This window comes from Etheostoma spectabile, chromosome 22 (assembly GCF_008692095.1).
Source record: "Etheostoma spectabile isolate EspeVRDwgs_2016 chromosome 22, UIUC_Espe_1.0, whole genome shotgun sequence".
In the NCBI taxonomy this organism is placed as follows: domain Eukaryota; kingdom Metazoa; phylum Chordata; class Actinopteri; order Perciformes; family Percidae; genus Etheostoma; species Etheostoma spectabile.
Window position 1 is genome coordinate 257799 of NC_045754.1, and position 288358 is coordinate 546156.

The following is a 288358-nucleotide window of genomic DNA, read 5'->3' on the forward strand; positions in this document are numbered from 1 at the left end:
AGGTGGAACACATCAGGGCGGGGCAGAACAATCAAACAGGCGGAAAAACACAAGACATGAAGTAAGGATGAGCACAGCATTATCTGTATCCGGATCCGTGCTCGGACTGGGCGGGGCCTAAACCGGAAGTGGGCAGATTTAACCAGGAAGTGGGTCGGGTTCTCTTGAAATGTGCGGGGCTTTAACTGGTATGTTATTTAAGCATGCAATTGATATGAGTTGATCAAAAATTTTTATATTTATTGCTGATTTGAAAACTATTTACATGACAGCATCAAGCTTCAGATCAGTGGTGTTGTCATGGTAACAAACAAACTATATACAGAACGTTTTGCAACAATGAATACAACACATGCGGTTGCAATTATGAAGTAAAATGTAATGAACAAGAGTTTTCATACTCAATATAACTTTCTTTTTTTAACTTTTTATTTTTTATGATCAGTGTGATTTTTTTTCTTTTATTTCCACACAAGGTATATGTGTGAGTGTGTGTGTGTGTGTGAGTAAGAGAGAGACACAGAGAGAGAGGGGGCGGGGGGCAGCTGACAGTAAAAAAAAAAAACTCTGATGGCAGAGACGCAACGGGAGTTGCATTTAAACCAAGCAGCATGTCTGAAACCCACGTTCACCAGAAATCTACTGGTTACTATATAAGGACTACAAACCCCACGTTCACCAGAAATCTACTGGTTACTATGTAAGGACTACAAACCGAAGTTAAAAACAAACCTGAAGCTGTAGAAACCCTAAACGTTAACGGAACAGATCCGCAGTTCCCGATTGACTGACGGAGCGGGAGAGAGAAAGAGAGAGAGATTGCATTTCTCCATGTTCTGTGTGTGTGTGTGTGTGATTGATCCGAGCGGGTTTGTAGGCGGGGGGGGGGGGGGGGGGGCGCTGTGATTATCACAGAACGCTGCGCGGCCAGTTGAGGAGTTGTATTCAATCCGAGCACGGATATTGACTCATATTACTTGTATAATACTTGTACTCGGCAAAAGTGCTTTATCCGTACCGGACACTCGTTTCAGCCGGATACTCGGATCACCCCTAACATGAAGTAAAACTAAACAAGCAGGGTGGCTACAGGTATTAACAAGTTAAATTTAAGACTTTTTAAGACTTTTTAATACCAATTCTAAATTAAATTTAAGACCAAATTTACGATGGAAATACAAAGTGGAAATATACAGTAATCTTTCCAAGTAAACACAAAATTAACAGTATGGTAAAATGACAATAATCTGTTGAGTTTAAGAACATTGACTTAATGTGTGTAATCTGAAAGCATAACACAAAAATGTAATTGTTGTCCTAAATTATATTATTACAATATTTTCAGAACATTTGGGTCCCTTGAACAATTGGTTATAACATCAAGTGAAATAACATCAAGTGAATATAAAAAAAAACACTGTTCCTTTTGAACAAAAAAATAATTTAATGCCAATTCCAGCTGCTTTTAAAATGCAAAGACTCTTATATGATTTGTGCCTAACAGACACACAGAGAGAGAGAGAGAGAGAGAGAAAGAGAGGAGAGAGAAGAGAGAGACTCAGATGGATGGGTTGCAGTTTGTGGAGTACTCATCATGGAGAGAAAGTAGACAGCAGTGTGTATGAGTGTTTTGCGGTGTGGGAATATGTGTGTGTGTGTGTGTGTGTGTGTGTGTGTGTGTATGGTGTGTTTTCAGGTCTCCAAGTGACCAATTTTTGTTCAAGTTTTGATGTCTACTCATGAGCTTTTGTGAATATACTTGGAAAACAATTCATATACTATAATAAACAAAACAGTGACTTTGCACTTGAGAAAGCCTTCCCAAAAGAGTGTCCTTACCAATTTATAACGATACACGCACATGCAAGTCCAGTTGTTTGCTTTTGGTTGTCTGGTTCAGTGTCTTGTCGAACATAATTACAAACGCACCGCATTTCTGGACTTCTGTGATGAGGTCTTTTTTAATATATGGCGCCAATCCAAATTTAGCCACGTATCTGGTCTTGTCTTTCCCACAGGTAAATGACTGTACAAGCCTTGAATCTGGAAACATTGCTTGGAACACTTCTTCAGTCCCGTCATTTGACCTGTATGAATTGTGTCTTGTCACGGCCCTCAGCCCCCCCGTCCCCTCTGCCCGGAGTGTTGGCGTAGAGCCACAAATTTCTCGTAGGTCAGCTGGCGTTGGCTGTAGATTTCCCACATAACATCTAGCGTTGTAGCGTTGACATCGTTGCTAGCGGTGGAGCAGAAACTAGCGATGGCGGGTTGCTGGCGTGCCTTTACGTAGTCTGTTTTTTGCTTTGTACGTGCGATTCCACCGCTCTGATCCCCATTGGCCCAAGTTTGAAAATCTTCCGACACATAACGCAATTCGCTTCATAAGCATTTTCAGGCACCGACCTTAACCAACAATACTCGTTGTTTTCAAGCCACTTGTCACTGAAGTTGCATTTCCCCATGTTTCTAGACGGATATCAACAATTACTGTATCACCTGCATGCTGCGAAATTACGAATACCGCAAAATTACAAATCTCACTGACTACGGCCACGCCAACACCCGCCAACAAAGCAGCTTGATTGGTTGAAGTGGTTAAGGTTAGGATAGCCGATTGGTCAGGGGATAGGACATGTACAAATGGGCTTATGTTACCGCGACAACGCAGCGCAAAGCCTACTGGGAAAAAATATTCGACAACAGATTGTCTGCATTTTCGCCGTGACATGACACAAACATATTTAAGACCTACCCAATCTGAATTTAAGACAATTTAATGCTTTTTAAGGCCTTAATTTTAGGAAACGTGATTTAAGACTTTTTAAGGACCCGCGGCCACCCTGACGAGGAAGAAAACGGAGACTTCAAAATAACAGGAAACCGAACATGCAGACAATAACAATCATGACAAAAAGAACTGAGGAACAGGGAGACCAGGGACAGTTAGGTGTAGAGTCTCAGGTAAATGTGTTGAGCTTAGTTAATCATTTTGGTGGTCTGTGGCTGTGAGCAGATGAGCTTTACCAGTGGCTCACTTATAATCAGCTAATGTACAAGAGCGTTGTATTTATTTTATATGGGGTCACTTTTTCAAAATAAGTCGTGTTACAGTATTTTCATGGCTTGATTGTAAATTTAAAAATAAATGATTTTAAAGAAGACATTTTAGGTCGATTTAGTAAGATGTTTCATTAAATCAAGACAAACATTGAAAGAATGGTAATGGTACAGTCTCCATGCTACACTAATGATAGTTGTAACAGTTGGATGAACTTTAGGACCCAAACACAGAGATTAGGACGCCAGGCAGGCAGGAGGAGGCAAAATGAATTTATTGTCAAAAAGGAAAACCATGTAAAACCATTACATAACATCAGGAGCTTATACTTTCAGGACTATACCAATTAACAGAACTCGATTTCTTTCCATCATTTTCACTAAAACACAGGTTATGTGTGGCTGACAGTTGATAGTAACAGTACAGTTTATTCCCCTCCTTTATAGCATTTTCCCCCTGTGGGATAAAAGTTAATATTCCTCTTACATTAATAATCAGAGATGGCAAAAGTTCCCCCCTTTCTCAAGTAGAAGTACAGATAATTGTGGTAAAAATACTGTGGTAAAAGTAGAAGTATTGATTTAACTTCTTTACTCAAGTAAAAGTAACAAAGTACAGGCTTGGAAATTTACTTAAAGTATAAAAGTATAAGAAGCCTTATGAATGACAACCATTAGAGGGCAAGCTGAGAAACTTCAGTGGACATGGAAGAAAGGCTCTTTATATGTCATTGGCTCCATTTTAAATGTATGTCTGCTAAAAGGCCTAAAACATCACATATATGATTATTTTGACAGAGACTGGGACTCAGGGTTAAAACTAAACCCTACACGTTAATGGAAAAGACCTGCGGACCTGAGTGACTGAAGGAGAGAGAGAGAGAGAGAGAGAGAGCGCTGTTCATTTCTCAGTGTTCTGCGTGTGAGTGAGCAGAGCGTGTGTGTGTGTGTGTAGGTGTGTGTAGGCTGTGACAATCACAGAACGCAGACACAGTCAGATACCCAATGAGGATTTTTATCCAATCCGAGCACAGATATTGACTTGTATTACTCGTATATAATACTTGTATTCGGCAAAAGTGCTTTATCCGTACCGCATACTCGTTTCAGTATCAGTCCGTATCTCGTCCAAATATCTGGCTCATCTCTATTATGTACCTTTACTTGGGTGTGCAAAGCTTGGTGGTGATGGAATTATGCGCTCCTTCAGCAGCACCATGTTTTTGTGGAGCACCGTCACCGCTTAAATAATACCCTGTTCAGTGTCTCCCACACTGCTGACTTCAGCCACTTCTTTAGTGGAAGAAACAGTTTAGTCCCTCTGTCATAGTTGCCAGCGAACAGTAGTAGCCTCCTTGTCTCCAAGCACTGCACTTTAAGCTGGCGCATCACTTGTGTAACTTTGTTTTATTTTGGACAACATAGACACTCGGTGTAGCGGAACATTTACGATTAACTAACCGTTAGGGATGAGCGAGTACAGCATTATCTGTATCTGTATCTTTTTACTACATGAATTATCTGTATCTGTATCCGTACTCGGACTGGGCGGGGCTTTAACCGGTATGTTATTTTAAGCATGCAATTGATATGGGTTGATCAGAAATTGTTATATTTATTGCTGATCAGAAAACTATTTACATGACAGCATTGAGCTTCAGATCAATGGTGTTGTCATGGTAACAATAAACTATATACAGATTGTTTTGCAACAATGAATACAAGACATGCAGTGCATTTATGTAGTAAAATGTAATGAACAGAGGTTTCATACTCAGTATAACTTTCTTTTTTTAACTTAAATTTTTTATGATCAGTGTGATTTTTTTTTTTTTTTTTTTTTTTTATTTTTTTATTCCGCACCAGGTATGTGTGAGTGTGTGTGTGTGTTTGTTGTGAGTAAGAGAGAGACACAGAGAGAAAGAGGAGAGAGGGGCGGGGGGCAGCTGACAGTTAAAAAAAAAAAAAAAATCTTCGATGGCAGAGACGCAACGGGAGTTGCATTTAACACCAAGCAGCATGTCTGAAACCCGTCACCGAATCTCGTCATGGGCTACACCCACGTCACAGAAATCTACTGGTTAAACTATGTAAGTACTACAAACCGAAGCGTGTTTGTATGCGGGGGGGCTCTGATTATCACAGAACGCTGCGCGGCCAGTTGAGGAGTTGTATTCAATCCGAGCACGGATATTGACTCATATTACTCATATAATACTTGTACTCGGCAAAAGTGCTTTATCCGTACCGGATACTCGTTTCAGCCGAGTACTCGGATCATCCCTACTAACCGTGAAGTTTTAAACCGCGGTTAATAGTGGTATCTGGTCATAGCTGCATCCCTACTGTAGTGTGATCGTACACAACGCGATAATGAGAATTAACACAACCTGTGTTAACTACAGCTGTATGAACCCAAAGTAAACATTTTGCTGTGATTTAGTTGAAAAACATATCAAAATAACGACAACATAATGCAGATTTGATAAACAAATGAATTTGTGCTTTAGATTGATCAGGGCTACGCTATGCTAACTTGTTCAAAATAAAATACAGTAATGGCTGGACGCATTATTTGCAAAGCCATCTTTTGATGTAAGTTTTGGCCTCTTGATCTGTGGCTGTTGCTGTGAGCCTACTGTTTTTGACAGTCCCTAAATATAGAGAACTTTGTAAGGCCATGGATGTAGTACTCAACTTTTAAAATCTTAGGGCACAATCTGAGTACCTAAGCCTCGGCAAGTTGCTTGTTGTGCTGATTCCTGTTTATGTTTCATTGACCCAGGGTTGAGAGTATGGCTGTACGTACATCGTATCATCAAATAAAAACTGGCATTCAAATAAAAGCTAGAAAATAACAAATAAGGAGAGAGCACCTGTCTGAGGCCACAACCTGCAGTACCATTCCCTTTTTGGGAGTTGTCTTGCTGTTTCCACTCTAGGTGACTGATTAACAATTGCTTAAATCTTCCTAACTGGACAGATTGCTAGCTCTGACATTGAATTGAGATTAGGGCTGCAGCTAACGATGATTTTTGTATTCAAAGCTTCTACAGATTATTTCATTGACTCATCGATACATCGGTTAAAACTCGTGCAGTCCACTGGACTTTCAGCGTCGGCCGATGGCCGTGCTGTTCACACTACACAACTTGGTGTCTTCTGACGGGAGTCTTGAAGCTGTTGTGGCGTTCACACTACGTGACTGATCGGTGACAGGGGTTTACACACTACACCCGACGCTGGTCTCCAAACCACGTTTTGTCAAGAAAACACGTGAAATGTGAAACGGGGAAATGACGTAAACCTACAGACAAAACAGCCGTTTCTTATTATAAAGATTATTATAGACATTTATAAGAAGATATTTAAGAATATGGGGGAAAGAATTGCTTAGCACAAGCAAGTAGCAGGGATCATCTGTGCTACATAGAGAGCTGGAGGTGAGTAAAAAGTGCTTTATAGTGGAAAAAGTATCTGCCTGCTCTACCAGTTGCCTGCTCTCATTGGCTGGATGTGGATGTCGAGTCCGCCGACTCCTCCAGATATTTGGCATGCTAGATATCTGGCAGGTGTTGGCAATATGTCAGAAATCTGTCGGAAAGGCATTTTGACCGTCCTTGAGTAGTTGAGTAGTACACGTAACAACTGGCGATTGATCGCTGATTTACCTCTGATCACAGCCCAACGCTCACCAAGTTTGCCAACCAGCAAATCTGGCTTAAAATCATGTAATGTGAACTAGGGTTAAGAAATACTTTTGCTAGGCAGCAGCAGCCGCTGCCGCATTTAAATGCTAATGTTGCTGTTAGCCTACTGTTACTTATCTGTGGTCCACTGGCATCTGCTGCCGTCGTGCTGTTGTAGTAGGCCATATAAGTTTTACAATAGATAGACTACAACATTATGCCATTTTGCTTTTGCCCAGGTGAATTGTTTTACAGTGGACAGACCGTAACATCAGAGTTTAAATTAATCCCATACTTTGGAGACTTCGTTGGTCCTCGCTATTTTCTCTCTCGTCCTCCACTTTGCAAACAGTGCCATCATATTATTGTCGTGTTCACACAGCGTAAGCGTGACAGGCGACAGTATTAAATGTAATAAATGTCTGTGTTATAGTTTTTTGGATTAAACAACGCATCAATGCAAAGAATTTGCGTTAATACTTTTTTGTAATCAAATTAATTGATTTAATCAATGAATTGTTTCAGTCCCAATTGACATGATGTTAAACTGCGATGATTAAGTGTTCCCTACAATTTTAGAGTATATGTGTGTGCACTGCGTGTGTATACATATGTACATTCATACAGCATTAACAGGCAAACTGATAATTGTATAAATCTCTTACGAGCAAGACCACTAGTTCCTAACAGTCTTTGGCTTTCATTTGGTTGAGGTTCAGGACTTGTCACAGACCATCTGGATTCAGGGCTTGTACCAGACCGTCTGGACTCAGGGCTTGTACCAGACCGTCTGGACTCAGGGCTTGTACCAGACCGTCTGGATTCAGGGCTTGTACCAGACCGTCGGGCTTTAGCCGTTGTCATCTGCTTGGACGGCTCAGGGCTTTGAGCCTGTCTCTTTGTTGCAGACTGTATATCAAAGCCAAGTCTTTTCATCTTTGGGGCTGGAGGCAATGACCTTGATTATTTCACGGTATCTTCGTCATCACTGTCACTCTCAAATCAAGTGGACTTGTGGATGTAGGGGGTGGGGGGTGGAGATAAAATCAATTTATAATGTATTTATTTTTGATTTGATATCCGCATCCCATTTTTTCAGTCCCGTCTGAAGACCCATCTTTTCTGTTCTGCCTATCCTTAGTTTTTTATTTATTTATTTTTTACACTGTTTCTACTCTGTAAAGCGACTTTGAGCTTGGGAAAAGCGCTATACAAATTCAATTTATTATTATTATTATTATTATTATTATTTAAAGATTACAATGGTTGTCTTGGACTGTATCAAGTTGTTTGCCCACTTTTGTTTCCCATAAACCTTGTCAATCTAGTTTTGTGTTCTCTGACCTGTTCCTGGATTAGTTCATCTTGTAAAAGGCATATCTCCAGAATTTCAGGATATAACAATCCCCTTGCCCATTGTAAGGCTATATCAATAAGCTAAACAAAAACATTAATATCAGTCTCCCTTAGCAGCAGCCCAGTGATCATGGTCAGAATCTGAGGAAAAATATGGAATAATGTTTGTAATCTGTAGTAAGAGGGGACTATGCACATTGCATAGAGCCCAAAGGGGCACCTGGGGCCACATGTCAGATTAGCCAGTCCTATGAGTTTCACTTTCAAGCACATGCTTAAATTAAAAAAAAAATCCTGACAAGAAAGGACTGCTCAGAATAAAAGGTATGTAATAACATAAATGGTATTGTATTCATTTAGTAACGTGAGGATGCCTAATAAGTGAAAATGTATGTCATTGTGAGAGCAGACCTGCAAACTGCATGAATGTAAATTAACAAAAGCCTAATATTAGTGCCAGACAGTTTAACACTAGAAAACTTCACAGCTAACGTTACCTGATGAAAACATTGATGGGGAAGGGGACGGGTTGGTAAAACTCACTTCTATACATTAGTATCTAACTTGAAGCACATCAGATTTTGTGACAAATCCGACCCAAAACAGATTTTCAAATCTGCAGAGTCAATGGGATAGTCAAAAAACTTTTCAATGTGTCTATATTCTTTGCAGACAATGTATTCCTCAGCCTCAAAGACAATTATTATATTCTGAATCAAGACAATCTTATTGTCCCTCTCTGATGAGTTGATAACAAACTAATCTATTGCCAGTTCTTTAAACAGGGAGACAGCTTTGTGGAACAGGTCCATCTGAGTGCAGCATGTTAAATTCTTTGTGGGTTTTCAAAATGTCCTCATCTTTTAAACTTGTTAAATCAAGTTCTGAAATCCTGCGTATAACTTGCTGAAGTGGTGCACTAGGTTCTCTAACCATTCCCTTAATTAAAAAAAATAAAAGTTTTCAAAAGGAAACCTTGATATTAAATCCAAGTTGCCATGCACTTTGACACTGAGATGTGCCAAACCATGTATGTTGTAAACTAAAAAACCCTGACCATAGAGCTCCCCAAAATGCTTCACAAATGATGTAAGTAGTGTATTGGCAAAGTCATTTAACAGCAAACAATATGTTGGACTTGCTAAAATGTATATACTCACAAACAAAAACCTCAAACCCATTAATAAACCTCAGTAGTCGGCACATTGATTAAAAATCCACCCGCCACTCTCACTTTTTACCAGCCACTTTTTTTGCCTCATGAAGTTGAAAAACAGGAATTGCTGTGTCTCTATGAGCCCACTCGTGGACATTGCACCGTCTTCACGGGCTGTAGTAGGGGGGCCTGCCATGATAATCCAGCATAAAGGTATCCTTTCCTATCCTGGGCTAGGACACACATTCGTACGGTTTGATAAAGTTGGACTTTAACTTATCCTTGCACCATGTAGCTGTCCTCAATTTAAGTCATCCTGTACATCTCATCTGCGTTTTTTCCTGTATCCACCATGTGTGATTGTGTGTGTTTATGTGCATATGCGCGTCAGTTGCGGGGGTAACGGAGCAGCACCCCTGCCCGCTTCAGCGAGCTGACAGGATTGAAAACACTTTTAGTGATTTTATAGTGGAAAAACATTACAATGTACATAGATGTTAAAATGTGTAGATGTTGACAGGACGTCTTTCGCTGAACGTTTTGCTGGTGAGATGTTTGAGTCAAACGCGTCTCGTCTTCATATTAGAAACAAGGAAATGAATTTGACCCGTTCTCACTCCCGCTTGGTCAGTGGCTGCACGTGGGACTGCTGGGATTGTTGCGAGTAATGAAAATACGATAGGGGACCCCGGCTGTCAATCAATGTCCTCCAGTGATGCGGGCCTCTGATTGGTCCGGGCCAGTAAGCAACTGTGTACCCTGGTTACCGAACGTTACACGCCTGAATCATTCAATTCTCATTGGCTACCAGCCACCGTGGCACATAGATTGACAGTGTTACCCACCAATGGCAAAATTCACCCGCATTTGGCAGCTGGCAAGTTTAAATTCATGCCCTGCTTCCATCGTAACCTCTCTTCAAGTGCTCTAGACCTTCTAGCAAATTCTGAGGGTATATAACTTCTGAGAGCGAGCAATTTGCCTGAATTGAGAGAGACTTGCCTGGATGAAATATGGAAATGCAACTTGCCGCATGTGCCTATTCACAAATCAAGCAGGCAACGCACCACACCTATGCACACTAAACGGATATAGTAGTGTGGGAAACCACTGACCATAGGAACAGACGTACCACAGAATGGGGAATGTGTTACATGGTGGTCTTCATCCATTTGTAAAAGATACGTTAATTCTTGCTCTAGCATTGACTTCTGGGAATGTCATGTGGTTATTCATGTAAATACCTGACTGTACACATTTATCACAGCCCCTGTATCCATTATGTGACATAATACCTTTATCAAAGGCCCGTGCAGGAGCATCACAGATTACTGAGCACATAGTCAAGAAGAATGTCTTAACCTTTAATAATACATCCACTGCTTATGGATTTAAACTCCCAGACCAGATCCTTCAAATATTCTGACAATGACTGAGGCTTTGATTTCCCACAAAAAAAAGATGCTCAATGCTGATGCTGTCATGTAAATAGTTTTTCTAATCAGCAATAAAGATAACGATTTCTGATCAACTCATATCAATTGCATGCTTAAAATAACGGTTAAAGCCCCGCCCATTTTCAAGACAACCCAACCCACTTCGGTTAAATATACCACTTTTGTTTAGGACCCCGTCCGAGTACGGATCGGAAAAGATACAAAAAAAAAAAAGCTGCAGCACGAGGAGGGCCCTCGCGAACCTGGGAGCGGGGGTTTCGGCGGACGCCTTTTGCGACCCCCCAATTTTTCCGGGCCTTACCCCCGAAAATCGTCGCCAAGAAAAAATGAATCCCTGTGATTCATGATCTCAACAAGCCTATACTCATAAGTCTTTCCGTGAAAGGGGGGGCCGCATCATAGAGGGGGTCAAACAAACCCCAAAAGAAAAGGGAAACTTGTGGTTTATTAACCCCACCAAAAGAAAAAGTATACGGCACTACTTGAAAGGGCGGGCGCTTAAAGGGGGGGGTCAAACAAACACCAAGAAAAAAAGGAAAATCTCTGTGGTTATTGTACCTACCAAGCCTATACCCTTTCAAGTCTTTTTGGGAAAGGGGCGTGGCCGCATCTAAAGGGGGGGTCAAAAATCACCCAAAAAAAAAGGAATCTCGTGAGTTCATTGATACCCCACAAGCCTATATCACAGGGGCACTATTGTGAAAAGGGGGGTGGCCGCATATAAAGGGGGGGGAAAACACCCAAGAAAAAGGAAGTCTTTGCTGAGTTTATGATCCTCAAAAAGCTATAGGCATACAGTCCATCGGAAAGGGGGGGTGGCCCCTCATAGGGGGCGGGGAAAACCCCAATAAAAAAAGGGGGAATTTCCGCGGTTCAAAAAATTTTCCCCCTAAAACTATGTACAAAATTTTAAAAAGTTAGAAAAGGGGGCGTGGCCTGAGTGATGGCGTGGTAAATATGGGGCCGCCCCACTATAAGTAGAACCCCACTTCTAAGTTTATGTAAAAACGGGTGAGTTTTCCCATAAAGGGAATTCTTCTTGCCCAAGGTGGGCTATCTCCCCCAAAAACCCCAATTGGGCCCGTAGGGGGTTTCAGGCCCGGGGCTCTTGGGGGTTGGGGGGAAAATTTCAAGGGAGATGACAACAAACACTGTAGTTCAGCCAAATTCTTCATGCTTAAAAAATCAAAAAAGGCCGCCATGCCACGCCCAAAACCCTAGACGAACGTTTTTCTTTAATAATTTTTATCTTGAAAATCTTAAGATATACAAAGGGCCAAGTTTAAATTTTCGGATGAAATCTTTGGGGGAGTTGTTTAAAATAAAGGGAACCCTTTTTTCTTTTGGGGAAAATTCCTGTTGCCCCTAGGGGGGGCTAGGGCTTTGGGGCGAATTTCGGCCCTGTAGAGCGTCAGGGGCGGACTTGGGGGAATGTGAAAGTTTCAAAACCCAATTGGACAAGGGACACTAATTACCAACCCTCCCGGCAGAAAGGGATAATTCCTTGAAAATGGTGGCGGTATCCCAAAAGTCCATATTGGGGCCCGTAGGTGTCCTAAGGGGGGGATTTGGGTTTGTGGGAAATTTTAAGCAGTACGGGCAAAAGTTTCACTGTAGTTACGCCAATTTAAACTTTATGCTAAAAAAAAAAGGCCGCCATGCCACGCCCCCCAACCCTATGACGAAAAATTTTTCTTTTTAAAAACTTTTATCGGGTAACATCTTAGGATGATCACACCAAAATTTGAAGATTTATCGGGGGAAAACTCTAGGGGGGAGTTGGGTTTAAAAAATGGACCTTGTCTTTTAGGCTAATTCCGGTTTCCACTAGGGGGCCCCCTATTGGGCTTTGGGGCCCAAAGCGGGGTTTTTGAATGTTTTCAGGGGGGGATTGATGAAAAACGTGAAAAGTTTTGAAAATAATCGGAAAACGTACGCTTAAAATTCCCCCCAACTTCCTGGTTGGTGGGAATCGTCAAAATTTGGGCCCCCCCGGGAAAGGCCAGCCCCAGAAGAAAAGGGTTTTTCTTTTAATAACTTTTTCGTTAAATGTTTTAAAATGACACACACCCAAATTTGAAAATTTATCCGGGCGAAATTTAGGAGGGTTGTTAAAGGGAAAATGTGGAAAGGGCCCAAAACGCCCCTAATTTTGCCATTCAAAAAAAAAATGGCGGACTTCCGGGTTTGGGGGAGGGGGGGGGTACCCTGGAGTTTTTTTCCCCTGCAATGTAATTGGTACCAAGGTTTTGTGAGTTAGTTTAAATACTGCAGGGGCGGGAATTTTTTGTAATATTTTAGGTGGCGCTAGCGATTTCCATTTTTTTGCGCCTTTCCCCCAAAAACCATAAAAACGTAAATTTTACCCGATTGAGGGGACCGCCCAAAATTTTGGGGGTTTTGGGAAAATGATAAATCCTCCAAAAAGGCAATTCAATTTGACGGAAAAAAAAATAATAAAAAAGAAAATAATAATTAAAGCTGCAAGCAGCGATGGGGGCCCCTCGAACCCCCCGTCGGGGTTTTGGGCGGACCCCCTCCCCTTGCGACCGCGCAAAAAGCTCACTCGAGCTAAAAATCGTGCCCTAAAAAGAAAAACCCCCGCTGGGGGTCTTTGATCCCTCACACAACCCTTACGTATAAAGTCATTTTTGGAAAAGGGGGCGGGGCCGATAATAGGGGGGCGGGTCAAACATCCCAATAAAAAAAGAGTCCCGCTGGTCATTGTCCTTTAAAACCCTTAGTCATACAGGTACTTTTGGGAAAGGGGGGCGGGGCCCGCAAATGGGGGGGGTCAAACATCCCAAAAAAAAAAGAAGTCCTGTGGTTCTTTGAACCTTAACACCTATGTCAACGGGTCCTATTGTGGAAGGGGGCGGGCCGAAATGGGGGGGGCCCAAACAACCAAATAAAAAAAGAACCTCGATTCATTGTACCTTAACGGCCCTATAACGTCATAAACTCAATCGGGGGAAGGGGGGGGGCCGATCAAAAGGGGGGTGCAACCTCCCAATAAAAAAGGAAGTCTCGCTGATTTCTTTGTCCCTTACACAACTATACTTACGGGTCATATCTGGGGGGGGGCGTGGTCTGAGTGGGGGCGGGGTCAAATTAGGGGCCCCCTCATACAATGCGACCACGTTCTAAGTTCAGGGAAATGGATGATGTTTGTCTAAAGGATTCCTGTTCCCAAGGGTGGCGATCTCCAAAACTCATTTTGGCTGTGGTTCCTAGGCGGGATTTTGGTTTGTGGGAAAATTTCAAGCAGATACGACAACGTAATGTATTACACCCAATTTCTCATGATCCAAACCTCAAAGGCCGCCATGCCCGCCCACCCGTTGACAAAATTTTTTTTTTTAAAAACTTTTTCATCTACAACATTTTGAAGACCCCCAAAGTTTGAAGTTGACGGATAAAAATCTCTGGGAGGGTTCGTTAAAAAGCCCTTGTTTTTAGGCCTTTCCTTTCCCCAAAGGGGGGCCTATGACTTTGAGCGAATTTGGGCGTGTAGAGTCGTCAGGGGCGGACTCTGATGAATCGTGAAAAGTTTAAACCCAGTTTTTACAAAGTACATTATTTACCCCTTTTTAACTGATCCAAAACCTCAAAGGGCCCCCCTGCCACGCCCACCCGTTGACAAAGTTTTCTTTTAAAAATTTTTTCCTTAAAATTTTAAAGAGTCGAATAAATTTGAAGCGACTGAGAAATTGTAGGGGAGTTCGTTAAATATGCCCCTTGTCTTTCAAACTACCCCTTTGCCAATAGGGGCGCTATGTTTTGGCGAATTTCGACGGTAGTTTCGTCAGGGGGGGGATTTTTAAACCCCTAAAAATTTAAACCCAAATTTGGGCCCCTGACATCAATTACACTCACTCCCGTCAAGGTTTTCTTTTGCCCAAAGGGGCGCTACTCCAAAAGTCCATTGGCCTGTGGGTGTCCTCAGGGGTGGACTCTTGTGTTTGGGGGAATTTTAAGCAGTACAAACAACGTAATGTAGTTTCACCATTTTATCTTCTCGCTAAAAACCCAAAAAGGCCGCCAGCCACGCCCACACCGAGACAAAAGTTTTTCTTTTAAAAACTTTCTCGGTAACTCTTAGGTATACACACCAGTTAAGAGATCGGGTAAAAATTTTAGGGGATTCGTTAAAGTATACCCTTTCTTTTGCCCATTCCGTTTCCAAAGGGGGGGCATGACTTGGCCAAAAGCGGCTTTTTTTGTCGGGGCGGACCTGATATCGTAAAATTCAAACCAACGACAACTCGCTCAATTTCACCACTTCCTGTTTTTTGGGGGCGAATCGCACAAAAAGGCCGCCCCCCACGGCCAGCCCATGACGAAAAGTTTTTTTTTTAATAACTTTTTACGTTAACATTTAAATGCCACCCAAATTTGAAGATGTTCAGACGAAGTTAGGAGGGGGTCGTTAAAGTCGCCCTGTGGGGAATGCCAAAAAAGACAAATTTCGAATTCAAAAAAGGCGGACTTCCTGTTGGGTTTGGGGGGGGGTACCTGGTTTAGCCCCCCTGCCATGCTACATAGTGTACCAATTTCGTGAGTCTGAAAATGTGCAGGGGGTGAATTTTTGAAAATTGAGGTGGGCTAGCGGCCATTTTTTGTGGCCTATCCCCGAAAAATTAAAAAAAATTTCACCAGACCTATGCGACCGCCAAATTTGGTGAGTTTTTTTTAATATTTCCCCCCAAAAAAAGGGAATTCATTTTCAAAAAAATAATAATAAATAAAAATAATAAAATTCCCTTCATTCAATAGGGGCCCCGCCGCCCGTCGGGGCCCGGGCCCTAATTAATTTCCCTTTATTTTCCCTAGGGCCCCCCGCCTGTCGCCTCGGCCCAATAAAGATAAATTTTACTGCTACCCTGGAACCCTTTTCGCAAAAGAGGACTGTTGTTCCCACTACATTTGGGAAATAGCCCCTAGCACCTTGCGGCAATACTGTTAGAAACCCGAAAGAAAAATTTGAGCATAAAACTCTACTTTGAACCCCCTCAATTTTACTGCCCCCGATTTACATACAAACTTCATTGATCCTTGCTGCTTGGGTTTTTGCGTCTGGGGAAAAAAAATTCCCCCAACCTCGGGCTAAAAGAATCCTGCGAGCGGCTTCCGTGCAGCCTTGCTCACTCACCCCGGCATGAGGGTCACCCCCACAGGGAAAAGTTTTTCCAAGGGCCCCGGGGTAAAACAAACAAAAGGTTACTGGGAAAAATTTACCTTTTTTAGTACACTGCGGTCGAAAAGCCCGTTTAAAGGGGGGCTGAAAAACATGGGCACACTCAGTACAGGGGACCTCAGTTCTACCATAAAAGACCGAAATGTCTACCCCCTGCAGGACGATTTACCAATCTCGGGGACGTGAACTTACTCAAAGGGGAATTACATACTCAAAGCAAATTTACGATTAGAGGAATCAAACGAAAAATGTGCGCCTGGGGGATCTCCCGAGGGTCTGTAATTTCCCGGTCCCAGAGAATTCGTTCTAAATTTGCAGGAGTGCTAAAACATGAGGCCCCCTTTTTGAGACCCAAGGGCACTTTGAAAAGACCCAAAGAAGGGGCTGCGCCAAAAACCTGTCATCATCAGAGTCCACTATTTCCACATCAGAGACCAGATTCTGCGTCGAGCGGGGAAGCCAGTCTTTGCTACACCTGGCAAGAAAAACTATCAATTTTTCCTGATTTCTCCCCTTCTGTGGCCATAAAGCGCCAGATTTGGGAGGCAAGCGTCTCCTGCAAAACCTGCCAAGGCGTCAAGTTTGGCCTCTACTATCCGGCTGAGTGAGGACATTTTGCCAGGTGGAGCTCTTTGGAAATTTACGGATCCTGCTCTCGCATAGTCTTATTAACAAAGACTTGAGGAAGGCTACTTCTCCAGACCCAGATGGGGGGGAGCACGATACAGTCCTGTCACAGAACATATACTCTTACTCTTCTGGGGAGTCATTCCCCGGAGTCTTATGTTCTTTTTTCCCCAGCATGTTCCTTGGATCAGAGAGGCTCCGAAATCAGGGTAGCAGCTATTGCCAGGTTCCGTACAACGTTCTGTGATGCCATGTTCAACGCTACACTTGGTGCCCTGCTCGTCCTGCACGTCCTGTACGTCCTGTACGTCCTGCTGTGCCTTGTAATGCCCCACAGCGTCCTGCTATGCCATGAACTACCACAAAGAACTGCTACAAATACTAATATTTCATTTTTTGTTTGCCACTCTTCATTCTAACCCCAACCGGCCCCTCAGGGCCCCCGCCTACCAAGGCCTGGGTCTGACCGAGGTTTCTGCCTAAAGGAAGTTTTTCCTCGCCACTGTCGCACTGTTTCTGCTCTGGAGGAAACTAGAACTGTGGGTCCTTGTAAATTTCCCGGGGTGTGGTCTATCTTAAAGTGTCTGAGATAATTCTTGTTATGAATTGATACTATAAAAAAAATTTAATTGAAAATTGAATTGACTTGAGTCATGATCGAGTGATACTGCATCCTTTTGATTTACTTACTAATTAACTTTCCTAATGCCATACACAAAGTCCGCTTTCCCTTAGCCACTTATCTCACTAACATAGTCCCTTTCTTTATTAGTAGACTCCTGCAGTAAATTACTGCATTATATATTGGTTTACTGTGCTTTTTTTTTTTGTCTTCTCATCCATATACTACATATGCGGCCTAAGAGTTGCCATCTTCTTGGCCTGTAATGGAGCCTTTGATAGCCACTAGGTCTTCTATGTTTTTTAGGCATCGCTCGCATCTTGATCCACCGCCATTAGTACGGAACTCACCGAAGGTTATTGAACCTCAGCATCATAGTTCTCAGCCACTCCCTTTGCTGATTGGACCCGCCAATTATTTGGCTGGAGAAAACCCACAAATATACTGCAAACCCAGACAGAGTACTGAAGGAAAATTAAAATTGAGCGGAGGTACATAGGAGGGCGGAACCAGGCTTGCACTTTGGAAAGAAATCCAGAGGTTAGACTTGATTTTTCTTATCTATGGATGGAAATATTTGTGCTGTAGCCTGAACTATTTTGCACTTCAGAATTTTAACCATGCACACAGGTGGAATAATTTTTTTGCATTGATGTCACTAGGAAGCATACCAGCAGAAATATAAAGTCATATTTGTAAGTGGGATGTATGTAAATATATAATATATAAACATAATATAATAAGTATTATGGTGTGATACACTGGCTAAGCAATTTACAGAAATGTCTGTGCTGAGGTAAATAGTTTACATGAGAATACATTATAATTTTGGAGACCATGTAGAAATTTTGTTGCAATTTCAAAACCGTATTACTCAGGAACCGCTTCTTGTACTGATGCATGTGTTGAGTGAAGAGTTTGTGAGAGTAATTGGTGTGCTGAGATTTATGCATAATGTAAATATGATAACATTTCATGTAGGCCAAATTCTTATTAGGGGCTGAGCCCCCCCTAAAGGTATGATCCTAGAATCACCTCTGCTGCTACTTAATACTTAATAATAATAATAATACATTTTATTTAAAGGCGCCTTTCTTGGCACTCAAGGACGCCGCACAGGGAATTAATATATTAAAAACAGCAAAACAAACACTATACATAATAAAACAGCAAAATAAATACTATGCAGCAAAACAAATACTATACAACAGCAAAACAAATACTATACAGCAAAACAAAACAAATAGTATACAACAGCAAAACAAATACTATACAACAGCAAAACAAATAGTATACAGCAAAACAACAGGAGTACAGGAGTGATGTGGTGGATGTAGGGGGTTCGAGTAATGATGCGGGCAGCTGAATTCTGGACCAATTGAAGTTCATGGAGGGATTTGTGAGCGAGACCAAAGAGGAGAGAGTTGCAAAAATCGAGATGGGAAGTGACAAGACTGTGGACAAGGATTGCAGCAGTGTAGGGGGTAAGGGAGGGGCGGAGGCGATTGATGTTACGTAGGTGGAAGTAGGCAGACCGGGATATGTTATTGATAGGGGGTTGAAAGGATAATGTGCTGTCAAGATACACCCAGACTATTAACCTTGGGGGAGGGTGAGACGGAGCAGTTGTCATTTGTGAGAGAAAAACTGTCTGTTTTGGAAAGAGTGGTTTTGGTGCCAATGAGGAGAACCTCGGTTTTATTACTGTTTAATTTGAGGAAGTTTTGGGTGAGCCAGGTTTTTGTTTCAGAGATGCAATCTGTAAGGGAGGTGGGTGGGAGAGTGGACGAGGGTTTGGTGGAGAGGTAGAGCTGAGTGTCATCGGCGTAACAGTGGAAGTGAATGTTAAATTTGCGGAAGATAATGCCAAGGGGAAGTAGGTAAATAATGAAGAGTAGGGGCCCCAGGACAGAGCCCTGGATGTAGGGACAGTTCCAGTGGTGAGGGAGGAGTGGATGATAGCAGAGATGAGGGGTACCAGGGAGGGAAGGCAGGCTTTAACAAGTTGTGTTGGGAGGGGATCAAGTTGACAAGTAGATGGCTTGGACTTTCGGGTGAGTTCTGTGATTTCTGAAATAGTGGGAAGGAGGAGAATGAGTGTGTGGATGAGTGTGAGGGATTGATCCAAGATGCTGGTGGATGTTCTTGATTTTTCTGTGAAAAAGGACATTAACGAGTTGCAGAAGGAGGTAGTATACAAATGGGGAGGGAGAAAGTCTTGGGGTTGGGTGACATTGTTAAGTAGGGAGAACAGTGACTTTGAGTTTCCTTTGTTGGCAGTGATTATTCTGGAATAGTAGTGGGATTTGGTGCTGGCAATGGAGTCCTTGTAACGTAGGATGTGGTTGTTGTACATTTCTTTGTGAATAGTGAGAGCAGTTTTTCTATGGAGACATTCAAGTTGCCGACCTTTGGCTTTCATAAGACAAAGATCGGGGGTGAACAAAGGGGCTTTTAGGTTTACTTCCTGTGTGTTCCCACTCTTGTGATTACCTGATGTTTTCCACCTGATTCCCTGCCCTTTTGTCACCTGCCTCTCATTACCTCATTACTTCAGTATTTAATGTCTATTTCCATTGTGGCTTGTCAGATCTTTTTGTCCTGTCAGTTGTCCTGTCTGCTCGCCTAGTCTTCGCGTTCCTTCGATCACTCCAGCCATCTCCAGAGCTTCCCCGGTGTATTTTTCCCGTTTTGGCATCGCCACCCCTGTGCTTGTTTTTGATATTGTGCTATTGTGTTTTGGATGTTACCTTTTGCTCTTGTGTTTGCTGGTCTGCTGGACTGTTTATAAATAAAGCCTTTTTGAAGATCTCTACTACTCCACTTTTGGGTCCTCCTTCCTCCCCCATAACAATCAAACGAGATTTCTGCAGTTGGCAGCGGCGAAACAAGCTACAATGGAAGTTATTAGGTCAATTGTCCAGCTTGTATTTACTTTCATAAAAGTGTTAGTTTTCCTACTGACAGACTCAGATTAAATTATATGTGTCTGACAACATTATGAAAAGGATTTCTAATGAGGTCGACCTTTCTGTTAAAAATAAAGATCCTTTAAAAAAAATTAAAAGTCTGCAAAATTGTGTTTGCTAAACCCACCAGACTCTATGTAAATATTCAGTAATTTTAGCATTGTAAAAAATGGCATTCTAAAACATTTCTGAGCTCTGAGCAACGCTTGCTCTGGCTGTCTTGAGCCTGCGCGTGTAGGGTGTGCGACTATCAGCTACGTTGGTCAATGTTTTCTTTCTTTCATTCCAATTTTGGGTCTGGCAGTCACAGTGAAAACCGGGCACAGATCCAGCCGAGGACAGGTCACCAAAATGGGGACTGTCCCCGGAAACTTGACGACGGGTCACCCTAGTTTTTAGGCGCCTTTGCTGCGTGTCATCACCCTTTCACATCAATCCACTGTCACTAAAATAAAGGGAAAAGCACCCCAACTCCTAGATCACACTTATGCAGGCTACTGAAAAGATGGGTCTGTGCTGATTTAAATAAAGGTGTTGCTTGTCAATAAAGAGTAGTTGAAAATGACAATTTTTAGTTTTTTAATGTCACCTCGAGTTTGGCTCGTTATATCATTATATTTTCCCAAGAAGAAATGTGCAAGTTTTACACATACGACAGCTCAAAATTAACTCAGCCAAAAGAGATACAGTTTGACGTTTGAGTTTGAACCTAAATGCACTCACTCAGACACTGAGAGACCTGGGTTCAATTCCTACTTTGGCACATCCACCATGTGTCCCTGACAAGGGTGTCACTTTGTGTTGAAAAGTGGGGACACAAGGACATTTGATGCTGAAATATATGTGCGGGGGGTCCTACCCCAAAACGTTTTGAGCATAAAACTTGTAATTTCTTGCATTCTTGAGACTGGAGATTTTCTTCTCCAATTTGCGGTGGAAATGTAATTTTTATATGAGGGAAGACCATATTGCATTGCATGTTTTCTTAAACCTTTCTCAAAGATTTTCATTTGTTAGTTAATATTTGGTGCAAGCTATTTTTCCTAACAGTGATGAGGACAAAATTAGCCATTGCAAAATGTGGGGAGGATATATTCTCCACCCCCAGCGTCAATTTAAATGACAGCAAGGCATGGCAGCAACCTTAAGCAATTGTTGCTTTTGATAAAAGTGAAATGAATCAATGTAATTGTATTTGATAGTGCCAGTAAATAAGACAATGATTGTGTTTTCATATTCAATTTATGATCAGAGCAGTAATTGTTTAATCATACACCTGAAAATAGGCTTACAAAATCCTTTGTGTTAATTGATGAAGTTGGTTGTCCCACTAAATATTGATTTAATTTAGATTTTTCTTCACTCACTTTGTATTTTGTTTATTGATAAGTACCACATGTCTATTTTTGAAAGCATTCTTATTTGACAACATTTTTCCATGACTAAGACTTCTCTACAGCACATGGGCCACTTTTGTTTTACAGCCAGCTCATAATTGTTATTAACTACTTGACCCTCATTTTCTATATCAGTGGTTTTCAAAAGGGGGTCCGGGGACCCCCAGGTGTCCTAGGGGGTCCACCGCAAAAAAGGGAATTTTTTATTATTTTTATTCATATAACACATTAGGGATGAGCAAGTACAGCATTATCTGTATCTGTATCTGTTTACCACATGAAATATCTGTATCTGTACTCGGACTGGGTGGGGCCTAACCCGGAAGTGGACAGAATTTAACCCAGAAGTGGGTTGGGTTGTCTTGAAATGGGCGGGGCTTTAACCAGTATGTTATTTTAAGCATGCAATTGATATGGGTTGATCAAAAATTGTTATATTTATTGCTGATTAGAAAACTATTTACATGATAGCATTGAGCTTCAGATCAATGGTGTTGTCATGGTAACAAACAAACTGCAAATATGCAATTATGAAGTCAAATGTAATTGTTTTATGATCAATGTGATTTTTTATTTTTTGCAGAGATGCAACGTGAGTCGCGTTTAAACCAAACAGCATGTCTGAAACCCCACGTTTACCAGAAATCTACTGGTTACTAAGTAAGTACTACAAAACGAAGTTAAAAACAAACCTGAAGCTGAAGAAACCCTAAACGTTAACGTGTGTGTGTGTGTGGTGTGTGTGTGTGTGTGTGTGTGGGGGGGGGGGGGGGGGGCACTGTAATTATCACAGAACGCAGACACAGCCAGCTGAGGAGTTTTATTCAATCAGAGTACAGATATTGACTCGTATTACTCGTATAATACTTGTACTCAGCAAAATTGCTTTATCCGTACCGGATACTCGTTTCAGCCGAGTATCTGGCTCATCCCTATAACACATTACATGTATGACTATTTTGGTCATTGGATTCATACACTTTCTGTAAAAAACATCTAAAAGCCAAAATCATATTAGATCGGTAATCCTAGGACAAAAGCTTAAAGGGGGTCCTCTAATTTGTGGCAGTTTAGGGGTCCTTGACGTGTAAAAGTTTGAGAACCACTGTGCTACATCACACGTGGGCCACTTTAGGTTCACACCCAGATTACTCAGTAGGAATTGTGCCTGACCTTTACCTAAAGTGGCCCACATCTGTTTTATTAGATTAGGGCCAAACATGCAATGTCAAAAGTAGCCCACGTTAGGCTAAAACCTTGATTGACAAGTGCCGGCTTTTCCCCAAAAGTGGCCCATCATTTTTTTTAACTATTTGGCCCACACTTGCTGAATCACACGAGGGCCACCTTAGGTTCACATCCAAATTAGCCAGTACGAATTGTACCTGACCTTTAACTAAAGTGGCCCACGTCGGTTTTACCATGTTAGGGCCACACATGTATTGCCTATTGTGGGCCATATTACCCCCCAATTCCACTTGATGTGGAACAGCCGCTGATCGGCTCCAGAATGGCGGCGGAGTCACTAGGTTTACATAGGTTTAAGTCAATGTGTGCACTGTTCCACGTACTGCGGAACGGCTGCGTTCCAGCTCCGGCAATCCACAGCCCTCTAGAGCAGGTAGGGATGAGCGAGTACAGCATTATCTGTATCTGTATCTGTTTACCACATGAATTATCTGTATCCGGATCCGTACTCGGAATGGGCGGGGCCTAACCCGGAAGTGGTCAGATTTAACCCGGAAGTGGGTCGGGTTCTCTTGAAATGTGCGGGGGTTTAACCGGTATGTTATTTAAGCATGCAATTGATAAGAGTTGATCAAAAATTGTTATATTTATTGCTGATTTGAAAACTATTTACATGACAGCATTGAGCTTCAGATCAATGGTGTTGTCATGGTAACAAACAAACTATATACAGAACGTTTTGCAACAATGAATACAGCACATGCGGTTGCAATTATGAAGTAAAATGTAATGAACAAGAGTTTTCATACTCAATATAACTTTCTTTTTTTAACTTTTTATTTTTGTATGATCAGTGTGATTTTTTTTGTTTTTGGTTCTTTTTTAATTTTTTTATTTCTTTTATTTCCACACAAGGTGTGTGTGTGTGTGTGTGTGTGAGTGAGTAAGAGAGAGACACAGAGAGAGAGGGGGCGGGGGGCGGGGGGGCAGCTGACAGTAAAAAAAATAAAAATAAATCTCCGATGGCAGAGACGCAACGGGAGTTGCATTTAAACCAGCAGCACGTCTGAAACCCTCGTTCACCAGAAATCTACTGGTTACTAAGTCTGTAAGTACTAAAAACCGAAGTTAAAAACAAACCTGAAGCTGAAGAAACCCTAACCGTACGTACACACCGCCACCAACTTGAGCTGCAAAAAAGCTCTGGCCGCCCCACCAAGGACGCTTAAAAAGTACGGGGAAGCTTTGTGACGCTTTGACCGCTCTGAAGCGCACGCAGCCACGGCCAATACACTGACACTAGAAACCTTTATAAATTACATATATAATGACAGAAGTTTTATTAATTGGTCGCAACGGATTCTGTTAGCAGTTACCTCGCTCGTGAGCCGTAGCGGCGTGCAGGCAGAGCGAACACCCGCCGGACTGATCTAGCTAGTGACCCAGACTAATCTAGGGACCCGTGCCGGACTTCACTGTGAGCGGATGTGACCGGCAGGTAACGTTAACTTGTTCCTATGTACAAACAACTTTATATAATAAACGAAAGGTAACCCAGCAACGGCGATTATGAGCTTGTCCTCAGAATAAATGTTTTTGGTAGGAACGAAAGATTACATTGTTTGTTTCTCCAGGATCAGCCAGCGTGAAGGACGTCTATATTCCGATTGGCGGCTGGCGTTAGCCGCTGCTTGCCGCTGAACATAGCTCATTACCACAAAGTTGAAAAATTTCAACTTTCTGATTGACGCTCAACACGCTCAAAACGCCCAAAACGCGACGCCTACAGATTTTCCGCTCCTTGCAGCTGAGAGAAGCCGGCTTTCATTGAAAATGAATGACTTCCGGTAACTTTAGACGCTTAAGTTGGTGGCGGTGTGAACGTACGGTAAACGTTAACGAATTGACTGACGGAGCGGGAGCGAGCGAGAGAGAGAGAGAGAGAGAGAGAGCGCATTTCTCCATGTTCTATGTGTGTGTGATTGATCCGAGCGGTTTGTAGGCGGGGGGGGGGGGGGGGGGGGGGCGCTGTGATTATCACAGAACGCTGCGCGGCCAGTTGAGGAGTTGTATTCAATCCGAGCACGGATATTGCCTCATATTACTCGGATAATACTTGTACTCGGCAAAAGTGCTTTATCCGTACCGGATACTCGTTTCAGCCGGATACTCGGATCACCCCTAAGAGCAGGTATGCAGAGCTTCTATTTTTGCCAGATGCCGCAGAGTGAAAGCTCCGCAGCAATTCAGCACACGGCAGATAGTGCGGAATCAGAAGGTTGAGCACAGAAACAAATAAAACATCCGGTTAATTTTCAAAATAAAATAGACCGTTCTCATGGCGGCTCATGTTTCCCTGCACTACACCTTAAAAACACAGCACAGAGTTGTTTTCTATCTATTCCTCTTGATGGAAACAAACTGTTGTTGTTTTTGTGGTTCTATTCTACATTAATTGCAAAATGGCGCCGCTTGAGTGGCAGCTTGTTACAGTAGCTCTGCAGTTTGATACATCTTTTTAGTGTTTTTACGGTGTTTTTGTCTTTTTTGTTATTTTTTCTTTGTCACTACCGACACTTTAAGCAAGTGGGCAGCTATGGATGTTCATATTGTTACGTTCGTAGCTTGTCTCTTGCTGTTTTTGGAACTTTTTGGCACAGCAAATGGAAACTCATCCAACAAAGCACCCCACCCAACGACGGTCCCATTGTTCTACACCCGGGATCAGCTGTTAGCCCTGGCGCCACACCCCCTCTCTGCGCGGAGCGGCAGGAGATTCCGAAGGAGGTTACGGAGAAGAAGAAGAGGGAGCAGAAGGGTGTGAAGCGCAGGGAGCGGAAAGACGGTATAAACCATGTTTACCGTCTGTCCATCATGGGCAACGTAGATCTCTGTCTAACAAGATGGAAAGCTGATGGCGCTGACCCGACTGCAGAGAGAGTACCGGGAATGCAGCCTCATGTGTTCACCGAGACGTGGCTGTGTGAACTTTCTCCCGACGCACACGTCACCCTGGAGGGTTTTAAAACTGTTACGAGCGGACAGGAAGCAACGAGAGAGCGGTAAGAAGAAGGGAGGGGGATCGCTGTGTTTGTGAACGATAGGTGGGCCACCCGGGACACATCAGTGTGAAGGAGCAACTCTGTACCAGAGACTTGGAGCTGTTAGCAGTCAGTATTAGGCCATATTACCTCCCGAGGGTTCTCCAGGTTATCGCTGTGACCGTGTACATCCCCCCTCGGCGGTCGCTGCTGCTGCAACAGATCAGATTCATACTGTTGTGTCTCAACTGTCAAAACCAGCACCCCCATTCCCTTCTCCTCATCCGGGGACTTCAATCATGCTTCCCTGTCCTCTGCTCTCCCCACCTTCACCCAGTATGTTAAAGCCACACCAGAGGCGTCACAACTTTGGACTACTGTATGCTAATATCAAAGAAGCATACACCTCATCCCCCCCCCCCCCCTCGGCCGCTCAGATCACAATCTCGTCCATCTAGTCACAGAATACTCCCCTGTGGTGATCAAACAACAACCTGTGAAGAGGCTTGTGAAGCAGTGGTCTGAGGAGGCAAGTGATAGGCTCAGGGACTGCTTGAAATACAGACTGGGAAGCACTCTGCACCCCCCACGCACCGACATTGACAGCATGACACAATGCATCACAGACTATATCAACTTCTGTGTGGAGACACTGTGCCCTCCAAGTTGGTCCAGTGTTTTCCCAACAACAAACCCTGGGTGACTTCTGAGATAAAAGCTCTGCTAAATGAGAAGAAGAGGGTTTTTGCATCAGTGGACAGAGAGGAGCTGCGCAGAGTCCAGAAGGAACTCAGACTCAGGATCAGGAGGGGGAAGGTCATCTACGGGAGGAAATTAGAAAAGAGTTTGGAGCAGAACAATGCTAGGGACGTCTGGAGAGGGCTGCAGAACATCTCCGGCCACGGCAAAGCTGTGGGAAGAAGCCAAGCCGGAGGAGACAAGGACTGGGCAGATGAGCTGAATCTGTTTTTTAACAGATTTGACTCTGCCTCCTCGCCTCCCTCTTCACACCCCCAGCCCCTCTTTCACACCTCCCCTGGCCTTCTCCTCCTCCCCCCCTCCCCTCCTCAGCCTGCCACCTTCAACGACCCGCATCAGCAATGAACCCACCAGCCCGCTCCTCCCCCCTCTCCCCGCTCATCAGTTCACCACCCCCCTCTCCCCCTCCCTGAGACCCTCACCTCCTACCATCCACACACCCCAGTCATCCTCCACCCACTTCTCCATAACAGATGATCAGGTGAGAAGTCAACTGAAGAAGCTCAAGGCAAGGAAGGCCCCGGGCCCGGACGGCATCAGCCCAAGTCTCCTCAGGGACTGTGCTGACCAGCTCTGTGGTGTGTTCAGGCACTTATTCAACTGAGCCTGAGCCTGGAGAAGGTCCCAGCCCTGTGGAAGACCTCCTGTGTGGTCCCGGTACCAAAGTCACCGCGACCCAAGGAGCCAAACCACTTCAGGCCTGTTGCCCTGACTTCTCACCTGATGAAGACCATGGAGAGGATCATCCTGCGTCACCTGCGACCCCTGTGGGCACACAGCTGGACCCCTGCAGTTGCTTACCAGCCTGGGATTGGAGTGGACGACGCAGTGATCTACCTGCTGCACAGATCGCTGCTTCACCTGAGGACAGCGGGAGCACTGTGAGAGTCATGTTCTTCGACTTCTCCAGTGCTTTTAACACCATCAGCCTTCGCTCCTCAGAGTGAAGATGGAGAGTGCCGGGGACCAACATCTGGCTGCATGGACTACGGATACCTCAAACCCAAAAGACCACAGTATGTGAGGCTCCATCACTGTGTGTCTGACGTGGTGCACTGCAGCACAGGTGCCCCTCAGGGTACGGTGCTCTCCCCTTCCTTTTCACCCTCTACACCTCGGACTTCACACACAACACCACCCACTGCCACATCCAGAAGTTCTCTGATGACACAGCCGTGTTGGTTGTGTCTTGAGGGGAACGATCTGGAATACAGGTCGGTTATCAAGGACTTTGTCAGCTGGTGTGAGCTCAACCAGCTTCAGCTTAACACCAGCAAGAAAAAAGGAGATGATAGTCGACTCAGGAGGAAAACATCCCCCTTCTCACCGGTGAGCATCCAGGGGTTGGACATTGATGTAGTGGAGAGCTACAAATTCCTGGGTGTTCACCTAAACAATAAACTGAACTGGACTGATAACACCCAAAGCACTCTACAAGAAGGGCCAGAGTCGCCTCCATCTGCTGAGGAGACTCAGGTCCTTTGGAGTGTGTAGGACTCTCCTCAGGACCTCTATGACTCTGTGGTGGCCTCTGCCATCCTCTACGCTGTGGTCTGCTGGAGGGGGGGCAGCTCGGACCAGGACAGGAGCAGACTCAATAGACTGATCCGGAGAGCGAGCTCTGTCCTGGACTGTCCTCTGGACCCCATAGAGGAAGTAGGGGAGAGGAGGATGGGTTTGCCAAGCTGACATCCATCATGGACACACCTCTCACCCCCTACATGACACTGTGGGGTCCCTGAGCAGCTCCTTCAGCAGCAGACTGATACACCCACGGTGTAAGAAGGAGAGGTACCGCAGGTCCTTCATCCCGGCCGCTGTCAGACTCTACAACACCTGCTCTACCTGATAGTGTTGTAGTTTCTGTTCCTGTTTTTCTCCCATCTACATCACACACTTTCTGTTTATCTTTAATATTGGTATTTATATTATTTATTACAAGTACTTACTTTTCAATATTTATGGTCTCAGGTTAATATAATTTAAATTATGCTACCGACTCTTGCTTCTTTGCTCTAATTACACATTCAACTTAACTTAATTTTTAACGTCACTTACACCGCAATATTGTTTCTCTTATCATGGCAACCGCACTTTAAAATTCCTTTTGTTTGACGGCATTTTACTTACTCAGTCTACCATATTTTCATTGTCTATTTCTTGCCTGTATTTCTTGCCTTGTATTTCTTGCCTTGTATTTCTTTCGTGCTTACTTGTTTGTGTGTTATTGTTTTGTTTTTCTGTTTTTTGCTGTTGCTGCTATGCTGCTACTTGTAACGACAGAATTTCCCCGTTGTGGGATAAATAAAGTATAATCTAATCTAATCTAATCTAATCTAATCTAATTTGTGAGATCTCGTGGGTCCTTGTGACTTCAGTCATGACCGCAGCCGTTCCGCGACAAATCCGGAACTGGTGGGTGTTGACGGACAGCGGAGCACAGAGCCAACACACAGCGGAGCCGATCTGCATCCTGGGGAATTTGGGGGTTGGGCTCACACCTTGACTGGCCAGTGCTGGCTTTGCTGTAAATTTCCCAAAAGTGGCCCATAATTGTTGTTGTTAACTATTTGGTCCACACTTGCTACATCCCATGTGGGCCACATTTGGTTCACATCCAGATTAGCCAGTACGGATTGTGCCTGACCTTAACTAAAGCGGCCCACATCTGTTTTATTATATTAGGGCCACACATGCAATGTCAAATGTGGGTCACGTTAGGCTCCAACCTTGGTAGACCAGTGCCGGCTTTGCTATAAATTTCCCAAAAGTAGCCCATAGTTTTTTTACTATTTGTGTGGGCCACTTTAGACTCACATTCAGTTGTCAGGGCTGCAAGAACACCGGGAGTGCCGCATCATTGCCTGAAGTGGCCCGCAATCATTTGCTTATCTGGGTTGGGACTGCATTTTTTGTGTCCCCTTCCAAACTTGCTCTTCAGAAATTTTATGTTTATTGTCCCCCCCCCCTGTTATATGAGATTTATGCCCATGACTGCCGACTTGAAAAACTGAGTTTTTTTTAAAGACAAAAGTGGATACAGACACGAGGAATCATCAGGGAGAAAGGGAAGACTGTGGGATCCGGTCACTAAACTAAAGTTATGTCTGACGTTACGTTTGCAGATAGCATTTTGTTACCAAGTCAAATATCCAACTGTCCGTTTTAGCCTAACTATGTCTGTAAGTTTACACGTGATGTTGGGCAACATTAGCTAGTTACATTGTTGGTGGTGAATATCACCATACAGCCCCTTTTAAGAATTTTTCTGTTTGCTAGGAGACGAAATTGACAAGGATGCATCATTCATGCAATACAAGTCAATGGAGAGCGGAAAGTTCTTTTCCCCTCCGGTTGTGGTAGGACTTAAATGTGCTCTGTCTCTATGAGAAAGTTTTTTTTATTTTTTTTTATTTTTTTTTATTAAAGCATATGAACATGTTCTAGTAGAAGCACAACATACAAGTACAGTATGAACCTAAAAACAGCATATAATAGGTCTCTTATAACAATTTTTAATTAATGTTAGTTGTTGTAATGTTAGCCCTATTGCTAAATCATACATCACAAAAACAGTATATAATAGGTCTCTTATAACAATTTTTGATTAATGTTAGTTGTTGTAATATTAGCCCTATTGCTAAATCAACATAGATACTAGGGGTGATCCGAGTATCCGGCTGAAACGAGTATCCGGTACGGATAAAGCACTTTTGCCGAGTACAAGTATTATCCGAGTAATATGAGTCAATATCCGTGCTCGGATTGAATACAACTCCTCAACTGGCCGCGCTGCGTTCTGTGATAATCACAGCGCCCCCCCGCCTACAAACCCGCTCGGATCAATCACACACACACAGAACATGGAGAAATGCGCTCCCTCGGCCGCTCTCTCTCTCGCTCTCTCTCTCTCTCTGTCTCTCTGTTGTATTCGTCTACAGTTCTTCATATTTAAAGTAAGTTAGCTAGTGGTTTTTGTGTGTTCTTCACCTGTTAGCTAGTGGTTTTGGTGTGGTCTTCACCTGTTCACCAACTTCAGATACTGTAGTTCAGTTGACAAGTGGATGGGAACTTAACTAGAGAGATGTTGTCTCCGTCTGTTTTAACAGACACATCTGGGGGGACGTTGGAAACCAGAATCAGCTTTAATCCAGTCCTAATCTAGTCCTCAACTTTCACATTATTTCACTGGAGTTATCATTATTATTGTTTACGTCATCAATACCATATTAAATCTAAATAGATGGGAATATATCTACTGTACGTTGCATTTGACGCTACTCAACAGATTCAGCAATCTGCATTTACAGCAAATCATTGCAGTTTCTGTAATAATAATCATATATGTTATGTTTTAGGCCTATTGGCAGACATCCATTTAAAATGTAGCCATTGCCATATAAAGAACGTGTTCTCCATGTCCACTGAAGTTCCTCAGCGTGCTCTAGTAACGTGTGTGCTCCAGGTAGCTTTGCATAAAAAATGGTTGTCATTCGCAAGGCTACTTTTACTTTTATACTATAAATTTTCAAGACTGTACTTTGTTACTTTTACTTGAGTAAAGAAGTTTAATCAGTACTTCCACTTTTACCAGAGTAGTTTTTAACACAAGTATCTGTACTTCTACTTAAGTACGGAAAGTGAGTACTTTTGCCATCTCTGTTCTTGTCTCATCTGGGGTCTGATAAACTGTAAATTCATCAAAAATGCTATTTTCCGATATCCTGTAGCTGGGAGTGTGGTTTTCTTGTTCCAGTTGTTCAGCGGCTGACCTGAGATCAGTAGAGCAGACGGCTCTGCAGAGCTTTTCATCTCTCCATCTTCATCCGCTTATCCGGTATCGGGTCGCGGGGGCAGCAGCTCCAGTAGGGGACCCCAAATTTCCCTTTCCCGAGCCACATCAACCAGCTCTGACTGGGGGATCCCGAGGCATTCCCAGGCCAGGTTGGAGATATAATCTCTTCACCTAGTCCTGGGTCTTCCCCGAGGCCTCCTCCCAGCTGGATGTGCCTGGAACACCTCCCTCGGGAGGCGCCCAGGAGGCATCCTTACCAGATGCCCGAACCACCTCAACTGGCTCCTTTCAACGCGAAGGAGCAGCGGCTCTACTGCGAGCTCCTCTCGGATGACTGAGCTTCTCACCCTATCTCTAAGGGAGACGCCAGCCACCCTCCTGAGGAAACCCATTTCGGCCGCTTGTACCCTGGATCTCGGTCTTTCGGCTGCGAACCGATCAAGTGAGTGCTGAAGGTCACAGACCGATGATGCCACCAGGACCACATCATCTGCAAAAAGCAGCGATGAGATCCCGAGCCCACCGAACTGCAACCCCTCCCCGCCCCGACTACGCCTCGATATCCTGTCCATATATATTACAAACAGGATTGGTGACAAAGCGCAGCCCTGGCGGAGGCCAACTCTCACCTGGAACGAATCCGACTTACTGCCGAGAACCCGGACACAGCTCTCGCTTTGGTCATACAGAGATTGGATGGCCCTGAGAAGGGACCCCCTCACCCCATACTCCCGCAGCACCTCCCACAATTTCTCCCGGGGGACCCGGTCATACGCCTTCTCCAGATCCACAAAACACATGTAGACTGGTTGGGCATACTCCCAGGCCCCCTCCAAGATCCTTGCGAGAGTAAAGATCTGATCCGTTATTCCACGACCAGGACGGAATCCGCATTGTTCTTCTTCAATCCGAGGTTCGACTATCGGCCGAACCCTCCTTTCCAGCACCTTGGAGTATACTTTACCAGGGAGGCTGAGAAGTGTGATACCCCTGTAATTGGCACACACCCTCTGGTCCCCCTCTTTGAAGAGAGGAACCACCACCCCGGTCTGCCACTCCTTAGGCACCGTCCCAGACTTCCACGCAATGTTGAAGAGGCGTGTCAACCAAGACAGCCCCTCCACACCCAGGGCTTTCAGCATTTCTGGACGGATCTCATCAATCCCTGGGGCTTTGCCGCTGTGGAGTTATTTAACTACCTCAGCGACCTCCACCAGGGAAATTGACGACAATCCCCCATCATCCTCCAGCTCTGCCTCTACCACAGAGGGCGTGTCAGCTGGATTTAGGAGTTCCTCAAAGTGCTCCTTCCACCGCTCTATTACCTCCCCAGTTGAGGTCAACAACGTCCCATCCTTACTGTAAACAGCTTGGATGATTCCTCGCTTCCCCCTCCTGAGGTGGCGAACGGTTTTCCAGAAGCACCTTGGTGCCGACCGAAAGTCCTTCTCCATATTGAGACACATTTCATAAACAGCCAATGGAGCGGCGGTGCGTGTGTGATGCTGATGTTGCACAACGTTAAACATGCGGCACCCAAGTGCATTTGACCGGGATAAAATTGACATATTTCAGTCTGACCTGCCGGTTGCCGGTCATTGCCGTTCATCTGAAAACCGGCCATTTCTGGTCACCGGCCGGTCAATCGATGCAGCTCTAGTTAAAATGATTGTTGACATCAAATTTGCTGCCTCTTAAGTTGCTGGGAAGAAGAAGGTAGGCCAACTCTGTGGGTGTTGAAAGTGATCAATCAAAGAAGCTGAGACATCAGGTTCTGTTTATTACTTCCCTGCCTAAAGTCTCAAACTTTTACTTGACAAGCAAGTGAGTGTTGAGTAATTGCAAGCGGCAAACACATAAGGACGCCCCGTGTTTGTGGGACCACAATGCTCCATCGTGAGGATGCTTTTCAGGTAGTGGAAACTGTTTTGTGCACTTGTATCATGTGCAGACTAATTAAACAACAAAGTGAATCTACATGTTTTTGACAGTCTCTTGTAGTTCATGTGTTTACTGTAAGTGACTTAAATAAAAATGTACTTTATTATACAAATCCAATCTGTTTGTTTATGGAAAATGTAATACAGCTCTTGACTGTAACCTCCCAACATATTTCAGTTTCAAGAAGAAAAAAGAATGTATTTAATCACAATTTCTTCATTCTTCTGGAGGATGACATTTTTGGAGGTAGCACGTTGAAGGCGAGCAGTAACCAGGCTAACACTGAATGTAATGATTCTCTGCCAGACATGGCTTTGAGGATGGCCTCTAGTGAACAATATTTAGTGTTAATTAAAATGTTAATTAGATTGTCCCTGTAGCCAGACCCAGAGTCGAAGTGCTCTTTTTTCAGGTCACTCAATCTAACCTCCCTTGGACACTACAAATGTCATGAAACAGTAGGGAAGCAACTGTGAAGTCTTCTCATATCTGAGACTGGAGACACAGCAGTTAAACAAAACAGAAAATGCTTTCTATAATTAAGGGAAACCGAAACATTTTTTAGACCCTCCTGCCTCTCTATGTATGTAAAATAACTGTGATGAATAAACAGGAATCAAAACAAAAATATGCTGTAGTAAATGATTACGCATAATGAGGGTAATAAATACATATACAGATGTGTAAACAGGAATGTAGTAAATGTATATGCATAATGTGTATAATAAATATATAGATGTAAATATAAATGTACGATATGCATTATGATACATTATTATTATTAGGATACATTATTATGATAAGTATAAATATATATGTACAGAGGTGACATGCATATGATAGGTCAGATGCAACTAAAATGACTAAACATTTAGCATCTTTGCAGGAAGAGTGACACATGGAGTAGCACAGGGACTCGTCAGGGTGTGTACCTTGATTAAGTGCTTTGAGTTAGTGAAACACCATAATGCTTGAGTTGCTTGTTTCAAGTCACCACATCACCATAGGTTATAACTAAATGCTACCATAACCGATGGTCAACTATCAAAAATAATACCCACTAGCAACTTTTCCTCATGATATTAATAGAAAATGTAATCCAGTTAGCAAATTAGTTTTTTCGAGGTGACTGGGTTTTGAGATTACATTTTATAATAACTAGTCCATTTTTAGCATACCCTGGCCTTACTCACTTTTAGAAGATAGTTCAACAATGTTTTCAAGTCTGTCTTAAGTGGCCATCCACATGTAAATGCTTTTTGGTGCAAACGCACATGTTTTGGATTGTTTTGGCTGATTGTCCAAATGCACTACTACTAATACTACTGTCATTGCCACACCCCTTGACCTCTAGCCTTCTACCTCTTACCCCACAACGACGTCTCTTAACAACGCACAAACAATTCTGGTTTCCTTGCAATAGCCATTTTCTGAAACTTCTTCTTGTGTAATGGTTTCCTCTACCATCTGTATACAGGTTGGTCTTAGGTTGCTTTCAAACCTGCCTTGTTTGGTCTGTTTGAAACGAACCCTGGAGCGTTTGGTCAGATAGTCCGTTTGTTTGGGCTGGTGTGAAAACTTAATGAACTCTGGTGCAGATCAAACTAACAAACTGGCCCGCTTAAAAACAGTGGTTCACTTCCAAGTGAACTAGAGTTTGGTTCACTTTAGGTGAGAAAGCGATCCAACCCAAGTACAGGAAGTGAACCAAAAACAGAGCATTTACTAGCCTGTAATTTTAACCTTATACACAATTTACAGACTCTCCCTCTGTCTCACCGACTGATCCTACAGGCATGGCGGCCATCTCACCTCTCTGCAAACCACCCATCAACTCTCTGGAACCCTTATCTGGCGATTTGGACAAGTGTTGATTTCTCCTCCAGTGTGGGCTTATATTCCAGCAACGTCCACAGTCCTTTTCGTCGGAATCATCCAAGGTACACTACGCCCTGGGGTTGCTCAGGGGCCGAGCTGTTGCTTGGGCTGAGGCGGGGTGTACCAACCGCCTGCCCTCAGTAAAAACTTTTGACACTTTTTCTGCAGATTTAAAGACTGTGTTCGACCATGTTGGGAGCGCTTCAAAATGGCTGCTGGCGCTCAAGCAGGGGGCTGATAGTGTGGCGAATTACTCAGTCGATTTTTGGACGTTGGCAGCGCACTCCCAGTGGAACAAGGAAGCGTTACGGGGGGCATTCTTGAATGGTTTGAGTGACATTATTAAAGACGAATTAGCTGTTCGGGATGAATCTGTCACCCTTAACGCTCTCGTGTCTCTTGCCATTAAAATAGACAACAGATTGCGGGAGAGGAAGCAGGCGAGGAGTGGCCGAGCTCACCCTCCTGGCCCGGCTGCGGCGCTTTCAAGGTTCCCTACTCCTGTCTCCCTGCTGTTACTCTTGGCCTCCCCGGCTTGCACCTCCAGGGAGGTGGATGAGGCTATGCAGCTGGGTCGGGCACGGCTCTCTCCTGCGGAGCAACAGCGCCGCATGCTGGCAAGTGAGTGCTTGTATTGTGGTGATTCTTCCCACCATGTTGCTACCTGTCCCTCTCGGCCAAAAGTTATGACTCGCTAGCTTATGTGGGCGTTCTAGCAAGTCCTGATAATGACATTATGCCCACAGTTCCCCGGTTGCTGGTCCCTGCTACACTGCCTCTCTCCGCTCTTATTGACTCCGGTGCGGAGGACAATTTTTTTGACTCTAACCTGGTCGCGCAAGCCGGATGTCCCATAGAGCCCATAGACAGCCCTATACATGTTACTGCTATTGACGGCCATACACTCACTAGAGCAGGGGTGTCAAACTCATTTTCACCGAGGGCCACATCAGCATAATGGCTGTCCTCAAAGGGCCAGATGTAACTTATAAATGTAACTAAATGTAATCGAATGTAATGTAAAATAAATTTAACTACTACTTAATGTTAAATAAGTCATTATTTATTATAACTTATTCAAGTGACAATTACAGTTGCATAGAAAACATATGTTTGCTTGTTGCTCTAACATAAATCCTTTTAAATTTTGTCAGCTTATGAAAACCCACATAACTCCATTAATGAAGGATCAAACTGTCCAAATGAATAAAGAAAAATAACATAAAAACTGAGCTGCAAAGAACATGTATGACACATGTAGCATTTTACAAAAAAAAGGCTGCACACAGCCTGGCATCCAACTGATGGTATGATGACAACAATTTGTCTGCATACACACATAAGACCTGCAAACATTAAATAATTACAACAGCAGCTATGTCAGCAGCTAGCAGTTATATCACACAACACAGTAAAGTCACACATCCACTTTGGATCTGATAGTTCAGACATGAGTTTTCCTTTACTCTGCATAAAATAAGCAAGTCTTCCCTGAGCTCAAAAAATCACTTGAGGACTTTGCTCCTACTCAGCCACCGCACTTCTATATGGTACAGCACATCCCCGTGTCCCGAGCCCATCTCCAGCTAAAACTGCTGGAACTGACGGTGATTCAGGCCACGCGCCCGAATGAAGTTCACTGTTTTTATGAGTGTGGTCACAATGTCCTCCATCCCCAGCACCATCCCACACAAAGCTTCTTGACGGATAATGCAATGATACATTATCAGAGGCGTGTGACAGTTCATTTTTTGCATTTTTCCCTTCATTAGTCCAACCAAGCCCACTTTTCCTCCACACATTGCCGGTGCACCATGTGTAGTTAATCCTACCAAGTTTTCCCCCTGCAATGCATTTTTACTTAGGGACTTCTCCACCGCATCAAAAATGTCCTGTCCCGTCGTGGTCCTATGCATTGCAGCCACATCCAACAGCTCCTCAGTGATAGAGAGGTCCGATTTTACGCCTCTAATAAAAATTGATAACTGCGCTGTGTCTGTGTTATCTGTGGTTTCATCAACAGCTGATGAAAAAGCTGTGTAGCTGCGTGTCTCCTCGGCCAGCTGTGTTGTAAGAAATTTCTGCTAGTTCCTTCACTCGGTCGGCGATGGTGTTTCTTGATAAACTGTCATTTTTAAAAGTCTGTAACTGGTCGGGACACACCTGCTCACAGAACTTCACTATGCACTGCTTCAAAAACGCTCCCTGAAAAAGACTTTGAAGCGTTGGCGATTTCTTCAGCCACAATAAAGCTAGCTCTGTAACGCATATCACCTCGTCCGTGTCCAGCAGGGGGATGAGTGGATGACTGCCTTTAACACTCCTTTAGGACACTTTGAATACCTAGTCGTGCCGTTTGGTCTCACCAATGCCCCAGCTGTTTTTCAGAATATGGTGAATGACGTTTTGATGGATTTTTTGAACCGTTTTGTTGTTGTATGTATCTCGACGGCATCCTAATTTTTTCGTCTTTTATAACAGACCCTGTCTCCCACGTATGTCAGGTCCTTCAACGCCTGTTAGTAAAAAAATGTGATTTCCACCGGCGCTCTGTGCCGTTTCTGGGATTCATAGTGGAGAGTGGGCAGGTGTTTGTGGATAATGAAAAGACAAGGGCAGTTACTAACTGGCCTACACCCACTACCCGCAAACAGCTGCAACGTTTTCTGGGCTTTGCCAATTTCTATCGCCGTTTTATCATAAATTTTAGTCAGGTAGTGGCTCCCTTGACTAAACTCACATCCTCCAAGGTCCCATTTCACTGGTCCCCTTTTGCTGAGCAAGCCATGGAGAGGCTTAAACATCTGTTCTTCTCCCCGCTGGTGCTTAAACACCCTGACCAGTCACTCCAGTTCGTGGTGGAGGTGGATGCTTCTGCCTCTGGGGTGGATGCTGTCCTATCCCAACGTTCTCCCTCCAAACAAAAACTCCATCCTTGTGCTTTTCTTTCAAAAAATTGTCTCCTGCGGAACGGAATTACAATGTGGGAAATCGGGAGATTCTGCCGGTCAAGGTGACGCTGGAGGAGTGGCGTCATGATTTAGAGGCTGCCGAGCAGCCGTTTGTGGTATGGACCGACCACAAGAACCTGGCCTACATCCAGTCTACCAGGAGACTCTCTTCCCAACAAGCCAGGTGGGTCCTGTTTTTTAGCAGGTTTGATTTCACCCTGACGTACCGTCCGGGTTCGCTGAACTTTAAGCCGGACGCTCTGTCTCGGCAATTCGACGGCCCTGAGGATTGTGCCAAGTCCGAGACGGTTTTGCGACCCTTCTGTGTGGTGGCTGCTGTTCAGTGGGAGATTGAGGCGCTGTTGAAGGCAGCCCAACCTCTGGACCCCGGCCCCGGAGGGGGTCCTGCTAACCGGCTCTATGTTCCTGTGTTGGTACGGTCCCAGGTGTTGCAGTGGATCCACACTTCTCGTTTCTCCTGTCATCCTGGGTTGCATCGTACATCCACGCTGGTGAAGCGCCACTTCTGGTGGCCGTCGATGGACGCTGGTGTTCAGGCCTATGTTGCTGCTTACTCCGTCTGTGCGCGGTAAGGCCTCTCATCGTCTACCGGCTGGCGTGCTCCTGTCATTTCCTGTCCCCAGTCGCCCCTGGTCTCATGTGGCACTGGACTTTGTCACCGGCCTGCCCAAGTCTAAAGGTATTGACACTTTACTTACCATGGTGGACAGATTTAGAGAATCTGTCCACTATATAGCATTGCCTAACTTACCTACGGCCAGTGAGAAGGCTGACCTCTTAGTCCAACACGTATTCCGTCTCCATGAAATACCTGTGGACATTGATAGTTGATCAGTTTCAGTCCAATTTAGATTGACTTGGTTGAATTTGTTCGAATCAATGGCCATCACTCAATTGTTACCGACCTCAGCGACATATACGAGCATCCAATTCATGTAGTGATTTTGTCAGTCCATCCAGCTTTTCTACCAGACCGGTGGTTACACGAAGCAACTCCAACGACTGGGCCCTGATATTATCAATCCCCTTCTACGCTTTGACGGTCCGGTCTGAGATGTTGCGAGACAGTTCACAGGACTGGTCAGCCGTTAGATTTAAAACTTTCATCCTCTCAATCACTCTATGTAGGCACTCTTTAAGTTCCCCCAACAGCTTGTGGGTAAATTTGCTGGCGGCTGTCTTACCAATTTTACGATAGGTCAGCGAGACCCCAAGGCCGATGATCAGGAGCCCCACCAACAGAATTCCAATTATCCAAATGTCTTCAACGTCTTCCACAGTCAGAACATCCAGGCAGACCGCTTGCCAATGCTCCTAGGAATCGCGAGCGTAGCCTGCAGTGAATGTTCCACTCGGACAAGACGGCTCCCCCAGTGAAGCATGTTTGGGTGAAAAAATCTTGTTAATACCGCGGAGTGACCAGTTAATCAATTCCATGTCGAATGTTACAGGAAAACAGCAGGCAATGGACAAAGAGAAAAGAGAAAAAGTTCCACAAGACAAGATAGACAAACTGGGAAGGAGCCAAGCTAAGATAAGAGGGGAAGGAGGAAAAACACGTCTGCTCTTGCCAGAAGCAGGAAGAAGAGCACACAATGCACACAATTCCTTGGTCACCTCCGCCACTGGGCTCTCGCCCTTCGAGGTGGCCCAGGGTTACCAACCCCCGTTGTTTCCGGCCCAGGAGAGATAACTGTCTGTGCCATCCGTGCAGAACAACCTTCACCGCTGTCACCAGGTGTGGACTGAGGCCCGAGATGCCCTACTTCGAACGTCTGATCGTAATAAGAGGGTGGCGGACAGAAGCAGGACCCCGGCTCCTACTTTCCAGCCGGGCCAACGGGTATGGCTCTCGTCCAAGAACATCCCTCTTCGCACCGAGGCTCGGAAGCTCGCCCCTCGGTACCTGGGTCCGTTTAAAATCTAGGCCGTTTAAGCTGCCTGTCGCCATGCGGGTCCACCCCACGTTTCACGTTTCCCAACTGAAGCCGGTGTTCTCCAATTCCCCCTGTCCTCCGGAGGAACCCCCCGCCTGTTCTAGCCTGCCTACACGGTCTACCGGCTCATGGACGCCCGGTGGCGGGAGGGGTCTGCAATATTTGGTTCAATGGGAGGGTTATGGGCCTGAGGAACGGTCATGGGTTCCCTGGAGGTTCATCCTGGATCCTCAGCTGGTTAAGGACTTTAATAGGGCCCATCCCGAGAAGCCTGGTGGGGCGCCTGGGGGAGGGCACTATTGTGGTAACCTGGCTCCTAGTCATTTGCGCTCGTGTTGTTGTTTTTGTTGTGTTCTAGTACGAACTCTGCTTCTCCTCGCCGACCAGCCACCTGTCTACACCAGTGTTTGAACCCCTCCGCACTCATTAAACTACTTGAACTTTATCCTTTCTGCGTACCTTTTGTATCTCTGTGGTTCTGGGTCTTACTAACCATAACAATGAGTCCATTGAACTATAAGTGTGAGGCGCGCTTAGTTACTTTTTAGAGCAGAATTCCATCGAACATGTTGTTATCCTTTCACTGCAACTTAGACTAGGTAAGCACAAAGAGGGAATTTTGTGCTGAGAAGGGTATAACTTTGGAAGACGTCATTTTCACTTGACTAAATCAGACTTACTGGGTGTCATATACACTTCATATACAATTAATACATTTTTACACTGAAGTGTGAATTTTGTGTCACATCACTTCATTAAAATCACTTCAGGAAGGGATCTGTTAATAGCCTATGTACAGGTAGAATGACTACAGCAAGCAAAACCGGTTTTATTGTTCATATTGGCACTTGACAGTTGTTTTTAGACAGAGTTGAACAATTGTGAACCTATCTAAACTTTATTCTATAATCTTTAGGGCACTTGACTTGATTTCTAAAACTAAAAGTTTGTGAAAAGAAACCATTCACTGTTTAAAATGTAGAATATGTGAAGGTCAAATTTGTAAACGTTTACTGCCTGTAGAGATATGATCTACCATTACAATTTAACATCTTTTGTACCGTTTAGAGAGAAAAACACAAACCTTGGTGTGTTTATATATGGCCCATGCTGGGAAACTGAATGGATGTCAAATTTAAAAAATGAGCAAAGACTTGAATGACGCTGAAATTATTCTCAATTAGGTTCCCATGGTATCAACCTTCTGTTTTGCTAAATTACCAGCCTGCTTTGTGACACTGGCAATATCAACATGCTATATAAACACAGTCAATTATAATTAGATGCACACTCACACAGATGTGAAACCAAATTCTCATTCATTTATTTAGTTTTTATCTTTGAAACCATTTCATTATATTTGTCGCAGATGATGTTATGTATAGTATTTCAAAGCTGGACTGAAAAGTTTGAGTTAACTGTGACAGGTGTATGGCTAAATGGCTTCATAATATACATAGCCTCTAAACAGGGACAGAAACCTATTACTGTCTGTTTCAGATGGAGCCATTCAGCCTGTCCTCCATCCTGACATCTATTATAATACTAGCAATGGAAGGTTCTCCTAATGTCAGCTCTTCTTTCTTTGAAATGAAGTCAATGATTTAAAGGAGTAAAGAGGGGAGCAATAGGCCCTATTCGAGGTGACAGACAGCCAGTAAGTGAGCGGGAGTTCTTCAAGTAGCCATTTGCAGCGTGGCCACAAAATTATTTCTAAGCAGCTTGTGTGTGCAGAGGCAGATGAAAAATGAACCCTACTCACACTGTTGTAATTAAGTATCACAAACAAAGTAAGAAATTGTGAATAGCTCTCACATGCATTACTAGAACATCTGTAAAGGCTCGTCTTTTCTGTGTACAGTTTATAATACTCACAGCCCTCATTTCCACTTAAAAATATTCCGTTTGTGTCTTTTCGAATCCACTCAACTCACAGTGGAATCGCCATATTGTAAATGCTTAAAAAAGGCAAACGTGTTTCTATCTGTTCTGACTGCCCACACAAGATAGACAGATAGATGTTTATTTATCCAACAAAATGGGAAATTATAGTGTTACAGCAGCAAAATATCAGTCACAAAGCACAGAATATAAATATAAATGAAATACTATGATACAATATACATACATAGAATATACATGAAATAATAAAAGGATAAAATACAAGAACAAATATTTGAATGTATACAAGTTGGGAAAAAAAGTTTAACTAGTGATGATTAATATGTAGATAAACCTATTGTGCAAGTTACACTTAGTGCAGTATCGTGATGCCTCAGAGTCTTATCCAGTAATGAAGTGTTAAAAGGTAGTAAATGTGCTGTATTTATATAGCGCTTTTCCAGTCTTAACAACTGCTCAAAGCGCTTTCACCATTCATACACTGTGCTGTACAAGGTGCCACCTGCTCATCAGATAAACACTCACACACACTCACACTCCGATGCGCAGCACCAGGGGCAACGAACCACCAACCTTCCGATTGGCAGGCAACCACTCTACCACTGAGCCACAGCCACCCAAGGTAGTATTGCCTGTGGTAGGAATGATTTCTTGTCGGAGCCTCTTAGAGGTGCTCCTATGATGGACCAGTGTGGGGTGGAGAGGGTGGTCGGGTTATCCATGATAGATTACAGTTTGTTCAGTGACCTCCTCTCCACCACAGTATTAAATGTCTCGTGTTTGCAGCCGATCACAGAGCCAGCCTTCCTGATCAGTTTGTTCAGTCTGTTTGTGTTGCTGGCTCCGATGCTGCTGCCCCAGCAGATGGCGGAGGAGAACAGAGTGCTGGCCACAACAGACTGGTAGAATAGGGTGAACAGACGTCCCCGGTTTCCGGGGACAGTCCCTGGTTTTGGTGACTTGTCCCTGGCTGGATCTGTCTCTGGAAATGTTCCCGGTTTTAACTGTGACTGAAAGACCAGGAATTGAAATGAAAGAAAGAAAACATTGACCAACGTAGCCTACAGTCCCACACTCCACACGCAGAGTTAAAGACAGCCAGAGCAAGCGCTGCTCAGAGCTTAGAAATGTTTTAGGATGCCATATTTTACAATACTAAAATTAGTGATCATTTACATGGAGTCTGGTGGGTTTAGCGAACGCAATTTCGCAGACTTTTATGTTTTAAAAAAGGATCTTAATCAACAGAAAGGTCAACCTCTGTAGAGAATCCTTTCCATAATGTTGTCAGACACTTAGATTATTAATCTGAGTCTGTCAGTAGCAAAACAAGCACTTTTATGAATGTAAATACAAGCGGGACAATTCGATTAACTTACATTATAGCTTGATTCGCTGCTGCAGTGTTCAGTTTAATGCTAGATTAATGTTAAAGAAAAATATTTCCTCAATAGTTTTTATTTTAAACAATACTCAATGAACTGTTGCAGTCTGAAGCAATAAAGGAAAAGCTGTCAGATAAATGTAGTTCAGTAAACATTACAACATTTCCCTCTGAGGTGTAGTAGAGGACAAGTATGAAGTAGCAGCAGGGTTATTTTAGTATCAGACCTTTAGGGGGGCTCAGCCCCTAATGAGAATGTGGCCTACATGAAATATAAAATTTACATTATGCATAAATCTATGCACATCAATTACTCTCTGTGAAATAACTTCACTCAACACATGCATCAGTACAACAAGCTAAAATTCTGAAGTGCAAAATAGTTCAGGCTACAGCACAAATATTTCCATCCATAGATACGAATAATCAAGTCCAACCTCTGAATTTATTTTCAAAGTGCACCAGATTAACAGCCTGGCTCCCCCCACCTATGTACTTCTGCTCAATTGTCATTTTCCCTCAGTACTCCGTCTTTGTTTGCGGCATATATGCAGGTTTTCTCCAGCCAAATAATTGGCGGTCCAATTAGCAAACAGAGGGAGTGGCTGAGAACTATGATGTTGAGATTTGATAACCTTCTGTCAGTTCCGTACCAATTGCGGCGAGCAAAGATACGAGCAATGCCGTTCGGTCCGTTGTGGCAATGCTGCAGAATATCCAGAAGTTAAAGTCTGAGCAGGAACAATCTTTCTTGAGTTTTGTTGGTGGCCATGATGTTGTGGCCCTCCTCCCCACGGGGTTTGATAAAAGTTTGATTTTCCAGCTCGTTCCTTTAGTGGGGAAGGAGTTGGCTTAGGCTAATGCTAGTGATGCTAAGCCGACGTCACAACCAAACATTAGCGATAAACCTCAACAGGGTACCCGCCTTTAAGGAAGTTAACACTTGTCAATAGAGAGTACAAATGAAATGTGCGAGAGTCTGGTAGGACCAGGCTAATGTACCAAAGTCTGGTAGGACCAGGCTAATGGACCAGAGTCTGGCAGTACAAGGCTACTAGATTGATACATTTCAACGTAAGTGATGTCACACGTGTTTTAGGCTACAACATTTGCCTCACGATCTGCCTGTCCCCTGAACACACTGTAAAAAAAAACACAGTCTCTGTAGACAGCCCAGGGTCTTTCAAACAACAACAAAAATAAAATGTGCCGACATGCACCACGAAGCATACACAAACTTTGTTCCAGCATTCCAGACAATAACACACAAAAAGGATTTGAGGTGGGGGGTTAGTGCACGGAAGCATAGAAAGGAGGAGGGAGGGGCAAGCTAGTCTCGTTTTTAATCAAAATCAATCAAGGTGTATTTATACAGCACTTTTCAGCAACCAGCAGGTATCCAAAGAACTTCAACGAAAGAATGAAATTGTCACACCCCTGCTACATATTAAAAGCCAGCCTAAAGAGATATGTTTTGAGTTTGGACCCAAACAGAGCTACATCGGTAATACTGCGAATATCAAGCTCTGACTTGTTCCAGAGTCTCGGGGCAGCAACTGCAAAAGCCTGATCCCTCCACCATTTATACCTGAACCTTGGGACTAAAACTCACTGATTTGAAGAACGCAATGACTGGCTGTGCTCTTGCAAAGTTAAAATTTCAGACAAATACTCCGGGGCCATGCCATTTAAGGCCTTGAAAACAAACAAAATCTTAAAATCTATTTTTAAACGCACAGGAAGCCAATGCAGGGTGTAGAGAACGGTTAGGGATATGTGCACGTCTAGGTGTATTTGTTGAAAAAGAGCAGCTGCATTTTGCACAAGTTGAAGACGTGAGATGGGCGTCTAATTCAAACCAACATAGAGAGCATTACAGTAGTCCAACTTTGAACTAATAAAAACATGTTTGAAAATACTTTGAACATCAACAAGAAGTAACGTCACCCTATATCGCATAGAGCACCTTTTAAAATAGACAAAATGTTCGTACAGGGGAGCGTGCCCATGGAGCCCCCTAGGGGGCTTGTGCCCCAGTGCAGCTCTAGGTCTAGTGATGCCCCTGGGGCAGTGTCCCCGTTTTAAGTTTTACAAAGATAAAAACATGACCTGTTTTGGAGGTATTAACACTTCTGAGCTGTCCTAAAAATCTGGTCACCTTATGGTAGAACATCTTCACCATTCTGCTGAAAACGTTGAAGGATCTCAGCTCCCTCAGGAAATAGAGTCTGCTCCTCATCTTCTTGTAAACAGCAGTGCTGTTGACTGTCCAGTTCAGCCTGCTGTTGATGTTGACATCTCTGTGGGAGTGAGTGCTTTGCTTAATTTTTGTGTTAAATATATGAACATTTGATTGAATTATTGAATTGCGTGTTTATGTTTTGTTAGCTTTATCTTTTTGTTTGTTTAGGGTGTTTAGGGTGTACATTTTTATATGTGCACGCTTATGTGGTTTGATCTGTGTCCTACATACAAAATACAACAAACATAAACCTTTTAAATGCACTAAAACTATCTTAGTTGTCAGGAGAGAGACCTGTCTGGCACCCCTTGACCATTTAAAGAAAACATAAAATGGTTAAAGTCACAGAAAAATGGCACCACATAGCACTAGATAGGAGAAATTTTGTTTGTGAGGAAAGTAAACCACATCAATTGCAACTGAAGGAAAAGAGACAAAATTAAGAGAAATAAAAAAGACCAACAAGTGGTCTAGAATGAATACCAGAATGGACCTGGAAAAGAGGAGAAACGGACCAACCAATAAACCTTGGAGCCTCAGAAAAGAATCTTAAAGGGACCAGGTATTCTCTTTTGGACATGGATCTTTGTGAAGTATCTGAGTTTTTTGAACCACTGGTTTCCTTGCCACAGGAAAACCCTTAAGTGGAAAGGACAGGGCGGATTTGGGGTCCACTGTCCGCAGTTGAGCACAAGTGCCATACGGAGGAGCTAGAGAGCTGCTTGAAAAAAAATTCAGAGAACATTGCCACAATGCCTAAAGCACACTTGAAGGAACTAGAGGACAAGATAAATAAAGAATTTGATTACATCCATAATCAAGTCCTTAAACTGGTGCCTTAAACACTATCATGTTGAACTGGTAAATGACCTGAAATCTGTTATTTTTACAATGATGTCTGTAATTCAACATTTGGAGGGGGAAGTGACACACTGTGCAGTTAACTTAAATGCATGACAGGAAATTACCAATATTTGCCGTTTCACAATGAGTCTAAGCCGGCCTGCCGGGGAAAAATTCCAATTAAAATGCACTTTCAAATGTTTGGAAAAATGGAGGATAACCACGATCCCCTGCTATTTTTGGAAAGATGTAACGATTTCCTGGCTTTAAATCCGCTTACTGACGTTGAACTCCTTGCCACTCTCCGCAATGTGTTGCACAAAACAGCCTGTGATGGGTGGGATGTTGCCCCTCTCGATATTTCCACCTGGAAAGAATTTGAGAAACGTTTTCAGTCAGCATTTTTGGCTGAGCATTACCAGGATGAACTGGCCGAGAGGGTCAGAACCAGAATACAACAGGAAAATGAGAGCATACAAGATTTTGCCTATATGTACAGGTCTCTATGCAAGAGGTGGAACCCAATGGTCACAGAGGAGGAAGTTGTCAAGTTGACATTGAAATTATAAACCCTACACTGGCCAGTCAGCTAAGAGGTAGCGGTATTTCTACTGTGAAGGCATTGGTTTGTCTTGGTCAGCAGTTGGAGAAGGATAGAAAAACAGCATCTGTATGAACAAAGGAAAAGAGCGATGATGCAAAAACCATCCAAACCTGATACTTTTTCTACAACAGACAACCCAGGTGTTTCCCAAGTTAACTGTTGATGCTGCAAAAACTACCATCCTCCTTCACCCTATCCGCTGTATCAGTCTGGAAAGGACAGGTTCCAAAAACCACCAACCCCAGGTAATGGAAGCCCAAGAAATCCTCCAACTGTAAATGCACTCTCACTCATACAAAATACTCAGATTCACTCAACACCACCTGCGGGGGCCTTGCCACGTTATTTAGTGGTCCCTATCACTGTTTGCTCCTGTAAGGGATCAGGGAGTGGACGATCCTCCTACACTTTGATCAATGAGTCTGTCTGGGAGGTATTGAAGAGGAGTGAATAAGGGTTGAAACCCTGGTCTCAAGGTCCTTTGTATCTGGCTGATGGAAGAAAGAAATATCCTCTCGGCTGTGGTGAATTTGTCTTCAACATTCAGCGTCACCCTGTCAAAGTACCTGGTGGTGGTCTTGCCAACCTCATGCCTCGCCCTTCCTGTTATCCTCGGACTTGACTTTGTCTTTCTTTCCAGGTTCCAGTTTGACGTTTCAGAGAACACTTACTGTTTCAAATTGGCCGCCAATAGGAAATGTTTCTTCCGACTGGGACAAGGGCCCGTTCCTAAGAGGCCATTAACATCTCAATTTGCTATCTACTCTGCTGTTTCTCCTAATACAGTGGTGCAAGGGTTTTCCTCAATGGATTCTGTGAGTGCTAACCTGGATGCTGTCATCCAAGTTGCACATCTGGATGAGGCTGGGAAGAAAAAGTTGAGTAAGTAACTCCAAAGGAACATGGATGTTTGCACAACACAAGCTGGCAGAACATATGTATCATGCCACCACATTCTGCTGTCTAATGACAGAAACCTTACCGTTGTTCACCTGCAAAACTCCATGAAATAAAAGATCATATTGAGGAAATGTTGGCAGATGGAATCATCACCCCTACTACATCACCATATGCCGCTTCAGTGGTACTGGTTCCTAAAAAGAACACTATCAAGTCACGATTCGGTGTAGATTTCCGCAAGATAAATGCTGCAACTCGGACTGACGCATATCCCGTTCCAAATATTCAAGAAATTTTTGAATCATTGGCTGGATCATCTATCTTTACTACCGTCAACCTCAACAGTGGGTACTGGCAGGTGCCAATGGATAAAAGCAGCAAGGACAAATCGGCTTTCATTTGTCCATTTGGCTTGTTTCAGTTTCAAGTGATGCCTTTTGGATTGAATAACACACCTGCAACATTTCAAAGACTGATGGAGTTGGTTCTTGGAGATCTCAGTGGCAAGATCAGCGTGGTCTACTTGGATGATATAATCATACATTCATCTTCACTTGAGCAGCACTACTACGATCTACAAGCCGTTTTGGATTGTCTGAGGAAGGCAGGATTGACCCTCAATATAAAAAAGGGTTCTTCAGGACCTCTCTCAAGTTCCTTGGTCATGTGATCTCGGTGGCTGGTATACAAGTAGACGAAGGAAAAAACCTTTACAGGCTTTCCCCACCCCAAGGACTATTACAGAGCTACAGAGATTCCGGGGAAAGGCTGGCTGGTACCTTTGTTCCCAACTTCTCACATATAGCAGATCCACTTAACACATTGAAAAAGAAAGGTTCAAGATACATCTGGACATCTGCTTGCCAAACAGCTTTCGAATCACTGAAGCGGAATCTTGTCTCACCATCAATTCTTGGCCACCCGGATTTCACTTTATCGTTAATTGTCCACACAGATGCTAGCGATGTTGGATTGGGTGCAGTCTTGGCCCAGTAGATGGGATTGGGAATTTAGAAAGTAATTGCTTTTGCCAGTCGCACCTTGAATCCAGCAGAGAGAAACTATTCCACGACGGAACAGGATGTTTAGCGGTGGTTTGGGCATTAGAGAGATGGTGCTACTACTTGGAAGGAAGAACATTCATCTCTGGTGTGGGTTTATAAAATTCAGAAACCGAGCTCTCAACACTGTTCCTGACGCCCTGTCTAGAGCTCCTGTTGATAGTACAGACTATCAGTTGCCCACTTGTGCAGCAGTCCAACCAGCTAAAAGAGAAATGTCGGAGGATCTCCAAATATCAAATGAAGTCCTGGAAAGCTCAGCAGGATGACGTAGAGATTCTGAAACTGAATGAGACAATACTCGACTCCGAAGACAAGAATATCAATGCAGCCAATCAATTCACAATCTTGGAGGAGAAAGTGTACAGGGTTTTACAACTTCCTCATAAAAGTCTATATCAGATCTTCATACCCACCCCTCTTTGACAGCAGCTGCTCCATCTCTTCTATGACCATCCATTGGCAGGTCACTTAGAGAGATATACAATGTATAAAAGACTACAATCCCTGGCATACTGGCCCTGAATGAGATTAAATGTAAAAAATTATGTCCAGTGCTGACAAACCTGTCAGGTTCAAAAACCAGAGAATCGAAGAAGCCTGGGTAATTTCAAACAGACGGTGGTCAATCAACGGTGGGAAATGTTGGGGGTTGATCTCATGGGACCTTTGCCGAGGAGTTTAGCTGGAAACATCTACTTACTTGTCTATGTAGACTACTACTCACACTGGATAGAGTTTTTTCCATTATGTTGTGCCACAGCAGAATCTGTTTCCCAAGTGTTAAACAAGGAGATACTGAAACGTTGGGGAGTGCCTGAATACATTTTTTTGGACCAGGTCTCCCAATTCATCTCATCTGTATTTGGAGGAACCACACCTTCATCCTTAGACCAACCTGACAGAGTAAACAGAAACTTGAAGGCTATGATTTCATCATGCGTGGAAGGGAAGCATAACACTTTGGATAAGTGGTTATCAGAATTTTCCCTTTGCCCTTGTCCATTGGAGTGACACCGGCACAACTCAATGTTAACCGGACACTTCTGTTTTGTACACCGGATGAACCATCCTACCCCAAAATGGCACAAATAGCTGATATGTAAAAAATGATGTCAGAAACCCTACAGAAGGCAAAGAGGCAACAGAAAGCCAATTATGACAGATACAGAAGGGAGCAAACTTTTGTGGAGGACTGGGTTGAAATCTCACCCGTGTTCCAAATTGTAAAAGTCATTTCCGCCCAATCTTGTACCACGGTGGAAAGGACCTCATTGTGTCACCAGATCAGTTGTGTACTGCGTGTTGCTAATGTGGCCCAAATAAAGCCATGTTATTCTACTGCTGAACAGGGGGATGCACTGCAGCATAAACGGATGATGGATATATTGGAAAAGGAAAGTGATGAGGACTTCCCAGGTTTTCCTAGTGAGTGAAAATGTTAGGACACTGTTCTTGGAAAATGAAGCATTTGGCCGCTGTCGGCGCTCGGGCCCTAATAAGTAAAAATCTGAAAAATTACTCAAGTAAAAGTAATGAGTAATCCATTTAAAATTAGTTACTTAGTTAAATTTAAAAAAAAAAAGGGGCGAGGGGTCTCTCCCATGTAGTGAAAGTAGATCAAGTGGTCATAAATCCAAAACTATTTTCTTTTTTAATTAAAGAAAAATCTATTAAATGTATAAACATACATAGAAATGTATACACATGTAATAACAACATAACACATGTCACGCATGACATTTCATGCTACAATCCTCTCCAAAAAAACTGAGCTCTCCCTTTACCACACTGCTGATACATTTGACTAATGTTCACAGCCCAGACCATCAGCTAGCTTTTACCCACTTAAGTAGCCTGTTTGAGCTAATTAGATGTATTCAGTTAGCCATTGTCCTACATACGGTGGCGGCTGTGGCTCAGTGGTAGAGCGGTTGCCTGCGATCCCTGCCCCTGCAGTCATTGTCGAAGTGTTCTTGGGCAAGACACTGAACCCCGAGTTGCCCCCGGAGTGTGTATGTATGTGAATGTTTATCTGATGAGCAGGTGGCACGTTGTACGGCACCCCTGGCCACAGTGTATGAATGTGTGTGAATGGTGAATGTTTCCTGCGCTTTGAGCAGTTGTTAAGACTGGACAAGCGCTATATAAATACAGCACATTTACATTTACATACGTTGTCCCACGGGTTGCTAGTGCTAGACAAAAACTAGCAATGCCACAAAACATGTTTTGCGCCTGGTAGGCAGCCTAGATGCTGATTATTCTGTAGTGCAGGGGTCATCAACTACATTTTTCCAAGGGCCAGAATTTTTCTAAGCAGACACTCAAGAAGACAGACTTTCAAATAAAGAAAATAAAATGAATTTATACCTAATATGCCTGTTCTTGTTAGAAATTTTCAATTTCTCACTGAATTAATGCTATTTTTACATGTATTAGTGTGTGTAAACTCCTAAAAAACATGGAAACTCCATAATGATAACTGGCTCTTTAACTAGAAAAAGATCTCAGACTAGGAGGCAGTTCCCCGAGGAGTGATGGTTAAAGTCTGTGATTACTGAAACATGGTTATAGTATGCAACGTCCTGATTGGTGAAAAATGCTTGCAGAAAGAAACGACTGTCAGGTAAAAACATCACTATCAAAGAGGCTGAAAGCCCAGCTTTAATGATGAATGGACTGAAAAGCAGGCTATGCATTCGTCCCCACACACACACACACACACACACGCACACGCTTTCAATAGCAGTGATTAATACTGTTTGGAACTAATTTGTTTGTTTGCATCTAAGAGAAGTGCTCAGGAGAACAGCACATGCCTGTCCCCAGTTCTATAGTTTAATGAGGCAGGCTTCACATTCTGTCAAACTGCCTTCATTCATTCATTGCTTCATCTGTCTCTCATGTTGGGTTAAACTCAGAGCTTTGTATTCACACATTTTAAGGTGACATGACCGTTGTTATCCTCCTCAGTCATTGACAGCAATCCTAAACCTGCCACAATATATTTCTGGCTGATATGCCAATACGATTTTCTTTCAAAGCCTTTGGGGTTTGTAAATCCTACAGCATTGAGAGATGCTTAGCATTGATGGGTCCGCAAAAACACATTTCCATTCCTCTGGGCGTTTTGTGGAACAAAACAATCAAGCAGGGTTAAAAAGTCACACAGTACATTAGAGTGACGGATTCCTGAAAGCCCAATAAAGACCCTTACATCAATGCCAGTTTCAATTGATTACTTTTAATGAGCGCAAATAAATAATGCAGGACTGTTCTCTCTTTCTCTCTCTCTCACACACACACACACACACACACACACACACACACACACACACACACACACACGCACACAACACACACACACTCACTGGCAAGCAACAGAAACTTTAGTAAAGTTGAATGCCCTTCAATTGCTTTTCCTTCGTTAAAATGTCTTAGAGCAGAATTTCTTGTTAGCACATTGCCAGCCATCAGATCCAAATCGCACCAATAAGACGGTGCCAGAGGATCCTCCATCCTGTTAGCAGTGAGAGTAGGTTTGTTCTTGCTCCTGTTTCTTCGGCGAAAGTGCATAATCATGCACTTTGATAGCTAAATTAGACTTTTTTCGCCCTAGAAGCACTGGGGCCCTAACCTGACGAGCTGGGGACGAGCTTGACAAGATGGTTAGAACCAGCCGTCACATGCAGCTGGGTCACAAACTTTCTTAAACTACACCTGAACACTGCACTGAACAACTGCTACACTAAAATGTGTTAATAAGATTCAGAATCAGATTTATTGGCCAAGTATACTTACAGTGACTTGCATAAGTTTACACACCCATGTGGATGTTGATTTAAAAAGAGAAATAAAAAACATCTTTAGGAAAATGATCTTAATGCCTTAATTCAAAAACATAAGGAAAATCCAACCTTTTAAGGACACCAATTTTCTTTGAATGAATAATGGGTTGTAAATAATTAAATGTTCTTCCTTAAAGGGGACATAAGTATACACACCCTATGTTAAATACCTATAGAGGCAGGCACATTTTTATTTTAAAAGGCCAGTTATTTAATAGATCAGGATACTATGCATCCCCACAAAGCTCCCTTGGCCTTTGGAATTATATAATATTATTATCTATACTTAAGCTCCCTGTATTTTAAGGAAGAACATTTCGTTATTTACAATACATTCTTTCACAAATTTACAATACATTCTTTCCTTAAAGGATTGGATTATCAAATCTTTTTTGAATTAAGGCATTAAGATCAATTTCCAAAAGATGTTTTTTTTTGCGTACGTACCTAGCACCGGTGTAGATTTTTATGCAGCCTTTTTACCCAGCAGTAGGAGATGGTCTCTTATAGTTGGTGATGTCTTGAAGGCCTCTCCACGTGCTGCAGAGTTGTTGGCTGAAAACAGTTTTTCAACTTTTCAGAGTAACTCCTTTTAGCTTCTCTGATCTCCTTGGTCAATATTTTTTTGAGTGTTTTTTACAAAGTCCTGTCTCCGTTGCGGTAGCCCTCTCCCTTGGCCCTGCGGAGTTGGCTTAGTCTTGCAGTAAACCATGGTTTAATGTGGTTCAAGTTGCGTAAAGTCTTTGTTGGCACACACACTCCTTCACAAAAACCTAATGTCACAGTGTCAGTAAGTTCGTCCAGGTCACCTGTGGTCTTGCAGCTTCACCTTCGCTTTATAAGACCACTTCTTCACTGTTCTGATTGCAGGCTTTGCAGATTTAAATTTTTGTTTGTAAGTGGGAATGCGATGAATCAACCAATGATCAGAGCAACCAAGAACTGCACAGAGAAAAGAGTGGTATGCCCCTTTAAGAACTGTGTAGCAGCGATCCAATGTGTTTGCCTGTTTGTTTGTTTAATATGCTATCTGAATTTCGGTAGTTTGTGGTATAATTTATTATGTTAAAATCTCCCATAATAATGGGCAATAAGTACAGATATTTGTGTTATGAAATAACTGTCACTGTCACACTGTTGCTTGCTCTGGAGGAAACTACTAGAACTGTTGGGTCCTTCAAAATTCTGGAGTGTGGTCTAGATCTACTCTATTGTAAAGTGTCTCGAGATAACTCTTGTTATGAATTGATACTATAAATAAAATTGAATTGAATTGAATTGAAATGTTTACCTGGTCGGTGACAGTTTGCTGTGAATCACTCACATTGGCTTGTGGTGGAATGTAAACGTCAACCAGAATGAATGAAGAGAACGGCGGAATATAATGGCTTACAGTCCAGAAAAAGTGATTCCATGTTTGAGTTTCTGTTTACTGAGAACTGTGACATGTATACACAAACCTTCATTTATGTAAAAGCAGATTCCACCTCCTTTTGTCTTCCCTTATCCCTTGTGTTGTCTTCTTGTCAAAATTGACACAATTTGTCAAAATTGACACAATTTGTTGACACTTTTTATCAATGTTTTTATCTTTTTCTTACGTTTTTGTCCCTCTTTTTAACACTTTTGATGCTTTTTTTTCAACTTTTCTCACTTTTTTGACATTTCCAACACTATGTAACACTAACTTATTAACTTTAGTTTTACAGTTAATTTTTGGAATTTATAGTCAATAAATAGGGAGGGGTTAAGTTTGAAAAGCAGAAATTATTATTTAGACTAAAATAAAAGGGATAATCACAGACTAGAACATGTCAACTTTTACTCAATACTATTTCAAAACCAATTTAATTATTTTTTCAAATGCTATAAAATGAATAAGACACCCCAAAATCACCCATCAAAATCACCTCAAGGAGCGTTGTGTGGAATCAATCATTTTATATTTATTAGGGATGAGCGAGTACAGCATTATCTGTATCTGTATCTGTATCTGTTTACCACATGAATCATCTGTATCCGGATCCGTACTCGGACTGGGTGGGGCCTAAACCGGAAGTGGTCAGATTTAACCCGGAAGTGGGTTGGGTTCTCTTGAAATGTGCGGGGCTTTAACCGGTATGTTATTTAAGCATGCAATTGATATGAGTTGATCAAAAATTGTTATATTTATTGCTGATTTGAAAACTATTTACATGACAGCATCGAGCTTCAGATCAATGGTGTTGTCATGGTAACAAACAAACTATATACAGAACGTTTTGCAACAATGAATACAACACATGCGGTTGCAATTATGAAGTAAAATGTAATGAACAAGAGTTTTCATACTCAATATAACTTTCTTTTTTTAACTTTTTATTTTTTTATGATCAGTGTGATTTATTTATTTTTTGGGTTATTTTTTATTTTTTTATTTCCACACCAGGTATATATGTGTGTGTGTGTGTGTGTGTGTGTGTGTGTAAGAGAGAGACACAGAGAGAGAGGGGGCGGGGGGCAGCTGACAGTAAAAAAAAAAATCTCCGATGGCAGAGACGCAACGGGAGTTGTATTTAAACCGAGCAACACGTCTGAAACCCACGTTCACCAGAAATCTACTGGTTACTATGTAAGAACTACAAACCCCACGTTCACCAGAAATCTACCTGTTACTATGTAAGTACTACAAACCGAAGTTAAAAACAAACCTGAAGCTGAAGAAACCCTAAACGTTAACGGAACAGATCCACAGACCCGATTGCCTGCCTGCCTGACGGAGCGGGAGCGCGCGAGAGAGAGAGAGAGAGAGAGAGGCCGAGGGAGCGCATTTCTCCTTGTTCTGTGAGTGTGTGATTGATCCGAGCGAGTTTGTAGGCGGGGGGCGCTGTGATTATCACAGAACGCTGCGCTGCCAGTTGAGGAGTTGTATTCAATCCGAGCACGGATATTGACTCATATTACTCGTATAATACTTGTACTCGGCAAAAGTGCTTTATCCGTACCGGATACTCGTTTCAGCCGGATACTCGGATCACCCCTAATATTTATATTACTATATTATGTAGTATATTATATTTCATGTTATTTTGGGTTAATTACAATTGGGTAATTAAAAACATTGATAAAGGAAAATGGGTCAATGTGACCCGAGGACAACATGAGGGTTAAAGCTTCTTTTGCCAATCTGTGTGATGTAAACCAAACCTGGGTAGGTCCATTGTAAGGAATTAGTTCACTGAGCCAGTTTTTGTTGAAGCAGAGGGCAGGTGAGTGAGTAAAGCCCTGTTCATTTTGAAGAGGCAGCAAATCTATTTTATTGGGTAGGGACCGAATGTTCGCCAAGTGCTGGAAGATGCATGCGAAAACACTTGTACTGGTATTATTAGATCTTAGTGCTGCATTTGATACCATTGACCATCATATCCTATTACAGAGATTGGAACATTTAATTGGCATTAAAGGAACTGCTCTAAGCTGGTTTAAGTCTTATTTATAAGATCGATCTCAGTTTGTCCTTGTTAACGAAGAATCCTCCATGCACGCCAAAGTTAGTCATGTAATCCCACAAGGATCTGTGCTCGGTCCAATCCTGTTCACTTTATATATGCTTCCTTTAGGCAATATTATTTGGAAACACTCCATAAACTTTCATTGTTATGCAATTATATCTATCGATCAAGCCGGATGAAACTAATCCGTTAGCTAAACTTCAAATGTGCCTTCAGGATGTTAAAAGTTGGATGACCTTTTATTTTTCTAATTTAAAACTCAAATAAAACTGAAGTTATTGTTCTGGGGCCCAAGCACCTCCATGACGCATTATCCAAAGAGATTGTTTCTCTGGATGGCATCACCCTGGCCCCCAGCCCCACTGTGAATAATCTTGAAGTTATATTTGATCAGGACATGTCCTTTAATTCTCACATAAAGCAAATTTCAAGGACCGCCTTTTTTCACCTATGCAATATTGCAAAAATCAGGAATATCCTGTCTCAAAATGAAGCGGAAAAACTCGTCCATGCATTTGTGTTACTTCTAGGCTGGATTACTGCAATTCTTTATTGTCAGGCCGCTCAAAAAAGTCCATAAAGACTCTTCAGCTGATCCAGAATGCTGCAGCACGTGTTCTGACAGGAACCAGGAAAAGAGATCACATCTCTCCTGTTTTAGCTTCTCAGCATTGGCTTCCTGTAAAATACAGAATAGAATTTAAAATCCTTCTTCTCACCTACAAAGCTCTTCATGGTCAGGCACCATCTTATCTTAAAGAGCTCATAGTACCTTACTTCCCCCCAGAGCACTGCGCTCGCAGAATGCAGGGTTACTTGTGGTTCCTAGAGTCTCTAAAAGTAGAATGGGGCCAGAGCGTTCAGCTATCAGGCTCCTCTCCTGTGGACCCAGGTTCCAGTTTGGGTTCAGTAGGCAGACACCGTCTCCACATTTAAGAGTAGGCTTAAGACTTTCCTCTTTGATAAAGCTTATAGTTAGGGCTGGCTCAGGAAACTAGTCCTAAACCATCCCTTTGTTACGCCGCTATAGGCCTAGACTGCTGGGGGTACTTCCCATGATGCACTGAGCACCTCTCTCTTCCTCCTTCTCTCCATCTGTATGCAACTTCATTCCATTAATGCATGTTACTAACTTGACTTCTTCCCTTTCCCGGAGTCTTGTGCTCTCTCGCCCCCAGAGTCTTGCCCTCTCCTCTCTCCTCCTATCGCTTCCTGCAGGTGTTTCTGGCTGTGGATCTGTGGTTGGAGTCACCTGCTCCCTCCATGTTCCTGCTCAACACCCTCTACTGCAATTCTCCATGTCTCTCTCTTTCTCTCTCTCTCTCTCCCCCTCTCCCTCTCTCTCTCTCACCCAACTGGTCGAGGCAGATGACCGCCAACCTTGAGCCATGGTTCTGCTTGAGGTTTCTGCCTCTTAAAGGAAGTTTTTCTTGCCTCTGTCACCTAGTGCTTGCTCTTGGTGGGATCAGTTGGGTTTCTGTAAATAACACCAAGAGTACAGTCTAGACCTGCTCTTTTATGAAAAGCGCAAAGAGATAACTGTTGTTGTGATTTAGCGGTATATAAGTAAAATTGAATTGAATTAAATTGCTGACAAAGTCTCACCAGCCCACCGGCACGTTTCCCCCATCTGCGTTTCCTTCTCCCACACACAGTGACTGCTCCTCCAATCAAATGTTCCAGGAAACTAGATGAGGTTAGGTGAAATTGTTCCTGGAGTTTGTTGCTTGATAGAAAAAAGTTCCTCTCTGCTGAAAATTATCCGAATTGCATGGCTAGATTCCACGAAAATGAACAAAAAACAACACAAACAAGAGAGAGCGTTGCACTGAGGCTGCCATCTGTGGCCCCATCTTGAACACAAGCAATAATAGGCAATACAGAAATCGAATCCTGAATCATATTCGGGAGCACTGCCTAGTTTGACAGTTTGATCTGAGCATTGTGAGCCTTTTAAGTTACACTGGACAATGAATGCCGGTTATGTCAAATTTCAACTATGTCAATCAACATCTTAAACCGCCTAACATTACATAAACTGTTGTGATTGGTCTGCCGAGGGCCTGGTTGGCTGGAAATCTGTCTGAACAGGAAGCGGGCCAGACGGATCTGACAGAAGAAATGAAACATGAGATCAGCAGATTTGTCTGGTTCCCAGGCTACTTGTGCTGTATCCAGAGGATGAACCCTACTGATTTAAGACTCTCGTCACCAGAAAAATTACATTGATTACTTGAAACAACCTATGTTTTCCTTGTCCAACCTGATAAGAAATTCCTATTTCTATATGAATGAGGACTGTGACTGACCTTGTAGGAATAAAGTCTGGGTGGATGGATGGGTCAACGAAGAGTAATGCATTGACACAAGAGGCCGCTGTTTGCATTCTGTTTTAACCAGCACTGACCAATGCTTTCTTTCAACCATCACCATTATCCTTCCCTAGGCTTAACCATGTAGATTAAGTTGCCTTAACCTAACAATACCTTGATCAAAGCAGTGCTAGTTTTAAACTGGCCCTGTGAATAATGATTGCAGTGGTTAAGGACACTGAGAAATTATGTCTAGATCAGAAAATGTTAATAGGCTTGAGCTTAAAGCTTTGTTTTAATAACCATCTCTATGACAATTCAACAAATCCATCCACTGAGGAAGGAAAGAGGTGTGTTTGAAAGATTCAGAAACAACAAGATGGACTCTTTTATTGGCTAAAACCAAGACATTGTAGTAAACTGATTGCCTTGGCATTTGGTGATCACAATTATAATTAACCCATATGAATTCTGAAATTCCACTAACTAATAACTGACTAACTAACTGTAACTAATACAGTGGCTAACTAAACTCAAAATGGCACAATAATCCTGTAGATGCTACTTGTGAGAATTCAGACTTTAAGGCAGAAATCACTTCTCTAACCTTTAGGCAACTGCATCCCCACGGTATTCATTTTAATATTTAATTTTTAATTTTAACTACCTTTATTAGTCCCACAAGGGGAAATTACTAATTTACACTCTGTTGTTATTACGCACATTACACACAGGCCTGAATTACACACACATACTCAGGTCCTATACATGCACTAAATGGAGAGATGTCAGAGTGAGGGGGCTGCCCCATGGAAAGGCGCCCCGAGCAGTTGGGGGTTTGGTGCCTTGTTATTACTCTATGCCATAATTATTATGGTAAGATCTTCCCCATATTATCTGATGTACAATATTATCCTCAAGGTGTGAGGAAACAGTTGAACACATTGCCTACAACATGCAGTGCTACCAGTGGGGTGCTTTGCATTAAGGTTGGAATCTCAGCGGCTCTCTCACTCAGCATGGATTCTTTATCTACAATGTATGCATGTAGATTTCATGAGCATATGGAAATGTAAACTGTATTCTTTTTCCTTGATGGAAGCATATACAAAGATGAATAGATGCATCTATAATTCAACATTGCCACAACACAGCATATTCAAATATGCAAAACAGACTAAGTCATACAGTAATCTCCACCTTCCCTCTTTCTTTGTGCTGCAATAGGACCAGTGGCCTGATTAGAGTGCCTGAGGCTGGCTGGTGGTTTGCCCTCTCTTTGTCTCCACATAAACAACTGTGTCATTGCTTGCTGAATTAGCAAACATGGGCAGAGGTTTAATTTAGCATTGTTCCTTGTTTATCTTGCCTTTGCTCTCTTGTTAAGTAAACCTGATAAGCTGAGCCGCCACTGCCAAATTCCTCCTCGATTCCAAAGAGAATCTTTTTTTTCCTCTCTTCATTTTCCATTTCTCTAACTTGTCTTTCAAACAGATGAAAGGATAATGAGATTTGACAGGCCCATTTTTACCAAGAGAAAGGTAGTTTCCTGTTTCCAAGCTTTTCAGTGATGAGGGCTGACTGCCAAAACCAAGAGACCTGCAGTCAGACTAATTTGCAATATCACCTGCAAAATGTTACCCTCCAAACATCACAGGAATCATTTGTGAGGCGTCTGGATTGGTTTGTGTTTTGGAAATGATCTTAGTCAAAATGTATTGCTCAATAAACGTGCAGTAGGTATTTTTGCATTTGCATACATCTGTACTTGTATTTGTTTTGTTAGATATTTTGGTCTCAAAAAGCTCAAAAAACATTGTAAACATGTAATGTGCATATATCAATAAAAGCTTAATTTAATGCAGTATCTAGTTTTTTAATACAATCTTCATACATTTTTTTTAATTTGATGAGCAATTCCTAAAATAGTTTTTTAAAAGACACCTTTGTTCCTTCTCCCACACTTTAATTAATGAAACCACTAGGTCAAATTGTGTAAAATTCTACGTGCATGGGTGCTTATTGTCATGATGCCATCATGACTGCCCCTTCCACTTACCTCTACTCCCTGTTTGTGTGTGTTGTTTGTTCCCCTGTTTGTGATCCCTCATGTTTCTTCCTACTGCTCTGTGTCTGTGAGTTGTGGTCGTGCCTGATTTTTCAGGCTGCGACATTCCCTAATCATCCCCAGCAGTATGGCCGGCTCTGTGATCCACTCGTCGCCAGATCTTTCAGTCTACTAGCGTAGTACAGTAGATCCCGATTCCCTGTGAAAATTTGTTTCCTAGTGTTTAGTTAATGTGATCTGTGTTTTCTCCTGTTTCCACATGTTGAAATTGTTTGTCGGACTCTGGGGGAATTCATTGAATTCCATCTTGCCCATCAGCAGCTATACACACAGCAATCACACACATTTTCTTTAGGACATGCTTTTCTAGTGTTATATTGCCACTATTAGGGTTAGTGGTTCTCCACTTCTCTGAGTAGTTACATACATGAAGAAAGGGCTGATTTTAAATAATATTTAGCAGTACTATATAAGTATTGTAATTTCCCCATTGGGGATCAATAAACAGATTAAAAAATTTAAAGATTTACTATTAAATAAAAAGGGATAAGGCTCACACAATAGAGCAACTTGAGTTGGAAACTGGTCCAGTTTTCGGCGTAGTCTGCATCTTTCCAGTTCACTCACTATGGAGCTCAGTACCAACCTAACAGATGGAATCCTTCAGTGTTTGAATTTCATCTGTGAAAATGGTTTATTTAAATATTATTCTGATACTGTCATTATAGTACAAACTGTTGCAATGTTCCAGTACAGAAGCCTCACACAATACGAAAGAAAAGAAACTATAATTCATCAGCATTTTTGACAGCTCAACAAACAGACAGGACTGCATTGAAATCAAATACATTAGAATAAACAAATACATCTAGAGTGGATGAGTAGCGTGGCATATCAAACAGAAGAATGGCTGTGTTTATGAAATAACATCCTGGGTGGAAGAGCTGCTGCTGTAGCAGTCACTGTGAACTCTTCTCCTCTTTGGTAACAGAGATCTTGTTGCTCGTAAGCAATTCAGCCTCCATCACAACCCAAACTCATGAGTAAGTTTTTTTACTAAGCCTCATTTTTCATCACTCCAATCACATTATCAAATCAATCTTTGCTACAATATCTCCTTCTTTGTTATACAATATGTTGCAAGGATCCACAGTCAAGTGAGTACCCTAGATTAGGATGAAAGCTTTATAAAGGAGATGTTTCTAATATATATTTATATATATAGATTTTTTTTTTCATATACATTTTACCCAAGTTCATTTTGAGGAGATGAAAACCCACTTTGGACTTGTTAACACTTGAATATGAGTACATGACACCATTGTTACAAGTACAGAACATCACTGGCCTCTGCCTTTTTAAATTGATTTAAAAAAAAAAAGGTTAACATGCTGATTATTTCATTTACAAGTTGTACACATCTGTAACTTTTTACATGAGGGTTGGACAAGCTGTCCACTCAAACTGAGCACACTCTTCAAAGTGCTTGTGCACTTTTCCAACAGAATCAACATTTTCATCCCATTCTACGTTAAAATAAGCTGTACGGTTTCTGAAAACTAAACATTCTGGATCATATTACATAACATGTTCTCATTTCAATACACAGCAATCAATTTCCAGTCGCAGCAGAGTGGTGTATATATATATATATATATATATATATATATATATATATATATAGTGTATGTCTACACACATGTTTATATATGTGTATACATATATATATATCTATACATATATATATATATCTATATATATATATATGAGTGATGCTAGATTAACTGTCAAAATACACCCTGAAGCTATTTGGAATTTGGATTAGACAGAGTTGCCATCTATTTCCTACACATCTTGTAGCCAGGCTGGAAGCTGCTGATCAGTAGATGTCTCAGGTCTGATCCCAAAGCATGACAAGGACTGCCAGCCTTTTGGTGCTGAATCAACAAGTTTCCCTTCCACAGTTCTTTGGGAATGCAGTACAAATATACAGGGGGATTTTTGCTGTGTCTGCAAAGCGGAATAAAAGCTTGAAGGGAGGTGAGCATTTTGTTTTTTAAAACACACAGCAAAGTAATCGTTGGCAATTGCATGTAATTACATGTTATGCATGAATGTTAGATTATACCATACAACATATGAGAAACTACATAATCATGCATCATGTTAGCTTAAGTTGGTGTACATTTTGGGAATTAACTGAGCAGAAAAATAGTATGGGTTTCAGAGTCATTGTCTACCAAAATAAAATATTGATCTCCTTGAAGGGTAACTGCCGCACTCAGTAAGCATGATCCTCAGGGTGGATAACATTCACTTAGAATATGATTCTTGAGACGTAAATCAACTACTCTATTATTCATAAATATTTGAGTTTGCATTTCTGATAGCTGGTTCACAATTTCCTTTTTAGCTCAAAAGTTAACAAAAAAAATACCATTTATTTTAGAGGTTATTCTGTATCTGTTGTTGCACTATGAAACCAAAAAAACACCTGTGTCCGTGTTTGAGTCAGATTGTCAAAGCGTTTTGCTCATAAATGCTCTGCGTGGATAAAAATCTCTATGATATATCATCTGAAAATAAAGCTAAAAATATAATACTGCAAGATATAAGAGAGAAGATTACAACAAAACTAATTTAAGCAAGGCTACTCTCCGTATTGTTGCACTGCATCTCATCCAGTCACTCAAATGTACTTGGAAATGTGTTTGTTTGTTTGTTGGAACCAAAACAGTAAAAACTAGCTATACTCATGATCCAAAGTCTGTAAATACTCATTCATTCTCTGTAATAATGAGAAATACTAGGGAGGTGCACAACAACTAGCATGCCATTTGAAAATGGTGCAGGTCAATTAAAATTAATCATCCAATGGTCACATATCAGGATTTTCAATGACTCATAGATTGTGACATCCTTTTTTATTCCTACTGGAGGATGCAATACAAATTAAACAACAAGGGACAATGTTTTTTTTCCACATCAAAGTTAGCACATTAAATTAAAGCTAAATTCAACGTACTATAATGTTTAACAAACACTGAACTCCAGAGTGTTGACTTACGTAGCTCAAACAACTTATGTCCCTCTCTTTTAAACCAATTAGACCAATATGCATACTTGTGTGTGACACTAACAAGATGTAAATGTATGCACATTAGATCATTTAGATGGCCAGTAGAGCTTTGGAAAAATGAGAATCTTAACCCCTTTTAACCTTATGGTTAATGTTAACAGTCTAAATTAACATTTACTTTAATCTCTTTTCTTTTCTGTAGTTTCTTTGAGAGGGCCAAAATGCCTTTACGATGCAGTTTCGTGAATATGGTGAGTTTCAGCTATGTATACAGCACATACAGTAGTTCTAGGTGTTTCAAATAAAACAGAGATATCTAGAATAATATGTATTACACAAATATAGATACTCCTTTTTCTTGTTCACTTTTGAGCAATAAACACATGAACTGGAAGAGTGAAACCATAAGAAAGTCATTCTTCCATGAGAGTTCCAACAAGATACAGAGTCCGTTTTCACGCTGAGCGTTGCACCTCGGATGGTGTTGAGTTGACTTCTGTACAAAAGGTAATCCAACCGGTTTAAAGGTGACTGGTGTTTGCAGTGACTAATAACAATGTGCTGGGTGCAAGAGCAGTAGTGGCAGGGAAATGAGGGCCAGCTGTGCTGTTCGCATGGTGTGTGTGTGTGTGTGGTGTGTGTGTGTGTGTGTGTGTGTGTGTGTGTGTGTGTGGTGTGTGTGTGTGTGTGTGTATGTGTGTGTGGGGGGCGGGGCGGGGATAGAACATACAATTTTCTTGTTCACTTTGAGAGCAAACAGAGAGAGAGTAGATCGGGGTGAAAACCATGTCAGTTCTTGAAATTATAACAACGCATCCCTCACCAAACCACATGCCAGGAGGACAGCCAGCCCATAGGTGGATGATATTCTTGTACCTGAGAAAAGAAAATCAAAGGATTGAAAAATGTACTATAAACATTACATTTTCTGATATAACCATCTCTCTCTGTATCTCTATTGCCAGATGTTATTGTAAGAGACTTTGCCACAAATTATTTTTTCAACCTTTTTAAGAGAGACCTGTAAACATATAGTACATACATCCAGCTTACCCTCATACTTATATAAAAAAAAATGTTTGGGTTATCTAACACTTGGTTGTCTGATTGTGTTTCACCCTCCTCTGCATTCCAAATACTTCACCATATGGTTTCATTAAGATTGGTCCATAAGGCTGCATTCACCTATAACGTCTATGAGTACTGCTTGGCTGCGGAGCATGCCTTCATACACATTACATTTTAAAATACATCTAGGTTATTTTTTGTGTGAGTCAAAGAATTTTTTTGCCAAACAATATTAAACCATTAAACATTCATCCAATATTTTAACACTTTTTGGTGAGATACTTCATATACTTTGTTTTACATGAGTTTTACATGAGTTTCTCTTTTGTACTGTTGAACACATGCACATCTCCTCAAGCATATACATCATTCCAAGGCAGCTCAATGTAATTGCAGAATTAGAGTAAATAGAACCTGGCACATCATTCATACAAAACTGTCAAGGTCTAAAATTGGCTTTTGACGAGTTGACTTAAACTTAATATTCTCACATAAATTCCACTATCTTTACCAAACAACCACTTAAAACTACAACTGTAAAGTAAACAGCCTTTGATGTGTTGTGAAAATGGGCTGCTACTGCTGCCTTGGCCCTGACAAACTGTTATCACCACTGCAGGCAGCTCTGACTGTTTACTGAGCATCTGACATGACTAACAACTGCAAACTAAAACACAGCCTCTTCAGCCTACTCTTTAATTCCCCTGCTTCTCGGGGATATCCAACCTGAACTGATGAGAGCAAAGAGACCAATGACAACTATAGAATTCTATGCAGCAGAATTCTTTGTACAAAAAATAGTTTACTCTCCATCAGCAGAAACAGAGAAAGAAAGGATTTGATAAGCTTAAAAGGAAGAAGAAGTGCAAAGTTGTAATCCTGTGAAACAAGGCAGGACTTGCGAAATACAAAATGAAATATTCACTAAATCTTATTGACATTGACTAGATTCCTGTGTCAGGCTGGGGGATGGTTCTAAGAAGAAAATTGTCCGCGGGGACACTTTGTACCTTGTACAAAGCTCTGGATGCCCAGCTCTGGATTGTCTGGGCTGCTGGGGATTGGAGGATGAAGGGAGAAATGGTAGGAGGGAGGGGCAGAGATGGAGGGCTTTGACCCTTTATTCCCCCCCACCACATCTCATTTGGCTTGGGGTGATCTAGAGAACAGGAGTGCCACAGAGAGCAGCAATCACTCTGGGCCAAAACATCCTTCACACAGAGAATAATTAATCAGCCTCCAGCTACGAGTCAGAGCAAGACACAGATACAGACAGTACATAAAACTGTACATGGAAAGACATGCACTTATTCACTTATACTAAGCTTTTTACAATTGTCCAATCAGTAATCAATCAGTAAAGATCTTAAAAATGCACAATTTGATTTAAAAAAACAGAAAACCTCGTAATTATTTTGAAACAGTTGTGACCTTGTTCCATTTCTTTTTTCTTTAGATGCATCAAGCAGGTTTTCCTGGCTTCAGTTCCAAGCTATCCTCTGCCATTCTGAAAATGAACTGTACCATTTCTAGGTAATTGTGAGGTATATCTTAACACATTGTAAGGTTGAAATGAAAAGCTACACTATCTGTGTTTTACAAAAATATCTGTATTTGGTTTTACATGGAAGTTGTAAGGAATCATCCAGCCATTTTTTCTGCTGTGTTCTACTGTCATTACTTCTCCTACTATACTGTACATTCATAGGTTTAATTCACCACCATGTACAGTACCTAAATTAATCAAATCATAACAATGAACTGACATCCCACAAGGTTTTCAGGCTACTTTTACACATGGCTGGCTATTTTCATAAACTGACATCTCACCCTCTTTGTTTCAAAAAATAACATTGCGCAGACTTGTCAGTTTTCAGAAAAGTGATTGTTTACACAAACCCGTGTATATATGCCATCAAGAGAATGCCAAACCTGTAGGTGGCAGTGTAACGAGAAGCTCAAGCCCACGTTAGCCAATCAGAATCCTGTTAAATTGAATCCTGTTTTTCACACTTTACGTGCAAACATGCAAACACAGTTTTCCAAAATCTCCACTCTGGCCGTAGTTTTTAGAAAGAATCGTTTTCAGAGGCAAATTCACCATTTGCGTGTAAACGAAGGGCACAAAGGAAAGGGAACTGTCTCCATTTCTCAAAAATAATCATGTACGTGTAAACGGGGTATCAAAGCGCCATGCTTTAACAACACCTGAGATCTGTACTACGAAGCAAGATGTGGCATTAATGAGGTAACTTCAGGTTCGGCCCAGGTTTTTCTGTATCACAACAGTGGATTACTTGTTACTGGGTTAAATTGCCATGGTAACATGGTAACGAGAGAGCGAGGTGCGCTCATAAAAGGTAAATCCTTTAGAGACCGACAACCCTATTAACCTGACAACCCTATTAACCTGATGGGTGTCTTTATGAAAGATTTTAATGGAGGGAATTATGTATAGGCTATTTATGTTTTACGATGAAAAAAGTACTGATTGTTAAGTGGAGTCTGGTGGGTTTGGTGATGGTGATTTCACTCTTAAATTAGTAAATATGTTTTATATATTTATATATAAAAATATCTATATATAATATATATTCATATATTTTTATTTTTTCAAGATTATTTTTAAGGCATTTTTAGGCCTTTATTTCCATAGAACAGCAGAAGGCATGAAAGAGAGGGGGAATTATATGCAGCAAAGGGCCGCAGGTCGGAGTCAAACCCAGGCCCCTGCGTCAAGGAGTATACCTCTACATATAGTATGTGCGCCTGCTCTACCAACTGATCTAACCCAGCCACAAATTAAGAAATATAAAAACATATTCAAATGTTGGCTGAGTAAGTTTAGCTTACGGGATTTCGGATGTTTTTGCTTCTTGAGCTGTGTGTTGCCAATGCGCGCATTTTAATTATGTTTTTTATTTGCTCTCAGATTCCTTACCACTACCAGGGTTGCAATTAAAATAATAGACTAAAGCAAGGACAATTTATGGAATAGACAAGTGTAATTATGGTCAGATCTTGTTCCTGACTGATGAGGAAGTGATACAAATTAATTAAATGTTGTGGTGTACGTATGTACAGTTTTGGCTTTTTGGCCAGCTTTCCTTCCTGTTTTTGGAATCAGCGACTGTATTGGGTTTTGCCTGTGTCCTTCATATTTATGTAGAATTATACTGTGCTCTTCTTATGTAAAATATTAAGCTCTGGTAGATGTTTGCGATTGGTCATGCTGTGCAAACACCGCCTCTTTTATTTTTATTTTATGTGTGCGCCGCTGGATTGGGAAACCCTGGGTTGATTGAACTAGTTGATAACCACCGTTGTGACACAGGTTATGCATGACCGCGGTTGTTAGGGTTGGTGAAGCCGGGTAACTGACAGTTAAACAACAGATGAATCAGACTTTGTTACTGATGTGGAGTATGTGTCTTCTGAGTCAGAAAAAGAAGTTCTAAATGATGTTGCTGAATTGGATGTTCCTGATTTAGAAGAGAACTTAAGACAATGGTCTACAAAGAAAAAAAAACACACAAAGTTCCTTAAATTAATTATTGGCAATATTAAAAAATTAAGGACACCTGCTACTGAAGGATGCAAGAACACTCCTTGTCACACCACGAACAGTAGGATCTGAGCAAAAATGCGGAAGGCCACAGAATTTTTTTTCAGTTTTTGTTGTATACAGGAACAGTTTTACTGAAGAATGTCTTATCTCTTAAAAGATTTGACCATTTCCTGACCTTGACAGTAGCCATGTCAATTATGTTGGAGTCAAATGAGAGCACCCGCAATGCATACCTTCAATATGCCCACTCGCAATGCATACCTTCAATATGCCCATGAACTTATCTCACACTTTGTCATCTGCTGTGCTGACCTGTACGGAAAGTATTTTACAGTTTACAGTGTGCATGGACTGATTCACCGTCATGAACAATATTTCTAGTTTTCCTTTTGTAAACCATCTACAACAAATCAGGAAACAAGCCGGATGAAACTAATCAGTTAGCTAAACTTCAAACGTGCCTTCAGGATATTAAAACCTGGATGACCTGTAATTTTCTAATGTTAAACTCAGATAAAACTGAAGTTATTGCTCTCGGACCCAAGCACCTCCGTGACGCACTATGCAAAGATATAGTTACTCTGGATGGCATCACCCTGGCCTCCAGCACCACTGTGAAGAATCTTGGAGTCATCTTTGATCAGGACATGTCCTTTAATTCCCACTTAAAGCAAATTTCAAGGATCGCCTTTTTTCACCTACGTAATATTGCAAAAATCAGGAATATCCTGTCTAAAAATGATGCAGAAAAATTAGTCCATGCATTTGTTACTTCTAGGTTGGATTACTGCAATTCTTTACTATCAGGCTGCTCGAAAAAATCCATAAAGACTCTACAGCTGATCCAGAATGCTGCGGCACGTGTTCTGACGGGAACCAGGAAAAGAGATCACGTTTCTCCTGTTTTAGCTTCTCTGCATTGGCTTCCTGTAAAATTTAGAATAGAATTAAAATCCTTCTTGTCACCTACAAAGCTCTTCATGGTCAGGCTCCATCTTATCTTAAAGAGCTCATAGTACCTTACAACCCTAGGAGAGCACTACGCTCCCAGAATGCAGGGTTACTGGTGGTTCCTAGAGTCTCTAAAAGTAGAACGGAGCCAGAGCGTTCAGCTATCAGGCTCCTCTCCTGTTGGGAAACCCGGTTCCAGTTTGGGTCCGGAGGCAGACACCGTCTCCACATTTAAGAGTAGGCTTAAGACTTTCCTTTTTGATAAAGCTTATAGTTAGGGCATAGAATCGAATATTGTTAGGGGATAGTAGTTAGTCACATATTTTCAGATTTATCTATCATATAATATAACTAAAGGGAGACTTGGCATACAGCCCGATCCGGTTGGGGAGAGTTCTAGCCCGACCGGGCTGGAGCTCTCTTTACCTTGTCTCTCTTGGTTTTGTTGTAATAATAGTTTTAGACAGCTTGGGACTTATTTTGATACACTAGTTAGGGCATAGAATCGAATATTGTTAGGGAGTAGTAGTTAGTCACATAGTTTTCAGATTTATCTATCATATAATCAAGAATATAATAGAACTAAAGGGAGACTTGTTATCCAGCCCGATCCGGTTGGGGAGAGTTCTAGCCCGGCCGGGCTGGAGCTCTCTTTACCTCGTCTCTCTTGGTTTTGTTGTAATAGTTTTAGACAGCTGGGGACTTATTTTGATACACTAGTTAGGGCATAGAATCGAATATTGTTAGGGAGTAGTAGTTAGTCACATAGTTTTCAGATTTATCTATCATATAATCAAGAATATAATAGAACTAAAGGGAGACTTGGCATACAGCCCGATCCGGTTGGGGAGAGTTCTAGCCCGGCCAGGCTGGAGCTCTCTATACCTCGTCTCTCTTGGTTTTGTTGTAATAGTTTTAGACAGCTGGGGACTTATTTTGATACACTGAGCTCCTCTCTCCTCTATCTTTCCATCTTTTCATTTGTGTGCATCCATGTCCCAGAAATGCTTGTTACTAACCTAGCTCTGGGGAGTCATTCCCCGGAGTCCTTATGTTCTTTTTTCCCCAGCATGTTCCCTTGGATCAAAGAGGCTCCAAAATCAGGGTAGCAGCTGTTGCCATGGTCCCGCTACACGTTCTGTGATGCCATGTTCAACTGCTACACTGCAGTGCCCTGCTACCTCCTGCTACGTCCTGCTACGTCCTGCTGTGCCTTGTAATGCCGCACAGCGTCCTGCTATGCCATGAACTACTACAAAGAACTGCTACAAACTACTAATTTTTTCTATTTTTGTTATTGCCACTCTTCATCTAACCCCAACCGGCCCGTCAGACACCGCCTACCAAGAGCCGGGTCTGACCGAGGTTTCTGCCTAAAGGAATTTTTCCTCGCCACTGTCGCACTGTTGCTTGCTCTGGAGGAACTACTAGAACTGTGGGTCCTTGTAAATTCTGGAGTTGTGGTCTATCTGTAAAGTGTCTTGAGATAACTCTTGTTATGAATTGATACTATAATAAATTGAATTGAATGAATTGAAAATTGAATTGATGTACAGAGTGGTAAAAATCCCTAGCCCAGGTGACCAGGCGATTATCAGAAATTGAATATGCAAATGCAAACATGTAAGCATACGCACAACCCCAAATGTTTGCTTCTACAAAGGAAAAGGACAGGGTTTTTCTCTTGCGAGATGAAAGATTTGAATGCTCAGCTCAGTAATTTATTTTAATTTTAATACACAATAATTACTTGTCTGAATAATTTCTGGTTGCATTTGTGTTTGTTTGTAGCAGTTTCATAGATAAGTAGTGTGGAAACGTGCAAACAACATTTTACAAGCGTAAAATGACCTCCAGTAAGTTTTTGTAAATTATCTAATAAGGTTAATAACTCTTTGAAAAAAATACAAATTGTAAGGCAGCCAAATTACAAAAACCAAGTTAAAATTAGGTGTGCTCTAATCAGGATTTTTGTGGCTGATTACTTGAAGCTGTATCGGATGAGCACCTTGGTCAAAATGCTAGTAGCACAGTCATTTGTATTGTAATTGTAGTGTCTGTGTCTTTAACCTTACGGTAAATACATTTGTGAATGCTAAGATTATGACATGACAAGCTATGTCGAGGGGTAAGAGGAGGAAAATGAGGAAAATAAGGTAGAAGTAAGATGAAGGTGGTCCAACTCTTGCAGCTGCAGTCATGAAATGGGACTAAGAAGCTACAGAGGCTGCAATCAAGCATCACGCAGCAGAACATCTCAAAAATGCGCCGGGGAGGAAGGGAGATGGACACAGCGATGGAAAGTAACTAGGAGAATTTAGCTTTAGCAATTAGCTTTGGAGCGAGTAGCAACTCTTGTCATAGTGAGAGAAACAAAGTGTCTCTTTACCCTGCTTTCTGAACACGGTGGGAAATCTTCAACAAAAGTTAACTCTCTCCTTGATTTCATCTTGTTTATGGAGAAGGAGAACCAGGAAATAAGTTGGGTGAATTGCAACGCTACCAAGCCACGGCCAAGATATGTGCGTCGCCGCGACGTGTAGTTACATTTTTCAAGAGGTGCACGTCAATGTGTTTATTTTTAGTTTAGAGGACTTTGTATCTCTCTCCCCCTTCCTATCATTGTCTAGAGTATTTTTTTGTCGTTCACTTCCCAGGTCACTGTAACCATTAAAATAGTTTTATCAGCCTGTTAAGATTTTGCTGAAAACCCCATTAAAGATGGAAAAAAAATATTATCATTTCAAACTATTTTGTTTGTCCTTTTTAATAGATCAGATGTCCCTAATTTCCAGTTGTATAAGGCTAATAAAATTGGCAGGTGCATCAAAGGGATAGGTATTCATTTATTATTTACAATGTTAAAGCAGTAGTTCTGCACACTGCTTTTACTATATGACTCAAGTGAGTTTTATTGTATACAATACCTTGGAACAATAACCTACCTGAAGGTTTGATGACCAAAGGACGGTTTAATAAAGCTAATAGTAAGACAGCATTGAACTCTGGTGTCATTAATAATTAAAATAATACAGTTGGTTTGGTACAACTGAAATCACTCCAAAAAATGCATCATAAAAACTTGTATGAATGTCCTTTAAGTGGCATTGAAAACACGTTAGAATTTATGTCGTAAAAGCGTTAATATAGAACCCTGTAAAGATGTCAGTTGGACATCAAAAGTTAACGTTAAAAAGACATCTTTTCCCCAGAATGTTCCCTTGGATCAGAGAGGCTCCGAAATCAGGGTAGCAGCTGTCGCCATGGTCCCGCTACACGTTCTGTGATGCCATGTTCATCTGCTACACTCTGCGGTGCCCAGCTACGTCCTGCCACGTCCTGCTACGTCCTGCTGTGCCTTGTAATGCCGCACAGCGTCCTGCTATGCCATGAACTACTACAAAGAACTGCTACAAACTACTAATTTTTTCTATTTTTGTTATTGCCACTCTTCATTCTAACCCCATCCGGCCCGTCAGACACCGCCTACCAAGAGCCTGGGTCTGACCGAGGTTTCTGCCTAAAAGGAAGTTTTTCCTCGCCACTGTCGCACTGTTGCTTGCTCTGGAGGAAACTACTAGAACTGTTGGGTCCTTGTAAATTCTGGAGTGTGGTCTATCTGTAAAGTGTCTTGAGATAACTCTTGTTATGAATTGATACTATAAATAAAATTGAATTGAATTGAATTAAAAAAGACGTTGCAAAAACTTTCATTCTGGCTCCTTAGTGGACGTCTGTTTAAAGTTGGCTTTTTATGTCACTTGGACGTCAAAAGTGAACGTTAAAAAGACATATAAAAAACTTAAATTCTGGCTCCTCAGTGGACGTCTTCTGAACGTACAACAAAGCCGTTAAATTGACGTCTTTCGCACGACGTGCTCAGTGGGTGCTTCAGCTACTTGTAGTTCTTGTTCCTACTGTAGAGACAACAACCCCCCTGGATTAATTATTGAAAAATGTCTGTAGTTAAAAAGAGTGTTAGTATTCATTTAATCAATTTTTCTAAAGAAAAGAACGGCAACATTTTTGATCTTGTATGCATCTGTGACAGGGTTTGTGCGGGGTCTTAAATTAAAATTTAAGGCCTTTAAAAGTCTTAAATTAGCTGAGGTTTTGTGTTTAGGTTTTAAATAATTTTAAACAGGTCTTAATTTTCCTACATCCATGTAACATTACTTTTGATGCTCATTGAAATGCTCCCGCAGCGCAATCAGCTTGTGTGTTATTGGTGCAAGTATATTATAGATTGTACCACAGACATAAAACTGATTTTATTCTTTATGTATGTGCAAGATCACTATTAGCGATACTTGGCTTGACAAACTGAGTTTAGGGCAAAACATCAGCTGCTTACAATGTATTTGAAGCCAAGTGCTTTCTATGCAAGCGAGAAAGCAATTTAACTGGGAATGTAAGTGTAGGAGCGCTGGGGTCTAATGCAAAAAGTGACAAACATAACTGCTGTGAAGGGTCTCCAGCAAACGACAGCCATCAGTCATTTTTGCCAGGTATCTGGTGGCGGCTCCAGCCCCGGTCCCAGCATTACCTCCACACAGCCTAGGCAGGTGATATTAGCACACTGTTGGTCGGTAGCTGCATGAATATGGTTAAATGTTGAAAGCTAAATGGTGTAAAGTGTGGCAATATTTCACTAGAAATTATTCCAACAGTCTGCTGTTCACAGAGAGTTCTGCACCATAGACACGGGTGGTGCTCTCAGAGTTGTCTGAGAAACAACACAGGACGTGGTACATTAATTTACAGTTGGTAAGCTGGTGGTGCATTTAATGGTATTGTAGAATACCCTTTTGTCATTTAATGGTTGCTCTTTTTGTCATCTAAGGGACTGTTTGTTTTTTATTTAAGGGGCTGCCGGAGGAGTTTTGGGATCTTTAGTCAAAACAGACTTGACCCTCCCTTCACCAGTATTGCATTTTTCTATGATCCTTCAAAAGGATTGGTATAAATAAAGGCATGAATGTCTCCAACAAATTACTGATGCCTTATGTACTTATTTGCACGTGGAAAAGATGTACAGATATTCACTGTTATTTATACAACTATGTCATGCATGTCTTAACTTCTGCTTTCTCATGTTACACATCACACTCCACTGTTAGGGTGGCCAGTAGATTTACTCACTAACATTGTTGTGGACACACAATGAGTATGGAAACTAAATGCACACTTCCTGCATTACTGCATTACTTCAAATACTAAGTTACTCCTCTAGTAAACTAGTATTCAGATGAAAATAAACAATAAAACATTGTGAACATTCAACAAAGAACACTGGGTAATAACAACTTCAACACATGAACTGGCTGCTATGGACTCATCACTAGGCTTCCTCGGTCATTGTAGTTTAGCATAGCTAAATCTGTTGAAGCTGAACATTATTCAAAACTACATTTCTCAAACGAGCGTCAATTTTGGGGCTTGCATGCTACCACTCCGGGGCAAAAGGCTGTTGTTTGCACAATTTCAAATCACCGGGACCTAGGCGCGGAGCTATTGGCGTGGGAATCAGAAATTCAAAGTGTATTGGTGTTCAAAGCTGCTATTCAACGAATAAATTTACTTCTGAGACTTTTTATGTGATAAATCAACTTTCTAGAGCTCAAATATAGGCCGTTTTATGAAAATTGATGGCTAATTGCAAATTTTGTCTGACTGTGTCAGAGTTCAAAAGCTCCACAGTCTGACATGACAGCCGGTGGGTGCCTGCTGGGGTCGCTGGCTTGCTGCCCAGCCTGTCAGACCCCGCTGTGAGCCGGCTGGAGCTCTATCAGAAGATTTGAGGACAAGAGGCGTTTATTTCCCCAATTGTTTAACTTAACAGACATACCCATTATAAGATTTACTGGGACCTGTGTTTTTTTTTTTTTTTTCAAATGCACGTATTAAAGCTCGCTGACCGTGTGTATGTGAGTGACTCCAAACTCGTGTTGCTGTCATATTGGGATTTTTGTTGGGTCAGACCTGGCGATGGGGGGCTGAGACTAAGAGCTACATGGAAAAATATGCACCAAACAAGCCACTTTAAAATGCTGCTGTTTTCGTGAATACAAAACGTTGGGTGACCCTCCCCTCAACAAAGAATAAAAAGACATGACCCTCCCCTATTTTCCTCCAGTGGTCCATTCAAAATAAATACCGAACTGCAACAGCTGACTGGTAAACTTAGTAAGTAATTGTCATTTAATTTTACATAAATAATTTAAATTAAACCATATGGCCTTAACAAAAAAACAGACCATGCTCTTCTTTATTTTAAAGTATTGATTCAGGCACTTGATTTCATCCTTTTTTTGTGTTTTTTTCCTATGCAAAAGGTTTATATATTTTCTCTAGTTTGTTGAACATTGTTACAATAAATGTAGCTGTATCTGTTTGGGGGTTGCTCAAATATAGTACTAGCCTTATTCTTTATCCATATTTATTATTGCAAGTGTACAATATGCAATTTTTTTAAAGTTCAAAATTGATTTAGAATTCATATTGTCTTATTTTGTACCAAACTACTGCACTGCTGGCTGATCTAGTATTGAAAAAACAATTCCATCTATTTTAGGGTTTAAACACCATGTACTGTATGTCACTAGCCTTCTCATTGGGAACACATTTGGGGTTCAGTGTCTTTCTCAAAGATCCCTAGACATGCAGACAGGAGGAGCAGCTGGGTCTACTGCTCCACCTGCTTTAGAGCTTTGAATAGTGTATGCTGCATGGACCTGGATGGTAAGTAATCATTTCTTGAAACAACAACTAAATGCAGTACCAATGCAGGGCTGCATGGTCATAATGACATCCTTCTGGGTACAACATCATAGGTGACCGCACGCTGCACAGCTGTGATGGGTCAATTCTTTGCTGTCAGTTCTGACATCCTCCAGATGTACTTTTAAAACCCATTGAAGCAACTCTAAATAGGGCTACACTCCCTCTAGAATCTGGGGATCAAGCCATACTTGTAGAGAACAGAAAGGAGATTTTTTTAAAGATTATTCATTGGGATTTTCCACCCTTATTTTGACATGACAGCTAGGTGAGAGAGGAGGGGAAGACATGCAGGAAATAATCACAGGGCAGACTTGAACCCTGGATCTCTGCGTCAAGGCATAAACCTCCCAGTATATATGTGCCTGCTGTACCAACTGAACCAACCTGTCCACAGAAATGAGATTGTTATTCATACATTATTGATTTGCTGTGTAGTGGATTCTGTTGCTTTCGTTGGTATTTGCAAAGTCATTTTTAAGTTTGGTTGTCTTAGAGAGCATTAAAAGTAAAAGAAGGAGAATGTAGATATGATTTTATATGGCAAAGAATAACTTCAGTGTAGCTGAAAAATCCAGTCCAAATAACTAATATATAGTGTAAACACACTGTCTCCACCTGAAAATAGAGTGAGGTGCTCCGAAATCCATTCAGACCCCCAACTCTATTTAGAAGGTCTGCATTGTATTTGTCTTCTGATGTTCTTTTTGTTGTTTCAGAAGAATGTGTTAACGTGCAGACAGACAAACAGCATTGTGACAGTGGGCCCAACCATTTTTCCAATTATTCCAAAAGGATGAAGAAGCCATAATAGTAAAGCCAGTATAGTAAAGTTGAACAATTTCCTATTTAAAACTATGATGGGTGAAGATAACTTTTTGTACTTTACTGTGTAAAATCTGACAAGTTGATTGACAATTCAGAAAACTAAATGCCTTCTTTTTCTTGCCAGTCTTTTTGTGTTTGCTGGTGTATACTGGTGCAATTGAATGTAATAAACTACTGTTTTAAACTAAGGAGGAGCATAAACCTTATCTTCAAGGTAAACGTCTCTGCCGGTACAGTCCCGCTGACGGGCCGTTTTCTCCATTTTAAGAGACAACGTTTTCTTCACTCATAAATTGCAAGCATAAAATCTTCATAAACACGCTTAGGCAGCACATCATTTGAAAGCTTAAAGTCTCATGATTCCATTAAGCCCACACACAAAGCATAAGATGATGGTTATAATCATGTTATGAAGTAAAGAAACACAGAAAGATTCTGCGCCGATAGTGTCTAAAGGTCGAGCGTGTATTCCTACCTGTTTCCTCCTGTCTTTACTCACAGCGGTGAAAGATCGCCTTAAACTTTTTTTTCCTACGTCGCCAAAAGTTCAAAGAATAAGTACATCCAATCCTTTCAATCCAAAATGAGCTGGTACCCTCACAATCTTGTAGATTCTGGCCGAGTTTCCTCGTAAACAAATCTGAACAGTCTATCATTTCTGGATTTTGATCGCTACTGCCGTCTGCCCGGAGGCTGCCACATTGTATCTTTACATACAGTCGGATTCTCTGAAGTCTAAGGATTCTATTGACAGGGGATATAAGACAATCCGTGTTCTGTAACCTGAGTTGTCCCTTATGGAAGCCAATCAAGTCGCAGGTTTTACGGAGGGCCAAAGTGGGAAAGATTGACAGCTATTCCTTCCAGTTAAAACTAGATGTTATAAAACCGGCCTCCCAATAAGAAGACAAGTTGATTGATACCAAACTTGAACAGAAACTCTTAACCCTATGATGGCTCCAGCTGTGTCAAAGCAAAAATAAGGCCTCCTTATTACATTTCACCATTTCATCAATTATTTATAACTTATTTCTATAAATGTATGCATGTAGGTATTTTAGGTATGTGTGTGAGTGAAGTGTATGTGTTTTTTTACTGAGAAGTTTTGTATTTTACACTTTTTTTGCTTTTTTTCTGAAAGGAAATAAGAAAAACGCACAGACATATCTTTAGAAATAAATTCATATAAAATCCATTTTTTTTGTTATTTTTTTCTGGATGTTTTCTGTTTTAAGTTGAGACATGTGGCTAGGGTACTATTTTTGTAGGTAGCCCATGAAATATGCTTACAGTAGTGTTTTTTAATCATTTTACAGATGATTTACTTGGACGGAAATAGAAATTCTCTGTTCTAACCTCTTTAGCCTAATGTCACACTTTCACTAGGAACAAAAAATTGAGAGTGTTAACTTCCCAATGACCTCAGGATCATCCCAGAGGGCCAAAGTATATGGGAGCTGTATTACTTTTTTGGGTCAAAATTTAGGCAAGAAAAGCATTTATTTTCAAAGAGGTTTTAAATACTATTTGTTTTCAGAAGTTTCAATCATGCATGGTTGGCTGTGAAAACACTGTTGTATTTATAACGGTAAATAAGTCCAGAACTTAATCCTTCTATCCCTGGGACAGTCTGAAATGTTTTTTTTGCACAATTAACTAAAGCTAAAACCAAAAAGCTAAAGCCAAAGCCAAAGCAATAACAGAGATTTGGGAGCAAACAAGTTTGCTACAGTGAAGTCAAACAAGTGTTTAGATCACCAGAGAGCATTTAAAGAAGCCAACAGTCTACCCTGAATATTTTTACTTCTAGTTCCCAACATTTTTGGGTTGTACCCATTCTAGCTAAAAAATGTCTACAAATGACCCCTCCTTGCAGGTTACATGAGAAAAAGATTTGAGAAAAGGCCAAAAACAATGGATGACATAATTTCGTGTTTAAGTAAATATTTCTCTTCTTCTTTCCTAATTGCTAAATCATTTTCTAATCCATCAGATTCATCTTGTCTCAATTTGGAGGTAAAAGGCACTAAAATGGGCCTTTTTTTCACACATGAAAGGCACTAAAAAAATCTGTTATAATTCTACAGGAATACTGTATGCAAGTGAGGAAGGTCAAAGTTGAAGCAAGAAATCTGTCTGTAGCCTGATTGGTGTTCACTGTGTACCTGCAATTTCAACCTCTCGTGGTGGAAGTAATTGTCGCAGGAGCAAAGGAGAAGGTAAGGTAACAAATAATGCCAAATTCCAGTTAAGGCAGTAGGTTGGGTTAGTGAAAGGGTTAAACAAACAGAGGACTTTCACTCAGGAGACCGGGTTCCATGTCAAATCCACATAAAAAATCAACTGTCATTTATTGAAACTAACCTTAATACCTTACATTTACAGACCTTAATATGTGACGCAGTGCGGCACTTTGTTGCATGTCAATCCCCCTATCTTTCCCCTTTCCTGTCTTTAGCTGTCCTGTTTAATAAAGGCCTAAAAACATACACATACTAACATCAAGGTAATTGTTCATTTCCTGTCTTTTTTACCGTTGAGACTCTTTCAACACAATAACGCCTTAGCAAGACATTGCAATCCTGTAACTGCGCTGAAAGGGATCCACTGGATTTATATGGAGGGTCTTTTATTTATGATTCTTATGCAAACGTACAGTATGGACATTTCTTCACTGTAAGTCACACTGAATCTAAAAATATGTGTATCATGTCTGTTTGTTCAGATTTGACTGAGTTATAACTACGGGAAGGAGTAGAATTGTTGATACAAATTGCAGTAATCAGGTGTTAAAGGTTTTGAAGTAGATTAATTGCCTGTGTGTCACAGCAATCGCTGCTGCTTCTGTTGACCTTGTATAGTGAGTGATTAAGTCTCGTGCTCTCTCCTTGGCACAGAAAAAACATGTAAGCCATACACAAACAACTGAAAAGCAGTTTAAACTATTTTTTCTCACATACATCACACATTATGACAGCTATATATTTGTGTAATCTGTTTTTCACTTCAAAATTAACCTTACCAGTGAGCATACTCAAGATAAAGGAACATTATGTGTTCCTGAACTACTTTTAGAAAACCAAAAAGGAAGAACATCTATCAATTATTGTTATTTTGTACACTAGTATGCATTTTAATTGCTGAGTAAAATAAAAAAATACAAAAAGAGACCAGCAATAGAGCTGAATACACAAATAAACTCCCTTTTATACATTATTTCACCCATCATCCAATCCACATCACTGTGGCTACAAGCATCTCCACACACTTCATGACAGTTTGGTTGACAAGGTCACTCTGTCTCTACAAGCCATTTCAGATTAATTTACACCTGAATTCTTATATGGTTATTCAGCTGAAGAAAGGAAGCTCAAAGAGAAGTGAAAGCTGAAGGTAGAAGTTTCCAGTGTCAGATATGATTTGGAGACATCTGACTTTTTATAGGATATCTCAGGGTTTACAACTGCATGATGCGTCTTTGAGATTGCATTTTGTCTATGTATTTTTCTGACTTTCCTCCACAAGACTGCAAACAACTTTAGCTATGTAACCGTAATGAGTGAGAGTATCTGTCTGAGCTAGTAGAAACCTTTCAGGCTTTCTTGGTGCATGCTGTGTTTGAATACCCCCACACTGAATACTCTTCATTTTGTCCTACTTAACCTAACATAACTCTACATTTTGCCAAAATGTTTTTGGCTCAGTGAAATGGTGATGTTGAATCTCAATTCCAGGCCAGCGAGGCAGTCAGGTTCAATAAGGTAGGAAGGTGCATCACCACAGCACCTCTACAGGGAGCATAAACTGGCTTAGTGCCAGTTCCATCTATGCTGATCCCTGGCCAGCTGACTGGCTAGCTGACTGTCTCTTTGACTTGCTTACCTACTTGCCTGGTGGCTCTGTTATGAAACTTACTGTCTGATTTGCTTGTGGACTGATACACTCTCTATCTGACTGTCTGGCTGTCTGAGCCATGACTGGGTTTTTTGGCTGACTGACTGGTTAAATACAACTTGATGTCATTACCTTACAGCTTGACTGTTCAACTGTGGATGAGGGTAAATGTGATAACACAGTCTGGTGGGTAATGCAAAAGCTTCAAAATTACCATCCACTACATTTGGAAGGATCCCACCAGCAGTTTTGTGTGTTTTAGCTGACATTACTGCAACCATTTTCCAAACCATCTAGCCATAAATGACATGAGGAACAAGCAGCTGATTAGGGCTTATTGTGGGGCCCAACTAAGGGGTACTTGTACTTATCTCAGTCTGTTTCTATATCACTGTTTCCTTCATAAACCAAAAATACAGATTCTTTAAAATGTTTCAGCTTATGTCAACATCCAGTTTGCAGCTGTTGCCATGTACTAACTAAAATCACTGTGGTTGAATGTAACAAAGTACATTTATTCAAGAACTTGTGCTACTTGAGTATTTTGATTTCATGCCACCTGCTACTTCTGCAAACACATTTTATTGATTCTCAACAGAAAACTAAATAAGTTATGCCATCCAACAGAAACAGCTCTGCATGCATACAGATTTACATGCATTTACATTAGCAAATAAATAAATGAAGAAACAACTCAATCCATCATCTCCTGCCTTTCCCTGTCCACCCCCCTGTGCAAAGATGAAACTGTCTCAGGTGAGCGACTCCACTGCTGTGAGAAGTTCTTTAAGGGAGACCACATCCTCGTGAAGGACATCTCATTACCTTTAAGAACTGCGCTAATTATCTCATCAGGGAGAACCCTGAAGCTCAGTACAGTAATGTCTGTGCCTGTTGGACACAAACTGCAGACATTTAGCAATTTATCTTTTGTGAGGCTTCAGTGCATCTTCAGCTCAGAATTGAGCTTTCCCCCCCTTGTCTTTTCCCCAAAGACAAATGTGTTAGGACCCATAGAGGCATCCACATGAACTCGAAATGACACAGTGACATTGCGTGCGACTGCTTGAGCAATATGAATGCAGCCATGAACAGCAGTCTTGCGGTTTCTAACCACCTACTAAAGTGATGACTCATTGGTGTTCTTTCCTTAGACATATGCAGTGGAGGCAGTTTGAAAAAATATGATGGTTCTTTAAAACAAGGTCAGTGATTTTTTGTTTGGATGAATGCTTATGCAATAAGCTGAGTCCATATTTGTTTTTCTTTCATGCAGAAACCAGGCTGGCCTTGGGGCTGGGGGGACAAGTCAGGCTTTGGGGACATTCTTCCTTTTTTTTGTTGCTCGCATTCAGCTCTGGTCAGCTCTGAGCCTTGAGAAAACAACACATATGTAATCTAACAACATCTGACACACTGGTAGCTGTGAACAAACCACTCGGTTCCTACTGCTGCTGCTGTTGCTGCAGACACTCCACCAGCCACAGTCACATTCCCCCCATCTGGAAAGTGCCTCCTTGTTTACAGATGCAGCAATGCAGAAAGAAAAATTTCTGTACTCTCCTAGGTTTAATTTCATCTCAGCCCATTTACCTATTGTTGCTCATCTGCCTCAAACTTGAGCGCGGCAGTAATAGAACTCTGTCGCCCTCAGCTGTAACACCTCTGTGCCGCTCAGAGAAGGTGGCTTAGGTTGCCTGAGCAGACACGGAGAGGCATTTATCAGTGTCAGACACACCACACAGCGGACTCACTGCAACACAGTTGTCAGCATAATTTGGCTACCTCATAATCTCTGACTCTGCAGCCCCGGGGATTATTCAATTTTCTACCTCTATTCAGTGGCAAGTACTATCTTTCTATGTTTTGCTTCAGGGTGCAGAGGGCTATCTGAGCCCAGAGCAGGGCCGACTTTGTGTTTGAACTGTCTGACCAGGAAGAAAATGATTGGCAGTTATAGACGAGGAGGAGGGGTACTGTTGTAACATTGTTTGATAGTCAGAAATGAAAATAATGCAAAGAGGTAATGAGAGTAAATTCACGCAGAGCCAAGACTGATTTTCTCTATTATGCAGAACTGAGAAATAGATGTAGCACTACAAAAACACAAACTCACATTTCATACATGTAAATGAGGCATTATACGTGATGGGTAAATTGTAGCCAATTGGGTATTTTTAAGCAGTATGAAAATACAGCCACATTTTTTTTAGTCCAAATATTTTGGTATTCAAGGTTTCTACTGATATTACAGTGACTGCCCTTTACCAGAAAAAGATAACAACATTGACTGTTTATTTTCATGACCACAAGAAATTGGTAATGTCTGAACAATCTCTCTTAGTAACAAAGGTGGCAGTAGTGTGCCATTGTTATACTGAAAACCCTCTTAGGGAGATGGTGAAAGTGACTGGATGTGCGTACAAAGTGTTTAATCATAACGACAATAATTGCCTAATCCTAACCAAGGTTGATATGAAGAGCAATAAACAACCTATGTGTGTCATTGAGGACTCAAACCTTGGATGGTTTCACTTATGGAGCACAGCAAAAATTCTTTCAGGGAGATTTAAAGACTAAACTTAATCACTTTTCTCTCTCTTCTAAACTGAACAGCTGTTAGAAGTGTTCCATCTTATTTTAACCAATCAGAAGCGGCCATGAATTTTACAAGCAAATCGCAGCATGACATCCCTGTTTTAAACCTGTCACTCTGTGCTGCTCAGTTGTCAATTTCAGGCAAAGAGAAAAAATTCCCTTCACTTTTTCACGGTCCGTGTTGTGTTTGTAGCAGCTGATGTCTATCCTAGAGGAAATCTTTCTCCTGCACTTGTTCCTGTCAAGCAGCACGCGGGTACGAACGGTAGCAAACTGGCAGCGCTATTTTATTCCAGCAAAATACCTACTCATGACTGCAGTTCCTGTGGATGTTGCCTTGATCAACAGCACCTGACCTGCCACCGCCCGGCTCTGATGTGCACAGCTGGCATCCGTCGCTGAACGCGACTTCAATCGGTTCCATTGCGGCAAAGGAACCGGAGTGTTCAAATCAGCTGGAACATCCAACCTTTGATACCCTTCGAAATTAAATTGTTTCATCGGGCTCCGTTTTTGTTCATTTATGTTGTAGTCTACTTTCAAAAAACGCATTCATAACGAATCTGTACAATTGCAAGAAAGTTGGAAAAGAAAGTTGATCGCCTCACAGTGATTTCTAACATCAAAGCAAGTTTTTTGGGGGGGGTTGATCTGAAACAATAATAGGCCTATATAATTTCCTTGCGTCTATTGTAATATTGTAGGCTACATCACTGCCCCTCCACTACACAGTATGGAAAATACTTTTTAAACCGCAACGACAGACAAAACTTTCAAAATTAATTTCATTGCTTACACGAGACACAGAAAAAGCTAAAATGTGTTACCTTTGACGTGAATTATCGTTACTGTTAAAAATATGTATCAGTCACTATGTGTAGCTTAGTAGGTGGCTGTGATGAAAAAGTAGTCAATATGATCGTAGATGCAAGGAAAGAAATGAAAGAAAACTATCATTGTTTTTTTCCTCAACTAAGCCCTCAGGTAACCAGTTGTTTTAGATCAGCCCAAACAAAATGGTACCTAGTTGCTGATGCAGCCTGTGGAGGCTCGATGCTGGAGGATTTGGTGTCACCTGGAAGCAACATCATATACAGCTTCGATAGCTCACTGTGTAGAGCTGTGGTGTTGGGTGTTACCCATATATTTTTGCCAAAATCAAAACCAGCTCAACCCAAACTTGAATGATTATATTGTATATTGATATCTTTTATTTTTTGTAGGTGGCTGTGATGTGGTGCTTACTTAGACAAACATTTTGACAGAAGTAGATCTGGGAAACAATTTGAAAATTGCCAGGAATATGTTTAAGATTGCGTGACCAATCTGGTGTTACGGCCCCTGCCTTTCCGGTTAGTTTAGGCTTCTAGTGTTTGTGTATGTAAATTTGGCTGTGTGGTTGCCCGGAGAGGATTGGCCTGCGTTGTGGCTCGGCCCACTTCCATGTTCCAGGCCATTGATGTTGATTGGCGCGGCTGCTGTGGATCCTGCCAATCACCTCCCTTCAATCAGCCCAGTGAGGGTTCAAAATGCTCTTGGATTCATCGGTCTGGGAGGCTGACTATAGAAATCAGTCCGCCATGCGGTCCGGCTAGCTACCCTATTGTTAAAAGTTGTTATTAAAAGTTGTTGTTAAAAGCTGTTGTTAAAAACTGTTAAGAGTTAATAGTTAGATCCTATTATGCTTAAAGTCTTTGTTTTTGTTTCTATTCTATTTGTTATAATTTGGCAAGGTAATGGGTGCTGTGCTCTTTTAGTTGTTTTGGAATTTCTTTGTTTATATAGGCAGCACCCATTAGCTCTTTTTGTGTTTGGTATTTTGCTAATGTGTTAATTAGAAATCCTTTCTTTTTTCCGTGACCTCGTCTACCTTTATGTATTGGTTGCTCCACCTTTATCCTTTTTATGTTACGCCCATCATTACAACGGGCCAGGTCGTAACATCTGGTGACAGAGGCAGGCTACAACGGAAGCTGTTAGGTAAACACAACATACGGAAACCAGTTAGTTTGAAAACCAGTAAGGGTTTAACACTGAACACTTTCCAAACTCAGCCAAATTTCAGCCGCGGCCCTACATTCTATAATAGACACAGTTGGGGCATTGTTTTACTATATATATATATATATATATATATATACACACTACCGGTCAAAAGTTTGGGGTCACTTACAAATTTACATGCCACTCCATTATAGACAGAATACCAGCTGATCTGAGTGGGTGGCTGATCTTTAATGCAATATCTACATTGCCCATTATCAGCAACCATTCATCCAATGTTCCAGAGGCACATTCTGTTTACTAATCTGATATCATTTTAAAAAACTAACTGAGAAAACACTGGAGAATCCTTTTGCAATTATGTAAGCACATAATGTAATTTGAAAAAACAATGCAACTGATCTCAGCTGGTATTCTGTCTATAATGGAGTGCAATGGAAATTTCTAAGTGACCCCAAACTTTTGACCGGTTGTGTACATATATACATATTCATCTGCTGCCTGCCTGCTTATGCAGAATCATGCATTTCATCTACGTCCTGAAACACTGCGTGTTTATTTTCTGTTAAGCCTACTGGTGTACTGGTTTATTGGTGCGTGTTGTGCAAATCTGATTCTGACTCTTCCCCGGTAATGATGCATGGCCCTGGTTTCTAATCACTACGCTGTGCATTCACTTTCGGTCATGGCTGACCTCGGCAGTTGGACGTGCATCAAGTGTGTTGACTCATGGGCGTGCCAAACTCAGCAGGGTGCTTATGGGTCGTGGGATCACTTTTGATCCTACTTGCAGTATCCTATGTCTGATTTTCATTTACTTTACCTATATTCTGCCGATGTCCACTAAAGGTTAGTATTTTGTTGTATTTACCCGGACACATTCAAATTACTTATGAAGGATAACTTCATCCTATATAGCACAATATATTTTTGGTTGTGGTTGGTGTTCACTTGCTTTGCATTCTTGTCACTTGCTGATGGCTTCTCTGTCTTACCACGCTAGCATCAGTTTGGTATCAGACTACTACTAATGCGCTACATTTCAAAATACATTTATGCACTTGTTTTTCTTTATGTTTTGGCGGAATCCCTATCATAAGTATGGTGGTAGTAGTTCCATCTTACCGGGCAAGCAGCGGTTGTTAATTGTTATCATAAAATGTATTGCTTATATTTGGATTCTTATATTTGCTGCACTCTACGGATATCATCATATCAACGTCCGCACCATGAGCATGTTTTACATGACGTCATTGCTGCATGGTCAACTAGACCTCATTATTTAGCACGTTCAACTTGTCTCTTCTTTGCAGCATGTTTAACCTGTCCTTTTCTTGCAGCATGGTTAAAATTACCTTCATTGGTAACTCTTCATCTGTTGCAGAGCATTAAGTGATATCAATCATTGACATTGAACTCAGCTAACTCATGACATCTGAGACACCACTGCTTACAACACTAACATTCTAAACGCAGAGACACTGCTTCTGTTTGTTTGCTATGCAGACACACTCTTCTGCTCTTTTAAATCCAAGGTTAACTACTTATTGCTTAGGCTCATACTAGCTCAATTATTATTTACTCCTGGGAGTTTCCCCTGTCTAAAATTTGGTTAGCTATCATCTAAAGCAAGTCCTTATTAAATTTAACATTTCACTTAAGCATTTTTCAGGTAATTTATTCAAGATAGGGGCTGCTACTATAACAGCAGCAAATCATTGTATCTCATGTATGTCCCTACAACAACTTTGTCATCCTCTTCCTACTCTTCTTACATTTGCCCGACATCCTCGCAAACCAGGGATCTTTAAAGCCATAATCCTGGTAAGGATGCATATAACTGGTGGTGGTGTATTGTCATGATCACTGATTTTATATTTTCACATTCTAAAGAGTTGAGTTTGCACAAATGTTGCTCAATGTAAATTCTTTCAGGAGGACCTAACTATTAATCAATGTTCTCCTAAATCAGTTCAGCAGTAATCCTAATAAATGTATATTTTATCATGCTGTGTATAACTGTTGAATATCTGCAACTAGTCTCTCATGATCGAAATGTCTCTCAGCGTAAATCCTTTCAGGAAGACCTCGCTCTTAATCAATGCCCTACCCAACTCAAATCAGCTATTGGAGGTGTTCACCTTCCTGCTAAACCAATCAGAATCATACACAAATGGCAAGGGCCAATCACAGAGTCAAAATTCTGCTTCAAATAATCGTTTCTCTCTTGTTATTTTGCTGTTGTTGCAGGCAAGGCGCGCAACCCTCCACCTCCCATTCCACCTCCAGCCATCTACTCCAGCTGACCGGTCCGGAGCCTCCTTTGGTGTGGTCTTCGGGCTTCTTTGTCGCCACCACCAGTGTCTAGATTCCATCGGGTGGTTGGATGGTTCTCTACCTATATGTATATATAAATATATACGAAAGCTTCGTATAGCGATGGAGTCTTATTGCTAAAGACTTTGTACATTTTATTTGAACTGTAAAATAAATCTTATTTGCCTATCTGCAGATATGTCTCTCCTGATTGAATTACATGTCGCCATCTTATCTACATGTAGTTTTTTCTTTATTTCAAACCTGTATGCCGTGCAAGGTAAGAATTACTTTTTCATCATTAATATACAGTATAGATATATAAGTGCTTACAATTAAACGTGTTATTAACGGCGTTAACACAAACCCAGGGTACAAGCGGCCAAAATGGGTTTCCTTAGGAGGGTGGCTGGCGTATCCCTTAGAGATAGGGTGAGAAGCTCAGTCATCCGAGAGGAGCTCGGAGTAGAGCCGCTGCTCCTTTGCATCGAAAGGAGCCAGTTGAGGTTGTTCGGGCATCTGGTAAGGATGCCTCCGGGGGCCTCTCTGGGGAAGTGTTCCATGCATGTCCAGCTGGGAGGAGGCTTTGGGGAAGACCCAGGACTAGGTGGAGAGATTATATCTCCAACTTGGCCTGGGAACGCCTCGGGATCCCTCAGTCGGAGCTTGTCGATGTAGCTCGGAAAAGGGCTGTTTGGGGTCCCCTGCTGGAGCTGCTGCCCGCGCGACTCAATACCGGATAAGTGGAAGAAGATGGATGGATTGAACACAAACCCATTTTAACAGCGTACATTTTTTTTTTTTTTACATTTTTATTGTTTTAGAGAAGGTACAGTGTACAGTGCAACATTACAATGTCAATTGTAACAAGACACCCTTCTGTTAACCCTGTCCCAACCACAACAAACCCTTATGCCGAGAAAAAAATAAAATAATAAAATAAAAAATATATAATAAAAAAATAAAATAAATAAAAACAAAGTAAACAAATAGACAATTTAAAATATTAGATAAAAAACACCTTTCTTTTGTTATTCTTGGTAATGTATAATGTAGTCATATTGCTCCACCCTCCCTATGTCCCCAGCAGTTATGAAGAGGGAAGAGCAGTAAGTCCTTCAAAGTAAGCCAATAAAGGGTCCCAGATTTTGTAAAGTTTTCTGGATGATCCTCTGAGGGAGAATTTGATTTTTTCTAATGTTAGAAACATCATAATATCAGAAAGCCACCTGGAGGCTTTTGGTGATGTAGTGAATTTCCACTCATAACACTCTCCCTGCTATTGGACATAACATCCTCCCTCTGTACCCCAAACACAGCCAATGTAGGGCTAGGTTGTAGATTTAAACCAAAGGCTTAATTTACGATCTTAAAAATTGATGTCCAGAACTCTCTCACCCTGGAACATGACCAAAACATGTGAAGTAGATCTGCTCTGTATGTTCTGCACCTGTCACAGATGTCATCCATGTTGGAGTATATTTTGGCCAGCCTAACCTTACTGTAGTGCATACGGTGAAGAACTTTAAATTGAATCAAATTCAAACATGCACAGGAAGAGGTTCCATTCACCCTGTTTAGAGCCCTGTCCCATACAGCATCTGATGTGTTTGTCCCTAATTCTTCTTCCCATTTTACTTTTATACGGTCCATGGTTACACTATAGAGTGACATGATTGAATTGTATAAGGTAGAGATTTGGCCCCTTGAGGTCAGAGGGGTCTGCAGTACATCCTCCAGGTTAGAGTGCTCAGGCAATTGAGGGAATGATAAGACATGGGTTTGAATGAAATGACGAACTTGAAGATATCTGAAAATACTGGACTTGGTGATGTTAAATTACTGACCAAGTCCGCAAAACTGAGGAAGACGTTATTCATGAAAAAAATCTTTACAAGTAGTAAGGCCCATATTATCCCACTGTTTGAAAGTGTTGTCCAAAAGTGAAATTCGCATCTAGCAAACCAGAAAAAGAGGGGGTGACATGGATTCCTAGATACTTAAATCCGGACTTTGATACCAAGAGCCTGGGTCTGTTCGAGGTTTCTGCCTAAAAGGAAGTTTTTCCTCGCCATTGTAGCACTGTTGCTTGCTCTGTAGGAAAAAACTAGAACTGTTGGGTCCTTGTAAATTCTGGAGTGTGGTCTAGACCTACTCTATCTGTAAAGTGTCTCGAGATAACTGTTGTTATGAATTGATACTAGGGGTGATCCGAGTATCCGGCTGAAACGAGTATCCGGTACGGATAAAGCACTTTTGCCGAGTACAAGTATTATCTGAGTAATATGAGTCAATGTCCGTGCTCGGATTGAATAAAACTCCTCAACTGGCCGCGCAGCGTTCTGTGATAATCACAGCCCCCCCCCCCCCCCCCGCCTACAAACACGCTCGGCTCACACACACACACACAGAACACGGAGAAATGCGCTCCCTCGGCCGCTCTCTCTTTCTCTCTCTCTCTCTCTCTCACTCTCTCTCACTCTCTCTCTCTCTCTCTCGCGCGCGCGCGCGCTCCCGCTCCGTCAGGCAGGCATTCAATTCGGTCTGCGGATCTGTTCCGTTAACGTTTAGGGTTTCTTCAGCTTCAGGTTTGTTTTTAACTTCGGTTTGTAGTCCTTACATAGTAACCAGTAGATTTCTGGTGAACGTGGGGTTTGTAGTCCTTACATAGTAACCAGTAGATTTCTGGTGAACGTGGTTTCAGACGTGTTGCTTGGGTTAAATATGACTCCCGTTGCGTCTCTGCCATCGGAGATTATTTTTTTTTTACTGTCAGCTGCCCCCGCCCCCTCTTTCTCTGTGTCTCTCTCTTACTCACACACACACACACACACACCACACACACACACACACACACACACACCACACACACACACACACCTGGTGTGTAAATAAAAAAAAGAACAACAAATAAATAAATTAAAAACTTTAAAAAAGAAAGTTGTATTGAGTATGAAAACCATTGTTCATTACATTTTACTTCATAATTGCAACCGCATGTGTTGGATTCGTTGTTGCAAAACGTTCTGTATATGAGCTTGTGGGAACCTTGTACACGAGGCATTTACGGTAAGCGTACCTGACTCATTTCCGTTTCCTGTGCCTTTGTGTTGTTTGCGTGTTGGTAGCTCTGCTGCTCACGACATACCAGTTCAGGTTGTTAGATTTGCTATTACAGCGGCTAACTGTCCGCTAAACACTTATTCTTATAGCAGTTCTGCCTAAGCACTCACATATCTTCTCATTTTTTTTAGCGACTTTTGTTAAATAACAGCTGTTTTAACGCTTGGTAGCTAACGCTACCATACTTTAGCTTAGCCGCTAACGACTTTAGCCTAGCAGTTAGTTATGTCGGCCCCCTCTCCGACTTTCTCCTGCTCGATGTGTGAGATGTTTAGTTACTCCTCTGCATTCTTTAGCGGTGATGGCGTGTGTAACAAGTGTAGTTTATTTTTGGACGTGGAGGCGAGGCTTAGTGAGTTAGAAGTCCGGATCCGCACCATGACAGATCAGTCGTCAGTTACTGTAGCTAACCCCCCCCCGGTAGTCGGCACGGGCCGGCCTGAGTTAGCCTCTGGTAGCCGTTCCTCGCGAACTCCGGAGCAGCCAGGACATAGTGCGTGGGTTACTGTGCGAGGACGAGGAAGAGACAGTCGTAAGCTTTCCAAGACGTCGGACCGCCACCAGCCTGTTAGCGTTTCTAACAGATTTTCCCCACTCAGCAACCCCCCCGCTGAGAAACCAACTCTGGTTATCGTCAGCTCCATTCTGAGAAACGTGAAGTTAGCGAAGCCGGCGGCCGTAGTTAAGTGCATCCCGGGGCTAGAGCGGGCGACGTTGAGTCTTATCTGAAACTGCTGGCTAAGGATAAACGTAAATACAGCAAGATTGTTATTCACGTAGGCGTTAATGACTCCGGTTACGGCAATCGAGGTTACTAAGATTAATGTTGAATCGGTGTGTACATACGCGAAGTCAATGTCGGACACCGTAGTTTTCTCTGGACCCCTGCCAAATCTAACCAGCGATGACATGTATAGCCGCATGTCGTCATTTCGCCGCTGGCTATCGAGGTGGTGTCCAGATAATGATGTGGGCTTTGTGGATCACTGGCAGTCTTTCTGGGGAGGACCTGGTCTGATTCGGAGAGACGGCATTCATCCCACTTGGGCTGGAGCAGCTCCTCATTTCTAGAAACATTGACAAGTTTATTGGTGGACCTAATCCTTGACAATCCATAGTTGGGACCAGGAGGCAGAGTCCCAGTCTAACACACTTCTCTGCTCCTTTATTCCAGGTGTTACCTAGTAAAAATCCCATAGTGACGGTGTCTGCCCCCCGACCATTAAATTATTTAAATCAAAGGTAACAGAAGAGGAGCCGTGCATGAAACCTCATAAAAATTAAAACCACAAGTGCAATAGTTCAAAAGAATAGGAGAATTAAATGTGGACTCTTAACATCAGATCTCTCTCTTCTAAAGGTGTACTAGAAAATGAATTGATATCAGATTCTAATATTGATTTATTTTGTCTTACTGAAACCTGGCTGGGTAATGGAGAATATGTTAGTCTAAATGAGTCCACCCCCCCAGTCATATTAATACTCACATTCCTCGAGGCGCAGGCCGAGGAGGTGGAGTTGCAACTATCTTTGATTCTAGTCTACTAATTAGCTCTAAACCTAAACTAAATTATAACTCATTTGAAAGTCTTGTTCTTAGTCTTTCACACCCAATTTGGAAATCAATGCAACCAGTTCTATTTGTTATAGTGTACCGAGCACCTGGTCCATACTCTGAATTTTTATCCGAATTTGCAGAGTTTCTATCGAACTTAGTGCTAAAACGGACAAAGTTATTATTGTAGGGGATTTTAATATTCATGTGGACGTTGAGAATGATAGCCTTAGCACTGCGTTTATCTCTCTATTAGATTCTATTGGCTTCTCTCAAGTGTACATAAACCGACTCACCGTTTTAACCACACCCTCGATCTTGTTCTGGTATATGGTGTGAAATTGAACATTTAATAGTGTTCCCACAGAATCCCTTCCTATCTGACCACTGTTTGATAACTTTTGAGTTTATACTGCTGAACTACACGCCGTTAGGCAAAACATCCTATACAAGATGTCTATCTGATAGTGCTGTAGCTAAATTTAAGGATGCGATTCCGTTAGCATTTAATTCATTACCAAGTCCCAAAGTAACGGAGGACTCCTGTGCTATTAGTCCCTCCCAAATCGATCATTTTGTTGATAGTGCAGCAGGCTCGCTACGAATGACTCTAGACTCTGTTGCCCCTCTAAAAAAGAAGATAATAAAACAAAGAAGGTTAGCTCCATGGTATAACACTGAAACTCGCAAATTAAAGCAAATATCGCGGAAACTTGAGAAGATCTGGCGCTCCACCAAACTGGAAAATTCTCGTTTAACCTGGCAAGATAGTCTTAAAACGTATAGGAAGGCCCTCCGTAATGCCAGAGCAGCGTACTACTCGTCATTGATAGAGGAAAATAGGAACAACCCCAGGTTTCTTTTCAGTACTGTAGCCAGGCTAACAGAAGGTCACAGCTCTACTGAGCCAAGTATTCCCATAGCTCTTAGTAGTAACGACTTTATGAGGTTCTTCAATGATAAAATTATAACTATTTGAAGCAAAATTCACCAAGACCTGCCTTTAACTGGCTTATCTCTAAACTCAGGAACGTTAGAAACAGCTGTAAAACCAGATACATGTTTTGACTGCTTTGCTTCACTTGATCTATATCAATTTAATTCAATTATTTCTTCATCTCAGCCATCAACCTGCCTCTAAGATCCCATCCCGACTAGGCTACTTAAAGAAGTTTTACCATTAGTCAACACTTCACTACTGAATATAACCAATTTGTCTTTATTAACAGGCTATGTACCACAGTACTTTAAAGTAGCTGTAATTAAACCTCTTCTGAAAAAGCCAACCTTGATCCAGATGTTTTAGCCAACTATAGACCTATATCCAACCTTCCATTTCTCTCTAAGATTCTTGAGAAAGCAGTCGCCAAACAGCTGTGCGACTTTTTGCATAGCAACAGCTTATTTGAGGTTTTCAGTCAGATTTAGAGTTCATCATAGCACAGAGACAGCACTTGTGAAAATTACTAATGACCTCCTAATTGCATCAGACAAAGGACTTATCTCTGTACTTGTGTTATTAGATCTTAGCGCTGCATTGATACCATTGACCATTATATCTTATTACAGAGATTAGAACATTTAATTGGCATTAAAGGGACTGCTCTAAGCTGGTTTAAGTCTTATTTATCAGATCGATCTCAGTTTGTTAATGTTAACGATGAATCCTCTGTGCACGCCAAGGTTAGTCATGGAGTCCCACAAGGATCTGTGCCCGGTCCAATCCTGTTCACTTTATATATGCTTCCTTTAGGCGTATTATTAGGAAACACTCCATAAACTTTCATTGTTATGCAGATGATACTCATTATATCTATCAATCAAGCCGGATGAAACTAATCAGTTAGCTAAACTTCAAACGTGCCTTCAGGATATTAAAACCTGGATGACCTGTAATTTTCTAATGTTAAACTCAGATAAAACTGAAGTTATTGCTCTCGGACCCAAGCACCTCCGTCACGCACTATCCAAAGATATAGTTACTCTGGATGGCATCACCCTGGCCTCCAGCACCACCCTGGCCTCCAGCACCACCCTGGCCTCCCGCAACACCCTGGCCTCCAGCAACACCCTGGCCTCCAGCACCACTGTGAAGAATCTTGGAGTCATCTTTGATCAGGACATGTCCTTTAATTCCCACTTAAAGCAATTTCAAGGATCGCCTTTTTTCACCTACGTAATATTGCAAAAATCAGGAATATCCTGTCTAAAAATGATGCAGAAAATTAGTCCATGCATTTGTTACTTCTAGGTTGGATTACTGCAATTCTTTACTATCAGGCTGCTCGAAAAATCCATAAAGACTCTACAGCTGATCCAGAATGCTGCGGCACGTGTTCTGACGGAACCAGGAAAAAGATCACGTTTCTCCTGTTTTAGCTTCTCTGCATTGGCTTCCTGTAAAATTTAGAATAGAATTTAAAATCCTTCTTCTCACCTACAAAGCTCTTCATGGTCAGGCTCCATCTTATCTTAAGGAGCTTATAGTACCTTACAACCCTGGGAGAGAACTACGCTCCCAGAATGCAGGGTTACTGGTGGTTCCTAGAGTCTCTAAAAGTAGAACGGGAGCCAGAGCGTTCAGCTATCAGGCTCCTCTCCTGTGGAACCAGGTTCCAGTTTGGGTCCGGGAGGCAGACACCGTCTCCACATTTAAGAGTAGGCTTAAGACTTTCCTTTTTGATAAAGCTTATAGTTAGGGCATAGAATCGAATATTGTTAGGGAGTAGTAGTTAGTCACATAGTTTCATATAATATAACTAAAGGGGACTTGGCATACAGCCCGATCCGGTTGGGGGGAGTTCTGGCCGACCGGGCTGGAGCTCTCTTTACCTTTGTCTCTCTTGGTTTTGTTGTAATAATAGTTTTAGACAGCTTGGGACTTATTTTGATACACTAGTTAGGGCATAGAATCGAATAATGTTAGGGAGTAGTAGTTAGTCACATAGTTTTCAGATTTATCTATCATATAATCAAGAATATAATAGAACTAAAGGGAGACTTGGCATACAGCCCGATCCGGTTGGGGAGAGTTCTGGCCCGGCCGGGCTGGAGCTCTCTTTACCTCGTCTCTCTTGGTTTTGTTGTAATAGTTTTAGACAGCTGGGGACTTATTTTGATACACTGAGCTCCTCTCTCCTCTATCTTTCTATCTTTTCATTTATGTGCATCCATGTCCCAGAAATGCGTGTTACTAACCTATTTCTGGGGAGTCATTCCCCGGAGTCCTTATGTTCTTTTTTCACCAGCATGTTCCCTTGGATCAGAGAGGCTCCGAAATCAGGGTAGCAGCAATCGCCATGGTCCCGCTACACGTTCTGTGATGCCATGTTCAACTGCTACACTGCGGTGCCCTGCTACGTCCTGCAACGTCCTGCTACGTCCTGCTACGTCCTGCTACGTCCTGCTGTGCCTTGTAATGCCGCACAGCGTCCTGCTATGCCATGAACTACTACAAAGAACTTCTACAAACTACTAATTTTTTCTATTTTTATTGCCACTCTTCATTCTAACCCCAACCGGCCCGTCAGACACCACCTACCAAGAGCCTGGGTCTGACCGAGGTTTCTGCCTAAAAGGAAGTTTTTCCTCGCCACTGTCGCACTGTTGCTTGCTCTGGAGGAAACTATTAGAACTGTTGGGTCCTTGTAAATTCTGGAGTGTGGTCTATCTGTAAAGTGTCTTGAGATAACTCTTGTTATGAATTGATACTATAAATAAAATTGAATTGAATTATATAGTTTGTTTGTTACCATGACAACACCATTGATCTGAAGCTCAATGCTGTCATTTAAATAGTTTTCAAATCAGCAATAAATATAACAATTTTTGATCAACTCATATCAATTGCATGCTTAAATAACATAGCAGTTAAATCCCCGCACATTTCAAGAGAACCTGACCCACTTCCGGGTTAAATATGACCACTTCCGGTTTAGGCCCCGCCCAGTCCGAGTACGGATCCGGATCCGGATAATTCATGTGGTAAACAGATACAGATACAGATAATGCTGTACTCGCTCATCCCTAATTGATACTATAAATAAAATTGAACTGAATTGAATTGAATTGAAAAGAGTGGTTAAAAATGTTTAGAAGCAGAGGCGTGAGCTGCGTGTCTTAATTTTCTACTTCCTGTTAATTCAGAGGTCTTTCTAGGCTTTCATTTTGGACTTGTGTAATTGTTGGAGTGTTCAAGTTTTCTAAAAATTCCGTCATATCAGAGGTATTGTGGGGGAAGTCTGATGAGTATAAATCTGAGTAATATCAAAGGTGCTTTTGATTTCTTGGGGGTCCCTTGTCACATCTTGAGGCGCCTTCCTGATAGTAGGAATAAGTTTTTGCCTGTGTCCGCCTCCTGTCTTTATTACGTGATGCTGAAAATAATATTATTTGTCCCCTTTAAACTTTTAATGTTTCCTATAGTACGGATGGTGTTATAGAGTCCGTCTGATTAAATAAAAGGAAATCATCTATTGATTGTGATACATACTGACAAAAGTTTGTATCTGAAAGTAATGCTGTGCTCAACCTCCGAGCAGACCTCGCTGGATAGTTAAGTGCGATGGGAATATCAAGTATGAGGGGTGCGTGATCCAATTCGACAATGGCCGAGTACTCCACAGATTTGATTGAAGGGAGAAGGTGTTTGTCAATGAAAAAGTAATCTATCCTAGAGTAGGACTGGTGCACATGCAAGAAATAAGAAAATTCTCTTCTGTGAGGATGCAGAAATCTCCATGGGTCTAAACAACCTATATGAGACATGAGGCTAGAGAGTGCTCTGGACATCTTTAATATGATTGTGGTTTTCTGATTTGAGCGGTCCAAACCTGGATCCATCACACAGTTCATATTTCCACCAAATATTAGATGATGTGTGTGCAAATCGGGCAACAAGGTAATTATTTTCTTTAAAAAGTTAACATCATCCCAGTTGGGGGCATGAATGAACCAAGGCCACCGGGGAGTGAAACAGACTACCTGTTACTATAATATAACGCCCTTGGGGATCTGAAATTATTTCCGAGGGAGTAAATAATACCTTTTTATGAATTATTATTGCCATGCCCCTAGCTCTGCTGCTAAAATTCGAGTGTCCTACCCAAGCCTTCCTAAGCAAAATATGGTCTTGAACACGGAGGCCATGAGCTTGACAAAAGTGAAAAACAAGAAGGGGAGAAAGAAAGGAGAAAAAAATAAAAATAAATAAATAAATTATATTAATAATAATAATAATGAAAGCGCATGACCTGGCAACCCGTCCCTATTATACAACTAACGGAAACACTCTAGGCTCCTCCTCTGAACTACGACGAACCGCAGCTTTAGCGTGAATTAGACTTCCAGTAGTCCTTCTTGCTATCTCAAAATTTTAGGCTGTTCCCATACATAACACAGGTATATAAACGCTAGGGATGAGCCGGATACTCGGTATCCGGTACGGATAAAGCACTTTTGACGAGTACAAGCATTATACGAGTAATGTGAGTCAATATCTGTACTCGGATTAAATAAAACTCCTCATTGATGTGTCTGCGTTCTGTGATACCCTGCTCACTCACAAACACTCAGAACATGGAGAAGTGAACAGTTCTCTCCGTCTCCCTCAGGTCCGCGGGGCTTTCCCGTTAACATTTAGGGTTTCTTCAAGCTTCAGGTTTGTTTTATACTTCGGTTTGAACTAGTACCTACTAACCAGGAGACTTCCGGTAACGTGTGGTTTGTTCAGACATACTGCTTGGTAGAATGCACCTCACGTTGCATCTCTGCCGTCTGAGTTTTTTTTTTTTTTAAACTGCCTGCTGGCTCTAACCAGTTTTTTTTTAACCTTCTTGCTGTGTTTTATAAAAAAAATAAAAGGCAGTTGCGGTATAAATAATATTACAAATTAAAATAAACACACAAACACATTCCAACCCCCCACCCCCCTATCTCGCTTTCTTTCTCTCTCTGTCTCTCTTTTTGTTTCTCTCTCTCTCTCCCTCTGTATCTCTTACTCACTCACAGACACACATACTCACACATACTTGGTGTGAAAATAAAAAAGAACCAAAAGAAATAAAAATATCACACTGATCATAGAAAAATTAAAAGTTAAAGAAAGAAAGTTATATTATTGAGTATGAAAACTCTTCTTCATTACATTTTACTTAATAATTGCATTGAAACCGCATTGTTGCATTTATTGTTGCAAAACTTGTTCTGTATATAGTTTGTTTGTTACCATGACAACACCACTGATCTGAAGCTCAATGCTGATGCTGTCATGGAAATAGTTTTCTAATTCTAATTTCTAATTTCAAGACAACCCGACCCACTTTCGGGTTAAATCTGCCCACTTCCGGGTTAGGCCCTGCCCAGTCCAATACAGAAAATGCTGTACTCGCTCATCCCTAATAAACGCACACACATTCAACAAGACAACCTGAGTTGCTAGCCGATAGTAAACAACAATTAGGCTATTTCAAAATGGCATAAGACCACATCCAACAGGACATGTAGAAGTGAACTTATAGCACTGAAACAATAACCTGAGTGCATCCGAAAAGAGAATATAAGAAGAGAGAAAGCATACAGTCCACAACAGGTAGTTCACCAATGCTTCAAATATATATTGTCATTTTTCATTTCTCCTGCAGTAAGTGTCCTGGCGGCATGAAGACGTTACATCCACAGTACAGAGGACAGTCCTCAGAAGTAGCAGCCTGGGCTACTTATGTGTAGCAACACGACAATCATAAAACTCCTGGGGCTCCTATGGTAAAGAGAAGATGAACGTTTGGTTTTCAAATTGAACTCGAAGGCGTGTAGGGTATAGCAAGCTAAACCGTACGTTTCTTATCCTGGAATCGGTGGAAGCAGATCACAAAGGCTGAGGCTGACCCTCATGTGGCTTTTGGCTGAGAGAGCGGTGTGCCCGCTCCAGGTCGGGGGGCTTTTCAAAGACGCCTTCCCCTATCACTTCCATAAGCATTTTGGACACACATTTTACCGTAGATTGGCCTTTCTCAATGTCTTCTGGGACGTTTAATATTCTGAGGTTAGCCCTTTGAGAGCGGTTTTCCAGGTCTTCCACCCGGCTTGCAGGCAGAGGCAGACCTGTCCGTCGCATCAGTGTCCACTCTCTTTGTGAAAGTAGAGATGAGCAGCGCGGCGTCTGTGTGCAGCTTCAGGTTTATAAAGCACGCGCTTCGAAAGATTATGTGGAACTTAATCTTGCTTTTTCACTTATCCGGGATATCTTTAATCTATTTTCAAGCAACAGGCCCCGGATCTTGCTAGACCGGAAACAAAACAGCTGGCACGCCACACGCTGTTTGTGCTTGCAAGCCGGCCAAAGAGTATTAAGGTTACGTTTTGAGTGGATGGCGAGCAGTAGACGCCGAAATGGATGCCAGTAAGATTCTGAAAGGAAAGATTTACTTTTAAAAGTTGCCAAATCTTCCATTGACAAGACCAAAGTGATCTGTGTGTTTTGCCGTTGTAAAGTGAGCTATCATCGCAGCACGTCCATTTTGAAATACCACTTGATGGCCGAGCACACAGCTGATGTGAATTCTCTCCCCCCTTGTCAAAGTATTTTTTTAACCCTTTTAATTGTTAGTTGATTCTGTTACATTGTATGAGAGATTATTTTCTGGAAGTGTGAATGACTGCTCCACGTGAGAATGTTAGTGTGAAACTAAACACTACAGGAGGTTACAGTATATGACAATGTTGTTTTCAATGAAAAAAACATTCGCACAAAGCAAGCCAATCCACTTTTCTATGTTGATAAGCGTTCAAGGGACATTAAGAATAGATAAAACTGTGCGATAAATTACGAGTTAACTATGACAATAATGCAATTAATCGCTATTAAATATTTTATTCGTTTGACAGCACTAATACATGCAAACTGGCCTAGGGATCCCCCAGTCGGAACTGGTTAATGTGACTTGGGAAAGGGAAGTTTGGGGTCCCCTGCTGAAGCTGCTCCCCCTACAACCCTACACTGGATAAGCGGACGAAGATGGATGTATATATAAAATACTGTATAAATAAAATATGGTAACGATAACCAGAAGATGTGCTGAGGATAAGAATAGGCAAACCCGGACGCTGTGCCGTGCATAATAACAATCAAACCTGGACGCTGTGCTGAGGATAAGAATAGGCAAACCCGGATGCTGTGCTGTGGATAATAATAACCAAACCTGGACGCTGTGTAGAAGATAATAATAACCAAACCCAGACGCTGTGTAGAGGGTAACAATAAAACAGAACAAAAACGGTTAGGAATTTGTTTTTCTTTTTTTTTGTTGGCCAAAATGTCACACCAGCCTCAATTGCCGAGACTTATTTTTATTTTATTTTGGGGCCTGAATTACACTACAAAGCCTGAATATCTTCAGAGATCCATTGCGGCCCATTAACGTAAGCATGTTCTTTTCAACAGTTCTTGACATTTATTGGGGGATTATATTTAGGCTTTCTATCCCTTTAAAAAATACAATTTCACAACACTGGAGTCTAATCTCCAAAGACTGTACCTGTCATATTATGCATATGCAATTGATGCAAATCTGCAACCAAGTATTTCCTAATTGAAATTGGACTATATAAAAAAATATGGTCTGAACTTTTCTTACTTAAAACAATTACCTAAAAATGGTAAGTTTTGAAGAAAATTTGTTTTTGATCGTACAACAAGGCAGGTCAAGCTGGTTCTTTCGGAGAATGATTGTAAAGATTTACAAAGAATATGATTACAGCATTTACTCTCTCACTGGGACATTTTGGGACCACTCAGTGGACGATACACTGGTAAGAGCAAATTAAGTTGTGTGAACAGTTAACTTCCTCTAAATATCTGTCCGAAGAATGGTATCCATCCTCTACTGTCCACTAGTACTGACAATCGCTGCGACAATGACTGAGCCTTTGGAAGCCAGGGTTACTGCTAGGGTTTCCACCTATGTCTGATAAAAAACCTGGACATATTGATGACTCAACTGACCACTTTGCTCACAAGTGAAACTGTCCATTAGACATTAGACCCACAAGACAAAATTGGCCTTTGTGCAGTAAGATTGTGCATAGTACTGAATATTTTAAACTTCATTTAAAATATTTAACTTAATTTATCTTAGCTTGCCTGACTGCTTAGATACTAGTGCTTGTGCATCATGTCCCCTACAGAGGCATTGATGGCGCATTCAACACACAAGAGACACTGACCGCTCTGTCCACAACACAGGCTATTTAAGTGTCATGTGCCATAGCTTCAGGAAAATATTACTTCTTTTTTTTTTTACAGATTGGCTGCTGCGCATTGTCTCTTATTATGGAAAGGACTCCTTGAATAGCTGCAATATGTTCATGTTTGTCAACGAAATCCACTAGGAACACAGCTGACCACAATAATAAAAAGGTTTGATTATCCTCCACTAGCTTGGTGTGCACGTTTTTCATTTCTTGCAAAGGCTGATGATGTTTACACTCACCAAGACAACTCAATAGCTATTACACTGCATATATCTTTGAAATGATTTCAGCCTTACTGTGCTTGATGAAAGACAAAGGTAACATTGATATTCTTTGCAGTTGGCTGAATGTCATTATAGACTGGGTATTATGAGATGGAGACATACTGCAGTTAATCTCATGAATTCCAGTTGTTAAAGTTCAATAAAAATTATGATAGCTTAAAATCAGTATGTTTAGCATTTTTACATTTATAGCATATGCCAAATTATTCTAATGGTGTTTTTTAATGCAGAAAAATAAGAGAATTTTGGAGACAATCTGTGTGGCTTTCAATACCTTATTTTACAGCACCCCAGAGATAGGGGAGAGTGGGGTAAGATGAGCCAGTGGGTAAGGTGACCCACCCCGTTTCTAGGCAACTATGCACATTTGGTGTCATTTGACCATAGATTCTGAGGAACTCCATCCTTTCTATTTTGCTGTGAAGAGGAGAAGCCCATTTGACAAGAGGTAAGTTTATTTTTTTCTCACAAAACACTGTTTTGCTTGTTAAAGTTAACTTTCTGCATTGCAGGTATGTTAGCTGTTGTGCCATAGCAAATGTATCAAGGTCTAAAGCTGTGTTTGGTTTGTGTTAGCCTAAATTGCTAAGCTAAGCCTTCTTTTTACCAAAATGGTCACTATGGGCCAAAGCGAGTCAAATGATGTGGGGTAAATTGAATCAGTGGTTCAACTTACCCCTCACTTAAGGCACTAAAGTTAAGTTCAAAGCATAACATTGTTTTAAATGTAATATTACACAACTGTTACCATACAGTATTTTACACATTGTATAAAAGCTATCATCGCAAGAACCTACAAAAGGAGAACTGACTGGGGCTCAACACCCTTAGAAGAGATGGAAAGAGCAGCCACTGATGTTGAGGGTGGAAAATCCATCAGATCAGTGGCGGAGGTACATACAAATGAAGGAGTTAAAGAAAGTCAAAACAGTAGGGTACAGTGGAACAGCAGAAGCCAAGAAGGTCTTCACAGAAGAGGTGGAAAAGGAGCTTGCCGATCACATCAAAAAGTTCGCTGAGCAGTTCCATATCCCCACTCTGAAGAAATGCTGTGAACTGGTATTCCAGTTTTCACAGAAAAACAACATCCCTGTCCCCACGAACTGGAAGGAGGAGGGTCTAGCGGGTAGGGTGTGCCGGAAATTACGTCATAAAGGCTTACAGTTTCACGCTACTGTATTTAAATAGAATGAATTCTTTTTTGTTAGTTCAAGATAGGTTCAAGAACTTTATGGAGGGTTGCTGGTTCATGTCCCTGTTTCGGACCAAAGTACAGAGTGTGGACTGGTAGGTGGAGCGATGCCAGCAAGGCACCGAACCCCCCTGAGCCGCTCAGGGCGCTGGTGCAGCACTTGCAGCCCACTCACTCTGACATCTCTCCATTAGTGTGTGTATTTCAGGCCTGTGTGTAGTGTGTAATAACAACAGAGTGTAAATTGTTATTTCCCTATAGGGGATCAATAAAGAGTATAAATTTGAATAAATTAGAAGCAACATCTTTGGGAAGAGCTACAGCCTTCAACAAAACTACAATACAGAATTAATATTATTATTATAATTTTTTTATCATAATATAAATACAATTTAATGGTAACTATAGCAAAAACTATAGCATGGTAAATATAGAATTTACTGTACAAGAAATTGGCATGTGTTTATCAGCCACAGTTACCAGGATATGTTTTCTGGGCTGTTTGGTATGATTTTAGCATTACTTGAAAAGCTTAACAATTCAGATTTTTTTATCATGGCTCTTGTCTTTGTTTTATAGGTTTAAATTCCCTCCAAACATGAGTCATAATGTTGATGAAACAGATGTCACAACAGTGCAGACACCAAAGCAAGTCGTAGCGGCAAACGGAAAGAATCAAGTGGGGGCCATCACATCTGCCAGAAGAGGCGAGCTTGTGCCTGTGGTCTGAGCAGTCAATGCTACTGGGAATGCAGTGCCTCCCATGTTCATCTTTTAAAGGGTTAGATACAAAGACAATTTCCTTCCAGGAGCAACTCCAAGATCAATTGGTTCCCACACCAGATCTGGCTCAATGAAGACACCTTTGCTGAGTTCCTTGAACATCTGGATCAGCATACCAAGTGCTCCTCTGACCATCCCATGCTGCTACTCCTTAAAAACCACGAGGCCCATAATTCACTGAGGGCACTGGATTTAGCAAAGAGTAAGGGGATTGTTATGCTCACAAATCCACCCCACACATCTCAATGCCTGCAGCCTCTGGACAAGAGAGTCTATGGTTCATTGAAGACCTATTACAACAGAGCTCTTACTGGTTGGATTCGATCTAACCCAGGCCAAACTGACAGCATATAACCATATTTCTTAATCCTGAAAACTATGCTGGCAGTCCTTCACTTAACAGAAATGTTTAAAACTATTGTTCACCAACACAAAAAAATAAAAGATTAAAGGAAAAATGTAACTTTAATTGGTTTGGTTTGTTTTGTGTTGTTTCAGGTAGCTTTAAAAAAAATAACAATGTTAGGAAAGGTAAGTGTATTATTAAACGTTTGTTTATTTAAAGAGGCATGTTATTTGTTTTTATTATGCTTGCATTAAATCAGGAAAAATAAGATGGTTAATTTACCCCCAGATGGCTCAACTTACCCCTAGTCTGAGGTAAGTTGAGTAACATGAACACTTTTTTTTCTTATATTTTCAGTTGATAGGCAACATCCCAAATTTACAGATGTCTTCATTGTATTTCTCTCAATCTCCCTTGGCTGGAGATGCACATAAGTAAAAACTGGCTCATCTTACACTACTCTCCCTGTGTCTCTCTATCAATATGGGCATGTTCAAATTCTACCCACAACAAACTTTTAAGCAATTGAGGATAATAAAAAGGAGCAATGACATTCTTACCAAATAAATGTGGAAAATAATTTTGAAATGTGCTCCTGATTTGGATTAGCCTACTCAGGCAGGGAGTCCTATAGCCAAGCACCCTGCAGCAAGGATACCCTGGGTAATAAGCTGAGTTTTAAGAAGCACCAGAGGAGGCCTTCCTGGGGATCTCAGAAGCTGCTCATGGGGATAACTATTTCTATAATATAGCTGGGAGCCTGACATGCAGTGCTTTAACGTTAACAGTTACGTCTTAAAATCAAAACTTATGAGCAGCATGCAAAGAGATGCATAAAGGGTGGAATGTGTTCTCATCTCATAGAATTAGTTAAGAGCCTAGCAGCAGCGTTTTTGGTATGCTGCAGGCAGGTGATTGACTTGTAATTTATGCCTCAATGAAGAGAATTTTAACACTCCAGATGAAATAAAACCACAGACTTCTTCTTTGTGGTGACTGAAAGAATAACTAATTTTGGCTCTGATCCTCATCTGAGGGAAAAACGACTGCATCACCCTAGTCCCTTGTTTCAATGGTAATTATTTTTATTATTATTAATATTAATAGCGGTGTCTCATTCAGTTGGATTCATTGATAGTGTAACAGTGACAATGCCCGTCGCATGATTCTCCAATTGGGCTCCATAAACATGCACGTCCATTATAACTTCCGCAATTACAGTACTTGAAGAAGACAGAATTTTAGACGGGAAGTCATTTAAAAAAATATTTCTTCAAGGATTCTTAACAACATTGATATTAACAATTTAATTGTCAGAATTAAGGTAAAAGTGTCTTCTTTTTACCTGAGATGCTGAGCTATTATATTTGCATACAACTTGAGTGGGCTTCTGTTTTCTAAAAAGCCTATTTTACAATGGACAGTTGTATAACTGCATGCTGAAGTCTGTTGTTGGTTGTTGTATATCCTCCCCCAACAACTTTTTTTAGGTAAGTGACTCACAAACGTGTCAAACACATCAGGAACATTGCAGACCAGGCTGTATGCTGGTAGTTAAACTCTGACTGCATGAGTTCTTTTTGTGTTCCACTGTGCCCTCATTATGTAAGCTTCCCCCAGGGCCTTACCTGAGCTGGGGTTGTGTTTAGCTGTATTGGAGGATGTGTGGGAGGTGGAGGTGGAGGCCACTCTCTGGTCTGAACTCATGCTGTCCTGGCCCAGAGGTGAGTTGGACTTCCTTGGCTTCTTGTCTGTCAGGTGCAGCGGGGAGCTTTTCTTGGGAGGCAGCAGTGGTCGTCGAGGCCTGGCAGTGGCATTAACCTTCAGCCAGGCTTGAGCTTTGTACTCCACAATCTCTCCGTAGTTAGCTCGTGTCACTCGGCACTCATATAGTCCTTCGTCACTCTTGCCGACTCTTGAGATCTGCAGCTTGTGTGAGATGTCGTTGCCCTGGACTTTCACTGTCTGTTAGAGTGATTGAAAAAGACCAGAGTGTCATAACAGGGATGGAACCCAAGAAGATTTCACGACACATCATGCCACTTTATTCTGTCCCTTATTGTCATTAAACTGTGACATTTGGATACAAACATATTGAGGGGAAGTTGGACTCAGACATATACACATATAAGTGGTGTAAAATGATAATGACAGGTTAAAATATGTTGCTTGATGCACAGATCAGAGTTTGTATAGTAGTTCTGGAACTGTGTTCCATAAGCACACTGGATCCTGGGTTTTCCTTCTATCTTGTGGTAAAACTTGAGAGCTCCGGACTACTTTTTTTCTTTTCTTTTTTTTTTCAGTAATATTTTATTAATTTTTACATTAACAAACAAAGAATCAGACATTTCAGATCTTGCCAAACAGAGTAATAATGTACATTGTACATGTTACATCAACACGTATTGGGATCATATCATATACGTTATTATTTGCATTAGAGTCATGTCAAAGGAAGAAGTTAAACAATCTATGACTTATTTGTGAAGGTAAGGTGTGGACGCCCTTTCTGCATTAAATCAAAAGGGATCACTAGGAAAGGTAATTGAGAAAGGGTTGCCGAACCCAGGCCAAACTGACAGCATTTCTTCAGTCCAGAAGTGGAGGGAGATGCCTTAAAGTTTCTTTCCAGGCTAGCAATGTCTTGCTCAAGCTCTAATTGTTTAGCTAATGTACTCTTTCCTTTTTGCTGCTGTGTAGGAAATTATGGACCCTCTAAGAAAAGCCTTGCCTGTTTCCCACAAAGACGAAGCAGAAACCCCAGATGAATCATTTGTAGAAATAAAAAGTTCCCATTGATTTTCTAAATATGTCAAGAATGCAGGGTTGCCAAGAAGAGATAAATTTCAACGCCAGTGTCTAGAAAAATGGTCACGATAAGGTGGGAATATTTCTAAAGATACCGAAGAGTGGTCTGGGAAAATGCATGTGCTAATGGAGCAAGCTCCAGTCCTATCAAGGACAGATCTAAAGACAAACATATAATCAATGTGAAATCTTTCTCTCGTTGATTAATGCCGCTCAATGCGTCAAATAGGCCAAGATCAGGGCAAAGCTCAATTGTGGCTCTCACCATTTTGGAGGGAGGTTGGGTTCCAGGTGGAGCTATGATCCATCTCAGACGCCAGACAGCAGTTAACTGCAGTTTTTATAGGAGCACATGCTACTAAAAGGAGTTTCCACTTCCAGAGCGAAGAAAAAAACAACTCCATATCCCACTCCCGCTCCCACAACATAATGTTATTATTCTAGGCACGTGTCAACATAAAGCCACTGGTATTATTAATCACACAGAAAGCCCCTCATTAAATATTAACACAGAATGACCAAATTGAGGAGGTGGCTGTATATCACAACACAAATATTGAACAAAAAACATAAATTGAAGCCAGATCACCATTTGCGCCTTTTAAAAGTCTTATGTGGAAGTGAACCAAACAAAAAACTTTAAGGTTAAAAAAAACTTTAGGTAGACCTTAATTTGCTTAATTTGCTGTGACCATGTGGTCCCCCAGATCCAGCAAGAAGATGAGATTAAAGCCACGATTTGCAGGTGTTTGTCTTCTGACTTTATGTCAACATGTTAACAAAGTTATCTGTATCCCTTTGTGTTTCAAACTTGTGCTCAGTGGTGGTTGTGGTTCACAGTCTGTGTAGCTGGGAAGCGCATATTACAGCGGATGCCCTTGTCGTTCAGAGACTGTCACACACCATGGAAGGCTAGTCACCTCTCTCAGATCGCAGGTGATAAATCCTGATGATTGAAGATCCGCTGTCGTTAATGTTTGAGAGTCGGCGTCGACCTCACTGCAGCCATTATTATCAGTTTATCACTGGAGTTGTGTAGTTTAATAATCATCAGGCGGGGACAAACGCCCCTCGGCACCCGATCAATTAATAACTTAATACAAGCTTTAACACCTGGACTCGCTTCTATACTGAGCAATGGTGGGCAGCCAAGTTTCAAAGAAGTGGTCCCTCCGTACCTTCTTTCAGGTTGTGAACATGAATGTCATCCTACCTGCTGTGGTTCTCCATATCATCCATGCAATCGTCCATTAACTTAATTTTCCTCTCTGTTTCAGCAAGCCTTCCCTTTATACCAGTCACCATATCCTCCTACACTCTCTGCTCTGCCTCAGTAATGGGTTACAACTGGCTTTGCAGTGGCGTGGATACTTCTTCCAAAGTCTCTGTAAACGTTGTCTTCAATCATGGAGCTAAAGTTTTAAGTCACATCGCAAATTAGAGCCTGTGTTTACAGGCTCCTCACCTGTAAATGGCGAGTCTGTTTTTTGGCTAGCAGTTGTAGCAGTAGTAATTGTTCATGAGTTGATTTTCGTCTGTTTGATCACTTGTTGTCAGAAGGGTACTTTTTCTTCTTGCTGCTGATTCTTGCACTACTGAGTCATATTAATAAGCTTAAATAAAATAAGTTAAATATTAATATAAGATGAGTGGGAGCGGGAGCTCGGTGGAAACATGTCTTCTAGCAGCCATCATCACATGGCACTCGAGCCAATGTCTTCTGTTTACTGGTTTGAGCACAAAATCTTCTGGTGTCTTGAAATAGGCGATCTAAATAAAATCCTATATCACCGTACATGTATTTGATTTGATAAAGCAATTTTTTAAAAATCGGTATCTTTATAGAGTAAGTTTTCTGCCAAGTCAGCGGAGAATCTGGTAATAGATAAAATAGCTAAATGGTAATATGTGTTTTTGGCAGATATTAAGGTACTTAGTCACAGAGCAGTCATGCTCATTGATTTGTAGTGTTGCCTGCAATGGTTTAATACAACTCATCATGTTTAAAAGGATATTAAATCTTGGCCTTTTTAGGTGTAGGGTTGCATTTGGTGAAACACCTGAGTAAATTGGTACAGCCTCTGGAAACCTGGTTTCCCACTTTGAGTATTTCTCTATAACAGAAAATGTTCATATCTAATAAGCAACATCCTTAGGAATAATATTAAATGTTTAATGTTTAAAAAAGTGTGATATGTGAGCCAGTCTACAATTGTGTTAATACACAGCTATTTTATTTTGTATTTTGTTTGTTATTAACCTCATATTTGCCATTAAACTATGTTCAATGACAAAAAAAAACATTTCCAGTACATATAATGCTACATTCTCACACCTTACAGAGGTCATAGACAGAAGATTGGGGTAAACTAAAAAAGCACCGCACTTTGACTGGAGCAAGCGGCAACGTCAGGAACTGCGTTACATCTGCATTCTACCTCATTTCCAACAGGGGACGACTCCACTGGCTCCAGAAATAAGTTCACTTCTACTGTGGTTTATGAGGAAATGACCGTACCTCTCACTGGATATTGACCCAGTAGCATTTTAACAAGCGTTTATGGTTTCAATTGCTGGTTTTCAAGTCTTCTTCAATACAGCATGATGTTCATTTTGTAAATTATGTTCCCAATTATTTTAAAAAAGACAATAAAGCAGAGGATGCTTTAAGGCGTGGCTACTCGCCAACCTGTCCATCATGATGAGGCTTAGCAATATGTTTCCATGGCACTGTGTTAATTAAATAGTCGTGAACTTGTTTTTGGGGTGCTGTCCATGTTTTTATCTTAAATACCCTCTTACAGTGTTTTTAACTTCATAAAAGCTAATTAGAACAGTTTGGTCACCTATACATGTCTTGTTCAGTGTTTGTAACATCAACCAAAGCTAGCTAGCAACCCCAAGCGTTAGCTGCTAACTTAAGGGAAAGTCTGTCAAATTTTCAGTAATGCTGTACATGCAGATAACCAGCGGCAGTGTTCGGAGGTGTTTGAGCACTGGTGAAAACTCTGCTTAATGACTCGCGCTAAAAGGGTTGAAAATCAGCAACTTTCCATCTTTAGCATTTAGCTTCCGCATTGCTTACCGCATCACCCATTGAAACCATAGAGACACTAGCTTAGCCACGTCATTCTCCCATAGCGTCGTCCTTGTCCCAAAATGGTAAAAAATTCCAAGATGGTGACTGCCAAACTGTAAACTTCAGGCTTCAGAATGGCAGTTCACAAACCAATGGTTGACGTTACTGATGCTATGTCCATTATTTCTACAGTCTATGAAATGGAAAATTGTGTTAACATTCTGAGTGCTGCATGTGGTTAGGTTTAGAAATGTAGGGTCGGGGGTGGCCGGGTTGGCTCAGTTGGTGAGCAGGCACACGTTTACATAGAGGTTTATGTCTTGACGCAGAGGTTCAGGTTCAATTCCGACCTGTGACGATTTCCTGCATGTCTTCCCCCTCACTCTGCCCTTTCTTACCTAACTGTCCTGTCAATTAAAGGTGGAAAAATAAAACATTTAAGGTAAGGGAAAGGTTGTGGTTTTAGTGGTTCCTGTTTTGTGCCTCAAATCACTGGCAACCTTTTTAACTTAACTAAAATGTTAATAGATGTATGCCATTAATTTACAATGTTAACATAACTCAGAAATTATAATTCCATTAGCAATAAACCATAATTTAAGTAATAATTTAAAATATCTATGTTACCTTGATGCAAGACCTGTCACTTTACAGTGCACATGACTGTTTGACTATCTGTGGACTCCAGTGAGGTAATTGGGAGGAAGTGTGTTGCACTGGGCACAGAATGCACATACAGAAAGACAGGAAAAGGGCAGAACGGTTGGCAGGGGATGAACGCAGGAAGGGAACCACTCTGACAGTAATAATACACTGCCACTGATTTCACTGATTAGCTCTTTTCTCCGGTTGAAGGTGTATTATTCGGTGGAAATCAGCTGCTGTTGTGTTTGCTGGGAATGAAATGCTGCCAACAACGCGGCACACATTTGAAAAGCGATAGGTTGCAACTAGGAACACATGACGTGCTATTCAACTTACACTTATTTTTGTCCCCTCATCATCAGGATCAGGCTCTGGTATCATCTCCATCTGGGAACACACAAAGCAAGAGAAGGAGAAAGAGAGCATTAGTGCTGTAGTGTCTGCTGCAGTGTAGCTCTCAAAGAACCACGCTGAGGTCACATTCAAGTATGTATGTTATGCAAGTCTAGTGTCAGAGTCCCTAAAACCAGCTACAGGATTACCACAACAACTTAAAAAAAATGCCATCATCTATCTGCTGATGGTTATTAATATTTCATTCCATTCCACACAGTTTACAAACTGTGTGATTGCATGGCTACTGTTCTTCTGCCTTTAAAAATAAATGCAGAAAGATGTTGCTCTTGCAACCATTTTTGATTTATTTTTAGATTCTTTGAGTGGTTCTGTAGAGAAAATACAAAAAGACAAGACAAGTCAAGACAGGAAAAGTTTCCAGATGATGCAGTGTATCAATGGGAAAACTGGTTCAGACCAGGATGCTGTGTGACAAACTAACACCTTCCTGAGACAAAGGATGGCTCAAAACCTCCATCAGTCTGCAGTAAAAGTTATATTATGAATAAAAACTTTAATTATTAAATGTCAGAAGGAAGCACAAAAAAGCACAAAGAGTACTTAACAGCAGTTTAGCTCTGGGGCTCAAGAAATGCTCCTGTTTGAGCTCTGGTGGCATAATTCTAGCACAGTGGCAAGCACTAAGCCTACATCATGGACTGGGCATTGATTTTAGTGGCTATAATTTATTTATTTATCTTACATCAGATGCCAAATGGATGTTTGCCCAAAAAAAGTCTGCTGACTAAAAGCTGAAGCTGAACATGAGCAGTGCAGCAGAAAAGGCTTGAGAGGTGGAGGAGGAAATTTCTAAACGACATTAGAGCTCCATGGCTAAGACAAAAAAAAGAAGGGTAGGATAAGATGGCTACTTATGAGCATTTGAAGCAGATAGCGTGTCTTCAAGTGCAGTAATTACCTCGGAGAAAACAGGCGCTTTTCTCATGAGGATGTTCGGCAGACAGGTGATTAATGAACAGAATTAGGAGCCATAGCTTTCTCTGTCTGCATGTATGCATGACTCTTACATATTGACTTCACAGATGGACCTGGCATCCGCTTTTCTATCAGGGAGATGTCTTTACTGTGAGGAAGGATTAATTGTTCTCAAGTCTTGGCGTCGGGCTGTTTCAAGTCATCAATTTCAGCTTCCTCTTTTACAAACTTGTCAGTGGTTATATGGGCTGGGTGTGCAGTCTATATATGTCACATGATGAGAATAAAGTTAGGGTTCCACTTGAAGACAGATGCCCTACTCTGGTCTACACATAGTGGCTGCTGCTGGAAAACCTGGTCACAGTGATGAAGATGGTGGAAAACGGTTTAATTGCTTCTCAAACATTTCATTATGGAATGTCCTATGGGGCTATTAGAATAGCTTTTCATTACCGAACAGCTGAACTCTAGGCTATTATTTTCTAGTGTCCAATGTTTAATCAATGTAATGCTAAATAGTTTTTAATGAATTATTCCTAGTTCTTTGTTTTAATTAAAATCCTTTACTGACTTCTGTCAAAGCAGTAACACAAGCAACATGTTGTCATTGCTTCAGTGATTACTGAAATTTGCATTATTCTCTTCTGACTGTAATATTTATTTATTTATAATTACTATATATACTGTTTGGGAAAATCATCCCACTCCACAGTGTTTTGTGGTCTTTTGGTGTGAGCGCACAATGCAACACCCCAACATTTTATCTCTTTGACTGCGCTGGTTTGGTATCATAGTGACTTGCCATGCACCCCAGCAGAAGCAGAGGTGCAGGAGAGGGTGTAGATGAAAATCCAGTGGTGCACTGCAATCTTGGTGTCACTAATAATTGCGTCTTGCATGGCCCACTACCTGCCTGCTCAGAGCAGGGTGGCTGCTCAGCACTCGTTCACACCTGTAGTTCGTTGGCTTTCTGAATGAGTTGAAAGTGAGTTAGTAAACTGGGAGCGATTTGCCTTTGGTTGGTTTGGTTTGGTTTAGTTTCACACTTGGAAAAATCCAAGCGTACCAAATTGTGTCATTACAAATCAGGCAAAAACGTCCATTCCTCTTATTGGTCAGATATATCTGGGGGTGGGAGCAAGACAGTAAATACAGAAAGAAGGTCCTGTGTTCTGGTCTAGTGGTCAAACCAGCTCATTTAGTTAAAATGATTAGACATTTTTTTGCAAGAGACATTACTACATCTACTCTGGACACCGAGACTTCACTCTACTCTGCCAGTGTCTCCAATTTTAGCAGCTGCCTATTTGACTACAGAGATACAAGTGACGGACGGCGACCTTGACCGCAGTCATTTCTGTGATAGAAACACTGCAAGCTGCTACAGTTTGCTGCTCTGCCTCATCACAGATTGCTAAACACTCCTGATTACAGGAGGCATTAGCTTTGACCTGTGGAGTTTGTATAGTTGGTGTGGTTCGAGGACGGATCATGGGTTAGGGTTACGAACCGTTCCAGAGTTGGATTGAAAGCGTACCGAGACATCCTCTTCAAACAGGTCTTGGTACCCTTGTTTGGTCCACTTTGGTGCATACTAGAGTTCGATTGCTGCATTCTCACCTGCCCAAACAAACCGCACCAGCAGGGCCAACAAACTCTAGTTTGATTCAACCGAACTAAAGGCTGTTGGTGTGAAAACGCCTTAAACGCTTAGTAAATCTATGTGGTGAAGGCACACACCCATGTAAACCTCCCTTACATTACATAAACTCATGTATTAATGTTTTGTTAGTCTTTCCACTTTCATATATTTACTTATCCATTATTCTTACCAGCTTTGTAATCTTTGACAGTAAATAGCCTGAGCTGAAGGCCTTTCCTTTTCTCTTGTGACTCTTTACAGCCATCTGAAGGCAGCAGGTCCATCTGCAGTCTCTAACTGAGTGATGATGTGCAATGTCAAGGGGCAATTGAGCACAGCAGATCAATTGGTTACATTTTGTGCAACCAGCACCAGACTATTACAAAATACCAAACTTGTCATCTTGATGAATTATTCCACATTTTGCACTGCAAATCACCAGTTGTGTTGGTGATGGATGCATTCACAGTCTTATGAAAAATCATAGATTTATTTTTAACTTCTTTCTGCGCTAGTATCTCCCTCAGGGCTGTCCGGGACTGCCGGTTCTCACTCTGGGCCTCCATCCATGATACAGTAAAGAGTATGGTTTGAGAGACTACGTGATGAATGGACAAATGCATATTTGCCTTCAATACCAGCAGCCCAACATGTGTTCTGTCTCAGACTAGAGCTGGTACGTGTCCACTGGCAAGTGTCATTTCCACGCTTACCAATCATTGTCTATGTGAGCAGCTGTGCAATGCCTTCTGGTAACGTTGCGGCATCTAGTTGTCCACTGCTCATTTGCATAAAGTTGAATCCAGGCTACATTGTGCAAATCAAGGACTGAGCCATCAGTTGTCTCATCAAGCTGCCAATCAAAAACTCATGCATGGCTTATTTCTGAATAAAATGTTTCCAGAAACACATTTTTATTAACTATTTTTGTAAAATATTAGATAATTTTGCAAACAAGCTGCCGTGTTTGTCTTTTTGAAATCCGGGAGCAGATAGCCCCACGACTGAAGCTTTTGTCCAATCAGGTGCAGCCATCGCGGTTGTAGGAAGGTGTAACCTGTTCTCTTTGCTTGTCAGTGGTCATTGAAGAGGAATTGATTGACTGGTAGTAGCAAGCCCTACAAGCATCTAGCTGGTAAAAACACTAGCTTGGGACAAAGCTGACCGGACAAATAACAGATTGTTCCCACCAACTTGTCTTTGACTGTCAGGTCAAGTGTATTTAGTGGTAAACCTTACCACTAAATACACTATACAACACACTGACAGTAACCACTGGACTTCAAGAGGTAGACAACCACACAAATCCTGTGAGAACATCAACTATTCTTTGCACTGAAAAGGTAAAAACAACAAGGAAAATGGATGTAGCGGGTGATGGGGAAGTGAACTGTATAGCCCACTGAGGGAGTTCTTCTTTTATTATTCACCATACCGGCACACAACAACACACAAGTGACACAAACGTGAGTAAAATAATTTTTTTGTATCTGCCAACTGTCAACACTAACTGACCAAAAATAGACCAGACGTTGGTTCTGTTAAGCCCAGTTCAGAACAAATATTCACGTTGAGATTAAACCATTTTACATCGTCTGAAACAACCAATCTCGACTCGACATAAACCAGCTGATGGCGTCGCCAGCAAGTCAGTCTGTCAAATTGCCAGTGGCTGATACAAGAACGTAAGGGACACCTGGCAATAGAGAAGTCAGCTTGTAAAGTCAGCTACAAACTGTAGAAATAAAATTATTCTTAAGTCCATTTTTATTCTAAGTTACAAACTGTAAACTGGTCTAAATGGAGTTTTAGACAGAGGCCCAACGACCACCCGCCAGCAGGGTAATGTGGTTAAGCGAGTGACTGAAGAGAGGGAGTGCCCTAGAACAAAGTCGTGAATCAGAACACTAAAACGTTTTAGCTGATTCACCTCTAGAAATGCAGCTGTAGCAAGCATCTCACTATCACTAACAATATTCACATTTTAACACAACAAATGATATCCAGCTAAAAAAGTCGCAAGTTGGAACGGAAATACAAAGAGTCGTTGCTATGGAGACAACACAATGTCACGTCACATTGCAGTAAACTGGCAGGTTTCATAACATTGTAGACCGTTGCAAGTAAAACAAACTTTATTCTGAAATGGAATTGAATTAGCTCAACAGTCCTAATGTGTAGAAACTAACATTTCCACCACTGTTGCTGTGGGCATATGTAAACAAGGAGTTTGATGTTTTTTTTTGTTAAAAGCTAAATTAAAATTTTTTGAAATATGTACTCATTTACAACATGCACCCATCCGAGATACCTTTTGATTTAATGATGTGTTTCTTTACTTTTGGAGCTGGAGCGGCTCCTGAGCTAATAGACATCCCGCATATTAGCAAAAAGAGCAGACTTTCAAGAGACAACATACTAACTAAAGAAACAGTTTATCAGGACACAGGCTAATCACACAAAGCAGTATTTTAAAGAGCAAACTGCTAAATGTGTGTTGAAACAGTGGGGCCTGATAAAAGGACTGACAATATGAATCATTTTTGTTTTCCGGACTATATCCCTTTGCTTGGTCCCTGGGTCAGCTGACTGTGCCCACCTTGTTCACATTTTGGTAATGAATCCACGTCTGCTTTCACCTCTGCCTTTCAAATATTTTAAAATGTTTTATCCAAATTGACTCTTTGAATTTGAAGCCACTAAATCTAAAAAAATAGTCAGTATTTTTTTAGTGTGAAGCCATTAGTCACCCAACACTGTGCAAATGCAATTAAGGTAATTGTGGCATAATGAATGTCCAATATCAATTCCGAATCCTTGCATTTATCATGCGCTGTTAACGGCATTTATCTGCCACTAAGATGTTGCTGCTGTGTCATCAAAAAGAACAGATAAAAACGTTTAAACAACAAAAAATTCTTGACCTAAATGTACCTGGCAAATGTTCCCAGAAGTAAGTTTGGAGCCTGTGACAGCAATGTAAAAGTTTTCAATGACACTGGTGGAATAAACCTCCATTATTTTCCCATTTATATTTCATTTCTATCGCATGAGTGCCTTCTGAGCCAAAGCCACGGCTGCTCACAAGTATCTCAATTTCGATCTCTTGTCTTTTTATTGCAAAACCCTTCCACCATGACACGCTGCCATTCTTCATGCAAATCTCAAATTGACTTCTTGTAAAATGTGCTCTGCAATTATTGTGCATCAAAAGAGCTCCATTGAGTTGCTGCGACTAAATTAACGTCACATGAAGAAAAATTGTTATCATTTAAACTGAAATATAGACTAGACCACCCTGTGTGGCTGTGATTGTATTACAGCTCATACTGTGACGGGATAGGATATAATGTGAGAGCCCTGACCCCGGATGATAGACATGTATGGCCATTGAAAACATATTAAAAAGACCAAATATTTAAACAAGTTTATCCAGCAATCATCAGTTTTACAAACACCAACACTCAGAGGAGGTTAAACTCGGTCATGGACTTCATAAGACACATTAAACCAAGTAATCTTAAAATATGGTGTAGAGGAAATGGGTACATTATACTGCTGTGAAAAGCTTATCATCACAAATTTCTATTATGTGATGCCATCTTAGTATTTTTTTGAAAGACAGATTAAAATTACATAACCCTGGACACACAACCCAAACTCTAAATTGTCCTTTAAATATCATAGGAAGCAGTAATATTCCACTTAAATGCAACTGTGATGTAGCCTAGAAATCTTGACGCACCCTAGCGGTAGCAAATGTTATTTGCAAGCTGGAAAAACCTAATTCTGGTCAGGCCAATCACATTGTGTATAGAGTTGATGGACGGGTTTAACATAAGGATTGTTGAGTTGCGACGGTTCAGTGTGTATTTCCTGCTACTTGAAAACAAAGAAGATTGTGTTTCAAATTGTCTTTGGCCCTGACTCTGGAAAACTTGGAGTTAAGCACTGAAGTCATTCTAACTAAAGGAAGATGTCTTCGGAGTTTTGCCGACCGGATAAGGCAAAGTTATAGGCGAAGTTTAATCTATCAACGAGCGTGGCTAAGGCTGGTTGTAGCGCTGTTCTATTGAATGCAGAGGGAATTTGAAAGACAAACGTGTTTACATTCTCGTAAGTTTCATGTGTCAAATAAATTGATTAATTGATTAACTGACACACAAAGGCCATTCCGAAATAAAACAGACACACAAAGTTGGCTACTTGACATCAATTTAATAGCATTACATCTACAGGTAGCTCTTTGACCATTTTTGTATTTTTAAACATTAGTATTTTTAAAGTATTTCTCATGTCTAAAAAACCACTGAGTAAATAATGTGTTTTAAATGTCACTGTCATACTGTCTGTGTTTTTATGACGGTGCTCTGCATAGTCTCTGACAACTGACATGTGCCTGCTGTCAAACCAACTCTCTGGAGCTCTGTGCCGCCGACAGGCCACCAGTAGACAATAACCTTATATTTTTATGTTCATAAAACTCACGTCACAACATCTGCTGTATTGTTCTGAGCAGATATAAGCCCGGCAGACAAGCCTGATTGTGCTACCTCTAGCTAGAGTGCAGTGTTGCCAGGTTGGTTGAAAAACAGAGAATTGACCCACTAATACCAGTTCCATAAAATATGCTTTAAATCATTCCCTGTCCTTTGTAGTTATCTGTCAATGACAACTTTCTTTTTATCCCCATTGGATTCTGCAGACTAGATGCTGCACAGCCCAGTCTTATGGCCGTTTATGAAATGGTAATGTTTTTTTTGTGGTGGTGAGCACTGATGTTAAACTAATGTATTTTATTGGGAATAATCTTTTGTGATAACAGCACAATTACGGTAGTGAGCAGTTTTGAAAAGCCGAAAATCTGCATGAGGAACAACACAACACAGGACTTTTATGCTGAAGATCAGGGATCGTGTTCCGTGTGTGGCAGTTACTTTCCGCGTTCTTCTTCTCTGAACCATAACCGTCCTGTTGTTGTTGCCATCTCCTGCGTGTGACGGTTCCTTCCCCCGTTGTTCTTTTCCTAACCACAACCGTCTGTTGTTGTGTGTGAAAGTGTGAACATCGTGTCCCTGTTTACGAATCGATAGATAAAAATAATGTGACCATTTCACAAACTGCCGGGCGACCGGGTTGCGTTGCCATGGAGTAATGCTGCCCCTCACAACTTTCGCAGGATGCTTATCCAAGTATTTGCAAATGTTGAAATATGTTGGAAAATTATCTCACCTACAACTTAGCAAAATATGATTCACTAACTCCTACCATCTTACGCCTCACACACAATGCTTTACACAAAAATGCCTTTCTCAGTAGGTTGCTTTCAATAATGTTGTCAGACAGTTTTAATAACAATCTGAGCCTGTCAGTGGCAGCACATTAAGTAAATGGAAAATTGATGGTGCACATTTGCCCTATCATCAGATTCATGAAGCTTGACTTAGGTCCAAGTAATGTGACTCTTTATAGGAATGTAGATTTGTTATTGTGTGGGACTTTAAGATACTTTGTGTTAATTGTTTTTTTTAACTGATATTTGATGTTTTGTGAAACTTTTAATTCTCTGGACAGAACATCACACACATTTTATATTTAGATGTGAATGAAATCCTGTACCGAAAGTTCCTAAACAGTTTAGTAGCACTTGACTATGTTCCCAACACATCTGGATCCATTTAGTTGTTAACTGGTGTCTCTCTTGTCTTACAACTGGCCAAATGTGCACACTGTGACACATAATGATATTCCCAGTGCAGCATCAACAGGTTTTAATATCAGAAAATGTCTCAACGATCTGAACCACCATGTCATGGTGTTAGTTGTTTACAGAGATGGGAAGTAACAAAGTACAAATACTTTGTTACTGTACTTAAGAAGATTTTTCAGTTATTTTTACTTTACTATTTATTTTTTTGGGCGACTTTTTCCTTTTACTCCTTACATTTTAACACAAATATCAGTACTTTCTACTCCATACATCTTACAAAATTGGCTTGTTACTTTAGTTTTTTACAAAAGGTTGTCTATCAGGTGTGATTGTGAGTGCATGTCGGAGAATAACGCGGACACGCGCCTCACACCGCGAGCGGGCACGCACGGCACATGGAGAAAAAAGTGAGATAAAAGAAAAAGAGACTAGCTGTCTAGAGGATAATCAGTTGAGATTGTGTGCATCTTTGAGAACTGTAAGTCATATAACTTATATTGTCAGTTCATTTAAGCCTGTTGTTGTATTAGTCTGTAGTTCTGGCAAATTTGAAAGTTAGCTTGTTTGTGTTCTTCACCTGTTAGCTAGGCTGCACCTGGCTGTTGATTCAATATAATGGCGATTGTTGAACATCCTTGCTCATTAAGATAATGTAATTAATAATGGGTTTATTGTTATTATTTACTAGCATACATGATTTCTATGCATTGTGTATGGTAGCCTTTGCAATGTTGTTTATTTCTTTTATTACCACACACACAGCCATAGCAGAGCTACCCACGCCCATGTTTATACCAATGCTTGATTGTAATAAAGCATCAACAGAGAGAAGTTGTCTCCGTCGGTGTTTTAACAGACACTCCTGGGCCGAAGTTGGAAACCAGAATCAGCTCTAAATACAGTCCTGATCTAGTCCTCACTAAATTTAAAATAATTTCACTGGAGTTATTATTTTTGTGTCATCAATACCAAATTGAATCTAATTGGATGGGAATATTCACAGACTTCTCACAGAATCACACTTGAATTCATATCTTGCTACTAGGTCAGAATCTTATTAACATGGAGTCCCAGTCTCTGTCACAATTAACAGGCTATATGTTTTAGGCCTATTGGCAGACAGCCTTGAGTACTTTTGCCATCTCTGGTCGTCGACCATCACAAATTAATGATGTTTAAAAATGGTATCTCTGGATTTTTTTAAAATCTTTCCTCAACTGGTGTTGATGCTGTGAAAGAATCATATGCAATAGGAATCATGGAAGCAAGAGTCAGAATAAAAAGGGTTGTTTGATTTGATTAATATCATAAAAAGACAGCTGCCAAATAAAAACAGAGCAATCTTCTAAAAAGATAGTGACTAACACAATACGAATAAAAATCCTATTTATTGCCAAGTAGGTTTTCACATACAAGGAATTTGCTTTGGTGTATTATTGCATAGACATTAAACAAATACAGAGAAATAAAAAAGTAAGCTAAGCAGTCCAGCCAACAAGAGACACATATCCACAAAGGTATTGATATGGACACTTAAATCCAATGGGGTTTTTACATCAAAGAAATTGGTGGGGCACAATTTCAAAAGACATACCAGTAAAACTGTAATAGTATCTCACTCATGTCAACATTTCAACAAACCGTATTGCTCCACAAATCAGAGAGCATTATAACGTGAACACATTGTGCGATGTGGCTTCCAGCACCAGTTGTTCAGTCGTCATAAGGTGACTGTATGCCCGGCTACAGGCACCTTCAGATAATGGTGCTTTTAGGGGCCATGGTAGTAACATTACAGTTTAGCCAGAAAAAGTTAATGTCATGTAATGTAATGTACACACTTGTCACCATCTAACGTAGTATCAATTGATCCAACACAACATGCGGACCGGCACCACAAAGTCAGGATGATAAAATGTGTTTTCATACACCAAGGCTGAGGGCTCTCTAAGAGAAAGGCAGCGCAACACTTCATCCATTGGGAAAACAACTTATTTGGTAAGTTAACCACTCCATGTTAAACCGCGGTTAATTTTACCAGCAGTTTGAGTGATGACAATATCCCGAGGCTGATGGGTACCACGCCGTTTTAATTCCAGTTTCTCCTCCATAGGGTTCAAACCTGTGATCGAATATAAAATCCACTTTGATAATTTTTCAAGTTAGCTGATAACACAATCTCCAATATTTGTTCTTCTTGCCAACTGTTGGCGCTGCGCCAGACAGCCAATCATATCTGAGAAATGAAATGACGCTGTGGTGGGGCCCCACTGGCCATCAAATTTCTGTGATCTACATTAAACAGACTAACACTGAAGATGTGTATTAATAATTTCCTTTGTACAATGGACGAAACATTCAGGCTGCCGTAGTCTACCGCAAACACAGGAGAATGCAGTCTGAAGCAGCAAGGCAAGGGCAATAATATGCAATTTAGGAAGATGCCATATTCATAGAAGACAATATGTTATAGGTCCTGAACTATCCCTTAGTTATGCTGCTACAGGCCTAGACTGCCGGGGGACTTCCCATGATGCACTAAACTCCACTCTCTTCCTCCTTCTTTTCATTTGTATGCAACCTCATCCCATTAATGCATGTTACTCACGCAACGTCTTTCCTTTCCCGAGTCTTGTGCTCTCTAACCCCCGGAGTCTTGTGTTCTCTTTCCCCTCTCCTCTCTCCTCCTATCACTTCCTGCAAGTGTTTCTCGTTCTGGATCTGTGGTTGGAGTCACCTGCTGCCTCCATGTTCCTGCTTGACACTCTCTGCTACAATTATTGTTACTAGTCCTATTGCTGTTATTACGGTTATTGTTATCATTAACATTACGATTATTATCATAACCATTGCTATGAATATCTGTACCATTATTCGCTCTGTCTATGGCAACATTGCTGTTACTGTCTGTACCTCTGTTTGTATATTGTGTAGGCTGCTCCTTATACTTCAGCAGGCTTCTCTGCCCACTGACCGGAAGACCAGTAGGTTAGACAAGGCAGTCAGCCTTAATACAGTACATATAGTGTCATACTTGTATATTTGTCTATACAAGGCCATGCTGGGTAAACTGCTGGCATATTTATGTAATCTCCTCAAGCTGAATTCCAGCCATTTTCATCTCTGTTCCACCAGGTGGCGCTCCTACCAGGTTCCAAGGGTTTTTACTGAGCTGGGGAAGAAAGCCTTCTCTTACTTTGCTCCATGGTCTTGGAATAATTTGCAAAACTTGCTCCATCTAAATGATCTAGTCCCATTAAATGAATTTAAGGCCATGTTAAAATTAAAACTCTATGTGTGATTTTTGTCTGTTGTATTTCTGTTTATATTGTAACTGGTGTGCCGTCTTGGCCAGGTCTCCCTCGAAAAAGAGATTTCAATCTCAAGGGACTTCCTGGTTAAATAAAGGTTAAATAAACTAAAAAAAAATACTCTGGTGGTTGCTATTAATACTGGCTAAGAAGCAATTCTTTCTCAACGTGATTCCAACCTCGGAAATTAGTAGCAAATAAACTGTCTTATGGTCTATGAACCTTAATGGCAAGAAAGTCCATATTGGACAATTCTGCCAAAGCTTGGATAATGTTCAAGATATCCATTTGATTTGGACAGAATGCTAAGCATCATATTGTTGTCCACTGAAGTTTAGAATAGTTTTGCTACACTTGTTCTGCTATTGTGAGACTGACCTTCTCAAAATAAGTGGGACATATTCCGTGTAAAGTCAAGTGAACTGTATAACGTTGGATTTTATATGCTTTTTTCCTCAATTCAAAATCAGAGTAGTTCTCTTAACGTATACAACTCCACTTATGCAGTGCAAGCACAACACTTGTGAGTTTGTTTACTAAGTTCAGTGCAAAGTAATTAATCTTATGAATGCATATAACCAAACCTCTAGGGCAATGCAATAGAGAAGTAATCACTGCCTGTGTAAGGAACCTACAAATTGACAGCATATTGATACTAAGTAACACATCTCCAATTATGATGGATGTGTTTGCCGCCATCAAGATCCATTAAAAGCCAGGACAACTTAATCACATCCGATAATGAGCTATGAATGTTTTTAATGAATTTCACATTCAATCTCTCCTCCAGATGAGGCTATTGGTGGCAGTGTGCCTCGTCTTTAAGAACAAAGTGGGGCTGTAGTGGGTGTAAAGTGAAAGTACATAAAGCACAGTAGTGTGCCCTGTAAAGTGTTTCCTAATTACAATGCTCACTGACTCCCGCTTGAAGATGTTTTGGGTCTAAGCTTAGTTGTTAACTCTAATTACATCCCACAGCTGACACGGGTCCCATTCACATGCAAACAGTAATCCCCTTCACAGCCCATTGGTTTATGACAAGAGCTATGTTAATTACATGTAAAGCCTGCAATTGTGCGTGTAGAAAACATGAAAGTGCTTGAATTGTGTACAATTACTCCATTACTTTATCCAGTAAAGGGGAAATGATCCTTTGACAAGCCAATGTTGCAGGAATTAAAGACCAAAGCAGTGATCTTATTGAACTGTGAGATGCAACCAAAAGAAGATGGTTCTTTGGACTGACACTAAAAATGCCATAAAGTCACATGCACTGCATCACTGTTATCATCTCAGCTCTATTCATGACACCCTTTGGCAGCCATATTACTGTTGCAATGAGGACACAACAGTCCCAGTGCGCAACGGTGAGGTCAAAATCAGACATTTTCCCTCTTTTCAGCTACTGCTCTTGAAACAAGTCGTGCAGACATCCTCAGACATGCACTTGACTCTCTTTGTGTCGGAGCATCATACTCCCATAGCGTTAGCTTCAGCAAATTACAATTAGTCGCCCGGGCCCAAAGGGCTGCTAGAGTGCTTTCAGCTCTTCCATCATCTTTTCAAGTTTCATCAAAATTGCTGCACTTAGACAAATACTTTTTTAATGTCTCATGCATGTATCAAGATTTCAATTTATAACATGCCAAATGCTTCTCTTAAACATGTCTTTTTATTTAGGTAATTATGTTGTTTTTGTCAAAATAATTTGTGCAATAGAGGACCTTTGACAGATGACTATCACCCACTTAATAACTTTTTAGTTTGAAATTGCCTTTCTATGACATAAAATGCGCAAAATGAAGACACACACATAAAGCCAAAAGAAAGCCATAGAACACTACAAATCATTTAACCCCACACTGTTGTTCTTTACAATAATAAGAACAAATTCGCCAAGTATGAGAATCCACTCATTGAAACACAATTCAGTTTTTTTTTCCCTCAAATATATAGACTGGAACCTGGTCACTGTATTTCTGCCTGCCGATGTCATTAGTCATGACTGAGTAATGTCTGCTGAACAGCACAACAACCCCAGCCAACAGTAAACACGTCTGCAATGAAACTAAGGGCCCTATCTTGCACCCAGCACAGCGCCGAGCAAAGTCAGACGCAAGTGTCTTTGCTAGTTTAAGACTGACGCAGTTGTCAATTTCCCATCCAGTGCCCATGTTGTTTAAATAACAAATGCACCTGCGCCCATCTGTGCGCCAATTGGCATGCTGGTCTTACAGGGAGGTGTGTGCAATCTGTATGTGAATTCTTGGCGTATTGCTATCTTGCCCCCCCCCCGTTAAACTGAACTAGCAAAGGTGGATTCGTGCACGCCCTAAACGCACTTGCGCCAGGCGCTTTTTGCTGTGCGCTTAGAAAATAGGTCCCTAAGTTTGTCACTGGCGAATACGTAATATTGTATTTCAAAGTATACACAATTCTTACAATAACATACAAGAAGAAACAAAAAAAAGGATGCAGAAGATGACAACACTGTTAATAGAATGTGCAGGGAATTCGTATCATGGCTTGGTGGTTTATAACACATACAATATGACCACATGTAATTGAAAGGCTTCTTTCCAGATGGGGACTTTTGTTATATGTTATCCACCTCTCTATCTCCCCACAATTTTCCCTTCCCTGTCACTTATTAAATAAAGGCAAACGCTTAAAAAATAATAAAATAATTCAATAATACAGCCAAATTGTTTGGATCCAAAAAGAGACACGACAAACTGACAGTCTATATTAGTGCTCAGTTATAAAAGCGCCATGAATGGAAAGGCAATAAATCAGACAGACACACACACAGGCAAATCCTCCAAACTCCAATGAGAAAATATGTCACTTGTCTTGGCCTTTTAAAACGATACATATGAATGAGACCCCTATTACAAGCATTACATTATTTGTTAGTGCTATTCAAGAAAATGAAAATGATTATTCATATGATCGTTAGGGCAGTAAATCAGACTAGTGCTAGTGCATTCAAATAATGCATCATTAATTTTGCCAGCAGTTGGCACACTGTCAACCACAAAAACAGTTTCTTCCCCTCTGTAGTCAGCCTTACTAACAAAGCCCTGGACCCCCACTGAACTTGACCCATCCCATCCTACACTAAACCATTCAGCTTCTTACGTCTTTGTGTTAAACGACTATTTTGTATTTATTTGTTTCTGTATTTATTGTTTATTTCATGTTCATGATTTGCATATTTCTTTTCATGTATGCACCAACCACCAAGGCAAATTCCTTGTGTTTTCTGATTCGGATTCTGGTTCATAGCAGATAACAACAGGTATCATTAAAAGGGCTGTACAAGAAATTTAGAACATAGCAGCAAATAACTATTTGCAATGTAATGATATAAATATAACTGTATAGACTAAGTGAAGTACTGCCGTCCTAAAACTATTTTTTAGTATTATTTTTGTAAAATTGGACGTTAGACAATTAATCAAAAAGTAATCAAATGTAAAAAGTTACATTACTTTGATGAAGTCATTTAGTTCAGTTCAATCAATTTATTATCCAAAATGGGACACTTAAAATGCAGTCAGGAGTGCAAGATAAAAAAGAAACACATTCAAACAACATACACAACAATACAATACAAGACAACAATACAAAGACATGAGTAGAAAAATGTTTCCTGTATGTAATACACACAACCAAATTTATCACTGGAGCAATCTCTAAAAAATTCTACATTACATGTAAATTAAAGCTTACACGCTGGGGTTACTGGCAGACGCCTCTCATTGTGACACTGTCACCAATGGAAGGGGGGCGTGGCTAAATCATAGAAAATCATTCTTCCCTTTTACAACCTCTGATTCTTAAGATTTGTTTGAAAGATATTTTCAGTGTTCTTGGTGCCAAACCATCATCAATGAAGAAGGAACTATCTGCTGAGTTCAATGACACCTCACACAAGACTCTACCTTAAACAATTCAAATGTTATGAAAAGGGTGTGGCCTGAGTAAGTGGCTGTGGTTGAAGTATTGGGGGTGGCTCAGTATCACATGTAGACCACACATTTTAAGTTTTATTTAAATCGGATGATGTGTGTTTTAAAGCGGATTTCCTGTTGCCAGCAGGGGGCTCTATAACCAAAAGTCAATTTTTGCTTATAGATGTCCTCAGGCCTGGACCCTTGTCAATCAAGAAAAATGTGGGCCAAATTGGACAACGTATACTCAAGTTACAACAACTTCTTTGTTTATCAATAAATGCTCAAAATGGCCAACACAGTCAACATGTTGGACAAAAACTCATTAAGGGATTGAGATGGCACAAGATGAATTTGAAGTCAATCAGGTGAAATCTGTTGGAGGAGTTCGTTAAAGTATAGCACCTTGACTTTAAGGCCTACCTCCTGTTGCCATTATGTGGAATTTTCTTGTCCACATGTTGGCTTCTACAGTTATTGGTGTAAAGAATATACAACAATGGGGACAGGATGCAGCCCTGAAGAGAGCCAGTGGAAGATGAGAGCTGTTCTGACAGAGAGCCATTTACCCCAACCCTCTGACACCTAAGTGTTGGAAAATCTACAATCCAGCCGACAAAATGTACATCAAGATAAAAATAGGTTAGCAGTTTTCGAGCTAAAATTGTGTGGCTGGATAGTATTAAAAGCTAATGAAAAATCCATGAATAAAAGTCGGGAATGGGTGCCAGGACCTTACAGGTGCTTATTCAGAAAGTTAAGTAAAGTGATTGAGGCCTCCTCAACCCCCATCCCTGCCCTATATGCAAACTGCATGGGGTCCAGAGTCCCCACCCCACCATACTTAACAATTCCCTTTTGACCTGCCTTTCAAATTACTTTATGACCAAGTCAGTGCCACTGCATGGTCTAAGGTCATTTAGCACCTTAGGGGTTCCGCTTTTAGCCACCGGAACAACAGTAGACTCCTTCCATAACTTTGGGAGCCATCGCTGCTTCAGAGACATCCTAAATATATTACAGAACACCTCACAGAGCTGTTCTGAACAGTACTTAAGCAATCTTCCTGTAATTACATCTGGCTCCATGCACTTAATTGTCTTAACTCTCTGAAAGTCTGCCTTAACATTATGGGCATCAGACATCTGGCTTAGCTTTTTGGAAGAAGAAGACTCTTTGCATATTTCTCAAAGTTGATTTGTTAAATCATGAATATCAAATCTTAAATAAAATCAATCAATCAATCACAACAAACCGAATTGACTAATTTCACAACTTCAACTGCCAAGGCCAAGCTCACCACTAACAACAAGACCATGGAAGCTAGCGTTAGCGCTAGCCCCGCTGTTAGCTCTGGCCCCGAGAAACAGCCAAAGGGAGACACTACTACTGCCAGGGAAGAGTCTGGTAACTCTTTGACATTAATTCTGGCAGCTATTAACACCATGAAGACTGAGGTCTGGTCCAAATTCGATCACATCATGTCCGCGAAAATCTCAATAAAAGAAGACAATGTGACTGCACTCCAAGAGAAGGTGAAAAATCTAGATGGGAAAAAGTGAAGACTTGGAAGAGAAAATGTTGGGCCTGGAAACTCGTTTTTGTTGCTCTAATGAACAGTTGGTTAATCTACCAGAGGGTGCGGAGGGTGAAGACACCTCTGGATTCTTGGAGAGCTGGATACAGGAGGCGCTGGAGCTAGCCAGAGAAAATTACGGTGGAAAGAGCACGCAGGCTTGGACCAAGAATACAACATAAGACTGGCTGACCCAGAACCCTCATAATGAATTTCCTGAATTACAAAGACAAAGAAGAGGTGATGAGAGTAGCACGGGTGAAAAGACTTGTCCTCTTCAAGAATCAGCCGGTGAGGTTCTACCAGGACATGACGGCAGAGATGCACAAGAAGCTAAAAGAGTTTGAGGAGGTGAGGCGACAACTCAGTTCATTGGGGCTCCGGTACGCTACGATCCCTCCTTCCCGGCTTATTAACTACAAGGAGCGTTCACACATCTGCAACATCGCCGACGCAGCTGAACGGTTCGTTAAGAAGATCCAGTCGGAGAATCATCCGGATGGAGGTATTGATGAACAGATGACACCGTCGGAAACAATAAATAATCTAAAACCACCAAATATGACATTGTTCTGATATTTGGATACAGTGTAGATGGGAGTGGACAGTACAGTGAAAGTTAATCAAGTTGTTACACTGAGTTCTGCTCGCTCTCCGTCCTCAGTCAATGGATCAATTCTTTGGTTTAATATGCTCTGTTTAATTAAGTAAATGTGGAAGCTTTTTTCGTTGCTGGGTTGCTTTAAAAGAATTTTCTGAATCGTAGTAGCAGAGTAGTTTCACTAATTCTGTTTGTTGATTTTATTTTTTATTTTCACATTAGCATAGCTTTACACTCACACTGTGTGGACCAGTTTTTTGCTTTCTGGAGGTCCACTACATGAAGGTGGGGAACACCTGACGGGGTAGTATTCAGGCGGATTAATGTGGTCGAGGGGAATAATTTTGTTCTTTGTTCTTTGTTAGGTCTGAAATTACTGAAAGTGTTGGGAAGATTCAAAAGAGTTGGTCAATATGTCTCTTGAGGTTAGAATTACATCCTGAAACTGGAGAGGGCTACAAAAAAATAAAAAGTCAGGAAAGTTATGAACAGGATTAAAACATTACAATCTAATATAGTACTCCTTCACATAAAAAACCTAATACATGAGGATGAGTTGAAGTGAGGAGGAGGGGGAAGGGTAAAACTCCTTCAGCCCCCTTTACTTCTCAGGCAAGGGGTGTCATGACTTTAATCCCTGACTCTATTCCACTACAAATTCACAACATCGTCAAAGATAAGGCAGGGCGATTGATTGATTATTTATATTTCTCAGGGAACAATTAATTCTAATAAATGTATATGCTCCAAACGCAGACAAACCCAAATTTTTCCAAAATTTATTTCTAACTATTGAATCTTCACCTGGTGCTGTATTATTGCTTAACAATATTCATGTTTCTCGGTCAACACCAGTCGTATTCTCACATAGATTTCCTTCTGGTTTCAACAATACTAAAATGTAAAATAAAGGAGGTTTTCTATGATGCCATACTCCTGTCAGACCATGCCCCAAACTCCTTAGTCTATTATGATCCCAATTTGTCTAGTGATATTCCCAAATGGAGATTTAAAACAAAATGGTTGGCAGATACTGTCTTTGCTACTTTCTTAGATTAACAGATTAAATACTACTTTGAAACAAATGCGATAGAACCCTCAGGGAGTATCAGAAGGGAAGCGTTTAAGTCCTTTATTAGGGGACAAATAATTTACATTATTAGCTCTAAACCAAAGAAACTTACAAAAAGACAAAATCATTAGAAGAAGAAATACAGAGATTAGAGGATGAATACTACCAGTCAGATTCTCAAGAGGACCACCAAAAATTACTCCTGTTGAGAACGCAATATAATGAAATATCTACAACAAGAGCTTCATCAAGTTCATTACGGCTTAAACAGGCATTGTACGACGACGGAGAAAAACTTGGCAGAGTGCTGGCATTGCACATAAAACAACTTTAGAATGAAAGACTTATAACCTCATTACAAAAGATAATGACGAAGATATTGTCGATCCTATTGAAATAAACGAAAACTTCAAAATATTTTATGAAAAGCTTTATAGCTCAGAAGTAGGTCTCAATACATTTGAAATGAACCATTCCCTGAAAAACATCAACATTCCCAAGATATCAGAAATACTTAAGGAAGAACTAGCGAAAGATATTAATTTAGTGGCACTATCTATGGCTATTGACAGTATCAAAAGAGGGAAAACCCCTGGACCAGATGGGATACCCATTGAGGTTTACAAAATGTTGAAGAATAGACTGATGCAAGCGTTATTAGAAATGTTTAAGGAATCTTTTCTCAATGGAATCCTTCCAACATCTCTAAGGGGAGCACTAGTTACTTTGTTGCCAAAACATTTATTGTTTACATTTCTTCAAAAAAGGCCCCAATATATGCCAAATCTCAAACCAATAACGCCATTCTCTTCTGTTAAATGGTAGATATCTATCTTGTCCGCTATAACATCTTTGATTGCATACTAGACTAATTTGACTGGGATGATTGGGCACTCTTCACCCTCCGTAAATTCGGGTTACGTTGTCCCCCTTCCATACACTGTGGGTGACGTTGTCTCCCATATATGGGCATGCTACTTTCGTAAACACCCAGAGAGGAGACACGGAGTAGGCAGCTAGCGGGAGGAATGAGCGAAAACGCGATGAATTATGGATGTCAAGTGGATAAATCCTGGATGTAACAGTTTGGATTTAATGCTCAACGACCCTGAAAAAGGCACAAGTTCCAGGCTAGATAGAAAATCACCTGTAGAGGCTAGAAAGACCCCGAAGAAACTTCCATAACCGCTAACTCGTTAGCTTTTAGCTGCAACTTTTGGTAAGTCTCTATCTTTTATTGTTATTAAATGATTAAACTATGAATCAGAGGTGCTGTTTTTGCTCGTGGGCAGGTTCAGTTAAGATACAAAGAGGATATAGACAAGGGGATCCTCCCTGCTGTTCATAATGGCTCTAGAACCACTGGCAATGGTGGTAAGAACACACCAAAATATAACAGGCATGTCAATTGGACAACAAGATGATCATCTGGCCTCATTTGCGGATGACGTAATAATATTTCTTAAAAAGATGGAAAAATCCATCCCTGAACTGTTGGAACTTCTTGATGTATTTGGAAAAATCTCAGGATAGAAATTACACAAATCAATAATGTTCTTAAATCAATTGTAAGTAAAAGTCCTCCTACATTAGCCACACAATTCAAAGTGGTAGATTGCTTTACGTACCTAGGCATTCAAGTTGTCCAACAACTTAAATATATTGTAACCAGTAATTAGGAACCATTACTGCAAGAAATTTCAAAACTACTGGAAAGGTGGACACTAGGGATGAGCGAGTACAGCCTTATCTGTATCTGTATCTGATTACCACATGAATTATCTGTATCCGTATCCGTACTCGGACTGGGCGGGGCCTAAACCGGAAGTGGTCAGATTTAACCAGGAAGTGGGTCGGGTTCTCTTGAAATGTGCGGGGCTACAGAACGTTTTGCAACAATGAATACAACACATGCGGTTGCAATTATGAAGTAAAATGTAATGAACAAGAGTTTTCATACTCAATATAACTTTCTTTTTTTAACTTTTTCTTTTTTTATGATCAGTGTGATTTTTTTGTTTTTGGTTCTTTTTTATTTTTTTTATTTCTTTTATTTCCACACAAGGTATATGTGTGAGTGTGTGTGTGTGTGTGTGTGTGTGTGTGTGTGGTTTGTGTGTGTGTGTGTGTGTGTGAGAGTAAGAGAGAGACAGAGAGAGCAGGGGCGTGGGGCAGCTGACAGTAAAAAAAAAATAATCTCCGATGGCAGAGACGCAACGGGAGTTGCATTTAAACCAAGCAGCATGTCTGAAACCCACGTTCACTAGAAATCTACTGGTTACTATGTAAGGACTACAAACCCCACGTTCACCAGAAATCTACTGGTTACTATGTAAGTACTACAAACCGAAGTTAAAAACAAACCTGAAGCTGAAGAAACCCTAAACGTTAGCGGAACAGATCCGCAGACCTGATTGACTGACGGAGTGGGAGAGAGAGAGAGAGAGAGAGAGAGAGAGAGAGAGAGAGAGAGCGCATTTCTCCATGTTCTGTGTGTGTGTGATTGATCCGAGCGGGTTTGTAGGCGGGGGGGCGCTGTGATTATCACAGAACGCTGCGCGGCCAGTTGAGGAGTTGTATTTAATCCGAGCACGAGCGTGACTCATATTACTCGTATAATACTTGTACTCGGCAAAAGTGCTTTATCCGTCCCGGATACTCGTTTCAGCCGGATACTCGGATCACCCCTAGTGGACACCCATACCAATGTCAGTAATAGGGAAAATAAACGTCCTCAAGATGAATATACTACCCAAACTATTGTATTTGTTTCAAAATCTCCCACTTCCTCCTCCAAGTGACGTCCCCGGACACAACTGTCATTATTGTACTTATCTTATGACAGAGGGGGACTCAAGTGTCCCAACCCTCTCTGGTACTACAGGGTAGCTCAATTAAGAACACTGCTGTTTTACTTCACAGAAAGTGATACTCCTCCCTGAAAGGAAATGGAGGAACTCCAGCTAGGTTTGCGGCTCCCAGTATACCTGAACTCAGCAAAAACAAAAATCCTTAAAAAGAATACAAAAAACCCTATTGCAAAAAATATGATTGTAGTTTGGCATCAAGTTAAAAACTATCTGAGAGAAATGCCCTCTCTCTCTCTCTGTCTTCAGCCCAATATGAGGAAATGACACCTTCCCTCCAGGTAAAACAGACGGGGGATTTAAATCTTGGGTAACTAATGGGCTGGGAAAAATAGGAGACCTTTACTGAAGGTGCTGATGACATTTGGAGAAATGGTTGATAAATTTAACATACCCCGTAATCATTTTTTAAAATACCTACAGTTGAGAAATTTCATTAGAACAGACCAAAATCAAACATTATGCATCCCCAAAATGTCTACCATGGAAAAATTAATGAACGTTAATTGTTTAGGGAGGGCTTTGATATCCAAATTCTACAGATGTAAGTAGATGAAGTACAGAAACATCTGCAGGATGGCTGGAGGCATGGAGAAAGGATCTACAGGAGGCAATCCCAATAGAAAAGTGGGAGAAGGCATGCTCTAAAGCACAACCGAGAACCATTAATACTCGCCTGAAATTACAAAACAACTGGTTGATGCAAACGTATATCACTCCAGAAACAGATATAACCTGATGTTTGTATCAAATGTGAGAAGGAAAAAAAGAACATGTTTCCATTGTATTTGGCAATGTACAGAAATACAAAAAATCTGGCAAGAAATAAAACTATGTATTCAAACTATTACTATTATATAGATTCAAATACCCTTAACCCCACAGTTGTTTATATTGGGTCTATACCCAGATAATTTGAAGATTGGGAATCCTCAAAGGACATTTGTAGACTTGAGTGTGTTAATGGCCAAGGAAAAACTCCAGAAGTACAAGTGTAAGCAGGTGGTTGTCTGAGCTAAATACAACTCTCCCCTTGGAGAAAATTACATATACAATGAAACATCAACAACATAACTTTACCAGATCTGTGACCCCTTCATTTGCAATGTATTGAGAACAAATTTGTCACATGTGTTGGAAGAGCCTGGGGACATGTAAACAGTGTCACTTTGCAGTACCTAAGATTACAGAAATGTGTTTATTTTATTTTTTCTATGTAATGGACCAGAGTGGACTAATTCACTGACCTGATTCCCAACCAAGATTTGGAATTACTTGAGAGGGTGGGGGTGACATATAATTGCATTTCCTTGTTTTCTCTATTATGTTGTGAAAACAATTTGTTTAAAAAAAAAATGAGTTAAGTGCTTCAGCTAGATCTTTGATGTTATTGCCTGCAATACTAAAAGGCTAGGTTGCTTGCTAGGTTAGCTGCTAGAGCTAGCTGTTAGCTGCAATTGATAAGTGTGTTCAGCCAGGCTTTTGTAAAAATCCTGACGCAGCAGTTCCGTGTGTATTTGTAGCTCATCCATTTTGTGTGTGATCGATCTGGTGTTGGTGAGTAGGAGCTTGGCAGTGTCAATCTGTGTGCTTGTTCCCTTAGCCGGGCAGGTAGCCTTTGTCCCCGCCTTCCTCGCCCCTAGTAGTCGGCAACAATCCTACGAGCGCCTGGTGGTGTGGTGGGTGTCCTGCCTTCACGTGACAAGTTGTAGTTTATTTCCCCCTCAAAAATAGGTAATTGAGCACTATAGTAGTTATGATCATATCAGTAACTATGTAACTACATGGAATTACCTTGGCACCAAAGTGTCCAGCTTGAATTTAAGCTGGAGTTCCATAGTTCACATCAGTTTGTCCATAGAAATGGAACAAACCCTGTGCCTTGTAATGCCGCACAGTGCCCTGCTACGCCATGAACTACTACAAAGAACTACTACAAACTACTATTTTTTGGGACTGTTATTGCCACTCTTCATTCTAACCCCATCCGGTCATCAGACACCGCCTACCAAGAGCCTGGGTCTGACCGAGGTTTTTGCCTAAAAGGAAGTTTTTCCTTGCTACTGTCGCACTGTTGCTTGCTCTGGAGGAAACTACTAGAACTGTTGGGTCCTTGTAAATTCTGGAGTGTGGTCTAGACCTACTCTATCTATAAAGTGTCTTGAGATAACTCTTGTTATGAATTGATACTATAAATAAAATTGAATTGAGTTTTTGCATCATGAATATAGAGGGATTTTCATGTTATTAACCCCAATTATCACATTCTGAAGTCTTAGTTTTACTGTGATTGGATTGTAAATTAGCTACTTTTGCTGCTTGTCCTAAATCAAATTGTACTGTGTCAAACTTCAATGGTGCTCTTTCCAAACTCTGCATGAAAATGCTCTCTTCATATTTAGCAACTCTCCTTTTAATGTCTATCTTTGTAGGTTGGCATATAGCAAAAGTGCAATCAATAATCCAAGGATGAAAAAAGACAAGTGTAGAAAAGGGCGTGATGAACAAGCACGGAAATTAATCTGCACCTTTGAGAAGCCCTAATTGATTTGGCAGTTTAATTTTTGTCCTGTCTGGCTAATCCATTTCCAGGGAGACAAAAAGGTGAAATGGCATGGCTGGAAATGAGGGGACGGAGGCAAAGGCAGTCTCCGAAGAATACTGAATGAAATGAGAGACACTGAGTGAAATGTCAATTCACGTCGACGGCTAGCAGAATGACAAAGTACTTACTACTCGCAACAGGAATGCCTAATGAGAGCCGAGAGGTGACATTTGAGGGTAACGCAGAATTGTGACAGCTTTAGTTTTGAAAACTAAACTAGAATATTTTGTACATTGACAGCTCCGATTGACAACTGCTTGAAAAAACGTGAACTGACATTCCTAGAAATCCTCAAAAATGTCATCATTCAGTGGTCTCCCCAGTTTTATCTGGGCTGTGCATTGCTCACTATGTAGGAGAAACCTTTAGAGAAGCTTAGATTTCTCTCCTCCTGCGGACAGACATTTCCTTCAGTGACAACATAGAGAATAGCATTTAATTTGGACAAACAAGTGAAACTACAGAAGTTCAATTAACGGGTAGCACTTTTCTCCTCCAGCCCCACTTTGTAATTTAGGTGGGTCACTTTCACATCAATGTTTTGCCTATTACAGCTTTACATCAAGCCTTCCGACTTCCAAATGAACTCTCTGCTCTTTCTGTGAGGAATCCAATCAGCTCATTTCTTTAGATCCTTACATTAGAATATGTAGCAATCTTGGGTGAACAATAACTAATAAGATTATCTATATTTTAGATGAAAGCACAACTTGGTCCAAAAACATTGAGGAATCTACAGGATAGATTCCTAATGAGTTCACAAAATCTTTAAAAGATTTGACGCATACCCCACAAGACCGGGAGAATATTCTCTGTTCAAAGCACTACAGATGGCTGTAGTTTGCTTACAGTAATTGTATAAGACTGTTAAAAACGAGCCACAGGGGTGGTGCAATCTCAGAAGCAGCACATGAAAAAAGGCCTTTGAAATGACTAGATCATGATTAAAAAGCCAGCCACAAAAGCATGTCAGATCAACTTGAATGACAATTAGCAGTATATCTGTAAGCAGAGAATAAGTACACAACGTATGGCAGCCATTACAGAATGTGTTTTACAGCCACATGAAGAAAGTAATAAATTTGTCATGACCTGCAAGAGAACTGGTACCAAAAACAGCACATTGTCCTAACACTTCGAACCATTTGGCTGTTTACAGTACTATTGGTAAATAAATGGTAGGCTTGAATTTGAAGAAATGGCTATTGCTGGTAAGAGAAATTTACACTGCAGGATGTATGCACATCCTGAATTGACTAAATTCGGCCTACACTGGTCATTAAAGGTTTAATCCTTTTTGAAAAACAACTTTGGAAAACAATAAGCCACACTACAACAACCTTATTTAAACAGATAAGCAGGGGGTGACAAATAAAGCTCACTGTTGGAGTAGAAAATAAATTAAACTGTAATATCACAAATTACCAGAGAAATACAGTAGATGAACACCGTCTCACCAAAAGCTTCAAGACCTAGTGTATAGAGCACAATCGATGGCCATCATCAGTGGAAATGAAAACTATTTTCACTTCTATGATTTCACTTATGTTGTCCTCCAGCAAGTTCAGACAAACTCAATACACTCAATGTCTGAAACAGCTGCCAAACAGGGTGGTGAATCTGTATGTTCAGTATCAAGCAGTATGAGGCTAGAAGCACAACGCGGTACAGATGCTGCTACCATACAGCACATCAGTAGAACACTAGGGGCAATGCTGTAGAGGGTTAACCTGGACCTTGATTTTGTTACAATCAGCGTATCTCTTGTATCCGAACAATGAAGTTTGAGGTTCCCTGAGTCTTGGCTATCTTACTGTAGCTATGGAAAGCCTTCTTGTTTTACTACGTGGTTTGCCAACCCGTTTTCACTCCAAACGCATTCAATTTGGATGTGTGGACAGTGGCTGTCCACTTCTGATGGAACAAAAAAGCGCCCTTTGGCGTGTGTGAAGAACGTACTGGGGACAGCAGCATGCAGACGGGGTTTAGCGAGTAGTATGTAAGGGGGAAATTCTGCGTAGGGAGGGTGGTCGGGGTGGTGGATGGGTCAAACACAGGACCTTCACCCAGGAGAGCGGGGTTGGTGTCCTGTGTGTGTCTTTAACCATCCCGTTGATGCCGCGTGTCAGGGAAGCCGCTTCTTCTTTTATCCAGCCCATCATTCCCGCATGTCACGGAACCGTAAGCCCACCCACCCCCTTTTCCTAAACCCAACTTTCCTGTTCCAGCGAGTCACAGAACCGTAAGCATACCCACAAGCTTTTCCTTAACCTAACAGTGTCAAAAGGGACGCTAATAGTCCCGACCAAGCGCGTCAAAATGGACGCCCATAGTCCCGACCAACCTAACAGCGTCAAAATGGACGCCAATAGTCCCGACCAAGCGCGTTTGGGTAAAAGCGTGTTATATGACACTGAAGGACACTTTTAGCGTCAATAACAACAACAAAGGCACTTGACCAAGCGTCCGTATTTTACGAGATGGGAGTGAGAATGTGTCATATATAAACATGTTAGGGACTTATTGTCAACTACACGTAAATACAAGCACTACATTTGTCAATGGTGAAAATTCTATATACAGATACTTTTAAGTGAGTATTTTTAATTTTTCTCCTACTTTATACTTCTCCTACAATTCTGAGTCAAGTAGACCTATTGTATGTTTTACTTTACTATTTAATAATTGATAAATAATTTAATTTATGATAATGTTGATCCGGCAGGGAAATTCACAAGCTACCTGCCAAGTCAAAACCTACTTCCGCAATTATTTTTGTGTAATTTACTCAAAGTAATTCTGATTCAGTAATATTGTAATATAACAAATTACTCTCAAATGACAGTAACTAGTAATCTATAATGTATTACATTTTGGAAGTAACTTGCCCAACACTGATGTTGTTCCACACATAGCTTTATTTCCCAGAATGCCAACACTTATATGCTTCTACCATGGTCATCCCCATGGCTACGTAGAATCTACCTGATGTGTCTAATAATTGTATGTAACATTGAGTAGTGAATATACTGTATAACTTCAGTAAGAAAACTAGTGCATTCAACATTAGCAGAACAAAATAGTAAATTGTTTTGGGTCTCACTAAAGTTGGTAAAATGTTAATAAAGGATAGAAAAGATGGTAAATGACTAAAAAGGGGACATTTTTAGTTTCTGGTAATAATTATATTCACTATCAGGTGTAGTTCATAGCTGATTAATATCAAGATCTCAACTGAATTTAACTTCTATTAAATATGCTTTGACTCATCACTTTAAGACAAAACTTTAGTGAGGCTTTTTGTTGTTTTATGTTCTGTGGTACTTTTGAAAGGTATTTCCAAACATTTTTGTTTTAAAAAAACCAAACCCTCCAACACCCCCTTCAAAGCCACTATTCATAAAGTAGTGTGCCTCCAGGCATCTGTAACATTACCTATGTAGCACAATAGTCATCATAAATGCATGTCTGATGGTCACTGGAGAGAAGGGAGGATGAGGATTTTCTGTTTAAAAAAGCAAACTGAATCTTTCACCAGAAGCTAATATACCACAGATGACCTTTTAGCTTGACAACTTAAGCTGCAATATTTCAACCACTCAAAAGGGGTAAATAATTCACTATTGATTACTTTAAACTGCAGTATATTGCACAGTATGCCGCACACAGTATGCTCATGTTTACCAACCAGGCTAATGTGTGATGCTTCATATCAAAACCACCAAAGGTAAAACACAAAATAATCCGCCTCTGAGGTTGCTTCTTATGTCATATTTTTTCTGTTGCGTCATAAAATTTGTTCAGTACTATCTGTTCTCTGAGGTTTCCTGGCATTTGACATTTCCAACAACGTGAGATTGTACAGACAAAACGAGGCTGTTGTAGCACTGCAGTCAGTGCTTCCTGATATACATCAACATTTAGAGTTTACAGACTTACAGAGCGCAATCTTCCAATCTATATCTTGCAGGTTCAGTTTTCCCTCTGAGGATTAATGATGGAAACCATTTACTGAAGAACGTATTCGGCCCAGCCAGTTATGTGTTGGCACAGTCAGTGAACTGTGGGGAGTGGTTGCCCATGCATCTCAAAACCTCAGATTAATCAACTGTATGACCTATTTCTAGCTCTATAATTTACTTCGACACCGAAATTGATGGCTACTTTAGGAAAATTGACATTTTTAAACATGTGTTGTGTTTTTCCAATTTAAAAATCAGATGCAAGCACCAGTGACAGTTCAGTGAGAGATGTATGCATCCAATCCGATATGTAAAGGGTTGGTGCACATTAACCATTCATTACAGATAAGCCATGCTGCAGAGCTCTGTAATTTCTTTAAAGTCACTGCTACAAAATATAACTATGACAGCCTTGGATCAAGAGTAAAACCACTGGTGGGCTTCTGATTTTAATGTGGACACATATAGACTTATGTTGACATGCAATGTCCATCATTAAAAATGTATTGAATATGGTATTCAAGGGTGCAAAATTACTACAAGCAGGTGGCACTGCTGCAGCAACACAAATGCATAATTCAATTTTGGCACTATTTGTTTCATACTTAGAAAATTAATTGAGGCAAAGGTTCATGGTGGATGTTAAAAGGAGTCACATGAGAAACTAGAAAGCTGGCATAAAATCTGTCAAATGTAAAACTTGAAACATGTTTCCTTAATTGCTGTGATGGACACTGTTTGTTTTCAGAGCCTGATTGCAGTCAACTTGGTGGACTTGTGGATGTATTTTGTACTGATTTTGTCTGTATTTCAGTGCACAGTAGCTTGGCCTCATATGTTATCTTTCCGGAATACACATATTATACCAGAACCGGCCTGAGGTTTTTAAGTTTTCTTCAGTATCAAAGTAAGTGGTACATTGGAAATAGTGCCACTATACCCTAGAGGAATAAAAGAGGAAAATTTCTTTGTTGTGATCTACTTCAGTTCTGTAAAAAAACACATGTTGTTTGCATCCTTTTAGTATTTTGTGGCCATTAAGACATTTTGTCATATCCATGTTGAATGATTGCTATAATTAAATAATAATGTGATGGCTATAACTTATGCAGAGTATAATAACAGTGTAAGATATTAACTTATTTGATGGAAATTAATTGGCACATCAATCACACATTCAGGAGTTCCATTTTTGTTGCTTCCATGTCAGGAGTATTAATAGATGCTAAATCATGATTTTAAACAGAGTGAATTTTATCAGAAGATTAACAAAGGGTGACAGGGTGACTCACATATTTTTATGTGAGTCCCCCTTTCATATTTTTTTTATATTTTTCACAATATTTTGACAAGCTTGCAATTGTTTTGTTAGAGGTGTAGAGAAACAGAGACCGTTACACTTGTCTTTTTAATGCAACTTTTGCTGTGTCCCCATTTGTGTCAAAACTTAAAACTTTAGTGAGACTGACCTGATCAGATAGTGATGTTTTCTGTGCAGGTACGTCATTCCCATTCCAATATGGCTCTTTGGTTCAAAACAGAGCCTTCTTGTTTTCTTTATATTTTGTTTATGTTCTGATGGTGGCAGAGACATTTTGTTGAGAGAGCAGCTACACAGAGCTCTGCTAATTCGTTGATAAACACATTTCATTTCCAATACATTTTTCACAATTAAAGTCCCCAATATTTTGTTATTTAAAAGTGTCTGTGAAGCAACACAATCAGGAAATGTTGGGTTGTCATTAGCAGTAATTTCACACGACTTCTACAACAGTAAAATAAAGCAGATATCTTAAAGTACAAACAGGGGGAGCAGGAGAGATACTGATTATGCAGAATGGCTCATTTCAGAAACCAGCCCCAGTTCCCTTTGCTCTCGCCCGAGAGAGGAACTCCTGTGTGGTAGGGAGATGATGCAGGACTTACATTTGATAAATTGTCTGGATTGTGCCCACATGCTGTTCACACTTCACTAGATCCAAATTCAATGCGAGCCAGGTCATCTCAACATGTAGACTGGCTAATAAGATCACAAAGAGAGCAAGATCAGATCTTGAAGTGTACAGACTTGACAGTTAATGCGTCCTGGCGTGATCCAATGACTAATGTTGAATTGGAAAGGCAAGTGTAATCACGGCCAGAGCGGTGTTTGTCAGTCACAGTGAAAATGAATGCAATAATGTGACAGGTGCTTCACATCAATGTAATTTAACAATTGTCTCTATAGTTTGGAGTCAAACCTTTTCACTTTTCCTTCAGTGAACCATAGCCAGGGAAGGTGTGTATGCTGCATTATTGAGGGGATGTGCTCCAGCAGTGCTTTGATTCTATGAGCAATAGACCTCTTTAAGCAGATAAAAAGTTTGCGAGAAAGAGAGTGGGAGAGATAGAGAGAGAGTCTCTTCAGAATACTTGCCATGCCATGAATCCATATCAGCTTTGAAGTTCAGAAGCCTGACTTCAGAAGGTAATGAGATAGTTATCACACAATTTCCCAAAGTTAAAAGGGAGAAATGAAAGCATGGAAAGGGAGAAATTTAAAAGTCACTAGTGTAGTGCCCGTCTAAAATGTGCCAGTTCGGAAACAAGCCGATTGCTTGGACTTATGGTATATATTACTTATAGTATTGCTGCGTGCAGCTTTCCTGGGACCACTCATCCAAACAAAACAACACTCAACACTGCGCTACCTTGGGTACTCAGCAATACACCTGCCTTGTCATAGTTGCATCCACTAGCAATGCTAGATGATATGCGTCACTTGCTAACAGCTAGCTATTTGGGACCAGGTTATTTCCGGGAGAAAATGTGTTTATTTGTCCATTTTTACATTGCTGATGCTTGACATGTTTAAGTGAGCTACAATGTAAAATCTCTGGTCTCTTTTTATTAATGTGTGTACTGTACTGTAGCAAGTGAAGGAGAGTGAGCTGTGTACATAATGCGCTACTAATCAGTGGTGGGTGGGTGAGTAATGAAAATATTTACCCAAGTAAAAGTACAAGTAATCCCATAAAAAAAGGGCTCAAGTAATAGTAAAAAAGTACTATAACTATGAGGTTTTGTTGTGTTTTAATACTATTTAGTTTGCACAGGCGAAAAAAACATTTCAAGACCAAGTCAAATTTCCTGTCTTTGAGTCTAAGTCAATTCTCTGTTTGGAATATTAAGTGTTACATCTGCTGTGCATCAGGTTAGAAATAACCACTTGCTTTGACATGAAAGGTGCTGCATATGATTTGCCTTCTCCAATACCACAGCCACCTAATACAATATAATTATTCCTGAACCATCTATGAACATAAGCTTTACAAAATGGCAACAGCCCATTGTTGTTGTTGAAAAATTGTTTCCTGAATAAATAACAACTGGTAGCAGTTGCACTGGCGACAATCTCTTTTATGACATTCAGACATTGCTATAAAGCAAATAGCATCCTATGCAAATTGGTGAAAAGAAATAGGCTAATTTCCATCAAAAGAAAGCCATGCTTTGTGCAACAAGAGGATTCTGTTATCAGAATCATTCCACAGATCATATGACTTATATCATTATAAAGTGTGTAGCCTACATTTGTGTGCAGATACTGAATTTTAGTTACATTAGTAGATAAACCGAACCTTAAATCTCACAAAACTGTATTGAAATCACACAGTACAATAAGGAACAAGACCTTTGGCTTTAGAGAAAAGAAGAAAGAAAGAGAAGAAAGAAAGAAAGAAAGAAAGAAAGAAAGAAAGAAAGAAACGTGTTCTCCAAAGTCTTTACAAACAGGGAAAACAAAAATTAACACTGTAACTAACAAAAAAACACAATGGCTCAGTGGTTAATACTACTGCCTCACATCAAGTAGGCACTGCAAACTTCTATCCCCTGTCTGGGCAGGGCCTTTCTGCTTGGAGTCTGCATGTTCTACCCATGTTTGCGTGGGTTTTCTCCGGGTGCTCTGGTCCCCCCCCCTCCCCCTCCGCTATAAAGACATGCATGCTTGGACTACAGTTAAAAATAAACCTTCTGACTAACATTGGCACATTTACAGAAATTTTGATTAATGTGTATTGTCTTCATAAAAAAAAATCTTAAAGAAATAAATTAAATTAAATATTTTTTTTCCCCAGAAAAGTCCACACATTTTTATACAAAAAGTTGGTTGGGCCATTTGTCTTGGATTTCCTGTCTGCTATGAGACATCAGGAGGCGAATTTATGTGATATCCCTGACATACATATCCTGATAGCCCAGGTTGAACTGAAGAAATGATGTCTATAACTTGTACTGCGTGGTATTAATAGCTTTTCTTCAGAAAACAAAGTTTTGAATAATACCAACATACTAGGGAGAAAGGATTAGAAGTAAAGAAAGACTCTGTTTGCCTGGGGCCCACATATCACTAAATCTGTCCCTGACAAACTCATCAAGTCCCAGTTACTCACAGTCAAAAACTCACAGTCAGTAAAGGTATTCATTTCTAAACAGGGATAACCACCGCGCTTAGAAAAAAAACATTAAAGCATGGAGTTAATGTTATTAGTTACTTTAGTATGATATTTTCAGATGCAATGGCAGAGTGGCACTGTCCCTGTAGGATATCTGCTTATTGACTTGTGAAATGAAAAACAGTTTGGCTATAACATTAATATATTTTCAATATTAGCTATTTACTGCAAAGACATGCTTGAAGTCTGCAGAGCCATGAAGCCCCTGTCCCTGTTTTATTTACAATTTATATTGAATGTGTCACTTACAAATTGCACCATATTCAACACTGCACGTCATTGTACCCATCAATACATTCACCGAGGATGAAGTAGATCGGATGAATATTGCAGATTGTCAAATGAAAGACACGCACAAACAGATTCCTTGTTTTATCATTAGATATTCCTTTAAAACTGTTGAAAAGAAAGTAAAGACTGTGCTTGATATCTCATCCAACCATTAACTCCCTGGATAAAGTATATCAGTCTTACATTAGATCCATTGAAAAATTCATAATTCAAAGCATGCACTCTTATACAGTATTGAAGCTTTTATTCCAGATATTACAGAATCTGAGCTTCTCCAATTAAAAAAAACACAAATCCTGTGCCCATCAACCTGACAGCCTTCTATCTGTAAAGTTTAATTGCATGTTGCTGGAGGATATCGTTTCAATGTGAAGAGCAACCTTGAAAACTTGAAAGTCTCTCATAGGCAGGCATTAGTGTCGTAATCAATTTTATGAGGAAAACGATCAGGGAAGTCAGTGGAGATGTTTCTAGTGTGGGCGTTGGGAAGCAGATGGAGAGAAATAAATTGTGAAACAATTAACTGAATTTTTGAACATATGTTTGCAGCAATGATGATTTGACTTTAATGAGGTGATTGTGTAAATATTGATTAGTTATAGTTGCACAGTAGAGAGTGCCTCTCAGAATAATTGTTGCCAAGATAATGCAACTTCCTGTTTAGACAAAGTGCCCATATTAGGAAAAAAATGACTTTTTCTGGCATTTGGGGTGTTATTTTGTGTCTCTGGTGCTTCCACACACATACAAACTTGGAAAAAAACTATCCATGCTGTTTTGAGTGAGATACAGTTTCTGAATGTCCTCTGCCTGAGCTGTTCAACATCTGCACGGCTTTCTATGTAACTAGCCAAGACGTGGTGGCTTACCGTGGCACATGCTAGCGCTAGCATGCTAGCTCATTCTCAATGGCAAAACACTGCTATAGCACACACTAGTTCACCATAATCTCCAAAAGAGCTACTTCCATGTCCCTGTTCTGCAGGTATCCCACAAGTGTGACCTCATTTAGAAGAAGTCTCCCAGCTAATCCTGCCCTGTACTGACCAAAGTTGGAGAAAGAGTTATCTAGCTGATGGGATCTTACCTAGCTACTGAGCATGAGCAACTCCCAACAAAGATAGTGTAAAAGTAAGATGTCTCATTCTGTAGCTAAAACAGAGACCTAAACACACAGGGTGACAACAGGGTCTGCAGCAATGTGCGGTACAACAGAAATATCGTGTTTTTGGAAAATTAAACCATGTAAACCTATTCTGGTACAATCTCAAAATACAATTATGAACCTGAAAATGAGCAGAATACGGGTGCTTTAATTTATTATATCTTCACAAAAAAGATCCCTTTTATTTAAAAGCTTTTACTATGAAGCAGCCACATTAGGAATGTCTTCATCAGCAGTAACTTAACATGACTGCTTTAATCGAACATTAAACATATAAATGAAACAGATATAATACACAGTAACTTGTTATGCTAAAGTTGATTAAAAGAGGAATAAAAAAAAACATGTTTTGGAATTTGATAATAATGCCTTAATTCAAAAAATTAGGTAATTCCAACCTTTTAAGGACACACATTTTCTTTGTGAATAAATGATGTATTGTAAATGAATAAATGTTCTTCCTTAAAATACATTAAGTTATGTTGAATTCCCATAGAGACAGGCACATTTTCATTTTAAAGACCAGTTATATCATGGATCAGGATACTATGCATCCTGATAAAGTTCCCTTGGCCTTTGGAAATAAAATAAATGTAAATGTGCTGTATTTATATAGCGCTTTTCCAGTCTTAACAACTGCTCAAAGCGTTTTTACATCTACAGGAAACATTCACCATTCACACACATTCATACACTGTGGCCGGGGCTGCCGTACAAGGTGCCACCTGCTCATCAGATAAACACTCACACACATTCACACTCCGATGCGCAGCACCGGAGGCAACTCGGGGTTCAGTGTCTTGCCCAAGGACACTTCGACAATGACTGCAGGGGCGGGGATCAAACCACCAACCTTCCAATTGGCAGGCAACCGCTCTACCACTGAGCCACAGCCGCCCCGTCCCCCATAAACTCACATCATCACATAACCTTCCCCATAAATAGAGATTGGCATGGTGTATTTCAGTTAGCTTAATAGCTGGTTTGATTTGTACCGAGAGATGATCTTATGGAAAGTTCCCCATGCCGATCTCTATGTATGGTGAAGGGTATGTGATGATATGGGATTATTTCAAAGGCCAAGGGAACTTTATCAGGATGCATACTACCCCCATCCATGAATTAACTGGCCTTTAAAAATAAAAATGTGCCTGCCTCTATGGGAATTTAACATAGGGTTGTCTATACTCATGCACCCTGTATTTTAAGGAAGAACATTCTTTATTTACAATACATTATTCCTTCACAAAGAAAATTGGTGTCCTTAAAAGGTTGGATTTTCTTAAATTTTTTGAATCCCGTCATTAAGATCAATTTCCAAAAGATGTATTTTTAGTCCTCTTTTTGAGGTGTGTAAACTTATGCAAACCACTGTAGAAACTAAACTTCAAACCACCATGAGACAAACTGAGAAAAGACTTTTAAAAAGTTTTTTTTGACAAACTCTGCTTTTGCTGGTCTTGTGTGCATTCATCTGTCTACTCAGTGGCCATGTTCGTAAACAGAGAGGAAAGCCCTTTGATCTCCGCGGCTTTGATGTTTCTAATCAGTTCCTGATCACCTGGGTCTGACTGTTGTGCTAATGAGGGACAGACCTGTGGAAAGAAGGCTCCAAAAGCCCACACAATAGGTTACATCAGGAACCTACTTACGTCAGGAAACCTTCTTACAAATGCTGTGAGAAAAAATGTTGAATATGTACAGTATTTGTGATGAAATCTTTTATTTAAATTCAAGAAACATAAACATTTACAAACAGTTAAAAACAATACACTGGGACACAGGAACGTTTCCCAGGACCAAAAAATAAAAGTAATGATAAATAATTCATGAATACTCCACTCCAGTTGTCAGTTATACATATGAGAAAAACGGTTGTGGTTGGCCCAGCTAGGGTCTGACTGGGGGGGTGACCAGACGTATCTCCCAGAGCAAATGAAACATGATCTTGCTGATTCATCTGGTTCCCAAGCTGTCTAGGGCCATGATCAGGCCACAGTATTCCTTAGTCAGAAAACTAATAAAAAGAACGCCATGAACCTCCCCTCTCCAATCTTTCACCCTGAGCAGCACCATCAGGCCAAAGCATCAACTGTGAATGCATCATATAAACATTCAGGCCCTCAATAGGATCATCCCTTTTAACTGCAATACCTCCTGTCCCTTTCTTAATGCGTCATAAACAGCACAAATTAAAAATGTGTAGCCCCACTTTGGTAAAACTCTAACCTCTCCTTCACACATACCGACTCAAACACAGAAGGCTTTATAGCATGCTGTTGGTTGAGAATGGAACCACAACACACCATCCTAGCACCATCCACCATGGCACAAGACTAAAGTTGCCCAGCTGCTCAATCTGTTGTCTGGGCATGCCACCCATGTTGTGCCGGTGTTGTGTTAACAGGTGAAATTAATTGGAGCTGAGTGTTTTATTTATGTGCTCAGTCCAGAAACACACACAAGCTTATGGCTCATGAGAGGCAAGTAAGAGCCTAAGTCAATATGTGTGAACAGGGAGTGAGGACCCCATTTTAAAAGCATAGCCCAGAAAAAAAAGTGGTAGCTCATGGGTACACTGACTCTGATCCAAGCCCAACTGCTTGGATAAGCTAGACACAGCATAAAGATGATGCATAAAGAATATAAATCATAGGTAGTGGTGACAGGAAGTTACGGTACATGTCTCACAGTGCTAAAAGACCTGTGCCAGTCACAACATTTCTAAGACACAATTTTTACCAAATCCAGCATGTTGCTTTGCTCTGCTTCATTTGATGAAAATCCCACTGGTTTGAACTTTTCCCCCCATGGGCAAGGCTAGTTTGAAGGTCAGGTAAGTATTCTGGTTGTAACAAACTAATTCCCCCTTTGAGGACAATAAAATCTGTCCATCTTGTATCTTCATACCATTCACCTGTTCTTAATGAACTAAGAATAACATGTCAGCGGAAGGGTTTGTGTGGACGGTGTTGTACAAAATTAAGTTCTGTTGTTGGGTTGTTGTTGTTGTTAGGCCTACCTCCCACTGTCCTGGTAAACAGCATAGTGATTTTGTCAGCAGCCAACAAATGCTCTGCGCTTATCTTAACAAAACTGAATTTTAATCTCCCAACTGTCCATCAACAGGACACTCACTTGAATAGGATAAAAAAAACGTTTGCTGCAGTTTTGTATCCTTTAACTGTTCCTGCTTGTTTACTTTCAAAGAATACACATTTGGAACTTTGACATTTTTTTTATTTGATTTTACTCTGCTGTACACCTTTTCTAATAGTGATGGTGTTCTGTCTTGTGATTGTTTTTAGGCATATTTAGAACTTGTCAATTAAAAGTAGGTTTTAATCAGCATATTACAATGAATTGAAAATAGAACCTTTGATGGGGACTTTTTAACAGAAAGAAATGTCCCCGTTGTGCTGCAATATCAATAGAGATGCACCAATATGAATATTCTGGCTGATGTTAACATTGCTCTTATGGCCAATAACTGATATTTACAGATGTTGATATGATCTCTATGGTAATTATATTTTTTACATGCAAGGGATACACAAGAACTTTGCTTGAATTGTAGCATTTATTTACTGTGCACAATCTGCACTGCTACGTTCTCAGCCATAACGTTACTGCTAACTTTATACTCACCAACACACACACACACACACACACACACACACACCACACACCACACACACACACACCACACACACACACACACACACACACACACACACACACACACACACACAGCTCCCTCTCTCTTTTTTTCTCTTTCTCTCTCTCCACAGCACATTCTGCTGCTGCTGTTTAGTCTTCTTACTAGTAGACTGTAAAAATAGTGGACGTAGCAGCCGTGACGTCACTCATTGGTGTTCACTGGCTTCAAATTTGGTGATACTATACTGAACAAAATTATAAACGCAACACAATTGTTTTTGCCCCCATTTTTTATGAGCTGTTTTTAAAAATCTAAGAATTTTTCCATGTACACAAAAGGCTTATTTCTCTCAAATATTGTTGTAAATCTGTGTTAGTGAGCAATTTTCCTTTGCCGAGATAATCCATCCACCTCACAGGTGTGGCATATCAAGATGCTTATTAGACAGCATGATTATTGCACAGGTGTGCCTTAGGCAGGCCACAATAAAAGGTCACTCTAAAAAGTGTATGTATTGGAGGGGTCCGTTTTAAAAAAAAAAAACAGTCAGTATCTGGTGTTAAGGTTAGGGTTCATATGTGAAGAGACCACCTCGCCATAGTGCTAGACACCATGGAATGTGAGTATTTGCCCACTCAAGGCGGTTACAACAATAAACTACAGGTAAGGTAGAGAGAGAGAGAGAGAGAGAGAGAGAGAGAGAGAGAGAGAGAGAGAGAGAGAGAGAGAGAGAGAGAGAGATGAACCCTAACCATTACACCAGATACTAGCTGGTTTCAGCTCATGAAAAATGGGGGCATAAAAAATGTGTTGCATTTATAATTTTGTTGAGCGTAGATAGCCATCTTTGTTTTTTGCAACCCGATATTATGATTTTTTAGACAACAGGGTGGAGCTGGGGAGGATGACGCAGCCAAGCCAGTGTTGTTTGTTGTTTCAATGACACTGAGCCAAACGCTAAAGGTAGAAAATTGCCTGTTTTCAAACTTTTTTTAAGCAATTACTGGCAGAGTAACACGGACCCCCGGGTACTGCCGCAATTCTGCATGTACAGTAGAACAGAAAATCTCCAAACTTTCCCTTAAGGTACAGGCTAACGCTAGTAGTAACTAGTTAGCTTGGTTAGCAGAATACTACAACTAAATGTTCCAATAAACTTTATAAAGTGAAAACACTGTGAAAGGGTCAAAGTTTAAGAGGAAAGCACAGACAGAAAACACCAAGATACAAGTTCACAGCTATTTTAATGTACACATGCCATCGATATGGATTGCTAAGCCTCTGTCACGATTGACAGTACGGCGTGTAGCCACGCCCCTAAAGCATCCCCTTGCTTTATCGTCAATTTTTAAATGAACAACATGCTCTATTGAAGAAGACATGACAGTAACTATAGAGGCCATAAACTCTTTATGAAAATGTTTATTGAGGTAATAAATGAAGTGAGAATTCAGGTGTGTGTTGCCTTCTGTTAAATGCCCAGTTAGAATTATTTAGCTTATAAAAGTCCCATATGAAATGAATGTATTTTGTGTTGCAACTGATGAAGTAAGGTCATTTTCTACTAGACGTCTATAGAACTGGACTTGTTTTTGTAACCAATGGAGTAACCCCTTGCTGGAAATTAGATAGAATCCAGGTTTAACGCACTTCTGCATTGGCTTTAATTTTCAGGCCCAAAAGCTTTGTCTATTATTTTTGCAGTCTATGCTTGCTTCCGCTGCCTAAATTGTAGTTTAAGAGGTGTTTATGAGAACGCATCAGTGATAATGTTGAATAATATTAAAGACAAAAAATGATAGATACTAAGAAGCAGGAACCCCCCATGCAAATACAGTAGGAGGCTGCCTACAGGTGGACTGATTCTTAATTCCAGCATGATGAGAGAGTGATCCCCAGTAACCAGTCCTCATTTTGGGTCTAATGTCACTTCTTTACCAGTATAAACGCTGCTGCACTCTCAGTGATTGATACCTCCATCTTCGAACAGATGTCAGCGATTCCTTTTGATTGACAGCTTGAAATGACTTTCTTTACTCACCCAAAGTGCTTTCTGTCTGCTTTCACCTGAGGATATTGAATCAGTCATTCCTGCAAACACCCCCCTTCCTTCCACACAAACAAAGTCACATACTCATCCACGCACATGCACACAAACACACACAAACAAACACACACACATTAGCACACTTTGCGATGTAAAGAACTTCTTCCTTTCTTCCTTCAAAGTGTATGCTGGCCTTCACACTGTCATTGACCGGAGACGGATAGAGCCCTCTCAATAGAATGTCTGCAGTGTGGGAGTATTCCATTTCTATAAGTCAGCCAAGACACTTTCGCTGTAATTGTGGAATTTTAATTAAACAAAGTCTTAAGGACATAACTGCATTATATTATCCTATTGTGTTGAAATATACCTTCAACTTTCTCTTAGTATACACTGTAATTTGGAGCCATGTTCACTGCCGCAGCAGCACCTTGACAGCACACATCACTGTTGTGCCATCTCATCTGAGGTTATACAAGTGGAGACCATAAATAATACTTAAATAGAGCATTGCTGGGAGTGTAGTTTCAGGCCCTGTATGCAAAAGTGCTGCGGTTTCATCATCTCAAGCATGCTGTGGAAAATTGCCTAAATGTTAATCCAACTGTTGTACAAGTGTGTGACAACTCCTCTATCCCTCCACACTAAAAGCAATCCTCTTCTTTTTGTCCTCTCCTTCTGTTTTCCTAGACAGTTACTTCATTTGCCATGATAACATTATTGTTGCAGACAAAGAGGTAAAAAAAAAGAAAAGTCAGAAGCTGAAGGTAATATCACAAAAAACCCACAGGATGAGTCAAGATTTAAGTGGCTATTTAAATTAGGTGTGAGGAGTTAGAGTGGAATGAATTTGAAGACTCAGGTGATGAGGCAGTGTCACAGGATGAGGTAAGTTTTAAATGAGCTCATCCCAGCTTGCTGGAATTGAAAAGCAGACTACAGCACTATAAAAAACAGGGATCTCAGGCAGTGTTTGAGCTGACCTTAACCCATTGAGTCAAGGTGCATTCCGTTTATATTAAAACTGCATTAAGGGACATTTTTGATATTAACATTAAATCAAATGACTCAGTAATATAAAAGGGCTGCTACTACTGCTAACCCACTGGGAAATAACAGCCCTAGCTCTGAGCCCTTAGCCAATTTAGGCTTATTGTTTGGGGTTTTTGGTCCATACAGACTATATGAAAGAGAAATTTTGAGGCGAGGTGAGTCAATTCTGAAAAAAATACTTTTTAACCGTGGACATGAGGGATCGAGGTGATTCAAATGACGGTCTGGGTCTCATTTCAGTTGGTACTCACATACCTCCCAAACACAGAATGTACAGTATGTCCACCTCCCAAATCCCAACGGTGTGCCGGGATTTCCATGATCTGATTTTTGTCTGGGTTTTACCCACATTTGGACACAGCTTAGTGAATTCTTCCAAATGGCATGACATCATCTTCGCAGACCAAAAATTGTTTTTCTTGCAATCAGTTTGTCTTCTGTGCCTCCTCTCTTTAAAATGATCTGTCGCTGTAAACAATGTGCAACAACCAATATGAAGCTTCATTTAGAAGGCTACATTAACCTGAGCTAACTACTGTCAACAATTAGGCTATAACAGTGTAGAGCAATGATGAGCTCCAGATCATCCAATGCAGCATGATGAAAACAGTACTAAACAGTTTAGTATTGGAATTAGCAATTATAAATACATAATTTGAAGTTTATTTACATGTTAAAAAACATCCTTTTTTCCCTCTAAGCTCAGGTCCTTCTACTGGAGTGTTCTGCGCAGTATCTTAGCTGTTCCTAATGCGGTCTTTTGGATAGAGATTTCAGATGTTGCAATATATGTATATATATATATATACTGTAACATTTTGGGGCTTAGCTGCTTTCCAACCATATTGGATTTTTGTAAGAGAGCTTATTTTTTATTTTTTCAAGCCTGTATCCTGCAATTAGCCAAACAGTGACCTGTCAGCTCTCTGTCCTAGTACGCATTATAAAGGTTCAAGGCTAGGAGTTCCAACACATTAACCACGTAATGAAACACAATTACGCCACCATGCAGAGTGCTCCGGTCATACAGCCCATAAGCTGACTTAATCAATATTTTTTTGAATAGCTGCTTACATTATGACAATTCAAAGAAAGAAAGAAAAAGGTGGGAGAAAAACTACATAGTTCAATTCAGTGAAAATAATCAATGGAGATAGATAGGACCAAAATGTCAGCAATCATTGAAGCTTAGACTGTTTTACAATAACAAAAAGGAATAGCACCACCATCAACAAAAACTAAGGCATTAATAATTTTAAGTACAACATTCCCTATTTGTTAGTCATTTAGGTTACCACATCAGAGGAGAGCTAAGGACTAGTGGCTTATAAAAAAAGGGTGAGTGTACAGTATGCTAACCGTTTTCAAAGAGTCAAAGTAGTTAGTGAGGAAAGTTAAGCATCTATCAGGGAGATAGGTATATTCATCAGGGAGTAAAAGACACAACAATGGAATGCTTATCTGTTGGATTTTTCTTGGAAAACAATTGTTTGCTTGCATGTTACTGTAACCACTAGATATAACAATGGTACATCAGGACATTGTTTCTGTGCCAACACAATATAAATCACAAAGTGATCTTGCAGCAGAGAAAAGTACCGTAACCACCTACCATGGATTCACCCCGCTTATGTATAATAAACTCTGATGCTGGGTAGTGGGTATTGGCCAGCCCGCCCTCACCCAGAAAAGGACTATATGGGTCGATTATGCAAGCAGCTCATAACGACTAACAACTACAATTCTTGTTAGGCAACAAACTCTTGTGGCTGTAGTAATTATTGCAAAAGCAATCTAGAAAATGTAATGATTATCTGTTGGATTTTTCTTGGAAAAGCAAATGTTCGGGCGGCTTTCCGTGGAAAGCCCCCCCATTCTGACATCCCTCCATTTAGTGCAGGTAGGTACTGAGCATAATGATGCAATTTAGGCATGTGTGAAATAACAACGGAGTGTAAATTGCAATTCCCCCTTGTTGGACTAATACAGGATACATTCTTATGATTATTATTATTATTATTATTATTATTATTAAAGTTACAACCTAATTTCAGTAGTTTTACGTCATTTTAAGCCAATCTCTGATGTTTCTAACCCAAACTATTTTTGATGCCTAAACCCAACTAGTTACTTGACACCCTTTACTATGTGTTTAAAACTGCTTGTTATGTTAAATAGAATGGTCACATGAGTCACACGATTGAACTGCCACCATGCAACAGTCAATAGAACAGTTGTATGTGTCGTTTTCGGTTTCTTTGAAAATCAACCTACGAGGATGTTTAGATATGAAGATGTATCAGGTTTAGCACTGGACCCAATGTGACAAGAGGAAATATTATAACCTCACAGTTTGGGGTAATAAAATCAATCAAACATTTTAAAACACCATATGCTTTTGGCTGCTGTCATTTAGGGCTGTGAAAGTGAAAAAGCACAAGTACCAAGTAGAACTTTAAAATAGACAATCTGACATTTGGGGAAATACAGATCGATTGCCATCTTACTCAGTGAGATGCAGATGATCAATATCATTTTCAACTCTGGACATCCACTAAACTGATGTTTAGCTTAGCTTTGCACAAGGCCTGGAAGCAAGAGGAAACTGTCAGCATAGCTGCATCAAAAAGTGAAAGAATATGCCCTCAAACAACGCCAAAGCTGTCCTTTTTGCACTTAATATCTTTATTGATATGTGTAGAAATTTAAATGTTAAATCAATAAGTTATATTGTGGATATTATAATATCCAGCATGCAGCTGTTAGATAAAAGAGCTATTTATTGCCAATGTCTTAAACATACTGTTGTTATTTTGAGGTCGCCAGGGTAACTCACTGTCAGAACTCAGATAACTGCTGGATACAGCTATCTCAACAAGCCAAACCTTGCAATCCTAGCAACAAAACACATTACCATTGCCTTTAAAAATGACCCATATAAGCTTGTGAGCAGAATGACATTGTCAGTGCCTTCAAAATCTGTTCAAATCACATTTTACAAAAATGTTTTTTGTTATGCCTTTGTTATGGAAAGGATGCATGGAAAGATCTTGAATTTGGTGAAAATAAAAATAAAAAATAAAAGGGTTTATTTCCAAGGAAGTAACAGTTACAAGGAATTGTCTTGACATCCCTCACATGATTGACACTTTGTATACACTAGTTTGTCTCGGTCATACCCTGGCTTTTCAATAAATTTACCAATGAATGCTTGGCAACAGAATCATTACAGAGCTGATTGGGGAAAATACAAATAAAGAAAATAGAAATTGCTTGTGACCCATATAGGATTGTGAGCAGAATGACATTGTCAGTGCATTTAAAATCTTTAACAAACAACATTTTACAAAAACGTTTTGGGTTATGCCTTTGTTATGGAATGGAGGCATGGAAAGATCTTGAATTTGGTAAAAAGAAAAGGAAAAAAAGAAAAAAAAAAGCTTTTTCATCATGGTTTAATTCAAATGTTTTTTTGTTTTTTTTTGCTAGCCGTCCTTGTTAGTTAAACATAAACCTAGACCATTTCAACTATTTGACTGATGGTGTCATTTTTCATCATGCCAGCTAGTTACAACATGCAAATAAGACAACGCTCCATCTCCATCTCCGTCCATTTATCCGGTATTTAGTCGGGGGGGCAGCAGCTCCAGTAGGGGACCCCAAACTTCCCTTTCCCGAGCCATATCAACCAGCTCCGACTGGGGGATCCTGAGGCGTTCCCCATACCAGGTTGGAGATATAATCCCTCCACCTAGTCCTGGGTCTTCCCCGAGGCCTCCTCCCAGCTGGGCGGGCCTGGAACACCTCCCTAGGGAGGCACCCAGGCAAAAAAGACAACTACAAGTCCTAAATAGGGATAACATGGAGTGAGAGGTGGAGATTTATAGAAAATGATGAATACAATGTTACATGCTACAATTTTGAATTCAATTCTAAATTCTAAATTTGCTTAAACTTGGATTTCAATACTATGGATAATATATTCAAAGACCAGTGAGAACATAAATCCCTATTTGAACAACTTTTGCACCTCACCTCCTGTGTAACCGAGTTCGGCCATTCGGAATAACTATAAGAAAAGGGTTTATTGCCAAGGAAGTAACACTTACAAGGAATTTCTTTGACATCCCTCACATGATTGACACTTTGTATAAACTAGTTTTTCTCGGTCATACTCTGGCTTTTAGACTGTTTCAATAAATGTACCAATGAATGCTTGGCAACAGAATCATTACAGAGCTGACTGGGGAAAATAAAAATAAAGAAAATAGAAATGTTTTTTTGTCAAATGGGAAGAACCCAGGGTTCCTGCAGCACTAGTATTTCATCCTGATATAAATGATGGTCCTATCTCTTTGAAAATCACTGTGGACAAAGAATCATTTTAAAAATAGAAGACAGGGATGTAGGAAATCATTAGTTTGGCTCAATAAAATATCCATGCTGGATGAAAACAGAGCGCTGCTCTGTCTGAGTTATGCCCCTAAACAATCGCCGTAATTGTTTGGAGGTGGCCTCAATCGATAAAAGGATTATTGGCGCTGACAACACATGAGTACATATCAGTGTGTGATCAGTGTCATAACCATTCTAGTGCAACAATACATTACATTTAATATCCTTGGACTGGTATCGAGCAAACGGAGGCCTAAAGCAATTAAAGGCAGAATCAATGCCCTGAGTCAAAACACTGTGACAGCTCTATTATCCCTAGATATAGGAGGCCTAGTGCAGTCCCATTTCTCTGCGTCTCTCTCTTCCTGTTGTCTGGTGCACATATACACACATACACTCTCTCTCATTCGTCTTTAAATATCTGCAGTAGAGTAGATACACCGCAGCACTATCACATACATAATACACCAACCTTTCCTTTTTTTTTAAGCCATTTTCCTTCTCTTTTTTCCAACACCATTCTTACCGTCTTTGAGTCTGAAATAATCCCTTCTGGTATTTTCTTACTTTTTCCTTCATTACCTGCCTCTCCTCATTCTGTCTCCCTGTCTGTCAGCATCAGTCTTTAACCGTTGAAACCCACCCCATCAATGTCAGCCACACATCAGCACTGACAGTGCTTTTATCTATTCACACTCTTTATGTGCTCAGGCTCTTCTAGCCTTCTAAGGGAACCACAGGTGAAAATGATTTTTGTCTGCATCTGTTCAATATTTTGCTTCATTGACCACTCCAGCTACAGTGGGCTTAAAAGTTCTTTTTTTTGTTTTTTTAAATCAGATAAGCCGACTTGAGCACCCCTAAAAAGGGTCTAAGTTCGCCCATAAATGAAAACATCCTGGATTAGTGTTATAATATATATGTTGCTAATTAATACATTAATAAGGTTTATAAATACTTGTTTTAGTTGTTGAGTTTCAACAGAATTCCCTTAAAAGAGAACATTAACAAAACCTGCATTTAAACAGACCACAATAGCTACAGCCAGTGGTCAGCAACTGCCAACATTAGATCTTGTTATTGAGATCTTTTAATGCCACTGTGAATTTATACCAATCTTAACCAATCATATATCATCAGAATGCACATTTAAAAAAGGAAGTTTTTCCTTGCCTCTGTGTTCTAGTGCTTGCTCTCAGTGGGAACGGTTGGGTTTCTGTAAATAACATCCCAGAGTACGGTCTAGACACGCTCTTTTATGAAAAGTGCAATGAGATAACTGTTGTTGTGATATAGCGCTATATAAAAAAAATTGAATTGAAATTGAATTGAAAATATGTCTGATTAGAAAGTTGCAATTGGTACTGTAAAGTTTGCTTAGCTTGATGACCCTTTACCGTAGAGTGCTAGAGAGATTAATTTGCATGTCATTTAAAATACAAATAAAAGAATGTTCAAAAAACATAAAAACACAGACATACTGTACGTTGGCACAATTGGCAGAGAACATGAGTTCTAATAAATAGATGCTTACAAGTCCACAAAACTGCACAGGTGTTGGTGCTCAAGCGCACATAGACTACAGGCAGTGATAGCACAGAGTCGTAGTATTCAAACTGGTGCATCATCATTGTCCTTTGCAAAGCTTTATATTTATCATTTCATACTCCATTTAACAAGCCCCATTCCCTGTATAGAAGCATCTGCATTTTATGTTTCCCCTCTTTATTAAGATTTTCCCTTGAGTTTGTTACAGTGTGAGCAGCCAATCAGACAGCTGTCTCTCACAGGCTGCCTTTGCTGCTGATTCAACGTGATGGGATGCCTAAATAACCACTGATAAGAGACGAGCAGACAATGCCAAACACACTGCCAAAGCTGAAAGTGGCAATCAGCCACAAAGGCTCAGCGGTGGCCCAATAGTGCCTGTTTATGTTTTAGAAATGGACAGATTTGAGATGCAGGGCCTTATGTCTAGTGACTTTACTGTGATTTGTCAGATTTTGTAATATCTATTTTATTAGGTATTTTACACAAATGGTCTGAGAAAGTCTCTTGAAAATTATATGCTATGTACTCACTCAAATTAAAGAAAAGTCTGGTTTTAAAACATCAACATGAATTCATGTCTCAATGTAAAACTCATTCAAATATATAAAAAATGAACGAAAAGTGTATTCAATATAAACTGTCAGTCTAAAAGAATAACTGACTCACTCATCCTGCTTACCTGTGCTTCTTTGTCTAGACATTCCATAAGCATGATGGTGGTTCGTAAGCTTAATGCCAGCCGACAGACAGAGCTGACTGATGAGGCCGCTGCCTGAGGAAGTCACACTTCCTGCAGTCCCCACATGTTTTTTTGTCACTTCATTGTCAGTTTGTTGCCTTAATATAGTACAGCAGTTCCTGCAGCCTGCCAGCTTTGCCACATATGAGCATTTTTACAAAACAAGCATCTAAGGTAATGAACATGATGCTAGATTTATCCTGGGAATGTAAACTAAACTCTGCTTGTCATTGATAATTGAAGAAAAAATATGATATCTGAGGATGTCGCTACAAGACTAATTCTAGTATTTGTGATTATGGCATGTTAAATACAACAAAACATCCTGCAGAATTAGTTTATTCTGACTGAGCTGTTATTTGTACATGACATCGATTTGATTGTGATTATTAGCCGTTTTTTTGCTCAGCTGGCCTTTATACTGACACTGACAACAAGCTTGCGCTGGTGGGTAGCATGAGCTGTAGTTCCCATGAGACAACCTGTAGGGGGACTGCAGCGGGAAAAGTTACATAGTGTTGCTTTAAATTAAAACCACAAGAACTGTAAAATTGTGTAAATGTGCAAGCTCAAAGTGATGTAGTGTACTAAGCCTATAAACTTAAAGGGTAACTAAACTTTTTGAAATCCAATTTTTTATGTTTTTGTGTCTAAGTGACTGATGGGAACAACAATCTTTGACATTGGTCCAGTAACAAGCAAGATCGCTGCAGTCGGCAGCAGCGAAACACGATACAATGTAATTTAATAAGGTTAGTTAATTGTCCAGCTTGTATTTATTGTCTCAAAATTGTTTGTTTTCTGCTGACAGGCTCAGATTAATATTCTAAGTGTCTAACAACATAAAAGGAAAATAGGGAAATAGGGTTAAAAAGGGTAGTTTCCCTTTATGGCTGGATTGACCAACCTGGAAAAACAATAGACAACTGTCCCGAAAAGCCAGACCTCCAGGGGGCCCGGGTCTGCAGTTTCAGTACCTTGCTGAATGTCTGAATACAAAACTTAAAAATATCAACCATCAACCATTGTTTTTTCTTCTCATTCTGAGGAATCTGCACCACCAATCATCTGGATTAGTTTTAAAATGGAAAAAAAGATCTAGATCTGATGATAATGAGACATCTGAATTTTTTTAATAAATAATGTTTTGTTGCTGGACATTTTACATATTACAGTCACAGGAAACATTCTTCTTCTTCTTTAGTTCTGACTAGGAAAATAAGAAGTCTCACGCCAACAATTTAAAATTACTGCACACAGTTGAATGCTGTTCAGAGTGCATTTTTTCTTAATATTTGAAAATACATGGATTCAAATTTATATTCAGTTACAGTTACTAGAATCGACAGAGTGGAAGAAACGGCACCGTTATAGGGGCTGACAGCTCATTTATTTGCTCGGTTCCCCTGGTGAGTTAATCCAGCCCCGCTACTGTTAATGATTTGTAATGACTTCATCTTGTCACATTTGGTTACACACAGTTTTTTTGTTGTTGTTTATTTAGTTTTTTGGTTTGTTAAATATTTCTAAAGCTCCCATTAAGTCACCCAAACATATTTCTGGAAAAAACAGATCTCATCTTTACCCAGAAACCTTTAACAGTGAGCTCCCTGCCACGGCTTTTACATCAATATGCTGTTACTCAGCAGCTAGCCATTTGATTTCAGGTATATCGTTTTCAAACATGGTTGGAAATTGTTTAATGTAAACATTTCTACTAAATAATAAACAATACAGTACATATACCCTTGTATTTTCCTTCTGGGTCAAAATTGAAAATGTACAATTATATTTGACACTTTTTCTTGACTTATTAAGCCACTTTTTTAAAAGGTTTTTGTCTCTTTTCGACATTTTTGTCACTGTTTTGTAGCATTCTTCTACGCTATTTTTTGCACTACCACCAGTATAGACTAACATCCACTTATTACCACTATTTTTAAGCAAATATTTGGATGTTATGTTCAATAAGCCTCATGTGGCCTATGTTAAATTTACATATAATTTTTGAGTTAAAAAAGAAAGTTTTAATTATATCAACAATATTTAAGATCAGAGGATATTGATGGGTAATCACAGACTGTCAAAGTTTGGTCAGAATAATTCTATAAAATTAAATTAAACACCCAAAAGTCAAAGATCCGATCCTTAAGTCGACTTGTGAAGAGCGTTTCATGGAACCATCAGTGTTACTTTTGGCCAATTTGGTTGAAAGAAAACCTACATTTCTGCTGTTTAAAAAATGGGCAAATTTGACCCGAAGACAACATAAGGGTTTACACATGGCATATTTAATTATCTATATTTCAGTGAAGATAGGTGTATCAGGGTACTGGAAGCAATTAGAGAAATGAATCATTAAGGCCAATAAATGTCCTCTACATTAGATCTAAGCTCCTCAGGGAAAGCATTATGGGCCATGAGTCCTGTAAGCTGAAACAAATCATCCTCTGCTCCTCCTCTGGCAATAGCCTGCTACCATTAGGATCTGGAGTTAAACTAAAAGCAATACTGTCTTCCTTATATATAGTAAGGTCGTCCTACCCCTGCCTTACACTTGGAGGTCATAACCTCAAAAACAAACAATTTGTAATTTTACAAAGTTATTATTTTCATTTCACATCATTATCAGATATTATGATTATAATGTTACACTGTACAGTATGCTTATTTATTATTCATAACGAAACACAAAAGAGAGCACAACAAATATGGGACATATAGAACCCTGTTTTTGACCTAAATGCTGTTTTTTCTTTTCCCATTCATGCTATTTATTCTTGGGTTTCAGTGACAGTTACATGGCGTATGGGAATGGAGAAAATCAGATGATGACATGCAGCCATGGACAAGGATTGGTTGTAAGGTTCTGTATGAAATCCACACTGCAATCTGGAAACACAGAAAAGGCTAAAATGATCACAAAACACCTGGAAAATGAAAGTAAAGGGAAATCCAGACTACAGACAGCATTGGCAATCAAACATGGGAGCAAAAGGTTGATTTTTTTGATTGTTGATTTTCTGTTCATGTCCTCTACTCTTTCTCTCTCCCTTTATGTTCACTGCCTCGCCCTCTCTCTGTGACTCCTCACTTGTCTCTCCTGTCAGTGTATTCAAGAGAATTCAATAAATCTGTATTTCATCTTTATGTTTAAGTTTGCATCATTTGAGATTTGAATTATCAAAATGTGTGTTATGCAATAATATATTTCATTAAACAATAAAACTATATTATTACACTTTATATGCTGATGCTAGGATGTTTGTATTGCTGTTAAATTAAGCCTATAAATTCCATTTTAATAAGCACAGAAAATATCTTTGTGGTAAGGACACTTTTAATTGGATTATGTCTTATGTTTTTGTTTGTGTTGAACAGCATAGAGACAAAATGCTATTCCTCTCTTGGACACAGTGGGCAGTACATGCTCTTCCTTTCTCATCTCCGTTACCTTCTCTCCTTTTTCTCTCAATCCCTTCCTCAAACATGAACATTGATTGGTGGGGTCTTTTTATTTTCATCTGTCACAGTGAAAGAAAGTAAAAACAAATGTCAAATGATATTTATGAGATAGAAACAACATATTTTATTTATGTTTATTTACCTAATTTATGTGCACTTGTTTCCCTTCAGCTCAGTGGGAGAGTCTTAACTCGGTTTTGCAAACATTTACGGTCACGCTATTTTCTCTCCTCTTCTCTGCTCTCACTTTGCCCCTACGCTGGAGAGTGAAGATAACGTTACTCAAGCAATGCAATAAAAGCTTCCCAAAAAGATTAATTTATCCATCTAAAACCAAAGATTGACAGAAGTCAAAGCCTACGTCTGAAATTCAGGCTAAATGTCTGTGTATTTTAAGTGCACCTAACCTGTATCTGGAGACATTGGTGTCCTCCTGTGCCAAACAAGCACAGGAGGACAGGCCTTGATCCATCTTGGCTGTCAGAGAGAAAATATTTCAATATTAGTAAGGTTAGATGCAACGCTAAATAAAAAGAATCCCTGAGGAACAAAATGCAAAGAATATGACTCCTTTAATTGGTTGTTTGTTCCGGAGCATATGTTTTGTAATATTGTAATTAATTGGGTTAGCAAGATTATCCACTTCACCACCAACCCCCACACACAGGCAACGATGATGCTCAGATGAGCAAGTGGTTAATGTTAGCATTGTACAAAAACCTTGCTGCACCAAAGTATCAGTATTTTTGGCAATTATTTCACGACTTTTTTTTATATATCTCGGAAAAACATATTCTGCACCTTGGTGAACTCAATGGTGATTGATGAATGATCAATGGACCTGAGATGCAGATAGGACACGTATGACCATCATTTCTGTCTTATGTGTTTGTCAATAATGTATTGGCATATCATTTGAATTAATATGCAATCAACAAAAAGCAAATGTTGCATTACAATGCAGTTATAATGACTTAGATCAAAAATAATATTCACCGTGATGGATGACACAATCCAAGCAAGTGCAGTCACTGTACACACATTATAATCCAAACTCACTACATTTAGAAACATCTTGTTTGTGCTGAGTTTACATCATTCAGACAAAACAGCTAAAAAGAATATACAAGCAATAAATTGAAATCTCTGAATGACATGGAATGAAAGTAATAGATTCTTGGAACAATAGACATTATACCATCAAATGAAGGGCCTTAAATACTGTGGGATTTTGAGCTTGTTGTGTTTCGGAATTAAAACACGGCATTGACACAGATGGATACTGGGACTTAATTACGTGTCACTGCTTGCACATTGTAGCGTTCCGATTCACCAGGCGTGTACAATCTGACATGGCTAGAGTTGACCTTATTAGGTTATTTTTTAGTTTTATTTTATTAGATAGTCATAGCAGATACACGGGGGGAGAGAGAGAGGGGGGGGGGGGGAAGACACGCAGCAAAAGGCCTCCCCAACCTTTTTAGGTTTTCAAACAAATGCAAATTGCAAATGTAGCAAATTGTTGTTGTTGTGATGGTTAGTTACAATATAGTGTGGTGAAGCCAAAAATGCAAATTGCCTTCATGTTTTAACCATACAGGGACAATTTCAGCAGCATCCCCTACCCTTTAAAACCGTTGTTGATGTAACCATTGTTGATGCATCCCAAGTGGTGTACATGTTCATACATGAATTCGTATTTACTGGAGACAAAGCAGAAGAGTCAGTCTCAGATTAGACGATACTACAGTGGCCCTAAAACCTCAAGACACAATTCAAGAAAACACATGCAAATAGACACAGTACAAGCAAATGAAGAAACGTCTTCACCATTTTGATGACACATGCACAGCATTTATAAATTATCACCTTGACAACTGCAAGAAGCTCAACACAACAAAAACTGTTACCAGGGGATACTAAAATGTTATGCACATGCCTAGGACACGGTTGTTGTTGTTGTTGCAATTGTGTGTGGTTTATGAAGTTGTTGAAGTCAGCTAACTGCCGATTTAGACATAATAATAAGCAAAAGGCTAAGGGTAGGTGAATTTACGTGGAGGTAACACAGATCTCATACATTTTATGTAAAAATATCATATTGTGTTGAATCTAAGATTAATCAATATTAAAGCACAGCTGAATCAAATTGTATGCAATCAGCTTTGGATTGCAAATCTGTTGTTTTAGCATATGTATCAGACTGTGAATGTATACAGATATGTGTGGCAAGAGATTGCTAAAGAAATTAAAACTTCTTTAAAATACTCTCTGCTGCTAGCAAAAAAAAAGCACACAGAAATGGCTGCAGTCAAACCCACCAACAAACTGGATACTGGAATAAACTGCATGGAGAAATTGACCTTCACCTTAAGACTACAGTATAATATGTTTAAATCAATACGTACTGGGAAAAATGGACTACATAAATGTGCCTATGAGTCATTGAAGGGACCCTCTTCTTATAACAAGTACAACCATGTATACCCATGTGAACTTCTTCTTGCCTGAAAATTTTGTTAAATATAGAGTAGAATTGTATTTACATAAGCAAAACATAACCAACAAGGATTGTACAATAAACAAAAATGCATCCTGGTGTCAGATAGCGTAGCACAGAGTACCAGAGCAAGCAAAGGGCTGCAACTTGGCAACCTTTCCAACAATGGAAGAGCATTCCAACAGAGCAGACATCAAAAGCATCGTCTGACGGCATTTGGACAAGCCTCTAATTCAATTTGAAAAGTACTTCTCCGAGCCTGACAACTGCTGTTGTGACACCAAATGGATTCAGTTTTCTTTTGGTGACAGCGTTATAGAAGGGTCAAGAAGAACAATGACAGCAAGGATCCGTTGATTGAATTATCTGCAGTGGCTGTTGGAAAAAGGCAGATATGAGATCCAGCCCCCCTCTTGAATTGCAGTGAATCGGCAGCATGCCGGTTACTTGGGCTAATATCAAAAGCAATGAAGTGGCTTTGCTGTTTACGACCACGCATCTGTGACAGTGGATTCTCCATCCTTGTGTACAGAAAACAAATGTAATGCCACACTTTGGAACAAAAATAATAAGTCTGTGTTCAGTAGAAGAAAAATAGGAGTGGGAGCAGCTGAGGACGTTCAGATGTCCCATCCACAGGATACATAAAGCATTTTAAAACATTTCTATTAATGAAAATGATGGAGGTTAATTGATTGCTCTTGAGCAAATGTGAAGGTTGAAAACTCCAGTAAAAATCATCACCCACTGTAAAAGTGAAGCACTGATATTTTGTATGACTACAAGCATCACAGCAGACAGCAGCAGGTCCTATTTTCAACATAATCCTCACTACCATATCAGCAATAAAATATATAAAATAGAGATAGTGCATTCAGATCAACATGAGGAAAACAGTCAGTGTATATAAGCTGATTTTCAGTGTATTAAAGTCACAGCAAACCTTGACACCTGCATCATTACGCATGTAATATAATCTGCCTGTGCTATCAAACAACAAGGATAAACCATCCCCCCTAATCCATGTTTAATTTCCTGTCCCACTGTGATGTATATAAGCTCTTTTTCTGCCATCACTGGTCATTATGTGCTGCTGATTAAAGCAGTGAAAAGGAATATGGTGGATTGTAGAAAAGCTGTCGGTAAATATATTAGCTGCAGAAAATGTATAGAGCAGCAGTAATTGATGTGTATTCTATAGAGTATGTTTTTCAGAATCAATAATTTGTGTAGTAACCGATTCTTGTAAAGTGGGGTTGAGAGATTGAGCTTTTGGCAATTCTTTTCAACCAGCCCGTCCTCACCCAGAAAACGACCATTTGGGCAGATTGTGCCAGCACCTTATAACAACGACAATTACATTTCTCGTTAAATGGCAAATTGTTTTGTTTGAAGTAATTATTGCAAGGGAAAACAAGGAAGTGAGGTGACAAACTATAAGATAGGCAAATTCCACGTAAGGAGGTGGTGGATGGGTCAAACGACACCAGACTTTCACTCAGGTATCGGTATTTGTGTCCCGTGTGAAAAAAAAGTAAAACGTGTTTTTTAAATTGTTCAGAACATTGTGAACTGACCCCTTCCAAAAATGTGATTAATCGCGATTAAATGTTTTAATCGTTTGACAGCACTAGTTGAAGCACATTGTTGTGTAGCATGTAACTGACATACACTTTCCCCATTATTCAATAATACAGCACTCCTGATTGGAGGGAGGCCGATAACAGCTCCACAGTGGGAAAAGAGGGGGGTTCATTATCTAAAAGACATTTTTAATGAGGTTAGCGTGATATCTTTTTCTGATTTACAAAACACATTCAGTCAACCTCTTTCCTCACTTTTCTTTTACCTTCAATTAAGATCAGCACTCAAGGCATATGGTGTCCCCTGGCAGAGATCTTTGCCCATCCATCCTATACTATACCAAACCTGGGGTATGGTATCAAGGCTCTATCAGTTTTTGGCAATATCCTTGGCCTCCCTATTGAGAGGGTCTGAGAATGTGATTCCCCAGACCTGAGTATACATTTTAATTGGCATAATGTATGATCTAACATTCCTTTGCACTATTGTGCACCCAAAACATCTGTCCTGATTAATGCTACTGTACTTGTTACTATCTGTGTTTTGATTCTAAATGATTTTGAAGCCTTTCAACTCTCTAAAATTCAAAAATACGCTGTATTTGCTGGACTTACAACTGCTAAGAAGATGATGGCAACATGTTGGAAGCCACGTCACGATTTGTCAATTCATACATGAACCCTTTCCTTTCTGGACATTGTGTATACGGAGCTATCTATGGCCCGTATAAATGGAGCGCCACAGGGGACTTTGGATTCGTGGCTCAGTATGACTGAGTCCTTGAAGTCCATGGTGTAGACTTTTGTTTTTGCAACCTTTGCTGCTGTCTGTGCATGTGTTTGGCCCTGTGTTCTTATGTCCATCTCTCTTGCAATGTCTTTTGTTTGTTTGTTTATTTGTGTGTGTTTGTGTGTCTGTTTTTGTGTGTCTTGCTTGTGAGCTGCAAGGTTTGTTTTGTTATTGTTAGCTCTCCCCCCTTCCCATCTTTCTTCTCTGTGTATTTTTTAATTTTTAATTTTCTCTGAAGTATTAATATTAGTGATAACATAAAGTAATAATTCAATCTACACAGCTCTATAACAAAGGAAACTTCTCTATTCTCCTGTGACGCATTCCTATGTCCCAGTATATTGTTTGTTTAAATATAAATAAAATAAAAATATTTGATCACAAAAAATATTATTATATTAACAATGGATGTGAAATATATCCCTTGTAGTGATGAACCCGCAGAGAATAATCACCAACTCTACAGCTTTTCTCAGCTTCGACAGGCCTAAATCAGGCTAGTTTTTAGGCTTGGCTTCTTACCAGGCATGAATCAATTATTGTGTTCCTTTTTATGGCATTGCTAGTTTATTGAATTCACTTGAATAAATCTCCTTGGTTTCATAATGATCAGTCAGCCTTCTGTCTATTACTTTGCAGGTAGTACACAAGTTGCGCAAGTCAATTCCATCTAGTTTAAAAGAAACAGCACATTCACTACATCTTACTAGATTTTATTCTATGCTTTAGTTCTATTTTAAAAAAATGCCATAGGGGCCAGCTCAGAAAAGAATCAAATAAAGAGTCTGAAATTAGCAGATTTTTTGTATTTAGAATGCATCTGCCTACTGCTGCTGGATCATGACCGGTTTAATTCATCACAAATCATCCCAAGTAAAAGAAAACAAGCTTTAATGAATGAATTTCTTCCATCCATCCTTCTTTGTCCGCTTATCAGGTATTGGGTCGCGGGGGGAGCAGCTCCAGTAGGGGACCCCAAACTTCCCTTTCCCGAGCCACATCAACCAGCTCCGACTGGGGGATCCCTAGGCATTCCCAGGCCAGGATGGAGATATAATCTCTCCACCTAGTCCTCGGTCTTCCCCGAGGCCTCCTTCCAGCTGGATGAGCCTGGAACACCTCCCTAGGGAGGCGGCCAGGAGGCATCCTTACCAGATGCCCGAACCACCTCAACTGGCTCCTTTCGACACAAAGGAGCAGCGGCTCTACTCCGAGCTCTTCTCAGAGGACTGAGCTTCTCACCCTAAGGGATACACCAGCCACCCTCCTGAGGAAACCCGTTTTGGCCGCTTGTACCCTGGATCTCGTGCTTTTGGTCATGACCCAGCCTCCATGACCCTAGGTAAGGCTATGAACAAACACTGACCGGTAGATCGAGAGCTTTGCCTTCTGGCTCAGCTCTCTTTTCGTCACAACGATGCGATAAATTTAATGTAATACCACACCTGCTGCGGCGATTCTCAGATCAATCTCCCACTCCATTGTCCCCTTACTCGCGAACAAGACCCCAATGGTTTGAAATTTGAAATCCTTCACTTGGGGCTTGTTTAATGAAGCGCACGCTGCTGAAATTAGTTTTTTTTTTTTCTCGGTTGTGGAACCATACTCTTGAATGAATTTGTTGTAGTTATAAAATAAATTATTTTGCTTTGACTATAGGATGGCTGGCCATTCAATCAATGGCAGCAAGACAAGTATTACAACAGGTCTTTCAGTGAATGTGGTTAGTTTGATAAGGTTCAGAACTGATATGACACATGACACATGAGGGGGGGTGTTTGTGTGATGCTAATTTAACCCGGCCCAAGCAGCAGGTGGGAGAGATTTATTGAGGTATTGATTCAAGATGGAAAAAAAAGGAGAATAGTCGTTAGACACATGAGAGCTGCAACCACAACCTGAAACAAAGACACTAATTGTTTTCCCCACAACATGACTTTTTATAAATACAACTTTTAATACCTACAACACAGAGAGCAGGGTTTTGGAGTCATGATGCCAATGGACAACACTGAAAAGCGGACCCGAAGCTTTTCTTCACTCACTTCTTACGGCTTGAACACCAAACCCAGCAGGCCCTGGATCTGGAACGAGAATTGAAACAGCAGCTTTATATTCCACCACCTGAAGCGTGTGTGAAGCCGCTCTCCGCTCTGCTAAAGAGGCCTATTTTCCCGCAAGTCACGCGGCATTTTGACAACCAGGCAGGAAGTGAAACAGCAACATCATCCAGTGGAGGGGAAGGTAGATACTAGCTTAATAACTACATGATTGTCAAGTAGGCTACTTGTAGAGACAATCAAAATCTGTCAGGCAGGCAAGACACAAAAAGACAGCGCATCCAGAATGCAGCACAGTGGAAGATCAGGGGTTGGGTAGGAAATATATACACTTGTCCAGGCCAGCTTAGTCTCATTCTAACATTAAATGCACAAACGCAGGGAGAGGAAAGTGCACAGTCCAGTCACTGTTTGGAGGCTAAAGTGTAAAGAGCCATGTTGTCAGTTAAACCATATAATGCGTGTAAGTGCATTGAAAAAAACACTGGGAAACAAGGAAACAAGACCTAACCCTCTGAGACCAAAGGTCATTTTTACAACTCATTGTCCGTCTGGTTTTATTTTCTAAAAACACTTGTAAAATATCAACCCTGTTGTCTACAGTCGATGTATGAACATCATTTTTTTCAGGACAAACTGGGCTATTAGAATAACTGTGCTGCAGTGAGGTCACTTGAATGTTAAAAAGGTTGAAGGACCATAAAGACAAATAAATAAATAAAATGGAACATGAATCTTCCAGATATGTATTGATATCACAGAGCAGTAAAAGCTAAGCCAATCTTCTCTCTAAAACACTTCTCACATGTCATGGGAAGAAAAGTCCAGACGCTTTTACCCTCATGACATTCACTTATGCCAATAAAAAAAATAAAATAAACATTGTCATAATGGACATTATAATTTATTTAAAGGACAAACTATTTACATTTCTTCAAAAAAGGCCCAAATGTATGCATCATTCTCTATAGAACGGTGATAGACAATCTTTGATTACATTAGACTATTCTGAGTTGGAGTGATCTGTCTTTCCCACTATATACTATCTTTGTTCTCGCTTGGATGCCCGTATAAGGCATAATGTGTGACGGACCTGCCTTCCAATTGGTTGAAAAAATGTCAACACACTCTCGCAAAGCTTCATGGGAGATTTACGCAAGACGGTAGCCCAGAGCTAGCGGCAGAAATGACCAAAAATGTGATAAAATATAGACATCAAGTGGATAAATCTTGGAGTTAAGAGTTTGGATTTATTGCTCAACAACCCTGAAAAAGGCCAGGTTCCAGGTTGGATAGAAAATCACCTGTAAAGGCTAGAAAGACCCCACAAGTGAGCTATCTCTTTATTCTTTAGCTGCAAAATTCGGTAAGTCTCTGTTTTTATGCTTATTAAATGATTGCAATATGGGGCATCCAGATAGCGCAGGGGTCTGTGCGGATGCCCACGTATCGACGCGGCGGGCCCGGGTTCGAATCCGGCCTGTGGCCCCTTTGCCGCATGTCACTCCCCCTCTCTCTCTCCCCCTTTCACAAAAACCTACATCTGTCCTCTAAATAAAGGGAATAAAACCCAAAAAAAAAACTAAAAAAAAAAAAAAAAAAAAAAATGATTGCAATATGAATCAGAGGTGCCGTTTTGGGTCGTATACGACCCCTTCGGCCTATGATGCTAACGGACTAATAATTCCCATCTCTGTTCAAGGCATAATAACCTCAGGGGTTTTAGAATGAAGTGTTATGATATAATACTGCCAGTAAACAGACGGTAAAGATTTATGTGCGCTCCAAATGCTAATGAAATGAGTCTCTAAGCTAACTAGCTACTGTTAGCTCTCCTCCCCTCACAAGAAGCTTGCGCTTGCTTCAATGTTACAGCATTTTTGTGATGCTTTGTGAGTCTAATGTGTTCATGTAACTCAGTCTTGCCAATATACAGAGCTGTGCAAATACACATGGGACAGTAAATGAGGATTTGTTTTGCATGCATGTATGAATCTCTTCCAGATATTTCCCCAAAGGCATCCTGTATCCTTATTGCATCACACCTCCCATATGTTTTTTCCATCTGCTTGTCCCTTCATCCCACCCTCCATCATTTCATTCCTCTGCAGCACACAAATGGGCTCAACATGGCTGAAGCTGCCCTGGATCCAACAATAGAGCCATTTAACCCATTTGTGCCTAAAAATTATATTTAGTATAATAGACTAAATGACAAATCACACTTCAAAAGTCTAAGTCAGGATTCTTTCTCTTTTTGAGATAAAAAATGTGTTTTTTAAATGTCTTCACTATAATTTTTTACTCTGCATATGTGTGCATATCTTGGATTTTCACCTTGTTATGAGTTCATAGATACCATTATGCTCTATGTAGTTTCTGATATGCAGTCATTTCTTTCACTGTTATCATACTAGTCTCTGGGCACATAGGATACATGTTTTTTTGTTCTAATATATAATGATACATGTAGAAAATTACAGCAGCCTTAGCACCCTAACTTTTTTCCTGATTTAAATGTACGGTATGCAGTGCAAATGCTTTTCTAAATATGTTTAACTTATTTAACACTGAAAATCAGGCCATGGTGCAGACCAAAAAGTACAAAACTTCCAGAGTTGGAGGAGTGTCATAATACCATGAAAGGCAAACCAAATTCAAATTGTGCAAATCCAAACACAAATAAAATCCTTGAAAGAGTAAAAAAAAAAGTCTCTGTGACCTTCACATTTCAAAACACATTATGTTTGTGTTGCGTGACAAACCAATGAGTCATTCTTTGATTTTCAAAGAAGAGAAAAGCAGACAGGCATCTGAATCATATTTTTCAATATGGAGAAGCATAGCTGCGGCTTTTTTTCGTGAGATATTGCAAAGTCGGCTGTCGGCTCTGTCTGTCAATCTCTCTGACACCAGAGCAGTCAATCATATTCCATAACCCTCCATTGTCTTCATAAGATAATAAATGCCCTCTAACTAGAAAACCTTGGCATATGTTTTTTTGTCACGTTTTGACCATGAAAAGATCCAAATGAAAAAATAAATGTATGTATACTTATACTGTGTAAATATTATGTGTTTGTCCAAAGCCTGATGTATCGTCTTCCTCTGTGCCATGGCTTTCCATTGTTGTCCAAAAACTATTTAAACACATCAACGAGCCTATGTTGCATTGGGTGAAATGTTCCTTCATTACCATGAACACCCACACAAACCCCAAATACTCACTTGAGATTTAAATGTTGATTAATTTTTCACTGAAAAAAGTACAATTACCTCCTGTTTGAGTAATGTTTTTTAAAAACTATAGTGGCTATTTCCGTAAATTACTGAACCTTTTCTAAAAATGTAATTAAATATTTGTTTCTGTAATTTTCCAACGGATTTTGTTTTGAACAAACATTTTTGTAATTGTTAACAATTGTTTAAGCTAATTAAGCACGTTAGCAACTTTGTACACCACCCTGTTCCTTTAGAGGCTGAAAGTAAAATATGAAAGGTCCCCAGCTGGAGTTAGGTAACCCCCAACGATCTACGTTAATATTTGCAATACAAACCTTGGCGTGCTGAATTAGGAACTAAACAAAAAACCCTGTACTGTTAGTCAGTTTCTAACACAACAGCTCAAAAGTGAATGTGAAGGTAAGTTTCTGAACAGATTGGACCCTTGTTCTTCAGTACCACTGCTAATAAAATCTGTTCCCAGAACAGGTTTGTCCACAGTATATTCTCTGGCCAAAACATATTGATGGCCCCCTGGTGGCTGGCTGCACTATATTTCTTAAACCCCACACCCTCCATGTTAGCAGATGGGACATGGGCCAAACTAAGAAGTTAAAGTACGCATCAAATACATTTTCTCAAAGATTTTTTTTTGGCATTTTAGGTAGTTCTTATTACGCTGATGTTTGTGTAAGTGTTCATATTTCTGATGATTCTGATTTTAAATTTTCTATTAGATATTGGATTCTATAACATTTGTTAACGTCATGATTGACAGCTGGGATTGACTTGTATTGGTCAGGAGGGTGTATGGGTGGGACTGCAGCTAGACCACCAGATCACTACTGGGAAGAGTCTGGTTCGAAAAATTACAAGGTGACTTCACTTTGGTGTAGTAGGAGGACGTGGAGACGCATCGTCCATCTCTTTTTACAGACTATGGTTCAGAAGTAAATGAGCATTTCTGATGAATCTCCCATTTCAGCCCATTTCTGCTTCCTTTCAACCAAAAAATATGATATTGTTTTTAACTGCAAGAAGAAAAGATTATTTGGGATTCAATTGGATGTTAAAGCTTTACGTGTTCAACATGAACCAATGAGTCCGAAAACAGCCATTTGTAGTTTTGGTCTTTTCATGCAATTTAAACCTCCTAGCCTTTCATCAACAATGATTTTACAATGTCAAATTCTTTATCATGAATTAGTTTTCGAAAATGATGTCTGAAATGCTTTAAGCTAGTTGGCTGGAAGGAGGTAAAACCACTATTTGTTTTGGGAGATGGTTCAATGCTAAATTTGGTGGACAAGCACATAAGAAGCTGGGTCCAGACTAGTTTAATGATAGCTACACATATTATTTTAAGAGGATTGATTAATGAGGGGGTGTCGTCAATTCAGGAGTAGGGTGGCGGTCATATAAACGGTTTGCCAGACTGGATGTCTATACTAGAAAATGGGGAACGTACCTGAGCTTTCTGGAGGGCTCCTAGGAAGCTCTTTGCTGGGGAAAAATGTGAATGATGGGCTTATGGTGCTGTCATTTACACATAAGTTTATTTTGTTTAGGGAATATTGTGGTTTCTGTGTCATTTTTTCTTAATTTTTGTGTGGGTGGGTGGTGATGATGGGGTGTTCATGTTGCAAGTTGTATGTTTTTTGTATGTTAAAAAATAATTAAAAAATGTTATTGCAAAAACAAATGTGACACTGGTGCAGTGCAACACAAGGCCAGTGTTCCAGCAGCACAAGGCAGTAATGCACCAGCATTCAGTAATTTCAAGGAAGCCTTCCTTCCATGACTGATGATTGTAGTGGAGCCTGACAGCGAGTGGTCCACAGTCCACTAGTTGAAAATGAAAGCAGCAGGCTCTATTATGTGTAGGTGCATGCTCACACAAAAACACAGCCTCCTGTGGGGAAATCATATTTACCGCAAACCATTTGGAAACCATTATGATTATTACAGACGTGTGTGCACATAAGGGGGGGCGACAGGGCTGATGAGAGCAGTTACCAGGACTATGCCTGGTGCATCATATCGACTCTTGATGCAGTTATCTCAGCGAGAGTGTTGGAGGAGGCTGCACAAGCTGCAGTTACGCAGTGATGGAGGGGCGGAGAAGCAGACAGTAAGGTCACTCAGAGAGCACGGCAGCCAATGGATTTTATGCTTCCTTGCTGTTACACCCACTGGATTTATCAACTCACTTGTTAAGAGAGGTAAAGCTTGCAGTGGCTTGAGTGCAGTTTGGTCAAAGTGCGCCGGTGGATGTTTTATGTAATGGTCATTTGTATTCTGACCTGAAAGCCAAGGCTGATCCCTATTTCCGCTGCCGGGCTTGGGAGAGGGCAGCTTTGCATCATGTCCGCCTACCTTTCCTTAATTCATCTCACTTCTGCAGACACATCACACCATCTTTTAACATATCCCAGGTCAGGTGAATCCAGGTTTGAATCCAGCAGCCTAGCCATTTATGCACTCCAGGCGGTATTTCAGGAATGAAAATGCAGTATGAATTTTTAAACAGCCCACATATGCGTTGAGTGTCTAGCAACATCTCTGATTCTTTTTTTGCCTCAGCTTGATCCAGCTTTGAAATTCATACTGTCAAATTTTAGCTTTTTTGATATTCTAGATACACAAAGATTTTTCTCCACTCACAAAAAGCATTACATTGATTCTTCGCTATTTTGTATGTATTTATTCTTAAACTAGGTAGGAATAAAGATACACGACGAGCAGTGGCTGAGAGGATCAGAACAGTTACCTTCACAGATATAACCCAGCTCTTCTCTGTTGTTTCCTTATATCCAAACATAATCCCACACCAAATAGAATTACCAGTGGACAGGGTTGTAAAGATTTACTCAATAAATTGATCTTATGGCAAACAATAGTGGACGGATTAGCTGGATAAAAAAGGGAGATCAGCCCTGGGAAGAATTGAATCCACCTCTTGAAAATAATAGGGATTTAGGGTTTGAAACCAAAAGGGAAATTCACAACTGTATTTTTAAATTGAAAAACATGGAAATGGGGCTCTTTGTCCACAAAGTGTGACATAGCCGTCAGTTATTATAATTACCTAGGAGGTTGTGTTCTGTTCTTTCTATGCTTTCTGATCTATGATGAAGGTAAAGGCAGCAAAGCAGAAATTCAAAGCCTCAGGTTATGCTTATTTAGTGTTTGTGTTTATGTATTATTCCACCAGTAAAAGCCCATCATGTTGTTGCCTCTGACTTGAACTTATGATACAACAAAATTAACTACAGACTACAGATATGTGGTTAGATTAGGAGGTGGTGTTAATTTGGATGGATGACATCCAGCATTGATGATTTACATCATCAGAAGTTACTATGTATTTAACTATATAGTTTATCATTGTAGGCTTCAAGTCAGCTGTAAAACTGCCTTACAGTTACATGGTAGTTTGACAGAAAATCAAACACAGAAGACAAATGATAACCAAAAAGATATAATTTTAATTGTGCCTTCCGGCCAGTCAGTTATAGATTTAGATTTATACTGATTTAGCATCACAGAAAGGGATTTTGCTTTTTTTTTTAAGATTACAATGAATAAAATGGATAAATGAAAAGGAGCTAATTTAGACAGAGTTTGTTGCTACACTCATGGCAAATTGTTGTTACAGCGACATATCTTTCCAATGAACTTTTCTTATATTGGCAGTGTGATTAACCCTTGCATTTTGTTGACTTTGGCTTTACTTCCTTATTTTTTGGGATTCCAACAGACCCTAGTGCTTTATCGTTAACATGTTTTTTTTTTCTCCTAACCATATTAAAAGCCAATATGTAAGCAAAATGTGTAAATAATATTAAAGCATTATAGAAACCAAATGAGAAATATGTTGTGTTTCCTATGTACTATGCATAAATAAATGTAGGTATGTTCCTTTAGCAGTTGTCATTACTATCATAATTCGGCTGCTGTTCATTTAACATTTCATAAGACACAACTGAGCCCCAGCATCCATCTGTTGTCTACAGCTGTGTTGGAAACTATTCTCTCATTCACTCACTCACTATTCCCTGTATAGCAGAGATCTTCAACAGGCGACCCCGTAGGAGGTCCTCAGAATCAATGCAAGGGGTCCACCAAATTGTAAAACTTTTTCCACCAAAACTTAAAAATATATATTAACACAAATCCAACATACTATTAGCAAAGATAAATCAGCCTATTTGTAAAAAACAACAACCTCAACAACCTTAAAGATACGCTCATGTATCGATACATGTAGGCTTATGAATTCACTGTGCCACTGTTTGACATTAAAATATGATGATATATGAATATATATATAGTAGCTTCTTATTGTAGGGCACCATAATAAGTAATGCGTATAGGCTTTAGGCCACCCTACATGTTATTTTAGGCTCAGTTTAACATGCAACTTAATTTTACACAATATATGTAGGAGGGAGTCCCTGCTCGTCTCTCTTTCAGGTTAGGGGCGCTTGGCCTAAAAAATGTTGAAGACCCCTGCTATATAGCTTTTATTAAATAGTGAACTATTTAGGGAACAAGCAAATGAGATTTTGGACACTCACTGAAAACACGCTGTTGCGTGACTTGCGTCAGGAGATGCGCCCACTGTTTGTGTGACGAAGGCGGCCACGCCCAGCAGGATGTAGACAAACCGGAAAAAAAAAAACTTCTATTACATTGCTGTATCCAACCTAGCACCAGGAGGATAGGAACATGTTCTATATATGTTGCATGTTACATTTCCACTGTTTAGAAACAAATGTCCGCTCCATTTTTCTTTTTAAGTTTCCGCGGCAACTTCTGCTTCTTCTTCCCTTCCGGGAAAATGCGTCTGCGTTGCACTGTGACATACAGGAGTAAAATGTACATTGTATTAATATTCAAATTAGCAGTACATTGTGGGTATTTTATAGTGGACTACATAGTGAAGGAAATTAACCACGAAGAATTCGAACACCACTACAAAATGGCAAACACACTATATAGTGCACTATTTCCATGATAGGGAACGGTTTCCAACACAGCTTATGAGTCTGCTCACTCTAAGGGGCTTATTCTACATGTACAAACATTCTACATTCACACACTAATCTCTATAAACTATTGAAAACAATATTATATTTAATTTATTATACTTTCTTACTTAGACTGACTTGCTGTTGGTGTTAGTTTGGGTTATGAAACACAAGATATGGAAGAAGAAGAAAAAATAAGATTTGCGTTCATTTTATTTCTGACTTTTATGTACTTTTTGGTTTTTCTTTGGAAGGAAAGAAATGAAATGAAGGAATGAACGAAAGTAAACTTAGATAATACATCTAATGCCAAATACTTTCCAGTATACTACAGTTACTGTCTGAAACACTCAAATAAACTTTAGAAAATCAACAATGTCTTGAAGCATAAGATGATGTGTTTACTTTATCAATAATTATCCCAAATAATGATTGCCTGATCGTTAAATGAACGTTGCCAGTGGACATATTTGCAGGCAGTAATTGAATTTCTTTCAAAACATGTTTGGCAAAACATCTTAATAGTATACAAACAGAATTTTGAGGAGTCAAACTAAAGAGGCCGTGAACCACTGATCTATACAGTTAGTGGAATTACTGCTTAATATACAAGAGTTGTGTGAATTGTCTTTTTTATGAAATGCATAACTGAACCTGGATCACTGTTTTCCAGGTGGTTACAAAAACAGACTTAGAACATCCAAACAAAGTTGACTGCATACTGGATGTGCAAAGACAAGATTCTACCGGATGTGTATGACACACAGCACCTCTAATTCTAGTCCTCATCCAGCTCATTACTGTCATCTTTTGTCATCAGTTGTTTTCAAAACTATATCCTGCATAAAAAAATGGTAGAAGAATGGCTTCGTCTTTCAATGCAACAAGCTTCAAAGATGCTTTTAAAATGAAAGACATGCTATATAAGCCCTCCAACAGACTACTTCACCTGCTCATAGCTTTCAAAACTCATCCTCCACATTATATTCTGTTGTGTCTTTTTAGAGGTACTTTTCAGCCTTTGTGTGATTATAATCCAAAATACCACATATTCTCACTTATGTTTAGGACTTTTGCCCAATTGAGGATGCAGTTTTGTTTTATAGGAACATACCTTTTCGGGGACAAGGGTACCCAATGTTGCCTTGTTTTGTACTGCAGCCAAAATGCCATATAGAGTGATGACCCGTTGCCTCCACAGCAATCTGCTCATGTTCTATAACAAATAGAAAATGTTAAGCTCACACTCATGCTCCAACATCACTCTGCTCCTCTCTTTGTATCTTTACTGTATGACTTGAATCAACAATATCACAAGTGTAGCAAATCCCGTCAGCAACATGAATCCTCTTTGTCACGGAGGTGTGAATATTTTGTTTCCATCTCTCTGTGTTTGTGCATAATTATGAACTGGCAGCGTGTCATTTATAATCTGAGAAGAGAATCATTAACCACTTGGTGTGGAAGCTGGAGCCAAACAGCAGCCTTCTCTATTGACGTGTGTGTGTGTGTGTGTGTGTGTTTCTTTCTTTCTTTCTTTCTTTCTTTCTTTCTTTCTTTCTTTCTTTCTTTCTTTCTTTCACTAATCCATGTCCAGTGCAGAAATAAGCGCAAACGTTACAACATGGAAAAGATTTTTCTCCAATACAAATGAGACTTTGGGAAAACATCACAAATTGATCATGCTATTTTCTCATGTTCTTCAGCATGTACAACTCTCCTTGTAGCTAACGGTTCATTACTGTCAACTAAAAGAATTCTGAGAATCCTCAGTCCCAATCTTTCTCCCAAGCTCCATGGAAACCTTGGTTTGGTCACTAAAGTAAGCAGATGTTACAGTTGCAGCTTAAAGTTTGTAGCTTAGAAATTGATTGTAATAGTTTGGAATAAAGACTCTTTATCACAAAATGAACAGTGAGTGGTTGATGGAATAAATTAGTCTGAAACAAATTTGTTATGATGTAGCTAGAAAATCAACCGTTTATTTAATTTGTTTTAGGTCTATTTTTCCTGTGGCATACCTCAAAGTATTTGAGTAATCAAAAGGGTTAATTAATGTTTATTTCTTGGAAATAACTGAATAGACTGTTACGTCATATTTTTAACTGTCTACAAGGTCATTTTTGTATTCCTGTCTGAATTCGGTTTCCACCCATTGGAATAGCGTTTCCCATGGATTATTACATTATATAGCTGACGCTTTTATCCAAAGCGAATTGCAATTGCTATATGTACGTCAGGCACGGCCCTGGAGTAACTAGGGGTTTAGCGTCTTGCTCTGGGACACATTAGTTGATGTATTGCAGTGGGAATTGAACCCAGGTCTCCAACACCAAAGGCATGTGTCAATTATCATTGCACCAACACCCCCCATGTTCCCACAGTCAAGTTATATTTATGTACTGCATATTTCTGTTTCAGGTCTGGATATATGTATACATGTTTTTCTTTGTGGTATAACTGATAAGCCTTAAATTAAATGTTCAAAAAAATAAAAAATAAAGATTGAACAACAAGGATTCTAGCAGAGGACAAAAATAGCATGATTTTACAGTATACCCATTTGTAAAGTTGAGAACTGAGGCTGGGTGGTTGGGAGTTGGAGATAAAGTATCCACCCACCCATCCACCCGATGCTTGCTTTCCTTCTGCTGCGCAATTTCAATGGAAAACTGTTTGTTTTTCTCAGCGTTGCTCTTTTCATGTCATCCTTTCGAGGATCCAACAACTCTTACTTTTCATGCATGCAGCTTATATTTGCATACATATTTGCATTTTCAAACATTGCACTCATTTCCCCTAAATTTCTAGGAGACCAGCTGCTTTACAAGCAGCATCTCTGACACAGCCTTGACTCTGTTCCCATTCAAACTGCAACACTGCAGGACACACACACACACACACACACACACACACACACACACACACACACACACACACACACACACACAGCGGCTTTCATTTCAAACAGCCTTTCCATGATAAGAAATGTGGGTAACAATGAGATGTCTGCATCAATAGCCCACTTCAGCCCGACATCCAAGAGTCACGTGGGATCAAACCCACATCAAAGCCTGGCCAATGCCACTATGAATGCCCAGTAACAATGGAACAATAATTAAATAATTAAAAACCACATGGATATCAACCCCCCCCCCCCCCCCCCCCCCCCCCTGTCACACCACACACATCTCTTTCTCCTGCTTTGTCACAGAAATAAAAAGAGCACTGTTTGATGTCTGTCATGACAATACACCAACTCTTCCCAATCTTGACATGCAGCAACCTGCCATACATTGTGTAGCAAGTCATTTCCATCCATGTGAATGCAGTAAACACATTAATGTAGAAGCTCTCATGAACGAAGCAATCATTATTTGGGGCGACAGATGCTGTCATAGCCAGCAGTAATGCAACAGCAATACTTCACAATGTCAAAGTGCCTCCAATGCACTGCTTAATGAGGCAATATACAAGAATATGCTTTGACTGTATTGATTTAGACACTTTTTTTTGTTATCCATTCATGAATAGTCAGGCTCATTTACTTCATTTATCATGTAATTAATATCCAGAACGAGTTCATTTTTTCCCCAGAAGTCCTTGATTAATGTTCTTATTTTTTGTTCTTGAGGGGACTGCTTCCTGCTCAGTGTCTGGAGGGATTATTTTAAATATTTGAGAGAAAGAAACCAAAGAAAATTAAATAAGTAAAATTGAAAAAATTGAAATTTAAAAAAAGTATTTAAGTTTAACATCCACATTTTTGGGAGAATTGATTGACTGACATTGTCTTGATAAAATGAGTCTGCCTCAGTTCTAATGAAAATACAACAAAACATATGAGGGGGGTTTAGCGTTCAAGATAAGTAAGTTTAAAGCAACTAACTGCGCATGAAGTTTTTTTTCACTCCAGGCATATTAGATATTTTAAGGTTATAACATGTTGTTCCTGTACGAAAACAGGTCAGTAAAAAAGTTCTACCATAAGTGCCTGATATAGTCTCCAGGGCTGCGGCGCGTAGCCCGGATACTTGTTGGATGCGTATTCCCATTTATGCGGGTTTGTGCTTAATACATAACTCGAACAGCTCATGGTAGGGAAGGGGGGGCGGGGGGGGGGGTTGTTGAAGAAAAAAAGGTCCCTTGTACCTCTTCAGCATCGACCTCCTCCTCGCTTTCAGTGGGTTCCGGCTCTTTCACGAACCACCACTGGATCTCCAAATACACGGACGCGGTACCGCTCTGGAAAGCACACGCCATTTCTATGTTTTGTCCCTCCTTAACCGTCATGTTGGAGGGCAGATCCGTGAAGCGACCTGCAAATAAGAGAATGGAAGGAAGGGGGTGATATGATGGGGGACAGAAATGCCTATCAATAAATTACTTAGATGGTTTGCTTGTGAATGCAGTCATGAATGTGGCGGTCGACAGCAGCTGTGTTATTGAAACCAAGCGCTTGATAAAGGTGCGTTCTTGTTTTAATTGAAGGAGATTCTCCTACCCCCCCCCCCCCCCCCCATTCTCAGATACCGAAGCGCATCATCCGTATTTACATAACGCACAGTAGCACCATGGCTACATTATTCAGACACTTAATTGCGAGCTATGTTGAGATTTCTTTATGGGAGCTGTTTTCATGTCATTTTGTGGCCGTTGCTGTACCCACTTAGGGCAAACACAAGAAAGCATAACGGGAAAACCACAAGAAATAATAAAGGTTTGGTTTGAAGGAAGCTAAAAGGGAAATAGATAATATCTAAAAGGAGAGTGGTGGCGACGACAGAAGAAAGGAGTGAGGATATTCGTGCATGCAAACTTCCATACACAACCATCATTGCAATTGCGTATAAGAGACTACAGCCCTGAGACCACAGACATATAAGGGCTTGTGCGCACTTGTCACATATTTAAGAATGCAGCTCTATGGCGGAAGAAGAGCACAAAGGCAGTTTGAAAGTGGTAATCTCAGTCAGATGAACCTTGGGTTTAGGCTTTCAGGATCACGGACAGACGCATGCAGAAGCTGTCCGTGGTGCTGAAATCACCGGCTATTCGCTCACTTTTTACTCAAGGAGCCTCTTAGAATAAGTTATATTTCTTAAACAAACACTCTATTTTCTGGCATGGAAAAAAATAGCAAGACAAAAAACAGCCGCCCGCTCTCTTCCACACGACCGGAAAATGACTTGATTCCAAACAATCACCAGTTGCATTTTTTGTCATCGTGGGGTAAAAAAAACCCGTAACCTACTTCATCTTTTATCTTGAGCTTGCTTTTCCGTTTCTGGGCTTATTACAATATAGCTCAAATGAAATACAAAACATTTCCCTCCAAACATCCTGCTTTGCTTTTCTGGAAAGACTGCGCACTTTCAACACTTTCTACCGAGCAGCTTCCACCATGCAGGGCAGCGAGCTCGACACGATGACACCGACAAAGACTGTTTGTTACGAATATATGCTATTCTTACCTTCAAAGGAGAATCCGATTTGCACACAAAACCCGGCTAAGAAAACAAATCCAACAGTATCATGAGAGGTCCACATCATTCCAATATAGAGGTGTTTTATTTTTTACATCAGCCGAAAAAGGGGAAAAGGGCGAATGTTTCCTCACAAAAAATAAAAAGAATTGCCAAGACACCAGCAAAATCAAACAGTTGCTGGACGAGTATGTTGAAACGGAGATTGCCGACGGTGGAACATGCTGCAAAACTACAGCTTGTCGTTGATGAAGTTCTATTTCGCTTCTCTGTATCTCTGCGGGAGAGACAGTCGACTGCTTCCCTGTACTGAAGTCTGTGTAATAACCGTGCTGCGGTCTTCCTCTGCGCTACCAGAGAGACGTCAGTCTAGTGGATCACTGTGGCATCCACACACTCCACACCTCTGCAAATCGGCTCCTCATCCGACCCCTTACTGTCACCTTGACCGCTTGATTAGAAAATGCGCCGCACATTTTTGCGTCAACAACAAATAATTGCATCTTTGCAAGGGATCTTTATTTGGAAATGTCTTTAAACATGAGCGTCAAATAATGTGGAGTTTGTTGTTTTGTGTCTGGTGCTTTAATGTGTCTATATTTGCTGTTGTTTTAAACAAACGTAGGCTACTTATTAAAAAAACGGAAACAAGCAGAATAGAAAACATCCCCTCTCAAAGCCATGCTTCTATATCATAAAACAATTGTGCGTATTTAATATGGGTGTGTCAAACTCTTGAGTGCTTATGCAGTCAGGAGACACTCCGACAACCCGTCTAAGAGGCCATAAAACAATATTGTAGCATTAGATAGGAACAAACAGGGAGAGGGTGGGGTTGGAGCAGAGACCCGGCTAAGGCAGGGCAAGTATAGCATGTCCTGAGTCATTAAGATAGAAGAGACCCCGCTGGAATATTATTAGTCTCTTGCAGCAGACTGAGAACACTGTGCTCTTTGTTGCAATGGGCACAACTTGTGCCATCCTAATATCTGCTCATAACTGATTCAGAGACCAATCAGAGATCATCCTTTTGGGACAATCACTTTTCTCTTCCAAAAAAATCAAGTGTCTGTGCGCAGAGGTATTAAAGTGACTGGTCTAAAGTCTGCTGGATAACCACTGGTCCCTCCTGACATCTGCTTCACAGCAGATTCACAGCTTTACTTTGAGTAATAAAGTTACACCTGGATACACTTAAAAGATACACTTGTGATCTGTTAACTCTGTTTAGATTATAGACTGTAAATATTGCTAGAATTTTTTTATGAATATTTTCTTTTAGTTTCTGAGCTGTTACCAGAAATATTTCAACACCAGTCTAACATGTTCCCACTGTTAGGGTATGTATGTGTTCTATTGTAGAGAAAAATACGTTTTAAGTATTATTGAAACTATATCATCAGTAATTATTAAGGGAGGCATTTCCAAGCCTATATTTTTGATAGGGGACAGTGGAGAAGAAATGAGAATAGAGTGAGGCACAAAGTAAAGGTTCCCAGCTGCACTCCAAACCCACAACCTTAATATACTGTATTACAACTAGGGCTGGGCAATATATAAATATTATATACAGATATTGATATATGAGGCTAGATATTGTCTTACATTTTGGATATCGTAATATCACTATGTGACCTACGTGTTGTCTTTTCCTGGTTTTAAAGAATAAATTACAGTAAAGTGATGTAATTTTGTCAGCGTATGAACCCTACAATATTGTCACAATATTGATATTGACGTGTTTAAAAAAGAAATTGTGATATTTTGTTTTTTCCATAACGCCCAGCTTTCATTACAACCCATCAGTTTTCCCCTTTAAATCTTTGTCAAGTTGTGAGCTGTGTGTGTGTGTGTGTGTGTGTGTGTGTGTGTCTGTGTGTGTCTGTGCGCGCACATGCATGCGAGTGCGCCAGTTCTGTTGTCAGCTTCTGCTTCTTGTCATGTCAAAGTCGTCTGAGCAGAGAAATCCAATGTTGACATGTGATAGCCTGTGGTTCCTGGTGCCCAGAGGCCAGCCATGTCACAATGTCATGAGGGCACTTTAAGAGTCATTTTGGGATTGGATGATGCCTCATCATTTTGACATAAAATGCACATTGATACTGCCATTTTCCTTATGAATTCCACAATGTTCATCTAAGTCTTTGCTGTGGATTTGGATTGTTTGGATTGAATGACTTCATGGTAGTACTACCTTTAATTAAAAACCTAAACAAAACAAAATAATAAAGTGTAAAGCTTTTCGTTATTATTTTTCAGACCAGGGCTGGCTTAAAATAACCACTTCTACAATTAAAATCAAACTTTGAGTGATCTAATATCGACTAATCAGATCTTGAAAACAATGTTTTTATGTATGCCTTTTCCCTGTGGTAAATTCTTAATGTAACCTGGCACATTATACATATTATTTGAGGGCTGCTGCTTGCTTGTACAGTTCAAATTCTTTGAGAATCTCTTTTATATCCTAGCAAAATTGGTATTGTCAGTGTAATTTCCTCAGGACTCCAATCGGAAATGTAATCAAATTGGGACCATGTGAATCAGAATCGATTCCGTAAATCATTGGCAATACCCAGCCCTAATTTAGACCAAAGAAATCAACCATCCAATGGGATCACACTCCTGAAGAAAAAATATTTAACAACATTGTACATAATGTATTTCCTCTTTGAAGCTTTGGTGCATAACATTTTGAAATTAATGAACGTCCGTTAAATTCAAGCCATTGTCAAATGAGTTGCTGCAAAGCTAATTAAGACTCAGCTCCACACAACTCTCTCTGGATTTCTCAGTATCGCTATGTTCAGAAGATTGTGGCGAGTTAATACTTGCAATATTTTGTTAATATCTTTTTGCATAATTATTTTTGAAATAACTTTCAAAATAAATAAATTTCAATAAAAAAGTTTTTTTTTTAAATCTTATCAGCTGTTAATCTTCTCTCAGAGAATCACTAACGATCTTGGCCAAATAAAAATATTTCATTATCTAAAAAAGATCTAAGAAATCCTTGACACATCTGGGATCCCTCCTGTGAAAACAAGAAAGCCTCTCCTAGATTGTCACATGTTAATCCAACTTTGTATCCCAGCACCCTGATACAGCATGTCATACTTGTTTGATTAATTAAAGCATTGATTCAGTGTGGGTTATAAGCAAACAAACCAGAACACCAGAGTGGAGCCACAGATCTGTGTGTCAGATAACGGCTAAATCTCAGATAAAGATATGACTTAGTTGCCGTTTCCCTGCTTCAATCTGTCTGTTTCTTAATACACAGTTTGCTGTTCTAACATCTGTTGTTTGTTCACATGCCTAAATATGACATTCATCCGACAAAGTCTTCTAGCAGCTGGTGTGAATTATGACTGTTGTCTGTCATGAGCAAAGACGGAAGTACAAAGCGTTATTAAAAAAAGAAACTGGCTTAATTAACCCATTACAGAGTCCAAGGACAAACAATATTGCATTGCTTCCCCAAAAGTTATTTCACTGGGGGTAGAAAGCCACCAAGATCCTTTGAAATAGGACATCCACTCTTAAAACAATTCATATTATTATGTATGAATTTAAATGTGGTGTTTATAATGTGGTATTATAACACTGTTATGTATGGATGGGTATTTTATAAAATGTAGTAAAAAGCACATATGCATTTAGGAATATGCACTATTTAAGCACTATGTACACTGAAAAATAAAGGCCTTAATAATACATTTTTTACTTTTACTTTACATCTACAGCACATAGAATATATTCAGTATATGTATTTAAAAAAAGCAAACAGCTATCCTAAAGAAAAGGAATATTGTAGGTATTGCCACAAATTCAAGGCCCCTGAGGGTCTCGGGTCTCAGGGCAGTTGCCAGCCTTACCCAGTTGGTAATCAAGCCTTGAGTACTATACAGATTTACAACTTGAACTCTGACTGAAAATAAGGGCAAAAATGACTGCAACACAACCGGAGACATTGTCTTTTTTAATCCACATTCTTCTTCTGTGTCAAAACCATGTCACCTACATGACCCACAATGCAATGTTGACAGTTCGGTTGGCGATTGTGGTGTTGTGATTGTTCGATCGAATGTTGCCTCAAGCAGAGATGTGAAGTGGACTGCGGAGTTCTGCTATGCTCACTTCTGTTTATTAAAATTCCCTATTAGCCGTACATTAGTCTGGATCAACAACGACTCGTTTACCGGATTGTTTAAACAAGGTGGGCCTGCTTGGATTGTTTGGGGAATGATTGTATAGATTTACAAAGATTATGTTTACGGCACTTTCTCTCTAACTGGGACGATTTGGGTCCAATTAGGGGAGATGAGCTTTGGACAAAATACACACAAGACACACTGGTAAGAGCAAATAACATTTAACCACGTATCCAGCTAATTTAAATAGCTCACGTTACTGTATTTTGTGAACAGCTAACTTAATTTAATAATGAATGTGACGTTTTCTTTTGTGGCAAATGTTCCACCAAAACAAGTTCCTTCCCGAGGCTATTTTGCATGGACTTTCTTGCTGCGTGTGGAGCTTAGTGCCGCCTTAGACAATTGTGATTGGTTTAAAAAATGCAAACAATCCCTGACAGTTTTTCTTCTTTATCCAGGAGTGTATGCTCCTGTTGCCAGACCTTCCTCCGCAGAGATAAGTCTGGCAATGCGAGACTAGCTGTAAATAGAATTTGATGTGAAAAGTGGAAATCCCCTTTGTCAAAGCTCATAGGAGGGGGCACAAGGTGAATGGATGGGTCAACAAATCGTGTGAGTTTGACACATGGGACCACTGTTTGCTTCATTGGGTTTTTTACCCACAGTCAATGCTTATTTTCTCCTATCCATGACCACGATCTTTCCCTAACCCCCAAGTAGGTATTTTAACCCAAACTACAGCACTATCCTTTCCTCACAAAGTAGCTTGTGTGCCTAACGAAGAAAATCTTTTAAAAAGAAACAGTGTCACCTCTGCTGCAGCAGACCTCAGTGCATCTCCGCTGTCAAGAAATACCATCTGCCCTGCCAGTACAATAGCCATTAGGCAGTGAAACCACAGTTTAGCTGGTACTCTGCCAGCATCCATTTTGTCAGCCTGAGCACACTCCACAAGGCTCGCTGAGTGCAACAGAGTGCATCAAAAAATAATTAAACACTTTTTCCAGGGTGATGATGCAAGCAGTAATTAATTGCCTGTGCATTCAGCAATGTTCATTAATGTGACTGCCACAATAATAATGCTTTTTACCAAACTGTCTCACTTCTTCTTATCTTGCTCCCCAAGGTTTCATGGTTATGATATATAATATAGGTTTATAGAGAACTGCGTATGAACAAGACCCAAAGCCCACAATAGCCAGTGTAGCATTGTACAGTGAGCAATGGTGTACATTTGTAATGTATTAACACAACGTTTAGAGAAAGAAAATGCAGTTCATCTGCTATACCTGAACTGCTTACTTTGTGCTTCAATGCTCTAATCTTTTTTCTTACTCAAAAAAGCGGATGGCTCTCCGTTCTTCTTCTCATCATCAACCTCTGAGTGCAGTGTCACATCCTTCCCGATGCAGCCTGATGTCAGAATGATGCAGCTTTGGTGTGCAGTGGGAGAGGTCTTTGAGACGAGCCTGTGGTGTCTTTTTACCTTTGATGCAGGGAGAATGTCATCTGAAAGTACTAGTTGAGCCGAGTCTGCGTGTGTAACACAAGATAAAAGCGTATTCACTTTTAATGGAATGTTTAACTTTATTGGCTCCAATGGGAAATGCTCTTTTTTTTCCTTGTTCAGAAGTCAGGGTCAGCTCCAGAACACCACTACTGAGGTACAACTGATTTGACTTGTGATTGGATTTATTTACAATAGGAAAACCCTGGCTATAGTTCCACTCTTTGGAGGAAGGAAGTCTTGAAAGAATGGAATACCATCTGGGCCAACAGAAAAGGTTTGTACCTGTCAATTAAACAACAAAGCAGACTTTAAACAATAATGAAAATATAATGTACATCTTTAAAAACTACTTACACATACTACAGTGTCATATGTTTAAATTGATTTAGCAATTTCCTGAAAAAGTCCCTGTAGTTTGACTCTAAACGTTGCAAACAGGTGGATATATTGCTTATATTTGGCACTATATACAGAGGTGGATTAATCCACATTTGGTGCTCTATTGAATATGTGAAAGCAGCAGTATTTGGGATTGAGTCAAAATAATGTACAGTTCATAATAATGAAGGAACATGTCACAGTGCAACTGTCTCATTGATCAATCAAATTCTGCTGACCTTTATGAAACAGATGAATAATATAAATCAGGCTTTGATACACACACAATACTTGTTAATTGTGAGGTCTGTTCAATTATTGGTTGAAAGCACACTAAATTGCCATTCCTTGAGCCTTTTCTTAAGCGCCATCTAGTTGGGTCAACAAATACAACTAAAGAGCAACAGACCTTTAGTGCCTACAGGGAATGAGTGTTTGATACTCAAGTCAGTAGTAGAGTCAGTGCTTGTAGGAAACATAGAACTCTATCAGTTCAATTGTTCTACTCACTACACAGCGCTGCTGTCTTTCTTCACATGAGGTGGTATGTTGGCAGTCAAAGTTAACAGCTGTCACAACTCCATTCCTAGTTATTCAATCTGTTGTTTACTCTGTTTCTTTGCCATATACAAACTCTCCATATCATTCCAGACCAAGACCGTCCCTCCTGTCCTGCAGTAACCCCTTTCCTGCCGTTCCCATCACCTGACCTTCCCCACCCACATATCCACCTGCTCCTTATTCCCTCATTAGTTCTGCAGCCTATATATACCAGTGCACATCCATTCACTCTTTGCTAGATTGTCTAATTTGCATCTGTTCTGGGCCGCTGCCATTACAACAGGTAAAGAAAACAAGTAAAAGACTGATTAGATGGGGTAGCACGAATATTTTAAAGTTTGTCTGTAATTAGAAAAAGCATACCTTTTGTGTGAGGTGTGTGCAGAATGTAGCAACTGAAACCAATGCAATACTTACAGACTTGGGGGGAGTAGACCAAGCTACAATCGCACCATTATTAGCTTATAAAGTTGGGATGGCGGATGTGTTAGCAAGTGGCAGCTATCTAACTGTGTCTGTCTGCTGTTTGGCACTGAGTAGGTAGTGCACAGAAGGTTTATAAGAGGCCTTTTCACAGAAAACAGATACCTGCTGCTGCTGGAAAAAATGTATACGTAAATATGCGTTAAGTCTGCATTGTAAATGTCAACAAATAATGTCCATAAATAAAATAGATTAACTCATTTTGGTCCAAATGCTCCGTAGCTCTTTATACTCAGGGTCAAAGGTCACTCAGAGGGTTGGAATTGTCTTCCTGATGAGCAAAAGAGGTAAAACAAGTGATGAACACCATCTATAGAGCCCTAGGTAATTATTTATTAACCAGTATGACTTATAAACCCTTTATAAAGGTCTAGTGGTAACACTTTGCAATAAGATACAAAAAAATAGGTAGTTAATGATTAACGTATTAGGAACAAATGAGGAATGAATGAGTAACGAATGGTTAGTAACAGAGTTAGAGTTAGAGTAGTTACTGATTGACTGTGATTCAAGCACTATTGATCAGTTACAGGTAAACAGAATGGTTAGTTAATGATTAGTTCCTGATTGACTGTGATTCAAGCAATAATGATCAGTTACAAGTAAACAGAATGGTAGTTCCTGTTAAATGAGTAACGAATGATTAGTTAAGCATTCTGAATGCATAATTAATCATCATCGGTAACTAATCATTAGTGCTTGAATCACAGTCAATCAGGAACTAATCATTAAAAAAACATTTGTTACTCACTCATTTAACAGTAATTACCATTCTCTTCATCAGTAACTAATCATTAGTTGACCAGTCGCTGACCAGATCACCTACAAAATCCTGGTCCTCACCCATAAAGCCCTCCACCATCTGGCCCCCTCACCTCACTGACCTCTTCTCCCCCTACTAACCTTCACGGCCCCTCAGATCCACCCCAGCCGGTCTCCTCGGCACCCACAAGTCCAACCTCTGCAGTTTTGGGGACAGAGCCTTCTCCAGGGCTGCTCCCAGGCTCTGGAACTCCTTCCCCCAAGAGATCCGCAACTCTGAATCCCTCACCATCTTCCAGTCCCGCCTCAAGGCCCATCTCTTCATCTCTGCCTATCCGTCACTCCACCCCCCCCCCCCCCCCCCTTTTCATCTATGCCTGAATCTTGTTTTGTGTTGTTTTGTTTGTTTTGTTTAGCCTTGTTTTGTTTTCTACCTTGCCCTCGAAAGCGACTTTGGATCCTTAAAAAGCGCTATACAAAGTCAATGTATTATTATTATTATTATTTATTATTTTAACAGTACCTACCATTCTGTTTCCCAGTAACTACTCATTAGTTACTCATTCATTTAACAGAAGCAACCATTGTGTTTACCAGTAACTAATCATTAGTGCTTGAATCACAGTCAATCAGAATCTACTCATTAACTAACCATTGATTAGTCACTCATTTAACAGTAACTTCCATTTTGTTTACCAGTAACTAATCATTAGCCAAGTCAATTAATTCAATTTTATATAAAGTATCAATTCATAACAAGAGTTTATCTAAAGACACTTTACAGATCTGGAAGGTCTGGAACACTATAATAATATAAGGACCCAACAATTATTGTAATTCCCATAAGAGCGAGCGTTTAGTGTGACAGTGGCAAGGAAAAACCCCCTTTTAGGATGAAACCTGGGACAGACCCAAGCTCTTGGTAGACGGTGTCTGACTGGGCCGGTCGGGGGTGTAATGAATAGTGGCAATAACAAATAGGTGACATAAGTTACAATAAGAGATTCATGGCATAGCAGGGCCCAGCAGGGCGTAGCAGGGCATCATAAGACGTACAGCAGGACCACGGCGACAGCTGCAACCATGATTTTGGAGCCAATGATGATGTATTGTAACTGACAAAAATGATAAGGTTTATTCGGTGTAAAACCTTTCTCAGCTCAAGCCAGTTAATTGTCTCTGCAAACTGATTATAATAGTGTATTGAAATTACTTGTGACGAATGATTACCTGGAAAAAATAAAGAACACATAAACCAATCTATGCAGTAAGGTCCAGCTTGCATGTTAAACCTTACACCAAAGCCCGTCCACTCTGCTCTACATCAGCCAATCTGTTTGCTGCGGGAACACACTATTTACTCAACAAAATCCCGACTGTATGCTGTCCAGGCTCCTATATATGTACACAGACACCATATATGAATATATTGCACTCACATTAATCTTATTGAAAGCTAATTCACTTGTACTCAATTCCTGCTGTTTGGAGTTTGTACGTACATGGTTGAATGCACTTATTGGAAGTCACTTTGGATAAAAGGATCAGCTAAATGACATGTAATGCAGTGTAAGACCATGTTCACAATCCAAAATAGAATCTTGTTATCAAAAAGTGCTGCATCTGAGGGAACATGTTGCATTGCAATGAAAAAATGAAGTAAAAATCAAATTGTCTGGTTTCAGGTAAATTTGAAGGGCTGCAACGTGTGCAGGGGCTTGGTCCTTGGCACAGTGGTCCCGGGTTTTATTCCAACCTGCAGTCCTTTGCTGAATGACGTTACCCCTCTCTCTCGCCTTATATTTTTAAAGCTGTCCTTTATAATACAGGCTTAAAAATGCCCCCAAAAAGGAATTCATTATGGGGGGGACAGACACAACACAATAGCTTTAATAAAGGGACAACACATATTAATAAAATGCATGATTATACATAGGTCAAAAATGCCAGAATTAACCAAAAGTTTTTTTTTATCTGCAGTCCCCTTGCCTTGATGTTAAAAAGGCGTTTTAAAATACAAATTTAGATCAGAACTTAGCACAAAACAAGACACTACACAGAAGCAAAACAATTAGTATCAAAACAAAAGAGAAAGCAGAACAGGGGTCGATTTCAGGAAGGAGGTTAAACAAACCCTGTACTCTGAGATGGGAAACTCTGAGTTTTTGGTACCAGAACAGCTGAGAGTAGGTTCACTTAGAGTTAAGCGCGTGCACCACTACAATAAAAAGGCAGCAATGATACACCATGGTAAATACACAATACACAATGATTCACCATGGTAACAACCACAAATAAACTAGCTAATACTTATGCACACATAGTTTCAACATGTATTTTGTTAAAAAAGCAACACAGCAGCTGCTGTAAAAGAGAGAGAATTTGCATGGGAGAAAATTGCTGCTAGAGTAAATGTGTAAACTGCAATATAGTGTATAAATATCATATTTAATCATAAGTACAATACTACATTTACCTGCAATCCTACAGGCGAAGAAGAAGTAGGCCTATTAATCCCATTCTGAGGCTGCAGCACTATCATTACCAGAATTATAATTCATGATGTTTTATTTCAAAGGGTTGTACACATACAGGTTTTTGCCCAGGGACAAAACGTTTAAAATATGTTTCAGCGTGAGTCACACTCTTCGATCTTAATGCCTTAATTAAAAAAATTTAGGAAAACCCAACCTTTTAAGGATACCAATTTTCTTTGTGAATGAATAATGTATTGTAAATAAATAAATGTTCTTATTTAAAACACAGGGGGCATAAGTATACACAACCCCATGTTAAATTCCCATAGAGGCAGGCAGATTTTTATTATTAAAGGCCAGTTATTTCATGGATCAGGATACTATGCATTCTGGTCAAGGTCCCTCTGTCTTTTAATAATAAAAATCTGTATTTGTTTGCTTATTGAATAATACCCTGATAGCCCTTGCTATAAAAGGGCTTTCTGTTCTGCTCCATTTGTGAGAAAGTTTCATTGTTCCAAAGTCACCAAAGAGTAAGAGGAGAGGTGTTAAGGGGCCAGCAAAATTGAGAATATGTTACTACAGATGGTCCATGAATTAGATTATCAAGGGGATGTGACAGTCACAGAGATGGATCAGAGAATATGTTTCAGTATAGGTATAAAGACGATGTTCCCCTAGACAGCCACTGATTATAATCCCAATTCATTCAAAGTAAAGCCCTATTCGCATGGGACTAGTATTACCTTGTGACCGCTAGAAATTTGTAACATTTACAGAGGTTGTCTGTGATCATAATCCTGTGCAAATCGGCAATTTCTGTAATTTGTAAAAGAAAAATTCCCCCAGAAATGACCTACCATATTTCACCTGACACCAAGGTCCTGTGAAAATATTAGTCCCTTGTGAATCACAGACATATCGATTCATATAAACATTTTTCAAGGTTTTTGTTTCATGTGTGTCTTCTTATCCCTCTTACAAAAATGGATATTGTATTGCCGTGGGCTGCGGACGCCCCCTTTCATGACCAACAAAGTCTGGAACACTGGCCAGCTGGAGACCTCCAGTCCCCGAATCAACGCCCTCCCTGCAGACTGTGGGGCTGGCTGTGATGGTGTGTGGGTGCCACCATGGCAGGGATAGGGGATGCGCCTCTGGTAACCTCTACTGGGCCTGGCCCAAAAAGATACGGAACATTGACCAAGTGCAGTGCAGCGGCATCACCCTGGCTGTCCTCCTCAGACAGATTAGGCCTGCACAATATTGGGAAAAAACTGCCATTGCGATATTTTCGCCCTGCGATATACATTGCAACATGAAAAAAGAAAAAGTAATTTTTAAAAGATGACATAAATGTCTCTATTTGGAAAAATAAATCATTCTCTTTTCTATTACTGACTTTCTGTATATGACTCGTACAACAGGTCTGGAATTTTGTTTGTACCTAAGAGAAACTTGATGATTGCCACATGAGCCACTTAAGAAGACATTTGTTTTTGATCCTATATACGGTAAGTCGAATTGACTTAACTTGAGACAAATCTGAGGAAACAGACGGACACAATGTTTTCTGTCATAGCAGTACTTTAGTGACCCATGAGGCCTGTTTGCTTAAAATGCAAGGTTGTAGACAATAATTGCTCTCAACTTGTTTCACGCAGCTGACCTTTGACAAATGAGATATTTGTGTGAAAGCAGTATACTGTGAAAACCCCTCTCCTACATGCTTGATTTTATCAACAATGATTGGGGCAAACACTCAGTGATGAGGAAAAACATGTAAGCCTCTATCTGGCTATAAAGCAAATCCAGTCACACACCAAAGAAAACATCTCATCAAACCTTTATATCAGCTCCGCAGCAAATCCATTTGGATGCACCGAACCCCAGGCGTCATTACAACCCATGATGATAAATAATCTTCATCAGCAAAGTTAGAGAGACACATTCAGACATTATTTTTCTCTCAGCCAATGCATGTGACAAGGTAATTAATAACAGCATGAAAATCATGACATAATTTCTTAGTTAATGCTAATTACCTGTCGCTCCATGGTGAATTTCAGCAAGCCCACTATATCTTTTGTCAATTTGATGCTGTAAACCCAGGGCTTTAGCTCTGTGTGTGTTTAATCAAATAATATGGAGCAACATGAAGACGAGAAGATAATGTGAAGTAATGAAATTAAATCTATTTTTGAGACTACAGAGGAGATTAATTGTTGGAGAGAGAGAGAGCGAGAAAGAGAGAGAGAGAGGGATTAAGAAAAGTGGAGTTTGAATGACAAAGTTAATTCAATTCAATTCAATTCAATTTTATTTATAGTATCAATTCATAACAGGAATTATCTCAAGACACTTTACAGATAGACCACACTCCGGAATTTACAAGGACCCAACAGTTCTAGTTTCCTCCAGAGCAAGCAACAGTGCGACAGTGGCGAGGAAAAACTGCCTTTTAGGCAGAAACCTCGGTCAGACCCAGGCTCTTGGTAGGCGGTGTATGACGGGCCGGTTGGGGTTAGAATGAAGAGTGGCAATAACAAAAATAGAAAAAATTAGTAGTTTGTAGCAGTTCTTTGTGGTAGTTCATGGCATAGCAGGACGCTGTGCAGCATTACAAGGCACAGCAGGACGTAGCAGGACGTAGCAGGACGTAGCAGGATGTAGCAGGGCACCACAGTGTAGCAGTTGAACATGGCATCACAGAACGTGTAGCGGAACCATGGCAATAGCTGCTACCCTGATTTCGGAGCCTCTCTGATCCAAGGGAACATGCTGGGGAAAAAAGAACATAAGGACTCCGGGGAATGACTCCCCAGAAATAGGTTAGTAACAAGCATTTCTGGGACATGGATGCACATAAATGAAAAGATGGAAAGATAGAGGAGAGAGGAGCTCAGTGTATCAAAATAAGTCCCCAGCTGTCTAAAACTATTACAGCAAAACCAAGAGAGACGAGGTAAAGAGAGCTCCAGCCCGGCCGGGCCAGAACTCTCCCCAACCGGATCGGGCTGTATGCCAAGTCTCCCTTTGGTTCTATTATATTCTTGATTATATGATAGATAAATCTGAAAACTATGTGACTAGCTACTACTCCCTAACAATATTCGATTCTATGCCCTAACTAGTGTATCAAAATAAGTCCCCAGCTGTCTAAAACTATTACAACAAAACCAAGAGAGACGAGGTAAAGAGAGCTCCAGCCCGGCCGGGCCAGAACTCTCCCCAACCGGATCGGGCTGTATGCCAAGTCTCCCTTTAGTTATATTATATGATAGATAAATCTGAAAACAATGTGACTAACTACTACTCCCTAACAATATTCGATTCTATGCCCTAACTATAAGCTTTATCAAAAAGGAAAGTCTTAAGCCTACTCTTAAATGTGGAGACGGTGTCTGCCTCCCGGACCCAAACTGGAACCTGGTTCCACAGGAGAGGAGCTTGATAGCTGAACGCTCTGGCTCCTGTTCTATTTTTAGAGACTCTAGGAACCACCAGTAACCCTGCATTCTGGGAGCGTAGTTCTCTCCCAGGGTTGTAAGGCACTATAAGCTCTTTAAGATAAGATGGAGCCTGACCATGAAGAGCTTTGTAGGTGAGAAGAAGGATTTTAAATTCTATTCTAAATTTTACAGGAAGCCAATGCAGAGAAGCTAAAACAGGAGAAACGTGATCTCTTTTCCTGGTTCCTGTCAGAACACGTGCCGCAGCATTCTGGATCAGCTGTAGAGTCTTTATGGATTTTTTCGAGCAGCCTGATAACAGAGAATTGCAGTAATCCAACCTAGAAGTAACAAATGCATGGACTAGTTTTTCTGCATCATTTTTAGACAGGATATTCCTGATTTTTGCAATATTACGTAGGTGAAAAAAGGCGATCCTTGAAATTTGCTTTAAATGGGAATTAAAGGACATGTCCTGATCAAAGATGACTCCAAGATTCTTCACAGTGGTGCTGGAGGCCAGGGTGATGCCATCCAGAGTAACTATATCTTTGGATAGTGCGTCACGAAGGTGCTTGGGTCCGAGAGCAATAACTTCAGTTTTATCGGAGTTTAACATTAGAAAATTACAGGTCATCCAGGTTTTAATATCTTGAAGGCACGTTTGAAGTTTAGCTAACTGATTAGTTTCATCCGGCTTGATTGAAAGATATAATTGAGTATCATCTGCATAACAATGAAAGTTTATGGAGTGTTTCCTAATAATACTGTCTAAAGGAAGCATATATAAAGTGAACAGGATTGGACCGAGCACAGATCCTTGTGGGACTCCATGACTAACGTTGGCGTGCACAGAGGATTCATCGTTAACATTAACAAACTGAGATCGATCTGATAAATAAGACTTAAACCAGCTTAGAGCAGTCCCTTTAATGCCAATTAAATGTTCCAATCTCTGTAATAAGATATAATGGTCAATGGTATCAAATGCAGCGCTAAGATCTAATAACTTATATAATACTTATATCATTGGTGATATATACTGTATGTATATTAGCAGTAGACTTTATGGCACCACTTTCTTCTTTTTCAGAGATTATTTTTTGGGGATTTCCCCTTTATTAAAGTGACAGTGGAAAGACATGAAAGGGGGAGAGAGATGGGGGATGACACGCAGCAAAGGGTCACAGTTTACACAACGGAAGTTCTCCAAGCCTCCAGGGGGAGCGTTAAGTGGAACAGCTTGATTTTCAAACTCCAAGGGGAGAGAGCGCTCTGTATTTTTTGTTACCGGCAGAGCGTCTCTGATGATTGAGCCAATAAACATAGAGAAAATCCAGCTGTTCCACTTAGCGCTCCCCCTAGAGGCCTGGAGCACTTCCGCTGTGAAAACTGGATGTAGTGTGGGTTTTTTTTGCATTTTTTTTCAGGCTTTGTGTGCATTTCTTTTTGCATCGTTTCTGTTTTTGGGGGGTTGTGTGCTTCTCTTCTCTTTTGCAGCGCATTTGCGTAATTGATTGTGTGTCCAATTTTGCTAAAGGCTGCTAAATGTTGTCAAATTAATGAAGATGTTTTCTTAATTTGCTTGTGTATTGTCTATTTGTGTTTCATTACGTTGCTGTGTGTTTGCCCCAGTACTAACCCACTGTACTTTTTATATGTTACAAAGGAAGACCTTTATGAGAAGAGATACATTAAAAGAGATTATGTTTCCATTTGTGTGCATGTTGCATAATGCCTTTACTATAATTTACATTCAAAAAAAGTTGAAGTTGCTCTTTATTAGTTGGGCTTACTGATCATAATAAGCAGGGTTGTTCTTAAATCTTGAAATGGAACGGCATTGAATAAGCTCTTAGAAGCACAATCAACAATAAGCAAGTTCTTCTGCTTAAGTGTCTTATGTGAGGCATATATAGGCTTTTATTTAGTGGCTGGTATAGATGAATGCCAAATTTGAACAAAGCTCAACATAAAGTGTCTCCAGAACAGCTTCATTACTGTTTGTCACAGATCATCTGGCAAAATGTTCACAGTTCTGTTGAAAGATATTCCCTTATTTGATTTTGACAATGATGGTGGACTGTCTGACATTTCCAAAATGTCCAAAAGGTGTTTGCAATGGTTGAGATTTGGTGACTCATGTAATGTCATGTAATTGTCATAGTTATATTTCTTTAATTAATTCATCATTTTTTGTATGTGACTGTAAAAGCCAAAAGGCAGATGTGTGGATGCAGCAGTAAAGATTTAACATTGTATTGCAACACTTATGTTTGCCTCTACTGGGCCAGCAGACTAACAGGGTAGAACCAAATTCTTGTGATAGACAGACTAACATGAGGCTAGACCTTTGTGAGTCCAGAGGGTGACAGGCAGTCCTCCTACATCATTAACCTAGTTTGTTGTGAGGACCTGCTGCCATTGTGAGGTTGTGTTTTTGGCACGCTGTGTTATCAGTTGTGATGGGGAGACTGATTGCAGCTACACAAGGGGGAGGAAATTTCTACAGCCCATCTATCACAGCTTCAGATAAACAGATGGAAGACTGTCGGCAGTACAGGCTACCTCCCATGCTGTCCATTAAAGCAAATAATTCAGTGCATCATTCAAAAAAGTTAAAGATGCGCTCCAGGCAAAATTATCTTTTGGATGTAAAAGAGGCTTAATTACTCAGTACAAAGGGCAGCCCTTATCATTATCAATCCAGATGTCGTAGGTTCACACTATTTTTACACATTAAATTCTGCTATCAGAATTGTCAATGGTTCTCCTTTCACTTTCTCCTTTCAATTTCTCTACCACATAGGATGAACTAATACCCCCCGACCCCAAAGAAAAAAATTGCAAGCAATGATGCAACTACATGTAAAAGTGTGTCAAGAAAGCTCTGAAAAAGTCCATAATCAGAGTGTTTTCTAATAGCATTATGTGTTACAGATGGATCTAGTGTTCCTGATGTGGTTGTGTTGTGAATATTCCACCTAAATTGACTTTGACAAAAACATGCCAACAGTTCCCCAGAAATGACATTTATATTAAATGATTCTGCCAATCCAGGAACTGCCAATATGAGTTGGAAGTGAAGGTGTGGGTGGTTAAGCACGTAGTAGCGTATTAGACATTCAATGCAAGAGACCAGTCTGTGTCCCATAACATTTGGCTCTCAGATTTTACACAGGAAGTAACACCGATGATGTCATCATCTTGGGCTTTAGACATTTAAAAACAAAAAGTCTGCATTCCGAAATGGAGTTGTGGGATTTGAAAGAAGTGGGTCAGGAGAGCTATAATTAAAGATGCTATTAAGTTTTATTGCGGGAAATGGAGCTTCACCCATACAGTACTAGGGAACTCAGTCAGCCAAATTGTTGGACTACCCCTGTAATCGTCTCCTTACAACACATCCTCACTCCTAGGTAGATGCAGCTGTCAACTGTCCAAACAATAAGTTACCTTTTAGTCCATATGACTTCATCTTAAAGCTGCTTTTACACTGCTTACCTGCAAGAGAGTTCCGAAAAAAGCAAAGCGTTTTTTTAAAGTGGATAGCCAAAGCCCGTCAGTAACTGGAAAAAATTTGGCAAGGTGAACTTTGCGCGGCAGAGCATATTCATGTTTCATGCACCTATCGCTGTGATTGTAGCCGCATCCCCTCTGCCGCCTTCCTGCATTAAAATGACAATGAAAGCCTCTTTATCCTCTTGGTTCATTTGTAAAAAGCCAGTGTGAACACAAACCAGACCAGAGTTACAAGGTATATGTTTTTTTTCTTGTTCTGAACCAAATGAACTGAACTACATGTGTGTAAATTACCCACGCTTTTGCCAGTTTATTGAGAATCAATGAAAAACAATGAAATGTGAAGCATCACACTATACTGTGGATACTAGCAGTATATGTGAAATATGAAGTAAATTCTTTGTAGTAAATAGACAAAAAAACGCTGTTGTAGTTCACTTAAACAGTTGTGTAAATGTGATGTAACATTTAAAATAAACCCATCATTTTGTTTTTAAAAATGAAAGTGTAACCTAACCAAGAAACAGCTTTATCTTCTTGAGACCAATCAGCACACACCCACACACACTGACAGTACAAAATGTTCACAGCAACTGTATCTGGAACTGATTGTTACAGTGGCCATGATAATTATGCCCTGCAAGATTGCAGATTGGGACCTTGCTCTCTGATTGAATGCTGGCAAAACTAGAGGGAGGACAGCCTGGCAAGATGGCACAATAATAAGCATACAGAGCACAGCGCTGACTTTCAAACAACTGGCCCTGAAACATCAACCACAGCTGATGAGTGCATATGTGTGTTTGTGCTCTGTGTGGGCATGAAGGGATGATTCATGACACCAGCCAGTGACTCACCTTAAAACAGTGGAGAACAATGACAGGATATTGCAGTTTAGGCAATAACAACCTACCCAGTGGTAAATTACTATCTTGATGCTGAAATTACTGTAAGTATTACTTTTATTTGTCTGAATCATATGCAGCCTTTCTGTCCTTTGCCATACTCACTAGAATGTGCTTTTTTTCATTAAGTCTGAATGTTTCCCTCTGGAACTTTGAGATTTATTTAAAATTTTTTGCTTCTAAAAGAAACTCAGCTGTGAAAAGGTTAACCATGCCACTTAGCATTCTGGAAGGATCGAGCTTCAACCTGCGAGTCAATCTGTCATTAAATCACCAGCAGCACCATCTCTGCTACACACGAAGTGAGGACATCAATAAGCCATCTCCAGCAGCATCAGGTTAGGCAGCTGAATTGATCATTGTTATCCTGATGGCCATGTGCCATTGACACTAAAAGGCCGGCTCTATGGAATGGAAGGCATTTTCAGATAAGACCAGCCTGAGGTGTCTGTTCCTCATACTGAGCAGATGTATGTGACATTATGTGCTTTAGTTTATAGTGTAAATCCTCCCTAAATTGTCTTAAGTCTTTCAAAAATAATCCCCCACCTGTTTTTCTTTCTGCCTCTAACAAGTATGATACCAGCTGACCCTCCAGCTGTAATAATAACACCCTGCACTGTGAATAATTATAAAAATGTTTGTCTATTTTCTGGAAAAACTGGGAAAGTGTAAGATGTGAAAGAAACAACATATGGGGGAAACCATATAGGGTCTAATAGGACGATCCAATATGGATCTACATGCGTGGGCTACAATACAGTTCATGGTGATTCAATTTGATGTTGGTGCGTTATAAATACAATTTAATCTGATACAGTTAATATTTGTTTAATTTACACACCTTAATTTCCCATTATGAATTTAAATAAGCCAATTTTATAGAAGATGCATAGCCTAGCTTCAAATAAATATATATTTTGTAAAAGGGACCAGAGAATAGCAAAGCTAGGACATGCTATTATGGCGTTTTTCCACTGCTTTATTGTGAGCACTTAAATAATAATCATATAGCTACAGTATTACTCTGCGTGGGTAAACATGTGTAAACACAATAATTGAAGTGACGATAATCGGTAGACGCTCAGTCTAGGTGCTAGTTCTGGGTTAATCACCACTGAAGGCCAATTATTCCAAAGTATGAAATGAAGAGCTGAGATATAGTTCTTATTCTGGTTATTTAGTCCTCTTTCTTGTGTGAGTGTAAGGGTAATTCTGAGTGGGGTTTACAGAAAGAGGGAAACAAAATACATATAACATGAGTGTATGCATAAACATATGCATACACTCATTCCTCCTTAAGTACTTATATAACATACAAACATAAAATAAACAATAGTCAGACTATGACTGTATATCTTTAACTCTAATAATGTAAGCAGAGAAGAAGGATTCAAACACTTTTGATGGGATTCTCAGATTCTTTTATTATTATTCTACTCAGTAGAATAAGAAGTACTAAAAGTAGAAACATGTTTAAACACGATGTTACATATTTTGGCCCGATGTACTAAGTTAGGTGAGCCGAAGCGCGAAACTAGCATATATGAACGTTGCTATAATTAGCACAACAGTCGCGTAGCGACCCCTTACACTCTTCACTCTCACCCACATTAAATACGACAAATAACAGCTGGTTTAACAAAGAAATACAATATTATGAGTGAAGCAGCAGATATACTCATAACTACAATCCAACTGACCAACTAACTCTATCATACTGCTTATTAACTGTGTGACGTCACCTATAATATACAAACCAGCACGCGCTTTGGCTACCGAGTAACAAGCACTGAATAAACAGGAGCAAACGTGAAACATAAAGCACAATATGGTCAACTGTACTAAATAATAGCAACACTAACATAACTTTAGGGCCTTTTCTACAATACTACTGTTGTGAGCGTTAGCATGTGGCTAGCAGACTTTTTATGCTAATGTTACTTAACATCTTAGAACATATAAACATCACTACAAACTTAACACACCCAAATAACTATCTATATATATTTACACCATTCTACTCACATGTTTATGAACACACACGTTTGTGGTGAGGCTTTTGTCTCAGTCACACAAACAGCTTCAGTCAACCGATTCGCAACGTTAGAACCGGGCCATCGGCCGATTCTTGGCCCATTTAGACCAATGCAGGGGTCCGCGCATCTATGTAGCCATATCTGTGATAATACAACCGGATTACAACCAATTCCTATTGGTGAATATCTGCAGTAGAGTCTTGGCGGTGATGAAGTTTGATAGAGCTAGTATTATACTTTAATTATTGCAAATATTGCAATGTCCTGTGGGCAAAAATGCCTTGTTGATGCTAGAGGTCAGAGGAGAATGGACCGACTGATTCAAGCTGATAGAGAAGCAACTTTGACTGAAATAACCACTCGTTATAACCACGGTATGCAGCAAAGTATTTGTGAGGCCACAACACGCACAACCTTGAGGCGGATGGGCTACAACAGCAGAAGACCCCACCGGGTACCACTCATCTCCACTACAAATAGGAAAAAGAGGCTACAATTTACAAGAGCTCACCAAAATTGGACAGTTGACGACTGGAAAAATGTTGCTGATGAGTCTCGATTTCTGTTGAGACATTCAGATGGTAGAGTCAGAATTTGGCATAAACAGAATGAGAACATGGATCCATCATGTCTTGTTACCACTGTGGAGGCTGGTGGTGGTGGTGTAATGGTGTGGGGGATGTTTTCTTGGCACACTTTAGGCCCCTTAGTGCCAATTGGGCATGGTTAAAATGCCACGGCCTACCTGAGCATTGTTTCTGACCATGTCCATCCCTTCATAGCCACCATGTGCCCATCCTCTGATGGCTACTTCCAGCAGGATAATGCACCATATCACAAAGCTCAAATCATTTCAAATTGGTTTCTTGAACATGACAATGAGTTCACTGTACTAAAATGGCCCCCACAGTCACCAGATCTCAACCCAATAGAGCATCTTTGGGATGTGGTGGAACGGGAGCTTCGTGCCCTGGATGTGCATCCCACAAATCTCCATCAACTGCAAGATGCTATCCTATCAATATGGGCCAACATTTCTAAAGAATGCTTTCAGCACCTTGTTGAATCAATGCCACGTAGAATTAAGGCAGTTCTGAAGGCAAAAGGGGGTCAAACACAGTATTAGTATGGTGTTCCAAATAATCCTATAGGTGAGTGTAGAACTACTGAGGCATTAGTCATTTCAGGCAGGCATTAGGTTTTTGCTATTTATTGCCCAAACATGTCATTTAATCAAACAACTCTTTTACAAAGCCAAAATCCCCCCAAAAGGCAAATGAGCTGTTCTGATTATAGAACAGCTAAATCCAAATATTTATCACCTGTGATATTAAAATGTGGGATTAATAGTTAATGAACTAATCATCATCATCCCCACTCCTTCCTTTCACCTTACTGGATCAGAATATGAGTTATATTTTCTGGTTCTTTGTATCATTGACATTATACGCTATGAGATAAATTAGAGTTTTGTGACATGTCATGTTAAGATCCAAACATGAAGTTTAAAAACCTGATCATATTTGGATTAAGGAAATACCCCAATTTCTCAAACACCATGTAAACACTTTACCCTGGCTAATATCGGAATGCTAAGTTAACAGACCTAGATATCTCCTTAGTAACAGTAATGTGCATGTACTGTATGGGGGGCGTGAGAGCGATTGCAACACTTTTTACTTTTTCTTCAGTTTCTCAGCGACCGTTTGTATTAGAAAGACAAAAACATTATAAATTAAAGCCATATATGTCACCTAGCTGCCCATACTGCTGCAACACGTGTGGGCTACATATGATAATTTGGAAGTACTTTGTACTTAAATGGACCCTGAAAAATGTTTTTGTCATTTAGATGTGATAAATCTCATACTTAGGCATTCTTTTTCAAATCTTTTTTTTCTTTTTTTTTCCGTTTATTTAGACCAAAGTTCATTGAGTTAACTTATTAAAGTAAAAAAGAAGTACACAACCATATAACACATTTGTCAAAAGCCCACAAACAGACTTCTATAGGCCCTAAGCGATTATTTAAAATTTAAAATCACTTAAAGGATTATGGGATCACTCACATCTATTATTTATCTTCGACCAGACAGAGTTCATTGACTTAATAATAATATTTAAAAGGCAAAATATTAAAGTTTACAACTGTTTTAGCAAGCAGTAGGAATTTCGTAACACCACCAAAAGCACACAAACTGATTATTTCATAGCAAGTATTCACAATTCCCCATCTGACTTACAATTGTGGCAAATGTAAATTGAACCAGCCATGCCTTGCACTGCCAACATTGCAGCCACACCTCTCTCGGTCAGGAGTAGCTCTACAAACTGTCTTCTTTTTCTTCTTGGTTTTGGTTTGTTGGCTTGTTTCCAGTGTGATCTTTGTCAGTTTTCTCTTAACTTTTGTTGGCTTTCTCTGAACTTTTACTTTCTCCCTCTGCAAAGCCTCCTTTTAGGGGGCGTCTGTCAAAATGGGCAATTTGCATTTTTCCTACCATTTGCTTTTGTTATCTTCCGTGGTCCTGCTCTGGGGTGAGGTCTAACAGTCTCAGGTGAGAACTCAGCTGGCATTGGAGGAACTGAAGAAGAAGCAGATATCCCAGCATGTACTTGAAGAACTGTAGAAGAAGCAAATGTCCCAGCGTTCATTGGAGGAACTGTAGAAGAAGCAGAACTCCCCTCGTGCACTGGAGGAACTGCGAACGAAGCAGAACTCCCAGCTTTCACTGGAAGAACTGCAGAAGAAGCAGAGGTCCCAACATGCACTGGAGAAACTTCCAAAGGAGCAGATGCTCCAGCCTGCTCTGGAAGAACTAGTGATGGCGGCCGGTCTGTCACCAAAGATGCAAAGTCACTGTCTTTGAATGTATTTTAAACGGTTATAAGGCCAAATTCCAGTGCTGCTAAAGTCCTTCTGCACATTGCCTGGTTCCAGCCAATGGGTTGGCCTACCTTACCATTCCAGGAATGTTGTAGATGGACATTGTCAGGCCTGGGTTCCTACTCATCCAGGTATCACAAAATGTGTTGACATGACGTTTTTCAGGGCCATAAATGGTACGATCTAGTGGCTGTTATTTGTGGGAGCAATGGGGTGGGAAAGATAGCATGACATTTTCTCTGCAGAAGTCTATTCCTCTTACGGAAAGATGGGATCAATGATTATCAAGGATCAAGATAACTGTGGCATCCAATGAGGTCCTCGTGAGGTGATGGAAATATTTAAGGAACTGAAGGAAATGGTCCTCCATCATCCATCTTGATTTATTGGCGGCTCCAATGCATCTAAGCAGGCCATCACCGATGAAATGGTCCTTGAAGTTAACCCTTGGGAATATGAACATGGGTGGAATCATGTTCCCTAATGCATTGCCTGCACATACAACTGTTACTAGTGTTCTTGTCTCTCCAAAGGTTACTGCCCCCACTTGTCTGATGCCGTGCAACATTTTTTGGTTGTTGGACAGTTGTGACCCCGGTCTCGTCCATATACCAGATGTCCTTCCCTTCAAATTTGTTTTTTTCAAGTACATTGGCAAGATTGTCGTAAAACAAGGATACATTGTGACGGTTGAAGCTTGTGTTCCGTGTGAGACTGGCAGCTTGAGGGCACCGTATAGACAGACAGGGCTGTCTTTTCATGAACCCCATAAACCAATCCAGCCAGGGAGCACTCATTCCAGGTTTCAGGGTAGGAGCACTTGTAGTAGACAGCCAGCTGGAAGGCCAATCGACAAACCTGTGAAATGGATGGTAAATGAAAATGGAGGTAGAAAGGTAATTCTCTCATCTTACTATTGTACAGTGTCATATTCTTTTATAATTCTCCCTACAAGCCTACACGGTGCTTTAGTACCTGCCCCATGTTTACCTCTTTAGTGCTGAGACCACAGAAAACATCAATTCAATTCAATTCAATTTTATTTATAGTATTAATTCATAACAAGAGTTATCTCAAGACACTATACAGACAGACCACACTCCAGAATTTACAAGGACCCAACAGTTCTAGTAGTCTCCTCCAGAGCAAGCAACATCAGCTGGTCTTTCTAGGTATTCTGTCAGGCTATCTTCCTTTTGGGCTGTGAAGACCGTCCTCTGAGTCCAGTAACCTGTCCTCATCTCCTCTCCTTGACCTAGCCTCTCTCTCTTTTTAATAAAGCAGTAGAGGGTTGTGTGGCAAATTGAATACTGTTTTGCCACAGACCTCACGGTCCTGCCTTCATTGCTTACTACAGCAGCAGCTAAGTACAGAATAGGTAGAGGGACACCTCTATCTGTTGTCCTTTTTCTGTCTCGTGGCATACTGAAAAAACTGAACAGAAAATGTAGGATACCCTGCAGCCATCTTACAACTAAGGTGATGCTAGCCTAACACATTAGCTTGAACACATGGACAAGAAACTGCACATTCAAACTATTAATTATAAAGATCAATACTTAAACAGTTTAGACAGTATGACAAAAAATCTAGTCATAAAAAATTTACTTTTTTAACTTGAATTTCAGTTCTCCCAGAAGGAATGATGACATGTGGCTGTTAACTTCCAGAAAGAAGGGGCCACATGTTGTGAAGGCTAAACTCAATTCTGCTCCATATTAATATTATCTCTTTAAAAAAAGTAGTTAATTGTAAGGTTTTTGATAAGCTGTGACTGGTAAGGGCACACGTGTTAAAATTAGGACTTGAAAAAAGTGAAGAAAACATTATTTTTCAAAGAACAGCATTCAATTAACTTTTCAAAGTTCTGTTACTATTTTGTTTTTCTTAGAACATAAAAAAGTGAAGCCGACATACTACAAAATACCAACATGATGTCACTATTTTGCAAATCATGTGCAAATAGGTCCTTGCTTTGCAGTTTGGTGTTAGTTCATTCATTAGTGGAGTCACATCAACAGCAAATGCAAGATCAGCCATCCAGTTTACATCTGAGAGCTCTGGGATGTCTTTGCTTTTTATATCACAAAACTCTTAAATCTCAGCTCTCAGGTCCCATACTCTTTTAAGCACCTTGCCCAGGCTGAGCCACCTGACAGCTATGTGGTGGCCTATGTCACAATGTTCAGCTTCATGCATTTACTGAACAAATCACTCCCCGTCGTCGTCCCTTTCATTGACTGTTATCTCAAAGTCTTTCGTTATCCCATGTACAAAAAATTGTAACTTTGCTGTGTCGCGGACATCACAGCCAAGGAGAAAAGTTCAAAATGTTCTGCTTTGCTTTGCAGCTGAATCTCCATCTTTCCCGCGATGTCCTAAATTCTTCTCGTTACAGCTCGCCTGGAAAGCGTCAACATCTCATGAGCTTATTTTGTGACTTGCCGACACATTAAAGTTCTTCTTCTTCTATTTATTTTTAATTGTTACTTGTAACCAGAGCTGAAGAAGCTGCATACGTCGACAAAAAAAAGCAAAAACAAAAAACAGTTATAACTGCCCATCCCGACTCTGCTGCAGTAAGTTTTGACCCAGAAATAGAAAAAAGAAGTTGGAACGGAATTTATTGGGAACATCTATAATATTGAGGCGGCTGTGGCTCAGGGGGTGGAGCTGTCGTCCTGCAGTCATGTTGAAGTGTTCTTGGGCAAGACACTGAACCCCAAGTTGCTCCCAATGATGCGGCATCGGATTGTAAATGTGTGTGAATGTTTATCTGATGAGCAGGTGGCCCCTTGTACGGCAGCCTCGGCCACAGTGTATGAATGTGTGTGAATGGTGAATGGTTCCTGTACTATGTAAAAGCGATTTGAGTACTCGTTGAGTCTAGAAAAGTGCTATATAAACACACTCATTTAAATTTACATTTTTAATCATTGATTTTAGTCTAAGACCTATGTTGTAATGAAATAAATTGTTAAAGATAAGTTTACATTTGGAGAAAAATGTAAATGATTCCCATCCTTTTTTGGCACATTACATCATAAACCTACGCCCTTGTATTCAATATAATGGATCTGCGTTACAACACTTTGTATATGATCAGTAAAGTTACTAGGCTTGCATTGCCAGACCTATCGTTACAGCACTATGGAGCAACATACATTCAAGGATAGGAGAAAAAACACTGCGTTGTTTGTATTGCTTTAACCCTTGTGTTGTCTTCCCGTCAACCATTAACTTGTCCTTCCAGGTCAAAATTTTTTGTGCTTTTACGATGTTTTTGTCATTTTTTCTGATTTATTTCTCACTTTTTCCAGCTTTTGGCGCTTTAAAAAAAAAACCTGAGCTGGTTTAATAACACTTATTCTTGGAATTCATGGTCAACAAACCTCATTTATATCAAATTATACATAAGGTTCTAGTTAAAAAGGCAGAAATTATGAATTATTTTGACTTATAGTTAAGATCAGAGGATGTTGAGTGGATCTCAGATGGGTAGATGAGTTTAGTCCGGATACTGGTTGGAAACCATTAAAAACAAAAAAGAACTAAAATGCTATAAGATTAAATAAAACACCCAAAATCAAAGTAATCAATGTCACCTGATGAACGTAAGGAATCATCCATGTTATTTTTGGGCAATTTGGTTGAAAGAAATCTAATATTTCTGATATAAAACACTTTGAAACGGGTCAGTTTGACCCGAGGACAACACAAGGGTTAAACCAATCCCAATCATCTAAGGTGCTATGCTTGGGTTGTAAAAAAGATGGCTCTGCAACATAGTCTCAGGAAGAAACTTATTTTCGTGGAACATTCGCATCTTTCTAAAGAAAATGAACACATAAAATATTAAATTGACAGTTCACACAGTACAGTACCGTGGATACATACAGTAAGGTGGGTATATACGTCATTTGCTCTTACCTGTCAGGCTAAATCCTGAAAATGTAATTATGTTCATCCAGACTACAAAGCCACAGACATAGAAATATACTTGTATTCAGCTATAGTTCAGTCAGCTATAGTACTTTGTATAATTTAATTCAACTTTTTAGTCTAACTGTATGATTCTTTTTTTCCCGGTTCAGATGTCTTTGAGAAGTGTTTTTTATTTTTTTATTTATTTTTTACACTGCTGTTTGGGAACACTGTGGGAATGCAGGGTGGTTCACATCCTTGAACCTGCCTGTCCTTGATCAGTCTCTTGCCTACACCTTTATAACATTAGGAACAACTAACTTCCTTTTCAATTCAACAGTGTTTATTTGTCTATTTCCTTTTTTTTATTCAGTGCACATTGAGCACCTGGAATTAGAAAATACATTTTATCCTCTCTTAAAGTTCACGCAATTGGTATTTTATAACGTACTTGTACGAAAAGATCATCTGACATTCTTCCTGTGCTTTGTGTAAATAGGGGTTGGACTGGTGGAGACTGCAGCTTTTGGCTGAGCCGGCTGTCTAACCATACATCTTAGTTTAGTTCAGCCGTATGTTATAATCCTCAGCACCGAATAAAAACTAGATCTGCATAGAGCTGTACACCTCTCCAGGCTCTCAAATATCACCGCCTAATTTCAACAAAATAATTCCGTCATATTTTAATTGGGCCAAAATAATTACATTTCAATTTTATGCTGCTGTAACATTTGCAGATCTGGGCCCATTAAACCCTGCACTACTTCATTTCTGCAAGGTGAAACCTTGAACAATTAATGGCTTTAGCCTGTGCTGAGGTGCAACCATAAAGCATTTTCCCCACTTAATGTAATCATAAAATGTGTCAGAAATCTGTTCAGTGCTTTATTAGCCTGTGAAGAGGGATTTCTGAGTACATCCAATTATGTCGGGACGCACCACCAAATGTCATTGAGTGCTTCGTAAGACCACAGCTTCATATTTATGCTTCAAGACTCTTTGCCACCTATCATGATAATGCACTGATGGAAAGCACAAGTAGTGAATTATGAGGAGGTTGGAGTAGCAGAAGTGTGTGTGTGCGTGTTTGTGAGCAGCTCTGTGGATCTCTGTGTGTCTGATGATCCCTAATGAGAAGTAAATGAAGCACTTGTCATGTTGCATGACAGAGTGAATACTTTGTAAATGGAGGTATGATTTAAACATGAACACTAAAACAAAACATAATTACAAAAGATGTGCACACAAAGGCGGTCTTTCACTTGCATGTATGGCCTTTGTTTTAACCTTGACTAAGTGTTAAATGTATAAGTATATTTTATGCATGTTATAAATGAGACTGTGAACAATGTTTTCATTTCAAGCCGAGGCAATAAATCATGAGATCTGAAAGACTGTAATGTTTTTATAATCACTGTTTATGTGAACTATTTTTTTTTAAAATTAATCAAACAAAACTTCTCAAGAATCAAACAAAAACCACTGAACAACTGAAGCAAAAAAATTGTCATCTCTAAGGTAAAACTTAAAACTTTCAAACTTAATAGTTGTATAGTTGTAAACTATTGGTCTATCATTTGCTTAATGCAATGCCTTTTGTTTGCATTTCCCTCTGCTTCGTTTTCAATGATCAGTCTTTTGCGCTCCCAGTTTTCTCGTTTGCGCTTCCAGACTCTTTGTTTGCAATTATGGCACAAAACTATAGCGAGGGCGGGTCTTTCATTGGGAAACTTGGGCGACAGCTCAGTTCCTGACCTGGTTTCAGTGCACCCAACATTAGAGTGAGGTTGGAGAACACTCTATATCCACAAAGTTCCACTTCTGGAAATGCTCCGGTGCTAGCGGAAATTCCGCAGAATTTTCGACCAGATGTCTGTTACCTTCCGCTTCCTTAGATCACTGCAGGGTAAATCCAGACTGTTAGCTAGACTATATGTTGAATCTTTACTGTAGCACATCAAAACAACTTTTGAATGTACACGTTCCATCAAAACAAGTTCCTTCCCGAGACTATTTTTCAGAGCTTAGCGCTGCCCGAGACAACTGTGATTGGTTTAGAGAAATGCCAATAAACTAAAGCATGTTTTTCTCCCACCCCGGTGTTGCGCCAAATTCTGTGACCTCTCAAATTTTCTGACTCTAGAGGAAGATGTTGTATTGGAGTATGACTGTACTGAGCCGTACTGACAGCATGACGAGGCACTTAAGCAAATAACGTAAACTTACAGAGGGCTAAACAAATATGAATGGGCTACTAAATAAATTAACTAAATACTGAAATTCCAATGCAAATATATTTACTGAAATTCTAATGAACAGTAAAAGTAATATAGTCTATTTTAATCAACAAACAACCTTCCAAAAGTAAGCTATTGCTATAGGAATCAGCTGCCCAATTAACAGGTCAACTTGGGAAGGTTAGGTCACAACAAACCATCAGATGACTCCTACAGCTCTCATCACTACAGTAAACAGGTGGGCTTACTAAACACACAGTTCATTGTTACTTCAGTGTTAATTCAGCCAGATCGGTCACATATTTTGATAGGCTTACTGTCAAATTATGTCACCCCACTGTAACTCTGCAGAAATGGACTGATAAACACACAACATCATCTCAGGTGACTCCTCTCACTTTCCCACGTTTAGCCAAACAGCTTTTATCCCTCCTGCGAACAGCTGAACTGCAACAGGACAAGGTCACATATTTTCATAGGCCTACTGTCAAATTATGTTACCTAAGGTCTATTGCAACTTTTGCTGGGGAAAAGCGTTTTGAATGTTCTTGAGGGGTCACATGGTCTGACGACACTTGACAGCTTTACAAATATAGAATATAGAATTGTGCATTGATTAATTATTTTTTTAAATTGATGAAACTGAAATTGACCAGCTTAACGTTTTCTTGCTTCATGAGATGTTCCCAGAGGGAGCACCTTTTTTCACTAAATAGCGTTCTAATTTCTCTGTGATGGGTTAGGTATCGTTAATTAATAGGCTATGTCCTAACAGTTACCGGGAGATAGTTGTGTAATTGTGTGGGTTGGCTGTGGCTCAGTAGTCAAAGTGTCCTTGGGCAAGACACTGAACCCAAAGTTGCCCCCGATGCTGCGCCATCGGAGTGTGAATGTGTGTGAGTGTTTATCTGATGAGCAGGTGGCACCTTGTACTGCAGCCTCGGCCACAGTGTACGAATGTGTGTGAATGGTTCCTGTACTCTGTAAAAGCGCTTTGAGTAGTTGTTAAGACTAGAAAAGCGCTATATAAATACAGAACATTTACATTTAAATGTTTACAAATAAACCTTTGTGAAAAGAAGGGCATATCACATACACATTGTAGTTCAAAATATAACAGCTGCATTATTTTACATGCTCAAATTCAAAAATTGTAAAATCATTAACTCCAGGTTCACACTGGAAACCGTTAATTTTGATTAATTAAGTAAAACATGATCATGATGTTAAGCATCCAAAAAAGGACTTAATGAGTAGCCTATATTGTTTGTGCATGCATATATCATGCACAAATCAGGGTAGCAGCTGTCGCCATGGTCCCGCTACACGTTCTGTGATGCCATGTTCAACTGCTACACTGCGGTGCCCTGCTACGTCCTGCTACGTCCTGCTACGTCTGCTGTGCCTTGTAATGCCGCACAGCGTCCTGCTATGCCAGGGAACTACTACAAAGGGAACTGCTCCCAAACTACTCATTTTTTCTATTTTTGTTTATTGCCACTCTTCATTTAACCCCAACCGGCCCGTCAGACCGCTTACGAGACCCTGGGTCTGACCGAGGTTTCTGCCTAAAAGGAAGTTTTTCCTCGCCACTGTCGCACCGTTGCTTGCTTAGGGAGGAAACTATTAGAACTGTTGGGTCCTTGTAAATTCTGGAGGGGTGGTCTATCTGTAAAGTGTCTTGAGATAACTCTTGTTATGAATTGATACTATAAATAAAATTGAATTGAAAATTGAATTGAATATATATAAAACACTACCGTTCAAAAGTTTGGGGTCACATTGAAATGTCCTATTTTTGAAGGAAAAGCACTGTACTTTTCAATGAAGATAATTTTAAAACTAGTCTAACTTTGAAGAAATACACTCTATACATTGCTAATGTGGTAAATGACTATTCTAGCTGCAATGTCTGTTTTTTTGGTGCAATATCTACATAGGTGTATAGAGGCCCATTTCCAGCACTACAATCCAGTGTTCTAATGGTACAATGTTTGCTCATTGGCTCAGAGGCTAATTGATGATTAGAAAACCTTGTGCAACATGTTCACACATCTGAAAACAGTTTAGGTCGTTACAGAAGCTACAAAACTGCCCTTTCCTTTGAGCAGATTGAGTTTCTGGAGCATCACATTTGTGGGGTCAATTAAACGCTCAAAATGGCCAGAAAAAGAGAACTTTCATCTAAAACTCAACGTCTTCTTGTCCTTAGAAATGAAAGCTATTCCATGCAAGACTTTGCTAAGAAATTGAGATTTCCTACAACGGTGTGTACTACTCCCTTCAGAGGACAGCACAAACAGGCTCTAACCAGAGTAGAAAAAAGAAGTGGGAGGCCGCGTTTTCACAACGAGCAAGAATAAGTAGGCCCACAATTAGAGTCTCTAGTTGAGAAAAAGACACCTCACAGGTCCCCAACTGGCATCTTCATTAAATAGTACCCGCAAAACACCAGTGTCAACATCTACAGTGAAGAGGCGGCTGCGGGATTCTGGGCTTCAAGGCAGAGTGGCAAAGAAAAAAACCATATCTGAGACTGGCCAATAAAAAAAAAGATTAAGATGGGCAAAAGAACACAGACATTGGACAGAGGAAGACTGGAAAAAAGTGTGTGGACGGATGAATCCAAGTTTGAGGTGTTTGGATCACAAAGAACGTTTGTGAGACGCAGAACAATGAAAAGATGCTGGAAGACTGCCTGACGCCATCTGTTAAAGCTTCAGTAGGTAACTTTTTTAAAAATGTATTTTTTTCATATTTGTTAAAACTGCCACTATGTCCTGACAGTAGAATATGAGACAGATAATCTGTGAAAAAATCAAGCTCCTGTGTCCCCTCCCTGTGCTCTACTGCCACTTGCAGAAAAAACACCGCTCCCGGTCAGAAACAGCCAATCAGAGTCAAGAGGACTGTCTTAGCAGTGTCAATCACTCTCGTGTACGCGCTGCTCATACCCTCCCCCGCACAGCGCGTACCACCGTTCAAGCTCAAGATTGCTAGTGCACTGCTGCTTTGCTAATCGCGGAGAAACAACTTTTCAGGAAAACTGCAAATTTCCGGAGTGACACCTGCTCAGAAAACAAAGACGGGAAAACGAAGAAGACCGATGACAAAAAGCGAGCTAAAAGAAAGAACTAACCGAGCCCGAAATAAAACGAGGGTCAACATCGGAGCGGTTTTTCAGAGCTGCGTGAAGCTGACACCCCACCCACGTCAAAAAATTCAGCAAATAGTCTGAATGGTTAGTGCTCCGTTTGTGCAGGTTTTGTGCCCGTTTGTGCAGGTTTGTGCCGTTGAAATTTTCGTTTGGCAGCTTTCGTCTTTGAGATATTAAAAGTTATAATTTGGCCGATGACGTCACCATCCCCCCATATCGCTCCAAACAAACCAAGTGGGCTAGTTCGTTAGTGCTCCGTTTGTGCAGGTTTGTGCAGTTAAACCTGTCGTTTGTGCAGCTTTTGTTTCGAGATATTAAGTTATAATTTTGGCCGATGACGTCATCCGCCCCCATTTTGCTCCAAACAAGACATTGTACAACAGCTGAAAATCTGAAGAATTAAAAGAACTAGCCCACTTTGGTTTGTTTTGGAACATGATAGGGTGACGGTGACGTCATCGGCCAAAATTATAAAACTTTTAATATCTCGAAAACAAAAGCTGCACAAACAACAGGTTTAACTGCACAAACCTGCACAAACGGAGCACTAACGAACTAGCCCACTTTGGTTTGTTTTGGAGCGATATGGGGGGATGGTGAACTCTAGATGGAGCTAAAAAATAATTTTTAATATCTCAGAAACCAAAACTGCACAAACGAAAATTTTAACGGCACAAACCTGCACAAACGGAGCACTAACCATTCAGACTATTTGCTGAATTTTTTGACGTGGGTGGGGTGTCAGCTTCACGAGGGAGCTACGCCTCCTGAAAGGATTCAACACGGATTCAGAGCTAGCGTTAGCCACATTTCTGCTCGACATGTAAGTATCCCTGCAGTATTTGTTCATTTTTTAAGAACTACACAACTATCGATGGTTACAGTTCACTTTCAGTACACTGGTGATAGCGCAAATCTCAGTTTACTGCGTAGCTTGTGGCACGGCAGGAATGTTGTAGCAGGTGAAGATTAACTTTACTTGCAAACTCCTTCACCCTCAGTATAAACTAATATTGTTTCAAATGCCTACATTTAGTAAGCCAAAATTTTTGTCAATCACAACACATGTAGCTATGGTTAAACTACTTTAATTGTGCGCTGTCCCTGTCAACGTTTGGCAAGGCAGAATTCTATTTTTGATTATTTTTTAAACATACGTTTCTTCCCCCTCAAGAAGTAATTTGTAAATCAAATGTCTGACACGAATTCTTTGTGCTCCTTCAACAGGTCGGACATGGCCCCGGACACAGAGGCACGTGAAGGAGTCGCCTGTCAGTCCAGATCAAAATGTTCAGTATTTCCTGTGCAGGAGTACTTTGCAAAAAAAGCTGATTATTTGACCATATGCTAATAAAACCTAAGACATATTTCTAAGATGTTGTTATTCCTTGGCTTATTGAGCTTCCTCACTGATTCATCATTCATACTGAAAGTTTACTGTTTTAAATTGATCCAAAAGGTAATTCAGTATTGTGAAAACGTGCTACTTTTGTTCTCACAAATGAGCGATTACATAAAAACTAATTTTAAACCCTTTTATTGAAAAGAATTTACAACACTTTTAATAGAAATATTTTAAATAAGCAATTTTTTTACATAAGCTATACCCTCCTCAGAATAAATCCCGTGTATTGTCCATGAGGATGTGGAAAGCATCGGTGGCCCTGCTTACTAGCCTGCGCGTTCACGGTAGGCCCCGCTGTGAGGGAGGAGCTGTGGAGGGGGGGCTGTAGCGCAGCAGAGAGCAAGGGGGAGGGACCTGTAAGGTGTGCTTGTTCAAATTTTTAGGCTAAGTCCACGTTTTCTCAGAACTCCCTACTGCAGCTTTAAGCATGGTGGAGGTAATATGATGGTCTTGGGTTGCTTTGGTGCTGGTAAGGTGGGAGATTTGTACAGGGTAAAAGGGATTCTGAATAAGGAAGGCTATCACTCCATTTTGCAACGCCATGCCATACCCAGTGGACAGCACTTGATTGGAGCCAATTTCATCCTACAACAGGACAATGACCCTAAACACACCTTCAAATTGTGCAAGAACTATTTAGAGCAGAAGCAGGCAGAAAATCAGTGAGGAGGTAAGGAGACGGAGATGGAACTGGATCGGCCATGTGCTGAGGAAGGACAGAACGGACGACTGTGCTGTGGCCCTCGGGTGGATACCTGAAGGAAGAAGGAAAAGAGGCCGCCCAAAAACAACTTGGCGGCGAATGGTGGAACTAGAACGTAACGGTGCAGGCTGGAACACGTGGAATACAGCACGACGTGCAGCTGCAAACCGAACCCAGTGGAGGAGTGATGTCCAAGCCTTGTGTGCCTCCTGGCACGGAGAGAAATGATGATGATGATGCAGGCAGCTGGTATTCTATCGGTAATGGAGTGGCCAGCGCAGTCACCAGATCTGAACCCCATTGAGCTGTTATGGGAGCAGCTTGACCGTATGGTACGCAAGAAGTGCCCATCCAACCAATCCAACTTGTGGGAGCTGCTTCTGGAAGCGTGGGGTGCAATTTCTCCAGATTACCTCAACAAATTAACAGCTAGAATGCCAAAGGTCTGCAATGCTGTAATTGCTGCAAATGGAGGATTCTTTGACGAAAGCAAAGTTTGATGTAAAAAAAATCTTATTTCAAATACAAATCATTATTTCTAACCTTGTCAATGTCTTGACTCTATTTTCTATTCATTTCACAACGTATGGTGGTGATTAAGTGTGACTTTTCAGGAAAACACAAAATTGTTTGGGTGACCCCAAACTTTTGAACGGTAGTGTAGATAGTGCACGGTTTTCACAAAAGTTCCAGACATAAGCATAAGTGATTAAGTATGTCACCGTTTTTCATTTCAATAGCGTCTGTTAAGTCGGAAATTACGTCATTCAGATAACACTTAGGGCATGAAAAAACTGCACTACATAGTACTGTACATTACTGCAAAAATGCCAAACTATAGGCCTATCAGCTGTCTGCAGTGATGTGCGGTGATGTCAGTAAGAGGGTAGGCACTGAGTTATGAAAGCCAGATTATCTAATTTATTGTTTAGGCTAATACTCAATCAAAACAGTAGGCTAAACGTTACGCACAAGCACGTCACACACGCACGGTCGATAGCAAGCCATTTCCAATCAATCTATCAATCAAAATCAATCTAATGTATTTATATAACACTTTACAGCAACCAGCAGGGTCCATAGTGCTTAACAGAATAAGTAAAATCACATCATCCAATAGAAAGAGTGAACATAGAGAACAGTAAAATCAGAAAAGGTCTCAAAGAAACAAAAGAATGAAACTGTCACACCACTGCAACGGATTAAAAGCCAGACTCAGATATATTTTTTCTCTCTCTCCCTCTCTCTCTCTCTCCCTCCCGCTCTCTCTTCCTCACACAAACACACACAAAGTAATGTCCAGCATCAAAATGCAAGTTATGAAACATCTTTGTTCTATTTATTGCGGCCAATTATGTTTGTCAGTCCCAGTCAGCAACAATGAAGACATACACTGCTCAACTGAATATGAAGGCAAATGGCTAGCAGCCGACATTCATTCAATCGCACTAAACCCCAAATAGTTTGACTCACCAATCGGTAGATTATTTGTACATAAAATTCATCCGACGCTCTTTCCTCGTGAAGACCTCGATCACAGCGTTGTAAAACACATCTTTACGGGCCTTCAGTTGGCATAGTCTCTTGTTCTCAATAGACAGAATGGCGAGGGCCGAAAGACGTTCTTGCCTGGTCCGGTTCCGACTGTATGTTTTGATGCGTTTCAGGGTGGAAAATGTGCGCTCCACCGAAGCTGTAGTTGCTGGTATTGTCAAGATTAGTTGCAGCAACTTTGTTGCTTCAGGAACTGTTGCTTCCAAGTCATGTTCTTTTAAAAAGTCAAGAAGCTGTGTCGGTGATTTGCCCCTCAGTTCTTGTGAGCCATACAACCCCACAAGATCACTTTTCAGCCTGATGAAGTCAAAGTACCTTGCATACTTTGACAGCTTCTCCAGTTTGCTGTCATCAAACTGGCGCAACATCTCTTCAAAACTTTTTGCAATCTAACCAGTCCAATGAAATCAAGATCGGAAAAGTTATCCACAAACCTGGTCTTTATTTGAACATTGACATTGTCCAGAATGCAGTAGTAGATGCGAGCTGTTCTGTTTTATTGACAACCCATCTCGTGTCTCGTGGTGAACGAGTTCCATCTCATCACATTTTCCCTCAAAGTGTGCATGAAAACGGTCAAAATCCTGTCGCTTGCTGTCCAACACTTTCATGTGTCTTTGATGCGATTACAGCAGAATCCGATATCCATGGTTTTGGACTGAAGGATGCTAAAGAGAGCATCAGTGTTTTTGAAGATCCCTTCAAAGGCCATCAGAAGGAAACAGGTTGACCGTTTTGAAAGCCACAACTCAAACCCAGCAGCCATTGCCAATGTTTCAAACCCTCCCAGTTGTCAGGATTGTTGCCGATAACTTTAAACATGGCACGTAGATCTGGAAGGTGAAATAAAATTGTTTGGACCAGCCTGAATTGGAGCTCCACCTGGTTGCTGCTGCTCTGGGGATGCGGCGTTTGACAGTCTCATCCAGGAGATGGGTTCGTTTGGATGATTTGCTAAAAAAAGCAGAAAGTCCCTCAGCTGTCTTGAAAAAAGTTCTGCACTCGGGGATGCATTTCGTGGACTGGGCTAGAACCAGATTCAACTTGTGTGCATAGCAATGCGTGAAAATAGCTTCGGGCACCTTTTCTTTAACCTTTGCCTGCACCCCATTTAGCTCTGAGGCCATGACAGAAGCTCCGTCGTATGTCTGCGCAACCAGTTTATCGCAGCAGTTGAATTTCTCTAATGTGCTCAGTACATACTTCGAAATAGCTGCTGCTCTCCGGTCGTTGCTGACATCATCAAAGCCTAGAAAGGCTTCTTTTACTTTACCTCCACGTACATAATGTACAACAACAGATATTTTGGCTTTATTTGTCACATCAGTCGACTCGTCCACCTCCACAGCAACAAAGGGGGCCACATTTATGTCACTTTTAATGTCAGCGAGGAGCACGTCTGCCACTGAGTCAATCAGATCGTTTTGTATCCTGTTAGATGTTCCAGAAAATACAGTAGATGTACGTAGATGTCTGGCCAATCTCTCGTCTTTCTCAGCTAGCACATCCAGCAACTCGATGTAATTGCCCCTGTTGCTAGAGCTAGCGCTTTCATCATTGCCACGAAAAGCAAGCTCTTGCTTTGCAAGGAAGCAGGTCGCATTTATCAGATCCTTTAATACCTCTCGGTTTTCCTTTACCTTTTCATTATGGTAGGTTATATTCAGCCTCTTTTGCTCGTCAAGTGCAAGGTCGATCCGAGATTTACCAAAGGTTTTCAGCGTAATTTGACTCTGGATTTGAGCTGATGATTTTTCATGCTTGGTTAAAGCTGCAGGCAGGTTGTTCAGATCACAGTACCCTGTTGTTGTCCAAACAGTCTGACTCGTTGAAAAAAGCAGGCAGGGATAGCAGTACAGCCGCTGACTGTTAGCACAGCCACATAGCCAATCTTTTCTTCCATACCAGTCAGTTTGAAACAATCGGACGAGTTTATGTCCTTTTTGCTGCAGTAGTCCATTTAAGGCTGGCGTAGACCTCCCTCTTGCTATCAGTTCTATTTTTGAATTAAAATCTAGTTTTGAGAAATTCCTTAAAGCTGTGATATCGGCGGACTCCGCTGCTGTCATTTTGACTTTGAATTTCGCGGGGATTGCGCTTACAACGTAGCTGGTGTAATGACGTCAGCTACGCAAAGGGCCAGGAATATCTCAATTTTAATTGGTTCATGTTTGATATCTAACGGAGACGATTACTGGCATAACACATTTACGTACAAAGGCACGGCAGAGTTGTGCCTTTTGACGTACATGTTAAAGAATACAGGATTGAAGTGCGCATGCGCAACATTGGCTAATCGCTTGAATGGGCAGTAAAGGCACTGCTTATTCTGCCTTTTTTTCTATTTGATTATGCGTAACTGCTACATTTGTCATTGTACCGTCTAAATAATTGGAATAACACACATATAAATCACAAGAATAAACAGAATAAACAGTAAAAATACAAATGCAAGTTTATTAAATACATTTATTTAATAAACATTTTTATGCTTGAATTTTGGCAGGGCAAACTTTGGCAAGGTAGGCAGTGCCTACCTTGCCTACCCTGACTGCACGTCACTGGCTGTCTGGGAACACTAATAATGATAGTGTAATCCATTTATGATCTGAATCATTGGCACCTTCCTACCAAGCCTGATTAATGTAGACAAATTGTTGCCAACTGCCTCTCCCACATTGTTAGTAAGTAAGTAAACTTTATTTGTATAGCATCTTTCACAGACAATAGGGGTCAGAAAGTGCTTTACAGTAAAACAAAGAAAAACAACAACACATAAAATACTAAGCCATACTGCTAGTTAAAGGCTTGTCTAAAAATGTGTGTCTTCAGGTATTTTTTAAAGGTTTCCACAGAATCCAAGGCTCTCAAGGCTAACGGAAGAGTTTTCCAGAGTTTTGGAGCCAGCACAGAGAAGGCGCAATCACCTCTGGTTTTATAACGTGTTCTGGGGACAGTTAAAAGTTCTTGGCCTGAAAACCTCAGAGAGCGACCAGAAGTGTGGGCGTGTAATAGATCCTGAATGTAAGAGGGAGCTTGACCATGCAAGGCTCTATAAGTAGTGATTCAAATTTTAAAATGCACTCTAAAACCTATTGGTAGCCAATGAAGAGCCTTAAGCCCCAGAGTAATGTGCAATCTCCTCCTGGTCTTAGACAAAAGTCCTGTTGCTGAATTCTGTACAACTTGCAGTTTGTCCATGGATGATTTGTTTAAACAAGTGTACAGTACGTTGCAATAATGTTCCACCTGCTTTAACAGTATAGCATATGTAATGAGGATGACCAATTACATATGATATTCTACAGAGAACCCACTTTATTACAAGAGGAAGAAGGGCACACTGCTGGAAACCTCCAGCAGCAAAGTTGTGAGTAAAGCAGAGGAGGCAGATCAAATTTTTCAAGAGTTTCACTGTGAAAACATCAATGGGCATTAGAGTCCGTCTCGGACTGAGCCCAATGTGGTTAAAATCTCGTTTTTCTCATACTAATGACACATGTAGGCTACGTTTTTGTGTGGAAAGCCCACTTTTTTCACTGTAGGAAGACATTCGGAAATGTCAAATGTGTGCATCAGCGCACATAAGCGCACGTTAATAAGCTGTTTAATTTAAAATGTTCAATGTGTTAACCTTTCCTACTTGTTTCGTTTCCAACCGTGGTCAGAAAACCAGGGGAGACTCGTTACCTCCAGGGCTGACGTTATAAAATGAATAACACTGCAGTGAGCAAATGAAGGAATTTGGCTTTCAGTCTGGCGTTTATTTCTGACACCGCACACATCCATCCATCTTCATCCGCTTATCCGGTATCGGGTCGCGGGGACAGCAGCTCCAATAGGGGACCCCAAACTTCCCTTTCCCGGGCCAGATCAACCAGCTCCGACTGGGGGATCCCGAGGCGTTCCCAGGCCAGGTTGGAGATATAATCTCTCCACCTAGTCCTGGGTCTTCCCCGAGGCCTCCTCCCAGCTGGACGTGCCTGGAACACCTCCCTAGGGAGGCGCCCAGGAGGCATCCTTACCAGATGCCCAAACCACCTCAACTGGCTCCTTTCAACGCGAAGGTGCAGCGGCTCTACTCCGAGCTCCTCTCGGATGACTGAGCTTCTCACCCTCTAAGGGAGACGCCAGCCACCCTCCTGAGGAAACCCATTTTGCCCGCTTGTACCCTCAATCTCGTTCTTTCGGTCATGACCCAGCCTTCCTGACCATTGGTGAGGGTAGGAACAAAAATTGCCCGGTAGATTGAAAGCTTTGCCTTCTGGCTCAGCTCTCTTTTCGTCACAACGGTGCGATAAACGGAATGTAATACCGCACCGGCTGCTCCGATTCTCCGACCAATCTCACGCTCCATGGTCGTGCTCACTCGCGAACAAGACCCCAAGGTACTTAAACTCGTTCACTTGAGGTAAGGACTCACTCCCTACCCGCACTAAGCACTCCATCAGTTTCCTGCCGCACACATTGTGTACAAAATTTATTCCACCAACTCTGCTCTGGTCGCATTTGCAAAGAGTCTGCTTCCTCTTTCTCCAACTCTCTTCTGCCCACTTTCCACACACAGAGACCCACCCACACTGAGCTCTCTTAAAGGAGCCGCAGCACCATTTTAAAACAAATGTCTCATTGCGTTGATGTGACCGAGCCCTACCCAAAACGACCATAATTTCTAATTTCTGTTGGACTTGGATCCGGTGTGCCTTAGTTGAAAACAAGAGATTCCATATCCCAGTGTTTCTAATGGCCTATGTCCACAGACATACAAAAATGGGTAGGCTCCTACACTGTAAATAACACATAGATGGATGGTCCAGTCTGAGGACGTTGTCATTTACTGAATAAATTGAAGACATTGTCATTGTCATTAATGTAATAAATTGACTTAATTCATTAACTTCTGACATGTGTTCACTCTATAAATGTTTGCAGGTGTCACAGTGCACATAGTGCCAATACAAGAGGAAATCCATCAAACTCTAACCAGAGTTCACCCAAATAACGGTATCAACTCCAGAATTTTATTTAAAACAGAGTAGTTATAATAGCTATAATCTATTTTGTTCATTATGTGAACGTTGTCTATTATTAGATTGTTAACAGACCAAAGCTCCATTTGAATTGGTTGGGATGGACCTAATCGAGAAGTTGTCAAAAATGGACAATGACAATCATTACATCTGGGTAATATTTGATTACAGAACTAGATGGGCACAGGCAAACCCCGTGAAACACAAGTAGACTCATGTATTGACGCCTTGGCATCGAAGTGGGGGGTGGCTTAAGATTGAACAGGAAGCACTGGCATTAGACTTTGGGTTTCCCAACCTGTCCGGCTGCTGTCAGCTCGAAAAGAAAATCAGAAAGATGTGCACTTTAGTAAACATGACAACACACACACACACACACACACACACACACACACACACACACACACACACCCTTATGTAACAGATGTGATTTTTTTTGCAGTGTGTTGGCTTCTACCAGAGTATCATGGCCTCTATGGCCTGCATAGTTTTGAGTTTCAGTTTTGTTCTATAGTTCTTTTCAACATCGTTAACATAGCAGTGTAACACTAACAATTACACTATCACTTTTTCATTGCTCTTAGGAAACTTGTCAAAGACAAGCGCAATAACTGGGATAAATATTTGGATGCTGTAATGTTTGGCTTGTGGACCAAGAAAGAGATTACATGCAGTTTCCCCCCTTCCACCTGTTGTTTGGAAGGGAGGCACATTATCCATGTCAGGTCCCTGAGCGAAGGAAAAGGGGGAAACTCAACCCTGAGTGCTTGGGACCTTTTACGATGGCCAAGGTCAACTCAACCCCAATAACTCTAACCCCCATGAATGAGGAGGAGGATAATGATGAGGATGACCCTGAGGATAAAGCCTCCCCAACCCCACCCCCTGTTAGCACTGGCTACTCGAACCCTGTTACCTCCCCAGCCCCTATGGATGAAGATGAGGCGGATGACATCTCTCCCAAGGGTCACCAAACCTCAAACCCTGGGTTCCATGAGCAGTGTAGGTGGACAAAATAACTAACTGTAATATTGTTAGCCTTTTGAATTTTGTGAAACTCCTGTATACATAGCAACATATTGAAATAGAAATTACTGCCATGTACTCACAAGTAATTTATATCCAAACGTCATGTCATCAAAAGGCATAACAGACGCCTGGGGAGGGAATAAAGCCCATGTCCTGCTGTCCCGCATGGGCCCATATAAAGTGTTTTATTGGGACATTGCAAGAACTGTGCTGGTACAACAGTCAGAGAGTGAGGTAAGCTGTGATACTGGTTGCACTTTAAAGGAAATCTGAAATGGACTTATAAAGTAATATTACAGTAAAGTAATTCATTCTTAAACAATTCATATGTCACATGACATACAATTACTCACCAATGCATTTACTTGCACTTCAGGGGATCAACACACTGATGTCCAAGAAGGTAGCAGAGAAAAATAAGGTGGGTGGGAAGGCCCTTTTCATCAATTCTTTTGAAATGACTAAGATCTGGGAAGGAAAGGAATCAAGATTGAAGGTACGCAGAGTTGAAGTTAGTTCTGTAAAAAGACTCCAACTTTGAGTATGTCATGTAAGTGATTCTGTACATGCTCCTGGTCCATTGTAGTGTGATCCCACCCAACACGACCTAATGTGCTGCCCATGAGCCAGGCCACTGGATAGTAACTGTAAGTGTAAGTACTTGGTTTTGTGCATTCACACAGAGAAATACACACATGGTCCAATGGGGGCTGCCTCAGAATTGCACAAGAATTGCAGGAGAAACCTAACATATTTTTCATACCTTAATTCAGACAGAATATGTTGAAGACAATGTGAGCATATTTGACTTTCTGTCTTTTTAGGTCCAAAGGAAAGACGCAGTATTGTGGTGGATCCCCCTGGGCAATGATGAATTCAAGGTCCAACAATGTTTGGACTCTATGAGGTAACTTATAAAAACCATGGTAAAAACGTTTATCTTAAAAACACACCTTTGAGAATGTATTGTCATATCTCATTGTGTTTGTGTACCAACAGGCATTCAACCTGAAGAAAGGATGCAATGTGTTGAGGTAGACAGCCGGCACTGTTCCACACACCCTGCAGAGGATGGCAACTCCTGCAGAGCCTTTGTCCTGAAAGTGTTTGCTATTTCTGTGTAGGCTGTGTGGTTCGAAACAATACAAAGTTAAGTTTGTGTCACATAAGTATGCTGAGAAGATACTAAAAGATGAGCCACTGATATTCTCTAATAGAAGAGCAGCAGTGGCTCTCTACAGGACGGAGGTGGCCAGGGCACATTTGAAGAAGTCTGGTAATGTAGCTTATATTCTGTTCTATAATCATGATGCATATTTTGTGTTGCAAGTGTTATTGTTTTTGTATTGTATTGACACAATTGTTGATACGTCTTACTGTTATCACTGATGACCAGATGACCTCCGTGAGCTGTGCCATCACTGTGAGAACACAAGTGGTTCTCTAAAGATTCCATCATAATACTTCAATTATAGCATCTATTTTACTGTCTATTTCAAATATGTACACTCAAATGGTTTTGTCTTCACCTTTGTTGTTACAGGTCTAATGTGCCACGTTACCAGTGGTTCCACATGACATGTGTTCAACACATGGGAGCTTTTGAAATGACAAATCTTTCAGTCGGGCCACATGTACAAGTGTGTCAATTAAATGTAGTTTTATCTTGAAATTATTTTTTTGTTTATGAGTACATTTCTGCAGAGTTACAGTGGATCTACATTCACATTTCAGTAAGTTCTTAATTTCTTTAGTAGCCCATTCATATGTCTTTAGTCAGGGCTGTAGTACTCGAGTCCGGTCTTGGACTCAAATTTGGACTCAAGACCGTTTTTCTTTGGTTTCCGACTTGTCTTGGACTCAAACTTGTCTCGGTCTTGGCCACTGGTCTTGCCAAATATGGCTTTTGGTCTTGACCGAGTCCAGGTGTCTTTATTATGTTGATAATAATATTGGAGGTAAAGTGAAATCACTTTTTAAAAGTTTATTGAATGAAATATTAAGTATTGCTCCAACAAGATGGGTGAGTTTTTGTTACGTTATACACAAAGCTAACTGGCTATAGTTAGCCTGTACGTATGTTAGCGGATATAGCTAAGGTTGCTGAGCCAGCCAGCAACTTTGGCAGTAGAGTTTGGCGAGCTAACCACAACAGTGTTGTCACCCACAATCAACCTCTGCTGCTAAAAGCAGTCAACCTGCAGTGGTTTGCAATGGAGACACACATATCATGCCTTTTGAAGGACTCTACGGTATACAAATACTTGTACTGTTGAGTATAGTGTGTAAAACTTCTCAGATAATCATAATCTGTAAAAAAACTATTTTGCTCCAGCCCCTTGAGTGCAATCTATTCAATTCAATTCAATTTTATTTATAGTATCAATTCATAACAAGAGTTATCTCAAGACACTTTACAGATAGACCACACTCCAGAATTTACAAGGACCCAACAGTTCGAGTAGTCTCCTCCAGAGCAAGCAACAGTGCAATCTGTGTGTGTGCGTGTTTATACATGCGTGTGTGTATGTGTGTCCGAACCAGCTCCTTCCCTGAACAACTTCCTGATGGATTTATTTAAAATTTCTGCTCTTTGTCTCAAATAAAAATAACATATGTGAAATTACACACTGTTCATTGTTGTTTAACCAAACTTAAAAGGTCCCATTGCATGAAAATTTCACTTTATGACATTTTTTAACATTAATATGCGTTCCCTCAGCCTGCCTATGGTCCCCCAGTGGCTAGGAATGGCAATAGGTGTAAACCGAGCCCTAGGTATCCTGCTCTTTCTTTGAGAAAATGAAAGCTCAGATGGGCCGATCTGGAATCTTGCTACTTACGAGGTCATAAGGGGCAAGGTTACCTCCCCTTTCTCTGCTTTGCCCACCTAGAGAATTTGGCCCCCCAATGAGAGAGAGATGGCTCATGGCTTTCAAACGTGCAATGCGGCAGTTGGTCAAGGCCACACCTCCACCTTGCCCCCCCCCCCAAAAGCTACAGACTGAGAATACATATACAGTACATACCAAGGAAAGCTCATTGTGAGACTGGCTCTAGTGGCTGAATTTTGTAAATAGACTTCAGATACAGTATTACAGGACCACTAAGGCCTATATAAAAGCATCCAAAGGGCACCATGTCATGGGACCTTTAATGTTTTCTTAAAAAGACACTCGGCTTTGTCTTGGACTCGAACCTCTTTGGACTTGGTTTTGCCTTGGACACGACTAGTCCTGGTCTTGGCCTTGTCTTGGACTCGACAAAGGTGGTTTACTACAGCTCTGTCTTTAGTCGTCTATTAGCTGACGTGTCATCTCAGTACAGTCATAGACTCCAATAAAACAGTGCCTTCTACAGTCACAAAATTTGACAGGTCACAGAAATTGGTGCAACACTGGAATGTTGTGTGGACTAGCCATATCCTCCTCCTCCGCAGAATGAATTGAAGGTCTACCTTTCGAATGTAACTACACTATTTCAACAACTAAAACACAGCCACAAATCTTTGATTGGTGTTGTTCATAACTAGTCTGGCTATCTCCAGACCAAGCGAAGCTTTAGAGATTTTAGAAGGGTCAAGGGAATCTGCTCTGTATTTTCTCTGCACAAGAGGTGTGGCCACCAGACAATGACTCTATACGTAATTGGATAGTCCTTCAACCAATCAGACCTATTATGCGGGTAATGCAGAAGCGACACAAAACATAGCTCCTATGGCGCCATTTTGATGCTACCTAGCACTCACCTGTTGTTAGCTTTCCATTGACTGTCATTCATTTTGACGTCACTTTGACAGCGAATAACTTTACATCTGAAGCGTTTAAAGACTCTATTTATTCATTGTGTTTTTCTTTTTCTTTTTTAAACAGGCTAACGATTGTGTCATAACCACAGACCTACTCTCACATAGTAGAGGAATTACTATTATTAGAGAAAGACAAATTACTTAATTACTAGGGATGAGCCGAGTACTCGGCTGAAACGAGTATCCGGTACGGATAAAGCACTTTTTCCGAGTACAAGTATTATCCGAGTAATGCGAGTCACTATCTGTACTCGGATTCAATGAAATTCTCCATTGACTGTGTCTCCGTTCTGTGATAGGCTAGTCACAGTGCCAGTCACAATGCCTCTCCCTTACACTATTCTATGATAGGCTAGTCCCAGCGCCCCTCCCCTACACTATTCTGTGATTGGCTAGTCCCAGCGCCCCTCCCTACACAGACAGACTCCTTCTGTTGCTGTGTGCCTCTCACTCGCACATGGGACACGGAGAAGTAAACAGATCACCCTTTCTGGTCCGCGGGGCTTTTCCATTAACATTTAGGGTTTCTCCAAGCTTCAGGTTTGTTTTATACTTCAGTTTGAACTAGTACTTAGTAACCAGGAGACTTCTGGTAACCGTTGAGTTTGTTCAGACATAGTGCTCGGTAGAATGCTACTCGTGTTGCATCTCTGCCGTCGGAGTTTTTTTGAATGTCTGAAACTTTCTTGCTGTGTTTTATAAAAAAAATAAAAGGCAGTTGCGGTATAAATAAATAATATTACAAATTAAGACACACAAAACACATTCCAACCCCCCGCCCCCCTCTCTCTCTTTGTTTCTCTCTATATATATATATAGATACACTACCGGTCCAAAGTTTGGGGTCACTTAGAAATTTCCATACCACTCCATTATAGACAGAATACCAGCTGATCTTTAATGCAATATCTACATTACCCATTATAACCAACCATTCATTCAATCATCCAAAGGCACATTATGTTTACTAATCTGATATCATTTTAAAAAACTAACTAGAAAAACACTGGCAAACCTATTTGCAATTATGTCCGCACATAATGTAATCTGATTACTGCCCTGGTTAAAAAAATGGAGTGCAATGGAAATTTCTAAGTGACCCCAAACTTTTGACCGGTAGTGTATATATCTTACTCACTCACAGGCACAGACACTCACACATACCTGGTGGGAAAATAAAAAAGAACCAATAAAAAAAAATTGATCACACTGATAATAGAAAAATTAAAAGTTAAAAAAATAAAGTTATATTATTGAGTATGAAAACTCTTGTTCATTACATTTTACTTAATAATTGCAACCACATTGTTGTATTCATTGTTGCAAAACTTGTTATATATTGTAGGCCTATATAGTTTGTTACCATGACAACACCATTGATCTGAATGCTGATTCTGTCATGTAAATAGTTTTCTAATCAGCAATAAATATAACAATTTCTGATCAACTCATATCAATTGCATGCTTAAATAACATACCAGTTAAAGCCCCGCACATTTCAAGAGAACCTGACACACTTCCGGGTTAAATCTGACCACTTCCGGTTTAGGCCCCGCCCACTCTGAGTACGGATCCGGATACAGATAATTCATGTGGTAAACAGATACAGATACAGATAATGCTGTACTCGCTCATCCCTATTAATTACTAATGTTAACTAGAATTTTAGTTAGAAATAATTAGCTTGTGCTTATGTTATCTCCTTACATATCCAGTTGTTTTCAAAATAATACCAGTTCAACATCACTAACCTTATAAATCATATTTTTTGGTAAAGGTGATATCTCTACATGGCAAATAATGTACTAGTAAGTGTAGTAGAGTCATAGAAAACCAACAGACCCAACAGTCATGACATGCATGCGGCTCATTCTGTGTAATTCAAAGGGGCATGTTCAAAATAATAGCAATGTTGTGTTCAAATGTTGCATGCTGGTTATTATGCATTTCACACTGAGATACTCTTGACATTGCTCTGAGGAACAGCGGACTTTGATTAAAAAGTTAATTGGAGAGGGGAAAACATATGAAGAATTGCAAAAAAATTATAGGCTGCTCAGCAAAAATTTCAAATGCCTTGAAATGGCCTCCAAATCCAGAATGACGTGGGGAAAAACGGTCAACTACCATGCGAACAGATTGCAGAACAGTCAAAATGGCAAAGGCTAACCCAATGATTGATCAGCCAGTGATTAACCAATGATCAGCTCCAGTACCTGTGCGTACTGCTCAATCAAAGACGTCTGAAAGTTATCTGTGAGTAATGTTACGACCAGAAGAAGGCTATGTGAAGCAAAGCTATCAGCTAGAAGACCCCCGCAAAGGGCCATTGCTGAAAAAAAGACATCTACTGAATAGGTTGAAATTTGCCAAAGGATAGATTGAAATGGAGAAATGGCGCAAGATTCTGTGGACTGATGAGAGCAAATTTGTTAGTTTTGGGTCTAGGGGCCGCAGACAGTTTGTTCGACGACGCCCATGCACTGAATTCAAGCCACAGTACACTTTGAAGACAGTAAAGCATTGTGGTGTAAAAATCATGTTATGGAAATGTTTCTCATACTGTGGTGTTACTTATAGTCCCTCAGGAAGGAATTTGTTTGGAGGAACATTTTTACCCTGCAAAAGAAAACACCACAAACAATATAAAATAAGTTAACTGTTAAAATAAAGATTTTGAACTGAAAAAGTTTGGCTCTATTGTGCATGCATCTTCAGATGTTTTTCCATAGGGAAACCCATCTTTAGCTGTACATTTTTAACTCTACGTGAATGGGCACCATTGACTTCCATGTGCATATTGTACTGTATAATCACGTCTGTGTATAATCATTGTACTTTTCCTTCAAACGTTTTGGCGTTCTTTGCTAAACAAACTCAAAAACAAAAAGGGTTAAGAAGGTTTTACAAATCCTTTCTCTCCTCAGGCATGTTTCTCAAATAAAGCTGGCCAATGATGTCCATTATCATTTTCTATGATCTCATCTTCCATTCTTCAAGGATATGTTGGGTATTAGACATGTTTCCAAATCCAAATCTTAGAGCCAGACAGAATTAATCAGTTTTATACAATTTATATTTTTTCCAGATAATTTTAGTATTATGAGTATAGGTGGCCTCATTGCTGTAATCAATTGACTCCCGCCCCCATTCTTTCCTTGAAAGACAGCACCTGTTTTAAATGTTTTATCTCTTCAAATTACATAATTTGTCCAATATTGTTGAATATTGTACTGGCAGATTACTACAACGCTAGATGTTACGATGGGAAATCCACAGCCAATAATGCTAGCTGACCTACGAGCAATTTGTGGCTCTACGTCAACACTCCGAGCAGAGGTGATGGGGGTGCTGAGGACCGTGACAAGCCACAATTCATACAGGTCAAATGACGGGACTGAAGATGAGTTCCAAGCAATGTTTCCAGATTCAGGACTTGTAAAGTAATTTACCTGTGGAAAAGACAAGATAAGATACGTGGCTAAATTTGGATTGGCACCATATATAAAAAAATAGCTCATCACAGAAGTCCAAAAATGCGGTGCGTTTGTAATTATGTTTGACAAGACCCTGAACCAAAAAAACAAAAGCAAACAACTGGACTTGCATGTGCGTGTATTGTTATAAATTGGTAAGGACACTCTTTTGGGAAGGCTTTCTCAAGTGCCAAGTCACTGTTTTGTTTATTATAGTATATGAATTGTTTTCCAAGTATATTCACAAAAGCTCAGGAGTAGACATCAGAACTTGAACAAAAATTGGTCACATGGAGACATGAAAACACACATATCGATACACACACAGACACTCAATCCCACACCGCAAAACACTCTGCCACACTGGCGTCTACTCTCTGTCCATGATGAGTCCTCCACAAACTGCAACCCATCCATCTGAGTCTCTCTCTCTCTGTGTGTCTGTTATGCACTAAAATCATATAAAAGTCTTTGCATTTTAAAAGCAGCTGGAAATTGGCATTTATTTAATTTTTTTGTTCAAAAGGAACTGTGTTTTTTTTTTAATATTCACTTGATGTTATTTCACTTGATGTTATAACCATTTGTTCAAGGGACCCAAATGTTCTGAAAATATTGTAATAATATAATTTAGGACAGCAATTACATTTTTGTGTTATGCTTTCAGATTACACACATTAAGTCAATGTTCTTAAACTCAACAGATTGTCATTTTACCATACTGTTAATTTTATGTTTACTTGGAAAGATTACTGTATATTTCCACTTTGTATTTCCATCGTAAGTTGGGTCTTCAATTTCATTTAGAATTGGTATTAAAGGACTTCCGGTTATGGCGCTGAGGTGAGCGGACGCGTTGAACCAGAGCTCCCAACTCGGTCGTCCAATTTCCCCTTGCCAGAGCTGAATTAACCCTCTAAAAACGAATATTTTATGATGAAAAGGGGAAAGCCATCAAAAGGTAACGGTAAATCAAAACAAATACAAGAAACAGACGAGAGAACTTTTAAAACACTACTCGACGAAGGCGTAAGTGACGAACACATGGCTATGGAAGGGCTTCAAACTAGCATCGGAGCTATCCACAAAGAGATCGTAGCTATCCGTGCAGACGTGAAAGAAGAGCTTCGCTGCTTTCGTGACGACTTCTCTGCTGACATGAAGAGAGATTTTAGACGTTTCCAAGAGGAGATTAATGAAGACTAAATGTAATCGTGTCGGACATAAAAGAGAACCATGAGAGAACGGAGGAGTCGTTAAAACGTGTGGCAGAATGAGGAGTGGACCGCAGCGGTGAAAGAGGTGCTGTCTCAAACCATAAGCAATCAAGATAAAATTCAAGCCAAACTGACTGATTTAGAAGCACGCTCACGTAGAAACAACATCCGTGTGTATGGGATTCCGGAGGACACAGAGGGAGACAATTTATTAGAGTTTATGGTCGGTTTTCATTAAGGCTGAGCTGTCACTCCAGGATATCGACCTAGCTATACAACGCTGCCACCGGGCTCTGGGTCCCAAACCACCGCCGAATGCGAACCCCCGCTCCGTGGTGGTCTCCTTTCTGGCATTCAGAACCAGGGATTTGGTGCTTCGCGCCGCGTGAAGAAAAGAGAGATACACCTCAACCAGCAGCGGGTTTATTTTGACCAGGACTATCCGACAGAGACCCAAAGAAGAGGAAAGCTTATGCCCCTATCAGAAAACTTCTGAAAGAAAAAGGTCTCCGCTTCCAAACCCCGCAACCAGCGAAGCTTCGTGTGTTTTTTGACGGTGGCCCGGTCACATATAATAGCGCGGCGGACGCCTTGAGGACCTACAGAAGAGAGTTTCGCTCCCGACTGCAATAGCAACGATGGTTCCCCCACGGCGGCGCCGATGGAGATAATGGACAGACTGTCCTGGGTGATGGCGGAGGCCAAAAGACGGAACCCCGATGCACACGGAGAGAGGGCACGGAAAAAACTCAGCGGATTTCGTCATGAATCGGGAGCTGATGCCGCTTCTCCAAGTTAAGCGCCGTTCGTTAAAACTCATGCAGTAAGATATTGCAATCACACTGACATAATCCAGCGTGCGGACTAGGAATTGAATATCTTTGTCTAGAGACACTGTCAGACATACTTATAATAACTCTTTATCCAACCTTCGCTAATGTTAAGGAGAAATACGTTACTGATTATATAATAGACAACACATGACCGTAGTTTTGGGAGCCGGTTCAAGGGCTCTGTTTGTGCACTGAGCTTAAGCTCATACCGAGCGATGTCAGTTTGCACTGGAGAGACCCCCCATGGACAGAGTCTCATGGGGATTTTTCTCTTCACCCGGGACTCTGTAATGAGTCATTTTGTTTTGGAAGTCGTTCCTTTAGTATGCCTTCAAGTTCCAGGTTCTTTGTTCATGATTTTGTACAAATGTTTCATTGTTGAGGTCGCCTTGGATGTGCAAGTTAGAGGGTTTTATCCACTTTATGATTTATGCTCCAACAGCAATATAAATTTATAACTATTAATGTTCACGGGTTACAGAATCCAACTAAAAGAGGAAAACTAATAGCTAAGATGAAGAGAGAACAACAACAAATTATCTTCTGGCAAGAAACCCATTTAACAAAAGCAAATCATGAAAAGTTTAAAAAAATGGGGTTTAGAAAGACATTTTACTCCTCCCACTCAGGTGGAAACACCAGGGGCGTGGCAATATTAATTGCAAATAATGTGGACTTCCAGGTTTCCAAACAAACTACAGACAAAGAAGGCCGTTTTATTTTGGTGAGGGGAACACTAGACTCAAATGAAGTAACTTTACTTAACGTATATAGACCTCCAGGACATGACAAAACATTTATTGATAAAATATTTGATCTTATATTGACTGAAACATCTGGCGTTTTGATATGTGGAGGGGACTGGAATGCACAACTGCATCCTCCCCTGGATTCCTCAAACCCTTCAAAGAAAATCAACTCAGAATCCCTGTATATAAACAAAATGATTAAAAGGATTGGCTTATTGGATGTCTGGAGGGATTGCCACCTGTTGGCTAAGAAGTTCACCTTTTTCTCCCACCCTCATGGCGTTTACTCAAGAATTGATTACTTTTTCCTATTTAGAGCAGACAGATATAGGGTCCTAGACTGTACTATTGGTACTAGGGATGTGTCAGATCACTCTGGCGTATATTTGAAACTATATTTAGATTCTCACCCTAAAACAACAATATGGAGACTTAATACAGCTCTGTTGAATGATAACAAATTTGAGGAATTCGTCAACAAAGGATTTACTGAATATGTAGAATTCAATAACAGCGAAGAAATGTCTCCAAGTATATTATGGGATGCGGCAAAAGCAGTACTGCGTGGAAAAGTAATAATGTGGGCATCAAGGAAAAAGAGAGAAAAATCTGAGCAATTCAGTGACCTGACTAAACAACTAAACATTTTAGAGCAGAAACATATTGAAACCAAAGACCCTGCTCTACTACAGCAAATAGCTGCATTAAAAGTAGACCTAAATCAGAAGCTCGATGACAAAGTGACACTTAATCTCAAATATATCAAACAAACGTATTACGAAAATGGACCTCGAGCGAAAAAATATTAGCCTGGCGACTAAAACAACAACATTAGACAGATCCATCTTTAAAATTAAAAACCCTACTTCCAACCAGATGTGTTTCTCCCAGATGAAATACATAAATCATTTGAAATATACTACAGGAACTTATATAGTCACCTGAATTGACTGAGCTTCCCTCAGTAAACAGTTTCTAGACTCCTTAGACCTCCCCTCAATTGGCATTGAGCAAATAAGTGGATATCAGCAGATATCACACCAGAAGAAGTTGATAAGCCATCTCAAAATTGAAAGCAAGTAAGTCACCTGGAGGAGACGGATTACCAGCTGAATGGTATAAAATATTTAGGAGATCTATAATACCTCTGTTGTTAAAGTGTTTTAATCATGTGCTTAAAGGAGGGGAAACTCCACCATCCTGGAAACAAGCAATATATCCATTATACCAAAACCAGGAAAGGATAAAGTGAGTGTAGCTCATACCGCCCATTTCGATCTTGAACATTGATTACAAGTATTCACTTCGATAATTGTCAGTAGACTAGAAAATATTATTCCCGAACTGATTGATACAGACCAGACAGGTTTTATCAAAAATAGACGTACTCAGGATAATGTGAGGCGAGCGTTACACCTGTTCGACTTTATGAGCAGAAATAATTTGAAATCATTAGCAATCAGTTTTGATGCTGAAAAAGCCTTTGATTCTGTACGATGGGAATACTTATATTTGGTTCTGCAGCGATTTGGTTTTAATAATACATTTATAAATAGTTTAAAATCACTATATAGTTCACCAGAAGCTCGGATCAAAATAAATGGAGGCCTTTCAGGTACAATTCCTCTGGAACGAGGTTGTAGACAAGGATGTCCTCTGAGCCCTATCCTTTTTGCACTTTTTATAGAACCTCTTGCTCAAAAGATCAGGGAAGACCCAGAAATTAAGGGAATCATATTTAAGGGAAGAGAATACAAATTATGTCTATATGCTGATGATGTCCTGGTGACCTTATCAGAACCAGATGCCAGTCTATCCAACCTCATGTCCTGCCTCCACCAATTTGGACTTCATTCAGGTTATAAATTAAATATTGGAAAAACTCAGACCCTGTGCTTTAACTACTCACCCCGAGAGGAAATAAGTAACCAGCTCAAATTTAATTGGAAAACAAGAACCATGAAATATTTAGGTGTAAATATTACTAGAAACGTAAACAAAATATACAAAGCTAATTATGGTACTATGACTAATAAACTTAAAAATACCTGGACAAATGGGCTCCCCTGATGCTCGATTTGTACAACCGAATAGAAATCATAAAAATGATAATTTTACCTCACTGTTATTCCTTTTTCAATCTTTACCAATAGAAATTCCCCCCAAGCAGTTTAACGAGTGGAACCGGATCATTTCCAGGTTTATTGGCAGAATAAGAACCAAGGGTACGTTATAAAACGTTACAGTTACCAATAGATAAAGGTGGAATGTCACTCCCATGTTTGGAAAATTATTACAGAGCAGCACATCTGCAATTTGCAGTTTACTGGTGTGAAGAGGGTATGAAGCAAAATGGAAAGAACTAGAATTAAGTCAAATTGATATCCCCCTGCAGGCCCTGCTGGGGATAAACACCTCAAGACTAAATATGCAGATGATTTGTGTGTTGCCACAAAGTCCCTCTCAATATCTGGTTTAGAGAGTTCCAAAACCCACTTTTGGAGAGGAAGACTAGGATATTGAGATGGATCGAGCACGATAGGGACTTTGTACCAACACAACTTGACTCAAAATTCAATCAACTAACCAGAAAAGGCTTGACATCATACTGCATGATTTCTTCTGGTACTGATCTGGAAAGTTTCCAACAACTGCAGGAAAAGTTTGACCTTGACAAACGAGACTTTTTCAGATACTTGCAGCTCAGGCATCACTTTAATAAGAACATTAAAATGTTGGGAAAAAATGATCAGGACCTCATTAATATCTTTATCGATGCTTATAAAGGTAAATCTTATAAGAAGAGGCTGTCCAGACTATATGTGTGCTTAGAAAATAATAAAAAAACATCTACATTATATATTAAAAATACATGGGAAAGAGAGGCTAAAATAACGCTGACGGAGGATGAGTGGCTCAACATTTGCCAAACAAACTCAACCACCACTAACTCAGGTCACTGGAGGGAATTCTCGTGGAAGAATATTGTTAGGTTTTTTATAACTCCCAAAAGGACATTTTCTCAGACTGGCAGATCTGAGTCTGGGCATTGTTGGAGACGATGTAACAGTGTAATGGCTGACCACTTTCATATTTTCTGGGGCTGCCCATTGATTCATTCCTTCTGGCTGAAGGTAGCCAAAGAGATAAGAGCAATTCTTGGTTTCGAAATTCAGTGCGAATTTAAAACTATATACCTAAGTAATTTACCAAATGAACTCAATACTCAAGATAAATACCTTCTGAAAATACTACTAATAGCAGGAAAGAAATCGATAACAAGAAGGTGGCTCAGTGGGAGCCCACCGACGTTGTGTGACTGGTCAGCCATTGTTGAAGAAATACGTGAAATGGAAATGCTTACCTTCTCTATTAGACTCCAGGAAAACAAATTCCAAAAATGTTGGTCGAAATGGTTAATATATAGGAATTCGAAAGTGAATTGAGTATTGTTAACTTCATTACTCTGGGTACTGTAAGGACTTGGTAAGTCTGCAAAGTAACTCTCACCTGTTTGACTCTTCATGGAACTCTACAAGCACTGTAACCTGTACATCTAAAATCTTTGTTTTAAGTTAATTTTCTTTGTGATGTATTGCTGTCTCCACCCCCCCCCCTTGGTGACCTCTCTGTTCAGATTGCTGTTCACTGTACTTGAGATTTTTTTTTTCATTTTATTTGATTTTTGTGTGTGTGTGTGTTGGTGTTGTTTTGCTATGTATAAAAAATTTACCAAAAATAAAGTATAAAAAAAAAAAAAAAGAATTGGTATTAAAAAGTCTTAAATTTAACTTGTCAATACCTGTAGCCACCCTGTTATAACTTTGCACTCTTTCTTTTAGGGGTGATCTGAGTATCCGGCTGAAACGAGTATCTAACGTTTTGCAACAATGAATACAACACATGCGGTTGCAATTATGAAGTAAAATGTAATGAACAAGAGTTTTCATACTCAATATAACTTTCTTTTTTTAACTTTTTATTTTTGTATGATCAGTGTGATTTTTTTTGTTTTTGGTTCTTTTTTATTTTTTTTATTTCTTTTATTTCCACACAAGGTGTGTGTGTGTGTGTGTGTGTGTGTGTGAGTGAGTAAGAGAGAGACACAGAGAGAGAGGGGGCGGGGGGGGCAGCTTACAGTAAAAAAAAAAAATCTCCGATGGCAGAGACGCAACGGAAGTTGCATTTAAACCAAGCAGCATGTCTGAAACCCACGTTCACCAGAAATCTACTGGTTACTATATAAGGACTACAAACCCCACGTTCACCAGAAATCTACTGGTTACTATGTAAGTACTACAAACCGAAGTTAAAAACAAACCTGAAGCTGAAGAAACCCTAAACGTTAACGGAACAGATCCGCAGACCCGATTGACTCACGGAGCGGGAGAGAGAAAGAGAGAGAGAGAGAGCGAGAGAGAGAGAGAGAGAGAAAGAAAGAGAAAGAGAGAGCGCATTTCTCCATGTTCTGTGTGTGTGTGTGTGTGAGCCGAGCGGGTTTGTAGGCGGGGGGGTGCTGTGATTATCACAGAACGCTGCGCGGCCAGTTGAGGAGTTGTATTCAATCCGAGCACGGATATTGACTCATATTACTCGGATAATACTTGTACTCGGCAAAAGTGCTTTATCCGTACCGGATACTCGTTTCAGCCGGATACTCGGATCACCCCTAATTACAACCCTTCCTGTATGCTTTCCCCTTCACTTAGCTTGCCGATAACTGCCTAAAGTGCGTTGCAGTGCGTTGTGTGGAGGTACAGCGCAACCGCAGGAGAACGTTACAGTTGGTTGGTTCTCTTAACGTTCAGGGAACGTTATAACCCAGAGGGAACGTTCCCTAAACATTAGTTTTTTGTTTGGTTTGAACTAACCTTTAGAGAACCATAAACTAACATTCCCTAACATTTTGTGTTAGTGGGGCTGTATGTTATGAGGCCAAAGTTTTGACACTGAGTCAATGGGCTCCGACCATAGACGGTTAATATTTATAATTAACAAATATACAGTCCATGGCTCCTATGAGGAATTCACACCCACAGCTACTTCTACGAGCCGACGGGCAGGGATAAGAGGAAGCAGTGTGCACGGAGCATCAGGCAGGGCATGTGGTAGATGGGGCAGAGATCACCAAGTGGGTCCAATTCCCTCTTTCTCTAATTTAAGATTAGAGAGGACTGCTTATGAATGTGTAAGTTACCTCAGTTATGTTTCCCCTTTGAACAACCTAAAGTATAATACTGTTCAATTCAATTTAGTTTATAAAAGATAGGCATATGTAGTGTAATGTTTGCTGTTTATCCAAGGACAATGAGCTTCAGTAACCATTTGTATCTTTTATCACTAGAAGCAAATTCAACAATTAGATTTAAAACAGACACAAGTGTTGAAGTAATGTTTGGCACAGGATCCAAGCCTGATCTTTGATGTCCTCAGCCATTTGGGACCTTCTGATCCTACAACATCACCTCTGGTCCCCGAGCAACCATCATGGTGCATCTGCCAGAGCTGCAGAGAAATGCCCACTGTGGTGGAGAGGAAGTGCTGCATCCAACAGCCACCGCTTTGCATTTCAACTCTACCACACAAGGAGGCATACATTCTGCAGGCAGGAGTCTTGCGTCTGGCCAGGAGGATCTGGAATGACCTGCATTCTGTAGTTGACATTCCAGATGAAGGTGAAGACAACAGGCAGCTCAGACATGCAGCATCTAGACAGTTTGTGGCTTGGCAGTGTGGGACTCTGGGTCACAGAATGGTCATCCCAAACTGCTGTGTGTGGGCAATCCGGGACCGCTTTCCAGATCCTCATGGACAATACAGGGGATTTATTCTGAGGAGGGTATAGGTGCTGTGTGCTGTGCTTTATTAAAACTGAATGCTTTTTGTAAAAAAAAAAAAAAGCTTATTTAAATCAACATTTCTATTAAAGGTTTTGTAAACATTTTTTAATAAAAGGGTTTAAAATTATTTATGTAATTGCTCATTTGTGAGAACAAAAGCAGCACTTTATACAGTACATTACTAAAATTACCTTTTGGATCAATTTAAAACACTAACTTTTAGAAGCAATGATAAGGAAAAACAACATCTTAGAAATATGATTTATTTTGCATATGGGTAAATTAAATCAGCTTTTTTTGCAAAGTACTCCTGCAAAAGAAAATCCGTGAACATTTTGTTATGTACTGAAAGATGATTCCTTCACGTGCATGTTTAAAAATGAATCCAAAATAGAATTCTGCCTTGCCAAAGGAGACCTGGCTTTTTAAAATTAAATAAATTTCCAGTTTTCATTAGGAAGACAGGTAGCAGTGACAGTTTGATGCAAACATTTACTTCTTACCAGGGATGATCCGAGTATCCGGCTGAAACGAGTATCCGGTACGGATAAAGCACTTTTGCCGAGTACAAGTTTTATCCGAGTAATATGAGTCAATATCCGTGCTCGGATTGAATAAAACTCCTCAACTGGCCGCGCAGCGTTCTGTGATAATCACAGCACACCCCCGCCTACAAACCCGCTCGGCTCACACACACACACAGAACATGGAGAACTGCGCTCCCTCGGCCTCTCTCTCTCTCTCTCTCTCTCTTTCTCTCTCTCTCCTGCTCCGTCAGTCAATCAGGTCCGCGGTCTGTTCCGCTAATGTTTAGGGTTTCTTCAGCTTCAGGTTTGTTTTTAACTTCGGTTTGTAGTCCTTACATAGTAACCAGTAGATTTCTGGTGAACGTGGGGTTTGTAGTCCTTACATAGTAACCAGTAGATTTCTGGTGAACGTGGGTTTCAGACGTGCTGCTTGGTTTAAATGCAACTCCCGTTGCGTCTCTGCCATCGGAGATTTTTTTTTTAAACTGTCAGCTGCCCCCCCCCCCCCCCACCCCCTCTCTCTCTCTTTCTGTGTCTCTCTCTTACTCACACACACACACACACACTCACACATACCTGGTGTGGAAATAAAAAATAAAAAAAATAGAACCAAAAACAAAAAAAATCACACTGATCATAAAAAAATAAAAAGTTAAAAAAAGAAAGTTATATTGAGTATGAAAACTCTTGTTCATTACATTTTACTTCAAAATTGCAACCGCATGTGTTGTATTCATTGTTGCAAAACGTTCTGTATATAGTTTGTTTGTTACCATGACAACACCATTGATCTGAAGCTTGATGCTGTCATGTAAATAGTTTTCTAATCGGCAATAAATATAACAATTTCTGATCAACTCATATCAATCGCATGCTTAAAATAACATACCAGTTAAAGCCACGCCCATTTCAAGAGAACCCGACCCACTTCCGGGTTAAATCTGACCACTTCCGGGTTAGGCCCCGCCCAGTCAGAGTATGGATACGGATCCAGATAATTCATGTGGTAAACAGATACAGATACAGATAAAGATAATGCTGTACTCGCTCATCCCTACTTCTTACCTTGGCCCCTGCTCACTTGGGTCTCCAACAGCTCCTGTGTGGTGGGAGCTGGCACAGCGTACAGCACATCATGCTGACGTGGTCAGTTGGTCTCATGGTTGTAAGTCAAGGGAGTCAATGTCCTGATGACACCCGTTTCCTTACAGTTGCCCTCTGAATTTCTGGGATGTAATGGCAGTAATTTTCTTCTTTTATGGGATACAAACTCCACTTTCTGGACTTCTTATTATGGAGTTTGCAATATCTGAAATCAGATATTTGACAGACATAAACAGATGAAAATATTTATATTCTATGCCTTTTGTGATATGGTAAAGCAATGATTAACACAATAAATATTAACTTGACAACCCCCCCCCCCCACACACACACACACACACACACACACTTTGCTGTAGTGGTGTGAGTCTAGTAGTATTCCAAAATACAGATGATAATCAAAAGGCTATAATTCTGTGGCTGTAGGCTAGTAACTCCAGTTTATGTTCTGACATTACATGGTAATTATAATGCAGACGTCTAATATCACATTTACTACCCTACACTCTTGATAAAACATTATACATAGTACATACTCTATGGAGCCATCAGGCCTTCTCTTTGGGGGTCTGTGAACATGGTTGTTGTAATCCAGGCCAGCCAGTTAGATTCAGGCTTCTAATTCAGGAGGGCTGAAACAGAATCCCTTGCTGGCATAAATCAAGATGTGATTATGGAAAGCCGAGCAGTCAACCTACAAATTCAGTGAAAACTGTAAGTATATATAAATTCTTTCTCAACAGTAATTTAGGTAAAACCACTGAATAGTGTTTTAGAGGCGACATGACAGGAAAATTAATATGCATAATCATACCTAATGTGCAAATACTTGTGTACCTCCTGCAGCCAGCGTTCATTGAGAATGATTTCACCTGCTACAATACACACGCACGGTCGTTAGCAAGACATTTCCAATCAATCAATCAATCAATCAATCAATCAATCAAAATGTATTTCTATAGCACTTTACAGCAACCAGCAGGTTCCAAAGTGATTAAAAGAATGAGTAATATCACATCATCTAATAGAAAGAGTGAACATAGAAAACAGTAAAATCAGAAAAGGTTACAAAGAAACAAAAGAAGGAAACTGTCACATCACTGCTACGTATTAAAAGCCAGACTGAACAGATACATTTTGAGTTTGGACCTAAAAAGAGCTACATCTGAAACAGTGCGAATATCAGGGGGTAACTTGTTCCACAGTCTCGGGGCAGCAACTGCAAAAGCCCGATCACCCCACCGTTTATACCTGGACCTTGGGACTTCTAAAACCAATTGATTTGAAGACCGCAATGACTGGTTGGGCTCCCGCAAAGTTAAAATCTCAGACAAATACTCTGGATCACATATATATTTTTCTTTCTCTCTCTCTCACTCTCTCACACACACACACACACACACACACAAGTTAATATCCAGCATCAAAATGCAAGTTATGTAACCATCTTTGTTCTAATTATTGCACAGCGGCCAATTATGTTTGTCAGTCACAGTCAGCAACAATGAAAACACACTGCTCAACTGAATATGAAGGCAGATGACTTGAAGCCAGCAGTAGTTCAATCTAACACTAAGCCCAAAATAATTTCTTACTCACCAATCGGTAGATTATGTGTACATAAAATCCATCCGACACTCTTTCCTCGTGAAGACGTCGATCACAGCATTGTAAAACTCGTCTTTACCGGCCTTCAGTTTGCACTGTCAATTGACAGAATGGCAAGGGCTGAAAGACGTGCTTGCCCGGTCTGGTTCCAACTGTATGTTTTGATCCGTTTCAGGGTGGAAAATGTGCGCTCCACCAAAGCTGTAGTTGCTGGTATTGTCAGAATCAGTTGCAGCAACTTTGTTGCTTCTGGAACTGTTGCTTCCAAGTCATGTTCTTTTAAAAAGTCAAGAAGCTGTGTCTGTGATTTGCCCCTTAGTTCTTGTGAGTCATACAACCCCACAAGATCAATTTTCAGCCAGATGAAGTCAAAGTACCTTGCATAATTTGACAGATTCTCCAGTTTGCTGTCATTAAACTGGCGCAACATCTCTTATAACGTTTTGCAATCTACGAGTCCAATGAAATCAAGATTGGAAAAGTTATCCACAAACCTGGTCTTCATCTGAACCTGCACGGTGATGCACAGGACAGCTTGGCTAGGGTGCCAGACAGGCATCTTTCAGGTCATCTGCCTCTTGATCTTCTTGTGTCAGGTCTTGCCAGATTTCATCCTCCATGAATGTCCTGGGATCATAAACTTCTTCAGCCTCATCTTTTTCTGGTGGAAAGCTGGCCTGAAATGCCTTCCTCATGGTGGACGCATTGTCAGTGATGACGAATTTGATCTTATTTTTAATCAGATACTTTTCAGCACTGCATTCAAACATCATTGCAATCTTCTCTCAGGTGTGTTTGCCATGTAATCTTTTGGAGGTCAGAAGATATGACTGAAGGCAAGGTTTGTGAATTTCTATAATCATTGTGTATGCTGTCACTCCAAGGAATGACCACATCTTGCGATGACTTCAAATGTCTGAAGTAACAGCAACACACAATGCTTCTGCCAGCTGGCTCTTCATCCATTACTTCTGGAAATTTCACATTCCTAGAAAGGTCACAGAGGAGGAGGATCTTGCTATAGGCCTAAACTGAGGGTCCAGGACATGAAGGAAGTGAATGAAGTCCTCATTGTCAACAATGGAGAACGGCAACTGCTAATGATTTTACAAGGGCATCGCTTTCTATTGATCAATACATTTTACATTACATACAAACACAGCCAGCGCAGAGTGGTTTTATCGCAGATTATGTGAATGGGGTGTGGTTTACAAGGACAGCAATGCTGATAAAGCGTACGCAACTATGGTTAAACATGTCAAAACCCCACACAAACAACACTTGGTTATTTACTTATAAAACAGCGAAGTGGCATCCTCAATGGTTAAATCACTTCAGCGGCTACATTATTTTCTAGCTAAAGCTAACATTAGCCAAATAAAAGTATTTTACTCATACTGGGTTGTTGAAATTGTACCAGTCTTGTCTTAAATTGTGTAACTAAACACACACAACATTTAGTGGTGCTCTTTCCAGCATTGGATGTAAATTCCATGAAGGCGAACTTCATGATCTCTCTGCATTTTCCAAATGTGAACATGTAGAAAGGACCCCACGAATTATGCACTACAGTTGCATCAATATCCATTCCTTTGTTAGTACAGTAGTGAAAGTAAGAGTGAGAATGTAGAGTTAAAGGTCCTATGACATGTTGCTTTTTGGATGCTTTTTTTATAGACCTTAGTGGTCCCCCTAATACTGCATCTGAAGTCTCTTTCTATAGACCTTAGTGGTCCCCTAATACTGTATCTAAAGTCTCTTTTATATAGACATTAGTGGTCCCCTTATACTGTATCTAACGTCTCTGTCCCAAAAATCATCCTCGGTGCAGAATTACAGCCACTAGAGCCAATGAGCTTTTCTTAGTATGTGCCATTTCTGAGTCAGTAGCTTTAAATGCTATTGAGGAAGGGGGTGGGGGGTGGCCTTGACCAACTGCCATGCTTTGCTTGTTTGCAAGCCATGATGTCTCTCTCTTTCTTATGGGCTTGCCAAATTCTCTGGGCTGGCAAAGCAGAGAAAGGGGAGGTAACCGTTCCCCTTATGGAAAAGATTGCAGATCGGCCCATCTAAGCTTTCATTTTCTCAAAGGCAGTGCAGGAAACCCAGGTTTACACTTATTGTCATTTCTTGCCACTGGGGGACCATATTAATGTTAAAAGAACCTTTTTGGTCATTGCTATGGGACCTTTAAGTGAGTGACGTCAGTGAGTGTGTTGTCAAGCAAGGAAGGCGAGCGGTAGCAGTGTCCGACTGAGAAGCATATATGTGGCTGTGAGGGAAAAAGGAGATCCCAATGACGATATAAAGTTAGTTAACAGTTAACAATAAACAACAAACTTCTCAAGACATGGTGGCTTCATCAATACAGTCAATGAAGTAAAGGGTGTTACCTTAATTCAGTTAGAGAACAAGCATCATGGGTCAAGAAAAAGTAGTTATTGATTTTTCCATCAATTGACTTTCGCAGGTTTACTAAATGCAGCTCCACATGCAGTATGTGTTGAGTCAGCAAAGACTGAATTAATAACCAAATCATGTAGTAACCAACATTAGTCATATGCCCTAATAATAAGAAAAAATAAGAAAAATGGGAGAATGTATTGCATGTAAAGACAAAACTGAGTCACAACCAACACTGTGGTAGAGAAAATATGTTCCTACATTGTTGCCATTCACTCTGGCCTGATTGGCCCCTAGCCAAACACCCACGCCCACATCCTCTCCTCCTTCCTTTGCATCTCCCCCCTCTCTCCCACTGCTGGACACTTTACAGCTAGCCATAAACAATAAGCAGAGAGCCTGTCATTGTGCCCACCAATGCAGCAGCCGTCTCCGGGGGTCATCTAATTAATGCAGTGGATTATTGCCGGGTCCCTGGGCCAAGGCTGGGCACCGCTGCCTCTGAATAGGGTCATTATGGGGGGTAATGAACAGGGTGAGCAATGAGTTTTGGGTCTACTTGGCAAGGGTCTGCTTCAAATGTCAAAGCCACAATGTAATCATCACTTTGTTTGAGGCACTGGGGGTGCTCTTTATTTGTTTTTGTGTAACTAGTAGTGTGGAAACTGCATAGATGGAGTCATGAATGGACACATCTGGAGGGACAAGGGAGGTTTTTAGCTACTGGTAGAATCCCTCCTCACTGACAATACTAATGTTTAAAGGGGCCACTGTTGGTACTGTCATCGTCCTACAGTGGTTGCCATGAGTTCTAATTTAGCTGCATAAAATGTACAGTTTTTGGACTTAAAAGTATTTCACTCATAACGCGTAGATTTTCATGATTAAATACAAATTTGTGTTCCCACATCATCATTCAATAGCACAACCCCCCACAGTCACAGTGTGAATACCTTAATTTCTTTTCCCTAACTGAGATTTAACTTTTCTGAAATTCACGGTTTATATAGTGACCATACTACGGACAAAAAAATCTCCAAAACCCATGTTTTATTATTTTATTTTGAGGACTGAACCTTTTTTTTCATTAAACATAAATGAGGCTTTTCAAATATGGACAGGAGGAACAGAACCATAGAGTTGGATTATCGTCTGTATTTACAGTACCCATGCCTGCAGCTGCAGCACATTTACAACATCTGTTGCCTGTTCACGGTCAATTGCATTTTATGTGCGGCTTAGGGCTGCACAATTAATCAAATTTTAATCATGATCACGATTTTGGCTTCCCACGATCAAATTTCCATGATCGAGCGATATTTTAAATGAGTCATTCCGTTCATGGAACACTCCGGGTTTTTTTTTTTTTTGCAAAGCCAATCTACCGCTCCGTAAACCAATGTCTGATCATGTGCCAGTCAGAGTTGTTCCCTGCATCGCACAGCTTAGTTTCTAGATGTAGATAGTCACAAAGGATAGAGTAACGTGAGGAAAACTCCACAACACATAGCAGTTATACGTTGTCACAAGGTTTACCAGTATACGCAACATTTTCTTCTGTCTGTGTTCTTTTTCAGCAGTGACCAGTGCTACCCATTTCTTCTGTAAAGTCGTGCCTTTGTTTGGATCTCTCCTCTTACTCTCCGCGCAGCCCTGTCCCCATTCACTCACACACGGCTCACCAGCAACATGGAGAGACACAGCGACGCCAGAACCGGTCCACACTGCTGACATTTGTTCACACACAGTTTATGCAGCAATCAACTGTCACATAAAATTGAACATAATCCCTCCCACCTTTCCAACCGTCTCACCCCCAGGTAGCAGGCAGTTATGAGTAATATGAATTACCAAGGGTTACACAACAAAAAGAGAAAGAAAAAGGATAGAAAAAATAAATAACAAAGAATAAATAAAATACACTCAGTTTGGGGTAACTTACAAATTTCCATTCCACTCCATTATAGACAGAATACCAGCTGATGTGAGTGGGTGGCTGATCGTTAATACAATATCTACATTACCCATTATCAACAACCATTCATCCAATGTTCCAAAGGAACATTCTGTTTAATGGTCTGATGTCATTTGAAAAAAAAAAAGAACTGAGAAAACATCGGAGAACCCTTTTGTCTGAAAACTGCTGCCCTGGTAAAAAAAAAAAAAAGGTTTGCCTGGGTGGCCTTTTGGTGGGCAACAGCTGGAACGACCCAAAAATAGCAATCAGAGGCAAAGGTGAAAGCAAGTAGGTCAACACAGGGGTCAAAGCATCAAAGATGGATTCCCAAAGTGGAGTCAGTTTTGGGCAGGACCAGAACATATGGAATAGGTCAGCAGTAGGGCTGGGCGATATAGAGAAAATCAAATATCACAATATTCTTGACCAAATGCCTCAATGGCGATATTGTGACGATATTGTATGGTTGACTTTTGGTGATTTAACAAAATGTTATTTACACAGGAAGATTTTTGATAAATATTCTCCAGAAATGGTTTAATTACTTAGTGTCAGACCCGGCTGGCAGAATAACCCAAACGCAGACAAGGAGAAGTTCAATGAGAGTTTATTGATACTAATCCGTGCACCAGATGACCAACCAAGGTGAAACAGAGGGAAATGCTGTGACGGCAGGTGAGTGAAGACAATCCGGGGGTGAAGAGTGTTGACGGTCCGTAGCAGGATAACTGGAGGTGACGACAGAGAGACAGACATTACCAAACACAAAGACAGACACGGCGCAAAAGTCAGATGAGACGCCAAACACATACTGAGAAGACTAAAGTTCCGACAGGGACTGGATGTCAGGTCACGGTATAAGAGCTGGTGGTGATGACGATGAGACACAGGTGGGTGCTGGTGATTAGGCTGAGCAGGAACAGGTGATGGTGATTAGGCTGAGCAGGAACAGGTGATGAGTGAAGGAGGCCACACCTCCCCAGGTTGCATGGCAACAGGAACCATGATGCACAGACCGAGAAAAACATACAGACAGACCACAGGATCAGAGCGGGGGATGCCTGACACTTAGTGGGTAAAGGTAAATAATATAACATTTAGAACAGTCTGGTAAGTTCATAAAATTCACTTTACTGTAATGCAGCCTGTAAAACAAGGTAAAGACAACACTTACCATATAACAATATTACAATATATCCAAAATCTAAGACGATATCTAGTCTCATATTGAGATATTGATACATTGATGTATTGCCCAGCCCTAGTCAGCAGTGTCGTGTTTGCATCTGTCACATTTTGGATTCAGCTCTGGATACATTCTCAACAATCTCTCTTTGGAATAATGCAGGCGATGAACCACTTTACACTGGATAACACAAAGTCTCATGCATACTGAAGAGGAGTGTATCCTTCAGATTGCCTGATCCCAATCTTCCTTGGAGATAACCATTTCCATATTCCGCTCCCATCAATTGTTTGGTAAGAATTTTTTATTGGTTTTCAACAGGAACACAAGTTATACATTTTGCCATCATGTCAGTAACAGATAGATAAAAGAAAAGAAAGAAGAAAAAAGAAAATATATATATACAGCCATCCATCTAATCTTAGCAAGTAAATGTCCCAGTCTACTGTTGACCACCAATTGGAAGGTTGGTGGTTCGATCCCCGGCCCTGCAGTTCCATGTCAAAGTGTCCTTGGGCAAGACAATAGACCCCAAATTAAGCATCGGAGTGTAAATGTATGTGAATGTTTATCTGATGAGCAATGGCTCCTGTACTATGTAAAAGCACTTTGAGGAGTCGTTAAAGGAACACGCCAACTTAATGGGACTTTAGCTTATTCAGCGTTACCCCCAGAGTTAGACACGTTGATACATACCCTTCTCAGCTCTGTGCGTGCTGTAACTCTGTCTGCCACCCCCAGCATTAGCTCAAAGATACTGAGAAGAAACCAAATATACATTACTGTACTTTACACATAAAAGTTACATTTTCCAGTAAGACACTATAACAGAAAAAAATAATAAATAACACTAATACATAGTTACACCTACTGTAAGAAATGACCAATATTAATATTGTTAATGTAATAATGAAATGGCTTCCATATTTCTTCATATACAGTACATCCATTTTGTTCTTAACAAAATACGGTATTTTTTACACTGGCCATGGAATTAACCCAAGCTCCAATAACTGGTGTATCAGACCTTTTCCAGCTAAGAGCTATCATTCTTTTAGCTTGTAATTTAGCCAAATTGATACATTTACGCTGCTGGTGATTCCGTATAGGGTTCTTTGGATATACAGTAAGTGTAGCAAAAGCATTTTTGCATCCAGAGGAATATTCAAGGATAGAATTATCTTTGTAATATTAGTCACTTCCACTCAAACGTCTCTGATAAGGCTGCACTCCCAAACACAATACACAAATGATCCCTGAGCTTCTCTGCATTTAACGCATTTATCAGGGTATGTTTTTATTAAACTTATTTAGTTTTACAGGAGTTATGTAAGTCTGCATCAACCAGTTATACAGAGATGGGAAGTAACAAAGTACAAATACTTCATTACTGTACTCAAGTAGATATTTCTAATATTTTTACTTTACTATTTTTTGTGGCGACTTTTTACTTCCACTACTTCCATTTTAACACGAGTATCGGTACTTTCTACTCCTTACATTTTACAAAATTGGCTTTTTACAAGAAGTGAATATTGGAGAATAGGGCGAACAAGCTTCTCAAACTGCGAGTGGGCGCACGCCATACGAAGAAAAAAGTGAGAGAACAGAAAAAGAGACTAGCTGTCCGGAGGATAATCAGTTTGATTATGAGACTTTGTGTGTGCGTCTTTGAGAATTGTAAGTCATGTAACTGATGTTGTCAGTTCATTTAAGCCTGTTGTATTGGTATATAGTTCTCGCAAATTTATGGAAGTTAGCTAGTGATTTAGTTGTTTGTGTTTTCACCTGTTAGCTAGGTTGGATGTTGCATCAAAAGAGAGAAGGTAAATAAATGTGATGCAGTTGGAGAGCTATCTTTATTAAGCAGCATTAACGATGCCATTGATGTGTTCACTCTATATCCAGAGATATTTCCGGGTGAAGTTGGAAACCAGAATCAGCTTTGATTACAATCCTAATCTAGTCCTCACTAACAAGTTTCAAATAATTTCACTGGAGTTACGTCATCAATAGCTACTGTACGTTGCACTTGACACCATTAAGACAACTCAACAGATTTGGCGGCTGTATGCAGTAATTTGCGACAAACCAGTGCAGCTTGATGGCGCTGAGGTTAGCACATAGTATGGATGGCAACATGATTGAAAATGAAGAAAACAGGTGGGGCAGACAATCAGCAAGACATTCTCAATCATCAGATGTTTGAGATAGTAGGCATCAAGAATGACTCCTGGCCAATGTGTTGGGGAACTTCTTAATTAATGTCTGTTTAGTAATTCATATTTTATCTTTTATTCTCTTTCCAAACACCATTTCTGAGCACACACGCATACATGCAGATTAATTTAAATGTTAAGGGAAATATGAAAAAAGAGAAACTGGATCTGTGATTTCTCACAGAATCACAACTGAATTTAAATCTTTCTACTCAGTCAGAATCGTATTAACCTGGAATCCCAGTCTCTGTCTCAATAATCATATATGGGATGTTTCAGACTTATTGGCATACATGCATTTAAAATGTAGCCAATGGCATAAAGAGCCTTTTTTGCATGTCCACCGAAGTCTTCTCTCTAGTAATATTCATGTGGTCCAGGTAGCTTTGGATAAAAAATGGTTTTCATTCACATGGCTACTCTCTACTTTTACTTCCAAATTTGTACTTTGTTACTTTTACTAGAGTATTTTTTAACACAATTTAATTTAATTCAATTTTATTTATAAAACTATATAAAGAACATAATAAAACTACTTTTAGTTCATTTGTCGCATCGTATATGCTACAAAACACACTTGCTAGCTGCGCACATGCAACAAACACCGTCACTGCCAAGAACAAAACGGCTTACACATTTCCCAAACTTTTGAATATAACTTTTGTACTTACGGGCATTGCCTTCGTGTGGGTAGAAAACAAACATTAAGCAAGTGGAAATTATAACTTGTCCGGAGACAGCAGAACAAACAGTCTTTTTTTGGTGACTACTCTTGTGTGTCTGCACGGTAAACAGGAAGTATACAGTTCAATTACCGAGGAGTCCACCCTCAATCCCCCCTACAGTCAGTAGATGGCGCTCTACCATAGCAAATTATATACTAATTTGTGTACAGTCCCTGACAAAAGTCCTGTTGCTTATCTATTTTGTAGAAACACCTGCTATTAACCTGACTTTTAATTAATCAATTGGTGTAAGAAATAGCTCACATGAAAAGCTAAAACTAGGGATGAGCGAGTACAGCATTATCTGTATCTGTATCTGTTTACCACATGAATTATCTGTATCCGGATCCGTACTCGGACTGGGCGGGGCCTAAACCGGAAGTGGTCAGATTTAACCCGTAAGTGGGTCGGGTTCTCTTGAAATGTGCGGGGCTTTAACCGGTATGTTATTTTAAGCATGCAAATGATATGAGTTGATCAAAAATTGTTATATTTATTGCTGATTTGAAAACTATTTACATGACAGCATCGAGCTTCAGATCAATGGTGTTGTCATGGTAACAAACAAACTATATACAGAACTTTTTGCAACAATGAATACAACACATGCAGTTGCAATTATGAAGTAAAATGTAATGAACAAGAGTTTTCATACTCAATATAACTTTCTTTTTTTAACTTTTTATTTTTTTATGATCAGTGTGATTTTTATTTTTTTGGTTCTTTTTTATTTTTTTTATTTCCACACCAGGTATATGTGTGTGTGTGTGTGTGTGTGTGTGTGAGTAAGAGAGAGACACAGAGAAAGAGGGGGCGGGGGGCAGCTGACAGTAAAAAAAAAAAATCTCAAATGGCAGAGACGCAACTGGAGTTGCATTTAAACCAAGCAGCATGTCTGAAACCCACGTTCACCAGAAATCTACTGGTTACTATGTAAGGACTACAAACCCCACGTTCACCAGAAATCTACTGGTTACTATGTAAGTACTACAAACCGAAGTTAAAAACAAATCTGAAGCTGAAGAAACCCTAAACGTTAACGGAACAGATCCGCAGACCCGATTGACTGACGGAGCGGGAGAGAGAGAGAGAGAGAGAGAGAGAGAGAGAGAGAGAGAGAGAGGCCGAGGGAGCGCATTTGTCCATGTTCTGTGTGTGTGATTGATCCGAGCGGGTTTATAGGTGGGGGGGCGCTGTGATTAGAACGCTGCGCAGCCAGTTGAGGAGTTGTATTCAATCCGAGCATGGATATTGACTCATATTACTCGTATAATACTTGTACTCGGCAAAAGTGCTTTATCCGTACCGGATTCTCGTTTCAGCCGGATTCTCGGATCACCCCTAGTTTCGGTCTTCCATATCTGCCAGCTTCCATTTCCCTAAAAGCCCGGACATGGCTGTCAAGAATACTTGAGTTGCTTTCCACTGTAGTGTTCACGTCCGATCTGATAGAGCCAAGGCTTGCATTCAGAGATGCTAGTTGAGTATGGATAGCAGTTAGCTTATTGTTGTTGTTGACACCCACTTGTTGAATCTGAGAAAAGAGTGGCTCGAGGTAGCTTTTCTGTTTCTCCAGTATTGCCTCTGCAATAGCATCAGTATCGCTGCGTAATGCTCTGCCTTTGCTTGCCATTCTGCCTTAAGTAACTATATCGATCATAGTATAATAATAATAATAATATAATAATAAATAACTAATATAATTATAGCATATAACTATTTGGCCAAGTTGGGCGAGGAGCTACAGTGCGCCTTAAGGTGCCATCTCCATCCAGCCGATCACGTGACTCCCCGTATTATTTATTTTGTTGTGATTAATAGTAGTGGTACCTGAGGGAGTGCAAATTTCTGTAATAATTTGGCGGGCTGCTGCTTCACGTAGCTGGTGCACCAGACTCTTGGCTGATTTCACTACTTGTTCGTAGAACTTAGAACGAGACTGTAGAAGGAGGCATGCCGAGTTGAGATGGTTTTGAATTTTCTTTGTAATGGAAGACGTTGTTTATAAAAGAAGTTAAATCAATATACAATATTTCATCCTTTAAGACATTGATTTTTTTAATTTAACGCCTCTGGGTGAAGGCACAGTACGATATAATTTGGCCCCCCCAAAGGCTTTTAATGTCTCTCATAAGGTTGCTATAGATACTGTATTGACCCTCATGTTGTCCTCGGGTCAAATTGACCCGTTTTCCTATATCAATGTTCTTTTTAACTAGCCAATTTTAATTACCCAAAATAAAATGAATGATTCCACACAATGCCCTTTGGCAAGTACACATCTCTACTTTCATTAATTTTGGGGTGTCAATTTTAGAGCATTTAAAAAAAAAATTGAAAAAGTATTGAGTAAAAGTTGACATATTCCAGTCTGTGATTATCCATCAACATACTTTCCTTTAATTTTAGTCTAAATAATTTCTTATTTCTGCTTTTCTAACTCAAACATTAAGTATAATTTCCTAAAAATTAGGTTTATTAACCATAAATTTCAAAAATAAATATAAACTGAAGTTAATAATTTAGTGTTATGTACTGTTAAACGTCACAAAAAGCGACAAACATTGAAAAAAAGGTCAAAAGTGTTGAAAAAAAGAGATAAAAACGTTGAGAAAAAAGCGTCAACAAGTGTTGATTTTCAATTTTGATGGGAAGACAACACAAGGGTTAAGGAAACATGCTAAGTTGAAAGGCTATTGTTTCTGACAACAATGTTGAAGCCTGTTTTTTCTCCTTTTGTAATTTCCGTTATGTGATGGAATTTCTTTTTGTGTTTTGGCTTGTGTGTTGTTATTAAGTACCCAGTTTGACAGCCAGGCCGGGTTGCCAGATTTATCTGTAAAAACATAAACCCAGCGCGATACAGGTGTAATGGTAGGACAGCCATGAAAGCAGCAAACAAATGCATGGGATCAACGATTTTCTGGGACGCTTGACGTGAGAGGACGCTGGCGCTGTTTAGTCGCCGCTTTTCCGTCTGCTTTGCTATTCTTTCCTTCCTCCTGTTTTGTTAGTGTCTGTCTTCACTGTATCCCTACCTCTGGACAGCCTTTCAGCTGGTTCCTGAAGCCGCTCGACATCTCGCCCGGACTACTGCCCCGTCGGTTTGCCGCTAGCTGGCTGCTCGTGCTCATCCTACGCGTGGTGGCTAACTCTAGCTACATCAGCGGCTAACCCGATTTCCTAGCCTGTCTCACAGGCAAAACTACAACCAGAAGCAGCCGTGACCTAGACCTTCATCTCCTTCTGGCTTTCTGTGGATCATCTTGGCACTTCCATCAGTCATCCATCTCTGTGTCCCTCGCCCACTGCTAACTGCTGCCACGCAGCTCTCAGTCCCTCTGCTAGGCATCATGTTCAAATACTCAACTCTGCAACTGGCTGAATTAATCAACTTCTCCATTCCATCCTGCATCCCAGTCATCAAACAGCTCAGACTTCTTCGACGACCCCGTTACATCCACAGAAGCTGTCGCCGCAAGTTTGTTTATCTTCACCACGGACAATCCATTCCATCCATCTGGTCCCCGGTACGCTCTGTCGCACTTCTCCCACGTCATCGGAACGCTTCCCTCACTGCATCAAATACAGCTGAGCGCACCGACAGGCTGCACAAAAAACCCGGACTGGACTACAGCGGTATTCACACTTCACCTATACCTGTTCTCCAATCATCCACAAATTCCCTCACTGTCTTTCCTCAATTGCATTAACCCCCCACACGCACTGTTAACTGGGACAACCTCAGATCTTTCCAGCCCGCCCCCATCTCACCACCCTCTCATCATGCCAACTTTGCCCTCCTCAACACCCGATCAATCAACAATAAAGCCCCAGTCCTTCATGAACTAATCCTCGACAACTCGCTGGACTTTCTTCTGCTCACCGAAACCTGGCAACAACCCAATGACTTCTTCTTCCTCAACCAAGCATCCCCCACTGGATACAATTACATTTGCAAACCCCGCCCCTCCCGACGTGGTGGCAGCCTCGCCGTCATTTACAGTCAGAACATCCGGATCACTGAACTCACCCTCCCCTCTGTGTCTTCATTTGAATATCTCGCCTTCAAAGCTCTTTCCTCCATGACAGTTCTCCTTCTCTACCGGCCACCTAAACCAAACCCTTCCTTCCTCTCAGACTTCGCAGAACTTCTAACACTAGCCTCATCTCTCTCCTCACGTCTGCTGCTACTCGGTGACTTCAACATCCATATCAACTCCCCCACCTGCAAGCTGTCATCAGTATTCACCACTTTACTGGACAACTTCACTCTCATTCAACATGTCACATTCCCCACCCATGACAAAGGACACATCCTCGACCTGGTTTGCTCCATCAACCTGCCTGTGCTGGACCTCCATCCATGCCTTTTTCCCCTCTCTGATCACAAACTGATACGGTTCATCATTCCCTCTCCAACCGCACGCCCACGCATCCTTCAAGAAATCACCTTCCGCAATCTAAAATTCATTGATCCCCTCCATCTCTCTGACCTGCTCTCCTCTACTCTCCACCTGGACTCAACCCTCACCTCACCTGATGATCTCACAAACCATCTCAACTCCGTCTTGTCTTCCTCCCTTAACTCTCTGGCCCCCCTCAAAACAAAAATCGTCACCTTTAACACCTCGTCAACCTGGTACACACCTGCACTCCGGAAAATGAAACAAACTGGCCGCCAACTCGAACGCCTGACAAAAAAATAATCTCTCACAGTCCACCATGAAGCCTATAAACTCCACCTCACTGCCTACAAAGAGGTTCTCATTTCTGCCAAATCTGCCTACCTCTCCTCCATCTTCTCCAACCCCTGTCATAACTCCAGAACCCTCTTCTCCACAATGAATAACCTCATCAAGCCTCGGACCAACACCCACCCTACTTCTTCTCCTGATCTCTGCAACTTATTCCTTCACTTTTTTGCAGACAAAATCAACACCATTTATCAGTCTCTATCCCTTGCATCTGACCCCCCAGTATCTATTCCAGCGCCTACCACGGACGCTCTTCTCCCTCTCCGGCCTGACCTCCCTTCCCCTCCTCCACACTGCCTCCTCTCCCAGTTTGACCTGGTCACCACCCCCGATATCTCTAAACTCATCAGCTCTTCCAAACCCACTACCTGCTCACTGGACTCCCTACCTACTCCTCTCTTGAAGTCATGCCTCCCCGTCCTTTCCCCCTACCTCACTAACCTCTTCAACTCCTCTCTCTCCCTTGGAACTGTCCCTTCTGCTTTCAAAACTGCTGCTGTCACCCTGGTCCTTAAAAAACGTGGTCTGGATCCCTCTTCCCTTAATAACTACCGCCCTATATCCAACCTCCCCTTTCTGTCTAAAACCTTCGAACGTATAGTTGCCTCACAATTACAAACTCATCTCCTTGCCAATAACCAATTTGAACCCTTCCAATCTGGTTTTCGCCCCCTCCACAGCACAGAAACTGCTCTGCTCAAAGTCTTCAACGACCTACTCACTTCTGCTGAAACCGGTTCCCTCAACATCCTTATTCTTCTTGACCTGAGTGCAGCCTTCGATACTGTGAGCCATAACATCCTGCTCACCAGACTCAATGACCTTGGTATCGAAGGTACTGCACTCACCTGGCTCCGTTCCTACCTTTCTGACAGATCTCATTTCATCTCCCTTCATAACCACATCTCTGCTACTGCCTCAGTCACCCAAGGCGTTCCCCAGGGCTCCGTACTCGGCCCCCTTCTTTTCATCATCTACATCCTCCCCCTTGGTCAGATACTCCGCCATTTCAACCTGAACTTCCACTGTTATGCCGATGACACCCAGATCTACCTCAGCAACAACTCCCCCCACAATCCCCCCCTCTCCCACATCTACTCCTGTCTGTCAGCAATCAAAACCTGGATGCACCACAACTTCCTCAAACTAAACAGCAATAAAACAGAATTCCTCCTCATAGGCTCCAAATCCACTCTCAGCAAAACCAATAACCCCACTCTCATCATTGATGGCACCATTGTCTCCCCATCTCCCCAGGCCCGCAACCTTGGTGTGATTTTTGATTCAACCCTCTCCCTTGAGCCTCACATCCGTCAAGTCATCAAAACCTCCTTCTTTCACCTTCGAAATATTGCTAAAATCAGACCCTCACTCACTCCCTCTGCTGCCGAAAGACTTATTCTGCCTTCACCTCCTCACGACTTGACTATTGCAACTCACTACTCCTCGGCATCAGCTCCACCTCCATTAAAGGCTCCAACTGGTTCAGAACTCAGCTGCACGACTCATCACCCGCTCCACATCCTGCACCACATCACTCTGGTCCTAAAACATCTACACTGGCTTCCCATTTTCTCCGGATCACATACAAAATCCTGGTCCTCACCTACAAAGCCTACACTACCTTGCCCCGTCATACCTCACTGTCCTCCTCTCCCCCTACCAACCTTCACGGTCCCTCAGATCCACCTCAGCCGTCTCCTCTATGTCCCCAAGTCAAAGCAGTTTTGGGGACAGAGCCTTTTCCAGGGCAGCTCCCAGGCTCTGGAACTCCCTCCCCCATGAGATCCGCATCTCTGAGTCACTCACCATTTTCAGTCCGTCTGAAGACCCATCTTTTCTCTTCTGCCTATCCTTAGTTTTTTTTTTTTTTTTTTTTTTTTTAATTAACACCGTTTCTGCTCTGTTAAGCGACTTTGAGCTTGGGAAAAGCGCTATACAAATTCAATTTATTATTAACGGAGATAGATTCTACCCAACTTGAAGAAAAAAAATGGCATGTTTACATCTAACCGACAAATTTAATATGTTGCTGTGATGTATTGATTTCCATCAAAATAAGACGTGCAGGTGCTCAATAAACGATGCATTAAATGACCCGTGATCAATTGCAGATGAAGCGATCTTTTGCATACGTCGTGGCAACGTATGTGTGCTTACTGGGAAGCTCCCTGACAGGTTGGCTATGTATGTCGGTTGGCATCTCGTATACTGTTTTATTTATTCATAAACTGTTACTAAATTTGGTTTGTTTTGTGTATGCCAGCTTTTGTAAACTGCCTTACCGGCGTTGGTATCTGCGCTAGCCCCTCATCCCCGCCACGCTGCTGTTTTTTCTCACCTGACTTCTGTTTCAACAGAAGTCAGAGTGAATGAGCTCACTCCAGGCTTTGAACGCCTCCACGCGCCTTTCAGCGCCTCGCTGGCAATTGGCCAGTGTCCAGGATAACCAGGGCACCAGGATGATCGGTGAACGTCCTGTTCACCGATCATCCTGGTGTTGCCAAACCTACAGGGCTGTTTTAGATTGAATGATTGTGACACGGGCAACAACTTTGCTTTTTTTGTGTGTGTTTATTAATAATTTGTGTCCGGAGATTGGGGTCTATGTTTATGGGTTTATTTGTTACATTAGGATTAAGTGAATTATTTCCCGCTCAATAATTGAGTGTTTGTTCTAGCACAGTAGCTGAGTGCCATAAGGTGGTGGTGTCGGTGTCCCCGGTGGTGGTGTCTCCCTCCTGTGTGCTGTGTTTTCCCCCTTTGTTTTATTTTGAGTTTTCACTACCGTGACTGTTCACATGTGATTGGGGTTGATCCGTCCCTGAGATCCCAGACCCCTTGACCCCACCCCTCCACTGGTAAGGCCTCAGCACTGCTCCTCCCCCATTTCTCTACCTTTGTGTGGTATTTTAGTGGTATTTTATACTTTCTTTAGTAATTGTGTAGATACAATAATTGCCTTTGACGGAACGACATCTGTGGGATTCCTGCATAAGTCAAACCTGTGTGCTTTCTGTATATTGGTGGTTTAACTATCGAGCTAGCCAAATCCTATTCTCGGGATGAAATTCCCCAGGTGGCGTTGCTGGTGTCTTCCTTGGGTCTGGGTGTTAAGCGGGCCCAAAAGGTGCTCCACACAAGTCCCACTCGCCACAAATAATGATCCTCAAGTTATTTCTCTGCAACCTCCCCTCCAAATCCTCACACTTCTGAGTTATGGAGGTCACCTGCTTGGTAAGGATCTGTAGCTTCTTCTCCAGGGATGTAGTCACATCACATCTGCCCAATGGTTTGTTCCAGTTGCCAGATCTGTGACGCTATTAGCCAAGACTCCGGCCTTGGCCTGCGCCACTGCTATGTTGCAATAAATCTCAGTCCTTGTCAATGCAATTTTGGACATCAAAGATGTAGTTAGAGTGTATAATTTTGTGTCCACAGAGGCGCAAATGTAATTTTTCAGTCACAAGATCAGATGTTATGTCAGCTCGAAGTGTAGCAATGGTTATATAGTGTTAGCTTGGTCCACACTGGCTCACTTAGCACAAGGGTTAGTAGGCATGTCAACACGCCAAAGGGACTTCAAAATATCAAAAAGTACCATCAGAACAGTTGTCTGCAACCTGTTAGCAAAAGTCGGCAGTAGAAAAATGCAAAGCTCCGTTATTTTTTTAAATTATTGAACCGACAGGGATCTCCAAAATCTTGTGTGTGGGCAGTTTATGAAATGGTGACGTTATTTAATCGATTGATTTGTGGACACAATTTTCTCGTTTCTTTCGTGGTGGTGAGCATGCATTTTAAACTAATGTAATTTAATGGGAAGCATCTTTTGTGATAACAGCGCAATTGGTAGCGAGTAGTATTGAAAAGCCGAATGATCATGTAGTGAGGTTGGTTGGGGTGGTGGTCAAAGAACACAGGACTTTCACCCCGGAGATCGCGTCCCGCGTGTGGGAGTTCCTTTCAGCGTTAATTCTTCTCCTAACCACAACCATCACGACGTTGTCACCGTCTCATTTGTGTGACGGTTCCTTTCAATTCAATTCAATTTTATTTATAGTATCAATTCATAACAAGAGTTATCTCGAGACACTTTACAGATAGAGTAGGTCCCAACAGTTCTAGTAGTTTCCTCCAGAGCAAGCAACAGTGCAACAGTGGCGAGGAAAAACTTCCTTTTAGGCAGGAACCTCGGACAGACCCAGGCTCTTGGTAGGCGGCGTCTGACGGGCCAGTTGGGGTTAGAATAAGAGTGGAAATAACAAAAATAGAGAAAATAGTAGTTTGTAGCAGTTCTTTGTAATAGTTCATGGCATAGCGGGTCACTGTGGGCACTACAAGGCACAGCAGGATGTAGCTGTGCACCGCAGAGTGTAGCAAGATGAACATGGCATCGCAGAACGTGGAGCGGGACCATGGCGACACCTGCCACCACGATCCTGGAGCCTCTCCGGTCCGAGGGAACATGCTGGAGAAAAAAGAACAAAAGGACTCCGGGGAGTGATTCCCCGGAGCTAGGTTAGCAACAACATTTCTAGGACATGGATGCACATAAATGGGAAGATAGAAAGATAGAGGAGCTCAGTGTGTCAAAGTAAGACAGGAAGGTCAGGAGGGTCAAAGTGTGGGATAGGATACAAACCCTGGTTAGGGTAGGGGGAGAAACAGTTGGGGTTAGGGTCAGGAATGTCAAAGTGGGGGATGGGATACAAACCCTGGTTAGGGTAGGGGGAGAAACAGTTAGCGTCAAGAAGGTCAAAGTGGGGGATGGGATACAAACCCTGGTTAGGGTAGGGGGGGGAAACAGTTGGGGTTAGGGTCAAGAAGGTCAAAGTGGGGGATGGGATACAAACCCTGGTTAGGGTAAGGGGTTCCCTGTTGTTCTTTTCCTAACCACACGTTGTTTAGGCATGTCCCGTGTGTGGCGTTCCATCCCGTTGTTGTCACCCGTGTGTGGCTTTTTATTTGCCCGTGGTTCCGTCCCCCAGAGACCGTGGATCGTGTCCCGGCGACCGTTGTCACCGTCCACCATGTGTGGCGGTTCCTTTCCCTGTTGGTCTTATCCTAACCACACGTTGTTGTACCGCATGTGGCGTTTTGTTTCCTCGTTGTTGCGTCCCCCAGAGCAGCCCACTGTCATGGCAGCTGTTGCGTCCGTCAATACCCACCAGGTCTGAATTTGTTGCGGAACGGCTGCGGTCATGACTGACAGCTGAAGTCTTGAGGACCCGCGAGATCTCGCAAATTCATGTACTAATAATTGAAATTATTAAAAAGCACTATCTGCTGTGTGCTCAATTGCTGCGGAGTTCTCCGGGATCCGGCAAGAAATAGAAGCTCTGCGTATCTGCTCCAGAGGGCTGTGCCAGAGCTGGGATGGAGTCTGAACACAGCCGTTGACTTTTATGGAAGCATAATGACTCCGCTGCCGTTCCGGAGCGGATCTGCAACCTTTCCGCACCTGGTGGAAATTGGGGGTCAGGGGGACATGAGGGAGGCACAGTTATTTGAAAACACTACAAAGTTTCTACTAATACAAAGTTCAATGCTAATTGGTTAAAAACAACAGCTGTGCTGTGAGTTTGGCTGCATTTACCTGATCACACAGAGAGAAAGTTAGAAGAGATAGAATGTCTTTCTTACTTTTCCTTCTTCACAGTTCACTAAGCCTATCTGCAGTACTGCACAACACGCCCACTTCTTGACTGTTGGCTCAAGACCTTGCTCTCTTCAGACAGTACTGGCGTCTCTCTCCTACAGAACATCTGCAGATTTCTTTTTAGTATTATTATTATTACTATTATCATCATTATTATCATTATTGTTGTTATTATTATTATTATTATTGTTATTATTATTTTGTAGTTTTGACAAGGATTATATGATATCAACACGTGGAAACACGGATTGATGAGACCCCCTGTGGGTGTCTTTCTATTTTCTCTCATAAAAATTAGTTTCCCCCAGCTGATAATATTGCCACATGCCGAGCCAGACCCATCTGCTAACACTGGAGCGAAAAGTTACATACCACATTGGTTATAATTATTTTGTGCCGGATGTAAGGAGATGAGATATATCTTGATAGTTGTAATAACATAACACATGCAGATTGGTGATTTATCACTTAGAATTTCTTTATTCAAAAAAACAAAACAAAAAAACAAAGGTCACTTTGTACTATTAATTCCATCTGAGAAGAAATAAATATGGAAAACTATGTAAATTGTGTAGTTGTATGTAAAATGAATCATTTTATGATATGTCTGCGTGTGTGGGGTAGGGCTGCTGATTCAAGGGAAAGGTACAACACTTGTGCCCACTATCGCTGTTTACAAGCTGGTTCTCAAGGTTTTAACAACTTACCATTATTGCCTTATTTTTGACAAATATGACATCCTTTGTTGGGAAAATCTAATGAAATCCACAAGGTCTGCTTTGAGAGGCAACTGTTTAACCACTTACAGGTCTAGCACCAGCTCTTTCAGCCAATCATGCTTTTTCTCTAAGAGCCTCTCATATGTGGAGCATATCATGAATCAACAAATAAATATGCCTTTGAAATACATCACGAAATAAATAAATTTGTCAATTAATACATAAATAATTAAATAAATGTAAATATTCATATTTAAATGAATCACTTATTTAACTAAATATATTAGGTTTTACTTTTAATTATTTCATGGTAATTTTATTTCATAAGTCCACATTTATTTAGTTACGTGGACTTTTATATCCTAATGCCACATTTATTGATTTCCCTCTCTATTTTCCAGTTTTTATGTGCAATTCAGGGGGCTTGGCTATCTCTCACATTCGGAACAGAGCTGTGGGCAAAAAAAGGCTGGCGAAGTGAGAGTGGGGACATAATGGAAGACATCGGTGGGCTCCGAGATAGCATACTATCATTAGCAGATCTAATCGATCAACATGGTTTATCAGCAGATGCTATTTTGGCACATATATAATTTTTGGAATTACTAGGGCGGATAAGTGCTCTTCAAGAAATGATAAATATTTCAATTGATTATGAAGTGATTAAAGACACATGCACTAATGTCTGACCACATATTACTGAGTTTGTAGATATGTTAAATCCCTGAAGAATTCAGAATGTCAGCTCTAATAAAGCTTTTCCTACAGAAGACGCAACTGTGCAAATAAATGCAAAATCCATGCAGAAGCCACTCAGCTCGAAATGTTCATTATTAACACATGGTATGTATGGTAATCCTAATTACATCACCAATGTCAGAAAATCAGGAAATGTCATGAAACAGTAGAAAGCTTTCCATTATGAGTCAGTTGTTAATCAGCTGGTTTAGAGGCCGTATGGTTGCGTTGACATGAGATCTGTTTTTGAACACATCTGAGTTATTTTGAATGCTTGTTTGGCAGCCACATGACTCAAAGTGATATGTCTTGTGTTTTGGTGCCCTGCTCTGGGTGCTCCAAGGACTCAATGCACATTGCCTTGTTGCTGCAATGTGCTATAAACTTGCCTTGCTTCGCCTTCTTGTCACTCTAGCCAATAGGAGTTTGCTAACATTCACTCTTGACTTTGATGCTGAGTTACAATTAAGCTCACTAGCCAGGTTTAGTTATTGTGTCTGTGTACTGTTTATTTACTGCAGCAGCCTCCAGTTGGTCAATTCATAATAACTTTAGCACTGTTGTTGCTCTAAGTAACAAGCTAATACGGTAACAGTTGTTGAGCTTGCTCGCCTAAGAGAGGCAGGGAACGTGTGATGGGCTGAAAGATGAGAGGGCAGTGACAACACCAATATAAAAATGACATTATGAAGAAAAAAAGGTGACACAAAATACAAGTGTCATTGGGAGAAATGCCATGATAATTTTTTAACAAAACAGGACAGATAGAAATGTGTAGACTGTAGAATGTGTTGATTTATTTATATATAGAATGGAGAATGACAGAAAGTGATGTATTTATCTCGGGCTCCTGTGTCCCATTTGAGTTCTGTCATGTTCTAATTTGACTGAAATCAGTCATTCGGAAGGACTTTTGACAAAATGTCAGCATGCTATGAACACTATATTCTAAGTTCATGCAATTGTGGGGAATTATTAATTGTCTAAATTTGACACTTACATTTACTGTCAGTGTTTTTGACCAAAACACATAGGCATTACTGAGCTCTAATAAACATGCACAAATGCATTTATTTCCTTCCATTTGCAAAGCTAGTAAAAAATTAAGTAATAACTAATTAGAAAAATTACATGTTTTCTGTGTAGCAGTTTTCTTCACTGAGATGTTGCTATGGAAAATTAATTTCAATTAATGGAATCCCTAAAACATTGCTCCATAGCACTACTAGTGACAAGGGCCTTTAGAGCTAAATGCAGTGCAACTTAAAGTGATGGTTTGGAATAATTTCACCCTAGGGTCCTTTGCAACATGACCTTGAGCTAAACAACCCCCCAGAAGCTTTTTTCATCTGGGTTGAAAAATGACCAAGTTAGCCTGATCAGCTTATTAGCTTAGTGGAGGCACTAATAGAACCACGGGTGTATCTCATAAATTATCACTTATAATGCCCGAAATAATACCAAAGTTCTACAGTAGAAATAATAGCAATAATGTATACTATACTAATCCCACAAGTGCAAATTACAATGTCTTTACTCTGTTGTTATTACACACATTACACAGAGATGTCAGAGTGGGTGGACTGCCCATGGAAAGGCGCCGTGAGCAGTTGGGGGTTCGGTGCCTTGCTCAAGAGCACCTTGGCTGTGCCCAGAAGGTGAACTGGCTCCTCTCCAGTTACCAGTCCACCGCCGTACTTTAGTCCGTAGAGGGTCTTGTACTAGCGACCCTCCGGTTCCCAACCCAACTCCCTATTGACAGAGCTACTGCAACCCACCTTAAATAAGGTAGTGTCTCCAAACTTACCTCAATTATAACTTGTCTCCTGCTAGTTGTACCACACTTACTATATGCTTTATTGAGAAGCTAGCCCACCCCAATCAATCAGGGTTTATACCAAAGCATCACCCTGCAGGAAATATACACAGATTATTTTAAGCCAGAAACCTTCCAACAACAGCAGCAGTTTTATAAGTGGACATGGAAACGGCTTTTGACCACCTAGAGTGTAACGACTTGTGGTGAGGCTAGGTTTGGGGGCCAAATTCATTGACATGATACATACTTTATATGCAAATCCCACCACCATAGCTTCAGCCAATGGCTTGCATTCTCAGCCATTCCCCATCGAACAGGCCTTGCAACAGGGATGCCCGCCCTCTCTTATGCTATTTGCGATCTCTCTTGAACCCAAGCCATAAGGCAAAATAAAACATGTAATGTCCAGATTAAAGCCAATAACAGCTCAATATCATTATTTAAAGTAAATGATATTTTGCTGTACACCTCTGACCTTGAGGACTCGGTCCCCCTAAATTCTTAAGATCGTCAACGAATTTGGCACAATAACATCAATTGGAATAATTTGTTTTTCTTTTGCACAACAGAAAGGTGACATCAGCTATTAGTGGTACAATACCAACCCAAAGCAAAATTACATATTTGGGCACCATACATGCAGTGCTACAGTGAGTTGTCCAGGACTACTATGACACTATATTAAGTAGTGTTCAAACGGATCTGACCAATTGGTCTGCGCTGCCGGCTTTGCAACGGTCCAGGATTTCTTTCTGATCTTTAAACAGGTGGAGGAGCACCTAAGATACATCCATAAGTGGCATTTGAATACCCCAATAAGGCACAGTCATGAGTGACAGATGTAATTTATAAGGTAAGGTTTACTTTAGACCAGCTATTCAATGAGAAAGGTATGTTAAGTTTTGAAGACCTGTGAGCTAGTTTTGAGGTCCCCAGGCCATCCTTCTTCTTTTATCTTCACTTATGGCGGTTTTCCACTGCATGGTATCTACTCGACTCGCCTCGACTCTACTTGCCTTTTTTGGTTTTCCATTACGAAAAAAAGTCCCTGGGACCTGCTACCAGGTACTTTTTTTAGTACTACCTCAGTCGAGGTTCCAAGCGAGCTGAGGCGATACCAAAAGGTGACGTGGAAACCTGCAGACTGCTGGTTGGTCAGATCACTACGTTGTTAGCAAACAAGAGTGCGGAGTGTGTGTCCAGAACAAACGGGACATTTAAAAAAAAATCTAGCCAGACACCGACAGATTATCTACTCTCTGCACTTTTCTCACTTTTCAACTGTTCAATATTAAAGGCCATTAGGGGCTTTATGTCGTTTCCAATATTGCACACTGTTATTTAAAAAAAAAAAAAGACAATTTATCAAAGAAAAGTTTTTATATAGCTATTCAAGTAGCGCATCAAACCCTCCCGTACATCCCAACCTTCTTCCTCTGCACCCTGTGACAGTGTCACCACCGGCTCTGCTGTCCCAGATGCATCCCAGTCGTTGTCATAAGCCTCTCCATGACTTTCATAAAGATTATATGAAGCACAGTAGGTCAGAGCCAGAGATCTCACCGGTCGGACATCGCCCACCAGACGGTCTGCGGCGGCGATTTTGCAAAGCGTGAATGCTCTGAAACACAAACGGTACACAGCATACATGTTGGTGTGTAATCGTGGTTGCTAAAGTTCATTGACCTTATATAATGCTAGCGTATAGTAAATACTGACCGGGGCCCCTAAAACATGCAAATGTTAGCTGACGTTACCAGGAAACTTAACTTACCCTTTTGTGTCGGAGAACAACCGTCATATCGACGTCTGAACTTCGTCGGAATTCCCAAACTCCTGTTTTTTATAGCGGTGATTTTGTTGCTTCCTTCAGCTTCTTTTGAAACAAAACATTTCTTCTGGCTGTGGCGAGTAGCCGGCGTGCTGTTGTTAGTCGCGTTGAAAATTACATCATCACAAGTAGCTATGGTGACCAGCCACGCTGAGGCGTTACTCATTTTGCAATGGAAAACGGACGCAGAATGAGTCGAGTTGAGTAAAGGCGAGATTAAAGGCGAGTCAAGTCGAGCTGTTACCAGCAGTGGAAAAACGCCATTATGGTCAGCCCTAAAATGTTACAGAGTGCCATGGGGAAACAGTCTTGAGGCCCACCCAATCATTAAATGGTTTGTTGATTTTACTGTGAGAGGATTAGTGTCCGAGATTTATGCTAAACTGATGCAAGTATCCATAGGAGAACTCCCAATAGTAAAGAAATGGGAGCGAGAGCTGAGCCCTAAGGGGAATGTAATTTCTAAGAACCCAAATCCCCAGTATATCCATTTCAACATACAGTTATCTTCAGAATAATAACAGTGTGTTTAAAAAAGTCCATAACATCAATGCATTGGGAACACTGCATTCTATTTCAAATCAAAACATGACCAAATTGATCAAGTTTGTGTTCTACCTTTACAGAAAGTGAAGAAAAAGGAATATTAGGCTGGTCCGCATTTTTCTTTACAAACTCAAACATTTACTGTACGAAATGAAAAAATGTCAATAGGGTGTGATTTACTTAGAATCACTGCACTAATATTTATGTGCATAACCATTATTTCTGAGAGCCGCTTCACATCTGTGTTGCATGGAGTCGACCAACTTCTGGCACCTGTGAACAGGTATTCCAGCCCAGGGCGATTAAATACATTCCACAGTTCCTCTGCATTACAGGGTTTTGCCTCAGAAACGGCATTTTTGATGTCACCTCACAAGTGTTTTATGGGATTAAGGTCCGGGGATTTGGCTGGCCACTCCATAACATCCATCTTATTCATCTGGAACCAAGACTTTGCTTGCTTACTGGTGTGTTTTGGGTCATTGTCTTGTTGAAAGACTCATTTCAAAGGCATTTCCTCTTCAGCATAAGGCAACACAACCTTATATATTATTAGTATTTTGATGTATTTTGAGTTATTGAAACTGATCCATGATCCCTGGTATGTGATAAATAGGCCCAACACCACAGTATGAGAAACATCCCCAGAACATGATTCTTGCACCAGAATGCTTTACTGTCTTCACAGTGTACTGTGGCTTGAATTCAGTGCATGGGGGGGGGAGTCGTAGTCCATAAAAAAGTCAGTTTGTCCTTTGGCAAATTTCAACCTATTCAGTACATGTCTTTTTCCGCAATGGAACTTTGCGGGGGGGGGGGGGGGGGGGGGTTCTAACTGATAGCTTTGCATCAAATGGCCTTCTTCTGATTGTGACAGTACTCACAGATAACTTTAAGTCTTCTTTGGTTTTCCTGGAGCTGATTATTGGTTGAGCCTTTTCCATTTTGGCTGTTCTTCCATCCATTTGAATGGTAGTTTACCGTTTTTGGCGTTCAGGCTTTGGAGGCCATTTCAAGGCATTTTAAATAATTTTGGCTGAGCAGCCAATAATTTTCTGCACTTCCTTATATGTTTTCCCCTCTTCAATCAACTTTTTAATCAAACTCCGCTGTTCCTCAGAGCACTGTCTGTAACGACCCAATTTGCTATTTGAGTATTTCAGTGTGAAATGCACTATAACCAGCATGCACAACATTTGCATCCTTCCTTCCTTAAATATAGACCATAATTGACACCTGTTTCTTCACAGAATCTATTACCTCACTAATTGAACACAACACTGATATTATTCAATTACACAGAATGAGCAGCATGCATGTCATGACTGTTGGGTCTGTTTATTTTCTATGACTCAGTTACTAATAATTTATTTGCCATGTAGAAATATCACTTTTACCAAAAAATATGATTCATTAGGTTAGTGATGTTGGACTGCTATTATTTTAACTTAATAACTTTTATCACTGGACATATTGGGCTCCCAGAATATATACTGTACATCTCTAAAGTCATTCCCTCTCCCTACTGCACATTCTCTCAGCCTGAACAAACTGGAACTTTCCTGCATATGGTCTGGGAGTGTGAACAGGTGCATGAGTTCCGGAAGAAAACTTCGTTAGTATCAGATGTGATAGGATGTCCAATCCCTACTGACCCGATTGTTTATTTCTGTTTGTTTGTTATATTTTCCTGGAGACCGCCGAGGGTGGGGGTGGGAGATGGTTTTTGTTCTTGTTCGGTTTGTTTCTCTGTTCTGTCTGTCTGCAAATACAAAAATGAAAAATTGATCTAAAAAAAAAAAATGCAGATTTTCAGATTGGGGATGACTTTCTCGTGCTGAGATGAGATGGCACATTATGTAAATGATGTCCCCTATCTCACTCAGGTTGGTGTGACACGGAGGATAACAGGGCTAACAAGGCAGTGTGACACATTCAAGATTTCAGATTTACCAGTGAGAAATGAGTTTCCTTCTCTTCCATCACTGGACCTTGATAGTATTTTGTGTGTGTGTGTGTGTGTGTGTGTGTGTATTTGTGTGTGTAAGCTGATAGTCCAGAAATTTAGTAAGAATTGACTTTCACTGCTATTGAGTTTTGTATTCCCCCCCCGACAGTATCAGGGTTTTTTTACAGATTTTGTGTCAAAATGGAGACCGATATCGAGATAAACATGAACACCCGGTTTTGTTAAAGCTGGTTGATATCATTGTATGTGTACTGTATGGACCATACATCAGCTTTACATAAAGTACCATACACACTAGAGGTCGACCAAAAAGGGTTTTTCTCTGGCCAATGCCAGATGGCAGATATTTGGCCGATATGTGCTAATTTAAAAAACAAAAACAAATTTGAAATGTAACACTATTACTTAAGATACAGAAAATGTCTCAACAAAAACATTTTATTGAACACTTCACCAATTTGCACTTGTATACTTAAATTAAAGATGTACAATGTAAAAATATATATTGTAAAAGTAATGTATAAACAATATATTAAATAAACGAAACAGGTAAGAAGAAAATAAACTTTTTCAAATAAATGTTTCAATGAAAATAAAGTTTAGTTCACTTGGAGCTGCATTTATCAAAACGTCTGAGAACACAAATCTGCAAACTTTCATAAATTAACAAGTCTTTTTATAAGATTATTTTTTGGGGCTTTTGCCTTTATTATATTGTAACGCTCACCCCTGAGTTGCAGCGTTGAAGAAGAAGGCAATAACTGGTTTGCAACTTCTGTGCATTTATTTTATAACACAGCTTAACTCCGGTCACTGTTGGCCGTGACCACGCCGAACATTCAGTTCACAACAACGGAACATGGAGCCCTCCTTCTATGGCCCCAACTCGGGTTGCCCCCCCCCCCCTCAAAAGAACCACACTGACCCCTGCTGGTAACAGTAGTGCATAACACTAACACATATAAACATTTGCTTAACTGAACAACTCCTAATAACAGGGACACATTAACTCAGCTCATTACACAGCTCCCCCTCAACAAAGTCCCTCGTCCCGAGGGACTACACAAAGTCTCTGAGATGGCCCGGCCGACGTCTCTGTCTCCGCAGCCGCGTGGGGAACGCAGGCGCCTCAGGCATGTGGGGGGTGCTGCGCCCCTGTGCATTGAAAGGGGCATGGGAGAGGGAGGGGGAAAGAGGAGTGTGAACAGGGGGGTCAGTCACAATCTCTGGGGAAGTGTTTGCAGGGCCAATGGGGCTTTGACAGGGTTCGTGTGTGTGTCTGGGTGCAGTGGTTGTGCCGTTGCCCCTTCTTGCAGGCGTTTGGGAAGGGAGGGAGTCTCCTCTGTACGGGGCCAATCTGTCTCTGTGGAGTGCAACCTTCCTTCTTTTTCCTGGCAGCTGGACTCTGTACACCACTTCACCCAGCCGCTCCACCACCTGACAAGGCCCTGCCCAATGACAGTCCAACTTGGGGCACCGGCCCTTCTTCCTCCGTGGGCTGTACACCCAAACCAGTTCTCCAGCTTGGAAGTGTCTCCCCTTTGACCGTATGTCGTAGTTCCTTTTTTGTCTCATGCCCGCTTTCTCCAGCTGGTCTCGGGCAAAGATGTGGGCGGACTCCATCCGATCCTGGAGCCTCCTGGCGTACTCTCTCCCTGGAGGAACAGCAGGGGTGTCAGGAGGTTTGCCAAAGGCCACCTCTGCTGGTGTCCTTAACTCCCTCCCCAGCATGAGGAGGGCAGGCGTGCATGAGGTGGACTCCTGAACAGCAGACCTGTAGGCCATGAGGACGAGGGGAAGGTGTGTGTCCCAGTCACGTTGATGCTCCGCTGTGAGGATTGCCAGCTGCTTTGCCAGGGTCGTGTTGAACCTCTCGACGAGGCCGTCGCTCTGAGGGTGCAGCGCTGTGGTCCGGGTCTTATGCATGCCCATAGTCACACAAAGGTGGGAAAGACCGTGATTCAAAAAATTTCCCCCCTGGGCACTGGGGATAGTTTCAGCCCCCCGAACCTGCTGAACGTCCCTCTACCAGAGGTAACCCCTGTCTCTGCTTTCCCGATTGGCATTTCGTAGCTTCAGGCCCTTTTGAAAATAGTCCATGGCAAAACCCAAAAAAATTTTCCCGGTTTTCCTTTTATTTCCCTGCGGGGGGGGGAATGGGGCCCAAAGCCCTTTAAAAACTAAATCTTTCCCGGGAGCCCCCAAGCCCGTTTCTGTAGTTTGGGGGAAGGGGGGGGGCCCGTTTGGCCGCGAAAAGGGCGCAGCGGGGGCAAAAAACCCCCACGGTTCCCCTCTGGCCGCCCCAGTAAAAAACCCTTTCCCAAAACCGGCGGAGTGTTTTTGGTACCCAAAGTGCCCCGCCCCTGCGGTCCGGGTGATGTTCTTTGAAAGCGTCTCTCAGTGAATGGGGACTATCAAAATGCACCCTTTCCCCTCCCCTGGCAGGTCCTTTCCCGGCCTTTTGCAGTACCCCATCCCTCACTTCAGTGCATCAAACATTGTCCCAGTTTTTTGTTTTCAGTGGAGCTCCCGTCACCCCTTCCCCCGGGTGGTCTCTGGGCCTGTTTTAACCCACTTTTCGCCCCTGGGTTTTATGTCTCTGTCTGTTTGTTGGGCCCGCCACTTTGCCCCGGGAAAACCCCGTTTTAAACCCCCCGGGAGATGGTCCCGGGCCCCCCCGTGCATGGGGCATGTCTCCCCCCCGAAAGGGGGGGCTCCGCTCACGCGCTTCTCTCCGCCCCAAAAATCGGAAACCCGGGGGCAAGGGCGGGGGAAAGGGAAACTGCGGGTTTGGGAAAGGCTAAATCCGGCCCTGTGTATCACTGTTTAAAACCCTAAGACTGCGGGATTTCAATCCCGGCGAAAATTTGGGCCCCTTGGTTTCTTGAAAGGCCCTCAGCCCAATAAACGGCCCGAAAATCCGCCTGACGGGAAAAGGGCGGGACCAAAAGGTGGACTTAAAGTTTTTTTATTTCGCCCCAAAGGCAAGGAAACCTCGGCGGTGACGAAATTTGCGGCGTCAGCTTTTTTGAAAGGTTTTTCTGAAATACGCCCTACTCTCCTTCCCTCGGGGCCGACTGGGTGAAATAGGCCCCTGCCCCCCGTGCTAGGTCTGTGTCAAAAAAGAAAGGCAAAGGGGGGAGGGGGGGGAGAATGGGTGCCTCCCAGTGCCTTTGGAGGGAGTTGAAGGCTTGCTACACCCCCCTTTTTTTTTTTTTTTTGGGGTTCCAGATGAAGCCCCCGCCTTTTTTCAGAGGGGGGTACAGGGGGGGGCGTGAGGAGAAGGCCCCGCACAAACTTCCGTTAGGGAAACCCCGGCCAAGGGGGAAACTCTTCAGTTGTCGGTTTGGGGCGGTGGGTGGGGGCCAAATCTTCACGCATGCACTTTCTTTCAAGGTGTGATGCCGGGCTCCCCCCAGCCTTTGGGCCCAAGAAAATCCAACCCCTTTCCCAATTTAAAACGGCATTTTGGGGGGTAATTTTGGCCCGCGGGAGAACTTTTTGCAAACACCCGCCCCCAGCGGGGCCCCAAAGGGCTGTTTTGGGAAGGGGTACCAAAGGGCCAAAGGAAAGTAAACCAAATACACCAACACTCCGGGGGGGGATGCCAGCCGCACCCCGGGCCCCTGAGTCTTTAAAAGGGGGGGGGATTACACAGGCCAAAAGAGGCCCCGGAACTGCCACAACCCTGTCCAAAGAGGCTTTTTGGTCTCGCTTCGGGCTGAGTGGAATGCCAGTACCCGCTTGCAGGGGGGACAGAGAACCAGGAGGACCAGACACCAAGCCCGGATCACGACGGGGGAGATAGTTTTTTTGGTCACTGGTTCAGGGGCCCGTAGTCACGCAGAATTTTTTTTGGGGTCCTTTTTTTCGAAACCATCACCCCCCCCCCGGGGCCCCACGGGTGTCAGAGGGTTTCAAAAATCCCAGCTTTTGATCTCTTCAACTGCTTGTCTGCACCCTCCCGGGGCCAGGGGGGAGGCGCGGGGACGGTCTTGGGGGGCGTGCCCCCCCGGTGTTTTTTCGTGCTGCACAAGGTGTGCAGGCCATTTTGTTGAAGTGAAAAAAAGTCTATAAAGTAGATAACATCCACAGCTCCCCCTGCTGCCATTGCCCAAATTTGGTCACAACTTTTTTCCAATTCTCTACCACTCCAACCCTGTTATCCCCTCCAGTAGTTGACTGGGGGGGGAAAGATAATGGAGTGTGGGGATTGGGAGCTGTTGTTGGGTAATGGGGCGCCAGTGGCAGGGCACTGCCAGGGGGGATTTGTGTGAGGGCTGGTCTTTGGGGGGGAGTTTTGCTCTCTTGTGTTTTTTTGTCAGGGCGGTGGTTTCCCGACTGTCCTGACAGGGGTTGGGGCCTTGAAGACTTGAGGGTGGTTATTTGAAAGTGGGGCCCCGGGGAAAAGTCCAAGGGTCCCCCCCTAGGTCCAGAGGCAGCGGCAGACCCAAAAAAACCCAAAGTGGGTAAGGGGCCCTGAACTGCCCCACCCACACGTAAAACCCCCCCGCTCGGACCTCCCAATTAAACGTCCCCCCCCCTAAAAACATGGGGGCCCATCTCACCGTCACGCCCCAAAGTGCACGTAGTTCCCCTCCAACGGGTCCCCTTTGGAAAACCGGCCGCATCAGGTGCTGTGGAGCCGGTCCCAAGGGGGTAAATGAGGGCCCAAACTATGGTGGGGGGAAACGTGGCAGAAATCCCCCAGCAGAGCCCAAAACCCACCCCCCTTGAGTATTAGTGTTCTTTTTGTTCAGGAGGAAGGGCAGCCCTCCCCTGCCTGTGATGTTTGGCCCCCTTTTCTCGAGACAGCATGGGACATAATGTAGGGGCCGTCCGTCCCGACTTACGGGCCCCGGTCCCTTTCCTGGCGTTGGGATGTTGGGACCTGTCTGAGGGATGGCCCGGGCTGTCCAATCCCCAGAAAAAGGGGGCGCGGCGAGAGGTGAGCATTGTGGCGAAAAGACACAGCCGAATAGTTTAGTCATTCGCGGCCCAAAGCGGCTTACTTGGGTGCTCGTACATGAGGGTTTACCCTAGGCCACCCCTTTTTGCGGCGTTTCCTGGCTCGCCCCCAAAAACCCCCTTTTTTAGAGCCAGTCCAAAGTTTGTATGGAAGGGGAAGGGGGGTGGGGGTTTTAAAGCGCAGTCCCCTGGGTGTCAAGGCTTGAATAAACTGGTCCCTAGCAAGCTCTGTTTGTACTGCAGGGAGCATGTGGGCATAAGCCCTCCGGGCTAGAGTCTCAATGTCGTTAGCTAAGACACGGAGGGGCTCCCCAGGTCGCCTGCGCCTGTTGGACAGCTCAGAGCGCAGGAGACCGGGCTGTTCACAGTGTCCAAAACGTCTCTGTAGGGCTCCAACAAGAGCCATTTAATCATTTCTTTCTTCCGGGCTAAGCAGTAACAGGCATGCTAGTGCGTCATCTGTAAGGCATAAGGCTAACTGTAGCGCTTTATCATTATCTGCCCAGCCCGCAGCCTGTGATAGCAGTTCAAATTGGGCATGAAATGCCTGCCAGTCCGCCTTACCGGAGTACTTTGGCGTTTTACATTGGGCCCGACATGCATGGGCACCCCCATTTTGCCACACAGGCAGCGCGTTCTCTCCGTTGTAGTGCTGTGGTGGAGCTAACGTGCCATTGAGGAAGCCTTCCACACGTCCTCCGCCATGTTGGGGGACAGCTGGGCCCATTCCCGCGTCGTTGGCCATGCTCCTCGCCGCCAGTTTCAAGCGGGCTTTGGTCCCCGCAGCGCGCTCAAACTCCGCCACCAGACCCTCTGCTCGGGCATAACTGTAGCTAAACCCTTCCTCCTTAATTTTTGGCAGCGCTCCTCCCTCCGCCATGTCCATCAACAGTAGGCTCCCACAGCGGCTCCGTTCGGTAGGTCCGCTAGCCGGCTAAGCTAACACCGGAGAAGTAACCAGTCCGTCACTTTAACTTCTGACACCAGTGTAACGCTCACCCCTGAGTTGCAGCGTTGAAGAAGAAGGCGATAACTGGTTTGCAACTTCTGTGCATTTATTTTATAACACAGCTTGACTCCGGTCACTGTTGGCCGTGACCACGCCAAACATTCAGTTCACAACAACGGAACATGGAGCCCTCCTTCTACGGCCCCAACTCGGGTTGCCCCCCCCCCCCCCCCCTCAAAAGAACCACACTGACCCCTGCTGGTAACAGTAGTGCATAACACTAACACATATAAACATTTGCTTAACTGAACAACTCCTAATAACAGGGACACATTAACTCAGCTCATTACAATATAGTGAGAGTAGATAGACAGGAAAGGGGGAGAGAAAGAGAGGGGATGACACACAGCAAAGGGCTGCAGGCCGGACCCAAACCTGGGCCTCTACATGGGGCGCACGCTCTTACCGGGTAAGCTAATTAATTGCAATGACAATTAATTACAATTATTATACAATTTTAACACTAGTAGTTGTGCACATCATAGCAACCAGCAGCATTTATTTGTTTTAGGTCTGAAGAAAATGTACAACACTTGAACACAAAATTTTTTAGTGGATCTTCACTTCTGCTGTGGCTTTAACAACACTTTAACAACACTAGGCTGCCCGCAGAGCCGCCTGCCTATTAATCAGCTTTAGGGAGTGGTGGCCTGAAGGTTAGAGAAGACAGCTTGTGACTGGGAGGTTGTTGGTTAAATCCCCAGACCAACAGGATAAAATCTCGCATTTGACTAATGGATGACTAATGAAAGAAAAGTTGGATTGATTTTTTTCATATTACCTTCATTGTGCATTATATACTTCACAGCTTTGAAATACTTTCTATAAGGACTCTGTTTATATATATATATATATATATATATTTACATATATACATTTGGGTAGAAACCTCTGTGTCCCATACATATAATTTAACGGCAGGGACGAGGGACAACAATATGCTCTCATTTCCTTCATCTAAAATGCATGTTTTGTGCTTAATATATCAACACTTTCACCAATGTTGGGATGGACAGCTAATTTAGCTGTTGGGCCATGAACAAAAAAATGACAACCCAAACTAGCAGTCAGTCCGACAGACAATTGCTGTTCATAATACTTGATTATAAAAGACTCTAGCAAGGGAACAGTACAGACAAAGAGCACATCCAAAACATTAGTCAGGTCGGACCTGTTGTGGGTTGGGGTTTTTGTTTGGGGTTATTTTCCCGTCTGGCCTTCCCTGTGTTTTCGTCCCGGTTTTCTCCCTAGTCTGGTGTCATAGATTTAGTCTTATGTTTCCATGTGTGTGTTTATGCTTCCGCTTTATTTTGGTAGTCAGCTTCCTGTCTTGTCTTGTCTAACTTCACTTTGTTTGTCTGATTGTCTAGCCCCGCCCTAATGTGATTCACCTGACGTCTTACCTGTTCCCCATTACCTCGTTACCTCTTGTATTTAACCTCTGTGTTCCCATTGTCTTGTGCTGCACCATTAGTTTCGTCCACGAGCCCGTTGTGCTACATGTGTCCTCGCTCCCGGAGTTTTCCCGTCCCGTCCGTTTGTTTTTGCTCTCTGTGAGTATTCCCCTGGAACCAGCGCTGCTCTGTTTGTGTGTTTTGGGGTTTTTTGATGTTCCTTGGTTTACCTGTTTTTTGGGACTTTGCCTTTTCTGTGTTTTCCCTTGGACTGCAATTAACACGTTTTTGAGTTCTACCCGCCTGCCCCGCCTCTGCTTTTGGGTCCTCCTCCTGTTATGTCCCGTAACAGGACCACTGTGTTTAACTATATTTCTTTAAACGTTACAGGTATGGTTGAAACTGACAACAGAAAAAAATCTTCACAATTGTTTTTTTTTTCATCAATATCTTTATTGGATTTTTTACATAACAACCCTAGAGCTGTGTGAAGGGATATTTTACAACAAGGTATTAAGTAGGTACCAGATCAACCTTTCCTCCCTCCCTCCCACTCAATCTATCCCTACAGGTCTACGCAATTCTAAACAACAATTTGTCCACCTAGAAGTGATTATTGATTTCTGTTAGCAAGACGTCACAGTGATTATGTCTCTACAATGTATCTTGTCTGTTTTCTGTTACAGTCAAGTGAACAAGTTGTTACTACCCAATGTGAGTTGAGTGCAGACGTGAGTTGCGCATGCATCATGTGAGTTGCGCATGCTCAGATTTAAATTGTTTACTGGTTACCCAATGGGAGTTGAGTTTACATCATAACGCCAAGTGATCCGGATCCGGTTGCAAGCAAGATGGGCCATTTGTGAAATGGTCACACAATTTAGATTTGTGTACAATTGCGCCGGCCACAACAACGGGACGGACTGCCACACTCGGGACGAGATCCACAGACGCAGGGATACGATCCGCGGAACACCAAACGCCGGCCACAAAAACGTGGAAAGGAACTGTGACGCGCGGAATATGCCTACAACAACGGGGCGATTGTGGCAAGGAAGAGAATAACACGAAAGGAACTACAACACACAGGACACGATTCCCGGGATGGAAGTCCTGGTGTTTGACCCATCCACCACCCCGACCAACCTACCTGCGGGGCTTTTCGGCATTTCAATACTACTCTCTACGGTAATCATTCTGTAATCATGAAGTAGGCTTGCCATTGAAATGCGTTACTTTAAAATTCATTACGACACACAAAAATAACAACATAACGTGACCTGTACACAAATCCATCCATCCATCCCATCCATCTTCATCCGCTTATCCGGTATCGGATCGCGGGGGCAGCAGCTCCAGTAGGGGACCCCAAACTTACCTTTCCCGAGCCACATCAACCAGCTCCGACTGGGGGATCCCGAGGCGTTCCCAGGCCAGGTTGGAGATATAATCTCTCCACCTAGTCCTGGGTCTTCCCCGAGGCCTCCTCCCAGCTGGACGTGCCTGGAACACCTCCCTAGGGAGGCGCCCAGGAGGCATCCTTACCAGATGCCCGAACCACCTCAACTGGCTCCTTTCGACGCGAAGGAGCAGCGGCTCTACTCCGAGCTCCTCTCGGATGACTGAGCTTCTCACCCTATCTCTAAGGGAGACGCCAGCCACCCTCCTGAGGAAACCCATTTCGGCCGCTTGTACCCTGGATCTCGTTCTTTCGGTCATGACCCAGCCTTCATGACCATAGGTGAGGGTAGGAACGAAAATTGCCCGGTAATCAATAGATTAAATAATGTGACAATTTCCCGGACTGCCATGAGACTGGGCTGGATAGGTGCATTTGTGTCATACTGAAATTTGTGAAATCCATAAAATAAGAAACTTTTCTCCCCCCTCTTCATTTTAGCCCAATCCCAATGGTCCCCTCAATTACCCTCAGTAGCTCAAAGCTCTATTGAAAATAAAGTACAAATCAATAAATTCCTCTTGTACTTTAAGGAATTATGTAAAAATAAGGCCCTAAGGCCTGTCAAATTAGACTCCAGTTTATTAATTCCTCTCTTCACCGGATTTAAGTTTGCCAGAACACAAGAATTAATGTGAGACGAAGAGTTCCGTTAAGAAAGTTTACTGAAAGTCCACCATTTAAGTTTACAAAACAGAACCTAGGCATCCCTGATCACAAACACGAGTTCACGGGATACAGGTCACTCAGGGTCCGTCCAAATGTGTACTCCGACTGATCAATTGCCCTAATCTTTTATGCTCTGTTGCTTGGAGGTGTCTCCTCTTCCTCCTGTCTCCCTGACAGATGTTTCAGCTCTCTCTCTCACACAAACACACACACACAACTTAACATGTGCTGCACAAAGAATGGTAATGTTAAGTCAAGGCAAAAATCATTCGATCGACAGAGGCGCCATGTCGGCAAAGTGTTGTGTTCCGTGGGTTCTCTCCCTAACTCGTACTTAACTCTAAGTAACAGAAATTGTGCAACCTTGTGGGTGAATGAAACTGTTTATACCTTTTGTTTATGTTGTTTTAATGCAAACTTTGTTCTCTCTCATACACATGCACACAGAAATTTTATTTATGAGGTAAGTTTTTTTCTTTTAAATTTCTTTTTAATTTATGTAGACATGAAACATAATGAATGTGCAGTGTTATTAAATTCTGTAGCACTTGGTAAAACTTGTTTATTGGCAAAAAACTTGTTGCTTGGAGGTGTCTCCTCCCCTCCCTCCTGTCTCCCTTGTTTACCAAGTGCTTAGCTTGACTCAGGACTTGACTTGGGACTTTGGTGCAAAGACTTGAGATCACTTGAGCCTAGCAAAACAGTGACTTGGTCCCACCTGTGCTGTGTACCAACCTCGAGAAAATCCCTCTGTCTATTCGGACTCTTTTTCGTATTCTACTACAGGTCATCTAAATGAAAGCAGTTGGGCTGACCCTGAATATTCAAAGCTTCGATCAAAGGAGCCTGATTCTACCAATCTTACAGTTGAAGCTTTGTGTTATGAAACAAGGATAATGCCATTTCGGATATATGGGGTTGCCCAATGCCTGAACTACCTGTTATCTCCCAATAAGTCAATATACAGACTATTATGAGATAAATATCAACATATAAAAAATTTGAAAAGAAAGGAACTTTTAAATAAATCTTTGTGTGTGTGCATGAATAAATCCAACTGTTCCATGACAGATTTAGGTTTCACTTTCCAAGATACTTTTGTTGGAGGAACATCTTGACAGCAGGGATTTAAATCTTTAACTTAAAATGTCTGAGAAAAGAAAATCTAAAGTGTGGGTTCACTTTGAAATAGTAAAAGATGATCCCAAAAAAGTACAAGTTGTGTTGTCGACATGAGTATCCTCACTTTTTACTGCGTACTACTACCTCCTGTGTAGTAGCACAACTTTAAAAAAAAAAACTGTGTAAATGCATCTCTCACATAATAGCTTAACTCTAAAAAATGTGCCTGTTTACACTGATAATTGTAGTGGACGAATAAATTATTGTAACCGATTGCTGGAATGGTCACTGTGCAACTGCCAGATGCACCAGCACATCCGTGATCCAATGCACCACTTCAATTAAACTTTATTTATAGTATCACATTGTAACAAGAGTTCGCTCAAGACATTTTAGAGATAGAGTCTAGACCACATTCTATAATTTACAAAGACCCAACAATTTCCCACGAGAAAGCATATGCTGCAACAGTGGCAAGGAAAACTTTAGGCAGAAACCTCAGACAGATCCAGCCTCTTTGTGGGCGGCATCTGACGCTGCCGGTTTGGAAACAGACACTAATATTTTTTAATTAATTATTATTGATGTATCCTTTATTAATCCCACAAGGGGAAATTACAATTTGCACTCTGTTGTTATTACACACATTACACACATGCCTGACTTACACAGAGTGAGTCAGAGTGAGGTGGGCTGCCCATGGAAAGGCGCCTCGAGCAGTTGGGGGTTCAGTGCCTTGCTCAAGAGCACCTTGAACCACTTATTAATGTCATCCCCCCACACACATGATTTGACGATCAGTTGACGATCAAAAAACTTTAGGATTCTGATTTAAATTTTTAGTTGGGGACACCCCTAAAATGTAGCAATTGTTAGAAAATATGTATATTCTTGCATGTCTCATTAAATCTTTAGAACATTGTGAACTGAACCCTGCTTCATGTTTCTATGTTCTCTGAGATCTCACCACTGCTTTCAGAATCAACTGAAAAAGGTCAAGCCAGTAGATGATAGGATTCGAACCACAAAACAAACGGGATCAGATTGTTTCACAACACATGGTGAGAGCTTTTGTACAATGTTTGTAGTAAAAGGACCTTACTATGCAGTTGGACTAAAAAAAGCTACAAGAAAGTATACTTTATGTAGTAGGCAATAGAAATAAATATTATTTTCAGGTGTTGTTTGAGGCACCAAACTAAACGAGTTTTCACAGATTGAACTGCCAAAGAATGCTTGTTGATTCCTCTGTACTGCAGTCCAAAGAAAGTCTAAATAATTGATATGCCAAAAGATATCAAAAGTGACAATGTGTATGCTAAACAAGTCCAATATTTCCCAGGCAATGTCGCTCCTGTCCGCATGACCCCATTTACACCTGCTGTTGAAATGCATCTGTATCTGGAGAGCTTATCTTGCATGTTAATAAATGCAATGGAATAGGGCTGAATTTACCAGAGTCAGCCAGGTGGAAATAATAATGTAGTGTCTATAATGTCTGTACATTTGTTTAAGCAGGCCTGTGGTAAGTTCAATTTTGAAATACTTGAATATTACAGTGCAGTGGGACACTACCTTTATTCCACTTCATTTAATATGTCTAACAGCTGTAATGAGAAGTTAGTGACCTGATACGGCTAACTTCTCAAGAAGGCTCACCAGCGCATGTACTTCTTGAGGAGGCTGAAGCAGGCTGGCCTCAGTCCTGCTGTCCTCACCCCCTTTTACAGGTGTGTGGTGGAGAACACACTGACATTCTCCATCCCTGGCTGGTATGGGAACTGCTCTGCAGCAGATAAAACGACTTTACATAGAGTCGTTAAACCTGCTCAAAAGATCACAAACTGCAGTCTCCCTTCCCTGGATGACATCTACGCCAGCGGATGCAGGAGCTGTGCCTCCAACATCATGAGAGATCGTGCTCACCCAGCACACAACCTGTTTAATGGCAAGAGGCTACACAACCCTAATGCTAGGACCACAATGTTAAAGCGCAGCTTCTACCCAGAGGCGGTGAGGCTTGTGAACTCAAGGACTGTCAACTAGACTGTCTACTGTGTGCTGCTGCCATCCCTTTTGCCTAAAGAACTGTATGCATTTTATTGAACTGTAGCTATGCACTTTACCAAATGGACCACTGATGCACATTACTTGATAGACTGCTGATGCCCTGAAATACTTGTCGCTTTGAGTGTTTTTATTCTCATTCTATTTATTCATGTTATGTTGCAGTATTGGCAACAGTTTTTGATGCACAGTGGTGGAATGTAGCTGTATATTCACTCGAGTATTGTACTTAAGTACGAATTTAGGTACTTTTACTTTACTTGAATTTTTTCTTTTCATACAACTTTTTATACTTCTACTCCACTACATTTCAGACTTAAGTACTCCACTGCATTAATCTTATTTTATTTATTTTTGGGGCATTTCAGGCCTTTAATTACAGGACAGCTGAAGAAGTAAAAGGGGAGAGAGGGGGAATGACATGCAGTAAAGGGCCGCAAGTCAGACTCAAATCTGGGCCCGCTGCGTCGAGGAGTAAACCTCTATTTATTATGGGCACCCGCTCTACCAACTGAGCTATCAGGGCGCCCACACTACAATAATCTGAGAGCTTTGTGAATTAAGGTGTTTGCACACAAAACACATTAAAAAATAGTAGTTTATTCTAAATTAAACTACCCAACAATACACAAGCCTACAAGTAAGACTGAAATGATTTGCAGATTAAACACTTACTTGATTGACAGAATTATTTTTATCAATTCCAGTTTCTAAAATATGAGGATTTATCTGCATTGAGTACTTTTACTTAAGTAACATTTTCAATGCAGGAGTTTTACTGTCATGGGTCGGGGTCTTGTTGGGATTATGATTCATTTTTTCTTGCCTCCTTGTGTTAGTTTCTTAGTTTTCTCACAGGTCTTATGCTGTTGATCCTGTCTCGTGATTCCCCGGTAAGTGTCTGTTCTGTTTCCTGTTTTGTTTTGGTAGTATGGTTTCTTGTCTTGTCTATTCTTGTCTAGTTTTGGTTTGTGCCTGTCTGATTGTCCTGCCCCGCCCTAATGTGATTCACATGAAGTCTCACCTGTTCCCTATTACCTCGTTACCTCTTGTATTTAACCCCTGTGTTCCCTTTGTCCTTTGTCAGATCCTTTTGTTAGTTTGCCTTTGTCCTGTGAGTTTGTCCAACCCGGTTTCTCCTGTCAATTTGTCCTGTCATTCTGCCCAGTGTTCCCTACTGTTCTCCTGTGAGTTTTCCAGCCCTTGTGCTTCGGCTTTTTGTTCTTCCCTGGCTCCCTGTGTTATTTTGGACTCTGTTGCTGCCTTGTTTTTGTTTAATAAACCGTTTGTGACTCTTATCTGCTACTCCGCGTTTGGGTCCTCCTTCCTCCCTGCAACATTTACAGTATTTTTACAGTGTGGTTTTAGTACTTTGTCTTAAGGATCTGAATATTTTTTCCACCGCTGATAATGTAGTTTCACTACCTACTACTTCATATTGTTACTGATCCAATATAAAATAAGGGATTTTCAACCACATAGGTGGCACCACATGTTGTAACCTGATATGTAGACCAGGGGCTTGTTGCACGAAAGTAGGATAAGGGATTAAGCCGGGATATTCAAATTATACTGGATGAATTTAGCTTTGACTCGGTTGCACGAAACCAGATTGAATTAAACCCAGCCAAGTTACCATGGAGATTTATTCTTTGCGGCTAGCCTGGTCCAGAGCAGGCTAACAGCCAGGCTAAGATTAATCCTGGAGTCTCGTGTCAAATCAGCTGCGGTTCTGATCCGAAATAAACGTGTTTAACAGTTATTCCGTTGTCTTCTTCATGTGTTCTGCTTTATTCTTAATAACATGCATTAGCCTACTTGTCACTATTGTTGTCGCGAGTTTGATTTAAACCCTACTACAGTTGTTTAGATGTTAGAAATGGTTGCACTGGCACCCTGATGCGGAGTGGGACTTTTCCCGGTGGGATGGTAGTGTGTCGAGGCTGCCCGTTGGCCGGTGGCCGCTGCCCGGTGGCAGACCTGTGCGTCGCATCAGTGTCCACTCTCTTTGTAAAAGTAGAGATGAGCAGCGCGGCGTCCGTGGTCTCAGCTTCAGGTTACAGGACGCGCTCCGAAGATTAAGTGTGACGACATTAATGTAGCAATATTCCCAGATAATAATAATGGCAGACTGGTCAGAGACCAATACATTCATGATTTCATTTTCTTGTTGCATATCCTTCTCTAATAAAGGGTAGTTTGTGTTACTCCTTAATAAGTGGGCCTAATGTTTTTGTTATAGCTTATATTGGTTCCATAATCTTCTCAATAAGTCTCACATCACCGGACTAATAACGTGGCCTATATACAGCACGTATGTAGTGTAGTTTACATTCATCACACTGGGAACATACATACAATACATACATACAATACATCATGAAGGCTGGGTCATGACCGAAAGAACGAGATCAAGGGTACAAGCGGCCGAAATGGGTTTCCTCAGGAGGGTGGCTGGCGTCTCCCTTAGAGATAGGGTGAGAAGCTCAGTCATCCGAGAGGAGCTCGGAGTAGAGCCGCTGCTCCTTCGCGTTGAAAGGAGCCAGTTGAGGTGGTTCGGGCATCTGGTAAGGATGCCTCCTGGGCGCCTCCCTAGGGAGGTATTCCAGGCACGTCCAACTGGGAGGAGACCTCGGGGAAGACCCAGGACTAGGTGGAGAGATTATATCTCCAACCTGGCCTGGGAACGCCTCGGGATCCCCCAGTCGGAGCTAGTTGATGTGGCTCGGGAAAGGGAAGTTTGGGGTCCCCTACTGGAGCTGCTGCCCCCGCGACCCGATACCGGATAAGCGGATGAAGATGGATGGATGGACACTGGGAACACTACAATGCTTCTTAATCTTTTTATTTTGGTGCGGTCACTTGGTAGAAGAATAAAAAAACCTGAATATTGTTTTACATATATGTTCACTGCGTGTATTGAAGTCACTTACTTTTTTTTCTAGTTGTTGTCCCTTTCTGATTGTTCTGTATGAACATTAATTGTACAAAGAATTAGGAATATCTTATAAAGATTTATGCATGGTTGTAAAACCTGTTCTCACGTTGTGAATAAGGGTTTGAAATTGAGCCTAAAGTCCGTAGGGTCCATTTCCCGAGGAACATTAGTTCCCTCTTCTCTCTTTTGAGGCAAAAGCTATATTTTTACACTCCCACACATTCAGTCGGGTCTGCTATGTTGGGCTTTTTCTCTCCGTTTGATAAGAGCCGTATTTCCCTTGCATATTCTTCCCCTCCTCGTTACTGTCCATTGGAAGCTGGTGCTCATTGGGTGAAACATGTGGCGCATGAGTCTTCTCACTTCTGCATCAGTAAATCTGTGATCGATACCATGGTCTATTTGAGGAAGCCGTGAACGTGCACTTATCCCAGCTCTCTACACCTGGCTTGACATAGCTTCACCTGTTCATCCTGGCTCGGCAAACGTGCAACCGATTAAGCCGCGATGAGCAGATCACACTAAGTCAAGCTGCACTTTTTCATTTATCCTGGATATCTTTATTCTACTTTCGTGCAACAGGCCCCAGGTCACAGGATATTTTTTAGATATTGATATTTCTCAGTTGAGTATTAGGATTGTTTTATTAGACTGAAGATCAATTTCCCTCTTTTTTTGATTTAAAATGAGTGGGGCTTAATAATTAACTCAGAGCCCCAGGTGTATTAAGTGCTTACGCATAGCAGCATTGACGTATTGACTTACACTTGTCATTTCAAGTGTCTCGTATCCGGATAAAATCCAGCTGACATTTAAAACACTTTAAATTAATACATCCAAAGGTGGTTTCGGCAATCAGATTTCAATCCGTCACAAATGATTCTTGATTGCACTTACACTTAGCTTTTTTGATAGCAGCTTTAACACAAAGGCACTTCATAAATGGCGTTGGACTGGTAGCATGTGGGCCCTGTATTGTAAATACATATATCTACCACATATCAACACAGATCCTGCAGTGCCGCGGCTGCTGATTAAACAATGTTATCCAACGTTATATATGTTGTGTCGTCTCGTCTCATTCTGGAGATCAGTCTCCCTCTAGCAATCCACAGTGTCATTTTTGGCAGACAGTTTTTACATGCCTGTTTGCTATATATTGTGCTTGCTATATATTTGTATGAGTGTGACCTATGCAGATTGTGAGTTATGGTATGACAATGGAATGGACATTTGTTCCCTGAGTAACCAACAAGGGAAATCTTCATCCCACAGGCCATACGACTTTAGAACCCTTGAGTTCATCAATTGTAACTTTACATCATACCTACATCATACATCATGAACTGTTTACACCTCTATATGTGTGTGTGTGGTGTGTGTGTGTGTGTGTATATAAATATATATATATATATCAATTGTTAGAGAAGAATGAGCTTTAAGCATGTAAAACTCTTGGCCTTTGGTCCTCAGTAACGGCAAGGTAACGAACCAATTCTGCTTCTCTTTTGCAAGACATCAAATCGGTAATAGAGAAGCCAGTTAAGAGCTTGGATAAGCTCACCAACAACTAGCAATGATATCATCTCTTGGTTTTCCACTGTGGCTAGGCCAGGTCTTCCTGTAAAATTCAAGACCTAGATATTAGGGATGAGCGAGTACAGCATTATCTGTATCCGGATTCGTACTCGGAGTGGGCGGGGCCTAAACCGGAAGTGGTCAGATTTAACCCGGAAGTGGGTCGGGTTGTCTTGAAATGTGCGGGGCTATAACCGGTATGTTATTTAAGCATGCAATTGATATGAGTTGATCAGAAATTGTTATATTTATTGCTGATTAGAAAACTATTT

At 40.9% G+C, this 288358-nt stretch overlaps 1 protein-coding gene and 5 long non-coding RNA genes across 6 annotated transcripts; 2 read left to right on the plus strand and 4 right to left on the minus strand.

The window, feature by feature from the left end:
* Window positions 1–22236: 22236 nt before the first annotated feature.
* On the plus strand, window positions 22237–43792 carry LOC116672335 (uncharacterized). The gene is made up of 3 exons (XR_004327530.1): window positions 22237–22263; window positions 28186–28190; window positions 43684–43792. It is a non-coding gene; the product is annotated as an uncharacterized LOC116672335 (long non-coding RNA).
* Window positions 28771–34740, minus strand: LOC116672334 (uncharacterized). The gene is made up of 3 exons (XR_004327529.1): window positions 34727–34740; window positions 29607–29671; window positions 28771–28782 (listed from the first exon to the last, which is right to left on the minus strand). It is a non-coding gene; the product is annotated as an uncharacterized LOC116672334 (long non-coding RNA).
* Window positions 43793–61371: 17579 nt separating the features above from the next.
* vstm2a (V-set and transmembrane domain containing 2A) lies at window positions 61372–183456 on the minus strand. The gene is made up of 5 exons (XM_032503981.1): window positions 183009–183456; window positions 181687–181853; window positions 111186–111236; window positions 105943–106279; window positions 61372–64651 (listed from the first exon to the last, which is right to left on the minus strand). Exons 1-5 carry the CDS (start codon window positions 183085–183087, stop codon window positions 64578–64580), a joined length of 708 nt encoding a protein of 235 aa, XP_032359872.1. The 5' UTR covers window positions 183088–183456; the 3' UTR covers window positions 61372–64577.
* On the minus strand, window positions 146644–150546 carry LOC116672271 (uncharacterized). Its single transcript, XR_004327516.1, has 3 exons — window positions 150488–150546; window positions 147659–147666; window positions 146644–146654 (listed from the first exon to the last, which is right to left on the minus strand). It is a non-coding gene; the product is annotated as an uncharacterized LOC116672271 (long non-coding RNA).
* LOC116672270 (uncharacterized) lies at window positions 150654–170602 on the plus strand. Its single transcript, XR_004327515.1, has 3 exons — window positions 150654–150666; window positions 150832–150839; window positions 170440–170602. It is a non-coding gene; the product is annotated as an uncharacterized LOC116672270 (long non-coding RNA).
* A 681-nt stretch (window positions 183457–184137) lies between the features above and the next one.
* LOC116672383 (uncharacterized) lies at window positions 184138–191221 on the minus strand. Its single transcript, XR_004327542.1, has 3 exons — window positions 190985–191221; window positions 189789–189796; window positions 184138–184149 (listed from the first exon to the last, which is right to left on the minus strand). It is a non-coding gene; the product is annotated as an uncharacterized LOC116672383 (long non-coding RNA).
* Between the last annotated feature and the right edge of the window lie 97137 nt (window positions 191222–288358).

Bases quoted from the DNA above. Each gene is read 5' to 3' on its own strand.
- vstm2a (XM_032503981.1), bottom strand. From the start codon at position 183,087: ATGATGTGGACCTCTCATGATACTGTTGGATTTGTTTTCTTAGCCGGG. The intron at 181,854-183,008 runs GTAAGAATAGCA...TCTTATTTGCAG, and splicing joins AATCGGATTCTCCTTTGAAG to GTCGCTTCACGGATCTGCCC. The intron at 111,237-181,686 runs GTACAAGGGACC...GTGTGTTCCCAG, and splicing joins AGGAGGTCGATGCTGAAGAG to ATGGAGATGATACCAGAGCC.